Here is a 288,358-nt window from a genome sequence, read left to right as displayed (position 1 = left end):
ATCTCAGTCATGGTTCCTAGATCGCATGCTTCTGCTCTTGTTCCTATCTCTGCTTCCTTCTGTTGTTCCACCATTGTAGCTGTTTGCCTTTAGTTATATCACCTTTTCTCCTAGACTGTGCATGTCCATTCTTTTCCTTACTTGTAATACAATCACGCTCATTACTTCTTAATTCTGTTTAGACTTCTATTTACTTCTATTCCTTTCCTGATCTTTTCCTTTAGAATGAGACTTCTTTTTCTTTAATATCCTCATGATCCCTTTCTTTACTCTTTTGCCTCATTCTTTGTTCTCCATGTCTGTTATGCTTTGTATCTCTTTCCTTGCTCTTGGATTTCTCTTTGCTCTTACTCCTACTTTTAGATTTGGCCCTTTTCTTCACCGTGTTTTTATTATACTTATCTTTTTCTGAATTTCTTCTGATGTCTCTCTCTTTGCTCTTAGATTTATGGTCTTTAACTTCCTTTCATTTTTTCTGTTTGGACTCTCAGATATATGCCTGTGATCAGTTATATATTTCTCTTCTACTCTAACTGGGCTTCTTTGATTTTCTATTTCGTTTAACTCACTCTTATCCCCTTTGATCTTTCTTTTACCACTTCATACTCTCATTCTTTGAGCTCTCTGCATCGCTTGCCTCCAATGTGAAGGGTCTCACTGTCTGAAGCGATCCTGGATTTAGGTCTGGAAGGAGTTTGGTAGCACCTTGGTCCTCTTCCTTTCGTGTTTCTGCCAGACCTAGTAACTAGAAGTCGCCTCTGGTATGAAGCTGACTGGGAGTTAAGTGGATTATATTCACCTCTCTGTCTCTGTCTCTATCTCTGTCTCTCTGTCTCTCTCTCTCTGTGTTTCCTTTCTTTTTCATCAGCTTTAGGAGCACCTTTTTCTGGTTAGGAATCTATTTTCACGTATAGGAGGGAACTCTTCTGGACAGTAGACTGGGGTTATCCTTCAAGAGTTTCAGCCTCCCTTTCACTAGATGCACTTTTCTTGACTTTCTCCCTATTCTTTTCTTTCTTGTGTTTTTGGGAATTTTTACCATGTTTCCTTTTCCTTTTTCTTTGTAAATTTTCTCTTCAGAAGCAATTGCAGAATCAGAAGAGGACTGAGAATTTCTTGAACTGAGTCACTGGATGATGAGGAGAGGAAAGAGGAGAGTTTATGCCTTTTCTTTTGTCTTAGCTTTAGTTGAGGAATTAGCTCTTCACATCTGAGTGTCTTTGCCTCAGTAAATGGTTTGCTAGCTGTATCTGTTTTCTCTCTGCATCTGCATCTCTCACAATTTCTTGACCAGAAATCACCCCAAAACAATGTGATGGCCATCTAAATGAGGAATTGGTTTCATTGTTATGAACTGTGAACAATTTGTATCCTTCCCTCTGTTGGCTATTGATAGGAGAAATTCTCCGTTGTGTTCAACAGAAACTCTGATCTTAAGAAAATCCTCCATTAATAGATTATCTTCCTCCATTTCCTTCACTAAAGTCATTACCTTGAACCATAAAATCTTAGACAAGTCTGTGAAAGAGACCACTCTTATAATGTAATGGCTTCTGAGTTGATTTCCCCGCCCCTTCTCACCTGTACAAAGACAATGGAAGTTCTGTGTTTTGGGGCACACATCAGAAAATAATTCAAAGACAACTCTTCCGGTAGATTGATTGTTAATGATGATGTCAAAAAACATTTGAGGATGCTGAACCCTTATTCCAATGGCTCCAATACTTCAATCGTTAAATAGAGAAAAACCAGGGAAACTGATCCAACCCTTTCAGTCCTGCACCAGTACACTCTCCTCTTCCTGGGGTCCTGTTCTTTAAAGCTTCAAATCTATCGCCACCAGAAGAGACACTAAAGCCTGTTAGTACAATCTTTTTTAGTGACTAGCTTACTACAAGAGTTTTATTTTACTTTAAAAGTTACTTTAATTTTTCCTTTCTGTTGTTATCTATTTTTAAATAAGGGAAATAACTGAATAGTACAATAAAAAAAAAAAACCTTAGAGATTCTAATTCAAAATTTCAACTTAAAGAAGGGAAAATTGAGCTCCCCAAAATACTAAATTACTTGCCCATAGTTTCCCAGCTAATAATTTGTAGAACCAGAACTGAGCTCAGGTTGGTTTCATACTTTTCTTACTTCAGTTCCTAAGTAATAGTTATGGCTCATGCTTGCTTTTGTAAACTTTTTATCTTTTGATCAGAAATGTAGAACATATTTTACCCTCTTCTTCCTTAAATATATTAAAGAATTCTTTTCTAGCTATGAACCATAATAGTTCAATTCTAAATCTAATCTTACCCATGGTTGTTACACTTATATTTTTAAAATATTGCATACACATGTTGTAGTGTATGGTGTATGTAGATTAGAATGGTCTTGCTCTGCATTACTGTTTGAAAACAACCAAATATCTTATTGTTCTTTCATTCAATTTGGTTATTGAACAGCTGCTTTATACTAGCCGTTGTATATGAACTAGTCCTAGAAAGATGAATATGACCAGGTCATGTTTTAAGGGGCTCATAGATAATTCAGGTAACGGTGATCAAAATACAGCAAAAAATATGTGGCCCTTTAAAGTTATCAAGGTTTTTAAAACATTAATATCATCACCATTAAATGATATTACCAAATATCTCTGATTTTGAGCGTTTTCTAGACTCTACATAGATTTATAGTGTCTGGACTTCTTAAAGAGGTAACATGCAGTCATAGTCAAATTTACAAAAAAGCAAGCTACACACTCCTTTGGACAGTGGATTATAAAGAGTGAAGTTAGAGGATGGAGTAAACTTGGAGAGGAACAACAGATCACTGAAGGAACAGACTGATAGCTGATGGAAGGAAAAGAAGAGGTAGGGAAAGGGACTGAGGCATCCTCCTCCGGCCGAGTGATGTCAGGACCATTTATATGCAAATAATGTATGTAATTAAGACTACAATTTGGGCTGAAAGGAAATTATAAAATCAAGCCCTTATCAATAGTATATAAAGTAACCCATGATTTTAACTAAAGAAAAATATTTTAGTTGGTAGACTTTTTATTCATTATGGAAAGATAAAGTATTTACAATGTAGTTTTAGATGGAAATGATAAAACATACATCCTTCCCTACTTTGATATATTAACCAGTGTTTTTGGTTGTTTTTTTCCTGAAGCTTCCTTCATTGAGGCAACCAGACTATGAAGTAGACATTCCTCAAGGGAGGGTTGTCAAATACTTGATTTTTTTTTATTTCAAAAGCCAAGTTCCAGACTTGAGAAAAAAGAATTGGAAAAATAACTGATGGGTCAAAACCTGTTTTCCGTGTCCCCAAAATCAAAGATTCTCTAGATTTGTGGAAAAAGAGAGAAGTCAGAAGAAAAGAAAAGAGCTTATATGCTGGGTACCTGAAAAAGGACCTAGGCCCAGCTCTCTTTTGGATTTAATCTAAAGTAGCGTATGGTAACGTTTAGGCAATAATAGAACACTCCTCTCTGTATAACTTTGGAGATTCAAGAGCAGAAGGAATGTCATTTTTCCTGTTTAACTTGAGAAAGTGGCAAGACCCCAGACTTCTCCCTCATTCCCCCATGCTAACGGCATAGAAGCAATAGAGATGGGAGTGTGGTTTGTCAGAGTTAAAAAAGGGGACTGACAATCTCTGTATGACTCCACTCATATGTGGAAGTTAGACATGTAGACAAAGAGAACAGATTAGTGGTTACTAGGGGGAAGGTGGGGTGGGCAGTGGGTGCAAAGGGTGAAGTGGTGCACCTGGAACACGACTGACAATAATGTACAACTGAAATTTCACAGGATTGTAAACTATCATAATCTTAATAAAAAGTTAAAAAAAAGAAAAAAGGGAAAGTAGCAGATTGTTTTAACTAGGTTTGCTGTGTATCAAACAACATAAAAATCCTAATGTTTATTTATTGCTTATGTGTCTGTGTGTGTGTTGTACAGAAATAGAAATTAATCTTGAGCAACAACTGGATTCTTCTGAAGTAGTAGCAGTTAAAAAGATCATCTAATCTTTACACAGATTTCATTAAAGTGACTTATAATGTATTAAAGACTTCACAAGAATAAATCTCCAAATAAAGAAAGGAATAGTTCATGTCCAGATGGAAAAAAAAAAGGGGGGGTTGCTGAGCTGGGCTCATAGAGTTGCTTTGTGTCCCAGGATGGCATGGGGAGCAGCAGAAACATTTCCCATGAGCCAGAGGCTGGTAGGGGGATGAGGTAGGGTCTTCTAGTGCCCCATTCCTTTTCTTATTCTCCCAAAAGTCACAAAGCTAGTGTCCAGCACGAGAGGATATAGCTGTAAACTTTGTGGACGGGCAATCAGGAACAGAATGTCTGTCCCAGCAGATAGAAGCATAGACAGATGACAACAGCTGACAACAGGTGATAGCCCCCTGGAGCATATGTGCAATCCCAGTGTCAGGGGAGGGGAAACTTGAGTTGACTGAGAGTGTTTCTCCAACATTTAGTGGATTGGGGGCTTGAAACAGAAAAGAAAACTTAACATTTCTTGCATACTTGAGTTTATGGACTGAGTTCATGGACTGAGATTTGTACCCACTATATTTATAATAGTGATAGATTTGTGCAAGAAGTCTCATTTCCTAATATTATTAGTAACAAATAATGTCTTCTTCAGATTCAATATGACCTTTCAAACACATTACAACACACTAATCTCATGTAAAAATTCAGATCTGAGTCTCAGGCAGACGCTCAAATGGTAAACATACCTCCTTTTTAAAAAAAACTTACTACCGTAATTACCCTCAGTACTAGCTAACATTATTGAATATGTACTATGTGTTGGAACTTGTTCTAAGCCTTATAGATGGGGGATTTGGTTTAATCCTTTCAATTGTTCTAATAAGGTGAATTCTCTCATTATGTATATATTCTATAGATGAGGAAGCTAAATAAATTGCCAAATGTGACAAAGCTTGAACTTTGTGTGATTCAAGAATCCTTTGCATAAGCATTACGCCATTCTGCCTAGAAATGAATGAAATACTGGCTACATTTTTAAAGTTACATCAAATCATCAAAATCTAAGTCTTTCCTAATCTTCAGAGTTTTTGTGTTGAGAATATAAGGCAAATTCAAAAGCGCTCTTAGCCAAGACGCATCCTACAGCCTCTGTCTCCAGTTCAACTCTAGTTTCCAGAGAAGCAAACGCCTTATATCATCTGGTCCTTGTGCTAGGCCTTTCTCCTTTGCAGGTCACCTATCAATATCAGCAGTTATCGCTTCCTCCCATTTTGCCCCAAACTCTCAGATCACTATTTTGTTTTTGTTTTCACATTTAGCTTCTATACTTTTTTATTTTTGTGTGTGTGAGGAAGATTGGCCCTGAGCTAACATCTGTTGCCAATCTTCCTCTTTTTGCTTGAGGAAGATTGTCACTGAGCTAGCATCTGTGCCAATCTTCCTCTATTTTATGTGGGATGCTACCCATGTCGCTTGACAAGGGGTGCTAGGTCCGTGCCTGAGATCCGGGCCTGCAAACCCTGGGCCGCCAAAGTGGAGTGCGTGAACTTAACCACTATGCCACTGGGCCGGTCCCTAAACTTCTATACTATCTGCTTTTCTGACCTGCCTCTGGGTCCCTAAAGACTATCTGTTTATCTTTTCTAGGTCAATGACTTCATTCTGAAACCCAATACTTTAGAGAGAGAGAGAGAGAAAGAAAGGAGGTCCTGTTTTCAACAAAATACTCTTAGTAAGGGCCGCTTGGTTTCGTCTGGAGTGCTGTGTTATAAGGTTTCTCTGCTGCTCTCAGTGTAAACTGGCCTAAATAAGACAGTGAAGAAACAACTCTTTGTGACCTTTCTGGGATCATCATACTGCAGTAACAGCTGCTTGAAATATGACTCTCATCTTGCCATTTTTTCCCCCATAATAGATAGTTATACATGATTTTTTTCCATGTCTCATCCAGAAATATATTGTTTTGAAGAAAAGTTTGAAAGTTAAACACAAGTCTTTCCTGAGAATATTTGATATCTCTCATAAAAATATGACTGAATAAAGTTACTCTTGAAGTTCTATTTTTATCCTTAAATTAAAGTTTAAAGAAAAGGGATTAGCAGTTATTATTAGATTTTTGTGTTAAAAATTATGAACTTTCAATATATAAATTTCCGGTTTTCCCCAATAGGCTTTATTACTTCCTCTGATTGTCTTTTCATTTTCCTGTGCTGTCCATCAACCGTTTCCTATCCTTTTGGGATTTTCCTCAATTTCTGTTTGCAGTACAGTGTCATGTTTCTTTTATTTTAAATTATTTTAATTTCATTTTTAATATATAGTGAGAACACACTGTAATAAGTTCATTTCACTACTTCCCACTTTCAAAATAACTTTGTCTTTCGAAATTTTTGCTTCCTAAAATAAGTCAAGCATTTTAGATTCTTCATAGCAAGAAATATTCTCTTTTCTCTTTGCGTTTTCTATGTTTATAGAAAAGAGCTTCATGTGCCCAAACACTTTTCTAAAGTAGAGGTGTTTAGCAAAATATAATCTCCAGTGTAATAAATATTTCTCCATTTGGATATTTCCACTGACAAAATTATGTAAAGTAATTTATGGCTTTATGCTCTTATGATCGAAGAAAGATTGCGTTCTTTCTTTTTTCTTCTTCACAATAAAAAGAACTTGATTGAATTTTTTTTATTATGAGAAGCACATGCTTATTTACAATATCTATACTATAAAAATAATTCAGCAATAGACTAGTACACATAGCAACATAGGTATAAAAACATAGGACTAAGCGAAAAATGAAAGAAACAGGATGTGATGCTATCTAAGTAAATTTAAAATACCTGTACAAAAAACCCAAACATATACTTTATAGGAATACAAAATACATGTAGGAATATATACAAATTAAAAGATTTACATCGAATGCATTAGAATAGTTGTCATTGGGGAGTGGTTTGGGTGATACAAGTAAGAAATGGGGGAAAAAGAGAATAAAAGAAGAAATTTCAGAGAATACAGAAATGTACAAAGAAGTTAAAATCACCCTCAGTCTAACTACTTGGTGGTAATCACAGATTGCATATTTTGGAATAGAGCCATCCAGATACATATACACTCATGCACCCACACTTTAAGATGGGATTATAATCTGTTCTTTAATCTTTATTTTCATTTAACAATACCATATAAATGTGTTGACATACACAACCATTTTTTATGTCGTACGTGCATGGGTGTGCATAACATTTAATGATTACCCTATTGATATACACTCAGAATGTTTCCAGCTTTTTTTATAACTGATGGTTCAATGAGCATTCTTAAACCTACATCTTTATCTATTCGCCTTTCACTAGAAATGCACGTTCAAATTACTGAGACAAATTGGGAAATTGCCCTCCAGAAATACCATTTTTACATTCCCAATATGGAACTTTCTGATTCCTACAAGGATCTAAAACTTAAAATGCTTGTAAAACAAATCAACAAACAGAAACAAAGTTGTCTCCACATTCCAGGCTGTCCAAATGTTCAGATCTCAGCAGAGAGTAAATTACTCACAGAGTCCTTTCTGCTCAGTGGGAGATCCAAGGCTACAAAATGTGTTAATGTCAACACACAACTGACAACGGAGTACTGCGTTTGCCTGATCTAAACACCAGGGACTGAATGAACCACAGCAAGAGAAAGCAGAAAGGATGCACCCAGAACCACCGCTCATCCCATTCGTATGTATTCATTAAGTGGCCCATCAACTTTTTTGCACTTGAACATGCATCAGAATCTTGAAGTTAAAACAAAACAAAACAAAAAAAAAAAAAAGGAAGACTTTGATTACTAATAGTGGGAGCTGCATTCTAGGTAACTAGGAGTTTTCTATTTATCAACCTGATTCCTAAAGTGCCTTTTTCTTGAAGGTTCTGACTTCATTAGTAACCTTATGCCCCAAACAGTGAAATGAGTTTTCAGACATAGCTACCAATCAGGCAGCAGTGTGAATGCCCGCACTGGAGCAGCCTGGTGGGGTGGGGCGCCGAGCTGTGGAGCCGCTCAGACTCGCGGCTTTGTCCAAACTCCTGTGCTGCATGGCCTTGAGCTAGTTCCTAAACTCCTGTGTCCCATTTTCCTCGACTATTACTTGGAGATAGGACATCCACTTGACTGTATCTCCAGCATCTAGAGCAAATATTTCAACAAAGATTTGTTAGTCAGTTAACTCCAGGTAACAATTAGGAATAACGAATGTGAAATGTCTGGAACCAAGCAAATACTCATTAAGTGGTAGGTATTGTCAATATTAAGATAAAATATGGCAATGTTGTTGAAGGAGAGAAGCAGAGAGCAAAAAATTCCACATAGTCCTGACGGTGGGTGAGAGGCCCAGTTTAGGTGCTAGGGTTAGTATGAGTCTAAAAATGTGGGGATTAATAATGACAGGTTAGAAGAAGGGAGGGAGTTGTCCTGACTTACACTCGGCATTCAGTGTTACCAACAGCCTCTCCGAATGGAAAATACCCGTGTGGCTTTTAACAATGTGTGAATGTGAATAATCAACTCACCAAGGTAAAGTCCTTAAGCTTTTTCTACCCAATATCATTGCTATACCCAAAGCCGCATTGCAGAAACAATTGCTAAATGCGTATTTTCCTAATGTTACTATGTGGCAGGAATTTAAGTTAATAATCTCTTTTCAAGGCACATCTTTATTAAAAGGGAATTATTCAAAGCCTTCTGAGTGGTAATTACTATATAAAGGCTAATTGACCTAATTAATCTAATGTGGGTCAATGGCTGTGTAGTACCCAAAGAAGAGCATTTTCAAATGAGAAAAAAAAAAAAAAGAAACTCCGAAAGGAATTTCTGTAAGCCAACATCCTCAAATTTAGTGAGTCTGATTTATTTCTTGCACACAGATATTATATTGCTGCATATTATATTGCTGGAGTGGCTGAGCTGGGATAAAAAGAGATAGAGAGACTAATTCTCTGAGGATACTGAGGAATATTCTGTTCATCACTCAGGGGAAGGCACTATATAAATTACATTATAACAACATTGCCTCTTTCTGATAACGTAGCACTGAAAGAAGAATTCAACATGACAAGAAGCCAAATTTACTATCATACTGTTCTGATTCTCTTGGTGATGTGAGAAAGTGCATGCTGATACCTCCCTTTTATTTGATTAACTTTGGCTTCTCTGAATGCCAACTTGTCCCATTTGAAGTATTGGCTGCAAAATATAAACTGGGACTGATAATATCTAGGCCCTGTGACTGAGGAGAGAATGTTATAATCCACACATGTGATAGACAAAATAAAGCTGCCAAAGACGTCCACATTTTAACCCCCAAAATTTGTGAATATGTCACATTACACAGTAAAAAGGACTTTGCATGTGTGAAGTTAAGGATCTTGAGATGGGGATATTATTCTGAATTATCTGGGTGAGCCCAATGTACTCCTAAGTGTCCTTATAAGTGAAGGAGGAAGGCAGGAGAGTGAGTGAGAGATGGAGATGAGAGGATGGAAGCAAAGATCAGATAGCAGCATAGAGGAGAGAGATTTGAAGATGCTGTGTTGCTAGCTTTGGAGATGGAGAAAGGGACCACAAGTCAGGGGATGCTGGTAGCCTCTAAAAGCTGGAAAAGGTAAGGTGATGCATTCTCCCCTAGAGCCTCCAGAAGGAATGTTGCCCTGGATTTTAAAATCAAGCAACCTTGACTTTAGCCCAGTGAGACTGATTTTTGGGCTTTTGACCTCCAGAACTCTAAGATAATAAAGATGTGTTGTTTTAAGCCATTAAATTTGTGGCAATTTGTCATAGCAGCAATAGAAACTAATGCACCACATTTGGGCTCATGGCACAGAGCTACACTGCCATCATTTTAGTTGGATTGAAATAATGTTCCCATACTGTGCCTATAATCCAAGACAGAGCTGGGACCGTCACCCAGAGGCCCTGCCGCGGAAGCTGTTGCTTTGCCTTCTGTTCATCACAAGCTCACTTTGCTCCTATTTATTTTCAGGTCTTTTGAGAACTGGAGTGTCAGTGAGGTTCCTAAGCAGAGGAAGGAAGTTTCATGGCTTAATTCTCCTCTCCCAGGTTTTTAAAACCCAAAGACATTTTCTAAAAAGATATTTACAACTATACACAATGTCTTTTAATCAACTGGGCCTCTGTTCTGTGCTCAAAATTAAACAAGAGTGAACCACGTGGAGGATGAAGAGAATGTTTATGTTCACAAAGTCTTTAGAAAATGGGTAGGTGTCTTCATCAGAGTCACGAGTTTGGGATATGCCCTTGGGCTAATACGGTAGGCTGGGGAGGAGCTTTGGGCAGCTGATTAAAATTAAAATTGCACATGGGGCCAAGGAGTTGAATAACAGTAATATTAACAGCTACTGTGCTAAGCAGCACTTATAAGGAACATAGGCATTATCCTATTATCCTGTTCTTACTATCGTTATTGTCAGTTGCGTAAATTAAAGCTTAAGGAATGGCACCATCCGGGGCCAGCCTGGTGGTATAGTGATTAGGTTCGTGCGCTCTGCTCTGGCAGCCCGGGGTTCATAGGCGCGGATCCCAAAGACCTAGCACTGCTTGTCAAGCCATGCTGTGGTGGCATCCCACATAAAGTAGAGGAAGATTGGCACAGATGTTAGCTCAGCAATAATCTTCCTCAAGTAAAAAGAGGAAGATTGGCAACAGGTGTTAGCTCACGGCCAATATTCCTCACACACACACACACACAAGAAAACAACACAAAAACAAAATCACAACGAAAAAGAAATGGCACCATGCCCCCATCATCTACAGCAGACTCACTGTCAATTTGGCTCACTCGAAGCTGGGCTGTTAGTCACTACTCCGTGTCCTTTCTCCGCCTGAGCTGCTCTGCGGCTGACAACTTGGAAAGTTTTCCATATGACAGAGTCATGGCAGATTTGTTGTTTTCTTGATATTCTAAGTGTGCTACCCCAGCAAATTCTTGAGAATGCAGGAAGGGCTTCCTAGATGAAACATATGCATCATATATGACACCAAGCAAAGTCCTATTGCCATATGCAGTCAGAGAATGGGCAGACTGTGCAGGGCAAGCTTGGCTTTCTCAGAAGTGCGTTCGTTCTTATGGGCCCAATGGAAAAGCTAGCTAACTGATGTCATGATAGTGACTCCATTAAAAGTAGGGCAAATGATGAAAACGAATAAGTGCACATTTTGATTCTTACCACTGCCATGGTCCACTGAGGATGAAAAGCTGGAGGAATCCAATGAGACCAATTAGGTTGGACGGCAAGCTTTGTGGTGAGCGTGGATGAAAGGTGAAAGGGATGACACATACCAAGGTCTCGGAGTAATTCAAGTCTTGGAGGAAGACTAGTGTTCAGAACCAGGTAAAAATGTTAAAGAAAGTAAGAAATTCAGAGTAGGAAGAGTTCTGGGAAGGGAAAGGCCCCCGGCTTGAAAATAATGATGCTGGGTTGGCGTTTAATAGCAGCAGAACTTCTCCACTCCTATTCTACTACCTTTTTTTTACTGGGTAAGGAGATTACTCATCAGAGTTGACCAGAAAGGGTGGAACAAATGTTGACAAGAAAGAATTGGCGTCCCAACTTGTTCAAGACTCCACATTTGAACCATTGCATCCCAAGGGAAGGTAACACGATATATTGATTGAGAAAACAGGCTTTGGAGTCAGACAGACCTAGAGTCTACGTTGTTCTCCTGGAAAGCTACTTAACAGCTCTAAATTTCAGTTTATTCACCTATAAAATTGGGATAATAGTATATACCTCTTAGGGCCAGGGTGACCCTAAGACTCAGTGTAAAACACTTTAACACAGCACCTGGCACATAATAAATACTTGATGCATGGTAGCTATTCATTTTATCATTATTATTTTTATAGACTAAGTAGTTGAAATGACATCAGAAATCTTTAAGAAATTGTAAGGAAAGAATAAATATTGTGAATAAGTAAACAGTCGATAAAACTAGAACTAATTATTTTAAAGATAGTCTTACCAGTTTCCACAGTAAACAGTGATCTCTAGGCATCGTGGAGGTTCAGTAAGAATGCATCATACCAACCCAAATGCATTTTCCTTTCTCTAAAGGGCTATATAATCCTGCAAATCAGAGAAATTTTATAGAAAAGTACTGGAATTTCAGCATGACCAAGAATCCCATGATATGCTTGTGGAACAACCGTGGGCTGGTTGTTACACGTAGGAGGATTTTTAACCTGTTGAATAATCCAAATGGTGTTGGTTAAGAAATATTATAACTCCAGAGGGAGATTTCCAGGAAGAATAACTTAGAGGTTAGTCCCTAAGCCCTAAATTGTTCAACATTTCCACTAATGACTTTTATGCTAACACCTGCAGCATGCTGATCAATGAAAGAAAGCTGAATTACAAAATTAGGATTCAAAAAATTCTCATATGGCTGAAACAGACCAAATCTAACATTATGAAATTTGCCCACAAAAATTCTAGTCTTTTACTTTTAGTCCAATATCAAACTCTATAAGCAGAGTATGGGGTACATGTCTTGGCAGCTTGTATTTTTTTAAAAAAATGTTTTATTTAAGAGCAAAGTTAGTATAAGTCGACCACGTGGCTTTGCTTCCATCCTTGGAGATGTCAAAGCACAGAGCAGACAACCGCTGGACAGGACTTTATTGAAAGGATTCCGCTGTCGATGCGTGTCTGTACTAGACGACCACTAAGATCCTAGGACCAACCGTTCATTAGAGCCTGGTGTATTCTCCGCCCTACCACGAAACATGGCCTGAGGATCTGAGATGTGGTTCAGCAGAGTCCTGCTGTGATGAAGGTGAGGAAAACAGGCATCCTAAAGAGAGGCCAAAAGGCCAGAAGTGGTACCTTCCGTTTTGCCGGTCAAAGATGAGGAGAAAACATGGCGCCTGCTGAAAGTGGTGGGCAGCCCAGCCGTAACCACGTGATCACCGTTCTGCTGGCACTGGGGCAGGTGGCGCCAGGGCAGGTGGCACCCTCTATGCCTCACCTGAGGGCTGATGTGGGGTGTGGCTTGAGCAGGGACTGACTGCAGCACCAGCAGAGTGATGACAGCAGGGAAGCTGCAGGCACGGCTACTGGCTGCTAGGACTCAGCTGCCATCCCCTGTGTAATAGAATTGAGTTGACCTGAGCTGCCATCCACTTGCACTAGGGTTGAGATTAACTTTTCCTTCCCTTCTCAAACTTTAATGTGCATATGCATTTCTGGGGATCTCATTAAGATGTAGATTAAAACAATATATAATACAGGTGTCTGAGCAGCTCCTAAATCATTCTCTACTGTAGTTATAAGTGCACTTGGCACATTAGTGTCTGATCTATGGTTAAAAAAATAAAAACCAGGGGCCAGCCCAGTGGCATAGTGGTTAAGTTCACACACTCCACTTCAGCAACCTGGGGTTCGCAGGATCCTGGATGTGGATCTACACACTACTCAGCAAGCCATGCTGTGGCGGAGTCCCATATGCAAAAAGAGGAAGGTTGGCAACAGATGGTAGCTCAGGACTGATCTTCCTCACCAAAAAATAAATAAAATAAAATAAAAATAAAAATCATTCCAAATGTGAAAACTTTTGTGATAATATTAGACAAATATTTGTGTACATCATGGCATTAAAAAGTAATTCAATATATACCATCTCATGCCCATTAGGATGGCTACTATCAAAAAGACAGAAAATAAGGGGCTGGCCTGGTGGCAGAGTGATTGGGTTTGTGTGCTCCACTTTTGTGGCCTGGGGTTCCCAGGTTTAGATCCTGGGTACAGACCTACATACTGCTCAGCAAGCCATGCTGTGGCAGTGTCCCACATGCAAAATAGAGGAAGATTGGCACAGATGTTACCTCAGGGCCAATCTTCCTCACCAAAAAGAAAAAAAAAAACCAACCTAGAAAATAAGTATTGGTAAAAATATGGAGAAATTAGAAGCCTTGTGTGCTATTGGTGGGAATGTAAAATGGTACAGCCACTGTGGAAAATATGGTGATTCCTCAAAAAATTAAAAACAAGGCAAGGGAAACAAAAGAAAAAGCAAACAAATGAGACTACATCAAACTGAAAAGCCTCTGCATGGCAAAGGAAACCATCAACAAAAGGAAAGGACAACCAGGTGTGGACCTACTCCACTCACCAGCCATGCTGTGGAGGCATCCCACACACAAAACGGAGGAAGACTGGCACAGATGTTAGCTCAGGGCTAATCTTCCTCAAGTAAAAAAAGAGGAAGATTGGCAATGGATATTAGCTCAGGGCCAATCTGCCTCACCAAAGAAAGAAAAAATTAAAATAGAACTACCATATGATCCAGCTATTCCACTTCTGGGTATTTATCCAAAGAACATGAAAATACTAATACAAAAAGATACTTACACCACTATGCTCATCGCAGCATTATTCACAACAGCCAAGACTTGCAAACAACCTAAGTGCCCATCAATGGATGAATGGATAAAGAAGATGTGGTATATATACACATATACAATGGAATACTACTCAGCCATAAAAAAGGTGAAACCTTGCCATTTGTGACAACATAGACGGCCCCTGAGGGGAATATGCTAAGCAAAATAAGTCAGACAGAGAAAGTCAAATACCATATGATCTTATTTATATGTGAAACATAAAAAAACAACATCAACAAACAAACACATAAATACAGAAAATAGATTGGTGGTTACCAGATGGGAAGAGGGGACGAGAGAGGAGGGAAGGCAAAAGGGGTAAAAGGGCACATTTGTATGGTGACAGATGCAACTAGACTTTTGGTGGTAAACACGATATAGTCTATACAGAAGTCGAAATATAATGATGTACACCTGAAGTTTATATAATATTATAAACTAGTGTTACCTCAATAAGAAAATAAATTTAAACGAATAAATAAATAAAAATTAAAAATAGAATTACCACATGATCCAGCAATTCCTCTTTTGGATATATACCCGGAAGAATCTAAGCAGAATCTCAGAGACATTCATACACCCATGGTCATAGCAGCATCAACTCACAATAGCCAACAGGTGGAAGCCAAAAGGTGTCTATTGATGGACGAACGGATAAACGAAATGTGGTATATATACATACAATGGAATATTATTAAGCCTTAAAAAGAAAGGAAATTCTGACATATTACAACACGGATTAACCTTGAGGACAATATGCTAAGTGAAATAAGCCAGTCACAAAAGGACAGATACTGTACGATCCCACTTATATGAGGTCCCTAGAGTAGTCAAAGTCTTAGAGACAGACAGTGGAATGGTGGCTGCCGGGACCAGGGGAGGAGGAGAATGGGGAGTTATTGTTCAATGGGCACAGAGTTTCAGTTTTGCAAGGTGAACAGAGTTCTGGAGATGGATGCCCGTAATGGCTGCACAACAGTGTGAATATTTGATACTATTGAACTGTACACTTCAAAATGGTTAAGATGGCAAATTGTATGTTATATGAATTACACCATAATTTTTTTTAAAAAGTATACCAATGTAAAATCATAAATATACCAAGAGCAACTTTATACAAGATGGAATCTTTTATTATTAGATACCTTGCATTTTATATCTTTTAAAATTTTGATACTCAGAATAATATTGTGAGATGGATTAGAATATGAGCTCCATTTCTAAAATTAAAGAAACTGAGGCTCAGAGAGATGAGACTAGAGCCCAGGACTGCTGACTCGTAAGGCCAGGGATCGTTTCCTTCCAAGTGCTCCCTGCCACACTTTGCTCCCAGTGGCTGGGTTTTGAGGTGAGTGTGGGATTGCGGTAGCTACATTAACATTGTGCTGGATGCTTTGTGGTTATAAACATCTCTGATAGGTTGATGTGGTAGGGATGTTTGTCTCTTTGCCAAGCTGGTGACAATTTAATGATAATATTGTCAACTGGTGTCTTCGATGATTATACACATTTATCAGACAGTATAATCATCTCTACTCTGCCAGTTGCTCACACACCAGAAATGAAGCTCCAGAAGAGTCTATTATTCTGACAAGGATAATAGGTCATTATTACCAAATCAGCAGCGCAGAGCTTTATAAATAAACGACCCAGCTTCCCATCATTATTTTTCACAAGTGCCTCAGGTTCATCTTAGCATCTAACAGCAGGAGACAATTATCTCATAATATTCTTCTATTTTTTTTTTTAGTATATCTTAACTGTCCTTAAATGGTAAATAGAATGTTTCTGTTGATCTCAGAGTAGAAGCATGGGTGGTTTTACAGGAGCATTAATAGAAAATGGGTAGAATTTATGTTATCTGCACACCAAATGCATATAATCTTTTCCTTTTCCATCCAATTCTGTTGAAAAAAGAATGACCAGCTGGGAAGATGGGAGTGAGAGGGGAAAAGGAGAAGTGCTATGTACTTATCACATGAATTAAGGTGAGGCTTTTTTTTTTTTTTTTTTTAGGATGACGGAGTTTACAGGGGAGACTAGAGATGGAGGAGATGGAATGGTGAGGGGATGTGAATGGTACAAAGGAGACAAGAGAAGCAACGAGACTAGAGGTGGGGGCATGATGGTGGTGAGAGAAGCTGGGACCAGGGCTGGCAATCATGGGTGTGAGACCTCAGGTGAGGTGAGGTTTTTTTCTTTTTTGGAAGATTAGCCCTGAGCTAAGTGCTGCCAATCTTCCTCTTTTGCTGAGGAAGACTGACCCTGAGCTAACATCTGTGCCCATCTTCCTCTACTTTATATGTGGGACGCCTACCGCAGCATGGCTTGCCAAGCAGTGCCATGTCCGCACCTGGGATCCGAACCAGTGAACCCTGGGCCCCCAAAGGGGAACATGTGAACTTAACTGCTGCACCACCAGGCCTGCCCCTCAGGTGAGTTTTTCATGTCCTCTTAATAGTGGTCAGTTGGGCAATCAGAGTATACAAACAGTCCCCAAACGCTGCCCCTTCCCTGTGTAGAGTGTTTTAAAAGGGAAACTCATAACAGTAAAAATTCTCCTCCACTCACCCAGGAGTCGCCCTCCTTCTCCCCTCCTCAGACACGACCGCCTGAAGGGGCCTGAGGGGTCTTCCCAGGGCTGGACACCTGCTCATACCACCTGGCAAGAGGCTGTGCTCAAGGAGCAGCCCTCCTTGTACTGAACACTGGATTAAACCACAGCCCCGGCCCGCGGTTGTACAGCACCTACAGCTGCCGTTGGGGAGGAGGCCCCGGGAGGACAGAGCACTGTCTTCTAAGGAGGGAAGGGGGAGAGCGGGCTGGGTGAGGAACCATGTTTCTCTGGCAAACGAGAACAGTCCTGTTCAAGGTGGCCACTGGCTTTCCAAACAAAAAGAAGCTTGTAACTATAAAAGGCTACCATGGGCTTCCTGCTCCCCCACCCTTTTAGAGGCAAAACCTATTTATGAGGCTTTATTAAGTGCAAATAAGTCCCTCGGCTGCAACGGAGAAGCAGCAGCTGCTGAAGATTTGGTCATTTGCATATAAATGACATGATTTCAGCTCAGAGAAGAATATTGAAAAATATACATGTCGACAATGGAATCCTGATAGATTCACACATATTAAGGCCAGATATTGTAATTTTTAAGGCTGCCGCATGCTGACGACTGCATCATATCACACATTCAGTTCTGTTTGGGTTATATGAGTTTTATCTTCTACGAAATGGAGGATTTTTATTGTGAATTAATTAAACTACATTTTTTTTCCTAAACATGAGAACATTCAGGTCAATAAGCTAAATGCTCTACAAATGCAGAGGCTCTGTGACAGCCAAAGTTACCAACTGCAAACTTGGTTTTCTGCACAGCCAACAAAGAGGGCTGCGTACCTGGGTGTCTCCTGGGAAGAGACGGCAGCGTGTTCTCTGATTTCGGCCTGTCCGCTGCAGGGTCAGCCTCTTTTTTTTAAATTGAGGTCATAATAGTTTACAACATTGTGAAATTTCAGTTGTACATTATTACTTGTCGGTCCCCGTATACGTGTCCCCCTTCACCCCCTGTGCCGACCCCTCACCCCGTTTCCCCTGGTAACCACTGAACCATTCTTTTTGTGTGTTTATCTTCAACATATGAGTGAAATCATATGGTGTTTGTCTTTCTCAGTCTGGCTTATTTCACTTAATACCCTCCAGGTCCACCCATGTTGTTGTGAATGGGATAATTTTGTCTTTTTTTATGGCTGAGTAGTATTCCATTGTGTGTGTGTGTGTGTGTGTATATATGTATATATACCTCATCATTATCCAGTCGTCAGTTGATGGGCACTCGGGTTGCTTCCACGTCTTGGCTATGGTTAATAACGCTGCAGCGAACATAGGGGTGGCTAAGTCTGTTTGGATTGTTGATTTCAGGTTCTTTGGATAAAGACCCAGTAGTGGGATAGCTGGGCCATATGGTATTTCTATTTTTAATTTTTTGAGAAATCTCCATACTGTTTTCCATAGTGGCTGCACCAGTTTTCATTCCCACCAGCAGTGTATGAGGGTTCCCTTTTCTCCACAACCTCTCTAACATTTGTTATTTTTTGTCTCAGTGATTATAGCCATTCTGACAGGCATAAGGTGATATCTTAGTGTAGTTTTGATTTGCATTTCCCTGATGATTAGTAACAAATGTCTTTTCATGTGCCTGTTGGCCATCTGTGTATCTTCTTTAGAGAAGTGTCTGCTCATATCCTCCAGGTCAGCCTCTTTTTGAAGAGCCAAAGGAGGCTCCAGTTTCCATATTCTAAGAAGTTTCCAACAGCCTGGCTAAAAGAGTAGGAAAGGAAATTCTTGTAGTTCAGGAATTCCCACACATTGCCAAGTGCCTACCATTGTTTGCTGGCTCCGTGGCCTGTGGCTTGAGGTTCACAGCTGGTAAGAGACAGATCCTGGGATCGTCTGCTCTGCTTCCAGACAGGTGTCCCCCGTGCCACCCAGAGGAAGTAGATGGGCTCCTCTGAAATCTGCTGCAAACTCTGGCCCTGCATCAGTCTGGGTGCTGACTGGCTCTCCTGCAACACAGAGCTTGTTTAGAAACTGCTGGTTGTCTACTGGCTGCTGGGAAGGCCACAGAAATCCCTAACACTGCTTTCACCTCACCAACCAGCCCTCACCTCCCCCAGGGAGAACCTTCTCCTGCAAGTGATCATCACTTAAGTGATAACTTCAGATTTCCTCGTAGAAAAATAGTATCCTATGTTCCTTTAAGTAACAGACTTTATTCATATCAACATTTGATCATTGAATTATTTACTTATTAAATAAGTCAGGTAACTAATTCTTAACATATTTTTAAATCGTACGTATTAACATTTACTGGATAAATAAAATCCTTGGTATACACACACTTTTTAAAAGACATAATTATAGATGACTAATAAACAATTCAATAGCTAGCTGAGAAAAAGGAAAATTTAGAAACTCACCATAAATATATGTGTTTCATAGAGAACCTTAGAGTATTTAGAGAACTCTATTATGCTAATTGGAAAAAGAGACTCTCAACATCACTTTGCTGATGTATTCGATTTATTCTCTTAAAATGATTTATGGAGATACACATGACATTTTAGGTTTAATAAAGATTATTATTATTTTTTTTTTTCATGAGGAAGATTGTCGCTGAGCTAACATCTGTGCCAATCTTCCTCTATTTTTCACATGGGATGCCTCCACAGCATGGCTTGATGAGTGGTGTGTAGGTCCGTGCCTGGGATCTGAACTTGCAAACTCCAGGCCCCTGAAGCAAAGGGCATGAACTTAACCACTACACCACTGGGCTGGCCCCATGTTTAACAAAGATTTTTAAACTATATATTCTAAAAATCTTAGTTCTGGTAATTGATCAAATTATACACATAGAAGATGATTCTATTATCCAAAGTCTGGTCTCCCAGAATTAGAGAAGGGTGAGTAAACCCTCGGGGGGGGGGGGGGGGAGGGGGGGGGGTGGGGGGGGTGCGGCGGATCCAGGTGCTGTGAGGCCTGAAGCTTATACAGTTTGGAGGGCTCTCTTTAAGAAAAAGAATACAACATTACTCATACAAAATTGGGCACAAGAGTGAATATTTACCTAGGTTGAGAAAAAAATCACAACAAATTATAAATTTAAAAAAAGAAATTGCAATAGATTACAAACCTCACAAAAGCCACAAAACTAACATACTTTGATTGATTCTCTGGCTACAAACCTCTATAACACTTTTTCTCTACAACTGACAATCTCTTCAGTCTATCCTCTAATGTGGTTGATAAAAATTGGTTTATATTAATGATAGTTTTAAAAAGTTTATTTCATCTCCAAAATGATAGGTAACGTCACATAAAGTTTAAGGATTGTTGCCACATTGGAGAAAACCTCTATTTCTTTCATACATGACCTGTAGAATTTCAGGGATTTTCAAGTTTTCTGTGGAGTGACTAATCTTTAATATTTCCACATTTTCCTACTAGCTAAGGCCATAAGACACACTGTTTCTACTGCCATGAGCTCTCAAGTCCCACACTTTTGTGTCCCTGGAAATAGTGTTTATGGAAGCTGCCCCTATATCAGGACCATTAGCAATATCTTTACTATATAGAGAATGGACTATGAAACATATAATTAAATGTGTTCTCAACTCAACTTTGACAAGGGTGAAGGGAAAATGAGTCTCAGAACGAGCCCTGATGAAAGAGTTCTGGCCTGCTCTGCCTTTGCACAGTCTGCTGGTTCATATACGCCTGGTCATTGCTGATTTTCAAGGCACAGGGTCTGTGATGAGAGAAGAGGGCTTGTGAAAGCAGCAGAAGACAGTTGCACAGAGTTTCCCTCTGGCAGCACAAGCCCCTTAAAGTTAAAAAAAAAAAAAAAAAAAAAGCTGTTCTCTAACTTCATGAAAACAATACCCTCCAGACTCCCTCCTACCAGCATTCGCTGTCCATCAGCTCAGTTAGGCCAGCGTGGAATTAAAACCAGAAATGCCATGAGAAATAGAAAGAGCCCCAAGTGGATACCAGTCTCTCTGGGGTGTGATTGACTGAACACAACCAATTCTCTAGTGCATCCACGGCCGTCATCCTCCGGAAGAGCTTTGCTAAAAGCAGCGCATCCCGGAGCTGCCAGAGATGAAATGGACACTGTGCTCTGTCCTAGAAAGAAGATGAAGCTGGCAGTTTAGATTGCTGAAAAACAGTTTGAGATAAGCTTGTAGTTCCATAGAAATTAATCTGTGCCTCTAGATAGCATGTAAGCCTATTGGAAAGCTTCTTCAATTCAAGCAGTTAATAATATATCAACTCTTGTAGCTTAAGGGATACGATTTTCAAAATTATTGTACTGAGGGAATCATAAATTCCACCAAGAGGAAGGTTGTAGTCCAGATATTTTATTTTAGATTTCCATCTAGGGTGCATTACGACACTCCACATGAAAGTCAAATTGTCCATGTAAAATGGTTTCCAGGTGACAAGTTTACCCCAAGGGGTCCACTGAAGTAATACATTCAGAGTTATATCTGACTTTCACAATCTATAAAGACTAGTTATCAATTTTTTGAAAGATTTGATAAGCAGGAACAAAAAAATAGCTTATGGATGCTGACATTTGTCTCATTAATGGGAGCAGCATAAGAAGTACAAGCTCCTTCTGGATTTGGCTGTAAATACACCACTGACATACATTTTGGAAGGTTGCTGTTTTGTGCTGGTGGGAACGTATTTGTCTAACCTTGCACCGACTATAATAGACGTAAGGAAGCAGTGATGTGACTGTCAGCCACATTCAGCTTTTTAAAACAGGGGCACCCACTCTGCCAATATCTGTCACATTCCAGGCCACTGCATATTAAAAATTATGTTCCATCAACACCGTCTGGCCTAGTGGAAGTTTTATTAGGAAATAATTCTCCTGTTGTGTTTGGGGAAGGGAAGAAAAAAATCCCACTTCACCCAATAGGATTCAAAGGAATAATTAATGTTTCTTCCACCCTCAGAATAGGAAGGCTGTTGACTTCTCTGGTGTTTCATGTGGAATATCACAACCCCATCTCGCAAGGGCAGAACGAATAAACAAGTTAGAAACAGCCAGGAGGCCCAAGTACTAATTACTTGCCAGTTTGTTGCCGATCACTGCATCATTCTGTGTATTGTAAAGCAGTATTTTCATAAGTTATTCCCTTGTTACCAGGGAAAAAGAATTAGATTCTTTTTTTCAGGAAGATAGTATTGGTAAGTTTGTTGGAGATGCTTATTAAAACAATAATAGTAATAACAAGGTGCTTACATTTGCTTGGCTTTGGTTAAAAACTTTGTAGTTTAAAGTGCATTCTGGGAGGATGCTGACTGCCCAGACTGCAGAAGACATGCTGTGAGCCTCCTGCATGTTGTTAGCATTTTCCTCTCCCGCTTAGCTCATGTGTGCGTACTTGTAAGTCTCACCACTTCTCACCTGAGGAGGCCACTGAGAGCAGGGGTTTTGGAGTCCAACATTTTGGGGTGAATTCCAGCTCCACCACTTACTACCTGTGTGAACCTGAACATTAATTTCCTCACTTAGAAAATGCAGAAGAAATCCCTACCTTACAGCTGTAGTGAGATGTGAAGGGATTTTAGCACAGACTTCTGGGGGCGGAGGCACAGTTCATCAGGCTTCTACAGAGAACACCTGAAAGTGCGTCGGTTCTAGGAGAGGCCCCCAGGGCTCCGTGAGCCCTCATCAGACGGTTCAGGGGCCACCTTTACTTCCTCGTGTGTCCGTTGCTGGCTGTGGAGGGCTGATCTTGCCAGTACATTGCCCCTGACTCCGTGGACAGACCACAGCGTGCCTCATGACTTAAGGCAGTACCGTCTAGTGTCTTCTCTGCTTTTTGTTCATCTATCTATAAATAAAATTGTTTCTTTTTTATTGTTTTTCCATTACCTGGAAATGACTGAGCAGATTCGGAGCCCCGACATCACACATAAGCTAAACAGAATGCCCCACATTAACTCCAGGAAGACCTGAAGGGTGAGTGGGGGCCTCAGGTGGGTGGTTCTCAGACTTGAGCCAGCATACTCGTCCTCTGGAGGGCTGGTTAGAACAGATTCCTGAGCATCCCTCCCAGTTTCTGATTCAGCAGGTCTGGGGTGGGACTGGAGAATTTACATGTCTAACAAGTCCCAGATGAAGCTGATGCTGATGTCGTTGGTCTGGGGACCACACTCGGAGAACCGCTGCCTTGGGAAATCCAAAGTAGGATTGGTGTGTTGATTTGCAATCAGCCAGCTGCACACATGTGCTGCTCTGTGGGTGATGATTCTCCAGGGGCCGGCTGGGAGGCCAGCTAGTCTGCTAAAGTAAAGCCTGCTCTTAGGAGCAAGTGGTTGCAACTTGATTCCTAAAAAGAGTATGACGGAGATGAGATGTAAGGCAGGTTTTCTTGTAGCCTTAATTCCTTCCCACACGCCATTGCCTAGTAAGTGCAAATAGCTAGGACACACTCTCCAGTACCTGTCTTCTCTTATTTCCTCCCCTAAGTCCACAGTGGCTGATTAACTTGGGGCCTGAATGGGGCTCGTGGTCTGAATTATTAGCTCTTGGGTAAGGTGAGACCCATTTAAATTGTTCTTAATGTCCCACCACACACTTGGTTGAGAAGAAAGCAATTTTGGAACTGTTTGCAAGCCGGAAATTGTATTCATATAATATTTAATTGAGATAAACTCATGTTTCTAAAATCCAAATCACATATAGTTAATTGAAATGGAAAACAGATTTCTGAGACCTGGTCTCAGGGTCCCTGACATTGCAAGTGAAGGTGTTGCAGGAAACTCTTGGCCAGACCAAAAGAGGAGAGTTATCGCCCTGGGCCAGGCTTATCCTGCCCTGAGGAGAAAAGTGGGGCAGTGGGAAATCCTGAGGGGAGGGGGCTATTGCGGGGGTGGCCAAGGAACCTTTAAGAACAGGAATAACTAATTTTCAAATTAATTGTTTGATGTGTCGTTTTGTTGTATAACCGCTAATTTAGGATGAGCCTGCTGCATACACTACTCTGTATTATCAGGGTTTATGGCGGTTGTGATCTCCACAGGAGGAGAGAGGAGAGCAGCCCAAGAGGATTCTGACATCTGTCAGATGGGCAGTCAGCAGGCCCAGGGAGTTAGTGAGAGATCGAACTCAGAGAGTGTCAGCCCAGGGATTTCCTGGGATCCAGCGGGGAGGTCACTAGACTTCCCATGACATTTGGCCCACAAGACTTGAGGTGTTCTCATTTAAATAGTAAAGAAAAAGGTGACCTAGCAAGGGGACACCCAGGTGACAGACTTCTGGGTAACCTGAGGTTACAGGAAGATTCTAAAATCAACAGCTCTGATTGGTTTTGCCTCGATCCTTTTTCAGATTTCTCCAATCTGAAAAGTGTGTTCATTAATTCACTAACATTTCTGAGCGGCTGCTGGAGGCCTGGCTGTGTGCCGGGTGCTGAGGATGTCATGATGGCCATGAGGCAGGCCCTGATCTCAGGAGCTTGTTTTTCCAGTCATCCTCCCACGTCTTCTCTTCCTCCAAAGCCCAATTCCACGTTCATCTTCTGTGCTCGCACCAATGACCCACTCTCAGCCTGCAGTGTTCACTGACTTATTAAACAACCATGTGCCAGGCACTGTTTAGGAACACTATCCTGTTCAGTAGTCAACAGAATAGACAAAAATCCCTGCTTTCTTAGGGTGGGAGGAGACAGACAATAAACAGGATAAAATATAGCAAAGAAATAGTATGTTAAAGGTTAGTATGTTAGCCAGTGACAAAGAGGAAAAATAAAGCAGGGAAGGGAAACCAAAGAGTCTAGTGTAGGGGTTAGAGGGACCAGCCAGGGCACAGCCTCTCTGAGAAGGTATGACGACAGGAAGGAACGGCAAACACAAAAGCCTGAGGTAGAAGCTCACTGTGGGCATCAAGAGGAAGAGCAGGGAGGCTGCTGTGGCTGGAGCAGGGTACAGGAGGAGCAGGAGACCAGGTCAGACTGAGTTGGGGCTGGGAAGCAGACCAGGTAGGTCCTGGAGGGCTTAATAAGGACTCAGTTTTACCCTATGTGCTGTGAGAAGTCATAGGGGGGTTTCAGCTGAGTGGTGACATGGACTGTCGTAGTGTTAGCAGGGTCACTCTGGCTGCTGTGGGGGAGTGGGTCGAAGGAGAGGAAGGAGGAATAATCTGGAGGCTACTGCAGAATGCAGGCAAGAGATGATGGTGGCCTGGACCAGGGAGTCATGGTGGAGATGGTGAGAAGTGATCAAATCCAGGATATATTTTTAAGGTACAGCCAACAGGGTTTGTTGGTAGATTATAAGATCTGAGAGAAAGGACCTAAAGAACTTGAATAGATATTTTTCCAAAGAGGATATACAAATAGCTAACAGGTACATGAAAAGGTGCTCAGCATCACTAATCATCAGGGAAATGCAAATCAAAACCACAACGAGATATCACCTCACACCTATTAGATAGAATGGCTATTATCAAAAAGACAAGAGATAAGTGCTGGCAAGGGTGTGGAGAAAAGGGACCCCTTGTGCACTATTGGTGGGAATGTAAATTGGTGCAACCACTATGGAGAACAATACGGAAGTTCCTCAAGAAATTAAAACTAGAACTACCATATGACCCAGCAATCCCACTTCTGGGTATACAGCCAAAGGGAATGAAATCACTATTTTGAAGAGATATCTGCGCTCCGATGTTCGTTGCAGCTTTATTTACATAGCCAAGACATGGAAATAACCTAAGTGTCCATTGACAGATGACTGAGTAAAGAAAATGTGGTATATACGTACAATGGGATATCATTCAGCATGAGAAAGAAGGAAATCCTGCCATTTGTGATAACATAGATGAACCTAAAGGGCATTATGCTAAGTAAAAGAAATCAGAGAAAGACAAATACTATATGATCTCACTTATATGTGAAATCTAAAAAAAAAAAACTGAACTCATAGAAACAAAGAGTAGATTGGCGCTTGTCAGGGGCAAGGGGTGGGCGTGTGGGGGAAATGGGTAAAGATGGTCAAAAGGTACAAAATTCCAGTTATAAGATGAATAACTTCTGGGGATCTAATGTACAGCATGGTGACGATATTAACAATGCTGTAATGGACTCTTGAGAGTTGCTAAGAGAGTAGAGCTTAATAGTTCTCACCACACAAAGAAAAAGTGAGATGATGGATGTGTTAACCAACCTTATTGTGGTAATCATTTTGCAAAATACATGTATATCAAATTTTCATGTTGTACACCTTAAACTTACACAATGTTATATGTCAATTATATCCCAATAAAGCTGGCGGGGGGGGGGGGGGGGTGAGGTGCTGGAGAGAAAGGACTTAAAGATGACGACTATCTTGACCTGAGCAATTAGTAGAAAGGGTCACCATTTACTAAAACAGAGGAGACTGCAAGAGGAGCAGATGAAAAGATCATGAACTTGATTTTGGACCTAAGAGTTTGAGAAGCCTGTTAGACATCCAAGTGGAGATGTCAAAGAAGCAACTGGATATGTGACTGTAGTTAGGAGAGAAGTCCGGGCTTGAGATGTAAATTTTGGAGTAATTATAATGATTGACCACGGACTTAAGCTCAGAAAAGAGGACGTGAGGGGGTTGAGGGACTGTGAAAGGGGAAAGGATCAATGGGTTCAGAGGAGCAGAGTCACAGAAGAAGCAATGTCCTCAAAAGAGTGAGTTTCACCAAGAAGGGAGCGTTCAGACAACAGGTGGATACAGGGATTTTGTTGATGACTGGCGGTGAATTCCAGAGAACACAGAGGGAGAATTTCAAGAGAAAAGGAGACGTTGGAGATGGGGTTAGGAAATGTGACACACTGGATTGAATATGCATGAAGTGTCCAGGGGATAGGGGATGATATTTGAGTTTGCAGCGTCTCATGGGGAAAGACGTAAATAAGGATAAAGAGCATGAGAAGACTGGACCTGCGGGTCCCAATAGCCGAGGAGTCGACGTGAATGGGAATGTGCGCATGCGCACAGGGAGGGCGTGGCAGGAAGCGTCCCCACGCGCCTCGAGAGCCCGCTTCACGCGGTTCTCTTTCCAGCCTTGGCCTTGGCCTATGCTGGTTCTCCGTTCCTTGTAAGCCTCCAGTCGGGGCCCTTTTCCTGCTGGGCCCGTTGACTGCGGGCCCCGCAGACCTCTGTCCTGAGCTGGGCCTCCTCATCAGCGCTTACCATGGCTCCGCTGCTGCTTCGCGCAGGCGCTGTGCTCTCGCCACTTTCAGGTGCCTGAAAGAAAGGATGCGTTTGGGACTCAGGGGATTCCCCGATGTGTGCCTGGACCGAGTTCTCCTTCATAAACGGTGACGTTTTCCCATCGTCTTTATTGCTATTCTCTTTCTCTCATATCCACCCCCTTAACCAGCCATTAATAAAGCTGGACATTTTAAAGCCAGTTTTTTGTGTTCCTTATTTTTAATTTTTTTAAAAAAGTTAAAGTCAACTTCTGTCTTCTTTGTGGACTTTTTGAAAAAAAATCCTTTTTTATCTATAAGAATGGTAGCCTTCTGTGATAAAAGGATTCCATTATCCTCTTCTAGCCCTTGGAAGCACTTATTTTCCCACAGAATTTTGGGGGGCACCTATCTGGGGACAGTGGCCTGCCCACAGCCTGGGGTTTCTACCCTGTGGCCCACATTGTCTGGGCTCCTCTTCCTAACTACCCACTGGGCATTGGCTGTCCAGAACCTCATCCGTCTTTGAGCAATTCCAAATGCAAAAAAGTCACCCGGCAGCAGAGAAATGCAAGAGGGTGTTTGATTTACCACCCACGCAAGAATGAGCGCGACCAGAAAAGGCTCATCGCAAGGGGCACTGTCAGATCAAAAGTACAAGGGCAATTAGAAGGACAGAGAGAAGAAAGCCTTCAGTGGCCTGGTTATTCTCTCTGGCGATGCAGTCTTTTTCAGCGAGTGTTTGCAGCCCTGCCAACAGTTTTCCCGTCAGAGATTCCAGGGCAGAAGGAAACTAATCACCATTAAATGTTCATTAGCAGCTACCACAGAGTTGGAGCAGAGCAAGTGATTGCTGGGTTCTGGTTTTTAACTTTTCTTCCAACACATGCGCACAACATTTGGTCATCCTGGCCGGCAGGCAGCTGGGCCTGCACCCCACTTCTGCCGGGCTCCTCAGAACACGTTTGTTAAAGATCCGGGAGGACTACGTCTCCCATGATGCACTGCGCATCCGCTGCTGCAGCGTGTTTTGCCACGTTGGACGCGTCCCCTTCTGAATTATGATGACAATCCAAAGCTCGAGCTCCTTTGGAAAGTCATCCATCTGCCTGTGTGCGTGTGCTCTGTGTGTGTGTGTGTGTGCGTTTTCCCAGAAAAGAAAAACGATCGGTTTCCTGTTTGGAGTGTCTTGTCACGCTGTTCCTTTTAGAGAAAGGAATAGGGGCAGTGGGCATGGGAGCGGGTTCTACCTAAGGTTTTTTTAATATAGAAAATGATACATGGATAGAAAAATGGAGTTAACAGAACAGACAAAACCAAATTTTAAATTGTTTTAAGTAACTTTTTGAGTGTCTGCTAGATGTTGCAGGCATATTATATGCAAGAACTTGCTTAAACTCTAGAATAGTCCCCACTAGGTAGGTGTTATTAACCCTGTTTTATAGACAAGGCAAAATAACCTGCTGAAGAATAGGTGGTTAATAAGAGACAAAACAGAGGGTTTTACTCTTTCTATAAAGTCCATGTTTAGTCCCTTACATCATGATGACTTTTAAAGAGACCATATGGCTCATCTATAAGGTGAAAATGTCCTTTGCCTCGAAAATAACCAATAGAAGTTTACTAACTACTGACCAGGTGGGCAGCACCTCACACCGTCACAAGGGATAGGAGTGAATTCACCTGAGTTACAGCTGGGAGGGTGGCATGTCTCTTACTATGTCAAGCTTGCCTCTCAGGTAGCAAGAGAGGAACCTGCTGATGCTGTTTGTCTGAAGGAGGCAGAAAAGACCTCGGCATAGTCTACACAGGGAAAGGGCAGACTTGGCTTGTGTATCTGCCCTGATATAAATTGTCGTACTCCCTGGAACTGTGTCTCCGGCTCGGCTCAGAAGGCAGTCCTGGTTGAATTGTATTCTGGCTGGACCGTGACACACACACTCCTCTTCACACTTTACCTGCCCCTAGCGGACGCAAATCAGGAGCGATCAGCAGAGCCTGCCAAGGGTCTCCGTTCGGGCAACCCTGCCCATGTCTGGGGTTAGGATTACAAGTTGTAGCAAGTTGCTCCTATCTCCTCTCTGATGTTTTGAAAGAGCCATGGCCACATCTGGTCAAAGTAACCTTGTTTTTCCCAGAGAGAAGCTTTCTGAGAATTTTCCTTTCTTGCAAAGTCCGGATTTAAAATAGCCTCAAAACAAAACTATATAGAGAGATATGGATATAGGTAGAGATAGATATAGTTATATAGATAATATATAGTATATTATTAGTAATTATTGCTAATAATTCATAATTATCTATAATATATAGTTGTATATACTATATGTTATATTACATATTATATAACTATATTATCTATAACTATGTATAGATAGACATAGAGAGGAATATACACATAGAAATAAGTGTAGAGATATAGATATAGGTGTGTTATATCTATATATCTATATATCCTTACTCCTTCATTGTTTTCAGTTATATAATTTAATAAATTTAATATAATTTAAGTACTTCTGGCTTAGATACTATATCTATATAACTGTACCTGTGTCCATATCTATCCACTCCTTTCTGAAGAGGCACGAGCCTCCTCTCCTGTGGGCCTTGCTGAGAGGCACTTTGCCTTCCCACATTAGGTACAGAAAGGGTGCTACCCAGACCCCACTGTTCTTGCTGGGCCCATACAAGAGTGTGGGGAACCCAGGCTGTTTGGTTGTTCTAGGTATTTTGCCAAGGCCACTGCCACTGAACACTTTGGGCAGCAGCCCCAAGTCTTATCCTGGTCCAGACAACCAGCCAAAAGCAAGGAGGTAACTCAGGGGCAGGGAAAATGTACGCCAGGATCCTGGAGTTTGTCCTGCTATTGGCCATCTTTCCCCAAAAGGAGCCACCAAAGCAATTAAAAATCAAACAAAAGAGAGGCCATGCACAACTTCCACCCGTCCCCCCCACCCCCCCACCCCGATTCTGGAAAAGAGATCTCAAGGGGAAAATAAAATTTAGGAGGTTTGTTGAACCCACTGTAGAGCTGATACAGAATTTAAATTGATTCCATAATTTATTGCATTTTAATTAGCAATCACAAGAGACCAAGTATTGTTTACTCTCTTGTTAGGAGTGCTAGCTGGAAACAAATACCAGAGAGTCTTAATAAGGATGAGTTATATTTACTGTTTTCCATTTTACAGTCTTGTTATAATCATCACAAGAAGAGATTCATTTAGTGTTCATCTGTTCTTGGTATGACATTTGTTGACCACTAGGGTGACATAAAATCAGAACATACCCCATAAGAAAAAGCCCCTCCACCGCCACCCCACCCCATGCTTACTCCTTCATTGTTTTCAATAATATAATTTAATGTGGAATCCTTCTGCCTTAGGTTAGATGACATGAGTCCCCATGTGCCATCATCACCCAAAATGCATCTAAATGACTGCTGTTGGTTATTTATTTAGAGCAGAATAATGACACAAACAGCAGACAGCTTGCATTTATATGTGGCACTCCAACATGGAAACAGCAGCCTGGTCAGGCAGCCAAGAAGCTGTCTGTTTGGTGCAGTGTACACCCATCGGCTTATAAGGGCACGCATCTGATGGGTTATCACACTTGTTTCAATCTATATTTTTGTTTTGGGAGTTAATAGAATATTAGTTCTTTTCAATGACATTTCCCCAAGGCCAGAGCTTTCGGGGTTTCCAAACAGCTCTTGCTATTATTACTCAAGCAGGAAGAACCTGAACTTCTACTTGTGGGATGGGACTCTCTGGGACAGTGCATTTCTTTGGGAGCACTCTGGGTCCCTGTTCCTCATTGGGAACAATATGAAGTGCTTTTTAAATACCTCTGCATTTTATGACAGTGAGTCCCATCGGTCACCCGCAGCTCTGCCTCTTGGATTGGGCACCCCCCGCAGGTAATAGAGCTCATTATCTCAACTCTAAAGGATATTTCATTAAACGAAGTACGAGGATTTGATTCCAAAAGGCCCCCCTCAAAAAAGGGATGTTTTGTGTAACCCAAATACATATACCATTTTGAGGCTTTTCATTCAAACTGGACTTGTTTCCCCAAAAGCAGGTGCCATTGCTTATTTATTCCTCTTTCTCTTTTTTAACCCAGTTTTTCCACCCAGCCACAGAGGCACCAATCTGATGCTTGGGTTTTAATTAAAACTTGTTCCCTGTTAAAAAGCTCCTATTGTTCTTTTCATTTAAATAGGATTCTTCTTAGATCTTTAACAAGACCACAGAGGAGTAATAAATCTAAGTAATTGTCCTTATTAAGAGGAGATTATTCTCACAAGACTATAACAGTCACCAAAGTAACTAAAGCCATTTCCAGGTGGCACTTGGACTATCCTCCTCCCACCCAAACACAGAAATGCCTCGTTAGTCACTTGCTTCGCAGCTCAAATTAAATTAGATGGCATTCTATTTATTTTTCATATCTTTTGCTAACAGAAGGGGATTTTCCCTTTGATGATATTAATCAGGAAACCTCAAGTCCAACTGGACTGAGTTCATAAGATGGAGATGACCTCTCCCTCCCTCCCTTCCTTCTTTCCTTCCTACATTTCACAGCTGATGCCTGAATTCCTGCTATGCCGGGCACTCTGCAAAGCATTAGTGGTTCAAAGATGAAAGACATGGTCCCTTGGATGTTATATTATCCATTCATCTAATAGTTACTAAACATCTTCCATGTGCAAGACATTGTAGTAGGAGCTGAGTTTTCAGAGGGGAAAAACCAGACATAGTACTTGCGTTCTTGGAACTTGAAATGTTGCAAGAATGTAGACATAGATCCAATAATTCCATAATTGATTAATTACAACCACAGCAAAAAGTTGTGAAAGAGAGGACAGGGTGCCATGTGAGCATGTCCCAGGGAGTTAGAAGCAGTCCCCTTAGAAATATTCACTTAGTTTGTTCTATTACCAATGAGCAGACCTCTGCTTTCCTATCCTACAAAACCACTAGGGAAGCTTTCTCATTTCCCAAGATCTTATGTAGGCACTGCCTCCGGATGTTTTCAGTTTTTATTTAAAACCCATGTTCTAAACTAGCCTTCCTTGGTTAGAGAAAGCTACCTAAACGTGTGTAGAATAGAGTTATCAAAGCAAAAAAATGGCAGCATACTCAAGCACCCATGAAGACCTTACTTCAGTAGTGTGCATGTGGGTGCATGTTTGTATAGATGGGAGCCTGCCAAGAAACAGGAGCTTGGGGAGGGAGCTCTCCACTGGAAAAGAGAAGTACTAGTTCTCAACTTTATTGGCCACTGTCTTTGTTTGCAGATCTTGAGGACACAGCTTATGTCAGCTCAGCTCTTAGACACACTTCGTGTTGAGTATACTGTGATTTCTTATTTAGGAATTGCTAATAAGAACTGATAACTTTCTTGCCTCCAAAATTGCCTGTAACATAGAAATTATGAGTGTTACTTGCAAATTCATTCTTGGCACATGAAAGAGCAGCAACCTAGAGCTGGGGAGAGATGAGGATTGAAAGCTTGCCGTTTGAAATGGAAACTATGCATCGTATGACAATGGAGAAAATGAGATCTCTTTCACTCGCCCAACAAGTCCAAAGGTTTTCCCGAAGAACGAGATCAGCAGCCCGTCTGTTGGGAGGCTTGACTCGTGGCCAGCACGGCCTTGTGGATTGTCCATGGACTGGTCTAGACTTCAGCTTTGCAGACTCAGAACTTTAACAACCCACCAAGAGCAGATCCAGTTTTTTGGGTAGACGCTCATTAGCCAAATAGTGAGACCGAAGGATAAAAGCAATATGCCAGGTACTAATTGGCAACGAGAAGTAACTGTCATAGAGACCAAAATGCTCAAAAGTCTACACCAGCATTCTTTTCCTGAAGGCGGACTCTAAGGCATGATCAGAAGATTGCTTGGCGGGTAGAGGGAGAGTTACAGAATCAGAACAAGAAGAGTTAGAGGACTCGAATGTTTAGTGAAATCAAACAATATAGACCTGTGCTGCCATCTGGCAAAAGAGCTAGAACTGACTGGGGCAAGAAGACTAGAACTCAACTGGCCTCAGCCCTCTGCATCCATCTTCACATTGTAGGTGTCTTTGCCAACTCGACCCAGTGACTCAGTTTGTTGAGTCAGACTCCCTCTAACCTGGAGGAAGCTTCCCCAAGCAGCACTTTGCTAGTCACAATAAAGTAATTAAGAGAGCAGTCAGTCTCTTCAGAGCCTTTTTGAGATCCTAAATATAAAGCTACTTCCTGTTTACCAAGGGGTAATTTTTTAGGAAATAATCCTTATCTTATATTTGAGCATATATGATAAACATTTATAATTAAGTTAAGAATCAATAATTATGTTCCAGAACCATTACCTCTATATGGTAAGATTCCTTTCCATGGCTTCCTATTGCCTCTGAAAAGCTTGGTTTTTGGGAGAAACAAGATATTACAGTATTGGCTCTCTAAAGAAAGGAACAGGAGGAAAAGGGGTCCTAAAAAATAGTTAAAAAGGTGGGGCTGACCCCGTGGCCGAGTGGTTAAGTTCGCGCGCTCCGCTGCAGGCGGCCCAGTGTTTCGTTGGTTCGAATCCTGGGCGCGGACATGGCACTGCTCATCAGACCACGCTGAGGCGGCGTCCCACATGCCACAACTAGAAGAACCCACAATGAAGAATATACAACTATGTACCGGGGGGCTTTGGGGAGAAAAAGGAAATAATAAAATCTTTAAAAAAAAAAATAGTTAAAAAGGAGAAAACAGAAGGGCACTGAAGATAATGCACCTACTTCATCATTTTGGGGTCCAGTCCCAATTCCTTTGCACTGGCATTCAAGGCCCTCTGCTTATGCCATCAGCACATGCCCCTGATTCTCTCCTTTTTCTAGGCTTCCAGGGCTGACTAGCTGCCCTTCTAATGGACATATTCTTCCTTTATGTACATCACACCTTCCCTGCATTGCTAGTTGGGGCTCTCCTTCAAGTGGCTTTGCTTGCTTGCTCTGGTGTTGATGTTATTGTTTGGCTCTCAAAAGGCAATCTTATTTCCTGTTTCTTGAGGAAGTGGGGTGAGGTGGGGGAGCACCGTACTGAGGCTTCAGGTACACAAATAAAGGCACTACCATCATAGCACTCTTCAAACTTTCCACATGGACAGGGATGGGATTTCGGCAGGTACCAGGATGCGTATGTGTGAAAACACATACACACCCACACTTCCTCCTCTTTAGTCACTACTTCGAGATCCTCTAATGAAAATTTCTTTTGAATGAAGACGTGATTACCCAACATAACAAAGGGGAAATTTGCATTTTCTCTAAGCTTAATAGAATTCATCTTTTAGCTTTGTCTAGGACAACTTAGTACAACAGATTTTTCAGTGACAAATATTTGCAGATAATGATCAGAAAACTATCAAGTGCTTTAGGTCTAACCATATATTGCCAGTTAGGAAGAGAATGATATTTCTACAACTTGAGATTGACTCACAATTTGGGGTATGACACATCTTCTAGGCTTATTTATGGGTCTCCAGCGAAATAGGGTGGATTTGTCTTTCTTACTAGTTCTCTGTACAGAATTCTTATGGTATATGTCACTGCATTTCTTGTATTAGTAGATCTATTTCTTGACAAGCCCAGAGGCTGTCCCCACATGTTCCCTGTCCTAACACACAGGGCTGTCCCGTGGCACTGGGCGGGAGATGGGCCATTCAGAACACCTCTGTCAAAGGGTCTCTGGTTTGATGACTATGGATCTAGAGGAAAAAAGCCTGGTAGATGAGAGAGAAAAATTCCAGGAAGAATGGAGAATGACCTTTTACCTTTAAAATTGTCTCCAGTGGAAGTGGCAAAGTGGCTCCCCCTACTGTGTGTGGCTGAGACTGTTGGTGCTCACTCAGACCCCCAGGTATGTATGCCACTTTGTGACCTGGCCTCTAAAATGCCCAGCAAGATGTTCCCTGTTCCCTCACTTCGTCATCTCTACCTGGAGCAAAGGACGCTGATATGGCAGAGCCACACATGATGTCAGGAGCTGGACCCCTAAACTCATGATTTAGAGTCACTCAACCAGTGACGGTCACATTGGACTTTCTGTGAATGAAGAATGGCTTTCATCATGTTAAGTCACTGAGATTATGTACTTCTCTGTTACCACGCTTAAACTAGTGTAGCCTGACCCGGAAGCAGGTGAGCCCAGTGAGTCAGATGCTGCCAATAGTCAATGGTTTGCATCCTCAGGCACATCCTCTTTGTTCTGATATATGAACACAGGATGCGCCTACCACCCAGGACATTCTTTCTCTGGGAATCCAGCCAGCTCCCTACTTTAGAGCACATGTGCAAATGATTTTCTTATTATAAATATTCCAGATGGAAAAGCCCATCAGACCTAAATTGCACCCAAACTTACCTGGGGCCTATACAAAGATAGCCTCTGCTTTAAGGCTGGATCTGAACCAAGGCCCTTGAGGAGTAATCAGATCAAAGCTTGAACCCAAGTGTAAGCCAGTGCCTGGCACATAATGGAATCTCCACAAACACTGATGGAATAGCCAGATCCTGAGGGACAAGCAAGAAACAAAGTCAAGGGTTAGGAGCTGGCAGAAATTGTAGTGCAGCAGGAAGGAGCAATCTGAGAATGGCGTGCTGGTGGAGCCACGGCTGGCTGCATTGGCAGGGAAGGGTTGTATGGTGTAGTGAGCTGCCTAGCGGCACATTTTTTCTTTAAGCCCAGTTTCAGGTTCACAGCAAAATTAGGGAAAAAGTATTGACAGTTCCCATATACCAGCTGCCCCTACACATGCAGAGCCCCCCCATTATCAACATCCCTCACTAGAGCGGCAGAGTTGTTACATGTCATTATCACCCAAAGTCAACAGTTTACATTAGGGTTCACCCTTGGTGTTGTATATTTTATAGGTTTTGATAAACTTACGATGGCATGTATCCACCATTATGGGATTACCAGAGTAGTTTCACTGCCCTAAAAATCAGAGTTACATTTTTACAGTGGACACAAATAAATGAATTTGTCCACAGCTTTCTCTTAGGAGCCATTTTCCCAGTACACAGCAAAAGACCCCAAGAATTCGTCAGATATCCATGTGGGAAAGGAAAGCCCATCTAGGATCCTGGCAGATGTGAGTGGAGCCTGTGGCTCCATTCCCAGCATTCTCTGGAGTTTAGCTTGAGAAAATAATAAGAATCCTATAGGATCAGTGATCTCACTCATTTGGACTACAGTAAATCTCTTCTATATTACTGCTCAGCCTCTGAGAATATTATATTGGGTCTCATTTTATTAAAGAATATCTTGCATACCCAGAAGTCGCTATTTAATTTTTAGCTGCAAGATACAATTTTGAAAAACCATTATCTAGAAAGTGCAATAATCAAACAATGTAATCACGAATGTTAAACCTCCTTGGAATATTATTTTAAATGCTTGCCAGCTGGAAGCAAGAGTTGACAAGGAAGCGTGTGACTTGCTAGGCTTTCTAATTTGTCAAAGCAGCTACACTTTCCAACAAGATGTGTTTGTTAAAATGTTTTTTCTCTGTGTGATTGTTTTGAAACTAACAAAGAATGCAAAATCCTTACACAAGGAAGACAGATTTGCATTTTCTATTTGTTCCAGCCTAAGATTTAGGATTAAATCACTTTAAGAGACACAATTGAATCCTTTCTCAGAGGAGCCAGACGGTCCACATACATCACCAGTTGCCTCTGAGCTTTCTGGCTGCTCCATGAGATCAGACTCGTAAATTTTGTGACATATGGAAAATATCAGAAAACCATAGCATGCATTTTAAGAGGGTCCAGAAAGCAGGACTCACACTGTCATGAAACATCCCATTCTTCCCCTTACCCACCCCTGAATCTCTACAGAAAGAGCCAACTGGGTATTTGGCCTGTGGCTGGGAAGCTCAGGGGCGAGCCAGCTGTTTGGTGGGGATGGGCCACCCTCCCTGACCAAAGGGGGTCCAGCAGGGCTATGGGTCATAGTGCAGTGCCCAGGAAGGATGTCCTCTTTTATGGCTCTGAACAACAGCACATGCAACTCCTCCCATCTGCAAGACCCTTCTCTCCCATTCAGTCCCCTCTCTGGTCCCACACACTTCCTACCTCCCCCTCTCTCAACACTTGTTTCATTGTTTCATTGTGCTATAACTTCCATGTCTGTCTTCACTGTCCGGCATTGAACTTACAGAGGCCCCGGCCTAGGCTTCATTTTCTTCGTATGCCCTGAACTTAGCAGGTACTCAAACTGATGAATGGATGAATGTGACCACCTTTGTGGGGAGCTTGGGAATAGAGCAAGGATTGATCTTAGCTCCTGCCTTCTCTTACTCACACCAGCTTCAGGGCCTCAGGCAAGAGAGTTAACCTTTCTATGCCTGACTTGCCTTGTCTATAAAAATGGGAATGATAATGGTATCTACCTCATAAGATGTTGTGAATACTGAATGATTTATCCATATATTATACTTAAATGGTATCTTGCACTAGTGAGAGCTCAATAAATCTTGGCTAACAAAGTGAGCTCTCAAAAAAAGTGAGTTGTCCTTATCAGTCATAATAACATCATTCCAAATGGTCCAGCTCCGTTAGTCTCCCTGCAACAGCCCAGGTCTCCATGTGACTCAGCGAGGGGGCCTGGATTTACTTGGGGGAGTGATTTGCTGGGGGTCTCAGGGATTCTGGTAAAGACAGATGGGGATTTTTTTTCCTGGAATGGGCTTTCCTTAGCTGTTTTAATGACCTAATAGTTGGGCTTAATCAATGTCTGCTCTGTGAAAGGAAGACCAGAAACACGACCTTCACACTTCTCTCCTCTCCAAAGCCATCTGTAAGGGGTTCTTGGATGACTCTGGGAAGGATGGTGAAGTCTGGACCTGGCCTTAGCCAGTCCTCCAAGCTCTAATGTCCCTAAAAGTTCCAGAGAGAACGCTGAAGGGAAGTGGGGAGTGAAGGCCATGCAGGTAGTGAGCCCACCCTGTGGGAAGATGGGAGATGCCCTGGATGCCAGCGGAGGTTACTTAGTGACCTCAGAAGCAGAAACCGTCACACATCAAACATTTCTAGGCAAAAGGAAATGGGGATGTTTGGAGGAAGGGAGTGGGCAGGGGTTAGAGGTGGACAGAGGTGAAAAGTCGCCCTGGACACAGAGGCAGGACTCCATCCTCAGACCTGCCTGGCGCTCTGAGCAGGGGGCTGTGAACTGAGGGAGCAACATATCTGGGTGTCTTCTGAGGGTGGCAGAGAATGCAGAATAAGAATGAGCCACCCTGGAGCTGTTTCCATTGCAGACTCTCCCGAAATTGAGAGGCCCTCACCCACAAGGGAAGAGACTCTGTGATGTCGGCCCTGGGTCCACAAGCAGATGACCCAGGAGCAGGTCCCAGCTCTCTGTCTGCCTCTTTGGGGCCTTTGGGTGGTTACTTAGCCTTGCCGAGTGTTTCCCTCTCCTCCTGTAAGACGGAGTTAACGTGCCTCCCTCACAGAGCCATGGCCAGTCTCTGATGAAATAAAGCTTGTGATACGTTCTGAGAGCTGTAAAGTGACAGATTAATAGCAGAAATCTTATCTATAATTATCAGTATCTATGATGGTTTAGACTCCTGGGTAGAGAGACCTGAGCCAAGTTTGGTCTTTGGAGGCCCGCAGCCATGGTAGCAATGGAAGGGCACAGCCACAGGCTTTGATGCCCCTTCCCAAACTGGCCTCTCTCCCTCCTCCTTCCTCCACAGCCCAGATAAAACTAACAGTGTGGGGCAGTGGTCGAGGGTCTGGGGGACCAGGCTGCCTGCATTTGAATCCCGCCTCTGTCATGGACCAGCTTCATGGCCTTAGGTAAGATGCTTAACCTGTCTATTCCTCAGTTTCCTCATCTGTAACATGGGGTTGCTACTGGCACCTGCTTCATGGGGTGTCATAAATGCTGAATGGTTAATTACATGTATTATCATTAAAATGATAGCTAACAAAGTGAGCGCTCAAAAAATGTGAGCTCAGATGATGTCACTTCAAATGGCCCATGTCCATTGACCTTATTGCTCATTCAAAGAAAACTGGGACCTTTCCACCCTGGCAAGCCAGTCAGAAAGCTGGGAAGAAAAACATTAAAAATCTCTGAAAAAATGAAAATGTCTTTCTGGGGTGGGGGAGGTGAAAACGGAGTGGCTGCAGACCCTGAGAAGCTTGTACAATTGACTCAGAACCCAGGAGAGCTAAACCCGTGGCTGTCTGCAGACAGGCCGGTCTGACTTCCTACGGACGGAGGCTCCAATCCTCCACCGTCTTAGATCAGTGGGACCAGACCTCATCTGCTACCCCAGTGCTATTTCCCGTAAAGAATCAGCACTTTAAGCCTGGAAGGGACCCTAGAAGATCACGCGAGTCAATGGGATCGTGGGGTTCCTGGGGAGAAAGCCAGTTGATTGAAGAAGCTCTGTTCTTGAGGGGAAAAACCACAACCAGCCTCCCAGGGCCGAATGTAGAGCAGAAAATAGGCTGCTGTGCTGCCGAAGGGAGGACTGGTGACACGTCCCAACAGTACTCTCGACACTCCCTGGGCACCTGCCCCAGCCCCGAGCCGTCAACAGTCTCACAGTTTCGTGGAGGGAGGCACATGGCAGCACAGTGTGGTTGGAGCCGTGTTGTGGGTATTCCTGGGGTGCTGTGAGGGCTGAGGGTGAGGGCCCCAAGCCAGTCAGGGAGTGTCTACAGAGGTGCTTTGGAGGAGCTGGTGACACTTGAGCTAACTTTGGGGAGAGGAAGAGGAGTAAACTCAGGGGGGAGAAATGGAAAGACCCTCCCACCAGAGTTCAGGGAATGAACAAGCAGATCAGTGTGACTGGAGGCTGATGTGCCAGAGAGAGTGGAGGCAGATGAGGCTGGAGAGACAGGGGCCAGCGGGACAGACAGGGCCTCCTGTGTCATGTTGAAGACTCAAGCCTGGAGAATGGGAGCCATCATGGGGTTTTCAGCAGAGAACTCTGCCATCAGAGGCGCAGTCTGGAGCAGCCGTTCAGGGGGTGGCCGGGTGGAGGACGGACTGGAGCGGGCAGGCCTGGGGGAGGTTGTCCGGTTAGCTACCTTAAGGCTTGTCCTAGGCCTTTCCTTGGTTACTGGGTGAGCGGTAGGACTTCCCAGAGACCTAGGGCGCCAGAAACACACTGACATTTCACATGTGGTTACCACACGTCCACCCTCTCTCTCATGTTAATTTTTTTTAAAGATTGGCACCTGAGCTAACAACTGTTGCCAATCTTTGTTTTTTTCCTGCTTTTTCTCTCCAAATCCCGCCAGTATATAGTTGTATATATATTTTTTTAGTTGTGGGTCCCTCTAGTTGTGGCGTGTGGGATGCCACCTCAACATGGCCTGATGAGTGGTGCCGTGTCCCCGCCCAGGATCCGAACCCGTGAAACCCTGGGCCGCTGAAGCGGAGCGCCCGAACTTAACCACTCAGCCACAGGCCCGGCCCCTTAACTACTCTTAATCATCCAGTTATTTCCCTCAGCCCAACACAGCCCATGTGCTTCAGGGAGAAACTTGGCTGCTCTCTTGGGGCATGAAGCTTAGGGTCAAGTGAATGAACTCAACTCTATTCCCATGGTCACCGTGTTTGCTTTAAGATTGGGCAAGCGATTCAATTTAGACCACTGAGATCCAAGGCAGCATTTGTGTGTGTGTGGTCGGGGGAGGCTCCAGAAGGTGAAATGTGCAGATATGAGGCTAGAACTACTGCAGCTGTTTTCTAAGATGAGGGAAGGCAGCCCTAGAACAAGGCTGGCTTGTGGAGAGCTGAAAAACAGACCCAAGACCCTGATGATGGGGGGTGGGGTGGGGGGGGGGGTGAAACTGGATCAAACCAGACCTGAAGCACATATCCCTCTTCCCAGAACAAACCTCTGAACTTTTCAGCTACATGAGCCAATAAATTCTGTTTTATAAACTTTTTTTTATTGATCGCAAAAGTTCAGAGCTCAGGAATGATAATTTAAGGCACAGGGGTCAGAACTGACTAGTTCTAAACATGTTAAAAAAAAAATCACCAGGAGGTTTTCCTGACATCATTTTAGGAAACTTAAAAATTGTTTTAAATTAAAGGCATTTTGCAAAGCTCTCTGCTGGATGGGACTTGCCTCTCAAATCCACTTTTCTGGGTCTCTCTAAAGCAGTGGTGCGCTGCCACCTGCTGGTCACAAAGCAGAATGTGCCCAGAAAGTAGACGGCATGTTAATGCTGGAAAAGGCCTTACAGATCACTGTGGGGAATGGAAAGAGGAAATTCATTCTCTGATAATGTATATTTCTGAGCTGTTTCAATTTCGATTAGTATGTGTTATTCTTATAATCATAAAAATAGATATATTCACTTTGGGAAATATGGTATTTCATATCTTGTGATGTTTGTTTACTATACTTCACTGTTTTTTGTCAACACCTACTGTTCCTTGAAAAGCAACAACTACAACCACCACACCACAACGAAAACTCTTTTCCCCATCTTTCTTTGCATATCTGGACACATACACACACTCATATACACTTTCCCTACTAACTCTGTCTGACGCAGCAGCCACTTGTCCTTTACTCCTGCTCCCAGGGCAGCCAGCCTGCCCATTTCTAGCCTGTTAAATCTTCTAGGCAGAAGTCAGAGCCTGGTCTCTCCGTTCAGGAAATACTGAGCAAGCTCTCCAAGTGTTCTCCTTACAGCCTGCCTCCAGGCTTGATGCAAGGAGCCGCTGCAGACTCCCTCGCACCAACCCTGGGAGGGATGGGGATTTCATAGCAGCTAGCTCCGAAAATTCTTTTTGCAAATCCTTTTTACCTTTTCTTGTGGTTAAGGAATTTGAGAGATGTTTGCCCCGTTCTTAATACTACTTGAAATTTCTGCACAGTGTCCCCTTTGGAATCTAGTGTATGCATACCTCAACCCGAACTGAGATAGGAGGAATCCTACCATAAATGCTGGTACAAATTCCCTCCCGGCCTCCATTTGAGGCGGACCTGACCAGCATCAGGAGACAAGTAGCAGCCTCAGCCCACCAGCAGGTGGCGCCCACATCAGCCTTCTTGCCGAGGCTCCACTAGGACAGACCCTCACCTCCCTGCCAACCTTCCCTCCACTACAGGCCCCCTTCAGCCTGCTAAGTACTCACCTAGATATTACCTGGGCTTGGGTTTCTCCTCCTGGTAAGCCCTGAAGCTCTCACAGGCCTGGATACCGGCCGGCTCCTCTGGCTCCTCCTACAGGGGTCTTTTCCTATGTGCTCCCAGCCCCAATCCCCTCACCACTGCCCAGGGCTGACTTGGCCGGGCACTTCCCTCGTGGGCTTCCATAGCCACTTCCTGCCCTGCATCAGAACACGTTCTGTGATCATGCCCTGTTGTACCAAGTTTGAATTTTCTAGTCCCCTTTGAACATGCACCCTGGGCCATCAACCAAGCTCAGAGGAGCTCGCCCTGTAGCCAAGCTAGCTTTCCCTGGCCCCTTCCCCACTGGTGCCTCGAGGCAGTGTTGAGGCTGCTCCCTCGTATCCCAGTATATAGGCACTTACCGCCTGGAGCCTGCAAGGCCCAATAGGATGTCGCCTCACCCCAGTCTCATTTCTTCCCCTTCTTTCCCCGTCTTCCCCAGCGACTCTGTTGACTTTCCTCTTTTCCTCAGACAGATGTGTTCAAAGCTACAGGAAACCAAGCTCACACCTGCTTCAGGGCCTTTGCACTACTGTTCCCTCTGCCCTCTGCACTCCAGCTCACGCCCACCCCTATCTTCCCATTCAGGTCTCACTCAAATGTCACGTCCTCAGAGAAGCCTTCCCTGACATTTCTGTCTAGACTATCAACTGCCATTGCCCTCTATGCTCCTGTCCTATTTTCTTCATATGTGTGTCGCTCTCTGAAATGGTCTTATATACTTTTTATTTACTTGTGTATTATCTGGTCAGATAATAAACTCTACCTAGGATATAAGCTCCATGAGCACAAGGACCTCGTCTGTCTTGTGCACTGCTGTGTCTCCAACATCTGACACAGAGCATGGCATCAGCGGGGACTCAATTGATACGTGTTAACAAATGGATGGACATGTGGATGAACTGTGCCCCAGGCCGCCCTGCCTGAGTGTCACATCTCCTGCACCTGCAGTGCAGTTTATCTGCATGAATCAGAGCCACCGCATCTCGTCCAATGACATTTCTGCGTCTCCACCTGTGCCTTTTGGTAGAACCTCCAATGGCCTTTAGAAACCAACCATCCAGCTATTTCAAGTCTTCAGCTTGATCCCACCGGCTGCCACGTGGGGCCTGGCATTTTCCTCTAGTCCAGTTCCGGGTGGCGTGTCTGCTGCTCAGGTTGCTGAGGCCCACAAGCCCCAGGAAGGTGCCCAGGCCCTGCTACAGTTGCCATTCCTCTCAGATGTCCACCCACGTTGTGTGGTGTCACCCTTCACTGACACAGCTCTGCGCATTGAGGGCTCAGTGACACAGGCAGCCTCCCCTCCTCTGCCCTCGTGTTGACCTGCTCTGTGTGACCAGAATGTCCTTCCCCTTCTGTCCCTCTCTCATCCTTTAGGAATCAGCATTAATGATGGCTATGGTCTGAATGCATCCCCCCAAATTCCTATGCTGAAATCCTCACCCCCAGGGTGATGGTGTGAGGAGGCGGGGCCTTTGGGAGGTGATCAGGTCATGAGGGTGGAGCCTCATGGATGGGATTAGTGCTCTTATGAAAGTGCTTTGTGGATGGCTCTCTATAAAAGTCCATCCCAGGGCTGGCCCGGTGGCGCAGCGGTTAAGTTCGCATGTTCCGCTTCTCGGCCGCCCCTGGTTCGCCGGTTCGGATCCTGGGTGCGGACATGGCTCCGCTTGGCAAAAGCCATGCTGTGGTAGGTGTCCCACATATAAAGTAGAGGAAGATGGGCACGGGTGTTAGCTCAGGGCCAGCCTTCCTCAGCAAAAAAGAGAAGGACTGGCAGTAGTTAGCTCAGGGCTAACCTTCCTCAAAAAAAGTCTACCCCACAGCGCTCCTTAGCCCCTCCCGCCATGTTGGACACAACGAGACGTATGCGACCTGGAAGAGACCCTCAGCCGACCATGCTGGCACCCTGATCTCAGACTTCCAGCTTCCAGAAATTCGAGCAATAAATTTCTGCTGTTTGTAAGCCACCCATCTGTGGTATTGGTTATGGCGGCTTGAATGGACTCAAACAATGACCTCTGTGACACTGCCCCTGCCCCTGGAACACTTGGCTTGCTCACCTGCCTTGAGGGCACAGCACCTTCCCCTTGGTCCTGAGCTCCTCTGGCCCAGCCTCCTCAGTGCTCCTGCCTCTTAAGCCCCACAGTGATCTCTGCTGGCTGGTTACACCAGGTCTCTTGGAGTCTCTCTGCTGTGGGATCAGGAGTAAAGTGTACCTGGGTTCAAAACCTGGCTTCTCCACTCACTAGTGCTGTGTGACCTAGGGCAAGAAACTGAACCTCTCTTAGCCTCTGTCACCTCTTCTGTAAAATGAGATGGATAATAGTATTGGCCCCATAGGGTAGCTGTGAGGCTCGAAGGAGATAGGCACATAAAGCACTTACTAAAGGGCCTGGCACAGAGTTCACTTTCCATAAACAGCTATTATTACCACAAAAACCAAGGCTGCTGCCAACATCTCTCTCTTCTCCGGCAGCAGCTACGTTTGAAGACAGAACTAAGTCTCCTGACCTTTACACTCCCAGCACCCAGGACGGTGCCGGATACACAGCGGGTGCTCAAATGTTCGTTGCGTTGAAGTATTTGATAGGACTAAGTTCTCTCTTCTCATTTAGATTTTATCTTTGCTAAGGATAAATATCACATTTTTTTTTTTTTTACAGCATCACTTTTTATTGTGGCAAAATATATATCACATGAAAGTTACCGTTTTAACCATTTTTAACTGTACAGTCAGTAGCATTCTGTTCACATTGTTGGGCAACTGTGTGGTATTTTTTTAACCCCCAGCAGCCCACACTGGCCTGGGAATGGAAGCTGAGTCTGCGTGGGCTCAGTGGGCACGAATGAAGACACCTTCTGCTTCGGTCCCAAGGACACTGTGCCTGCCCCGGCACTTGGCACGGCTCCTGCACACAGTAGGTGCTCAGTGAATGTCACTGGGCTGCCACCAGGGGTGGCACACAGTCAGGGAAACAGGACACAGCCTTCAGATACGTCATTTAGGGCCCACAGTGTTGGTTTTGGCTTTTTTTGTTTTTAAGAAGTTGTTTTGAATAAGTTGCAATCTCACATGCAAAAATCCATGTTGTAGAGTGAAAAACAGAAGGCTCTGGCAACTTTGGACCTGGACTCTTGGACGGCAGTACCCTGCTTTTGCGGAGTAATGGCTGCCCCTGCGGACGGGACGTGTGCTCTTCAGGCCACGACTGTCCCCTGGTTTCTCCTCTGTCCCGTAGCATTTGAGACTGAGACCCCTGCGTCAGAGTCAGATGAAAGTGGCTTAAGACCCCTCCTCAACTTACTAGCAAGTCAGTCAGCCCTCAGAGCCTCCGTGTCCTCATCTGTAGGTGGCAAGGACAGCAGCGTCCTCACTGGGTTTCTGGGAAGAGTATTAGGGAACAGCGCATAGGAGAGTGTGTGAGAAAGCGTCCAGGCTCTTACACACATTAGCCCTCCATAGCCCGCCTATGGGCCGCGTCTTTTGTGCCTGCAGCATCTGGAAGAGCTAGGTCACTGTCTGGTCAGCACGTGGCAGCTGACAGGCAGCCCCAATACCCGTCAGTTTTCTCAGGGCTTTCACAAAGTCCCCGCCTGACACGCAGCCACTGGCCTGCTCCAGCATCTTCCTTCTGGGAGCCCTTCAAAACACCAGGCAGCAGCCTGCCAGGCACGTGAGTCCACGTACACATAAGGGCAGAAATATACTGCAAATTTGCCACATCTTGAAACTGCTGCTAGGATAGGGGTTTTGGCATCACAACACCGCCAATTTCCCTTCTCTTCTCTTCCTTCCCCTTTGGAGCTGGGGCTGGGTTTCTGTGGAAACTTTTCAGCCTCAAAAACTAAAGGAAACGAGGGCTCTTTCCCTTTAAGATGTTTTAAAGGCTCCTTCCTCACAATTCACTTCAAAACTCAGGTCAACTGTGTTTCATTAGTAACATCTTGATCCTGAAGATTTCAAGACAGGCAATAAATAGGCAGGTAAGTCAGGTGATATGGTTTTGAAATAAAACAAGTCTGCCTAGTAACTGGTTCCAGATTGCCTTACAGTCTGGCTTGGCAGGTAGAGGTTTATTCCTGATAGCAAACCAGATGCCACACTTGCTCTTCTCTGACATTTTCTTTTATCTATGGCAGTTCCTAGTAGAACATATGGAAAGGAAAAACTAGAGCCTTGTCGAAGCAGGCATGGCGTGTTTGCATCCTGACGCTGGAGCGGATCTGATCATGTGAGGGCTTCCAATCTAGGTCTTAACAACTTTCAAAAATCAAACACGTTAAAACAAAACAATACAAAGCAAAAGCACGGAGAGGCCGCCACCTAGTTTGCAATCACGTGTGTAAGGAGGGAGAATGTGCATGTGATACAGGAACCACCTACAACAAGAGATGTGTGGTTTGGCTCTTCCAGAAGAAAACGCGGCCTCCAGAAATTGGCTGCTGGTTTTATAGAGGACCATTTGACAATATTGCACTGTAACAACGACGCTGGAAACTCCTCTGAGGCTCATTTCTCCTGCACCCGGGCTTGCAGCAGCCTCTGCCCTTTTTCTGCACCTCCCTTTCCTCCCACTCTCCACACTGCTGTCCTGGTGGGACTTCCTGGATTAGCTAATGTAAGCGCTCAGGCTCTCACTTTGCAAACTGGTTTAAGCTAGACAGCACAGCCCTCAGGACCTCAGCAGCGCTGGCTCATGGACCTTCTCTCCACACCTCTATCGTTAACAGGAATCAGCTCCCAACTGCTGGCCTCAGGGTCTCTTAGCTCAAAATCCAGAGAGAGACTGTTTGCTCCAGCTTGGCTCACATATCTGTGCTGCTCCAGTCAGCTCAGGCCAGGTAGGAGGGTCTCCTGTGAACATGGTTGTCGAGGTTCATCCAGAAGTTGAGGGAGTATGCAGTGGGGTGGGTCAGGGGCTAGCCAGACGCTTCAGGAGGAATCCATCACTTTCCATGACTTGGTTTTGATGGTGGCTATGGCAGGGCTGGCTGAGGTTCTGTGGAGAGTGACTCCCAGAAAGAGGCTTATTTATGCACGATGGGAGATGGCACAGTGAATTGAGGGGCTGTGGGTGGCAGGGGTGTGTGTTAGTTTTCTATTGCTTCCATAACAAATTACCACAAACTTACTGGCCTGAAACACCACCAAGGTGCTGTCTTACATTCCGCAGGTAAGAGGTCTGACGACAGGTCTCATTGGGCTAAGATCGCGGTGTCAGCAGGGCCAAATTCCATTCTGGAGGCTTTAGGGGAGAAAATGCTTTCTTCTGGCTTCTGAGGCCACCAGTGTTTCTTGACTTGTGGCCCCTTCCTCCGTCTTCAAAGCCAGCAATACTGCCTGTCTCTGACCCTGCTTTTGTTATCGCACCTCTCTCTCACTGACCACAGAAGAGACAGTTTTAGGAACACATGTGACTAGATTGGATGGCTCAGGAAATTCTCCCCATCACATGGTCCTTAACTTTTATCATATCTGCAATGTCTCTTGTTATGGGTCCAACTGTGTCTCCTCTAAATTCACATGTCGAAGTCCTAAACCCCAGAATGTGAGCCTATGGGGAAAAAGGGTCCTTGCAAATGCAATCAGTCAAGATTAGATCCTCAGGGTGGGCCTTAATCCAACAGGGCTGGTGCCCTTATTAAAAGGGGAAGTTTGGACACAGACTCACATAGAAGAAAGATGGTGTGAAGCAATGCAGGGAGAAGACAGCTGTCTGCAAGCCAAGGAGAGAGGCCTGGAACAGATCCTTCCCTCACAGCCCTCAGAAGGAGCCAATCCTGCTGACATCTTGATTTTGAATTTCCAGCCCTCAGAACTGTGACAGAATAAACTTTTGTTGTTCAAGCTACCCAGTGTGGTACTTTGCTGCAGCAACCCTAGCAGACAACTATCCTTTGCCATGTAAGGTAACATCTTCATGGTTTGGGGGATTAGGATGGGGACATCTTTGGGAGGGCCATTATTCTGCTTACCACAGGTTTAAGCAGTAGATCCTAGCCAAATGTTATTTACTTGACTTTGTCTTGGCCCTGTGCACAGTAGCTGCTATACCAGGAATGAAATAATGGACCGGCCACAGGATTGTTGCTCACAAACACCTGCTAGCATGAGAGCAGACTTAAAACAATTGGTCTTTGCATAGGCTCATTGTTTAGCTTCAGGCACACTGGATTTTGTAAACCACAATGCAAAGGTGCTGGATTTATTGCCATTTTTGAAGGGGAGGCATTGTGTTTGCAGAGTTCAGTGACCTGGATGTTGTTAGCTACTTTCTTAGAACAAATAAAAACCTGGGAGTGATATCAGCAAAATGGTGGAATAGTTTTCTACTGTATTGGCCCCAAAGGACAGCAAGTTTGACAATCACCATGGAGGAGAGTGCCTTTGTGGCAGTCCAGGCATCCAGTGGAGAAGTTCCAGCATATCATTGGAGAAAAAAACTGAAAAGCAAAAAACCCCTGAGAGTGGATGGATTGAAGAAGATAAGAGGAACAGTTTCAGTTCATGGGTGTCACCCCTCCCCCAAGGCTGCACAGATCAATGCTAAGAGAGACCTGAGATTTCTTTTGCGGGGGAGAATGAGTATGTCCGTGAGCGCCTGGCTTTCCCAGCTGTGCAGAATGCTACCAGAGAGGCCCGCTTCTCTCCCACCCCATCCAGTATACTGAGGTGTGTGGCACAACTTGGGGGCAGAAAGGGACTGGGAGAACAGCAGACCAGGCTCTCAGAGGGCATCAAAGGGACACAAATCCTACTAACTGCTTTGTGGAATCCATCAGGAAGACTGCCCACAAGCTGCTGGGGGTGTCTCACCTGCAGATCTCCCCAGCTGGCCCACGGGCACCCCAAGCACTCCATTTGCCTCAACCACACTTACCCCCATCCTGTGGCTGGTTCCCTGTATGTCCCCCAAGAGTGGTGAGTGGGAGCCTTTGTAGACAGCTAGTGAGCATGGGCAGAAAGCTGGCCCAACTCTGCAAAATTGGGAGAAAGCACACTAACTTGAGCAACAGCAGCACCCTAAGGAGAGCAAACAGGAGGCTATAGGCACTCAGCTTAGCTTTGCAGGGTCAAGAGAAACATACAATTTTACCAATTCCCCCCAAAGAGGGAACAAGAAGTGGGCAGCAGGTGTATCCATAGAAAAGGTCTGAGAAAGCCTCAGAATTCCTAGCAGGGCTCTCAGAAGGTAATTTTTTTCCAAAGCCAGTCAGCAAAGACTGGAGGAGGTGGCTACTTCTTCAAATGTGAAGACTGCAGTGCACGACTCCAAGGAACATGAAAAATAAAGGAAATGCGACACCACCAAAGGAACACAATTTTTCAGTAACCAACCCCAAAGAAATAATAGATCTGTGGTTTGCCTGATAAGAATTCAAAATAGCTGTTTTAAAGAAGCTCAGTAAGCTACAAGAAAACACAGAAAGACAATTCAACAAAGTCAGGAAAACAATACACAAAAAAACCCAAGAAATTTAACAGATATCAAAATCATAAAAGGGAAGCAAAGAGAAATTCTGGAGCTGAAGATAATGAATGAAATGAAAAATGCAATAGAGATCATCAATATCAGCCTTGATCAAGCAGAAGAAAGAATCTGTGAAGTTCGTGACAGATCATTTGAAATTATCCAGCCAGGGGAGAACAAAGTAAAAAGAATAAAAAAGAGTGAGGAAAGCCTACATGAATTATGGCATACCATCAAGCAAAACAATCTACACATAATTAGAGTCACAGAAGAAGAAAGGATGAAAGGGGCAGAAAGCTTATTCAAAGAAATAATGGCTAAGAACTTCCCACATCTGGGGAGAGATTTGCAAATCCAAATTCACGAAGCTTATAAGTCCCCAAAAGATTCAACCCAGAATGATCCTCTCTAAGACACCTTATAATAAAACTGTCTAAAATCAAAGACAAAGAGAATTTTAAAAGCAGCAAGAGAAAAAAATTCCTCACACAATGGAATGCCTATAAGGCAATCAGCAGATTTCTCAGCAGAAACCTTGCAGGCCAGGAGAAAGTGGGATGATATATTCAAAGTACTGAAAGAAAAACATGGCCAACCGAGAAACTATACCCAGCAAAGCTGTCTTTCAGAAATGAAGGAGAAATAAAGACTTATCCAGTTAAACAAAAGCTGAAGGAGGGGGCCAGCCCTGTGGCTGAGTGGTTAAGTTCGTGCTGTCTGCTTTGGTGGCCCAGGGTTTCACGGTTCAGATCCTAGACACAGACATGGCTCTGCTAGTCAGGCCATGTTGAGGCAGCATCCCACATACCACAACTAGAAGGACCCACAACTAAAAAGATATACAATTATATACTTGGGGGATTTGGGGAGAAAAAGCAGGAAAAAAAAGATTAGCAACAGTTGTTAGCTCAGGTGCCAATCTTTAAAAAAAAAAAAATAGCTGAGGGTGCTCATCACCACTAGACCTTCCTTACAAGAAATGCTGAAAGGAGTTCTTCAAGTTGAAAAGAAAAGATGGTAGTTAGCAACATGAACACATGAAAATATAAAACAATCTGGTAAAGGTAAGTATATAGTCAAATTTGGAATACTCCATACTGAAAAATGTTGGTGTATTAATCACCTAACTCTAGTATAAAGATTAAAGAGCAAAAATATTTAAAATTAGCTAAAATAATTTGTTAATGGATATACAATATAAAAAGATGTAAATTATGACATCAAAAACATAAAGGGGGAGTAGTAAAAGAGTTGAGTTTTTGTATGCGATCAAAGTTATCAGATTAAAACAGACTGTTATAAGATGTTTTGTGTAAGCCTCATGGTAACCACAAAGTAAAAACCTACAGTAAAGGATAAAGAGAAGGGACTCAAGGCATACCACTACAGGAAATCATCAATTCACAAAGGAAGACCATAAGAGAGGATGAAAGGAAAAAAAGAACTACACAACAGCCAGAAAACAATTAATAAGATGGCATTAGTAAGTCCTAACATATCAATAATTATTTTAAATGTAAATGTATTAAATTTACAATGAAAAGAATGGCTGAGTTGATTAAAAAACAAGACCCAACTATATGCTACTTACGAAAGACTCACTTTAGCTTTAAAGACACGCATAGGCTCAAGGTAAAGGGATGTAAAAAGATACTCCATGCAAATGGAAACAAAAAGAGAGCAGGGTAGTTATAATTACATCAGACAAAGTAGACTTTAAATAAAAAACTGTAAAAAGAGACAAAATGTCATTATATAGTGATAAAATGGTCAATCAAGAGGCTATAACAATCGTAAATATTTATGCACACAATATAAGAGCACCTAAATATACAAAGCAACTACTATTAGATTTGAAGGGAGAAATAGACAAGAATATAAGAGTAGCAAGAGACTTCAATACCCCACTTTCAAAAATGGATAGATCATGCAGACATAAAATCAATAAGGAAACATTGGACTTGAACTGTACTTTAGACCAAATGGACCTAACAGTCATATGCTGAACATTTCATCCAATAGCAAGAAGAAAACACATTCTTCTTAAGCACACACAGAACATTCTCCAGGATGGATCATATGTGAGGTCACAAAAAGAAGTCTTAACAAATTTAACAAGGTTAAAGAATCATACCAAGCATCTTTTCCAACCACAGTAGTATGATACTAGAAATTGATTACAAGAGGAAATTGGAAAAATCACAAATATGAGGAAATTAAAAAACACAATCCTGAAAAACCAATGGGTCAACCACGAAATCAAAAGAGAAATTAAAAATATCATGAAACAAACTAAAATGGAAACACAACATACCAAAACTAATGGGATGTAGCAAAAGTAGATCTAAGAAGAAAGTTTATAATGATAAATGCCTACATGAAGAAAAACAAAAGATCTCAAACAAACCACCTGACTTTATACCTCAAGGAACTAGAAAAAACAAACTTAGCTCAACGTTAGTAGAAGGAAGGAAATAACAAAGATCAGAGCAGAAATAAATGAAACAGAGACCAGAGAAACAACAAAAAGATTCAGGAACCTAAAGCTGGTTTTTTGAAAAGATAAACAAAATTGACAAACCTTTAGCTAGACTAAGAAAAAAAGAGAGAAGACTCAAATAAATAAAATCAGAAATGAAAGAGGAGAAATTACAACTGATACCAATGAAATACAAAGGATCATAAGAGACTACTACGAACAATTATACACCAACAAATTGGATAAACTAGAAGAAAAAGATAAATTCCTAGACACATACAACCTACCAACCTTCTATTTTATGAAGCAATAGAAAATCTGAGCAGACCAATTACTAGTAAGGAGATTGAATCAGTAATAAAAAAATCTCCTAAAAAAGAAAAGTCCAGGACCAGATGGCTTCACTGGTGAATTCTACCAAACATTTAAAGAATTAATACCAATCCTCAAACTCTTCCAAAAAATTCAAGAAAAGGGAACAGACCCAAACTCATTTTACGAGGCCAGAATTACCCTGATACCAAAGTTGAAATCCTCAACAAAATACTAGCAAATTGAATTCTATAGCACATTAAAAGAGTCATAACCTATGATCAAATGGGATTTACCTTTCAAACATAAGGATGGTTCAATGCATGCAAATTGGTAAGTGTGATATACTACATTAACAGAATGAAGGATAAAATCATATGATCATCTCAACAGATGCAGAAAGAGCATTTGACAAAATTTGACATCTTTTTGTGATAAAATCTCTCAACAAATTAGTTATAGAAGGAATGTACCTCTATCTAATAAAGGCCGTATATGACAAGCCCACAGCTAACATCATACTCAATGGTGAAAGCTGAGAACTTTTCCTGTAAGGTCAGGACCAAGACATGGCCTACTCTTGCCACTTCTATTCAACATAGTACTGGAAGTCTTAGTTAGAGCAATTAGGCGAGAAAAAGAAATAAAAGATATACAAATTGGAAAGGAAGAAGTAAAATTTCCTCTGTTTGCAGATGACAAGAACTTACATGGAGAGAACCCCAGCGAGTGCGGAAAAAAATAGAGAGAGTCGTAGACTCCACCAAAGAACTATTAGAACTAATCAACGAATTCAATAAAGTTGCAGGATATAACATCAATATACAAAAATCAGTTGTGTTTTTATACACTAACAACAAGCTATCAGAAAGAGAAATTTAAAAACCATTTACAATAGCATCAAAACAATAAAATACTTAGGGATAAATTTAACCAAGGAGGTGAAAGACCTGTGCACTGAAACATTTGATGAAAGAAATTGAGGAAGACACAAATATGTGGGAAGATATTTCATGTTCATGGATTGAAAGAATTAATATTGTCAAATGTTCATACTACCTAAAATGACCTACAGACTCTGCAATTCTTATCAAAATTCCATTGGCTTTTTCCACAGAAATAGAAAAAAATGCTAAAATTCATATGGAACCACAAAAGATCCAAAATAGCCAAAGCAATCCTGAGAAAGAACAATGCTGGAAGCACCATGCTTCCTGATTTCAAACTATATTATACAGTTATAATAATTAAAACAATATGGTATTGGCGTAAAACTGGACACATAGATCCATGGACAGGATAGAGAGCCCAGACAGAAATCCATGCATATATGGTCAACTAATCTTTGACAAGAGAGCCAAGAACACATAATGGGGGAAAGAATAATTTCTTCAATAGATAGTACTGGGAAAACCGGAGAGCCACATGCAAAAGAATGAAACTGGACAAGTCTCTTACACCACGCACAAACATCAACTCAAAATGGATTAAAGACTTGAACATAACACCTGAAACCATAAAACTTCTAGAAGAAAGTATAGGAGAAAAGCTCCTTGACATTGGTCTTGGCAATGATTTTTTGGATATAACACTGAAAGCAAAAGCAACAATAGCTAGGAGTCCCACACAACCCTTCAAACCAATCCTACTGCCCACATGTGGGCGAGGCAGAAATCAGCAAGGACCTTCTCCCCTGCAGGTACCACTTGTTGGTTTAGGCCAGGTGCCAGAGAACAGAAACTGAAGTAAAATAACAACCGGTGAGACATGAAAAACAACATAGATTAACCAGAAAAGTAAATTTTTGACTAATAATAAAATAACAGATTCATGCTTATCACAAAAAGTGTTCACCTGGCTCCCTTTCCCTTGACACTATACTAAGCATATCCTTATCCTCTTTGATTTGGACCCTGCAACACTCCTAGTTAGTTCTCTGTTTTTAGTCTCTTTCTTCCTGCTTTTCATCCTCTAGCTGCTGCATTTATAATCAGAAAAAACACAGACACACACAACGACATAGCCACACACAGATCCAATAGTCATTCACCTGCTCAGTCTTAAAATCATTCAGTGATTCACCATTAACCCACTCTCCAGGTGAATCCAGCCTGCTTTTCCAACCTCATCTTCCACTGCTCCACACATCCAGGATTCCAGCGTTTCTCAAAGTATGGTCCCTGAACACCAGAATTAGCATTCTGGGGTGCTTATGAAAAATCCCAGTCCTACTGACTCAGAGAGTCTTTTAACAAGCACTTGAAGAAGCAATTTTTATGGACACATAGCTGGAGGGTGCTAATCTAGAGTCACTGTACTCTTTCTCTCTCTCTCTCACATGCCCCTCTCCTCCTTGTCCACTGCCTTTGAGGCGTTGTTCATATAGCCTCTTCTCCTTCTCATAAGCCAAATAAATTGCTCCCCTGTCTCTTTTCCTTAGCACTTTATACAGACTCTCATAATACAGCTTTGTTTTACAGATGTTTGCTGCAGACCTGTCTCTCCTGATGGACTATGGATTCCTTGCCATTAGGAATCACGTCTTATTCATCTTTCCCCTGAGTAACTACACAATTTCTGTTTCTGCAATGGGAAATTTGTAACTGACCGTGTTTCCCTTTCCCCTTAGCCACCTACTGTGCTTAGAGTCAAATTCACAGCTCAAGTATAAAATTATGAAGGCCACCATTGGCCATGTATCTGTGTCCTCTTCCCCCCGGGCTTGCCCTATTTTAATTTATATTTCCTTTGCCCTGAGTTTTAAAACCTGTATTTGGCCATCTTATTTTATATGTCTCTGCTGCAAGCTGCCTCAGATCCTTTCTGGAACAAGGTGAGAGAGAGATAAATTATTCATCTCAGTATTCCTACCACTCAGGACAGTGTCTGGCAGATAGAAAATACTCAACAACTGTTTGTTAAATTTAATCAAAGGAATAAAGTTATGTGGATTCTGTGACAGCTATTTTACTCACGGCTTCAACGACTTTTTGCTTACTTCTGATTAGGATTACAGTGTTCAAGAGTTAAAGCTGCTAGAGAAGCCCTGTTGGGTAAGTGCCTGTTCCTGTGCAAAATTCACTTGATTCCACAACCCAATTATCTCAAGTTTCTGCCTCGACCCATGCGCAACCCATTTTAGGAATTCAGGCTACTCATAAACTCTGTAATTTATGATTAAACTTAAAAGATGGTGAACAGGTAAAAATCTACCAGGAATTCAGGAGGGAAACAAGGATAATGTGTCTCTGAGAAGGGAGAGAGGTGTTCATATGATATTGCACGAGGATGGAGCCAAGGATGGAACCCAGGATGCTAAGGAGGGGATCTCAGAGATGGGGAAGCACACAGGGGAACAGCGATAGACCAAGTGTGAAGAGCCCATGGGGAGATGCAAGACTTCTATTTCCTGGAGACTCACGATTGTAATGTCCTCACATGCTGCTGGAAAGATGAGTGTGCACAAGCACATAGGTAAAGATGTCAACATCAAATCGCTGCAAAATAAAACTATGACGAGGTAAGATAAAAATCTTGAGAAAGGAAAAAACTGTCACTCTCTATACTCATTTTTCTTCAATTTACATCTAATGTTTCCTTAAGAAAAGTCATCTTTTCCATCGTTATGTATTATATCTGAAGAAATAACAGCAGCACCCAAGTCTCTTTAAATTGGAGAGAAATTTAAATTTTTTTTTCTAGGAAACACATAAGCATGTGTAGTCTTGACTTTCAGTTGTCACCTCAACTTTCTAAACAAGTCCCTCACACTTCCAGTCAGCTATTTTCAAAGCATCATTCAATCAGAATTCTTTTCTTTTGAAGAAAAATAAAGGGATGCTAACCCTTCGATTGTTACACATAACCAACCCCATGTAAAACCACATGCCTAATTTAAATTTGCTTCCAACATCGTTTCAATCAAAAACATCAAGTCAGTAAGTTTTCTCCATGGAAACCTAGAGACTCTGAGATAATTCTTTGAACAACGTAAAGAAAGGTGTTAATATTAAATAGATTAAAATGGAAAGTTTGTAGAAATGAATTTGGTCACGTTGGTACCCCGTGACATATGACGCGGCAAAAATCAGGACCATTATAATATAATATGGCTCTTTCCCCAAAAATGAAATTACCAGAGGAACTGCGAGTTAAAGTTTGGGATATCCGTTTGTTTATGTTGTCCTGGGTCAGTGAGCTGCTAGTACTGGCTGAGAGTTTGGACTGGGCCTCAAAGGATTAAGTGTTAATGGCAGAACAGTCACCTAGTCAGCCAAGGCAAGGAGGCCTGGTTAACCTGTGATCTGAGGATCAACTGGCAGGTTATGGCAGATTGGGGCCAGGGTCAGGGGTTATAGGCCAGGCGCTCTGTGGCAGAGGCCTCCTGCTCAGCTGCAACTGAGCTGAGAGTCAGGCAAGTCGCTAGTTTGTTACTCTTATTCCCAGCCGACAGCACTAATACCCTCAACCTGAGGCTGAGCCTCTCCACATTCTGAACCCGTGAATCCCACCACGTATACAGGCAACAGTAAACTCAGAAGAACCGAAGGCTTGGCATGAGATTAGTCTGATGGCTATAAGCCTGGGGATGAGGATGGGGGCAGCCCGGAAGCTTCTCTGCCTCCACTAGGCCGTCCAAACTTTCTCTGAACCCTTCTGCAATGTCCCAATTCTTATAACTGCTTCTATTTCCTCATAACACGCTTGTTTCCCTTCCTGGATCTCAGCTCCTTTAATGGAAGTCCTGACACCTTGTCAGACTTTAGCTGGCCCCATCCCAGCGCCTGCACCCTGACTTGTTGAAAAACAGATTCACCATCCCTGACCCCACATTCCTACTGGGGGTCTGGGTTCATCCTCTCTCCAGTCCCAGTCCCTGATAACTCCCTTTCCACACTGCTTATGCCTCATGACTACTCCTGTTGTGATGTCAAAATCATAATAAATAATACAAACTACCATTTCTTTAACTCTTGCCGTGTGCCAGGCAGTGTGATAAGAACTTAGCATACATTATCTCAGCTCGTTCTCACAGTAACAGGATGAGGTAGATACGCTGTCTTAATTTTACAGCTAGGTAAACTAAGGATCAAAGAAGTTAAGTAGTTGCTCAAGAAAACAAAACTCAAAAGTGATAGAGTCAGGACTCAAATCCAAGAGTAAAGGAGGCCAAAATCAAAGTTTCTGATTATTTATCCCATACAATGATTTAGAAACAAAGAGACCATAGGAGTAATCTAGAATCTTAAAGCTGTTTCATTGAAACTGGTTGGTGTAGTAGGCATGTCTTCTGTGCCACTCCAGTTCCTTGCAGCCCTACCTCTTCCTTCAGTCACTGAAGAAGCAACTAGTTCTGTGCAGGTTCGAATCAGCTTCATGCACAAGCAACCTGGCAGTGTCTTGCTTCAGCCTGTGTCTCATCCTCTCACTTCCTGCCCTGTGGCTTCTCTGATGTCACACCGTAGGACACCATGGCACAGTATTTCCACATGGACAGCTCAAAAGCAGGGGAGTTAACATCCTGGGGCCACTGTTGACCAAGGGCATATGACAGCTGATAAACAAATGTTTCCTTCTTTCATCTCCCATAGACTCCTGAAACACTTCACATGGATCCTCAGAAAGTTCCACAGGGTCAAGCCCTATTGTCCATGCTGAGGTCAACACAGCAATATATCCTTATGCTGGCTTTCATCCCTTTTCTGCTTTTCCCTCACTCCTGCCCCTGGGGACCACATTCCCAAGTAAACTACCTACGTGTACGCCTTTGGCTCAGGCTCTGCTTTTAGGGGACCCCAGGCAGGTGGACACAGAAGAAGTGCCCACTTCTCAAGAAAACCAGTCCATTCGTTCACAAAGTGCTCTTGCTAGTGACCACAGTGATTTCTCTCTCCATTTCTGTTCAATTTTTTTCATCATGGAGACATAATGGGATCCTGAACCTCCTTCTTTCCACAGCCATTACTGATTAAAATGTCCAGGAAGCTTAGGAGGAAGATCTGACCATAGCAGAGAGTGCAGGCAACATCTCTGGGCCAAAGACTTAGTAAGAGTGGGGCTTGCACAAGGTAGATGGAGATGTGAATTTAGACAGAAGATAACCTTTCTTCTGTTACAAAGATAGAATAATTATTTGGGGAAGAAGACTCTCTCAGGACTGACAAATCACACAAGGATTTCGCCCATCACATGAATGCAGGTATCTGAGCTGGAGCTGAAGGTCTCTTTCTAAGCTGCTCCCACCAGGCTTCTCCACATCGCTTTCCCTGTAGCAGTCAAAGTTCTGAACTCCTTGTTTTCTTAAACAATTATTACTTTTAATCAATGTTATTGTCTCTTCTCCCCACATACACTCTCAACTGGGAGGTCAGTGTCATCACTGTCAGCCTGAAGATGTGCCAAAGGAAATCGGGAAGATGAAACAAGAGAATCCCCACTGCAGCCACATGCTGCATCTTATCTTAGTAGCAGAGGTGTACAGGGAACATCCCTGAGTGCCCTACTTGAATTGCTTCCATCTTCTTGGAGCACAGGCAAAACTGAGGAGTGGGTCAGTTTCTTTCTCAGCTCTGAAATGAGATTTATTCATTTTCCCAGATATTTATTTAGAGCTGATTTTATATGGAGTCTTTCTGCTAAAATAGGTTTTTCATTCTTGTGACCCTTATTTACTTTTGCATGCAATATTTATTCTCTAATTCTAAGAATCCTAGAATTTAATAAAATCCTGGTACCTATAATAAATTACACAAAACATGGCACTTCTTTTCTTGTTAAATCTAGTAACTTTCTAATGATTGCCTACAAGTATCCTAAACCACTGTAGCCATAATCAACTCAGTGGCCATTATACTGCAGGCTGTGTCCCAGGGCTACAGATCCCCAAGGCATTTGGAGCTATTACAGAAATCACCAAACCTCTTTGATGATCTTTCTTTTGTATGTCAAGCATAATTTGTGGTCTAAATACTTAATACCTGTTGCACACGTGTATGACTTTTTTAAAGTGTCGTAGATGTTGTTGTGATTAGTAAAATGCAAACCCATAGATTTACTTTTTAGCTCAACAAATATATTGGTGGGGCTAGGCAGTCTTTAAAAATATTGGGGCAATTGATGTCATGGAAAGAAGCCCAACACGAGAGCCAGAACATCCAGGTCCATGTTCTAGCTCTGTCATGGATGGGCCTTGAGACCTTAGATAAGCCATTGGTCTTCGTAAACCTCAGTTTTCTCATATGCAAGAAGATAACCATGCCTACATCACAGAAATATAAATCGATTTACAAAATTTACAAGAAATATAAATCGATAGTGCAGTGGTGTTTTAAGCTTTTAAAAATGTATCTTCCCCCAAAGATTTTTATTCAAAAGTCTGTGTTTTTATTAGGTATTAAAAAGATCTTCAGGTAATTCTGATATACAGCTACATTTGAAATAATCTACACACTAACAAAATGTGGATTAAGTTCTTTTAAAAATGTAAGCTGCTATAGAAATATAAAATATTTCTAATAAGTATGAAATCTAAAAATCTCATTAAACGAAAAGTCAAGGACTAGTCTTGCGGCAACAGATCCTTTTGAGCCCTAACCACTAGGATGCATCTGAGATTAGTATGGCCAATCTCAACACACCAGCTCCACATTATTTGTCCAAGGGTGTAGGAAACAGGTAAAAAAAATGGCCATGTTAGGGTAAAGCAATAGAAATAGGAAGAAAAGTACACCAAAGCACATCATAATCAAATTACTGAAAACCACTGATAAAGGGACAGTGTTAAAAGCAGCCAGGCATGTAGAGTGGGAGGAGAGGTAGAGAGACAAGCTAGATATAGAGGAACAAAAATAAGAATTACAGCAGACTTCTCATCAGAAGCAGTGCAAGCAGAAGACAATGGAGCAATGACTTCAGAGTACTGAAACGGAAAACTATCAGCTTAGCATTGTACACCCAGGGAGAATATCTTTCAAAAATGAGGGGGAAAGGAAGACTTTTTTTCAGACAAATGAGGCCTGGGAAAATTCATCGCCAGCGGACTAGCACCACAAGCTTGAGCCAGCTCAGACGAGTCCACGCAAACTGATTGCTAAATATTCAGGGATTTTGTAAATTGGCTGTTAAATTGTTGGTGGCTTAAAATTGGTAATGATGGCAGTATTTACACTATGGAAATTGGCAAACACTACCAATCAGGGTTCTTTTTTTATTTTTCAGAGAGCAAATTTACCAGCACATCACTGATGACAGGAATATTTAAAGAAGTGCTTCAGGCAAAATGAAAATGATACTAGATGGAAATTTGGATCTATACAAAGGAACTAAGAGCAAAAAAAAAAAAAAAAAGGTAAATATGTGAGTAAATATAGAATTTTTTTCTCAATTTAAAAATCTCTTGAAAAGATTATCAACTATTTAAAGTAACAAGAATGACTGCATTATAGAGTTTATAATATATGTAGAAGTAAAATAGATGACAAAAGTAGTATAAAGGATGGGAAGGAGAAAATAGAAATACATTTCTGTAAGAATCTTACACCACATGTAAAGTGGTATGTTATTTGAAGGTAGATTGTGATAAGTTGAAAATGGATATTGTAAACTGTACAGTAATCATACACACTCATAGACTCAAAGAGGTATAGCTCAATAAATCAATAGTGGAGATAAAATAAAAGTATACAAAATACTTGATTAATTCAAAAGGAGATAGAAAAAGAAGAAAAGAGGAAGATAGAACAGATGGGGCAAATAGAAAACAATTAGAAAAATGGTAGATTTAAATGCAATCATGTTATTATTCAAATTAAATATAAATGATCTAAATACACTAATTAAAAGGCAGAAATTGTGAAATTACATAAAAACTTATATTCTGTCTACAGGAAACTCACTCTAAATATAAAGGTGTAGATAGGATGAAAATAAAAGGATGAAAAGTTATATCACACTAACACCAATCAAAAGAAAGCTGAAGTAGCTATATATAATGAAAACAATATTAACAAACAAATATAATAATATTTAAATAATATATATTTGTAATATATAGTAATATAGTATGGTATATAAATGTAGTATAGTAAAATAGTAATATAAACAAAGTTAATTTCAACTCAAGAAATTTGTATATGCACCTGATACAGAGCTTCAACTACATGGAGCAAAAACTGATAGAAGTGTAAGGAGAAATAGACAAATCAATAATTACAGTTAGAGAGTTCAAAATGTCCCTCTCAATAATTGGTAGAATAAAAAGACAGATTTAATAAGGATATAGAAGACCAACAACACTATCAACCAACTTGAATTAACTGAAATTTATAGAAGACGTTACCAATAACAGCAAAATACATATTCTTTGCAAGTGCACATTGGTCATTTACAAAAATAGACCATGTTCTGGGACATAAAACAAATTTCAATAAAGATAAAAGTATTGAAATCATACAATATATGTCCTCTGATCAGAGTGGAATTAAATTAGGAATCAGCAACAGAAAGATATATTAAAAATCACCAAACATCGGGGCCACCCCATGGCTGAAATGTCAAGTTTGAGCACTCTGCTTTGGTGGCCCGGGGTTCTCCAGTTCACATCCTGGGCCCAGAACTATACAGGGCTCATCAAGCCATGCTGTGGTGGCATCCCACATGGAGGAACTAGAATGATCTACACCTAGGATATATAACTATGTACTGGGGTGTTGGGGAGGAAAAAAAAAGAGGAAGATTGGCAACAAATGTTAGCTCAGAGTCAATCTTCGAAAAAAAAGAAGACTTGCTATAAAACAAAAAAATCACCCAATATTTGGAAATCTAGCAACACACTTCTCTAAAATCCATGAGTCAAAGAAGAAATCATGAGGGAAATTAGAAAATATTTTGAAATAAATTAAAATGAAAATACAACATATTAAAATATCTGGGATTCCAGTAAAGCAGTGCTTAGAAGGAGATTTACAGCATTAAAATGCTTATACAGAAAGAAAAAAAGGTCTCAAATCAACAATCTTAGCATCTAGCTTAAGAAACTAGAAGAGCAAGTTAAACCTGAACTAAGCAGAAGGGAGATAACAAAGATTAGAGCAGAAACCAATGAAATAGAAAACAGAAAAACAATAGAGATATTAACGAAACTGTAAGCTGGTTCTCTAAGAAGATCAATAAAGTTGATATCTTCTAGCCAGACTAATTGAAGTAAAAAAAGAGAGAAGACACAAATTAACAGCAATCAGAACTGACAGAGGGGTCATTGCTACAGATCCTACAGACATTAAAATGAGACTAAGAAAATATATGCCAATAAATTTAACAGCGTAGATGAAACAGACAAATTTTCTTGAAAGACACAGACTACCAAAGCTCATTTAAGAAGAAATAGATAGTTCACATAGCCATATATCTATTGAAGAAATTGAAATTGTAGTTAAAAACATTCATGCAATGAAAACTCCAGACCCAGTTGGCTGCACTGGTGAATTTTACCAACCATTTCAGAGACAAATTACATCAATTCTACCAAGACTCTTTCAGGAAAATAGAAAAAGAGGAAAGACTTCCCAACTCATTCTATGAGGTCAGCATTAGCCCAATACCAAGTCAGACAAAGACATTGTAAGAAAAGAAAACTGCAGACCTATATTCCTCAAGAATGTTGAGACAAAAATTCTTCACAGAACTGATAACATGTCATGACCCAGTGGGATTTATCCCAGAGATGCAAGACTACTTTGACATGAAAAAGTCAATTAATATAATTCACCATAGTAACAGACTAAACCCAAAATAAATATATATTACAATAAATAGCAAAAAAGCGCATTTGACAAAATTTAACAGCATTCATGATTTTTAAAAAAATATATGTATACATATATATATATATATCTTGGCAAAGAAGGAATAGAAGAGAACTTCCTCAACCTGATAATAAGCATCTCTAAAAAAAAGCATGCCAACATCATACTTAGTGGTAAAAGAATGAATGTTTTTCCACTAAGATCAGGAACAACGAAAGATTGTCAGCTCTCACTGACTCTAGTCAGCATTGCACTGGAGATCCCAGTTATTGTAATAAAGTAAGAAAAAGAAATAAAAGGCATGCAGACTGCAAAAGAATAAGTAAGGCTGTCTGTTTGCAAAACTGTCCGTAATCATCTATGATAGATAAACTTGAGAAATCTGCGCATAGCCAGAGGTGCTCAGCTAGAATATACAGCTATGTGCTGGGGGGCTTTGGGGAGAAGAAGAATAAGAAGAAGAAAGGAAGATTGGCAACAGATGTTAGCTCAGGTGTCAATCTTTAAAAAAAAAAAGATATCTGCAAACTAGACAGGTACTTCTTGCAATTCTACAAAATAAGCTATTAGAATGAAGTAAGTTTAGCAAGGTTGCAGGATACAAGGTCAATATACAAAAATCAATTGTTGGGGGCCGGCCTGGTGGCACAGCGGTTAGGTTTGCACATTCCACTTCAGCGGCCCAGGGTTCGCTGGTTCAGATCCCAGGTGCAGACATGGCACCGCTTGTCAAGCCATGCTGTGGCAGGCGTCCCACACATAAAGTAGAGGAAGATGGGCACAGATATCAGCTCAGGGCCAGCCCTCCTCAGCAAAAAAGATGAAGATTGGCAGCAGATGTTAGCTCAGGGCTAATCTTCCTCAAACAAAAAAAATTAAAATAGATGTTTTAAAAAAATCAATTGTTTTTCTCTATAGTAGAAATAAACAGTCAAAAATGGAAATTAACAAAACAATATCATTTAGAATCTCATCAAAAGTATGAACTACTTAGAGATATATTTAACAAACTATGTGCAAGATCACATCAATGAAAACTATGTATCATTGTTATGCCATATTAATGGATTAGAAGATTTAATATTATTCATTCTTCTCAAGTTAATCTATAGATTCAATATAATCTCATTCAAAATACCATTAGCCTCTTTCGTAGAAAATGATGAGCTGATTCTTACATTCATATGAAAATGCAAAGGGCCTGGAACAGCCAAAACAACTTTTAAAAAGAAGCACAGAGTTGGAAGACTTACATTACCTGATTTTCACATTTACTGTGAAGTTACAATTATCAAGAGAGTGTGACATTGGCATGAAGATGGACATACAGGTCAACAAAATAGATTAGAGTCTAGAAATAGACCCACAAATATAGGGTTGATTGATTTTTGATAGGGATATCAATGCAATTCAATAAGGAAAGGATAATCTTTTCAATAAATGGTCCTGGAACAACTAGACAGTCACACCATATGCAAAAAGAAAAAAAAATGGAAGGAAGGAAAGAAAAAAGGGAAGAAATAAAAAAGAAAAAGAAAGGATTTTGACCATTACACTATACAAAATAAAAAATTAACTTGAAATGATAATAGACCTAAATGTAAGAAGTAAAACTATGAAAATTCTTTAAAAATACATAGGATGAAATCTTAATGACATTGGGTTTGGAAGATATTTTATAAATATGACTCAAAAAGCACAGAACATAACAGGAAAAAAAATCAATAAATTAGACTTCACCAAAATTAAAAATGCTTGCTCTTCAAAGGTGCTGTTAAGAAAATTGAAAGGCAAGTCGTAGGCTGAGAGAAATATTTGCAAAACATATATCCAACAAAGACATCTCTATTATACATAAAGAACTTCCAAAGTAGTGTCTTAGTCTTCTTAGGCTGCCATAACAAAATACAATAGACTGACTGGCTTAAACAACATAAATTTATTTTCTCACCATTCTAGAGGCTGGAAGGTCAAGATCAGGGTGTCAGCATTGTTGGCGTGGGCTCTCTTCCTGGTTTGCAGACAGCAGTCTTCTCACTATACGTTCACATGGCAGAGGGAGAGAGAGAGACCGGGCTCTCTGGTGTCTCTTCTTTTAAGGGCACTAGTCCCATCATGAGGGCCCCACCTTCAGGACCTCATCTAAACCTAATTGCCTCCCAAAGCCCTCATTGCCAAATACCATCACATTGGGGGCTAGGGTTTCAATGTACAAATTTTGGGAGGACACAATTCAGTCCACATTGAGTAGGAAGACAAACAACCCAATTAAAAATGGGGAAAAGATGTGAAGAGTCGCTCCACCAAGAAGATATACAAATGGCAAGTGAGCGCATGAAGAGCTGTTCTACATCATTAGACACAAGGAAACGCATATTACAGCCAAAATAAGACACAATTACACACTCACTAGAATGGCTAGAATAAAAAGACAAACAGTACCAAGTGCTGGGAGGATGTGGAGAAACTGGAACCCTCATACATTACTGGGGTGGAAATGTAAAATGGCACTGCCAATTTGGAAAACGATTTGGAAGTTTCTTAAAAGTTAAATATCAACTTACCATGTGTGCCAGCAATGCGATTCCTAGACATTCACCAGAAGAGTAATGAAAGCATACGCCGACCCGGAGACTTGCGCATGAATGTTCACAGCAGCATCATTCCTAATAGCCAAAAAGTCGACTCAGCCAAATGTTCATAAACTTGGGAATGGATAAACAAATTGTGGTATATTCATATCTTGGAGTTCTATTTAGCAATAACAAAGAGCAAACTACTGATAAATGCAAAGACATGAGTGAACATCAACAACATATGTTAAGTGAAAGAAATCAGACACAACAGACAAAATATGTATGATTTCAATTATATGAAATTGTTGAAAGGGAAAAGCTAATAGAAAGCTGTTGCCAGGGGCTAGAGAGTAGTGACAGGGGATTAACTGCAAAGGGGCACAAAGAAACTTTTTGGCTTGATGAAACTCTTCTATACCATGATTGTAATAATTATATGACTATATACATTCATGAGTAGTTATCAAATTACACTGTTAAATTGGTGAGTTTAATTATATGTTAATTATACATCAATAAATCTGACAGGAGAAGGAGTGCGGAGGAGGGGGAGGGGAAGGAGGAGAAAGACCACCACCACCACCACCAAGTAGGAGAGTTACAGAATCTGAGTTCAAGGCTTGCTATAAAGCTATAGTGATCAAGACGGTGTGGTATTGGTGAAAAGACAGACCTAGAGATCAGTGGAACAGATTGCCTGGCTAGAAACTCATTCCCACTAGACCTACAGAAGGTGGTGGTACATGTTGTGGACCACTGAACACTACGTATTTATTTCTTTTCTCTTTTCTAAATGGGAATGGGAGACCTAACCATCATACCACCAACAGAAATAAAGGTCAACAAAATCTTCTTGACTAGAAGGATACACAGACGACAGTGACTGCCTAGTTTACCGTGCAGGGTCCTGCACATCTAGAGCTGTTAGTGTACAGGGGGATGATGTGGAGGGCCTTCCGGAGAATGGAGTCGGTTCACAGTGATGCAGAGCTAAGAGAAGCGGGCAGGGACAGAGCCTCTCGTGTCATACTGGGCTCCAGGACGCAGCTGTATCTGAAGCCAAAATCTCCTTGGACTGCCTAATTATTTGAAATAGCAAGTGCTCTTTCTGTTTAAGCAACTTTGAGTTGGGTTTCTGTTCCTTGAACAGAAAGAGTTCTGAATGACGTTGGCGTGTACTCTGGGGTGGTACTAGAGAAGCACTGGCTTATGCACATACCAAGTGGGTTCCCTCAGGCAGGTCTTTTAAAAGCTCTGAGCCAAGATTTATCATGTCTTAGTAGTAGTTGGATTGGGCAACAGTTTCTCAGAAGAGTGGCACAAAACACGAGGCACCACAGTGACCTCAACAGAAAATGAGGGAGAGGCACAGGAAGGGACCCCAGCCTATGCCTCAACTAAACCAGAAGGAACTCCTCCTTTCAAAAATCTGTTTTAGGTATTGGAATTACACATAAGAGTTTGATTTGGAAAAATTTCCTATGCTTAAAAAAAAAAAGCCCTGTGATCTCCTCTGGTTCCAAAAATTCCAATATTCTCTGTGGATTTCTGCAAAGCAGTGTAGCATAAGGCATTGCATTACAGCACAGCAGACAGCCTGGAGTCTGAATCCAGCTCCATCCCTTCCTAAGAGTGTGACCTTGAGCAAGTTTCTCTGTTGCTTGGTTTCTTCATCAGTAGAATAGGAGCAATAATAGTAATAATAATAAACCTCCTTCAAAGGGTTATGAGAGTTAATTGACAATATACATAAAACCCTTCCATCAGTGCCTGGCACTTGGTACACACTCAATAACTGTTATCTGTGATGATGATGGTGATGTTAACGATGATGATGATGATGATGATGATAGGCCTAGAAGATCTCAGTGATCTGGTTTGCCTTGATCAGTTCCCCTAGGGAGTGAGCTAGATAAAGAATGGGAACCCAAATCAGATCTCCTGCTTGCTCCCCGTAATTGTGTCAATAAGTTGGGTGTAGTGAAAACTTTGGTCTCTGTTCTTTGTTTTCTAAATATAATCATCCTTTCAACTAATGACTAGCCCAAATGATCATTTTTGTGTGTGTGGTTTAAATAAAACTCTTCCTAATTATATTAATAGTACACATGCAGTAATAAAATTTTAACTAAAAAAGAAAATATTAAAGCACTTATAATCCTACTACCAAAAGATAAAAACTTTTAACATTTTGATTATTGCAGATTTCAATTTGGAGTATTTTCTTCCAGATTTTCTTTTAAAGCATTTAAAAAGAATATATAAATACAGAGAAAACATAGAAAAAACTTTATGTATGTATATGTGTGTGTTTGTGTGTGTATAGTTTTATGTTCTTCTTTTCTCAAGTAAGTTTATATTGTAATTTTCCATGACATTAAATATTCTTTGAAATTAACATTAATATGACTTCTTAATAATTCATCATATGGCTCTACCATAATTTATTTACATACCTTATAATTGGACCTTTTAGTAGTTTTTAGTTTGGATCTGGTATAGACAATGCTGTGATAAACATCCTTAGATATCAGTCTTGAAACATATCTGATTATGATACTATTCGTAGAGATAGAATTTCTGAGTCAAGGTATGTGACCATTTATAAGGATTCTGATACATATTGTCAAATAGTCTTCCAGAAACTTTGCACCCATTTGTTATCATTTGGGTGATTACATCATATTACCCAGGCCTTTAATGCCCTGCTTCAAGAAGGACAAAAATCTCATCACTTAAATAGTGTGCTCAAAGGGATGCCCTGTATCACACTAATGCTTATTTCACTTTGGTCATTGAACAATTAGTTTCCTCTGGTTTAATTCAGTGGCCTGTGGTTCACTAAATATGAACATTTGAATTTAAGTGTCAAAGAAAATATTCCTTTCAAGTCTTTCATTCAAGCCCTGGAAACTTTAAGTAGGAAAATGTTCCTAAGGGTCAATCCTGTAACTGGAATACCGAGTATGAGAAACAAAATGGTATCATGTAGAATTCAAAATAATTTTTTTAAAGGCCTCAACTTCCATTCCCTAAAGCTAGGGCTGTGTCCTGATTGACATTCTCCTTCTCCATGAGACCCGAATGGGCAGCTGATAGAGCAGTTTCTTGGCCTCCTCTTTCTCACGTGTCTTTACAGTATTAACTGCATTTGTAGCCTGAAGAAACTTAACAGAGAAGCGAATCTGATCATGTCTCCATCCTCCACCCTCCTTAAGGATCTTGTCCGAACCTCAGCATGACAGGCAGGCTGTTGAAAATCTAAAGCCTACTATTCCAACCCCAGAGCCTGCCATCCTCCCTCACCCTTCTCACTACTCACATCAATCTTCCCACCATTTTCTGAACCCAGCTTGGTCTTCCACGCCTCTATACCTGATCAGCCGTGTCCCCTAGAGGAGTCTTCCCCCCATGCTGCCTGGTAAATTGTAGTCTTCCAGTCAGATTTCCCCACACAACTCAAGTTCATAAATAGGAAGACCAAGATTCATGCTTTGTTAGGTTCTTTTGGTTGTAAGGAATAGAAAGTCAAGGTACCTAGAGTAATGGGGAGTTGTTATTCACATGTCTATTACATGCGGGAAACAGACAGGTAAAGAATCTCATGGAAACCAAGGAGCAGCCCCTTTTCAAGATCCAAGACAGGCCTAGGATCCAAGTGGTTTTGTCCCTTCTTCAGTTACAAGAGCCAAAGCTCTCCTTTTTCATGCTCTATTGTTATGGTGACTCATACTTTGCCAGCCCTGTGTATCTTTGTCTGTTAGCTCATTTCTCTTCCCAGGCCCTCTGTACCTACACTGGGCTCTCTCTGGGCCTCCCCATTCGAACTTACTTGAAGTAGTTTCCTGGGCAGAGCTTCTCAGACAAGACCATCTCACAGGTGTGTATCCATCCCCTGGATTGACTGGATCCAATCGGTGGTCCAGTCCAGTGGCCACCACTTGTCTCAAGCCCAGCCTAAAGCCCTGCTTCCTGCAGCAAGGGACTATGGGAGGGCAGTTGCCTTCATAAACAGATAAAGAGCAAGATGGGCATCTTGCCAGAAATATCTGATATACCAAGCGGCTAAATTTCACCCTAACAGTATCACTTTTGTGGCTAGAAGATGTAGGACCATCGTTCTAATTTCCTTCACATGTTGAAAAGGAGAGGATTTATAGTGATCCTCCAAGGAATGTAGCGTCCTGGAGCAATATCAGAGGTAGATTTTCAGAATTTTGTTTTACCTGTTCCTAAAACAATAAACTGCTGCCCAGTGTCCGCTCGATCTCTAGCCTTTAAATGAGGCTTGTCTCTTACACAGGAAGAACATAAAAAACAGCCTTATGCCACAGCTCCAACAGCAGCTCTCCACCCGCCCTTACCTCCCTTGTACCTTCTATAATCCCTTGGCTTCATTCGCCGGCTCCCTCTGCTGTCCCTGGACTATCCTCCTCCTTCCCATGATCCACTCTGCTGTGACTCAGCACCTGCTGCTCAGGTAAGAGGTGCCGCTCTGCCAGCCATGATTCACCAACACCACCTCTCTCTGCTTACCCTCTATCCAAGCACTTCCCCTCAGCCCTCAAGGGAGGAGACTCATAATTCAGGGCAAAGTGAAGAATTGTCTTTAACGAGCTTTTGGTTTGGACTATGGCCGAAAAACCAATATATTCTGCTTAACTCAGAGATTTGTTTTGAGGACTAAATGAGACAACCTATGTTAAGTGCTTGAATAGCTCCTGCACTTATTATGACATCTTAGTGTTTGAAATCCTTTTGGCAGCCTCCTGAGTTGTTCTTCCTTTCAGAGTGGGTCCACTTTGTGGCATAGTCCAATTTATGCACAGCAATTATATTCCCAAGTGATGAGGGTGAGCATTTTGTTTAGAAAAAGCATAGACTATTGCTAGTAATATTTAGTATTTATTGAGAGCTTATTAAATAAAACACATTTAGTGCTTTGCAATTTTTATCCAATTTATTCCTCATGAAGTAAGAACCATCATCATCCCCACTTTATTGATGAGGAAACTCAGGTACAGACAAATTAAGTAATTTACCTAAGGTCCCTCAGTCAGTAAGCATCAGAGTCGGTATTCAAACCAGAAAGTCTCTTCTAGAGTCTGAATTTTCTGCCACTAAACCATGCTGTCTCCCTTTATAATAACGAATGTTTAAGCGGTAAGTGGTCTTAGAAATCATATTGCCCCTACCCTCTCATTTTACAGATGGGAAACTGAGGCCAAGGCAAGTGAAGTGATTTTCCCAAGATTGCAAACCTTGTTAGAAGCACAAGAAGGACTAGAACACAGGACACTGCTTTAATTTCCGTGTTTTCCCCACTATTCTGCTTTGTAAGTTGATATTTTTTAGACTAACTTTATTAGCATCTGCAGAAATATTATCTTCAGATTCATTTTGCTTTGACAGAGTGTTTCTTCTTCCTATTTATCAAAGCAAGCTTCCATATTCAGATGTATTCTCTAAACTTGGAGAAATTGCATAATTTCTTAGAAATCAGTTTCTCAACATGTTATATATGGTGGTTGAGTTTGACGAGTGGTTTCTCGATTTTGGATTACAGGGAACAAAATTTCAAAAAACTTTGGGACCAACATGGAATTGCTATTTTATCTTTACAGGTTAGGGTTTAAAAAAAAACCATGTACAAAAGAGAAAAAACAAAAACAAGCTACCATCTAAAATACTTTCATAATTCTGTAAAAGAATATTTCAACCAAAAAACTAGGAAGATCATAATCTTAGAATAAAGGGTAAATCATTTAAAATGAATAACATTTGTGACAACATGGAAGGCATTATGCTAAATGAAATAAGTCAGACAGAGAAAGACGAACACTGTATGATTCCATTTATATGTGGAATCTGAAAAACGAAACAAATGAACAAACAAAACAAAACAGAAACAGACTCGTAGAAACAGGGAAGAAACTGGTGGGTGCCAGAGTGGGGAAAGGTTGGGTGGCGGGTGAAGCAGGTGAAGGGAATTAAGAGGTACAAACTTCCGGTTATAAAGTGAATGACTCATGGGGATGTAATGTACAGCATAGGGAATATAGCCAATAATTTTATAATAACTTTATACGGTGACAGTTGGTAACCGACCTTATCATGATGATCCTTTCGTAATGTTGAATCACTATCATGTACACCTGAAACTAATAGGATATTATATGTCGATTATACTTCAACAAGCTAAAATAAAATGAATAACATCTATTGTATGGAAAGACTCAAAAACTTGTCCTAATTGTCTTCATTTCATCACGGACCAGTGACAATTTCATCATGGATCAGCATTTGACAGTCTGAGTTAGATGATTTTTGAAGTTCTCTCTAGCTTTTAAACTCTGTGATTTTGAGCATCATTTTTCCATTTACAATTATTTTAGAGGTTTCTAGTTGTTGGGTCTTTGTAAATTAATCCTTCTTAAGCCTGTCCTTAAAGGCTTTGTTACATTGTGCGTGGAATGACTATTGGAGATGTTACATTCAGAATAGTAATGTGTGGACATAGAATTATCTGTCCCCTGTCTTAACACTTTGCATGGCTTTCAGTTTCTCTCACCTGCACCCAGGGCAACTGTGCAATGATTCTGAACTCTGACCTCTCCTTTCTCCCCAGGCTTCTTCAGACCAGAGAAGTCAAGCTTAAGCTGCAGCTGAAATTCAGTTTTTCTACTGACTGAGAGCCCTCTGCGATTTGACTGCTTCTGCCCAGGGTCTAACCAGGAAATTCTGCCAACTCTTGCACTGAGGAAGAAATTCCTTAAGGAAGGAACACCTGACCCCATGTGACAACCTGGCAGAAGAGCAGAAGTCTTGTCCCAAATACCCGTTTGAATTCATCCTTTGGAAAATCCATTTCTTTGTTTTCCACTTCATATCACCGATGTGGACAATCGGGACTGGGAGGAGGGGACGGAGGAGTTTAGAGGATGCCAGGACTAAAGCATAAATGCATCAAGGGCAGAGATTTGTCCACCCACTTGTCTCTGCATCCCTAGCAATTTGCCTGGCCTCAGCAAGTGCTCAACAAATGTTTGTGGGATGCACCGAGTTGTAAACACACTAATTTAATAGCAAGAACTTTTTATTGCATGACTACCAGTGCCAGGAACTGTGATCGATGCTTTACAAAAATTATTTCTGATTCTTATTAGAACTCTCTTTAGTAAGTGAATCATTATTCCCATTGTACGGACAAGGAAACTGAGGCACAAAGTGGTTAAGGGATTTGGCCAAAGTCATTGAACTAGATTAAGTGGCTGAACCAAATAGTCTTTGTGGTGTGCTGAACTGCAGAGCCTGCACATAAGTCAACCTCTGGGAAAAGGAGGGGAAAGGCAGTTGGCATCTCCCCCGAAGGGCTTAGCAGAGGCACTTTCCCTGCCAAGTCTGCCCAGGCGGAGAGGCAGTTGTGTCATCACCAGAAAAGAAGGAGTTGTTGGCCTTCTTTTTATACTCTCAGATCTCTGAAACCACTTAGGTCCAGCAGGAAGTGAGGGGTAGAGCCCAGACTCGGACTAGTTCTCCTGACTGCCTGCCTCGTGATTTCCCCACCCTCAGAGACCAGCAAAAAATAGCAAAGCTCATTGTACCCATCAGGATGGGCCAAGTGCTATAACCACTACCACAGGTATCGGTAGCTTAACACACTAAGAACTTATTTCTTGTTTATGTCACAGCCCAAAACAGGTAGGAGGTGGGCCTTCCCTCTTCCCTCTTGGTGTCCTTGGTGTCCTCTCCATTCAGCCAGCAAATGAAAAAACAGAGCAAGGACTGTCCCTGGGAGGATTGTAGGATTGTAGGAGGATTGTAGGATTGTTACCTGGCCTTTAACAAGCCAGGCCTGGAAGTGGCCTGCCTCACTTCCATTGTCCGGAATTCAATTAAGTGGCCACATCTAACTGCAAGGGAGGCTGGGAAATGTAGTCTGATGTGTGCTCAGGAAGAAGAGCACTCATGGACACTCGTGAGTTCTAGAAGTCTCTTCTGAGAGCAGCAGATGCTAAGGAGCCTGTTCTCAGTTTGCTGTTTTGTCCTGAAATTGCTACAGGCACTTGAACTTTAGGTCCCTGTAAAATATTCATTTAAACATAGGTTTCTTTGAGGTCACTGCAACTAGTGTGCTCCAAATAGAGGTGGAAAGGAAGGGGGCAGTGGCAGTTTTAAGCAGCTAAAAAACTTTGTATGACTCTTCAGAGTTTCTTGTTCTATTTTTGTTGTTGTTTAGTTGATTGAGTTTTGTTTTATCTTGCTCTGTTTTTTGTTTTGCTGACATTTATTGTATACTTACTACATGCCTAATGCTGTGCTAAGCACTTGACGTGTGTTATTTTTGTTAATCCTCATGGCAACCCTGGGAGGTGGGTACTATTATCAGCCCCATTTTACAAATGTGAACACAGAAGCTTAACAAGGTTAAGAGACTGTTCAAGTCACAAAGCCAGTAGGTGTGAGAGCTGAGGGTTTTAACTTGGGTCTCTTCCACTCCAAATCCTATGCCATTCACTCCAACGGACTCTGGCTGGCAAGCTTCTGGCCAAAGCTGGAGCCCAATCTGAGCCTGGGAGAGTTCTCTGAAGTCTACACACCTCTGCCATGTGAATTCCATTTGTTGACACATTGAGGTCACCACATGCTCCTCTATTGACAGGAGCTGCTGGGGCATACAGACTCCTACAAACATTCTGACCAAGGGAAGGGATGTTAATGTTGCAGCAACTCTTTCTTGAGTATATAACAAGTTCTTTCAGGTTCATACATTTTTGGTCCACATTTTAGAGACTAATTTCACCCAAAGTGAATCAATTTATGGTCAGCCCAATACCTCCTAAGTAATTTTTAATTCAGTGGGATATTTCAAAAGGAATACTGTAGCTGCTCTCTTAAACCACCATGGTTATAGGCTACTCAGATCTTTCATTATATCCTTTTAAATACTTAGAATGCCCTGGGAGTGTAGCACTGAATCAACTAGGGCAAACCAACTAAAGGTTAATTTCAGAGAGCCTTGAGCAGATGCTCTGCCTGTCCTTGAGGCTCGATGGTCTAACAAGCTGAGCTACTTTGACTGTGTAAACACCATTAAAAGCATAACTGGCCCTGGGTCGTGTACCCACCCCACTATTAGAGAATCCTGTTAGAGGGAGACCATTGGGTGGGACTGTGGGGAGCAGAAGGAGGAGAAGGGGGTTGTTGAGCTATTGAACTCTAATTGAACTATAAACAAGGGCTTATTATAAGCACTGCTCCCAGTACTCTCAGTATATGACTCCCTTCGGGAGTTTCATTGTGAGCAGAATTTAATCACACACCTGTCTTTCTAGGGCATCACACCACTCCACTTGCCTCTAGTTCAAGTAACTGAAAGGTGTAAACAACAGGTTTTGAGATCATGGTGCTTTAAAGGTGGATTATACAAGGAGCACTCAAGCAGCACAAGGCTGAAACCACTCAGAGGTGATCCCATGGCTCAGGAATCAGGCATGGAACTGGTTCCAATCCCAAGCACTGTTCTCTAGCAGTGACAGCCATCATGGCGACCAACAGCCCTACGTTAATTTCTCAGGGACTCATTACCTGGCTTTCAAGTTATTGTCATGGAGGTAGGGGGAGCCCCATGAGCACCTGAGTTCCCCACTCCTTGCCTAACTCAGTGGTTCTGTATCCTGGCTGCATATCAGAATCACCTGGGGAGCTTTTTAAAATACTGATCCCTGGGGCCTTCCCCAGAGAGGTGGTATTTTTCACAAGTTCCCTGGGAAGACCTAACATGCAGCCCCGGTTGAGAACCACGGGAGTGGCCCCCATCCCTCTCCAGCAGGGTGGAGTGGTTTGGTCCTCAACATCTTGCATATAGAAAATAGAAAGGAGGTGGGCCTAAGAGCTGCTAACTACGGCCAACAGTAGCCATGGGGTGGCCCGGCTGTGCTTAAACCTCTCACTGGATAGGGAAGATGGTAGGGCTGTGTAATCTTAGGTAGTCAGCTCCCAACTCAAGTCCTTTGCTTTTCCTCCTTCCTACTACTTTGCCTTCTTGCCACATGACAATTTAATGAACATTTATTGAATGTTTTCTGTATGCCAGGCACTGGGCTGTGCACCATCAAGAGAAAGAGAGAAAGAGGAAGACGTGGTCCTCATCCTCAAAGAACTTACCAACCTTCGCCAGGGAAGTAAATGTGATTGTACGGAAATCAGTTTGCTACTTAATAACAGCTCTTATTGAAGGTTCAATGGGATGAGATAAAAAGATAGAATCACATAACTTATCCAGAGATTATTGGTGCTTTTCCCCATTATTGATGTAATTAACAATTGTCAATGTCCCTTCTCCAGCCCTATTGTCTCTCATGTGCACACACACGCACACACATGCCTTCTTCAGAAATAGGAAAGGGCTAAATACAGATATTTTAGAAACCAGTCACAGGCCAGCTATCTTTTCTATGTGGAACCTGTTTGTAGGAAAACCTGGGTGAGCTAAAGTTTAATCAAGGCCCAGAATCCTTCTGGTTAGTCCCAAATCAACAGAAGCCCCCATCTAAGCTTATTAGGGCTTTTTACATGGCTGCTTCAGATCCCCGCATTCGCTCAGTCAGCTAAGGTTTGAGTATTTATGCACCAGACACCATGCCAGACACTAAAAATGTAATAGTGAGCCAAAAAGACCATCCCTACTCTACTGGTGCTTAAAATCTAGTGAGGAAGACAGATGTCAGTGTAAAATTACTGTTGTGGTAAGTGAAGATGTACATGAGGCTACGTGAGAATGTTAAAATGGGAACAGACCTAGGAAGTCGAGGAAGTACCCCCTGAGAACCTGGTCAGAACCTGGGTATCACATCCAGAACGTGATGGCCTGGGGAAGAGCTGATTTGCAGGGGTACATTCCAGCCAGCAGGAAAACTATGAATGAATTAGTGAGGTTGGCCTACATTGGTTGTTTGCAAAGCATGGTCCTCAGACCACTGTGGGTACGAGAGAGCCTTTCAGAGGTTCTGTGAGGTCAAAACTATTTTCATGATTATGCTACGATGTTATTGCCCTTTCCCACTGGGTTGATATTTGCACTGATGCTATAAAAGCACTAGTAGGTAAAACTGCTGGGGCCTTAGCACAAAGCAGGGCAGTGACACCAGACTGTCCTTGCAGCCATTGTATTCTTTGTCCATGCATTTGCAGGGAGGGAAAGCTAGTTTCACTTTAAAATGCCTTTGATTAAGCAGTAAAAGTTATTTCTTTTATTACATTACTACCCTTGAGTATACATCTTTTTAATATTCTGTGTGACAAATGGGAAGTGTATAAAAAGCATTTTTACTGCATACAGAAAAGTACAATGGTTGTCTTAAGGAAAAGTACTTGTTTGATTTTTTGAGTTGTAAATGCAACTAGCTGCTTTTATCATGGAGCACAGTTTTTACTTGAAAAAAACTACTAACAAACCATGGTTATTCAAACTTGCGTTCTTGGCAGACTTTTTTTTGGTTTTTTTTTTAGAATGAATAAAGCGAGCCTGTTACTTCAACGAAAATAACTGACTGTTTTTTGCCAAAGATAGAATTCAAGCTTTCAAACAAAAATTATAATTTTAGAAAACTTGTACCTACTACATGAGCTTGACAACTTCCTCATACTTAAAGTCTCCAACGAGATTGATGGTGATACTAATTAATGTGAGCTTTTAATATATTGTATAATGAAATATGCCAACATTTGGAAGATCTGTATAACTCAGTGAATCGATCTTTTCCAATAATCAATGCATGAGGTTACAAATTCATGCATGGGTAAAGGATCCGCTCAAAGTGCAAGACAGCCTAATAGATTTTAATGTAACAGAGTACGAAAAGTCCATTGATATAGTTTCAGATTCCATATCGTAATTAACTTATAAGAAACTACCACTTGTCAAGTTTTGATGTAGTATACAAAAAGATTATGCACCATCATCAACAAAAGCTATTAAAATACACCCCTAGATTATTAACTACATTATCTGTGTGAGGCCAGATTTTCTTCAAATACCTCAAAAACAGCAACAAAACAGATTGAAACTGATTAAATGCAGGAGCAGAGATGAGAATCCAGCTGTCTTCAATTAATCCAGAGATTTGCAAAAATGTAAAACTGTCATTCTCACTAGTTTGTTTTGGAAACTAGCTGTTTTTCATAAAAATACGTTATTTATGTTAACATGTAATGGTTTAATAATTGTTATTTTAAAATGAATTAATATACACACATTTTAAAAATTTCTCAGTTTTAATCTCTGACATGGAAATATTGGTAGATATAATCCACATAAACAAAAGCTCTTTGGGATCATCAATAACTTTTAAGAGTTTAAAGGAATGCTGAGACCCAAATGTTTGGGAACCGCTGGGCTAGGTTATTTTGCAGTAACAAAACTGTCTTGAAGCTCAGTGGCTAAACAGAACAAATGTTTATTTCCCTCTCATGCACAGACGATCAGGCTACTCTCTGAAGACAGCTGTCCTCATGTGCTGACTCAGCAACCAGGTGACTCGGTCCTGTGGTTCTGCTGTCTCCACACGCGGCCTCCACGACTGCAGCTGTAGAAGGGAAAGCCGGAAGATGGCACATCAGCTCCTAAATCTTCTGTTGTGTGTCACTTCTACTCACAACTCACTCAGCAGAACTGATCACATGGCCCCATGCAACTGCAAGTGGGCTGGGAAACGTGAGAAAGTTTGTGGATATTTGGTGAGCAGCAAATGGCTCTACATACTAGAGAAGAAAGAATTTGTTCAAAGAACTTGTGGTGAGGAACTGAAGCTTCGTTGGGAGAATTGGTTGGGCTCACATAGTGAGGTGAAGCACAATGCAAGAAAAGGCAGGGGAGACCTGTACGGGCCAGGCGGTGAAAGCCGCGGTAAAGGTTTACTCCTAAACCACGGTAAAGACTGTGCTCTTCTTCAGAGCAATGGGAAGACAGCGGATGGTTTAAACAAGCGGTGACTACAGTCAGCTTCATCTGTTGATGGACCACTGTAGTTGTGGGAGGAAATGAACGTAGGGGGACAGGAGTAGAAGCAACAAGGTACTGTGCTGATAAATCAGATCTTTGGGGAAAAACAAAAGCCTTAATTTGAGGCACTTGCCAATTTCTGTAGTGTAAATACTCCCACTATGGCCAATTTCAAGCTTACCAGTTTGATGTCACTGAATGCCGAGTTAGGAAGACACGTGCACAGTTAACTCTTGGGAGCCAGCAGAGCAGGTTTCAGTGCCACTGAGGCAAGAAAGCTAGTTAGGAGGCTAGTCCAGTCAAAAGATGATGGTAGTCTAAACTTTCCTCTCCTTCGAACACACAGCTGGAGCTAACCCCACAGTCTACGCATGTCAGTGAACAAAACCCCCTGCCTGCACCACAAACACTACCACAACCATCACCACATAGCACCAAGATTTCCCAACTATTGCTATGACGTATGAGGGGAGGGATATGCTAGCTCCCTGCATCCATCCACAGTCTTGCCTCCAAACCATGATAACTGTGGACTTAGATCCTTTAAGAATCAGCAAAGAAACATCCCCTCCACCTGTATCTCGTCTTCCCAGAGCCATGTTTGCAAACGCCCTCAGATATTCTGGCACAACATTCCTCCTGCACCGTTCCAAGGAAGGGGCAGCCCAGAAAGCTGCCAGAAAGGCCCCGCCTGGGTTTTCCCCCTCGCCTGATTTACACGAAAAGATTCACAAGAATCAAAATAGTTACAGTCTACAACTATAGGCTACAGAACAGCCTTCGCAAGAGTGTGAACAGTGTGAAAACCTTGGCTTGTGCTGGCTGGCTCAGAACAGCACCAGATGACTGGCTGACAGGGATGAGGGATGGAGTGAGGTCCCTCCCCCAGGGCGCTCTCACCGAAGTACCCAACCAGCTGCCCGAGGCTGGCAGCGCCAGCCAGACACTCCCCTCCTCTACCGGCCTCGGGTTTAGCTAGTTCACCCAGCTCTTGGCTCCTCTCCCTTCCCCTCTGCTCAAGTTGCCGGAGCTGAATAACAGCTTACTTGTACCTGAAGTGCTGCCTGGGGTGCTGCTGTTTAAATAGCTCTGCCTCTAAACACAACAGGTGTCGCTCACAATCTAGCTCCCAAATTTTAACGTTTGGGGTTTTTTTCTCCAGAGGGCCATATGATTTTTTATTTAAGGAGCTTTCCTGGCTTAGATCATAATGCCCTTCTCTCTCCCTCCCTCCTTTCCTCTCACTTTCTCTTTCCTCTTCGCATAGAGCCACAGGCTGAAGTCTTCCTCAGCAGCTTCACCCATGCCGGCTGCTGGTTCTGGAAGTCACTGACCCTTGAGCAGAGTGGGACACTGCTGGGCTGGCTCCAAAGTTCCCTCCACCTGTGTCTACCTGCTGGACAAAGCCCCCAACAGGAGCTCGGGACTCCAACAAAGTTCAGTCATGATGTCTGCGTCCCCATTAAAGGTGTTACGTAACCCGAGTCACCAGACACTGGAGCCTTCACAGAAAGGCAACAAAGGCAGATGTGGGAGGCAGATGGGCAAGAAAGTGCCATAGAAGCCTGGATGCCACCAAATGCTAACATTCTCTCTTGAGACAAATTAAAAGTAAAAGACTGAATACCATGGATTTAAAATTTTCTGTTTTAGAAATTTCAGTTTTTATTCCTAAATTCACTGAAACCACTAAGCGAATAAAACACCTGAAAGCAAAAGACTATGCACCTCTTGATTTTACTGGAGTCGCTTAAGCCAAATACTCCTGGCTGTGTAGGCGCAAATCCCAAGTGACTAGAGTAAGAAATCGACATCTTATGTAGCTAAGTAAAGACATTTTTTTAAGAAAGATGATCTCATCACCATCTTTTGATGAAATAAAGGACGTTTTAACATCAAATATTTCAATGAATTTAATATGGTGAAAACTCGCTACATTGTCCTTTTTCACCTAGCAAAGGACGGTGAAAATTACAGTCCACTAAACAGCATTTGAGAACCCAAATCTCAGTGCCTCCAACACCCTCGAAGAGAAAGAGACTCTATTTGGCAGCTGTCCCTGCTGGACCTATGGAGAAATGAAGTCTCAGAGGGGTTGAACGACTTGTCCAAAGTCACACAGCTAATAATGTCAGAGCTAAAATTCAAACCCAAGACACAACTCCATCCATGAAAAAAAAAAAGAGGGTAACAATAGATTTTCCCAGACCCCATATTGGATAAATTTTACTAGGCCTATTCATCCTGCAGTATAATTCTCTGTCTATCAGGCGATTTTCCAGTTGTGTTCTTGATTTCATAAGGAGGCCTACTACCAGCTAAAGAGATTCTGGAATAGACTGCGTCCTCCTTGTAAATTATTAGCTTCCTTGATTACAAATAAACCTCAGCAGAGTTAGGTTATCATAAGCCTATTTCCCGAGGCCTCTGAGGCACTGTGAAGATAGGGGTTATGCGGTTTTTAGACTTGAAAAACCTGATTTTCCAGCCCCAGAACTCAGAGACAACGAATATGCGAACATGCATACAAGCAGTAACAGGGCTATGGGGAAAGCTCTGGTCAGGCTGTGACCAAGGAGCATGGAGCCTCCACCTGCCCGCCACATAGGTCTTCTTGGCCAGATGGCGTCAGTACTGACTGAGTGACCTCAGGCACGTCACTACACCCTCAGCAGAGCTGCAGTTTCTTCATCTATGAATGGCAGGGATTTGGGTAAAAGGATCTTGAGGGCTTCTTCCAGGTCGCAAACACAAGCAACAGCAGCAACCCATGACATTCACAGGACATCTGCTGCTGCTCAATGTAGGGTCAGGCATTTCTCCTCTTTAAGCTACACACAATCTGGGAACCGCACAAGACTTCTTTCCTTCATTGTTTTTTTTTTCCAGTGTCCTCCACTTTCACCAGCTCTTAGCAAGACAAATGCTGGGCCAGCCAAAGCTGTTTCACTTTAAGAAGTTCTCCTGTGGGGCTGAAATCAGATAATGGCTGTAATTCACTGTGATTCACGTAGCTCAGGAGTGTGCATGGTATGCTGCGGCAAGCACTCGCTCAGTGGCAATATTATCATAGGTCTACATCTACTGCTTGATCACCTCCACGCATGCAAAAGTGTGACCTCAGCCCACACCTCCAAAATGTCCCCAGAGGGGACATGTTTCACACCCAATTGGTCAGCAACTGTTACCACACTGCCACAGCCCCCTTCCTCCTCTTGTATCCCATGGTTCTGGGCTAGAGGTGACTCACAGCCAACCAGGAGCATCAGTGTTTCCAGCGGGAGTGAACTCTGGATGTACCCCAAGCTTACAGTGCCAGCATTGGCACAAGGATGGGTGGGCTCTACTGCAGCAGAGGACGGGGAGAGCGCCCACCCCGACCCAGCTTGGCTGGAGTCCAGGGTTTCACCCTGTGTGCCGCCAGTAATTACAGCACCTTGGCCTCTAACTTCCTGTCTGGGAGGGGGCCAGTAGGGGCAGATGCCATTCATTCCATTGCCTCCATTCTCTTCTCCCTGCCTCTCCCTTCCCCTGTGGAGACTTCCCCTCTCCTCCTGCTCTTAAGCAAACGTGTTGGATTGGGGCAAGGGGGCAGGCCAGGCTTGTCCCCCAAACATATACCACGGGTGTTGGGGTAGTGAGTAGCTCCATGGGAGGTAACTGGGTAACTGGGGGATGGTGAGAGAAGGCTTATTTTTCACTATGTACCATTTTGTACTCTTTGAATGTTACACCAAGAGCATGAAACGCCTGTTCAACAAAATGAGTTTAAAAAAAATTTAAATAATTTAAAAAATCATCCTGCAGGGGCCTAAGTCTATTTTTTGTTTGGGCTGCTCAGTGCTGCCCAACTCTTACGGAAATCTTTTTTTTTTTCAATGTGTATCAGACACCATTGCCAAGTTTATGGTCAACATTGTTCTTTCTGTATGCATCTAAAGTCATTTTTAGTGGTCTGCCTTGAAGCTACTGAGCATGTCAAAGGAGAAGAGGGTTTGGAGAGTTGAAAAGAGGACAGGATTTAAAGTCAGGCTGACTTGAGTTCGAATCCTGGCTCTACCACTTACTGGCTTGAGCAGGATTCATAAGTTCTCTAACCCTCCATTTCTTCAACTCTCTAAACGAAAATCAAATTACCCACCTTACCATAAATCAAAGCAGTTAAGAGCATATACTTTGGAATTAGGTTTAATTCCTGCAACTGTCACATCCTAATTGTTTCATCTCGTTAAGCCTCAGTTTCCTCATCTGTGAAATGGAGATAACAACAGTGGTGGGCTGTTTATTTTGTGAATTTTAAATGAGATGATGCACAGATAGCCCTCAGCAAGGTAACCTACGCAGGGAAATGTTCACTAAATTGTTACTCTTTCTATCAAGATGTTTTTGTGAAAATAAGGTACGATAAAGTGCCTGGTTCTCAAAAATATGCATGTGTATTTTTAACATTTCTTTTCCGCTAGGTTCTTTTTCTTTGTGGAGAAATTTCCTGCTGTTTGGCCTTTGTAACTGCTCTCTGTGTCAGCTAATGCACTCCTTTTTGTCTGCTTATTACAAGGCTCTTATGTAAAGAAATTGATTAGAATGGCAAAAGGGGGACAACTTGAAACTTCTGTAAAGTGGGAAGATTCTTTGGAGTTTCATCCATCCATCCACTGAAAATGCTAGGTCCTGGGATTGCAGAATGGACCGGTACAGGTGTGGTCCTTCCCCTCAGACACGAGGAAGTGGACTCTTCGAGGAAGTCAGATGTGAGGAAGGCGTGAACCCAAGCCTGTGTTGGGCTGAAACTCCTTTGCGTTCCCTGACCAAGAGGCTTGTAAGAAACTTGCATCTGTGTGCACCAAGTCCCCCCTAAGTTTGGACTGAATGTACCCAGGAAAAACTCCAGCTGGATAAATTACAGTTCCACAGACAACTGTAGGAGGGACAGCCGCCTTTAATACCACACATCTAAGAATCAATTTTAAACTGTAGAAAATGATGCAATTTCCTCAGAGTCTAGGTAACATGCAATAACAACTTGGTTTTTCAGGCTTTGTGGGCCTGAATGAAAGTGCCAAAGAGAAGTCCAGAACTTTTCAGGCTTCCTTTACTCTCAGACAAATGCTCACACTACAGGGATAGTTGAGGTTGAATGTGGCCCAGCAGGGGAGTAGGTTTGGAAATAGCAAAGGGCCGTCTGAATACAGGGCATTATTGCCACTATTGCAGCTGCCACTGAGAGTGGGAAGGAGCCTACAGCTTCTTGGGGCTTCAGTCTGGGTTTGTGTGACTAGAGCTGGATGGAGTGACATCTCATCCACTCGGTCAACAGCGATGGCACATCCCCTAACTGCCAGACGCAGGGATACGCCCTGAACAAGACGACACACAAGACTCTCCAGCCAGGAAGAAGTGGGACTCAGAGCAGTTGTGCCGGGCATGCTGGCAAAGCAGAGGGCCTTGGCCTGTGCTGCCTGAACTTACCCAAAATGAACTTGGATAAGGTCTGCCTACGTCCACGGCTGTGCTGCCCTGATTGTTCACAGAGTTGGGCAGAAAGGCGGTATGATGGAAAGAAGGACACAGGGAGTCAGGAAAACATGGGATCCAGTCACAGCACCTGATGACTTTTCATTGCACTTCTCTAGATCTTAGATTTCTCTGTCATTAAGAGAAGGGTTTTGAAAAAAGAAAAAAGGGTGTCTAAGGACACTCCCATTCCAACAGAAGCTCTGACCCAGGAGTCAGGGAACAGGCTCTGCCTTGTGGGCCCTCCCTGCCACTATGAGGTTCACTTGGCCGGCTCTTACACACACACACACCACTGCCCCAAAGTGAGAATGTTGAGGTCACTCGCTTCCAGGCATATCTCTCACCCCAGTCTTACTGGATGTCAGCTGGGGGTCTCCTCAGCCCTCAAAATCCAGATAAAATTGTATAGCATCTGCCGCATATGTCATGCCCAATTCCCATGAGCTGTGGGTTGAAAGCCCTCCTGAAAATCTCTGAGAATCCAGGGGAGTGTGGAGTGATGTTCCTTTCCCAGCTCTCTGACTCCTGAACTCCGAGGTGCTGGTTAAGGGACCCTCCCCTATTTACCTTTGCCACTGCAGATACCACATCCTAATACTTGTGCTGATGAGTGATTCCCCCCACCTGCCCTCCAGGGCAAAGGATTGTGTCATAGTCATCTTCCTACCCCTGGTACCACTCTACACTGGCATCTATTACATGTTCAACATTATTTGATAAATATGTAAAAAGAAGGAAGGAACGGTGTCAAAGGTGTCACTGAGATTATTTGGAATGGCAAGTCAAGGCCAGCTCTGGAGAAAAATGTGTTAAAGTCAATAAAAGTTGCTTCTCATCCAGGATCACTCCTGCCCTGCCTGCTTTGGGTACCTTTCGGGGTCCAACCACAAGCTGCTGAGACATTAACTGACAAGGACACTGTTACCTGATAGAGCTTCAACACATTTGCTCCCCCGGCTCGGCCTCTTCACTTTAAGAGGCTTCCTCCACCTCTGCCCCTGCTCTTCCAACTGATGTGGTAACACTGCTCTAAAAGGTCATCCCCATCTGGGCTAATCCTTACCTGGCCAGACCCAGAGCTGACTTCATAACTCTCCACCTTCACAATGCTCCCTTGACCATTTGCACGGAACTTGCTTCCAGAAATGATCACTCTGCAGCAGTTCTAGTGGCTTCTCCGTCTCACCCACTAGATGGTGAGCATTTCTGTAATTCCTCCCCAACCCCGGTGCCCAACTCAATGCTTGAAACATAGGAAGACTCAATAAATGTTTGCAAAATGAATAAATAGTGAAAAAAATAGAGTATGGGTGCAGTTATTTTGAGGGGCAAATGAGCAAAAATAGTGGAGGCTTAGAGCAAACAAAAGGGGGAGGAGTCAAAAGTTTTTAACAGAGGAAAAGGGGGAAGGTTCATTCAGCGTTATTGAAAAACAAGTCATTTGGTGAAGCATGCTGAAGGAGAACTGGGTTTTCTAAACCCCAACTCAATGTTTTTTCATAGTGCCTTTACTGTCTCTGTCACATAATTTTTGTTTGTGGTTTGCAGTTGGAAATGACAACATTGGTTCATTGTTTGCTGGGTTTCACAATTCTCCCTTCCCATCAAGAACACACCATGAGGCACATACAATAATTGCTTTTTATATATCCAAGAATTTAAATTATGTTTTGTTTTGCAAGCTCCATGATACCCCTTTGAGGTATGTAGAAACACCTGGGGATGTTGCAAAACTAGCCTAAGAATGGCCTCTTCAGGATGTGCTCAGCAGGGCTCCCCAAGTTGAGAAAGAACATGCAGTCCCCTGCTTGCAGTTTTCTTCTTTGCATGTGCTTCTGCTCCTGCACTTAGAATGCGTGTTCAACTCAGCTGGAACCTAAGGACAGGTGGCAGGATGGTCCAAATTATTGACGAGTCAAAAACCTGTGCAGAAACAAGCACTCTCCTTCAAAACAGTCCATTAATTTAGGCAGAGTTTTGGCTTCAATTATCAAACTAATTGTTTCTATTCTACACTTGACTTCGTGTAGACATGTGGCATCCAAAACTGTAACTACTAGACTCTTACGACTACCGAGCACTTGAAATGTGGCTAGTCTGGAATTCAAAGACTTAGTACAAAAAAAATCTCATTAATAATTTTAACACTGGTCACATACTAAAATAATATTTTAATATATTGGTTAAATATACTATATTATTAAAGTAAATTTCACCTTTTTTTTAATTTTTAAAATGTGGATGCTAGAAAATTTTATATCACCTGTGTGGTTTGCATTATATTTCTATTGGACAGCACTGATGGAGGCAATGCCTATACACACTCAGTAGACTATGAAGAAAGAAATCATAAAGTTTGGATCACTAACAGAGTGAAAGGAGAATTTAGTCCAGGGGAAAAAGATAGTTTATTTCAGACAAGAACAAAACTGCTTGAATTACAAATTCTGCCATAATTTCCATTTCACAGTGCAATCCACTAAGGAGCTAACGCTCAGAGTTCATAATGGATGGAAATTACTTTGCATTACAGCCTTAGGGGGCACAGTAAATACATCAAACCGCAATTTCCTCCTGAATGAAGCAGTGCACCTAGGCCTTTGGATTGTGGTGATTGCTTTGCGTACTTTCCTCCATCACCCCTGGACTGTGAGCTCCTTGAGGACAGAGGCCCTGCATTAGTCATCTGGTAGAGTGACCAACCATCCTGGTTTGCCCAGGACTGCGGGGTTTCCTGGGATGTGGGACTTTTGTGTTAAACCAAGACAGTCCGAGACAAACAGGATCTGGTTGGTCACCTTAGTGAGGAAAAAATCCTCTAAATCCTTGAATATTCCTGTGCTCCATATGTCATAAGTGCTCAATAAATGTTAAACTTATACTAAAAACTGTGAACTTGTGCTGAATGTTTTCCCATTTGTGTACGGACACCCCTGATAGAAGCAAAGTGCCTTCTAAATCGAAGAAGGATCAGGATGAGGCGTTTTTTAAAATGTCACGATTGGCCAGAGGCTCTCATAATTGAGGAATCTCCTTCTTGGGCATCAGCACTACAAGAACGATCTTTGGTCCCTGTCCATGGAACTTTCATCTGCTTCCCTCGGCCCCACCCCACCAATTCCACCGAAGCCCAATCTGCCCCTGCTGACTAAGGAGCCCTTTGCCATTGTCAGGGACCCTACTCAGGTCCCCTTCATTACCCCTGGACAGGCAGACAGCTAGTTGGCTAAGCTGAAAGAGTTCCAATATATGTTGTCTGTCAAGCAAATGCAGTATAGCTGTGTGTTTGAGGTGGGGGAGAAGCCAGGGGGACACAGGAAAGACTGAGGAGTTAAAGCAAGAAAGAAGAATTTGCTGATCTATTATCTGTGACTGGCTTCATCCAGGAAACATATTAGCATTTGTAGTACCTGGATTCTGTGACCCCAGCTCAGAAACTTTTCCACAGCAGAGGAAATTCCAGATGTTTAAGAGCCTGGGCTCCGGAATCGGAGTCGAGGGTTTAAACTCTGGCTCTGTAAGTTGCTGAACTTCTGTGGCTTCAGTTCCTTATCTGTAAGTGGTAACAAGAGTACCTACCTCGTAGGCTTATTGTAAGGAATAAACGAGCCGATGGCTATAAAGTGGTTTGTGCAGTTCCTGGCACATAGGAAGTACCGGATATAAGTGCCAACCATAATTATCCTGTCATTCAAGGTCAAGAGAGAAAGTCGGTACAAAGAAAGAGCATGGACTTTGCAGTCAGACCTGGAAATATTTCAGTTCACATTCACACAATCGTGGTTTCAGACAAGCAATTTAATCTCTCTGTGCTTCAGTTTACATATTTGTAAGGTAGAACTCCACCTTGTAGGATTGCTATAAAAACTAAATGGGACATAATAACTACGGTGCCCAGCACAAGAGGATCAATCAGGATAATTGCTATTGATCAATCAAGATGATTGGTAAGATCTTTCCCGTATTCAATTCTTCTCTTTCTCCAATCTAAGTCTGAAAGACTAGCAGAATTCCTATCTTCGAGCATACCCGTCACTCCCAGCTCCCATGCCTACGCTCTTACGATCTCATTTCTAGAAACTGACCCCAAAACATTAAAATCCTATCCAGCACTCAAGATCCAGCTTGAATCCATCTCTTAAGAAGTCTTTTCCTCTCCCCAGGCAGAGAAGGTAATTCTTTCCTTAGCCAATTATCCCCTCATTTAATCCATTCCAATGGGTCAAGTTGGACTGCCCTTGGATCAAGTCAACATCCTACACCAGCAGTTTTTGGAAAATGGCAACAGAGAGAAAAATAACGCTAATACAGTGAGTTTCATAAACCAACTCACATATCATTTCTTTTTTTTTGAAATTAGTGCTAAAATGTTCTTTATTTTATATAAGCATGGTTATATAAGCATATTTATGTAAGCATGATGAGGTGACAGTTGCTGTTTTTCCATGTTCTTACTTGGCAAAATAAAAAGTAGGCAGCCGTATGTTGATCACCAAAATGTTTTTGGTTTTATTTATTTGTTTTGCTATTTTACTGATTGGCGAAAAACAAAAAGTCTAGGAACTGCTACACAGTATACGATAGAGGGAAGGGAAATAAAGGAGATGGGGAAGAAGAGGTGTAAGAGGGGCTGGTCAGAATCTGGAGTCTCTGTGTGGCCACCTTCTGCTGGTTGAATGGGGGCCCCAGTGATCTGTCCAGGTGCTATTCAGGCGCCCACATAAAACAGGCTGCAGTTATGAGCACATTCATTTGCTAGAATCAATGAATGATCATCTCTTTCTAACTCCAAGTTGCAACAGGTAAGTCTAGCTCTATCAGTTCTAAAGCAATGATTTGCAAACTTTAGTGTGCATCAGAAACACCTGAAAAGTTAGTTAAACTCTGGAGTCTGGGGCACACCTGCAGAAACTCTATGAGTCAGTCCATCTGGGACACGTGCATTTTAAACAAACCTTCTGAGAACTGCTGATGCAGGTGGTCCTCAGGCCGGCCAGACATTGCAAACACAAATACTGACTATTCTGCTCTCTCCTATATGTCCGCAGGCTCACCCACGCCTAGCCTCCCTCTTTCCCAGTCTCTTCTGATATTGTATCTGCTTTCACATATGTGCAGCCCTCAGGTGTCCATAACACTTCTTTTCTTGGAATCTTGATAATGAAAAGGCTCTAATGGTCCTAGATGGGTAAGTTCCCCTGAATCAAAGTGAGGTCTTATTTTGGTTTTTGGCAGCTTATTTAAAAGTCACAAGTATTATGTCTCTAGGTCCTGAGACAAAGCAGCATGCCTTCTGCCTCCCCCGTCACTGCTTCCAATTCACCTCCAGTGACAGGCAAATGCTTTTCCTCTGCACCACTGATGCTGCGCAAGAAGCAATAGCGTTCTGTTTCTTAGAGCAGGTGCTTACAAGTTTGTTCTTGATCAACTATCTGAATTCTGTACCCAAGGTTTCCAGACGCCACAGGCAAGAAAATGTGGCTAAAAGAAGCTACCTACTCTGATTTAGAAAAAGCAGAGAGAGAAACTACTGTGGAAACTGGCTCTTTTGTTTTACCAAAATCACTAACTTCATTGACTTCACTTTCAGCCTATGCTCATGACATTTTTCCATTTTCTTGTTTGGATCACCACTTGAGTGTTCTGTCAACTCTTTGCAAAACTTCTGACCAATATTCATGCAAATAGCCCAAAAGGTAGGAAAAATAATCCTTCCTGGGGCCCCCTGCATTCTGGTATTCATCCAGAATCATAAAGACTTCCCAGGTGGAAAAAGCTCTCAAAGAGGTTGATTTACAAAATGCCAGCCAGGGCGAAACCTCACTCCTCAAAGACTTGAGTTTCTGGAGGAGTGAATTTTAGGGGCCTAGGAACAAAGCCTAGATTTGGAGAGCTTAGGAAAGATCTTTGCTTTACACACAGAATAATTGAAAAAGAAGGCACGTGAGTGAGGAGAGTGGGGGAAGGGTGTTAATTCCTGTGTTGAAAGAACAGAAAAAGATTATATTTTACTTAATTTTTTTTTGGTGCACGGCAGGGCAGTTGACTGACACTAAATAAATCCTTGAATAAATGAATCTCTAGCGTTGGGGAGGGCGTGGCGATGGAGGGAGTGGGGGTAGGGGAAGTGGCTTGTGCATATGGAACAGATAACTTTTTAAGGAAAGGGGGATTAAAAGCAAGAGCCTCAGGGCATTTAATAACTGTGGCATTTTATTCTTGCTTTTCGTGGATTATTGGAGATTACGTGCTAAAAGCAAGAGCCCAGTCTAGTGTTACTGTTTGACTTACCCTTCCTTTCCTCTCATTTAAAATCTTCTGTCTCTTCCATGATTTTCATTTGGTCAATGACAGACAAATCTGGAGTATGAAAAAGCTTTCCTGATGAATGGAAGACTACACAAACACCCTTTTCTAAAGAACAGGAAGGGGTTTCACCGTCAGATTCAACCTTTATAAAATCAAAAAGCCCTCTTAGAAGTGTTAAAAAGTAGATCCATAAAAGTCTTTTGCAACCAACTGCAGTGGCCTACAGCACAGCTGCTGAAGCTCAGGGAGCCGGGGAGTGGGGAGCAGCAGAAGGCTGGCGGCCCAGGCCTCTGCAGGAAGCGCCTGCATCTCCGTGCACCACGTGATCTCCGCAGGGTTTTGGTCACTCGGCTTATGAACGGGCAAATGCTTATGCTTTGCCTCAAACATGACGAATCACCTGAGGGTGAAGCTGTATTTCAAAAGGAAAGTCTTTCCTTGGGCTCTGTGGAGCAGGAAGGAAAGGAGATTCTAAGCACAAGGAAATTCCCAGCATAGGGAAGATTTAGCCTCCTAAAAGTTCAATTTGGGTATTCTGGACATATGAAATAATCTGAGAAGGTTAAAAAGATCATAGTGGTCTCGAGAATTACGATCTCCTGGAAAGAGCGATGGGCTTTGGAGCCACTTCCAAAGTGTGGATTCTAGTCCTGGTCCAGTTATTTATTTATAGTTTGACCTGGGCCAAAATATTTAAGTTCTTTAAATGTCAGTATCTTTATCTATGTAACAGGAATAACAACATCTCTCTCACAGGGTTGTTGGGAGTACTTACGATACACTGAAATCTCCTTTCTTTAATATATTAATGCTCGGTAAATATTACTTTCATTTTCCTGCTCCCTCTGCCTTCCTTTGTTAACCTAAAAATAAAGAGCCAAAGTGAGAGGCAGAGAGGCATTTAGTTTGAGATCAAAGAATTGCAATTCGGGGAGCACAGATGCAGGTAAGAAACCCAAATAGTGTCCTGATTACAGGAGAGGAGATCAGAGTTTTTATGGGAAAAAGGGAGGAGGATGAGGTAAGTTGTACTAAAGAAGAGTCCATTGGTACTAGACAAGGTAAGGCTAGACTTGGACTTCATTGATTGGTTAGCGATTCCCTCATCAGCAAAGTCCATTTTCATCAGTCCTTACAAACTGGATATTCTTGTCCTTACTGACTTCTTGGAATGTTGGCAATTTGGTCCAGTTTGGAAGATGAAGAAAATAAGAAGGGCAAGGCAATTCTTTTGAAATGGCTGCTTCGGCTCCATTTTAATATGGCTCCTCTCATGTCATCTTTCACACTCCCACCTGCCCCCAAGCTCCTTAGTCCAACCCAAACCTCTCACTGCTGCTGTGCCTACGTGCCTCAGGAATTTAATTCCGAACGTGTTCGGGTGGTAATTTGATGAAACCTGCTAACATCAAGGAATTTCCTTAACAAGAACATTGGCAAGTCCTGCAAGCTCTGAGGTGAACATAATTTGCACCTGATCTGAAGTATTTCACCACCTGAGAAAGTGCCTCATAGTCTTGGTCCTGGTCCAGCTGGAAACAAGAGAAGGTGGGTCCCCAGCAAGTGTGTAGTCAGAGGGTGGAGAGCCAGTCAAGAGAGAGCAGAAGATGAGGCAATGGGGAGTGGGTGGACCCCGGATGATGCAGGCGAGTTGAACTGGGGAGAAACCCAGGCCAAAGGGTAAGCCAACAGAGAGGACATGTTGACCTCAGAGGCAGAGTGAAGTCAGGGGAGGAGAAGGGCTCCAAGGGCATCTCTAGGAATTCCGCAGCAGGGACTCGAGGGCAGCAACCTTGTTAGAAGGGTGGTTTGAAGCTATGTTTACATAACACTATAAAAATGGGGAGAAAAATGTGTCAATTAGACCTAAAAAAGATGATGAGGGAAGGAATGATGGAGTTTAAGGTGTGTGGCTGGAGCTTCTGCTCCCTGAGCCTTCCTTGGAAAGGAGGGGCACGGTACAGTGATGGCTGAGACCCAGACTTGGGCAAATGAGCCAGCCCAGTAGGAGGGAGGTGGGGCAGGGGATGGTGCCTCGAGCACATGGAGAAATTTGGCCTGAGTCTATGTTTTTTTAAAGCTTCCCCAAGGATTCAATTTGGGAGCTCCTCCATTAGTGGTGTCATGTTTTGCATGACAGTGAGCCAGCACAACCATCTGCCAGGTCTCAGTTCCTTCTCTCATTGTTATATAAAGCCCATGGCCATGCTCTCAATTTTTTTCTTTTGTGGGGTCATTAACAAGGCATTATAAGCACAATTCCTAAGGACTCATAAAAGTGTTTCAGACCTGGAAAAACAATTAGCTGTAAAATAGGAAAAGAAAATTTGCAAAATTAAAATTAATAAATGTTTAAATGCCTGCAAAATTTAACTTTATGTCAACTACTCAAGTATAACTTAGCTCATATTTTGTTACACATAAATTATAGTCCAAATGGTATATGCTGTGGGTTAAGGACTTCAAAAGCAAGCATGGAGTATGTCTTAAAGCAGCCCTGGCCTTGGATAATATATTCATTTATTCACGTGACTGTCCATCTATGTCACCTCTAACCAGAAGCTATAGAGCAGGGTGGTATTAACAGGAAGACTCCACAGTCAGGCAGGGCAGAGATCAGATATCGAAACTCTGATCCTCAGTTTCTTCTTCTGTATTAAAGGTATATAATAATGGACCTTTCTCATAGGTATTTTTTTAATCTTCACCTGCCATTGGTGGAAATAACTGTGATGTTATATATAAAGCATTATACAAGGGCCCTGGTACACAGTATGCTGGTGTAATGTTATTAACGACATTGCTAATGATAACGGAGATGATAACAGAGACAATGATGATGAAAGCATACACTTTCCACATAATACGTTGAAGAACTCTCAGTATACTAAGCACTTATTGATATTCCTCTCTCTAAAATACAGTGGCAAGTCAGTAGAAAGCCAAACCATAGCTCTCCATAAATAGACTCCCACCTGTTTGTCGTGGTATGGTTGATGAGGATGTGGCACAAAGCTTTCAATTTGCAAAGTGTGTCAAGAACTTTCACATCCATAATCTTCACTCCTTACAGCTGCCCTTTGAGGCAGGCAGCGAGAGCAAGGCAGTTTGATGTAGAGCCCTAGAGGAGTCAGGCTTGAGTTCCATGCTGGCCCTGTGATTTCAAACAAGTCCTTGAACCTTTTTAGGCTCAATTTGCCCACCAGTCAATCAGGAGAGAATTCCTACTTTGTGGAATCGAGTCTTGTGGGAATAAAAAAGGAGACATATGTCAAAGTGCTAAACCACAATGCCCACATACAAATATCTGATCTGCCCTTCTTTGGGGAGATAAGAAAACTGAAATCGACAGAAAGGACCTGACGTGCACAATCTCTCAGCTTACAGGAGGGAGAGGCAGGACAGGAAGCTGGGTCAGTGTGCCTTCCTTCACACAGCACAGCTTCCTGAACCACCAACATTCCCTGCAGGCCCTTCACCAGTGGAGAAGTAAGGAAGGACTCGGGTCACGCAGACCCCCATAGTCAGGGTTTTTGTAAAGCAGACTCAGCCAATAGATCACTGCAGCCCAGCCCCTAGGTCAGGCTGCCATCTCTCTGTGGGAAGTGTGGCTTCCTGTATCAGCCTCTGTGCCAAGCCAAGGCCTTGGGGGATATTTTACTTTTGCTACATCCCAATTTATACTAGGGTTGTGAGGTGCAGTGGGGCCTAAGTTTCCTGCTGATACACTTGCAGCCTTTATGAGTTGGAGAATTTATTTCTGCTTGAATTCAAAATAACAATAGCTATCGTTTCTTGAGTGTTTCGTGTTGGTACCTTACCCACATGATCTCACCCAATTCTCACTAGAGCCCTCTGAGGTTGTGGGTGCTGTTATTATCCCCGTCCTTCGGGTGAGAAAACTTAGGCTGGGTTAGGTTACACTTTCAAGGTCATGCAACTATATAGGCTGTCTCAGAAACCAGTGCTCTTAATTACCCCAGTGTTTCTCAAGGAATGGCCTGCAGACCACATATATCAAAATCACCTGATGTCCATTCCCCACCCTCACCCCTAACCCCTACCCTAACCAAGTGAATCAGATGAAGGTGGGTAGGAATAGTGGGAGTCTAGGAATTTTTTTTTCAAGGTTTGTTTGTTTTTTTTAAGGATCTTTTTGTGTGTGTGTGAGGAAGATTGGCGCTGAGCTAACATTTGTTGCCAATCTTCCTCTTTTCTCTCTTTTTTGTTCTCCCCAAAACCCCAGTACATAGTTGTAAGTCCCTCTAGTTCTGCTATGTGGGATGCCGCCACAGCATGGCTTCATGAGCCTTGTGTAGGTCCATACCCAGGATCCAAACCAGTGAACCCTGGGCTGCTGAAGTGGAGTGTGCGAACTTAACCACTATGCCACCGGGCCTGCCCTGGAGCCCAGGAATTTGCATTTCAATAAAGTTCACAGTTGTTTCCCATGGACATCCAAGTTTGAGAACCACGGCCACACTCCCCAGCCTTCCAGATGCATTCTGTCAAAAGACAGATGAGGAAGAGAGCAGTCTGACCTTCAATACCAAACATACCTATGGCATCATTGTGGACAAGAGCCAAGTCACTTTCCCCTTACAATTTGCTGAATAACCTTCACAGCTTCTCTTTAGTAGGTCTGAGTGGAACAAGGTTGTTCCTGTTGATTGACAGAGATTTCAGCATGAATATTTAATGGACAGGGCAGCCAGTACACTTGGCTAATGTAATATTTTAAGCTCTGCTTTCATACTGAAAGGATTTGCCCTCCCTTAATGCATGTCTACATCCTGTCCCAGTCCTTCCAATTTCCACACAGATAATGCCAGTTCAGGGAGCCTCTTTTTCCCAGCTCTCAGATTAAGGTAGCACTTACTCTTATCTTGAGATAAGTTTTTTTTGTGCTGATGGAATGCCACTGGTCATTGTTTTGATTTTTATCACTTCCTATTCAGGCCCTCCATGCTCTCCTGGTTACAACCCATTGACAAAATCAGCTTGGCTGATGTCATTCAGATGAATCGTTCATGCCCTTACCATTCTCTCTCTTTCTCTATCTATCTCCGTATCTCTCCTTCCACCGTCTGGTGTTTTCTAATTTGCAAAATATTTGGATTCAATACTGTAGCTGGGATTTATTTAAGCCAATTAGAGGAACAAAGAACTCTGTCATCAAGATGTTCAATCTTGTTTGCTGTGTTTCTGAAAATCCTTGAAGAGCAACTTCATACAACTAAGGTTATACTTAATGGTGAAAGATGAAATACTTGCCCCCTAAGATTAGGAACAAAGCAAGGATGTTTTCTCTTTCCCCTTCTGTAAGGCCTATAAATAAATGCATTCAGATTGGGAAGGGATAGGTAGAACTGTCTTCATTCACAGATGATGCAATATTGTATCTAGAAAATCCCAAAGAATCTTCAACAAACTACAGAACTAATAAACAGGTTGAGTTAGATCACAAGATACAAGAACCAGGGGCTGGCTGTGTGGCCGAGTGGTTAAGTTCATGGTTTATGAAACTCAATGTATTAGCACTATTTTTCTCTCTGTTGCCATTTTCCAAAGACTACTGGTGTAGAATGTTGACTTGATCCAAGGGCAATCCAACTTGACCCACTGGAATGGATTAAATGAGGGGATAATTGGCTAAGGAAAGAGTTACCTTCTCTGCCTAGGGAGAGGAAAGGACTTCTTAAGAGGTGGGTTCAAGCTGGATCTTGAGTGCTAGGGAGGATTTTAATGCTTTGGGGTCAGTTTCTAGAGATGAGATAGTAAGAGTGTAGGCATAGGAGCTGGCCCAGGGTTTCACCAGTTTGGATCCTGGGCATGGACATGGCACCACTCATCAAGCCATGCTGAGGCGGCATCCCACATGCCACAACTAGAGGCACTCACAACTAAAAATATATAGCTGTGTACTGGGGGGCTTTGGGGAGAAAAGGAAAAATAATTTTTAACAATCTTTAAAAAAAAAGAACCATACACAAAAACTAATTAATTTCTCTATATTAGCATCAAACAATCCAAAAATAAAATTAAGAAATCAATTCCATTCACAATAGCACCAAAAATTACATGTAGTAATAAATTTAATAAAAGAAATAAAAGACATAAACTAAAAAAGACAAAACAGAGATAAGACATTAAATATCTAAATAAATGAAAAAAATCCCATGTCCATGAATCAAAAGACTCAATATTGTTAAGGTGACAATTCTCCAAATTGACTTATAAATTCAACACATCTCTATCAATCCCCACAGCCTTTTTTGTATATATTGACAAATTGATCCTGAAGTTTATATGGAAATACAAAGTAACTGGAACAGCCAAAACAATTTTTAAAAAGAGAACAAAGGTGGAGGACTTATATTACTCAACATCAAAGTTTACTATAAAGCCACAGTAGTCAAGACAGTGTAGTATTGGTGCAAGGATAGGCATATAGATCAATGGAACAGAATTGAGAGTCCAGAAATAAACCTTGCAATTATGTTGAATTGATTTTCAACAGAGGTGCAAAAACAACTCAATGAGCAAACTGTAGCCCTCCCAAAAAATAGTGGTGAAACTGGATATCCATATGCAGAAAAGTGAACTCACCTTACAAAATACACAAAAATTATCTTATCGATCTCAATGTAGGATCATAGATCTAAATGTAATAGCTAAAATTATAAAACTTCTAGAAGAAAATATAGGAGAAAATCTTTGTGACTTTGAATGAGGCAAAGATTCCTTAGATACAATGCCAAAAGCAAACTCATTTAAAAAAACTGATAAATTGCACTTCACCACAATGAAAAACTTTGCCACTTCAAAAAACACCATTAATCTGATAAGGCACTTGTATCTGGAATATAAAAAAATTCTAATAACTCAACAATAAAAAAATAAATAATGAAATTAGAAAATGGGCAAGGAATTTGAATGGACATTTTTCCAAAGATATATAAATGGTGAATATACACATGAAGAGCTGCCCAACATCATTAGTCATTAGGAAACTGCAAATTAATACCATAAAAAGATACCAATTTACATCTTCTAGAATGATGGAAAAAAGAGAGAGAATAGCAAATGTTGGAGAGGAAGTAGAAAAACTGGAACCTTCATACACTGCCAGTGGGTAAGTCAAATGGTGCAGCCACTTTGGAAAACAGTTTGGCAGTTCTTTTGCAAATGTCAAACATAGAGTTATCATATGACCCCGAAATTCTACTCCTAGATATCTACCCAAGATAAATAAAAACACATGTCCACACGAAAACTTGTACATGAATGTTCACAGCAACGATTTTCATAAAAGCCAAAAAGTAGAAACAACCTAAATGTCCATCAACTGAAGAATGGAAAAAAATATTCCCATACAAGGGAATATTATCATCAATAAAAAAGAAGGAAGTACTGATATATTTACAACATGGATGAACTTCAAAAACATTACACTAAGTGAAAGGAGGCAGTCATAAAAGACTATCTATCGTACGATCCCATTTATATTAAAAGTCCAGAATAGGCAAGTCTTTAGAGACAGAAAGTAGACTCATGATCTAGCTAGGGGCAAGGGAGAGGGGAGAATGGAGAATGACTGCTGATAAGTACAATGTTTCTTTTGAGGATGATGAAACTGTTCCAAAATAAGAGTATAGGGATATTGCTCAACTCTGTAAGTATACTAAAAGCCATTGAATTGTACACTTTAAACAGGTGAACTTTAGGATATGTAAATTATATCTCAAATTAAAACTACAATGAGATACCACTTCCTATCAACTAAAATAGCTACTATCAAATAGATAGATAATACTCAGTGTTGGGAAAGATACGTAGAAATTGGAACACTCGTACTTTGCTGGTGGAAGTGTAAAATGGGAGAGCCAGTTTGGAAAACAGTTTGGCAGTTTCTTAAAAAATTTAACGTGAGGTAACCATACAATGCAGCAATTCCACCCTTAAGAATTTGGAGGAATGAAAACATATATTCACACAAAGGCATGCTTGTGAATCATAGCAGCTTTATCATAGCCAGAAACTGGAAACAACCCAAATATCCATCAACTGATGAAGAGATAAACAAAATGCGGTATACTACACAAAAAATATTTTCTTTCTTTATATGTATAATATTTTATTAATATGGAATATAATTTAGCAAAAAAGAAACAAACTACTGGTATATTGTTTGGGGATAATTCTCCGTGAGCTGAGGCACTGATTGCCTTTGTTCCAGGCCATCTTTTCAAGGATGATTGTTTAGCAAACAGCTCTGGAAGACTGAGATAGCGCCTCCCTCTGGAGCAGAGGGATGAGTTGTTCGAAGTCCAGTTTAATAAAGATAACGTGTCTCTCCAGGGCAAATATTGAGTAGGTTTACTTGCAGCCCATTACAAAAAATCGAGGTTTCCTAAGCTTCGGGTTCCTCAGCTTTGGCATAAACCTACTGCATGTGCAGCATCCATCCAGGCATTCTTGCAACACCCCTGTGGGACTGGAGGGACATAGGGAATCTGCACAAACATGACGCTCATGCTGCCTGCTGGGCTGTGAGTAACGAAGTCCCTTCTCCCTGACCCAAGAGTCTCGTGTCTTCACTCAGTAGACATGAAAGTGTGGCAGGCTAACTGGTTAGCTGCAGTCAGGGTAACATTTCAGGACTTTCATATTCTTGATGTACAAACTACAACATGGATAAACCACAAAAATGTTATGATAAGCAAAAGAGGCCAGAGGCAAAAGACCACCCGTACTATGATTCCATTTATACGAAGGTAAATTTACAGAGACAGAAAGCAGATTAGTGGTTCCCTTGGGCTGAGAGTGGGAGCAGAGACTGATTGCAAGTGAACATGAGGAAACTTTTTGGGATGATAGAATTATTCTGAAACTGGTTTGTGGTAATATTTACACACCTCTACATTTACTGAAAATCATTAAACTGTACACTTACAATGGGTGCATTTTTATAGCATGTAAATTATATCAATAGATGTTTAAAAAACTATTAAAAAAAACTTACTACTTACTACTAAGTACTATGTAAGTACTACTTACTACTTCACACTCACTAGAATGGCTAAAATTAAAAAGACTGGCAACAGTGTGGGTTGGCAAGGATGTAGAGCAACCGGAACACTCATGCATTGCTGGTGGGAGTATAAAATGGTGCAACCACTTCGAAAACACATTTGGCAATTTCTTGGAAAGTTAAATACATCAATTCTATGAACAGTAATTCTTTTTCCTAGATATTTACCAACCAGTAATAAAAACATCTATCCGTAAAATTCACGTACTTAAATGTTTGTGGCAGCTTCACCCATAATCACTCTAAACTGGAAACCTACCCAAATGTTCACCAACAGGTAAGGGGATAACCCAAAAAACTGCATTATATTCATACAATGGAATATCATTTGCCCCTTCCAAAATAACTGAAATATGCAGCAACATGGACGGATTTCACAGCCATCATACAGAGCCAAAGAAACCAGATGCAAAGTACATAATGTATAATTCCGTTTACATGAAGTTCTAGCACAGGTGAAATCAATCTACAGTAAAAGAAATCAAATGAGTGGTTGTGAGGCATGCCAAGGGGAGGAAGGGCCGCAGGAGGACTTGCTGCCGAACTGTAGACGTTTATGCCTCGATTAGGTTGGTGGGCACACATTTGTCAAAAGTCATCACCCCTGTGCTTGGCACGTGTAAATGTTATTGCATGTAAATTACGCATTAATAAAGTAGAGTTTTCTTTTTTTAAATTGAGCTTATTATCCTCCCTCCAAGTTGCCTCTTTCCAACATGGACAATAATATCCTCTACGTTAACGAGGTTAAACACCTTAAAGGTTTTGTTGATTTTTTCCCTCTTTATCTTCCAAATCCGGTTAGCCAGAGGTCCAGTGGATTTTCCCTTTGAAATCTCTCCATTCATTACTACTTTCTCCCCTGTACTGTACATGTATTGTTTTCATCTGTGTTACACAGACAGAGGCAGAGGCACAGTGAGGAGGAGAGAAAGGAGGAAGAAGGGAGGGGGAGGAGGAGAACTTATAACAGTAAATTCTTTGTTATTTTTTTTTGTGGGGGGAGTAGGAGTTAAACTTAAGCTTTGTGTTTTTTTTCTGATACTATTTGCAACAAATGCTGAGGCAGAATGATGTGGTAGTTAATGGCTTGGACTCTGGAGCCAGAATGACTAGACTCCAATGAATCCTGTCTTATTAACTTATTAACTGTGTGGCTTTGGGCAAGTTGCTTAATTCCTCTGAATCTCAGTTTCCCCATTATTACTGTACTACAACTGCTAATAAAATGACAGACACTGTAAAATCTTTTCTGCTCCCTGAGCATTTTTTCCATTATGTAATTAAGTATATATAAAAAAAGAACAATGTATTAGATGCTACAATAGAGGTGGTGACAGAGTGCTGTGGGAGAATTGAAGAGGAGCACCACTCAGACAAACTGTAAAGTTCGAGGGCACAGTCCTCAAGCCTGGCCTCATCAACTCCATGTTTGGGGGTTCCCCAAATCACCCTCCGGTTCTATAATTTGTTAGAATGACTCAGAACTCACAGAAACCTATTATTCTCATGGTTACAGTTTAGTTACAGGGAAAGGATACAGATAAAAATCAACCAAAAGATGAGACACATAGGGCAGAGTCTGAGACGGTTTCAAATGTAAAGCTTCTATTGTTACTCCCCCAGGGCATGTTACTCTCCCAGCATCAATATATGACAATGTGCATGGAGTGTTGCCAACCAGGGAAGCTCATCTGAGCTTTGGTGTCCACAGTTTTCACTGGTGCTTGATTACATAGGCATGATTGATTGATAGCCATGTGAGTGACCTCAGTCTCCAAGTCCAATGATGTTGCATGATCCAAAGCCCTGGCCCTAAATCGCATGGTTGGTCTTATGGGGCCAGCCCCTACCTTAAGATTGTCAGATGTGGTCAGCCTTACTCTGCAATCTGGTGTGGCCAGCCCCTGCCCTAAACAAAGACACTCCTAAGACAGAGTGCCTCTTAGAAGCTGAGGGAAAAAGCCAGATATTCTCTTTGGATAAAGCCAAATTCTTTAGTACACAGGTCCTAACCCGGATTTGGAAGCCAGCTAACTTTTATAGCTAGGATTGTGTTCAGTTGATATCTTATTGAAGTCTGTAGAAGAATCTGGCAAAAGCCATGCTGGATTGATTTGTTACTGTAGTTTTATATGTTTTTAAAAAGAATCATATCCTTATATATTTAAATATTAATGGCAATAAGTTTTACCCCTAGACTTTTGTCTTATCCTAGCACCTCTTTCTTCTTTTTACCATTACCTCCTTATGAGTATTTCATGTTTTCCTAAAATTAGAAGGTTTTTAAGCATTGTGAGAAAAACTGAACTAAAGGTTAAACACACACACTTTACCTGGAAGAAAGTAAAAGAATGGTCAAAATCAGATTTGGGAGTTTTATCTATTTTTAGTAATGTGTACTTTAGTTTATATTGCTGTAGATAATTGAGAGTTGTCCAAGATTGGTTTTTGTAAATGCTTAATTTTACCTGATTTTTGCAAAGTAGTCCTCTAGCAAAAGAAGTTTCCAAATAATTCCTTACTTCAGCAGTAATAGGCAAGAAAAGAAGATCAAATCCTTGAACTATTTACTTAGATGAACAGAAATACCCTTTTTGGAAATAATAGTTATGCAAGATTTAGCCATTAAAGGGTTAGGGTAAAATGAAAATCCTTTCAGTAATTGCTGAAATCTGAGAAAATCTTTCAAGGAAATTAAACACTTGATCAGAAAGAGGAAAGGGTTATTGGTGAGAGCTGAGATTAAACAGCAGAGTCGTCTGAGAAGAGGCCTCAATTAGAAGCGGCAGGCAGTTAATAATACCCTCTCAGGGATCTGCTTTGCCTCAAGCGGATGTTCCTCAAGCTCTTTGGGGATATGCAATAGTTTCATTTTCTTTTCGCTAAGATAGGAAAAGGTGACTTACTTTTGAAAAATGTAAAGAAAACTTTAAATTTTGAAAAAAGATCAGAACCAAGAAGGAAGAATTTAGAAGTACAATTCCAGGATAATGTAAGAGAAAGTACCACCCCAAATCAGGGTCTAAGATGTTTTAAAAGTATACTTCTGTTAAATTTTATTTTACAGACCGAAATATAGAAACAAACAAAAAGCAAGATAATAGTGATTCACACTTCTTGCATGAAACTAAGCAGTTCCATCATTTGAGCACTTTGGCTTATAAGAACACACAAACACCCAAAATGAGTCAGTTATATAAATCCTTTTAGTAAGTCAGCACATGGCTCTGAGGAAAAAGAACCACTTTCCCATGCTGTATTTCTCTACTGGAAAGAATGACACTACTTTACAGTCAAACTGTTACCATCATTGTCATCACCTACCATCATCATCATCACCACAGGTACTGCATCTCAAGTGCCAACTCTACGCTGGCATTACACCATATCCCTTCCTTAGCTATTTAATTCTCATTAAAGTGCTAAAGGTTAAGGAATTTCTATCCCCACTTTATAGAAAAACCTCAGAGAATTCAGAGTCAGTAAGCAACAGAGCTAAGTTAAAGCCTACTTCTGTGGGGCTCTAAACACCCCCACTCTTTATCCCTGGCCTGCGTTCAGTAGTTTAGCATTTCCTATGAGCAACTGGACCTGTACTGCAGCCAGTGTTCCGGACTAGCACTCTTGTGCTCAGGGTTAGTTCAGTGTCTGAAAGGACAGCAAGGGCTCTGCCTTTGGGCCCAAGGTTAACAGAAGATGGGTCCCCACAACTCGATGGGGAATGGGCAGTGTGAAGCAGATAATCTTAACTTGGTTGTAAACATAATTCTGATGCATCTGGGTCCCAGGATCAGGCTGACCAATCCCTGAGCTGGGCTGAATGAACCACTTGGTCCTGGGCCAATTCTCTCTCACACCCTACTCCAACACCAGATTTCAATAACAAGTCCTTGATACCTCATAATATTCAAAGTTGATTCTGATATTATTTGAAATCCACCATGTCTTCTATTACAGCATACTCCCTTTCAGGTAAGCATACAAACAAAAAATATTTCATTGATATATTCAGTCAGAACTCTTTGGTTGCACGAGACAAATCCCCAATTTTTGCCTAAGAAAACAGATAAATCTATTGACTCAGTTAAATCATGAGAAGGACGAGATAGAGCTGGCCAGAGGAAAGACTGGATCCAGAGGCTGGAGCACCATCAGGATTGTTTCTCTGTCTCTTCAAGGGAGGCACTGGTGGCTCCAGGCTCATGCCCTCAGAGGGCCACAATCAGAAAGGAGAAAGTGTGTGTGAATCTCTATTGCTCCTCTTTGAAAAATCCCGGGAAAAAGTTATGATGTTCCAACTTGGATCATGTGCCAATCTCTTGGAGCAATCCCTCGGGCCAGGGAGGTAGTCATATAAGATGATGGCTGTTCCCACTCACACCGTAGGGTTAGAGTGCAAGAAAGACAGGTGGTTCCCCCAAAGAAGGAGATGAGACTAAAGTGGACACTGGGAGAATTACCTGCAGCCTCCTCGGTCCTAGTCTACCAAGGGATCATATCTGAAGCGAGGGCTAGGTTCTAAAGTCAGCCTGAAGGTGAAACATCACATATCTCAAAAATCACCCTAGAAAAACCTCTAAAATGGGTATATAGCGTTAATTCTTAGTCACAATAAGGACTGAAAAACACTGAGTTTGAGTAAAGGAAAGAACAAAATTAATGTCCACAAGCTGATGTTTGGGCATTTAAATGAGCTTGCTTTTAAGACAGTAATCCTGTCCTTCCCAAGAATGGGAGATGCAGAGAAAATTCTAAAAGTGTCCTTCCTTAACCACAAGATGCACTGCATTCTTTTTTAATATGAAGCTTCTGTTACCTTAGTGCATATCAATAAAATCATTCATAGTGACAAAAGAGCCATGTGAAAGTACATAGCACAGGGTCTGGGCAAAGAAGGTACTCAATAAATATCTGCTGGATTTAAATCCACACCTTCCTTGAAGGTAAAGAGAATTTTTTTGTTTCGGTTGGCGTTTCATGTTGTGGCCCCTCCAAACACTGACCATTTCCTGCTAGTTTGGGCTCAGTCTCCTGTCAATGGAATTACGTGTTACAGAAGTTTCTTACGGTTTTGTGCCAGGAAAGGCAGTTTGAGGGGCATGCAACGTGCTGGGATGGCTTGAGGGTTTGAGTTCTCTGCTGAAATTAGCCACAAAATTTTAGGCAAATCCTCTCAGTTCTCAGGGCCTCAGTTTCCTCACAGGCAGAATTGGGATGCTAATGCTTCCCTCCCAGTACAGCTGTTGGAGAGGGACTAAGTTAGAGCTCATATTAAGCACTGAAATAATGGAATTTCTTTCCTTTCAGGGAAAGGATTACATTGTGCCAGACCTCAGGACGCCAAAACCCAAAGAGAGTCTGGAACGCCCGCTGATGCCTCTGGCATGAAATGGTTAAAACCGCAAATTCTGACTCAAAAAGAGAAAGACAGCATGCAGTTCTCCATTGCCCTTTTGTTAAGCAGGCAGAGCTAGCTTCTCCCTATTTCTATCACATCGCCAAATTACTATTTTCGAAAATATTGAATTGTGCCTAGTGAGAAAAAAATATCATTTTTTGATTTGAATTTATATGTGTGCTTGTGATATGATGCTGGTGAAGATACTCAGCTGTTGAGTTAGGAAGGCACATGCTTTTAAAAAGCATTCTAGACTCATTGCTGTTACATATATTCATTTGTTCATTCATTTATACTTTACCGCTTGTTCTAGAAATAATTTTTTTTTTTTTAAAAAGATTTTATTTTTTCCTTTTTCTCCCCAAAGCCCCCCGGTACACAGTTGTGTATTCTTCGTTGTGGGTTCCTCTAGTTGTGGCATGTGGGACGCTGCCTCAGCGTGGTCTGACGAGCAGTGCCATGTCCGCGCCCAGGATTCGAACCGACGAAACACTGGGCCGCCTGCAGCGGAGCGCGCGAACTTAACCACTCGGCCACGGGGCCAGCCCCTAGAAATAATTTTTTAATGCTGACTGTTAAATTTCTTCCTTTTCCAACACTGATATTATCCTCTTTAATCTTTCCTAATTGATTGCTCCAAAATAGTTTACTATTGTTCATTATAGTGTAGCTCCTCTGTATTTGTTTAAAGCATGTTATGATTATGAGGACCTCTTTAGGCCCAGATGTGGCACAAATATTCATAACACATGGCCCCTGGAGAATACCTGGCCTGGAGATCTAAGCCAATATGGGATTAATTTGATGTAATTCAATCTCGTGGAAACATTGTCTAACATAATTGCCTTAACATTATACTACTCATTGGTTAATTTGGATAGAAATGATTTTTTTTGATAAGTGTAAATTAGAATCCTGTGCTGATTTTGCAGAGCAGATTAGGTTATTCATTTCATTTTAATGGCCTTCCAGGACTCCAGATCAATTGTTGGTGAAATACAGTGCTGCCCAGTAAATTGACACCCAGGCTTAATGAGTTTCTTGGGGGAATTATTACAAGATGACATAGACCTAAGCAGCAACCCTCATTTTTAAAAAACATATATCATGTGATACTTATCTTCTTGGGCCATACATTGCCTATCATTGTACCTCACCTCTGAGGTACACATTCTCTAGAACAAAGGGAACATTCATGATCATTACATATGTCAAAACACCTGCATACTACAGAAAGGTCCAGCATAGGTCTCCAAACTCTACCTAGAAGATGGCTTAGCATATATGCATGAAACCGGTTATCCCATGTGATCACAAACCCAGTGAGTCAACATATGCCAGAATGCAGGACAAGAACATGCAGATATATTGATAACTTTGGTAAATAGGAGACATGAAATTTGACTAGGCTGAAACCTAGCCATTCAGTATATTAGATCCTACCACTTCCTTGCCTTGTTCATGTTTCCAATCAGAGCAGCAGCAAGTGACACATAATTTATTTATTTGCCAGGGAGAGAGTGAGAGAGTGGAACATTCCGGAAAGAGAGACCTGCATACATAAAGACCTAGAGATAAGAGAGAGCATGAAATACTCACAGAAATAAGTCCAAGAGAGTGGGGTATGCAAACTAAGGAGAAGAGAAATGAGAGGGTCAGCATACGGAGAAGTCAGGGTCAAAGTCTGCAGGGGGTTCTGCCTCGTTCTAAGGGCAGTGGAAAGTCACTGAAGAGTATTAAGTACGGAAGTCACATAATCAGATCTGCATTTTATAATTGTTTTTTCTAGCTGCAGGAGGGAGAACAGACTGTTAAGAGGGTCAGGAACGTATTCATGGAACCTATTGACGTAATCCAGGCAGAAAGCCAGGGTTCCATGAATGGGAATGGGGAGAAATGGGGGCATATTGTCAATGGGTGATTGATTTGACGTGGGAGTGAGAGAGAAGGAGGCCAGAAGAACTCTCAGGTTTTTGACTTAAGCAACTGAGTGGCCGGGGCCGTTTATGAAGCAGGGCGACCTGGAGGAATGGCAGGTTTTCTGTTTGTTTGTTTTGTTATTGCTTTTTTATTTTTCAGGGTAGGGAGTACGAGGATGAGTTCAGTTTGGGGCACACTGAATTTGAGATGCTTGTGAGACATCCAGGTAGAGATGTTGAGGAATCATGAGGGGAAGTGAGGGGCGGGAGCTCCCGATTTGAGAGCCATTGGTATAAAGATGGTGATTTGAAGCCTCAAGAGGGAGCTGAAATCTTCCCGGGAGAGGGAACTCCAAAGAGAAGAGAGGCTCTCCAGCACCTAAGCTTGAGGCAGAGGAGAAGCCAGCAAAAGAGATTAAGAAGGAACAGCCAGAGAGTTGGGAAGAAACCAGGAGTGGTAACTTGACACCCGAGAGAAAAAAGATTTCAAGAATATTACCACTTCCCTTCCTGTGGCCTGGCAAACCGGAAGTTCCCCTAAATATGGCATGTCTGCATCAGCCTTCTGGATCTGGCCTTGGTTCTACCCCTCCCAAAAAACAGAGATGCAACAACTGAACAACCACCATTTATTGAACAATCAGTACGTTAAAGCTCTAGCACGGCCTCTGTGGAGGACAGAAAGAGGTAGAAGAAGCAGGTCCTGTGCTCAAGGAATTCACTATCTTGCAGAAGAGCCAAGGAGTATTTTCATACAGAAATAATTCACAGGGCAGGGCCTTGAGTATTAACTTCCATAAGGTTTATACATTGGATGTTGTAAGAGTTTAGAGGAAGCAGAAATTGCTGTGGCCTGAGCAAGTCAGGAAAAGTGGACTTGAGCTAGAAGGTCTGAGTCAGCAGGCAGAGGGAATTGCATGAGCCCAGAGCACAGAGATGGCAAATCAGATCCTCCCGAAGATCCACAAGGGCTCCCTGTTGCTGTTGCAGGACCCCCGGGGGGCTTACATGCCTTGGCCTCTGCGTGTGGCCCAGACTCCCTCTCACCCCTGCTCCTCCCTGTCCAGAAGGCACTTTGTAGTCCAGCAAAACAGAACTGCCTATTGCTTTTCACACACATACACTCACACACGCCAAGCTGTTTCTAGCTTCCATGCCTTTGTTCACACTGCCCCACTGCTTTGAATACCCGCCTTCTGCTCCATCGGGCTGCCCTTTGCTTTGCCCCTAGGCCTGAGGCCAAGTGTAAGCTCTCACCTGGAGGCTCATCGCACTCCACCTCGCCTCCTCACCTCTGCTCCCAGGGCATCAGGAGCAAACACATCTCGAAGACCCCAACCAACACTCTTCTCTAACGTCTATCTGATTGTTTATGTGACTTGTCACCACCCCCCAAACTGATAGTTTCCTGAGGGCAGGAACTATGTTTCTTATTTCTTATTATGTATTTTAACATAACCCCAGCATCTAACCCAGATAATACATTTCTGCTGACAATGTTAATGAAATAAATGAACTACAGATGCTCCACTCTGCTGTGCTACGTTCTACGGAACTGACATACAGCCTTATACTTGTTCCATAATGCAATAAAATTCAATAAAACGTTAGAGGTATGGAAACACAAAGTACCCAGGGGCCAGCTTGAACACCACGTGAATGGAAAGCATTAGATAAGCAGTGGTACCACTGGGAGAGAGCCTTGGTTTCTGGGTACTCACCTGCTTAGTTACTGCTAGCATGCTCACTGCTCAGAGTGGTTCACACTGACCGAATTTGGAAAGTCTCAAGTATTAAAGAGTGCAAGACCAATTTATAAGCATGAGAAATTTATTTTAAAACAGAAAAGGAAAATACTGAAGTATGAAAAACTATAATAGCTAATCTTTAGTGGGGACTTAGTGTGTGTTAGGGGCTACTTTGTAAGTTCCCAGACCAGAAACATTGGTGTCAGTGGGGAAGGGGGTGTGTGCGTATTCCTAAAGAGGGTGAGGTTACCAAACATAAAGTCAAGTTCAGGACATTAAAAAGAAATTATTACCGGCTTCTGTCATTATCACTTTAAAAAGAAAGATATGGAAACAAGAGACGATGAAAGCAAAGAATTATTTAATGCTAGGCACTCTTCTGAGTCCTATTTATTTATTTTTTTTATTGAGGTTATGATAGCTTACTACCCTGTGTAATTTCAGTTGTACATTATTATTTGTCAGTCATATTATAGGTGCACCATTTCACCCTTTGTGCCCATACCCTACCCCCCTTTCCCCTCATAACCACTAATCTGTTCTCTTTGTCCATGTGTTTGTTTATCTTCCACATTTGAGTGGAATCATACAGAGTTTGTTTTTCTCTATCTGGCTTATTTTACTTAACATAATACCCTCAAGGTCCATCCATGTTGTTGCGAATGGGATGATTTCATCCCTTTTTAGGGCTGAGTAGTATTCCATTACTGTGTGTGTGTTTGTGTGTGTGTGTGTGTGTGTGTGTGTGTGTACAGCATTTCTTCTTTATCCAGTCATCAGACAATGGGCACTTAAGTTGCTTCCACATCTTGGCTATTGTGAATAATGCTGCAGTGAACATAGGGGTGCATAAGTGTCTTTGAATTGCTGATTTCAAGTTCTTTGGAGAGATACCCAGTAGTGGGATGGCTGGGTCATATGATATTTCTATTTTTAATTTTTTGAGGAATCTCCATACTGTTTTCCATAGTGGCTGCACCAGTTTGCATTCCCACCAGCAGCGTATGAGGGTTCCTTTTTCTCCACAGCCTCTCCAACATTTGTTATTTTTTGTCTTGGTTATTTTAGCCATTCTAACAGGTGTAAGGTGAAATCTTAGTGTAGTTTTGATTTGCATTTCCCTGATGATTAGTGATGATGAGCATCTTTTCATGTGCCTATTGGCTGCCCATATATCTTCTTTGGAGAAATGTCTGTTCATATCCTCTGCCCATTTTTTGATTGGGCTTTTTGATTTTTTATTGTTGAGTTGTGTGAGTTCTTTATATATTATGGAGATTAGCCCTTTGTTGGATATATGATTTGCAAATAATTTTTCCCACTTGGTGGGTTGTGTTTTTGTTTCAATCCTGTTTTCCCTTGCCTGAGTCCCATTTTATATCTATATTTTATCTCATCAAATCATCATGACTACCTTGGAAGAACCTATCATTATCCTACTTTTGAAGAGAAGAAAACTTAAGTTCAGAGAGGTTCAGTGACTTGCCCAAGGTCCCCCAGGTTGTAAGTGGAAGGGCTGGGAATTGAACCCAGGCCTGGCCCAGTTGTTTTTTTTTTAAATTGAGATATAATTGACATATAATTGTGAAAGTTTAAGGTGTACGACATGTTGACTTGATACATTTATATATTGCAATATGATTACCACCATGACATTAGCTAACAACTCTATCATGTCACATAATTATCATTTCTTTTTTGTGGTCAGAACAATTAAGATCTAGTCTCTTAGCAACTTTGAAGTTTATAAACAGGATTGTTGACTATGATCACTATGCTGTGCATTAGATGTCCAGAACTTATTTATCTACTGGTTGCAAGTTTATACCCTCAAACAACATCACCCCAATTCCCCCACCTCCCAGCCCCTGGTAGTCACATTCTACCCTCTGATCCTATGAGTTTGGCTTTTTTGGATTCCATGTATAAGTGATATCATGCAGAACTTGTCTTTCTCAGTCTGACATCTCACTAAGCATAATGCCCTCAAGGTCCATCCATCTTGTCACAAATGGCAGGATTTCCTTCTTTCTCAGGCTGTATAACATATATATGCCATATCTTCTTTATTGATTAATCCATTGATGTATACTTAGGTTGTTTCCATATCTTGGCTATTGTGAAAAATGCTGCAGTGAACATGAAAGTGCAGATATCTTTTCAATACCCTGTTTTCATTTCCTTTGGATATATACCCAGAAGTGGAATTGCTAGATCATAAGGTAGTTGTATTTTTAATTTTTTGAGGAACATTTGTTATCTCTTCTCTTCTTGATGATAGCCATTCTAACATGTGTGAGGTGATATCTCATTGTGGTTCTGCTTTGCATTTCCTCGATGTTTAGTGTGATGTTGAGCATCTTTTCATGTACCGGTTGGCCATCCAGATGTCTTCTTTGGAAAAATGTCTACTCAGTTCCTCCACCATTTTTAATCAGATTGGTTTTTTTGGTTATTGAGTTATATGAGTTCTTTATATATTTTGGATGTTAACATCTTATCCAATATATGGTTTGCAAATATTTTCTCCCATTCTGTAGGTTGTGTTTTTATTTTGTTGGTTGTTTCTGTCACTGTGCAGAAGCTTTCTAGTTTGATGTAGTCCCACGTATTGATTTTTGCTTTCATTGCTTGTGCTTTTGGTGTCATATCCAAAAAATCATTGCCAAGACCAATGTCAAGGGGCTTCCTCCCTATGTTTTCTTCTAGAAGTTTTACAGTATTAGATCTTATGTTTAAGTCTTTAATCTGTTTCAAGTTAATTTTTGTGAGTGGTGTAATATAGGGGTCCAATTCATTTTTCTGCATGTGGTTATCCAGTTTTCCCAGAACCATTTGTCGAAGAGACTGTTCTTTCTCTATTGAATGTTCTTGGCTCCTTTGTCAAATATTAGTTGACCCCATATATGTATGAATTTATTTCTGAGCTCTCTTAGCTGTTCCACTGGTCTATGTGTCTATTTTTATGCCAGTACTATTTTAATTGCTATAGCTTTGTAGTATTGTTTGCAATCAGAAAGCTTGATGCCGCCATCTTTCTCAAGGTTACTTTAGCTATTCAGAGTATTTTGTAGTTCCTTACAAATTTTAGGATTGTTTTTTCTATTCCTGCGAAAAATGCCATGGGAATTTTGATATGACTTGTATTGAGTCTATAGAAAGCCTTGGGTAGTATGGATGTTTTAACAATACTAATTCTTCTGATCCATGAACATGGGATATCTTTCCATTTGTGTCTTCTTCAATTTCTTTCATCAAAGTTTTGTAGGTTTCAGTGTACAGGTCTTTCACTTCCTGGGTTAAATTTATTCCTAAGTATTTTATTGTTTTTGATGCTATTGTGAATAGGATAGTTTTCTTTCTTTATTTTTTTGTATGCGTGAGGAAGATTGACCCTGAGCTAACATCTGTTGCCAATCTTCCTCTTTTTGCTTGAGGAAGATTGTCACTGAGCTAACATTTGTGCCAATTTTCCTCTATTTCATGTAGAATGCTGCCACAGCATGACTTGACAAACGGTGCTAGGTCTGTACCCAGGATCTGAACCTGTGAACCCTGCGCCGCTGAAGTGGAGCGTGTGCTCTTAACCACTACAACACCAGGCTGGCCCCTCTTTATTTCTTTTTGAGATGCTTTGTTGTTTAGGCCTGGCCTGGTTCTGAAAGCCATGCTCTCCTCATTATGCCAGACTACACGTAATCATAACTTTCCTCCCAATCACATCCTTCTTCTTCCTGTCAGAGCCATGGGAAACACCTGTAGTCCTTTTTACTTTTCAAAGAAAACCTGCCTTTTTAAACTACAAACATCACACTGCCTCTTTTATTTCTTTCTTTGTTTTCTTTTCTTTTGTAGCAGAATATTAAGGATTTATCAAAAAGGTAGAAGAAAGAGTCACTGCATTTTTTAAACCCTCAGCTATAGTGTCCTACAGTGGTTCATGAAGATGCTTTCACGACTAAGCCTTAAATGAGAGAAATAAAAGCAACGTGCTGAGTTTTCCCATAAACTAAATGTATTCTTATTAAAAGACTTTTCTTCAAAGATTCTTTTCTTACTATTTATCTAATATTAAAATATCTTTCTTTAATGAAATGATAATGACAGCAACCGGTAATTTCTTTTTAATGTCCTGACTTGGAAACTATATGTTTACCCTGCCTCCCTCCCTGCCCGCCTCTCTCATAATTTTACTGCTCTGGGAACTGCTTCACTAATTTATGCCTTTTTTTAAAAGTGTTAATAAATTTGCCTATTTTCCCCCTAGATCCTCCTCTTCTTCTTGTCACTACTTCTAAAACCTGATCATATGTAATAAAATCTCTATATGCCTTTGTAATGGCACCTGTAGCCTGAACAGGCAGGATTTTTGCAAACAGGGAGATGTTGACAATACAGCTACTCTCTGAAATATTTTCTCTGGAAAGAGTGAAAATGCTGCCTGCTGATGTATCTCACACCAAACATGATTCTGAATTACACCCAGTCATAATCATAAAAGCCAACTGATGCCATTAACGTGTTGTCTTTTGTGGAAAGCGACTTTCCAATACCAGAAAAGTGTCCTGAACAGAACTGAGGTGAAATTATTCTTGTACCTTATGCAAAGACCTTTAAGAAAAAAAAAGATTTCTGTCTAAGTTTATGTAGTAAGTTTCTAGGTACAGGTAATCATTTCTATAGTGTAATTTTAGAACCCAAAAGTTTCCACCCCTCAAGTATGTCCCTGCCAACCTCTAACAAAAACACAGCTCAGGGAAATAGTGACAGCAAGACTCCCAGCTGGTTTTGCCTTTGCAGGGGTGACTTTCTTCTGATCTTATCCAGGGGCCCAGGCTTTCTGCCCTGGGCTCACAATCACCCTCCCTGCCCTTCTCCTGTGGCACCCCTCCCTGACTCCATCAGACCTTTGTAGAGTAATTATAGTACAGTGAGAGAAAATTCAGGGTCACAAAATAGATGCAAACTTAGTAACTACTCAAATATTGAATTGTTTGACCCTTGATTCGTGTCCCACCTAACACCCTCTCTCCCTTTCCCAAAGTCAAACTTTTTTCAATCCTTTCCAGCCCTCTTTTCTAGTGAACTCAGGCCTCCTCTGCCAGGCTCCAGGCAGAGTCCCCTGGCCCTGGGGAAAGCAATCTCATCATTATGTCTTGGCTCCCAGTCCCCAATCCCCCATCCCTTAGTGTAGGCCATTTCAGCCTGGTTTTCTACAACCAGTGGTATGTTGGAGCCAGCTCATACTGTCTTGAGGGAGCTGATGGTAAAATTTTTAGGAATTTTGCAAACCAGTTGTTAAAATAGTTATAAAAATTAAATTATATAAACTTACAGTGAAGGGAATTACATACAAAGGTAATAAATAATCAAAACTCAACACAATTATTTTACAATTTTCTATGCACTTAAGGTTATTTACATCTATTATATTTGTATGGTGGGACTACTATATAATAATGTGCTGCTGGGCATGTCTTCCCAAGTCTGAGTTCAGTGACCACATTGGTAGTTTGAAGTCTGTCATGGTGAGAATATTTACACCACTTCTACAAATCAAGGTTCCTCCCATTGCACCCCCTAAAACAGTTGTGAAGTGTTAAAAAAGCAAGAACAGGCCCAAAATGGAGTCACTTGTGCTAAGCCCCACAGTCAGCAAATCCACACTTAATTGCAGTTTCAGTCTCTCCCAGGAATGTGACCTTTAACCAGGCCATCTGGAATTACCTGATCAGTGCTAGTGAGGTAATCTGTCTGATAGACTCTGGTTCTTCCACAAGGGAAGATGACCTTGCTTGCAATAATCCACTCTTTGCTGGAAACTTCCTTTTTCCTGTCCCCTTCAGCCTGTAAAAAGCCTTCCATTTTGTACAGCTTCTCAGAGCTCCCTTCTATTTGCTGGAAGAGGTTCTGCTCAATTCTTGAATCATTGAATAAAGCCGATTAGATCTTTAAATTTACTCAGTTGATTTTCTCTTTTAACAGAAGTATTTTCCAGCACGTGGTTGTGCAACACAATGGGAAAGCCGGGCTATTCCCTGTACAGTGCCTGAAGAAAACCACAGAGTCCTGCATATTGGTATCAATATAGATTCAGAGTCATCGACTTCAGCTGGGCCCTCAGCACTGCTCAGCAATCTTATTATGTTTCTCTGGTCAGTTTTTTCCTCCATGCTCCAGATGCTTTTTTTTCTTACCTTCTTCATTTCCCTGCAGCATATAACCCTTCCACTCTTTCCTCCTTAATCTCAGAAGACAACTTAAATTCCTATTTCACAGAGAAATCAGAAGCCAACCAAGGAGCACCTTCTCAACTTCCTGCTTCCAAGTCTACAAGTGAACCTTTGTCTGTATGCTGCCTTTTCCCCTCACAGTGAAATAGGAGTCCCTCCTTCTAAGGCTTATCTTTCCATCTGAGCCCTGGTCCCAACCTTTTATGCCTTTTCAGGAACCTCCCTCTCTCCATTATCCTCTCTCTTCTGTATCATGTATCTTTCCCTCTCTGTTGTCTCCTCTCCACCAGTATTTCACTTCCATAGTTGTCTCCTATCTAAGTAACCAAATGTTCTAAATCTCGGGTCCTCCTTACCTCTCACCTCTTTACTGCTATATCTCTTCCTTTCCATTCATAGCCAGACTTGAAAACTTTAGTCCAAACTCTTCTAGTCTACTTCCTTTTCTCCCTCTCTCTCTTCAGTGTGAGGCAAACTGATTTCTCAGCCAGTTCCACTGAAATGCTGTTGCTAAAGTCACCAATGGCCTCCAAGTTACTAAGTCAAATAGAAAGATTTCAGTCTTTATTTTACTTTATTTCTCTACAATGTTTGAACTGGTTTGACACTCTACAACATTTTGATCGCTGCCTCTTTGAAATTCCTTCTTCCCTTGGTCTCTAGGACATCATCTTCCACTGGTTTTACTCTTGCTTCTATGACCACTACTTCTCGATCTTATTCACAGTTGCCTTTCCTCTTTCTTTGGGGGTAAGGGAAAAATCTAGAAAACTAAATTTCCTTGATAAAAGCTGTCACTCGTTTTTCTATACAACTCTTCTCCTTACTGTGATTATCACTAGCCGCAAACCAACTACCAGCCCTTCCAAACACAAACTTGATAGGAAGAGGAGGAAAAAAATTCTAAAATGCGTCTGTATCATTAAAAAGTAGTCAAAGCAAGGAAGAAAACTAACACTTATTGACATTTGTTATTAAATATCAGCCATTATGTTACACATATATTATTCTATTTAATCTTCATGACTATATTGTAAAGCAAATATTACCAACCCCATTTTACAGATGATGAAATTATTTAAGCAGCTCACAACCACAAAGCTAGAAGCAGCAGAAGTGAAATTTAAACCTACTTCTTCTGACTTTTAGGACAGTGCTCTTTCCAGAGATAGCATACCTTTTTGACCTGCTCTTGGTTCAGAGGGTTCTGTAGAAAACAATTACATGCTTTTTTGAGTGTGCTAACTTTGTGGAGAAAAGCCTGTAGTTGTTTGAAAGCAATGCTTTGGTGGCCTGACTTGATGGCTTCCAGGCAAGACTTCTCAGCATGACAATAACTCACAAAGGACTTGACAGGCAGGTTATGGTTTTCAGCCCTGCAGGGTGAGCAACTCTTCTTGCCAGAGCACCCGGGGGACAGACTCATTCCACCGAACTCAAAAGACTGGTATATGAAGCAGAATGCCAAATTATATAACTATCAAAATACTGGTATTCATTCACTAATATATTCTGAGTCTATAGAAATATCTTTATGATAAGTACATTTTTAATCAGCAGGTTACTGAGTAAAAAATCAGAGTTACATTGATTATCTTCCTTGCTGAAGCAATTGAACTATCATCTTGCTAACAGAAGGGAGCATGGGGAAACAAACGTCAGGGACCCTTTACCCTGGTTTAGGTTGGAAACCCATTGGCAAGCTCCTATTCTATGAACCACCAGTTTGACCATCCATCTCCCTTCTGCTTAACTGACGGAATAGTTTTGTACCACTCAAGCGATATAAATTTAGGCTGAAAAACAGCACAAATGCAAGCCTGTGGCTACAAGTTCTCGTAGAAGGGTGCTCTTTTCCTCCCCAAACCCTCAGAACCAGGATAATTTTCCTTGTTTACTCTAAGAATGAGGTTTGGGGGAGTTGCTTCTGGGTTATCCCCCCCTGGAGTCTAGCCCTTTTCAGTCCCAGCCTTACTGGGGGAGAGTTTCCCATTAGACTCCCCAGCTTGAGTGTCCCATAAGCTAAAACTATGAAAACTGCCCCTCGATCTTTCCCCTTTCAGCAAAAACCCTCAAGGCAAAAGTCACTTTGGTTCTCAGCTATATTCAGGATCCCTTCCTTTACTTGGATTTTGGCCTGATAACTTCTTACCTAATGGTAAGATGCTTTTAAGAAGATATTTTAAAAACATATTTCATTCAGCATTTTTAGTTGTTTTTAGCAGGAGGATTAGTTCAAACAACCTGTCCTCATATTACTAATATTAACACATAATAAGTGCTCAATAAAAGGTCACGAATATTTTGTCCAAGTGAGCTAGGGAAATCTACTAAGATATGCTCTGTCAATCTCGACTACCACAGAATTGGGACTCGCTCAACAGTGTCTCTGAAAGTGTGCTCTTGCATTGTCTGCATCCTTTGCCAGAAATGCAGATTCTGGACCCCATCCTAGGCCTACTGATTAGAATTGGGGAGATCAAATTAGATTTGCACTTTTATAAGCTCTGCAGGTAATTCTTAGGTGCACCAAAGTTTAGAACAATTGAACCAAGGCGTGGCTCCAAATTAGATCTCATACATCCCCAGAAATGCCTGTTTTCTAAAGCCTTCTCACCTGGAATATGCATTAGTAAAGCATTCATTTGTAAGAGATTATTTCTCAGCACCTCTTTTAATTTTCTTCATATTTATAATACATATTCATAACAGATTCTTAGTAGCATACTTAAATTACCATAAGGAGTGCATAAAACTTTAAAAATCCTAAGAATGCTTGACAGCATAACCTCCATAAAAATCTAGAAACTGGAAATCCAATTATCAGTTGAATGGGGGAATTTAGACTACCAAATGTAATTTAAATCACAAACCTAGTATTCCTAATCAGCATAAACCCTTTTACAGTTGCAACAAAATAAAACAAAAATAGCACAGAACAAAAGGTACTTTCTTGATAGATGAAAGCGTTTTATAGTCTATGGATTAAATTTTCATTAATAGTACTTTCATTTGCTCATTTAATATCACAAATATACCCTTAATTTCTTTATTCAAGGTCTTATCAAAAAATTTATATTCATATAACCTGTAATTCCAGTGGAAGGAACCACAAAAAATGGTAATTTAGTATAGCCTAAAATTATCCTTATTAGCACATACGTTTTTCCCTTAGTATTTGGAAACTTGTATGGATAGATATGTGATAAAATAGCATAGAGATATTAATGGTAGGATCTGAGAAGCAGTATATGGGTGTTCACTGTAATAGTCTTTCAACTTTGTTTTATGTTTGAAAATTTTCATGGCCAAATTTTTATGATAAAAAGGATCAATAACCACAAATAGCTAATCCATGCATGTTGTCAGTGGCAGCTCTACCACATGCCCTGTAGGGCCACACTGCTCCCTCACGCTAGGGCACCCTTCCTCTCCCTGTTCACTTGACTAAAGTCTATACTTCCTTCAAGATTCAATTCAAAAATCAGGACTTTTTTGATATCCCCCACTGCAACATACATCTGGTTATGGCCTCTTTCTTCTGTACTGCACCTTGTACACTGCACGTTTGTAGCTCTTATCACATTGGGTTGAGGTTGTTAGTTTATGTGCTCTAGATCCCTATTTAACCGTAAGCGTCCTGAGGACAGGGACTGTGTCACTTCATGCCTGTATTCCCAGGGCCCAGGCCAAGTCTCAACCCAACTATGATCTCCTTTGAGAGGCCTTCCCATCCTGTTCCAGACTAGGTGAGTTGCCCACTGTGTACTTTCATAACATTCTGTCCTTCTCTGAATCTTAACACACCTCACACTTTATTGTAATCCTGGGTTTAATTGTCTTTCTTCTCTGCTGGACTATAAACACTGTGAGGGCATGGACCATGCCTACCATTCAACCATGGTATCTTAACATGAAGCACACTACAGAGTTGATATTCCATAAATATTTGTGAACTGAATGTTTAGCACAGGGTAGGTGCTCAGTATACATTTGTTAATGAATCAATGAATGAGTGTTGCTCTCAAAAGGAGATTAGCAAGAAAATGAATGGCAAAGCCCATATAACACTAAGGGTTCATATTTTTAAATAAGCTTTGTAAAATAAAGGACATGTTTCTTAAGTTTCTTCAAAACAAACACAGTTTTGATTCGAGCGCTATGATGGGCACATAAATTATAAGTTCCAAAGCAATGCCTTTTACATGCTGATTATATTAGTTTTCTGCGGCTGCTGCAACAGATTACCACATAGATGGTGGCCTAAACCAACACGCATTTATTCTCTTACAGTTTTTGAGGTCAGAAGTCCAAAATCAGTTCCACTGAGCCAAAATCAAGGTGTTGGCAGAGCTAGTTCCTTCTAGAGGTTCCAGCAGACAACCCGTTATCTTGCCTTTTTTAGCTTCAGTGGCCCCCTGTATGTCTTGGTTTGTGGCCCATTTCTCCGTCTCCCAAGTGCATCACTCAAATCTCTGCTTCCAGAATCACATTGCCTTCCTCTCTGTGTAGTAAAATCTTCCTCTTCCTCCCTCTTCCTCATAAGGACACTTATAATTATTACATTCAGGACCCACATAGATAATCCAGGATAATCTCCCCATCTCAAAACCCTGAATTTAATCATACCTGCAAAGTCCCATATAAGGCAACATTCACAGGTTCCGGCGATCAGGATTTGGATATCTTTTTTTTTTTATCAGGAAGATTGGCCCTGAGCTAACATCTGTTGCCAATATTCCTCTTTTCTTTTGTTGTTTTCCTCCCAAAGCTCCAGTACATAGTTGTATATGCTAGTCTAAGTCCCTCTAGCTCTCCTACGTGGGATGCCGCCACAGCATGGCTTGATGTGCAGTGTGCAGGTCCGCACCCAGGATCCAAACCGGCAAACTGGTTTGGCTGAAGCTGAAGTGGAATCCCCCCAGGCAGCTGACGTGGAGTGTGCGAACTCAACCACTATGCCTCTGGGCCAGCCCCAGGACTTGGATATCTTTTTTTTTTTTTTTCTGCTTTTTCTCCCCCACCCCCCCCCCCCCATACAGCTGTATATCTCAGTTGCAGTCCTTCTAGTTGTGGGATGTGGGATGCCGCCTCAACATGGCCTGATGAGTGGTACCATGTCTGCACCCAGGATCCAAACCTTGGGCCGCTGCAGTGGAGCACCTGAGCTTAACCACTCGGCCACAGAGCCAGCCCCAGGACTTGGATATCTTTATTCAGTCTACCACACTGATTTTTTTGTAAAAATACAGGCATGGTTAATTTGTTCTGAAAGTTTACACCATTTTTAGTTTTCGATATTCTTTTCTTAACCTTTTTTTGGGGGTACATATATTTGTAATGGACAAGTAATGACACAAACAATACAAACAACACAAATATGGACTGGATCAAATGGACATACATATATTTCAGAATGTTTTGTAGATGGAAAAATTGTGAGCCTGGAAAGGCGGACAGAATTTTAGGCTTGGGGTGTATATTAGGCCATGACTGCCCCCCCTCCCCCACGGAGTATTGCCCTCCACTCACGGAAGCAGATCCTACAGCCATATTTAGTCTACGGGATTTCACACACAGTTGATTGGATGAGTAATAGACACATCAAGCTGGGCCAATTTCTTCCAAGGAATTCGGAATTTTACATTCTGAGATGCTAATGCTAATCAATCTTAGCTAGCACCTGAACTCAGACAGCAATCCCCTGCCATACGTATGGAAAAATAGGGAAAAGTGGTCTACAGAAAAAGAAGAAAGCAACAAATATGCAGAGAAAGAGAAGAGAGAACATGTAGTTCCACAGAGGTGGAAGTGGGATCAAGCACATGGTATTTAACTCTTTCCAGGTTTTAGCTGATCATGAAGTTCAATGGTACATTCTACTCACCAGTTTCTTGCGGTAGCCCTACAGTCTTACAACAACTCCATGCACCTTCCCCTCTCTCTCTTCTTTTTCTCCCCCTCCCCATTTTTTTCTTGCTTTGGCTATTTTGAGTGCATATCTGTTACTTGTGAGGAAAACTGCTTTATCAAGACAGGGTAGAATCTTCAATGATGTACACTGTTCCGTTATTAGAATAGGGACAATGGTTGTGGATTTATGCTTCAAAATGCAGAAATTTCTTATAGGTAGGATCTTAGCTTTAATGAAACTATCCAAATTTGGAGGTTTTCAATTTTTTGAAGGTAAAAGTGTTTTACAATGAATTTCCAGGTAGCATTGCATATTTGAAGAATAAAGAAAGGATCTCAATTTACAGGAAAAATTTTTTTCTCTATTTTCATTTTCCTTCCATCTGCTGATACCATATTTTTCACTCTGAACCAATTATCTACAGGTTATTCTGTTAAAACAATCCATTTGTCTACAGCTAAGGGAGTTTTTGTTTTCCTTTGCTCTTAAAAAATGAATTTAGATTTGGAACAATCTGAATTTTGATGCTTCCCCTTTATCTAGAGATTGTTTCAGTTTAGCTGTCAGTGGAAAAGCTTTCTCTAAATTTTCTGTCTCCATTTTGAGCACTAGAGTTTCATGAGAGAAAATTTTTTAAAATTGTTTTCTTCTTTTCTGCTTTGAACATTAATTAGGCACAAAAGACAGCTGAATGATGCCCTCAAATATTAACCTTTATACCTGTAATTTATTATGAAAAAAATGAATTTCCCTGTCTGGAAAACAAAGTGGGGTCTCAGGTTTGTCCCATAAAGTATTATGGAATATAAAAAAGTGATAGTAAAGAAAACTTGAGATTTTTAAATTTCTTTATTTTTGCTATTTTCTCAAAGGCTTGTATAATGTAGAAATCCTCCTATATATTTGGTTGAACAATATAAAACTACTGATTGTCTACTGTTTTTGACATAAAAATGGCAATTTCATAATGTTCAATCTAAAAGTTTCCTCATTTAATCACATATAATCTCGGTCTGTTTGAGAAATGCTTTCCCTTGTTTTGCTTGTTTTATCTATCTTTTCTTGGACGTTCTATTGGGTGAAATGTTCATGGCTATCAAATGTATTTTTTACTCATAGTGGTAAAATGAACATGTTATTTCTGTTTCTCCTTTACATTTATAAAATGATTTTTTTAAAAATGTAAGCCATATGTGCTTGTGTAGATTCAATTCTAAGGGATTGCTTTTGTTTTAAAACCTTTCTTTCTTAAACAATTCTCCTATTTTGCTTCCTTCTCTGCGCTTGAATGAGGGACATCTGTTTCTGTTTTCAGTGTTCTTTTGTTACACGACGAAGTAGAATCCCAAAGTTCTTCTCCAACAAGGAAAGAATGTTTTAGTGTTGCTTTTTATTTCTTTTTATTTATTTTCACTGGTTTGAGAATGATAAATATTGCACAAAAAGGATGAACTGATCCCTGAAAAAATCTAAACAGTAGGAAGTACAGAGTGGAAGCCCCTCTCTCATCTGCCCTATTCTCACTTCCTAGGTAACCACTGATACTAGATGGTGTGTATCCTTCCAGACCTTTTCTGATGTACATATATATATATGTATATATATGCACATATGAACACATATATGTGTATGTCTGCATTATTAGAAATAAGATCATACTACACAGATTGTTTTATAACCTGATTTTTAACCCAATAATAAATCATGAATACATTTCCAGGTAGACCTACCTTTATTGACTACCATTGTATGAATATGGCATAATTTATTCAACCACCACCATTGACAGAGATTTAGATAATTTCCAATATTTTGCTACAACATCAAATGTGGGAGTGAACATTGAGATACATGTCTCTATTCTTTTGGAAGCATAGATTTCAAGAGAGAGATTTAACTGGGTCAACGGTCTATATATTTAACCCTTTCAAAAGTACTGCCAAATTGTTACCCAAAGAGGAAATTGTAACAATTTACGCTGCTTCCAACACTATATGAGAGAACTGCTTTCCCTCTACTCTTGCTTTCATTAGAAATTACCAATCTTGGGGCCGGCCCCATGGCCGAGTGGCTAAGTTTGCGGGCTTCCTTTGGCGGCCCAGAGTTTCACCAGTTCAGATCCTGGGTGCAGACACGACACTGCTCATCAGGTCATGTTGAGGTGGCGTCCCATATAGCACAACCAGAGGCACTCATGACCAGAATATACAGCTATGTAATGGGGGTGCTTTGGGGAGAAGAAGAAGAAGAAAAAAAAAAAAGATTGGCAACAGATGTTAGTGCAGGTGCCAATCTTTAAAAAAAAAAAATTACCAATCTTTGACATTTTTACTAACCTGACAGGCACAAATTGATAGCTTGTTGTAATTTTTCTGTATTGTTTTCCTAATCACTAGTGAAATTAAGCATTTTTTTAAAGTATATTTGTTAATCATTTGTAGTTTTTCCTTTATAAATTGCCTGTTCATATCCTATATCAGTTATCTATTGCTGCATAACACATTACCACAAATTTCATGGCTTAAAACATACATTTATCATCTCATAGTTTCTAGGGGTCAGAGTCTGGGTACAGCTTAGCTCCTCCTTCAGGGTCTCTCATAAGGCTATGGCTTCATCTGAAGGTTTATCTGAGGAAGGATCCACTTGCCAGCTCATGTGGTTGTTGGTAGAATTCAGTTCCTCAAGGGCTGTTAAACTGAGGGGCTCAGTTCCTTGCTAGCTGTTGGCCAGAAGCCACTCACAATTCCTCTACCATGTGGGCCTCTCCAATATGGCAGCTTGATTCATCAAAGTATGTAAGCTGAGAGGCATTAGAGTCAGCAGCTAGCAAGACGGAAATCAATCTTATATAACCTAATCACAGAAGTGACATCTCATTACCATTGTTGTATTTTAAATGTTAGTAGCAAGTCACAGGTGTGCCCTAACACTTGAGAGATTACATAAGGGGCATGAATATCAGGAGATAGGGAGTGTTGGAGACCATTTTAAAGTCTTCCTGCCACATGTCCTTTGCCCATTTTTCAGTTGGGTTGTTTGTCTTTTATTTACTGATTTGCCAGAACTCTTTATATACTATGGATATAATTGTGTGGTGTGTGCATGTGTGTGTGTGTGGAAAAAGACAAAGAGAAGAGAAAGAACATTTTCTCCTAAGCCTAGGTATTTAATTTTCATGTAGTCAATGTAGTCAATCTTTTCTTTTATAGCATCTAAATTTTATTTCTTCTTTAAGATCATACTGTCTCCAATATTTTAAAAAATTTATATTTTATTCTAATACTTTGTAGCTTTATAAAAATATATTTAGATTTTTAAGTCAAGTGGAATTGCTTTTTGTGTGATATGTAAAGTAAAAATCTACTTTTGCCAAAATAATCATCAATTTACCTAGCACCATTTACTAAACAATCCATTTATTTGACTTTTAAGAATTAAGTGCTTTTTTAAAGGTTTGTGTATGTATGCCTAATTTATTCACATAATAGGAAGATATACTAACAGTTTCTGAATTAAAGGTTGTGGGCTTTTTGGGGCTGGCCTCGTGGCTGAGTGGTTCAGTTCACACGCCTTACTTTGGTGGCCTGGGGTTTGCTGGTTCAGATCCTGGGTGCAGACCTACACACTGCTTATCAAGCCATGCTGTGGAGGCATCCCACATAGAAGAACTAGAATGACCTACAACTAGGATATGTAACTATGTACTGGGGCTTTGGGGAGAAAAAAGAAAAAGAGGAAGATTGGCAACAAATGTTAGATCAAGGCCAATCTTCCTCAAAAAATAAAAATAAAAAATAAGTAAACTCTAAGAAAAAAAAATGCTTGTGGGATTTTTTTTTCCCCAAGATATCCTTTCAGGTTAGTACTTAGTGCTTTCAACCAATTGAGTGAAGATGTATTGGAAAGATAATGGATCTGGGTTATCCTGCGTCTCGTAGTTACAACTATGAACCTGGGTTAAGTTACTTCTTCTTTTTTCCTAATTATAGGGCTGGTGGAAGATGAAATGAATGTTTTACATTGTGCTTGGTCCAAGCTTAGTGCCCAGTAAACAGCAAACAGTGTTTACTAGTGCTACATGCCGCACTGCTCCCCGTTGATTTATCCCTTCCCTGTGTTCTTAGGGATTGGAAGAATACCCAATGTATATGTTCCAGCAATTGCCCATTTTTTACATGATGACAAAATGCTTAGGTTATATATAAAAATTTAACCAAACCAAAAAGTTAGAATAAGGTAGACATCAAGAATCTTCACCTTAAATGAAGTTTTGAATGACTATCCAAACCCAAAGCTGTATAGGGAGAGCTAACTTAATTATCAGACAAGAGGGTCTACCACTTTGCACAGTTCTGGGAAGCACCTCATTCGCCCTCTCTTCTACGTGGAGAAGTACACGTGGAGTTGTACATCACAGTGGCCCCTTAACTAGAATATAGGTCTGGGGATAGAGTTCCATTTGTGAGAATTTTAAAATTGCAATAATGTTTTCATAATTTTGTTTTAAAAGATTATGTTGTGCCTTGAACATCATTCAACAAAACCACATTCCTGGGCCAGCCTGATGGCATAGTGGTTAAGTTCACACACTCCACTTCCATGGCCTGGGGTTCGAAGTTTCGGATCCCCTGTGCAGACCCAGCACCCCTCATCAAGCCACGCTGTGCCAGCATCCCACATACAAAATAGCGGAAGATTGGCACAGGTGTTAGCTCAGGGCCAATCTTCCTCCACACACACACAAAAACAACTGCATTCCTGGAGAGGCAGTTATACCTAACTGGTTGATAATTGGGGCCCCAGGGGTCAGTGTGCTGAGTTTAAATCCCTCCTCTTTCATGTATTATCTGTGTGATCTTGGGCAAGTTACTTGCCTTCCTGTGCCTCAGTACTCTTTTCTGTAAAAATGAAGAAAATCAGGATGTGGAGAGTGTCTACTCCATGAGGTTTCTTGTGAGGATTAATGAGTATAAATATCACTCTATCTCTATCTATCTGTCTATTGAACTACTATGTAATAGGCACTGGGTATTTATAAAGGACAATTTGGACACAATACAATTCCTTGCCTCAAAAGCTTATAATCTATTGGGAGGACACGCATACAAAGATACAATTATAAGACAGTATGGTAATTGCTGAATCAGAGGTCTCTGCAAAGTGCAGTTAGAGCATGGAAAAGAGTGCCTATGTCTAAATACCATCTATATACTGATGACCTCAAGTTTCACATTTCTAATCTTGACCTCTCTCCTGCTCCAGGCACAGACAGAAAACTATTTGGCATTTCCTCTTTGACACCTAACAGGTATAAATTTAACACAATGTACACAGAACTCTTGATTTTTTACCCCAAACCTGTTCCTCTCCCTGGCTTAGTAAATGGTACCATTCACCATCCAGCTAAAACCTCTGAGTCAGCTCCAAGGAAAGGAGGCAAGAAATTAAGAAGGGCTGGATCTAAGGAATATTTAATGGATTTTTTCCCCAGGCTAATCTATTAGCAAATGCTCTTGATTTCACTTCCAGGATATGTCTGCTTTGCTCCTTCTCCATGGCTACCACTCTCAGCCAGGCCTCCGCCTTCTCCCACTGAACTCATGGAATGGCCTTCTAATGGTTCTTATTGCTCCTATGCCTACGCTTCTACAGTCTATTCTTCAGAGAGCAGCTAGAGTGAGGCCTTTACATGTCAATCAAATCATGTCGCTGTCCTGCTCAAAACCTTCCTAATGGCTTCCCATTGCACTTAGCATAAAATCCAAGCTCCTCTCCACAGCCTACTAGACCCTGCATGATCTAGTCCTTGCCTATATCTCTCTGGACTCATCTTGGTCCACAATTCCCCTCAGTGCTTCCCACTACACTGTCATCTTTTCTTTTTTTGGAGCATGCTAAGTTCCAGGACCTTTTCACTAGAGGTTCCCCTGCCTAGACTGCCTTTCCATGGCTCATCTATCTGGCCAGCTCATTCTTATCCTGAAGATCTGCCTTCAAAGCCTTTTCTGGCCACCCTCTCTAAAATCACCTCTGCACCAAGATGCTATTATGTCAACCTATTCATTTCCTTCATAGTGTTTATTACAATGCAGACTTACCTTAATTATGTATTTGATTGTTTATTTATTTTATATTCTCCCCCCGCTTCTCTCAACTGGAATGGAAGCTCTGTAAAAGGTTGGACTTTTGATGTCTTGTTCACATACCTAGAACAGTCCCTGGTACATAGTAGGTGTTAAATAAGTATTTATTGAGTGAATGACAGAGAAACCGCCTGGGAGAGTCAATGAGGTCTTCACAGAGGAGGTAGCTTCTGGTCAGGACATGAATTTTGAGCTAAAGTCTGCCAGGTTGACACATCCAGAAAGTGAGTGAACAACATGAATTCAGAGAATCGGGGTGTAAGGAGGACAGGAGCAGGGAGGGAGGTAATGTTGGGAGAGCAAGCAAGATGGGTGGGTTGAGAACAGAGAATGATGACATTTTTACACTATGCTAAGGAGTTCAGATTTTATACTTTGTGACTGGAGTCACTTGTTCATTTTGAGCAGTGAACTCACGAATCAGTTTTCTCTTGTTGCCATAATGAATTACCACAACTTAAAATGACACCTGTAGGTAGAAAGTCCCACATAGGTCTCATCAGGCTAAAATAAAGGTGCCAGCAAGCCTATGTTTCTTACTGAAGCTTTTGGGGAAGAATCTGCTTCCAAGCTCATTCACGTTGTTGGCAGAATCGAGTCCTTTGTGGTTATGGGACTAAGGTCTCTGTTTCCTTTCTGCTGTCACCTGGGGGCCACTCTTAGCTCCTAGAGGCCTCTCTCTGGTCCTTACACAAGGGCCTCTACATCTCAGAGCCACTAACAGCTTGTCACATCCTTCTCTCACTTGATATCCCTCTGACTTCCCCTTTGGCCACTTCTCTCTTCTTCCTGTTCCACCATCTCTCTCTGACTCCAGCTGAAGAAGGTTCTCCACTTTTAAGGGCTCCTGTGATTAGGTTGGGCCCACACGGATATTCCAGGACAATCTCCCTAACTGAAAACTTAAAAATCTTAATTACTTTGCCACATAATATAATACATTCAGAGGTTCCAGGGGTTGGGGCACTTTGGGGGGGGTGGCGAGGGGCACACTGTACCTCCATGTTTTATGATCACATTTTCTTGTTAGATTACTCGGCAGGCTGTGTGAGGCAATCTAACTAGAATAGAAGGGGGTAAGACTAGCAATCGAGTGGCTATTCCAGGTCAATGATGATAAAGGACTGGAACTGAGGAATATTTAATAGCTTTTATCTCCAGGCTCTGGCAAGTGATTAGATGTGGAGGTTGAGGCCAGGAGGACTGGAGGATGGCTCCCAAGTAGTGCCATTTGGTGGGTTAGGGTAGAAGAGCAGGTTTGAGGGGAAGATGACAGATTTCCTGAGACCTTGAAGATACTCCTGCATTTTGCTGATGAGTCATTTATGATTATTAAATTACACAAATGGTTATGCTGATAATTTTCAATATAGTATCTTTTATAGGAATTCAGCATATTAAAAGGAAATTATTTTAAAACACAATTAACAGTATCTACTCACTCCTTACCAAACTTTAACAAGCATTTGATGTGCTAACAGCCCTAAGTTTTTCTTTGCATAAAATCTGTAAAATCCTTTTTTCCAGATATTTGTAAATGGGGCCATATAATGTTTTATTTCTATCTCCTATTTAAAAAGACAAATAATTGCAATACCACAGAAATTACTGACAGACACTATAGGTGATACAGGAGAAGAAGGCAGAGCCCTTCCTGGCCCTGATCTTTGTCCTGGTCTTTGAGGGGCATTACAGGTTTGCATCACACAGTAGCTGATCAATCAGAACGTACCTAAAGTTGATCACTGTATTTCAAGGGAAAAGCAAGATAAATTCAGGAAGGGGTGCTTGACATGGCAGTGACATTTGTGTAGAAAATTAGGACATGTAGGTTCTAGCACATGTTTATTTGTTTTTAAGAACAGCTACATTTTTTTGAAAATTTACTCTGAACAAACATCTCACTTAATCCTTATAAGAAACCAGAGAAGTAGGGATTTTGTTATTTCCATGTTCCAGAAGAGGAAACTAAGCCTAAGTGAGGTTACATAACTCGTTCTAAATCCCATAGCTAGTAAGGAGTAGAGACAGAATTCAAACCTAACACAGTCTGATTCCAAACTTCATGCTCTTTCCATGGAGCTCCAGGGCCTCACTCTTGGAGACCCAGGGAAAAAAGGGACCTTCCAAAATACTATTTATATGACCTCACCTTGGGGACTCTTCCTTGATCTACCTGACTACGTCATTTGCTACCTCTGTGTAGCTCCACATATACTTATTTTTAGGCACTTATCCACAGTTGTAATTTATTTGTGTAATTAATGTCTGTCTCCTCCTGCTAGACAGTAAGTTCCATCCATTAGTACCTTGTGAGTTTTGGTTTACCCTCGAATTCCCGGTTCTTAGCTCAGGGCTTGGCACATAGTAGGTGCTCAAAAATTATTTGTGTAGTAAATGTATTCATGAACGAGTGAGTGAGTGAATGTTATTTAAGTTCTCTGGATCAGTCTGTTATCTGTAAAATGAAAAAATCAGGACAAATTAATTCATTCGTGCATTCAAAAACGTTTTTATGGCCTACGAAATAATCTGTAGTCCCCTTCAGAGAGACAAAATATACTGAAAAGAATACATCAAGTAGATATGCCATGTATGTTTACACCTATCTATCTATAATCTATCCATCTACCTCCTTTCTATGTGTAACACTTCTTTTTCCACCTGTAATTGTTAGTAACCATTAGGCTATTAATTAAACCCTTTAATATTGAATAAATTATTAAATATGCAGAAATATTTGACTCCTAATATGTTCTACCATTAGTAGCATTATCATAGTTGATTTTTTGAAATGTGTCCTTTTATATTTGAGGAAATTTTATAGATTTATGAATGCAGTTGGGTGAGCCTTATGTCTTTTTCTTTTTTTTACTGCAAATTCTTTTTATGTTTTCTTTGTAATTGAAGCTGATAACATGAAGCATTGAATATAAGACATATAATGTGTTTATATTTGTTGCATCTCATTTATTTCTTTCTTACTCTGCAGTTCTGTAATTGGAACTACAGAGTGTTGCATTCTATTTTCTGCAGGCTACTGCTTGCTCTTTTTCTTTAGTTTACTATATCTTAGTGCAAATGTATTTCACTTTCTCAAATGGAAAAATTGTAAAGAAAATATTTTTTTCACTCTATATAAAGGCAGGTTTGCTGTTGTTGCTGTTTCGTGTATTAAAGCTACTTTATACATCTAGAATTTTTAAATATTTTAACAGATAATAGTATTTTTTAACATCTTCTAGTAGGTTTACTGTATTTACAAGTTACTTATATTGGGATTGATATTTGAATGACATTCTTTAAGGCATATAAATTGTCTGGTTTGGATAGGAATACTCATTTCAACATAATTTATCAATAAAATGCAGCAGGAAAAGTCTTAAGATAAACGATTATCTCTAAAAACAGCCATATTTTCACTTGTTATTCTTCATGTATTAAAAATGCTATCATAAACAATGCTTTCAGAATTTCTAATGATCTTTAGAAATAACTGAAAACTATCCAGTACTTGAGCATTTATTTTCTATAAGATTATGTATTTAGTATTGATGAAGATGCCAGCCCTGGTGATCTAGTGGTTAAAACTGAATGCTTTCATCACTGCAGCCCAGGTTTGTCTCCTGGTCAAGGAACCACACCACCTGTCTGTCAGTTTTCATACTGTGGTGGCCACCAGTTTTTCAAATACCAGCAGGTCACCTACGGTGGACACGTTTCAGCAGAGCTTCCAGACCAAGACAGACTAGGAAGAAGGGCCTGGCTCACCACTTCCAAAACATTGGCCATGAAAACTCTATGAATAGCAGTGGAACATTGTCTGAGATGGTGCTGGAAGATGAGAGGATGGTACAAAAAACACTGGGCAGGATTCTGCTCTGCTGTACACAGGGTCACTAGGAGTTGGAATCAACTCCACAGCACTAAAAACAATTGATGACTATGGACAAATTAAACGCCCTTTCTTAGAAGTATCTTAAACAAGTGGAAATGAAGAATGGCAGAGAATGATTTTGACCCACTGACCTCTGCAGCCCACTCACCACACTTTCATTGCATCTCTTTCTTCCGTGGTAAACTACCAGTGTCAGCGATGTTCTCAATAGCTTAAAGTACTTCCCTGAGAGTATCCCCTCACCTGCCTGTGACACTTACATTCACCTGTAACTAGTAGCTATAGGAGAAATCCATTCTCATTTAAGATATATGAAACTGAAAAAAAACTATTTGAGGAAAGGGGGAGAAGTATTGTTGATTTTTTTCTCATAATAAAAGTAATGCATCCAGACACCTAAATAGATGGAGAGCTATACATGTTCAAGAATTGGAAGACTAAATGTTGTTGAGATGGCAATTCTCCCCAAACTGATCTGTAAATTCAATACAATCCTTAACAAAATCTTAGCAGGCTTTTTTTTTTTTTTTAGAGAAATTGAAACTGATCCTAAAATTTATGTGAAAATGCAAAGAACCTAGAATAAGCTAAAACAATTTTGAAAAACAAAAACACATTAGAGGACTTTTATACCTTATTTCAGAACATACCATAAAGCTATAGTAATCAAAACAATATGGTTTTGGCATAAGGATAGACATATAGATCAATGAAACAAAATAGAAAGTCCAGAAATACATATAAGGTGAATTGATTTTTTTGACAAAGGTGCCAAGCTAAATTAGCAAGAGAGGATTTTTTTTTCAAATAATGGTGCTAGTATAATTTGACATCTTTATGCAAACAAAATAAAGCCTTGGCTCTTGCCTCACTCATACACAAAAATTAACTCAAAATAGACAGATCTATAATATACAATATGCCTAAATGTAAGAACTAAAACTATGGAACTGTTAGAAGAAAATATGGGAAAAATCTGTGAGACTTTGGATAAGCAAAAATTTCTTAGATATGACACAAAAAGCACAAACAATAATACTTAAAAATTGATAAATTTAGCTTTATCAAAATTAAATATTTTTGTTCTTCTAAGAACACCATTAAAAATTAAAAGACAAGCCACAGACTGAGAGGAAATATTTGCAAGACATGTGTTTCATAAAGGAGTTGTATCCAGAAGATATAAAGAATTCTTACAACTCAACAATAAAGACCAACAACTCAATACAGACATGGGCAAAAGATTTGTTCAGTCACTTCACTCAAGAAGATAAATAAATGGCAATAAGCACATGAAAAGATGCCCAGTATCATTAGTCATTAGGCAAATGCAAATTAAAATCTCAGTGAGACACCACTACACACTCACTAGAATGGCTAAAATCTAAGACTGACAGTACCAAGTGTCATCAAGGATTTGAAGAAATGGGAACCCTCACACATTGTTACAGTCACTTTGGAACAATTTAGCACTTTCTTTACCATATAAACCAGAAAATCCATTCCTATCTATCTACTCAAAAGAAATGAAAACACACATCCTCACAAAACTCTTTGAATAATAGCATTATTCATAATAGCCAAAAATTGAGAATAACCAATTGTCCATCAACATGTAAATTATAAACAAGCTAAGGTTTATTGATACAATGGATAAATAAAAACTCAGCAGTAAAAAGGAACAAACTACTTATATATCTAACAACATAGATGAATCTCACAAACACCATGCTGAATGAAAGAAGCCATACACAGAAGACTATATGTTGTATGATACCATTTATACAAAAATTTAGAGAGGGTAAAACTATCGACAGCAGATCAGTGGTTTCCTGGGGCTGAGAGTAGGAGAGGAAGTTGATGCAAATGGGCACGATGTAACTCCTTGGAGTGAAAAAAGTGTTCTAAAATTTGATTATAGTGATGTTTGCAAAATTATATAAATTTATTAAAACCCGTTCAACTGTATACTTAACGTGGGTAAATTTTATGGTGTGTAAATTATACCTCCATAAAACTTTTTAAAAATAAAGGACAAACAGTTAAAAAATGTAACACAGACTGTGAGAAAATATTGACAATTCACAATCAACAAAGGATTAATATCCACAAAATATAAAAACTCCTTTAAAACAATAACGAATAGAATAACTAGAATATTTAAAAATTAGATAGATCTAAAGGAGAAAAATCATTCTCATATCTCTATGAACATGTTATCACATTTCCTTCCAGTCTTGCTTTAATGCATATTTTAACATAGTTGAAATTATAATATTGTTAGCCAGGTATATTTTGGGGAGCCTGAAGACTTTTTAAAATTATTTGATGAGGGGTTTCATACAATCAGATAATTATAACACTAAAGGAGAAGAGTTCTGGCTAATAATAAGGGGCAGGAAAATAAATTTCATCAGTGTGGAATGCAGTGAGTGACAAATATGTTTCTTTTCACCACCACCCCTCTCTCTTTGTGCCTGTAAATTAGTACTTAACCTAAGAAATGCTAACAGGCTTCTCTTTCTTAGGACTTTTTATCAGTTGATATAAAGGTAGGAAGGCAAAGGATATTGAGTCCCTTACTTTGTTCCAGGAATTGTGCTGATGGATATGGCTGAGGATTCAGTAGTGACCAAGAAATGACAGTCTTTTAAAGTCTCTATCTGGAGGGGAAGCCAAGCATTAGACAAATAGTTATAAATAATTAAATTATTGCAAGCTTTGAGACTGAATCTGCACATTGTGTTCATTAGTCAATGCCCAATGTATGAGCCCACCCTTGGGCTTATATCTTCTATGCACCATCATCCCCATAAGGCTCTGTATTTCCTTGCCCCTCATTCTCCTTCTCCAACGCTCATCTGAGCTCTGAATGAATTAAGAAGTAGATTAAGAGTCAGGAAGATAGAGATCAATGTGTCAGCTTTCCTACTGATACAGGCCAGGTTGAAGAATGTGACTTAGGTGTGTGGCAGAAATGAGTTTCCTAACTCTGAATCTCAGCTTTAGGAAGATTTATCCAGCTTGTTGCTGGTAGCACCAGACCACTGCAGCCCTCTCCTCACAAGGACACGCTCTTTATCAAAAAACTTGACCCCTATGCAGACCAAGAGCACGTGCTCCCTGCAGGCAACCCAGTCTTACAGAGAAGGCAGGAAGGGCTGAATCTTGCAAGCCCAGTTACTCTCCCAAACTCATCGATCACATGGAAGGAGGCTGAGATGAAGCAAGAATTTTAAGGAAAATCCCTCTTCCTGAAAACCAGAGGAGTAGGGAAGCATCCCTCTCCTAATACAATGCAATACCAAGGCTTATTGATTTCACGTCCAAAATCTCTCTGACAATATTAGCTTCTCTCCATTTCTATGACCACCTCCCTGGTCCAAGCTAACATCATCTCTCACCTAGACCTCTGCAATAGTCTTCTCATCACTTTAACTACTGGAAACATCCATTCTCACCTATTTCCTATCTGCTCTCCACGCATCATCCACAGTGATATTTTCACAATGCAAATCTGATCATATTTTCCCTTCCACCCCTTCCACTTCCCCTTATCCATGGTTCTTAGCATAAAAACTCAAATCCTTTGCAGAGCCATCAGGGCTTTGCAAAGTCTGGCCCCACCTTCTGCTGTGGGCTCATTTTATAGGTGTCCCCTTGCTCTTTGCTCTCCAGTGACACTGGCTTTCTTTCTGTTCCTGAATGCATTTAAATCCCTCCTGCCACAGGGCCCATGATAAGTTGTTCCCCTGGGGGAAAGTCACTTCCTTCTTCCAACTCCTTGTTAATTCTTCCCCAACCTTCAGGTCTAGATCCCCCACCATTTCCTTGGGGATGCATTCCTGTCCCACCAAGTCCTTTCAAAGCATCATATACTTCTATTTCATAGCACTTTTCATGGCTACAATTTTACGTTTACATGTGTGATTATTTGATAATTTCTGTGTCTCCCATAAGGCTATAAGCTGGGTAAGGAAGGTACAATGTCTCTTTTTTTCCTCACTAATATATATCCTTAGTTCCAGACACAATACCTCGCCCACAGTAGGTTCTTGATAAATGTCTGTAATATTGAAACACGAGAGTAAGAGGAGTTAGACCTAGAGTGAGGGTTGTGAAGGTTTCAATGAGGAAGTGACCTTTAAGTGAGACCTAGAGGATGGCTAAGAGTAGTTAGGTGAAAAGAAGTATAGCAAAGCATTCCAGGCAGAGGGGAGAAATGGAAAAGCTTTTGAGGCAAGCAAGAGCCTGAATAGTGTGTCCCAGGAAGTGAAAGTTTCAGAATGACTGGAACTAAGTGTGATAAGTGGACAGCTTGGTAAAGAGTTTGGAATTTATCCTAAGGGCAATGGGAAGCCTTTGAAGGGTTTATAGTGACACGGACAGATTTGCATTTTCTGGCTGCTGCGGAGACTGGATTGGCTGAGGGGGAAGTAGACTAAATATGGGGAGACGATATGAAAGTATAGGGGGACGATGGTAGTGGCAATGAGGATAGCGAAACAGACTTGAGACAGCCATATCTAAGAGGTAGAAGGAATAGACTCGATGACTGAGTAAACGTGATGATTGAGGGAGAGGATGGAGTCAGGAATGACTGCCAGGTTTCTAACTTGGACAGCACTTGAGGGGACGGTGGTACACTGAGACAGGGAAGACCAGAAGGGGCTTTGGAAAGGAAATAAGTCAGTTTGGGAGCATTCTAATTTTGAGGCGTTCTTAAGGCAACCAGGTAAAGATATTCACCAAATATTTGGAAATATAAGTCAGTTGGAAATAGGAGGTATTCACGAGAGAGATATGACATGGATATAAAAATCTAGGGGGCCAGCCTGATGGTGTAGTGGTTGAGTTTGCACACTCTGCTTCAGCAGCCTGAGATTTGTGGGTTTGGATCCCTGGCACAGACCTACATATCCATTCATCAGGCCATGCTGTGGCGGCATCCCACATACAAAATAGAGGAAGACTGGCACAGATGTTAGCTTGGGGACAATCTTCCTCAAGCAAAAAGAGGAAGATTGGCAGCAGAAGTTAGCACAAGGCCAAACTTCCTCACCAGAAAAAACCCTATGAGGGGGCATGATTACCCCCATTTTATAGATGAGGAAACTGAGGCTGAGAGAAAGGTAACTTCTCCAAAGTTACATAGTTAGTAAGTTGCAGAACTGCAATTTACAAACAAATCTGCCTGGTTCCAAAGTCCATGTTTTAACCACCACCTCTCCCAAGAGAAGTAAACATTCATATTTTCCAGACATCTGTGGAAGAGACATTTTTGAACTGGCAGCTTTCCCAATTCATCTCAAATCCTAGCACATAAGCAACAGCCTGCTCTCGCTCCAAGAATGCTTTACTCTGGGTCTCACTGAGCCCTCACAGACTTGCCCTCCCTACCTGCAAAGCAGTAGGTTTTTCCTTCATTCTCTCACCTAAGCCTGTCTGCCTGAGCAAACTCTGACTTTCCCATCAGGAGGTCTATCTTGGGATCAATAGCCTAATTCCCTTTTCCTCTTCCTTATGCCACTCAATTCGTAGGATTACCTAAGAATTCTTTGCTTGAAGTGCCCAGAGTGGTTTCTTATGTATCAACTCCTAGTGTTGAGCTACAGTCAACACATTGGAATGTAAGCTTCATGACAGCCAAGACCTGGTTGATCTTGTTCATAGAGTTATGCCCAGTCTCACAAACGGTGTGGTTCCCAGCACCCAGTAGGTACATGATAGATAATAGTTGACTGAATCAGTCTGATGGTGATGCAGCCCCAAACTTGGCTGACTATCACAGCAACATAGACATGCTGTGCTCTGGCACTTTGCAGGGAGTAAAATCATAAACTCATGGATGCCAAGTACCTATCAAAAGCTCCACTGAGAAAGACTGTTTTCAGAAGGTTTGCCTAAAGTCTCTACAGGCCAGTCCTTCTAGACACAAACAAGGAGTGACCGAGGGGACACAGAGTAAGCTGTCTTTGGGAGGAGGGGAAATTCTTCACAAGTCACCACAGATAATTCACAAAGTAATCTGTCTTAGGAATGGGTTAGAGTTATTTATATAAGTATTCTCTGATTATTTATCTAACTAAAAATACTGAGAGCACACTTATAATAATAAGCTCCAAGAACTCGCTATCTCAATAGTTAAGTTTCCAAAAAGCTGGGGGAAATTATGAGTTTCAGCACCAATCTTCTTCCTTTGGGGTGAGGGGGGCTGATCAAATTTCAGTAAATCCAGGATCTTCTCTGATTTTCTGTTACCATTTCAGTAATTTATTCTGGCAAATATACTTGCAGGCAAAATATTAATAGCTGGCTAGATGTAACCTTTACTCTTAATTATGGATGGTGATCATCCTGGAGTCTTCAGCCAGATTTTTTATCATGGATGGCTACATGGAGAATTTGTGCTTTGCCCTGATTTAGGGAAATATCTGGGACATGAATACTTTTTCTACTAAAAAAATCATTATTACCCATAGGGATAGAGAGATTAACACTTTATTTCTTTGGGGATATTGCAGGCAGAGTCCCCTTTTTCCATTTTCTTTCTTAGGAAAATTTCATTGCCACAAGAAAGTTTCCCTCAGGGCTATTACAAGACCATTTTGCTTTCCTGTAGAATTCAAAAAATTGTGCTTTTTTGGTCCTAGTGCTTCTTTGCAACATTTTTTTCTTATTAGTCAGGCTGGCTATCACTACTCTTTTCCAAAGCCTACTGCCAAACTCATCAATTTCTATTCCCCAACCCTTAAGGATTCGTTTTTGTCCTTTTCACTAAAAGAAACATCCTTTATGCATCTGTGCATATTTTTTATTTTAATTTTTTGGATCACAACAACAGTAGGGGAAAGAACACGCATATAGCTTTAAAAAAAAAAAAAGGGTATTCAATTTATTGAAACTAAAAAGAGAAAACAGTTCACCCATGTCTCCCACCCACCAGCCCCCGCCTCTTGCAACCACCAATCTGTTCTCTGTGTCTATGAGCTTGGTTTTTTTTTTTAAGATTCCACATATAAGAGAGATGGCACGGTATTTGCCTTTCTCTGTCTGACTTATTTCACATAGCATAAAACCATCAAGGTCCATCCATGTTGTCACAAATGTCAAGATTTCATTCTTTTTCATGACTGAATAATATTCTATTGTATGCATACACAACAATTTCTTTATCCATTTATCCATCAGTGGACACTTAGGTTGTTTCCACAGCTTGGCTATTGTAAATAATGCTGCAATGAACATGGGGGGTATATATCTTTTTGAATTAGTGTTTTTGTTTTCTTTGGATAAATACCCAAAACTGGAATTACTGGAACATTTGGTAATTCTATTTTAAATTTTTTGAGGAAACTCCATACTTTTTCCATAGTGATTGCACCAATTTACATTCCCACCAACAGTCCACAAAGGTTCCTTTTTCTCCACATCATCACCAACAGTTCTTATTGCTTGGCTCTTTGATAATAGCCATTCTAATAGGTGTGAGGTAATATCTCATTGTGGTTTTGATTTGCATTTCCCTGATGATTCATGATGTTGGGCATCTTTTCATGTACCTGTTGGCTACCTGTATGTCTTCTTTGGAAAAATGTCTATTTAGATCTTCTGTACATTTTTTAATTGGATTGTTTGGTTTTTTGCTATTGAGTTGTATGAGTTTTTTTGTATATTTTGAATATTAGTCCCTTATACAATTTGCAATTATTTTCTCCCACTCAGCAGGTTGCTTTTTCATTTTCCTGATGGTTCCCTTTGCTGTGTAGCTTTTTAGTTTGATGTAGTCCCACTTGTTTATTTTTGCTTCTGTTGCTTTTGCTTTTGGTTTCAGATTAAAAAAATCATCACTAAGACCTATGTCAAAGAGCTTACCATCTATGTTTTCTTCTAGGAGTTTTATGGTTTCAGGCCTTACATTCAAGTCTTCAATCCATTTCGAGTTAATTTTTGCATATAGTATAAGATAGTGGTCCAGTTTCATTCTTTTGCATGTGGCTGTCCAGTTTACCCAACACAGTTTCTTGAGGAGACTGTCCTCTACCCATTGTATATTCCTGGCTCTTTTGTCATAAATTAATTGACTATATCCGTGTGAGTTTATTTCTGGGTTCTCTATTCTGTTCCATTAATCTATGTGTTGGTTCTTATGCCAATACCATACTGTTTTAATTGGTACAATCTTTTAACATAGTTTGAAATCAGAGAGTGATGCCTCCAGCTTTATTCTTTCTCTAGTTTGCTTTGGCTCTTCGGAGTCTTTTGTGGTTCTCTACAAATTTTAGGATTATTTGTTTGATTTCTGTGAAAAGTGCCATCAGAATTTTGACAGAGATTGCATTGAATCTGTAGACTGCTTTGGGTAGTATGGACATTTTAACAATATTAATTCTCCCAATTCATGAGCATGGAAGATCTTTCCATTTATTTGCCTTTTTCAAATTCTCTCATTAATGTCCTGTAGTTTTCAATATACAGGTCTTTCGTCTCCTTGGTTAAATTTATTCCTATGCATTTTATTATTTTTGATGCAATTGTAAATGGGATTGTTTTCTTAATTTCTCTTTCTGATAATTCATCATTAATGTAAAGAAACGCAACAGATTTTTGTGTATTGATTTTGTATCCTGAAACTTTACTGAATTCATTTGTTAGAGTTTTCCATACATCATATCATGTCATCTGCAAATAGTGACAGTTTTATTTCTTTCTTTCCAATTTGGATGCTTTCTATTTCTTTTTCTCCCTAATCACTCTGGGTAGGACTTTGGAATACTAAGTCGAATAAAAGTGCTGAGAGTGACATCCTTGTCTTGTTCCTGATCTTAGAGAAAAAGTTTTCAGCTTTTCACCACTAAGATGTTAGCTGTGGTCTTGTCATATTTGGCCTTTTTTTTATGTTAAGGTTTGTTCCCTCTATACACAATTTGTTGAGAGTTTTTATCATAAATGGATGTTGAATTGTTTTGCATCTATTGCTGATGCTTTTTTTTATTGCATCTATTGAGATGATCATATAATTTTTATCCTTCATTTTGTTAATGTGGTGTATCACATTGACTGATTTGTGGATATTGAATCACCCCTGTGTCCCTGAATAAATCCCACTTGATCATGTTATGTGATCCTTGTAATGTATTGTTGAATTTGGTTTGCTAATATTTTGTTGAGGATTTTTGCATTTATGTTCATCGGGGTATTGGCCTATAATTTTCTTTTTTTGTGTGGCATCCTCATCTGGTTTTGAAATCAGGGTAAAAGTGGCCTCATAAAATTTGTTGGAAGAATTCCACCCTCTTCTATTTTTTGGAAGAGTTTGAGAAGGATTGGTATTAATTCTTCTTTGAATGTTTGATAAAACTCACCAGTGAAGCCATCTGGTCCTGGACTTTTGTTTTTTGGGAGGTTTTTGTTTACTGATTCAATCTCCTTGTTAGTAATCAATCTGTTCAGATTTTCTATACCATCATGATTCAGTCTTGGCAGGTTGTATGTTTCTAGGAATTTCTTCATTTCTTCTAGATTGTCCAATTCGTTGGCACATAACTGTTCACAGTAGTCTCTTAGGATCCTTTGAATCTTTTTATACCTTTTTTTCTTTTGTTACTGTTTAGCTGTTCTTCTGGTGGTAGTCTCACAGAGAGAATATTGACACTCAGCTAGATGACCACAGGACAGTGGATTCTGGCCCAGAATTGTAACTTCAAATGGTATTTCTTACTCTACTCAAAACTGACTTACAAAGGGAGAAAGAAAGTCTTACTTTTCTGTCTCCCCTCAAAGCAAACATAATGTGATTCCTAAATCAACATTCCATGTATATAAAGACATGTATTTGGCTATTATGCATCAGCTATCTCTCTTTTAAGAGGATAAAGAAATAATCTGACATGTTACTTCCATTTGATGCAGTATTGTCACATTATTTATTAGTAATCTGTTATCCAAACTTGATGAGACAGGAGTCTAGCATTCATCTTTAATGAAAAGTCATAATGAAGGTTTATTGAATTTTAAGGGAAGAAAATACCTAAAGCTCTTACTGACAGTGTACTAGATAGCTGTGTACATTTCTTTTTGCCCTTGGGTCTCTACTCAGAGATCCTAGGAATTCCGTGTTGGCCACATACATCTCCCAGCTCACAATACCCACCGTAGAAAGGAGGAACATGACATGGCCAGTTTAGAAATGGGGACGTGCAATGGAGCCACCTTGATTATGGGTGACCAAGTGATCTATAGCTGGTATGAGTCCCAGGAGTGACCTATACTTGGGAAATGTCTGGTCCTCTGAAGTCTGCAAGGGATCAGGGTAGAGCCTGGGGGAGCAAGTTGCTTATTTAGGCATGGAAGCCTGAAAGCAGTGTCCATGCATATTTAGACTACTGCATATTCAGTGCTATTAGACACCTCACACCTGAGTCAAAGGGGTTCAATACATATTTACTGGATGGATGAATGGATGAACGAAAAATGTCTTGATATGTCTGGTAAAATGGTGGAACAGATGCCATAGAAATCTGAGTGCTTAAAAGATTAAAAAAGCTTCTGGAAGATAAGATACGTTCAGGGAAGTGAGAAGACTGTTCCTTCACTTGTACTGCTGACTTGTGTTAGAGGAAATTACATAATGATACAGAAATGGTAACGTTAAGATTCTTGGTCTCCAATATCAAGAGAAACCTCCATGCTGCCTAAATGCTAAGGATCTGGGCTCATCCATTCTCCACAGCAGCTATTTCAAACTTGCTCCACTATCCTCAAGACTTCTGCCTACTTCATTTTGTACAGAAAGACTTGCTGCCAATTTTACAGAGAAAACAGACACCATCTAGCAAGAGAAATAATCTCATCTGCTTGACATGCCACGTAGAAATACGTCAAATGGGAGTTTTATCCCTCTCAGTCCAAGTCTAATCTCAATACCCTTCTATTCCACCACTTCAAGGAACTCACTCCTTCTATTATCTCTCTTTTAAAAATTTTTAGAGTTTTATTGAAGCTCTTTATTGAAACTCAGTCTAATCTCAATACCCTTCTATTCCACCACTTCAAGGAACTCACTCCTTCTATTATCTCTCTTTTAAAAATTTTTAGAGTTTTATTGAAGCTCTTTATTGAAACTCTTTTATTGAAGCAATAAACTGTACATATTTAAAATGTACGATTTAATAAGCTTTGACGTATATCTACACCTCTGAAGCCATCATTACAATTAAGATAATGAACATATCTATCACCCCCAAACATATCCTCATGTCCCTTATAATCCCTAACCCCCATTTCTCTCTCTTCTTTCTCCCCTACAACGGGCAGCCACTGACCTGCTTTCTGTCACTGTTGATTAGTTTGCATTTTCTAGAGTTTTACACAAAGAGAACCACACAGTAAGTATTCTTTTTTGGGCTGGCTTTATACCTTCACCTACAGATGGACATTTGGGTCGTTTCCAGTTTGGGGCTGTCACAAATAAAGCTGCTATGAACATTCTTGTACAAGTCTTTGTGTGGATGTATATTGCTTTTATCTTGGGTAAATACCCAGGAGTGAAAGGGCTGAATCATATTCACTCTCTGGTGTGTATGTTTAACGTCTTAAAGAAACTGCCAAGGGTTTTCCCAAGGTTGTTGTACCATTCTATATTTCCTCAAGCAGTGTAGTAGAGTTCCAGCTGCTATACCTCCTGGCCAACACTTGGCATGGTCAGTTTTGTTGATTTTAGCCATTCTCCCAGGTGTGTAGTTATATCTCATTATGGTTTTAATTTTCATTTCCCTGATGACTAGTGAACATTTTTCCCATGCTCATCTGACATCAGTATATCTTCTTTGGTGAAGTATCTTTTAATTCTTTTGTCTGTTTTTTATCAGGTTATTTGTTTACTTATTGAGTTTTGAGAATTCTTTATATATCATGGATATAAGTCCTTTATCAATTATATGATTTGCAAAATATTTCTTCCAGTCTGTGGAATTCTTTCCATTCTGTTAGCAAAGTCTTTCAAAGAAAAAAATTCTTAATTTTGATGAAGTCCATTTTATCAATTTTGTCTTTTATGAATCATGCTTTTGTTGTCTTATTTCAGAAATCTGTGCCTAACTCGAGATTACAAAGATTTTCTCCTAGAAAGATTTAGGTTTTACATTAGGTCTATGATTCATTTTCAGTAAATTTTTATATATGGATCAAAGTTCAATTTTTTTGCATATGGATATTCCATTTTTCCAGTATCATTTGTTGAAAAGACAATTCTTTCTCCACTGAATTGCCTTTTCACCTTTGCTGAAAATTGATTGACCACGTATTTGTGGGTCCATATCTGGACCCTCTATCCCCTTCCATTGATCTATTTGTCTATGATAATGCCACCCTGTCTTGATTACTATATTCCATTCCAGTTATGTCAGAGACCACCACTTGCCAGACTAGGAATTGTTTTCTTTTTGGATCAGGTTCCCATTTATGGTCCAGTCAGCTGCAGCTGAGCATTGGAGGGAGCATCCTTGCAAAGTACAAAGCAGGACTGCTGAGGACCAGCTCTCTGTGTGGGCTGAGGGCAGGGCAATTTCCTTTAAAATATGCTATGATTATACAGGCACCAGGCTCTATCCTGACAACATCCCACTCTCTCTCTGCATCCAGTTTTACTCAATAAATTTTTCACACTGTAGATCTTTCTAAAATGAAAATCTGATCGTATAATTTCCTTTTAAAAATCCAGTAATGGTTTCCCATTGCCTTTAGGGTAAAGTCCAAGTTTCTTGACCTTTGTGATCCGACTTCTGCTTCTTCCAGTTTCAATTCTTACCACTCCCCACTCTCCACTTGCGTGCTATACTCAGCCATGTGAATCACTTGCCATTCCCCAAACATGCCATACTCTCTGGCTCGTCTTGGGCTTTTTTCATGTTGCCCCATCTGCATAGAATGCTTTTCCTGCCACTCTTTTCCTCCAGCTAGCTTTTATAAGTCTTTTAGTTCTCAGGTTAGATATAACATCAATTCAGTCCAGCAAATATTTATCAAGCAACTAATGTGTTAGGAACTAACACGTGAGTAAGGAATGTAATATGAACATCTAACATATCCTCATGTAGTATATAATCTAGAAGAGAAGGTGGGCATTAAGCAAGTAATTATAATAAAATACATATCTACAATGATGTAGAAAATAATATACAGTAAAATCATGTTCCCTGATAATGCAAATCAGACTGTAATACATCTGGCCATTAATTCTATCCTCTGCCCAGTTCTCATTTTCTTTTCTTTTCTTTTTTAATGATCTACCTGGCCAAGTTTACTGCTCAGAGAAGCCCTCCTTTTTTTTTCTCTCATTTTTTTCCGGTGAGGAAGATTGGCCCTGAGCTAACATCTGTTGCCAATCTTCCTTTTTTTTTCTCCCCAAAGCCCCAGTGCATAGTTGTATATCCTAGTCGTAAGTCATTCTAGCTCCTCTATGTGTGATGCTGCGACAGTGTGGCTGGATGAGCAGTGCGTAGGTCCATGCTCAGGATCTGATCTGGTTAACCACGTGCTGCTGAAGCAGGGTGGGCAAACTTAACCACTCAGCCATGGGCTGGGCTGGCCCCTGTCCAGTTCCCATTTTCAAATTCGGCTGGCTAAAGCTCTTAACTTGGGATAGTGAGAGGCAAGGTGGAATGGAGGAAGTGGGATTCTGCATTCCCAGTATTCTCCTAACTCAATCTTCCTGGATTAGGCAGATGAAATGGGTGCCAAGCAACTGGGAGATTCCTGGAATCGGTGCTGTGATCCTGGAATTCCCAGCTAGTCGTAGGACCTAGAATCATTCCCAGTATATTTCATCTGGAGAAGTCAAGTGCCAGCAGATTGCTCCAAGCTCTAGCTGAGCCCAGGATGGATTTTCATCACACAGTCAGACCCCTGGAACTCTAGCCAGCAAACTGTATAGGTTCATGCCAGTCATTTCACTCACTTCATAATACTATGACCTTGTAATTTATGAAATCAAATTTTGGGGCCCTACTTGTTTTGTCATAGTGGGGTTTACTGTGCACGTAAGATGAGTGTGACAAAGGGAAAGCACAGAGTGCCATGTGGGTGTGAGGGAAGGGGCGGAGGAAAGCCTCTCTGAGAGAGGGTTATTTGACTGACACTTCAGCAGTGAGTAGGAATTAACCCAGGAGAAGGAGTGGGAAGATGGTTCTAGGCAGACAGAGCCTACTCCAGGAAGCCTTCCCTGGTCCCCAGATTAGCCTAAGTCCTCCTCCTCGGTGTCTTCAAGGCCCTGCTGGGTGCTGACTCCCATCTTACACTTATCACACATATCACAGTAGCGCGTTCTTTATTATTATTTTTTTTAATCTCTCTCCATTAGACTGTAAGCTCCATGAGGGCAGGGACTGAATATTTAGGACCCAGAAGCCTATCAATTGCCTTTGTGTGAAGTAGAAAAGAGGAATTAGTGAAAGACCTTCTCTGGGCAGAGGGACTGAAAAAGGTGCAGAAGAATTAGAAATAGGCTGATGCAGGCCCACGAGTACAAGGATTGCTCCACAAGGAAAGGGACTTTTGTGGAAAGAAAAGAACATCTTTTCCTGAAGAAAGATTCAGCCTTGCACTAAGGGGCATGACTTGGTGAATGGAGAACAGGCTGGATTTTAGTCTCCAGTCACTGCTTGGCTGAGTGTCTTTGTGCAGTGCGCAAACTCTGCAACTGTACATAGAAACCCCATGAATTTTTCACTACAGTCTCTGCAGTGACTAGTAAAGGACCTGGCACACGGTAGGTAAATATTTAAAAAATGTTCCATAGAAATAAATGCTTAGACTAGGGATCCCAGTGCTGCCTCAGTACCATGTGTATTCTAGATTGTCAGCTATGGCTATGGAGGTGCCTGGTAATAAATGGTGGTGCCATGTGGGAGGCAGTCATATCCAGCGGAAGGCTCACAGTGGCCACTGAAGATAGCCTGTCATATCAGGGGATTAACGAGGTAGCTGGTAGGACCAGTTCCTGAGTAAACACAAGAATCCCTCGAGGAATTCTGTGGGGGTTTAAAGGGTCCTGCAGTGAAAAGTGGTGACAAAGCCCAGTGAAGGTTATTTCTGGTTTACTTTAGAAGCAAAGAATACACTTGTGTATGAACTATCCTCTAATGTCCTGTATCCCTTGGGAACTTCTCTCAGTTATAACAGCCTGAGCAGAGTAGGAATTGAGGAGACTAAAGCTTGACATAAGTTTTGAACTTGGACTGTAATGATACACTGGGGTAACAACTAAGTTTATGAAAGTCAGTTTACCAAAACAGAATCAGAAGAGTTTCTAAAAATGTCAGGTAGTTATTCTAAGATATCACTGATCGAAAGATATGCCATTACCTTATGAACCCCTAAGAAAGAAAAAAAATGCCCATTCAAACTAAGATTTATAAAACACATCTTGATTTCAGAGGTGTTACAATATTTTTAGGAAAGCGTTACAGCATTGATGAAATATGGATTATAAAATACTCCATCTTTTTGTGGTTTTGATATATTGTTACATATCTTTAAGGAAAATACTGAAAGAGTTATTTTCCTGATGAGAGCAGACTAGTGGTTCAAGTTCCCTTGACAGGTACATCTACATGGCAGAGTGCAGTCTGCTATCAAAGTTTCATGACACCATCTGTCAAGATCATTTTCATATAATTCCTTGCTCATTGATCAAATAATTTCGTGTTCCTGGCACCCTTCTCCTCAGGGGAGAAAATGTATTGAGCAACCTGCCTGAGTATTTCATTATGCTTGGCAGTCAAAACTTTTATTGTAAATTAATATATCAACATGTGATTTATACATTAGTTTCATATATTTCATGCATCTGAACTTGATCAACTCTGGCCTGATTCTCAACCTGCAAAGCTTAAGAGTCAAACCCTGGAGGAAAATGACTCCACATTACCATTACCATGGGAGGCTCTGGTTGAACAATAGGCGGACCTCTTTCTTTGTCAACTTAAAAGTGAAAATAGCACTTTGAGCAAGTGACTCTTGATCTATTCGACCATAAGATATTTGAGAGCTAAATGTGTTCTATTTACCTTCACATCTTCCAAGGGGCCCAGCACAATGCTCGGAACATTGCAGGCCCTGCGTGAATGTGAGAAGACGGGATGGCTCTGCCTTTTCAGGGGCATCTTTCACATGTGCCTGGAGACCATAGTCATTTTATGTTGAGGGTGGAGTCTGGCAATCAGGAAGGAATCTGACAGAGAGTTTGTAACAGAAATTTTAATGTCCTGGAACAAAAAGAGAAATGGATAAGAAAAATAAAGATAACATTATCGCATTGTATTTCTAGACCTGTATTTCTATTTTGGACTAAATGTTCCCTAAATCTTTTTTTTTTTTTTTGGGAGGAAGATTCCCCTTGAGCTAACATCTGTATTTGTATGTGGGATGCATCCACAGCATGGCTGATGAGTGGAGTAGGTTCATGCCTGGGAGCTGAACCTGTGAACCTGGGTCACCAAGGCAGAACACACAGAACTTTAACCACTCAGCCACGGGGTCAGCCTCCTAAATCTAATTTTTAAAGGTTGTCACCACCATTCCTTTTCTTCTTACAACATATTTAGAAAATTTAAGTAAATGATGTATGATAGACATTTTAATGTTCATTTTGAAGACATTTAATTTCAGGTACAATTAAACTAGAGATATCAAAGTCCAATTTCTAATTAATGCCACGTAGTTAAAGGAACACATTTGTTCAATTATATCTCCCAATTATTGATTACGAAGGAAATCAATACATATAATGCAATACATTGGCTTACTATTTTATGCTCATTTTCTTTAATAAAGCACATGGGATGGCTGAAATTACAGATGCCCCTTTTCCTTGGATGGATCTCAACCAAATATTTTGGAACATCTGGAATCTTTCACTCTGGAAAATATAAACAATAAAGGCATTTCTCAAATTTCATGTGTATGGAAGTTTGATGGAGGCCTAGTGAGGACTTTCTTCTTACCAGCAGAAGGCTGGCTGGTTAGTTGCCAAGAATCCTTGAGTAGTGGCATTTACCTATAGCCTCGGATTATCCTCTCACCCTTTTGAGTCCAGTTGCTTGATCTTGTCTGGTTTCCATAGTTGATCAGACTCAGTGCTATTTCCCCTTCTTTTCTTTTCATTTACTCTTGAACCCACTGCAGCGGGCTGAGCCACTCCACTGACCTTGTTCTTACCAGGGTCACCAATGATCTTGTACAACTACATTTCCTAGCCTCATCTGCAGTTAAGTGGGGCCACTTACTTACTTACTTACTTACTGCCACAACTAGAGTGCTGACTAGTGGAAAGTGAGAAGTGATGTGTGTCATTTCTGGGCTTGGCCATTCCAACTTACTGCCCTCATGATTCTCCACGTGTGCTCTCTCTTTGCAGAGGATCCATTAGAAGACTTTAAGACTTTATGGAATGGCAAAGTCATATGATAGAAGAAACTTAAGTGCTTGAATAACTGCTCCAAGGTCTCCTCTCTCCTTCCCACCGACTGCAGCGAGTGTGATGTGAATAAGAAATGAAACTTTGCTGTGTTAAGCCATTGAGATTCGGGGGCGCAAATCTCAGCGTCTTGACACAGTGAAGTTTCACTTCTTATTATGTGTTAGAGTAGTATGCTGTTAGCCAGCCCTGGTGGTCTAGTGGTTAAGATCCGGTGCTCTCACTGCCACGGCCCAGGTTTGCTTCCCTATTGTGCAACCACACCACCCGTCTGCCGGTAGTCATACTGTGGTGGCTGCCTGTTGCTGTGGTGCTGAAAGCTATGCTGTGGCTATTTCAAATACTGGCAGGGTCACCCATGGTGGACAGGTTTTTCAGCAGAGCTTCTAGACAAAGACAGACTGGGAAGAGGCACTCTGGCCACCCATTTCTGAAATAATTGGCCATGAAAACCCTATGAATAGCAGTAGATGTAGCTCTGGAAGATGAGAGGATGGTGCAAAGAGACAGGGCACAGGGTCACTAGGACTCCAGGGCACTAACAACAACAAAGTAAGCTTGTCACCGCTACTTCCTTGGTTTCCACGATGCTACACTCTTGCCTGAACACCCTCGTAGCCCTTTATTTCCTATTTTCTTGGACTTCTCCCCTACTCATTCCTAAAACACATTTTGTCTATGTTTCCATGGCTTGCTGTTTTCTTTTTCTACATATGTTCTGTGAACAAGGCCATATATGCTCCTGGTCTACTTCTGATATGCTGATGGATTAGAGTGGTTAAAGGTGTTCCTAAATATTAGAAATAATTTTTACTAAATATGTATATACTAAACCTATTTATGCAATGTTTTACAAGGTTTTGTTTTAACTCCGATTCTGAAATCTTTACTGTCTGTTTCCTCATCTCCCTCATTCCCAGGTAAATTGAAAGTTGATTGTATCTTTTTGTCAGTTCTTTTATTGGATAATAAAAGCTTCTTATTCATTCAACTACTATTTATTGAACAGATGCAAGGAAATGTCTTATTCCTCTTTTTGCTGATAATGCCTAGTACAGTGCCTTGCACAAAGTAAGCAATTGCTAAGTGTTGGTTGACTTGAACAGAATTATTTATTGCACATCTGCTGTGTGTAAGGTTCTGTGCTGGGATTAGTGCGAGACAAAAATAAATATAAGGCTTGGTCTCTGTTTACCTCTGCATCTCTCTCTATGTCAAACATCCTCCTACCACTCCCCTCCGGCCCCCCCCCAGTTAACACACATATTGTAATATTTGCAGTTCCACAAATAAGACTACCTTACAGTTTTGGTACTCAGAGGTGGGTCCAGAACTAGTGAGGTCCTAAGATAAATCCAAAACTTGATTTGACTTTATTACTAGGATAGTAGATTAATCAATATTTCATCTTTTCTTTTTGCCTGAAATTCAGATGCATTGGAATGTGGAGAATTACCTGTTTTTATCCAACATTAAGCTGCATTTTCTTTTTGATTAGGTCATTTGAGACCACAGCTTACTTTGTATCTTTTATTGGGTAATTCCCTTCACTGGAATAACTAATGGATTCACATATTGTGCTAACATTGTCAGATTTCAACATATTAACCATAGCCAGGTCTTGCTTTCCTTTTCTTTTTAAAGATTCTTCACCAGGTGTATTTATCAGAGCATTAGTTTATTACAGTGGGTAGATGTGCTTTGTGCATTTTCTCTCAGGGTCAAACTGTTTTCCATGTCTTGATTTTCATTCTCAACTGCAATTTCTTTGTAATGTCTTTAAATATTTTGGCACTGAGCCACCTAACTAGTCCTTGGGTTTTTCTAGTTGCCTGTATTCTTTTTTCATTTTGCATTACCTTATTCAAGCTTTCTGCCCTTACCAAGTTCTCTCCCACTCATAGAAAGTTTTTTAACTTCTATTTTGTTTACAAACAGCTTCATCAACTATTGCTACTTTTACTATTACTTATACTACTGTTACTATTTCTATGGTATTACAGTTTAGTTGCTGAATTCTAGTATAAACAAACAGCTTCATTAGTGAGAGAAATTTCTGATCACGGTTGAGCCCTAAGTGGTTCCGTTTGCTTCTAGTATGATGTCTTCACATCAGTCAATCAGTGGTGTACATTCACAACAGACGAGTTTTTGTCGTTGCTGGTAACTGCTTTTGTAGCGATACAATGTGAGAATTTCCACAGTACATAATAATTTTATGTACTGTAAGTTCAATAGTAAACTGAGAATGTCCAATTTTAATGGATTCTGCAGATGAAATGGTCCAAAGGTCACTCCCCTCAACCGACTGAAAATATATATACATTTATATTTTGTTTACTCATTTGTGTAAATAAAGAAGGAAAATTTGCATTTTGAAAAAGCCCAAAGAGCTCTGTGATGTTAAGATAATTACCTAACCTCTGTTTGCCTCGTTAGGTTGTAATAAAATTGAATGAGTTAGACCAAGGCTTGTTACACAGTAAGCACTCACAAGTGTTAGGTATTATTATTAACTAATGCAGCAAATATAAATATCTGTTGTTTGGAATCTATGTTTGCTGATAATGATGACGAAGTCACCGTCCTATAGGAAAGAGAATGTTTCTCATTCTTTTCAAATAAATGCAATTATAGTATACTCCTCTGAATGCCAATAACATCTTGAGGGTTTGGAGGAAAACAGTTTATGATAGCTGCTAAACTGACGAAAACATTTTTTTTTTCTTAAATGAGAAAACAGAGATTCAGAAAAGCCAAAGAATTTATTAAGGGAGGACTAGCAGATTCCTCAAGAACTTTTGGTTCATGTCAAACATGTTAGCAACTTCTTGTTTGCTCAGTTGAAAAGCAAAGAGAATAGCCCCTAGTCAGTGTTTCTCAAAGTGTGGTCTATGAGACTCCGTCCTCAGACTCCTGCAGTGGATGCATGGTAAAAAGGAAGATTTCCAGAACTCTCTCGGGACCTACTGATTCTTTCCAGGGTTAATCAGTATCTCAGGGGTTTCTTATATATCTTTAATTTGGAGACCCATGGCACACTCAGCAATGCAGGGATAAAGCATCCTTACAGAATCGAACTGGCCCAAACCCAGGGCACATTGTAGGGTAGCCCATTCGGCTAATTAAGATGCCACATTTGAGGCTTTGCCTGGCCATCAAGCATCTCCCAACAATTGGTCCCCTTAAGATCCAAAAACCTTCCTCTGCCCATTACTCTACAGTTGTGACTGGCAATCTTGAGATCTTTAGCTGTTTTCCTCAACAGGAGAAAAAGAGAAGGAATTCTGGCACGCCAGTGATTGTGGAAATCAAATATGGGTCTGTTCCACCTTAAAGGGCCTAGGCTTGTCTAAGTGTTTGGGTCTTGCAGAGTTTGGGCACCACCATATTTGGAGCGTGCCTACTTTGGGGCGGGAACCTCCTTGAGAGTGATTAGGTCAGCTCTGGGGGAGGTGACCTTGTTTGGTTTCTGGCACCCGAGAACAGTGGTGCACTGTTGCCGCTGCCTCCGTTTGTCTAATTGGCCCAGACGCTCCCCCGGTGCGAGGCCGCCCCAGCGCTCGTCGCCGGCCACCCCCGCGGCCCGCAGCTCGGTAGAGGCGGGAAAGCCGCGCGCCTGCGCCGTGGGAACCGGGGCCGGAGGCGAAAAGCGGGGAGCGGAGGGGGGCCTTTGGAGCCTAGGAGCGTACAGAGCGGCGTGTGACGCGGGGACGCCGCGCGCTCCCAACGTCGCCCCGGTTTGACGCACACGGCACCAAACTGTGAGTTTCAGGGGTTATTTGGTCGGATTCACCGGGACCCGAGTGGGTTTCGGGCGTGTGGGCTGTGGCGGCTGCGGGACTGAGGGTGGCGACAGAACTTGGGGGACCCGGCCTTCGGCGCTCGGGGCCCGGGGAGCGACGCCCTAGGCTGGGTCCCAACCATCCAAAAGGACGCATTTTGCCGCACAGGCTAAGATGGCGGCGGCGGCCGAGGAGGCGGAGTTGGTGCTGCACAAGGAGCCCGGGCCCCGGGTTCGGGGAGGCGGCGGCCGCGGCGGCCGCGGGGGGCGGCGGAGCCTGAGGTGAGCGGCGGTGGCCGCCGCGGGGCGGGACTCGGCGGAGGTGGGGGCACTTTTCCACGGCGGCGTCGGAGGATCCGGTAGCGGACACAAAGGGGCTGAGCTGGGCACTAGACTTGGGGGTTTTGTTTAGTCACATGAAGCCGAGCAGCCAGTGAGCGGTCGGGGGAAGGGGCCGAGATCGGGCGGCTTGGGGAGCCTGGCGGTCGCCATTGCCATGCACTGAGTAATGGGGCGGTCCGAGAGCAGTCACCAACCCCCGTCGTCGGGGCTGCTCGGTCTGGGCCAGGAGCGCCAGCTCTGGCATTAACTGTCCACACCCCATAACGTGGGACCAGGACCGCATAGCCCGCCCCTCCCCCCGGTCTGCAAGATCTCGTGCCGCTAGGTGCCCGGGAGGTAACAGCAAGAGGTAAATCGCTCAAAGTGTGTGGGTTGCCAGGGGCTTGGTGGGTGTCCAGCTAAAGCTTTTTGCTTCTCCAGGTCTGATTCCCTGGCCTTTGTGTCCCTGGGAGCTTAATCTCTGCCAGACGAAAGCAGGTGTGCTCCACTTCTCCCGTGAACCTGAAGATGAGTTGTCCCAGACCCTTCTCAGTGATTGGAAACTTAGGTGGTGGAGCTAAAGGTTTCTTACCAGACTTCCGCAGACGACTCTCGTGTTGGGATCCATCCATGGTTTAGCACCATTAGTGGAAAACTTTTCTTGAACTGTTTTAAGTCATATTGACATAATTTTAGTTGTTACAGAACTTTTATGTTTAGACTTCAGATTTTGTGTGGTCGTTCAGAAGTACTGCACGAGGGGATAATAAACACAACCGGGGGCCTGAATGATGGTCCTGTTTTGTATACAACTTAAAAAGTTCAACCGCGATGCCAAAACACCATCATCTCTTCTGGCCATTCCTGACTAATGCCAGGCTTGTTGCATCTGGATGATAGATTAGATTTGCCTTAATAGTATATTGCTTCTCTGCAGTAGTTTAGTTACATTTTTCTGGTCCTTCAAGAAGGAAAGCATTTCAAAAAAAATAGACAACTCAAGTTACTCAAAGAAAGGAGACCTGCTCTTTGCCTTCAGTGCCATGTGTAAGTATCCAGGGAACTTGATGGCAGCAGTACTGCGTTGGTAGGTCTGGTAAGAAGAAGTTAGTTTTTATGAAGGAGTTATAATTTAGGAATTTCAATAGGTGAAACATGAAGGCTTGACTGGTATTAATGGAGTGATGTGTATATTGCTGTTAAAATCATGGCAGTGTAAGTTTTCGAATTTCTAACATAATGTAAAGTTATATGGCACTTACGTACTTTGTATATAGCTATTAACTGATATTTGAAGTACAAAATTTGGAAACAACTGTTTTGTTTTGGCCAGGTCACATTAACAAATTGATTGAAGAGATGTTTAAACACATTTAGATCACGAACTTTAGATCTCTGTTCAAATAGAAATTTGAACTTTTCAACATTATTTAAAACTTTCATTTTCCTTTTTTTCAGATATGTATTTTCCCCCTTCTAGCTTTTCTCCTAATAGAGAACAGTCTACTTGTATTAATGAATAGGAGATGTATTAACATTGACAAAATGTGTTACTGAATCATACTGTTTTACTCAGAGAACAACTATTCTCACCCTGTCTTTTACGGTACATTAAGAGCCAGAGATGATAAGTTAGTGGCATAATGGAAAATTGTTCCTCAACTTCTACCCCATTGCTCTTTTCATTGATCACATTGCTGGGATGAGAAGGTAACTGTGTATAACTAATAATGGTTAAAAAGTAAAACAAAGGAGTGTGTTTGGGAATACTTGTTAATTAGGTACTATTATATTAAATAGAACTTCTGTGACAGTAAGAAACTTTTGTTTAAGGTGATATGGTTACTTAGTTTTTAAAGTGAAAGAAATTAGACTTTCAGTGAAACAAATTCAGATAGAAAATACATTTCAGGTAATTTCAGAGCAATTTTGCTTTTGAATTTTGAGGTTTTCAAAAAGCAGTCTTGACCCAGAAATTTAAAAAAAACACAACAGCTTGATAAACTTCTTGGAAGGTTTGAAATAACTGCCATTACTACCAGTTATTACATAAGAAATGAGAGAGATACTGAAAACAGTGATGCTAGTGCCTTTCATTTTGTAATAGCATTGTGGTTGGATAAATGGACATGCCACTTACACTGGTCCTTGTTAAAAACAACTTGTTAAGTCTAACTACAACAATTACTACTGAGTAGTAGATCTGTAAATCTGTTAGGAAATTCAGCAAGCAGTAAAATCTGTTATGGGGGCTCCCACAGTTATCTTTAATTGCTTTGGTTATCAAATTTAGCAAAACTAGTTAAATTGTCTTGAGATTTTAAAGCTTTTGTGGGTCATTTAAGGTGCATTTAAATTATTGATTTTTCTAAGGAAGTTGATAAACTGTTTCTTAATTTTCAACACTATGTATGTGAGTGGATTTAATTACACTTTAGTCTTGTGATAATTAGGATTACTCGGATTATTTTTGAGTCTGTCACTTGCAAACATTAAACATTTTGCGGGTTTAGTTTGTCATTCAAGTTACAACAGGGAGAGTTTTGCTTGTGGTTGAATTGAGACTATTGGGTATCAGGAGGAGAAAAAGAAAGACTCAAGGACACTAAAAGTGGTGGGGAGACCTGCAATTTAGAGAAATTGGTTGTCAAAAAAGATAAAGTTCATCTTTCTCTCATCCCAAATGCACTGTTAGTGTTTAGGGTTACTTATTTAGACTCTTGTTTCAGGGTATGATTCCAAAGGAAAAGAATGGATCTTATTCTTGTAGGAATGCTTTTCTCGTGAGTACTTTTCAGGCAGATTGTAAGGCAGCTATACTTTGTACTGAATGCAGAAATTGGTATGATGAATTATCTAGCTCCAATTTTATAGAATACTAATTTTAGCAATCCTTTTAAAAAAAGTGTTTAAAGTTTTTTAAAATTAATAGCCCTATAAAATGAAATGTAAGAATAAAGATTGGCTACTATAATATTTTGGGTAGATAGTCAAATGAGCTGTAATTTTTTTACATTTATATGTTATCATTAATCTCTGGTATAGAGAATGTCTGTTTTGTAGATGGAGAATCTGTAAAATTTGAAAGTTATGAGATGTACCATTGCCTGAAGCAGTTCTAGAAGTAGTGTCTTTTAATTTAGGTTTATTAGATATAGCTGCTTTTAATAGTGTAAACAATTTACACCCTTGAATTTTGAGAGAATTGAGAATAATCAAACTGGTTCTAGCACTAGCTCACCCTGCTGGTTGGCTAAAGTATTTCTCTTCTTCCCCCTCTTAAAAACAAACACACTCTTAACGATCATTTGAGACCCAGAAGGTAGAACACCAAATTGAATTCGTAGTCTTTCTTCAGGGAGATGGAGTCTCCATGAAAAAGGTGTTTTCTCATCTCTAGGGCTCCAGTTGCTCGACTGTTAAATTTAATTTTTTCTTAGATGTGTCAAAGTTGAACTTTGGAATTAACTATTCTCTGAATTTACTGAGAACTCTTATGTGATTATGGGGAGTTAGTATGTTTTTGTTCTTTTAAATTCAAGATAAGACAGCGTTTGACAATTGAGAGATGGTAGCAAGAAAAACAGAAAGTGCTGTGAGATAACTTTCCAGGAGGAGAAAAGCAGAGGATTTCAAGAGGAAGAGAGGGAGGAGGATGCCAGGGTAAGAAGCAGCAGCAGTGTACACTTCCCTTGGATGGGGGAAAGTGAGACTAGGTTAAGATTAGTGTTTCTAAGAGATTTCCTTTGCCCTCTCTCTCTACTAATCTTTGCCCTACCTCTTCTGTCTGTAAGCTGTGGCCTTCCCGTTTCATTGAGATTCGTGAAACTGTGATCTTGTAAGTAACTTTGTGAAAACTACAGATAAGTGATTTGTTCCTTGAAATTTAATTGTATTAGCCTAGATTGTGATACAATTGAAGTTGGTTAGAGTAATAAATAGAGATTTTAGGGATTAAGCTTTTTAGTATGTAAGTCATTCATTGATGTTCAAAATACAGCTTTTAAAAAATTTTTTGTACAAAGAAACTTAAAGTATGCTGTGATCCAAACGGATAATTTAAAATAAAAAAACCTAATAAAGCGTTAGGATTAAAGTACTTTACAGTTTACATAGTATATTTACCGGTATTGTGTCAATTATTTATCTAGTTTTTATAAAAGCTAACAGTTTTATCTTTTCTTCCATGGTGTTTATCGTTTTACTTGAAAACTTAATGCATATCTTTTTCATCAGTTTTTTGAGGAAGATGTTAAATATAACTAGTACTTTCAAAACATCATTTATTGGGGAGAGGGTGATTCCCAATTATTGTCGAATGGTTTGTGAAGGTGGATAAAAGCCTTTCCAAAGTTAGAATTAATTGCCCGTTGCTTACTGTTGACTTACTAAATATTATACACACACATAAACTCATATATACATGTGTATATATACACACCCATGGAAAATCATGGTTGCATTTGTAATTATGTGTATATAAATAAAGAGGCAGAATGAGATAAAGTTTAAAAGTGTAACCTTTGAAGTAAAACTAGTGGGGTTAAAATCTAGCTGGGTGAGTACTATGCAAGTGGCTTTAACAATAATACCATCTTCATAGAGGTTTAAGGTGTACATTACATAATTCATGTAAAGTCCTTAGCTTTTTTGGTACACAGTGAATGCTGAGTAAATGTTAAATTTTAGAATAATAATAATAGCTATTACTCTTGTTTTAATTATTTTTTCTACACTAACTTGAAATTTTCACGTGGAGTGATTGGGAGTTGTATACTTTTGCTAATGTTCTGTTTTTAGACACATGTCTGCAGAGTCAAGGTTGTTATAAAGGAAGTCAGAGGCAGGCATCAAGAGTGTGTGTACCTTTTCCAGGTCTAGCAATAAAAGCTATAACCATGTTTAGTATTTCAGGAACACATTTCGTTTATGACTGCCAGCTGATGAAGAAATGCACTTGGGAATGAGTGCATTTTAGTGAAGTTATTTCCCAACCAGTGTGTTGGTTTGTCTTTGTTACAACATCCTGAATTTCTTCACTCTCCTTTAAATTTTTGACCAGGAGGATGGTGGTGTCCATTAGTAGAGAGAAGAGAGTGAGTGGGTACATGTATTTGTATGTAATGTACGTAGAAACCCCAGATGAGAGTGAGAGGCGGCTTCCACAGTAGCCAGGTTGAGGAGAGGCATGTTATCTTTCGTTGCTTAGTCTGAGTCAGGGGAATTTCCTTTTGCCTTTTTCCCCTCCACACTTTTCTTTGTTTTGTATATGCCTGTGCTGGTATGGTCTGAAACTTATTTCCCCTTTTGAGTTTTCTTCTACCACTTACTCCCCCCCAACACAAATTTTAAGCTTTTAAAAACAATTGTAAAAGACAGCTAGTAAAAGTAATTTTAAGTTCACATGAGGAGGGCTGTGAGTATGAAATATCAGAAGTTTCATATATGCTTAAAAAATGTTTTCAGCAGTTTGGAAAATGAAGGGGGGAAACGTCACCTATAATCTTATCACCATTATATAATCATTAGTATTAAAGGGAGATGAGACTGACTTTAAGCATCTACTATGTGTTGCTTGTAACAATACTGTGCATATTCCCATTTTACATGCAAGGAAACACACTCAGGTCACAAAGATAGTAAATAATAGAGCAGCCAAGTTTGAATCTTGATGTTGTCTTGATTCTACAGATGAAACCTTTCTATTCTGCCTTCCTGTCCTTTCTTTCTATATAGCTATGCTTTAATCTAATTATATAATTTGTAAGTTTTATCTCCTAGTTATAAAAACGTTTTTCTGCCTATCCTTATTTCAAGTGGTGTCTTATTGCCCGCATTGTTTATTCATACCACCAAATAAAGGTTCTTTGTCTTGGTTGCTGGACATTGGTACAATGATATTGGTCAAAATGGCAGCTGCCTTTTTCTTTAGTGAGTAACTGAGATGAGAAGTAATGTAGCTTAATCAGAACTAATACTCTGGGATTAGCAATGCTACAGATTTAATAATACTATCTGTCCTTTCTGGTGGGACCTTTAACTCAAAATTGTGTATATCTAAAATGTGGGTGACATTTTTGGTTTATAACCATCTGAAAACAGAACTTCTGTTATACTTTTATAGTTTGAAATACTTTAAGCTTCCTTGTTAAAAACCTTTAAAAAGTGATACTGAAATTGAATAGGTACTTAAATCCTGTTTAGTTACTTTTAGTAATTTCTAATGTAATAATCTTTAATTCATAAAAGGAAAAAAAGCTTAATATTGAATTCCTACACTCATTGAGTAGATGATATATATTAAAAGATAATTTGTGGGGCATTTATAAATAGATTGTATAGGTTAACAATAGAAACATGTTGAGCCACAAATGTAATTTAAAATTTTCTATAGCCATGTTAAAAAGTAAAAAGAAATAGGTAAAATTAATTTTATTAGTGTATTTTATTTAACTCAGTGTATCCAAAACATTATCATTTCAATATGTAAACATGATTGAGATATTTTACATTGTTTTTTTCCACACCATCTTCAAAATCCAGTGTATGTTATGTACTTAAAGCACATCTCAATTCAGACTACCCAGACTTCAAGTGCTCAGTAGGCACATTTGGCTGTCGTATTGGGCAGTGCAGATGTAGATAGTAAGTTTTGTACTAATGTGGAGAAAGGATAAAGTAGAAGTTGAACTAAGCCTTAATAAAGGATAGCTGAGAAAAGAGTGTGCTGAGGGAGAACATTCCTGAAAAGAAGTGATGGGAATTACAATAGGAGATAAAATTTGAAACCAGATGATAGAGTGGCTTGAACCCAGTTTGGGAAATTTGGGGAATGTGTGTGTATGTGTGTGTGAGTGATATGTTGGAGGGTGCGCAATCCATGTCTTGTACACGAGTGCTTGATGAATATTGAGTTAATATTTAAGTGAACTAATATGAGGCAGAATAAGAAAACCGCTGGAAGAATACTTGTATGGTGAGTGTTCTAAGGGGAAAGGGTTGCACTTAGGGGATATTGGTATTCTGTGACTAGCAATATATTGGAGAATGATCAAAAAGGATAAGAACTGAGAAAAGGTTTTTAGATTTGACCACTATTGGTGACTTGTTTTTAAATGTTTTATTTAGGTATAACTTACATCCAGTGAGATGCACAAATCTTGTGAGTACAACTCAATGAAATTTTACATATAAATACGCCCAGAAAACTACTACACAGATCAAGATATATAACATTTTCTGCACTGAAAAAAGTGCCTTGTGCCCCCTCCTATTAATTCCCCCTCACAGAAGTATTCTGACCTCTATCATAAATAAATTTGGCATATTTTTGAACTTGCTTATGGCATGTTTGTCCTACTTTCCAAGGGTGGTGAGAACTAATGCTTGAATCTGTCTCTTTTCTAGCCTTGTTTGGCATTGCTGTGTGAATTTGGAGGTAAATCAGATGATAGGTAGTTGGTACTAGGGCCCTTCTGGTTTTTTCCAGTGTGGTTTATGCCAAGGTCCTAGAGATGTTTCTTAGTTTTCATTAATAACCCCTTAAGGTTAGTTTTATGACTACAAAATTTGTTTAGAATGCAGAGATTTGAATTGCTTCCACAGATAACATAGTTGTCTGGCTTGCTTTCATTACAGTATTTGCTAGGCAGATAGCCAAGAAGTAGATAGAGGAGGTCTTGGATTGCCTCCTTATATAGATGCCTTTTGGATCCTCCTTAATAGTAGCTTCTAGGCGTTATGTAACTTAGCTTTCAGGCATTTCAGGTTACTTAATAAGGTATTTGAGTATTTCTGATTGTGGTTGTAGGGGTAGTTAATAAATTGATGTAGTTCTGTTTAAAGGTAAGTATCCACTCTCAACCTGAAAGATTTTGACATTCATTTGTGTGTAAAGAACTAGCATGTTCCCTTAAGGACAGTTGCACAAAAGTTTGAATGGTTAAAATATGTGAAGGCGGGGCTGGCCCTGTGGCGCAGTGGTTAAAGGCGCACGTTCTGCTTTGGTAGCCCAGGGTTCGCTGGTTCGAATCCCAGGTACAGACATGGCACCGCTTGGCGAGCTATGCTGTGGCAGGTGTCCCATGTATAAAGTAGAGGAAGATGGGCACGGATGTTAGCTCAGGGCCAGTCTTCCTCAGCAAGAAGAGGAGGATTGGTGGATGTTAGCTCAGGGCTAGTCTTCCTCAAAAAAAAAAAATCTGTGAAGGACACTTTATAAACTGAAAACTGAAATGGAATTATTAATCATGAATTTCACTTACAGTGCTTGAATCAGTTTTGTTTTTCAAATGGAATTAATGGTTACAGCTTTGTTTTTCATAAGAATTGAGCTCTTATTGTAGTGTAACAATTGGTGCCTTGGTGAGAAAGATTTATTTTGATATATGTATTATAATAAAGTTTTAAAATGTACATAACCATAAAAATATGTATCTTCACATTCTGGTGTGCCTAGTTTTGAGGAATAGATGTGTTTTGTAAATTGTGCAGAAATAGACATGAAAATACTTTCTCATTAACTTTTGGATTATGAATGCTTTTGAGTCTATGAATGAAAATATTTATATAAAGATGTTTTAAATTTATAATGTTTGCTTAATATACTCTTGCTGCAAGAATTTTAATAGTTGTCTTGAAGAAATAAAACCTTGTCTGTCAACTTTTCTTATGTAGGTTTTGTGTTTGTGAAGTATAGAGGCTAAAGCAAAATTGGTTAAATTAGACATTGAAAAAATTTATCTACAAAACGTTAAGACTTTAATACCTTTTTTGGGTTAGATTTAGAAAGTCACAAAACAAAATATTAACAGCTTTAAGAGATGACTTGTATGTGTAGAAAAAAATACATTTAAGGGTATATTTATTTTTGTGTTTTTTGACAAAAATGAATGTTATATTTGGATTTAGTTTTGGGAGATTTGATTTTTTGTATACAGAAAAACCTTGTTTGTATGGTTGTATTTTTCCTCAACCTTCACTTATTTTAATTGGATTAGTTATTATAAAAAATTCTCGGTACCTCACTAAGAGTAAGAGTGCAGATGTACAGAGCAAAGGATATGGTTCCTGTGCCAAAGAGCTCGTGATCTAAGGCACAACTTGAAGAGCAGTTAATGAAGAAGCATTTGAATTACTGAGCTGACACAAAATAATATGAATGGTGTGTAGTAAAACTGGATTAATTAATAAAGCTTCTTGGCAAAAATAATTTTTTATCTAGATTTTGAAGAAGTGGCATATATAGGTTGGTGAGAGGGAAAGGAATATCAGCTGGGGGGAAAGGTATATTAAAAAGCACAGAGATGGGAATGGTGGAATGCAGTCATTTTCCTTGCTTGAAGTAGAGTCTATTTTAGATTAATGTAATGAAAACTAAAGTTGATAAGATTGTGGTCTGAGCTAGAGGAATCTAAAGTTTGGATAAGAAAATAGAAATAAGGAGTTCTGCTGATGGCCATTGAAGAGAAATACATGAAGAAAAATGAGAAGGATTAGTAGCCAGATAGAACATAATTGGAGAAAAGATTGAAGTGATGAAGGTCGTGTAGAGATTATTATCTTGGTGGGTGAGTGGGGAAGGTATGTGAAGAGTAAGGATGGGCAATTTTAAAATAAAGCAGGTGAAATATGTGGCTCCTAACTTTGTAGTGCAAAGTTGGGATAAGAGTAGAACAATTTTATCATCTTTTGGTATTGAAAATAAATTTACTTGGACATACAGTTTGCAAATAAGTTATTAACACTAATTGAGGTACATCTGCCTTGTTCTATAAAAACTGATGAGCTTTTATTTTTTAAGTTTGATTTGAAAACTAAGTAAAACCCAAGGAAATTACACTATAGTGGTATTTTTCAAATTGCAAGTACTTTGAACTAAAAAAAAATTTGAGATGAATAGTAAGAAGAGTGTGTAATTGTGCTGTATTTTGAGTTATAATAGTACTTTTCACCATGGTTTAAGAGATGTTCTAGTTGGTATAGGAGTTGGGGAAAAAAGAGATGATAAAAATTAATAATCTGGACTACCAATGTTTAAATTTGTTTTAAAATGAATACTTCTTTTAAAATATAGGAATAGTTGAGAACATACTGCTTTTATAGGGGAAAAAAGATTCCTAAAATATATATATAAAAATATATATTCCTAAATATATATAGAAATATACATTTGTTACTTAATTTATACATATTTATTATTCTTACATAGAAATTTATGTTCCTAAAATATAGTTTCTAATATAGAAGAATTAGAAAAATAAGTTATACGAGTAAAATAATTTAAAAGATCTTTTTCTGCCTTTTTTTAGAGTTAGTAAATAGAACAGAGTTTGGGAGTTAATAGAGTCTTAGAGTTTTAATATAGTATGTAAGCCTTATTTTAACAAGTTTGTATTTTAACCATTCTCGCTGTTAATATAGACTGAACTTCAGTTGGTAAAGAAGTTAGGTTTCTGGCAACGTGGTAAAATAGGGAGGTAGATTTGACTCCATCCATTTTACCTGTTGAGGCAAATCAGCTAAAACAAAAGAGAATAGGTTGTCCCCTACGATCAATGAGAAATAGAGATTTTATCCACATCTCTGAAATTGGGAGTTTCTGTGTAGATAGTATGGACGAGAAGGGGTGACAGCAGAACTATCTACTGTTCCCTGGTTATCTGATGAACTAGTGGTGTGGGAATAGGAAGCTTGCCTGAAAACCCTGCTCTGAACCTCTTTCATAAATGGTTCTCAGCTTATACCTATTTGTGGCTGCAGTCTTCTTGGAAATAGACCCATCCCCACCTGTGTACGCTGCCTTGGGTCTCTGCAAGCTGAGAACCAATGAAAAATCACTACATGCATGAGGAGAGGCAGCAGTTTTAAAGGGGTGAGGACTCGGAAACCAAATCGACTATTCCATATACATTGATCCTACTGTAACAGCTCATACAGGAAAGAGGTGGAGGAGATAGAGATAACTTTCGGTGGCTGTGATGGACGCAAAATCTTATGCTGTGTCAATGTGAATGTCTTAATGCTGGCAGTGCCATTAACAGTGATACAAATGGCATCCTAGTAGGTGTCCTTTAATGTGATATTGCTTACCTAACCTCCTGGTTCATTTTATTCACCAACTTTCCTGTCAAGTTTGATTTCCCGATACTCTTCCAACAGCTTTTTCTTAATTTAACTGGAATTGATTTCTTACCCTTTCCCCTTTACAAATTGGGTTAAAAATTCATGCTGTGTGGTTTTATGAGTTTTATCTAAGTCAAAATGACACAAAAATTGAAAATAAAGGAATGGCAAAAATAATACTGAAACTTGCAAATTTCATTGATATCAAGCAAAGAATAAAACCTTTCTAGGCCAAACTTTTGAGTGAAAAAGTTTTTAATTAATAAAAAGTTAGGACTACTAAACAGTATCAGGCTTGAACTTTTGTGTGATAAAACTCAAATAGCATTGAAACATATGAATTATAGATTCTTTAGAGAAATTGATAACACCAGTTTCTTTAGGGGATTTTGTCGCTCAGAATTTAATAGATCAAGTAAACAAAAATTAAGGCTGTGAAGGTTTTTTTTTTGGTGAGTAAGATTGGCCCTGAGCTAACACCTGTTGGCAGTCTTCCTCTCTTTGCTTGAGGAATGTTGTCCGTGAACTAACATCGTGCCAGTCTTCCTCTATTTTATATGTGGAATCCTGCCACAGCATGGCTTGGCGAGTGGTATGTAGATTTGTGCCCAGGATCTGAACCCACGAACCCGAGGCCTCTGAAACAGAGCCTGCAAACTTAACCACTGTGCTACCGGGCTGGCCCCAAGGCTATAAAGATTTTGATAGCAGTATACTTTATTTAATAGATGTATGTCAAACTTTGTTCCCAATAGAGAATACACGTTCTTTTCAAATTCCTGTGAATTTTAAAAAAATTATCTTGGGCTTCAAAGAGAATCTGAAATTTTAAAACATAGAAATTGTATAGACCAATATTTTTTAACTACAGTTTAGTAAAACTAGATGTTAAGTTGTAACTACTTGGATGATTAAAACTCTGTGTCCTATTGGAACTCGAGGTTAAATTTCATACGATTTAGCAATGAACAACAAAGGACATGACACATAAAAAAACATCAAATATTAAATGAATATTCATTTAAACATGATAGATTAAATAAGCATTTACTTTGTTATCAATCCATACTAGAATTATAGTAATGGTTTTAAAAAAGGCATAGGATATCAAGGACAAAGAAAACTGGAGAGTTGATCACAGAAGTAAAACTTTGAAAGCTGGATAGCAACAAGTGGTAACTAACTTTGTAGGTCTCAGAAACAGAATTTTCTGCTGTTGGTGGGGAAGGCCTAGAGTTGATGCTTTAGGGCCCTGATGCTGTAGGACTCCTTCAGGAGTTTCAGGTACCTTGAAAGAATTGTCTAAAAGTTTGTAATAACAAGTAAGCAACACTCTTGGTGCCAGGAAAGGGTCTTTTAGCTTTATCCAGGTTTCTGTGATATTAAGAGGAAAGATCTCTCTACTTGAGAGCACTAGGCACAGCTCAAGTTAAGAGTGTCATACTGAAAAACAGTTGAGTAGAAATCTACGTGTTGAACTGGGAACCATCCCCAACCTCTTTCCCCCTCCTAGTTCTGAAAATACTTGGTGTCAGGTTCCTAACCCCAGATACGAGGTTGGAAGATTCATTCTGTTAGAGCAAACTAATGGTCAGGAAAAAAGACCAACAGATAATAACACATGAGGGCATATCCACCAAGGAAATGGCCCAGACTGATCATTTTACAGTGACACCTAACCATTAACATAGAACTTTTAGGTAACTTTTAAGTGTTTTATTTTAAAATATGAGATTAAGGATCAATAAACATTTGAGGATAACCTCAATATGTAAGAAAACAAGGAAATAGAAACAATTCATGAAGACAACTTCTAAAAAATTACTGATATCTTTGGATGTAAGAGGGTAATTGTTTCTTTGCAACAAGGATGCTATAAAATCCTTGGAACCTTTGGAACAAAGGATGCTATAAAAAAGCACTTCTCAGGAAAAAAGAGCTCTTAAATATTTAGCATATGAAATACTTAAAAGGGTTGGAAATATGGACTATGGAATACAGAAGAGTTAGAAATTTAAAATACTAAATGCTTAGTAGAAAGTTGGAGGATAAAATTGAAAAAATCTCCCACAAAGCAGGACCAAAAAAGATAGGAAGTAGGAGAAAGTAAGAAAATTAGAGGATCACACCTGACAAGTTCAAAATGTGAAAAATAAGAATTACAGAATGGGAGAAAGTGGATGGAGGAAATTAAGAATAATTGAACAAAAAACCTTGAGTTTCCTCATTTCTGAAAGGACTCACAGGAATCCTCAGCATAGTGACGAGAAAAAAGAACTACATCAAAGTACATCATGGTGAAGTTTCAGGCACCAGAAATAAAGGGAACGTCTTAAAAGCTTTCAATTATGGAGTGTGTAAAAAGAGATTACAAGCCAGTGACATTGGAAAGTAATTGATGATGGAATAATGCCTTCAAGATCTTTAAGGAAAGTTATTTCCAAACTGCTAATTCTGTAGCTTTCCAAGCTGTCAAATGTGGGAGTAGGCTAAAAGTATGAAACACACGAAGGTGTTAGAATATTTACTTCAAATGCGCTATATCTCAGGAAGTTACTAGAGGACATAGGCTCCATCAAAATGATGGGGTAAATCAAAAAGAGGAAGGATCCAGGAAATAGGATCTAGTACAGGAGAGAATGCCTAGGATGATGGTGAAGGGAGATCCAAGGAAGGTGGCTATGCAGCAGGTCTGAAGAGTAATCAGTTTAGATTGGGACGGGAGGGCAAAAGAATCTGGATGAGTATGTCTTTAGAAAAACACACAGATCCAAAAGAAATAGAGGGGATTTTTGTGACTATTCGTAAAAAGTATTTGTAGTTTTGTTTTTCTGTGACGTCTGTCCGGTTTTGGAATGAAGCTAATAATGGCCTCATAAAATGAGTTAAGTTGTGTTCTCTCCTCTTGCATTTTTCAGAAGTTTGAGGATTGGTGTCAATTCTTCTTTAAACATTTGGTTTAAAGGTTAATTTCACCAGAGAAGCCATCTCGTCCTAGTTGCTTTCTGAGAAGTTTTTTCATTACCCAGTCTCTTTACTTGTTACAGGTCTATTCAGATTGCCTATGTCTTCTTGAATCAGTTTCAGTAGTTTGTTTTTTTCTAGAATATTCGTTGCCATACAGTTGTTCCTAGTGTTCCGGAACAACTAAATACTAAAAAGGAAAAAAAAATTGTTTTTTCTCATTATAAGGTCAGTAGTGATGACCCTCATTTCATTCCTGATTATAGTAGTTTGTGTTTTTTTCCTTTGGTCAGTCTTGTTGAAGGTTTATCAATTTTGTTGATAATTTCAAAGAACCAGCTTTTGATTTCATTGATTTTTTTTCTCTGTTATTTTTCTGTTCTCTGTTTCATTTATTTCTGCCTTGATCTTTATTATTTGCTTTGTCTGTCTGCTTTGGGTTTAGTTTGCTCTTTTTCTGTTTTCTTGAGGTGGAAGCTTAGGTTATTGATTTGAGATCTTTTTAATGGAGGCATGTATAGCTGTAAATTTCCCTTTAAATACTGCTTTTACTTCATTCCATAAGTTTGGTGTGTTGTGTTTTTGTTTTCATCTCAACATACTTTGTAATTTCCCATGTGATTTCTTCTTTGTCCTATGGTTATTGGGAGTTTGTTGCTTCATTTTCACATATTTGTTAATTTCCCAAATTTCTTTCTGTTATTGATTTCTAGTTTCATCCCATTGTGTTTGGCGAACATACTTTGTGTGATTTCATTCCTTTTAAGTTTATTGAGAGTTGTTTTATGGCCTAACATGTAGTCTCTACTGGAGAAATGTTGGCTGTGCACTTGAGAAGAAAGTGTGTTATGCTGTTGTTGAGTGGAGTATTCTGTAATTGTTAAGTCTAGTTATAGTATTCAGGTCTTTTGTTTCCTTCTTGGTATTCTGTCTGGTTCTGTTTTTGAAAATGAGGTATGTAAGTCTCCAATTATTTTTGTTTGTTTGCTTTTGTCTGTTTCTCCTTTCAGTTCTATAAGTTTCTTCTTCATATATTTTGAGTCTTTGAGGAATATATGTTTATAATTAATATTTAATTCTTGATGGATTCACCCTTTTATTATAAAATGTCCTTCTTTGTCTTTAGTAACAATTTTTTTCTTAATGTCGGTTGTGTCTGATAAGAGTATAGCCACTTCAGCTGTCTTGTGGTTATTGGTTGCATAGCATATCTTTTTCCATCCTTTTACTTTCAACTTATCTGAATCTAAAGTGTCTCTTATAGACAGCATATAGTTAGATTGTATTTTTTTACCCAATCTGCCGGTCTCTGCTTTTTTATTGAGATGCCCAATTAATTTGCATTTGTAATTACTGATCAGGTAGGATTTATGTCTGTCAAATATATTGCTATTTGTTTTCTGTATGTTTTAAGGGTTTTTTGTTGTTGTTGTTCCTCTGCTGTTGCCTTCCTTGGTGCTAAATAGATTATTTTGTAGTACCATTTAAATCCCTTGTTGGTTTTTTCAGCATATATTTTTTTCATTTTCTTAGCCCTGGGAATTACAGTTAATAACTTTATTTCAATCTAGTTCAAATTAATATCAACTTAATTTCAATAACATACAGAAGTTTTGCTCCTATATAATTTCACTCCTTTCCCTTCTTTTGTGCTATTGTCATGCAAATTACATCTTTATATGTCTTTTAAATCAGATAGGAGGAAAAAAGAGTCACAAATTTAAACTGTGTTTTATATTTACCTATCTAGTTATCTTTACCGTGCTCTTTATTTCTTCAGGTGGACTTAAGGTACTGTCTAGTGTCCTTTCATTTCAGTCTGAAGAACATGCTTTAGTATTTCTTGTACAGCAGGTCTGTTAGCAACCAATTCTCAGTTTTTGTTTATCTGAGAACGTCTTAATTTCTCCTTCATTTCTCAAAAGTGGTTATAGAAGTCTCGGTTGACAGTCTTATTTTTTCACTACTTTGAGTATGTTTTCCCAATGCCTTCTGGTCTCCATGGTTTCTAATGAGAAATTAACTATTAATTTTATTGAGGATCTCTATATGTGACTGGTTGCTTATCTCTTGTTTCTGTCAGGATTCTCTTTGTTTTTGACAGTTAGATTTTGATGTGTCCAGGTGTGGATCTCTTTGAGTTTATCCTACTTGTATATCTCTGAGCTTTTTGGGTTTTAAATTAATGTTTTTTTTGTTTTTTGTTTTTTTTGCTTGAGGAAGATTGTCCTTGAGCTGACATCTGTGCCAATCTTCCTCTGTTTTGTATGTGGGACACTGCCACACCATGGCTTGATGAATGGTCTGTAGGTCTGTGCCTGGGATCTGAACCACTGAACCCTGAGCTGCTGAAGTCAAGTGTGCAAATTTAACCACTGTGCCACCAGGCTAGCCTCTTGAGATTAATGTTTTTAATTAAATTTGGGGGACTTTTCAGTCATTATTTATTCAAATATTCTTTCTGTCCCTTTCTACCCCACTCTTTCTGGGACTTCCATTATGTATCTGTTGATATGTTTATTGGTGTCCCTCAGGTATCTTAGATGCTATTCTTTTTTTTTTTTTCCTTTCTGTTCCTCGGAATGGATAATCTCAATTGACCTGTCTTCAGATTCACTGATTCTGCCTTCTCAGATCTAATGCTGAAACCTTCCAGTGAATTTTTCAGTTTAGGTATTGTACTTTTTAACTCTAGAATTTCTATTTTGTTGTTTTTCATGATTTCTATCTCTATTTGTGAGACATTCATCTCATTCTTTCCTTTAGTTCTTCAGACATGGATTTCCTTGACTTCGAACATGTTTCTTTGAACATGTTTGAAATAGCTGATTTAAAAACTTTGTCTAGTAAGTCCAATGTCTGGGTTTCCTCAGGGACACTTTCTCTGGGCTGCGTTTTTCCCCCATGTGCATGAGCCATTCTTTTCTTGTTTTTTTCTTTTTTTTAATGTCAGTTTTTGTTGAAAGGTCTACATTTTAAACAATTTTGCAGCTCTGATAATCAGATATTCTCCTCTGGCCAGTGTTTGTTGTTAAGCTTGTTTAGTGGTTTTTCTGAACTAATTCTTTAAAATCTGTATTCTTTGTCACGTGTGGCGACTAAAGTCTCTCTACTCAGTTAGCTTAGTGGTCAGCTAATAATTGGACAGTGATTTTCTTAACTTCTTAGGACGAGTAAGTCTCCCAGTCTTTGTTGAGAGGTTCTGTATCTGTTGGAGCATGACTTCAGCACTCAGCCAGGAAGTTTGTAACTTTGCCTTACCCTTCACTTCCCCCTTGTGCAAGAGCTTTCAGGTTAGCCAGAGGTGAGTGCTTAGGGCCTTCTTAGGCCTTTCTCGACCATATGCACAGCCCTGGGCATGTGCATACATGTGAGCATCTAGATTCTCAGGAATATATTGGAGCTTTTCTAAACCACAGCTTTTCTGTTTAAGCTTTTTTGTTAGCTTATTGTTTGTCTCAACTGTTAACCACTGCCTTGATCAGCTGCAACATGAAACAATTGCCTCTGATTGTTTTTGACAGACATCCTTGGGGAAAAGACAGTTTTCGCACTGGGTGAACTCTCAATCAGGTCAAATTAAGATTGCTTTGGGAGTGGGGTGTTCTAGAAAACTACCAGGCATGTCAAATAATGACAGTCTTCTGAGGATGGAGTAGTGAAGGAACTCCCACCCTCTTCTGCTCCCTTCAGGTAGCTGCCAGGCTGCTGGTTTTCCCTGGGCTTGTGAACTGTTGTCTTTCAAAGCTATTGTGGAGCTGGGATGGGAGGATGGGAATAGAGCAAAATAAAATGCCATAAAGTTTGCTTATCTTATCAAGATTTGGCCATCTTTCTTGAATAAGCTCGCCTTAGATTGCTGCAAGCTTTTGGTTAATTTCTAGAGTTTGGAAAACAACTCTCTTTTTCCCAGTGTTCTTGTTGGTTTTGTAGAAGAGATGATTTGTTTTGCTATTTTTGCTGATGTCCTACTGTTTGGAGAGTTCTTTTGTATTTTAGATATGAGTCTTTTATTAAATATGTAGCTTGCAAATATTTTCTCTAAATCTGTCACTTATTTTTTAATCCTCTTCACAGAATCTTTTCCAGAGTAAAAGGCTTTCATTTTAATAAAATCCAATTTGTTAAATTTTTCCTTTCATGGATCATGGTTTTTTTGTGTTACTTCTAAGAACTCCTTTTCTAGTTCTGGATCCTGAAGATTTTCTTCTATCTGCTGTAGGATTTTAGGAGACCCCCGTTATGTGCAGATTTACTTTCCACAGTTTCAGTTACCTACAGTCAACCGAGGTCTGAAAATATTAAATGGAAAATTACAGAAATAAACAGTGCATAAGTTTTAAATTGTTCACTGTTGTGAGTAGTGTGATGACATCTTGTGCTGTCCCACTTGGGGCATAAATTATCTCTTTGTCTAGTGTGTCCATGCTGTGTATGTTACCTGCCCGTTAGTCACTTGGTAGGTCTCTCTGTTCTGAGATTGACTGTTGTTGTATCACAGTGCTTGTGTTCAGGTAACCCTTATTTTCGTTAATAATGGCTCTCAAGTGCAAGAGTAATGATTCCGGAAATTTGGATATGCCAAAGAGAAGCTATAAAGTGCATCTTTTAAGTGAAAAGGTAAACATTCTCAACTTAGTAAGGAAAGAAAAACGGTCATATGCTGAGGTTGCTAAGATCTGTGGTAAGAATGAATCTTCTATCTCTGAAATTGTGCAGAAGGAAAAAGAAATTCATGCTGGTATTGCTATTGCATCTCAAATATGTACATACAGGAGAAAACTTGTCATATATAGGGTTTGGTACTATCCATGGTTTCAGGTGTCTGCTGGGGATTTTGGAACATACCCCTCACAGATAAGGGGGCACTATTATAGTAATTTTACATTTTACATTTAAACTTATAATCCATTTGAATTAATATTGATATAGAGTGTGAGATTTAGGTTTTCTTTTTTTTAAATGTATATCCACTTGCTCCAGCACTAATTGTTGAAAAAACTTGTTTTTTTCCATTGGATTGCTTTTGCGCTTTTGTCAAAAAATCAGCTAGCCTCATGTGGGGCTATGGTATAATTTTGGGAGGTTATGGAAGGGATATAAGAGACTTAAGTTATTTTCTTATGTAATCATAGGCAGTCAGATCCCAAATGAAAAATCAAGATACCAGTATAACTGTATTGTTTAGAAATGAGAGGGAGAGATGTTAGGGAAGGAAAGGGTGGTGGGTAGTGCTGTTCTTCATAAGAAGCTTTGCTTGATTTTAAAAATATGCATTTGTATAACTTTAATTCAAATAAAAACAAAATACTATAGGATAATGCCAGGGCCTTACTTAGGGGAAAATTTGAAACCTTAAAGGTTGGGGCCAGCTCTGTGGTGCAGTGGTTAAGTTTGAACGCTCTGCTTCAGCATCCCGGGGTTTGCCGGTTTGGATCCAGTGTGCGGACCTATGCACCACTTCTCAAGCCATGCTGTAGCAGGTGTCCCACGTATGAAGTAGAGGAAGATCGGCGTGGATGTTAGCTCAGGGCCAATCTTCCTGAGTGGAAAAAAAGAAAAAGAGGAGGCTTGGCAGCAGATGTTAGCTCAGGGCTAATCTTCTTCAAAACAAAAAAAACCTCATATGTCTATTTATTTGTTTTGCAGTGTTTTTCTTGTGGAGAAAATACTCAAAATAGTGCACGGAAAAAAATGTACAACTCAGGCATTCAAAAGTGGCATACCTGCTTAATCACCCCGTAGTCAAGAATTAAAACATTGCCAGATCCTCCTCTCTGCCCCCTCCCAGTCACACCTCTCCGTCTTTCCTGAGGAGACTACCATCCTACCTTTTATGGTGGTCACTTTTTTGTTTTATGTTTTTATCATTTAAAAGTAAACTTTTGAACTTTGTATTTTTTTCCTGTTAATGAAATTTGCATAAATGGATCCTGGCTTTTCCAACAGTTTGTGAGATTCATCTCTTTTGTTGTATATAACTGTAGTTCATTTTCATTGCTGTACAGTATATTATATGAATATCCCACAATTTATTCATTCTATTACTGATGGAAATTTGGATTGTTTCCACTTTTAGGCTTTTATGAATAATGCTGCTTATGCATTTCTTTGTACATGTCTGCTAGTGCACACATGGAAGCATTTATATTGAGTAAATATGTAGGAGTTTAATAGCTTGGTTTTAGAGTGTATTTATGTTTGATTTCAGAAGATACTCAAAACTTTTTTTCCCAAAGTGTTTGTAACAGTTTACAATCTCATCAACAAAGTTCCTTTTGCACTTCATCTTCACCAACACTTTGTATTGTTAGTCTTTCACTTTAGCCATTCTAGAGGGTGTATAGTGGTATCTCTTACTGGTTTTATTTTCTATTTCCCTGATCCAAATGTGATTGTACATTTTTATATGTTTATTGGCCAGGTTTTGTAAATATTGTGTGTGTATTTGAAACGAATGTGTATTCTGCAGTTTTTGGGTGCAGTATTTATGTGTCTAAGTTAGTTTTGTTAATTATTTTGTTCAAAACTTGTACATCCCTACCAGTTTGATTTCTGCATGTTGGTTCCATTAGACAGATTTGTTGAAATCTACTGCTATAATGGATTTGTCTTTCTTGGGTTGCTATCCATTTCTGCTTTATTATATATAGGAATCCATGCTATTAGGGGCATACAAATTTAGAGCTGTTTTATTCTATGTTTCTGTTGAGTTGTTCCTTTTATCATTGTTGTTTCTTGTTATCTTTGGTAATGCTTTTTTGCTTTGGTCTACTTTAATTGATAATAACATAGCTACATTAGCCGCCTTTTTTTCCTTCCTGAGGAAGATTAGCCCTGAGCTAACATCTGTGCCTTCCTCTACTTTATATGTGGATTGCTGCCACAGCATGGCTGATGAATGGTGTAGGTCCACGCCTGGGATCCGAACCTGCAAACCCGGGTTGCCGAAGTGGAGTGTGCTGAACTCAACCACTATGCCATGGGGCCAGCCCCTACATTAACCTTCTTATAACTAGTGTTTGTATGGTTCATTTTCTCCCCCCAACCGTTTATTTTAAATTTTTCTGTGCCTTTATGTTTTAGAACTGTTTCATACATACACCATGTCGTTGTTTTTTTTTCAATCCCATCTAACACTCGTTGTCTTTGGTTATGACATAAAATTTGTTTAGATTTCATATAATTACTGATGTATTGGGGCTTAAATGTGTGATCTTATTATGTGCTTTCTATTTATTCTGTTTTCTTTTTCTCATCTTCCTTGCCATCATTTGGACTAAGTATTTTTATCACTTCTCACTTCCCCCATCTTTTTTTTTTAACCTGTTTTTGTTTTGTCTGCTGACCGCAAGTCTAATTTTTGTTGATCTGAAAGTCTTTTCTTTTTGAAGGATAGTATCTTCATTTTTGAAGGATAATATCACTGGATATACAAGATGTTGTTCCAGTATCTCCATTTTTTCTGATGATAAATCAGCCATTACTTGTATTGTCATTGCCCATATGACCATTCATTCATTTTTCTCTGGCTGCTTTTGAGGTTTTCTCTTTGGCTTTTAGCAGCTTGACTGTGATACGTATGTAGAAGTGGTTCTTTGTGTTTATTCTGCTTGGGTTTGTTGAGATTCTTGGATCTGCTAATGTTTTCTGCCAAATTTGAGATGTTTTTGGCTATTCTTCAACAAAAATTGTTTTATACCTTTTTCTATCTTCTCTCTTTCTGTTATATCTTTGTTGAGTAGTATTAGATCTATGTTGAACTGCCTGGTATTGTCCTGCTGGTCTCTGAGACTCTGTTAATTTTTCTTAACTCGTTTTACTTCCTGTTGTTTGGATTGGACAGTTTTATTGCGTTATTTCAAGCTCATCAGTTCTTTCTTCTGCTCCCTCTAATCACCCCCTTCTGGTGAATTTTTTGTTTTAGTTATTTTATTTTTCAGCTTTTTCTTTTTGTAGTCTGTCAATTTTTTGAATGTACTTTCTTTTAATTTTTGTAACATACTTAGAATAGCTGCTTTGAATTCTTTATATTCTAACTCCAACATTTCAGGGAACTCAGAATCAATATCTATTGACTCCCCTTTTTTCCTGAGTATGGATCATAGTTTCCTGTTTGTTTGCATGTCATGTAGTTTTTGCGTGAAAACTGGACATTGTGAGTATGTTTTAGTGACTGGATTCTGATCATGTTTTTCTGAAAATTGTTGGGTGAAGTTTGTAGTCAGATTTTCAAGGTTGCCCTGTGGTTTTCTTGTTACTAGGGATTCCACTAATTTCCAGCTGTTCTGCTGGGCTTGGGTTCTGTCCTCTGACACTTCAACCTTGTAGGGCTTCACCTTCCTGCCCCCCAAGCTATGCACCCTGTTGAAAAAGCATCAGACTCACGATACAGTTCTGTTTTTCAAGTTTAGCTTTCTCTCTGACCTCTGCCAACTTTTTCTCCCTTGACCTCTTCAGTTCTCCTCTGGGCATGCATAGTTTAGCAGTCATCTGGTGATTTGGGCAGAGTTTATACCAAGAATTTTTATTTCACTCCTTATCTGGTTCTGTCATACCATGCTCTCTCCATTTAAATTATAGCTCCTTTTCCAGGCCTAAACTCCCAGCCCTGTGGTAATATTGTCTTTTTCTGGAGATAATTTTTGTTGCCTCTGCCACACCAGGGGTCTCCAGCAGTCTGGGATCACCTTAATTAAATTTTAGGGATTGAGTTTTTTTTTTCATTTGACCACATAGATGTCTTCAGGTTGCGCTTCAGAGCATGCAAGAACTTGTTTACTTCTGGCTCAATAGAGTTTAGTTTTGTTGGGTCTCAACTCAAATAGTGGGCAGCATTTATAATGGTTCCCACCATTTCTGAACCTTGCATTCCCCTTTTGGTCCCCCTGGCTCTACAGCAGTGTCAGAAATAATGACCAGTTTCTCAGCTGTCTCATTTGGATTGGCAAATAACCCCAAGGCAAAAGCATCCTCAGATTTTTATCTTATCTGTATGTTTCTGTCTTGTCTTGGATCTTGGCCTCATCACTTTTTGAAGGTATTAGCTTTTTGATACCTTCAAATTGGTAGTTTTTAATATTTTGTTCAGTTTCTTTAATAGGTCTCAGTAGGAAGATTGGTGTTACCTATTTTGCTATCACTGCAATTATTTCAGGCTTGTTTGGGTTGATGGGTGCGTATGATATTATTAAGTTAATGTCTCTATTTGTTGGCTTGGATTTTTTCTGTGGTGGCCTTATTCCTAAATTTGTTATTTCCATGAGGTGGCAAAGATGGCCACTGGCTGCTCTGACCTACATTCTTGTAGCTGTTATTTCCACTGAAGAGTGTACCTTTCCCAGTACCTGCAAACATCCTGAGAAGGATTCCAGATTTCCCCACTTTGGGCTACTTCCCCATCCAGGAACAAATTACTGTGGCTAGGAGGACAAGGTACTCTGATCAGCCTGGGTGTCACTTTTGTATCCCTCAGTCCAGGGACCTAGGATTGGCACCACTTTGATAGTTGAATAAGGATGTTTCCATAAAGGACTGTCAGGGTGCCATTAACATAAACAGGAACAGAGATGTTAGGCAAGATAGCAAGTTGCTCTACAACAGTTTTCATAGATTTTTGGAGTATCCTGAAAAATGTCATTGTATGGTTGAATCCGGTAAAGCCGTCTAGCAGCAAAATTTCATGAAATTATAGTTGACTGGTAACGTCACTTGTAAAAATGATTTTGCTCAGTTTATGTATCTCTGAGGTTGACATACTGTGACAAAGTGTTTTGTAGAGCTACGTCTAATAAAAGAATAAAAGAGACTTTGATGTCTGTTTTTCCCCTTGCCTTCAAAAGTTGAGACCTAGATCAATTGTTAATCTAAAATAACTCTTCTAGAAATGAGAATAATTTACTATGCCATCTTTAGGATAGAGTTGCTGTATCACTTAGCTATTGCTGTGTAACAAATTGCTCTAAAACTTGGTGGTTTAAAACAAACATTTATTATTAGAGCAAGTCTGTGAGTCAGCTAGGCAGAATTTCTGGTCTTGACTGGACTCATTTATGAGTCTGCATTCAGCAGCAGCTCAGGAAAGTGGCTCTGCTCCTCTTGGCTGGATTCTCTAGGATGGCCTGGGGTGGGACATCTGGGCTGTCTTCTCATCTTCCGGCAGATTAGAGTGGATTTTTTCTCGTGATGGTGGCAGGATTCCAAGAGAAAACAGAAGCATGCAAGATCTCTTGAGACCTAGCTCAGAACTGGCAAATCGTGACATCTGCTGTATTCACTGGTCTTCCTTAGAAGGTCAAGCATAGAGTTAAAGTCTGGGGTAAAAGACTCTCTACCTCTTGATAGGAAAAACTGCAAAGCCTCATTGCCAAATGAATGAATGATGAGGTGGTGCAGAATTGGGGTTATTTTTGCAGACACACTGATTCATGATGTGAAATTAATTTTTAATGTTTATTTAGTTCTAGGTTGAGCCCCATTATATTTCAGTAGGAATTGTGTTTGAGTATAGAAGTTGGGGCAAGTGTAAGTTAAGTACATTGATCTGTATTGACTGATACAATCAATCAATTGTATCAATCTAGATACACTGACTCTAGTTATAATTGTTTCATAAGCTGTGTCTGATGGGATTTTCGGAAGCCTTGTTCATGCATTGAGTTACTGATTGTAGGGTAATTGTAGCACCAGTTGTAGATGTTGAAAGATTCATTTGTACCTTTACTCTTTTGGTTATAAATGACAATGTTCTTTTTGTGTTCATTATTATCATTCTGACTTTCTAATTTGAGATTTGACTTTATCTTTTTCCCAAATTTTTTATTATTTGCATATGTGGTTTTTTAAACTTTATTGAAGTATAATTGACATATAATAAATCACATGTTTGAAGTGTACAGTTTGAACAGATTTGACATCTGTATACATCCATGGAATTATCATCACAATCAAGATAATAAACGTATCTTTCATCCTGAAAAGTTTCCTTGTTCCCCTTTGCAATCGTGTTTATTGCTCCTCTGCTTATACAGTATGTAATCTTTTTGTCTACCTTTTTTCAGTCAGCATAATTATTTTTAGATTCATTCACAACGTTGCATGTATCATTAGTTCAGTCCTACTTACTCTATTGTAAAGATACATTGTAAGGATTCACATGTTGCTGGACATTTTTTCCCTCAGCTTTTGGCTGTTAGAAATAAGGATGAACATCTGTATGTAAGTCTTTGTGTGAATATGTGCTTTCATTTATTTGGGTAAATACCTAGGAGTGAAATGACTAGATCACGTAGTGGGTGTATGTTTGATATTTTAACAAATGGTGAAACTTTTAAAAAAAATTTTTAATTGAGGTTATGACAGTTTGGAACATTGTGAAATTACAGTTATACATTATTATTTGTCAGTCATCTTATAGGAGCGCCCCTTTACCCTTTGTGCCCACTTCCCACCCTCCTTCCCCCTGGTAACCGCTAGTCTGTTCTCTTTGTCCATGTGTTTATCTTCCACATCTGAGTGGAATCATACAGAGTTTTCTTTCTCCCTCTGGCTTATTTCGCTTAACATAATACCCTCAAGGTCCATCTGTGTTGTTGTGAATGGGATGATTTTATCATTTTTTATGGCTGAGTAGTATTCCATTGTGTGTGTGTGTGTGTGTGTGTGTGTGTGTGTGTGTGTGCGTATATCCTCTTTATCTAGTCATCAGTTGATAGGCACTTAGGTTGCTTCCATGTCTTGGCTATTGTGAGTAATCTGCAATGAACATAGGGGTGTATAAGTCTCTTTGACTTGCTGATTGGTGAAACTGTTTTTACAAAGTGGTTGCACCAAGCATTTTACTTTTCTGTATGAATGTATGAGAGTTTCAGTTCCTTCACATGTTTGCCAACACTTGGTAGATTGGTCTTAGTAATTTTAGCCATTCTTACAGTTGTGTAGTGATAACTCATTATGACTTTAATTTGCACTTTCCCGATGACAAATGATAATTGAACATATTTTCATGTACTTACATGTCATTCATGTATCTTTGGTGAAGTGCTGCTTCAAATCTTCTGCCCGTTTTGTAATAGGATTGTTTTGTTGTCATTGAGGTTTTAAAAACAGACATTTAGATATAATTGCCATGTAGTGAAGTACACATATTTGAAATGTACTTTATAAGTTTTGAGATATGTATGCACTCAGAAAGCCATCACCACAAACGAGATAATGAATATATTTATCACCCTCCAAAGTTTCCTTGTTCCACTTTGTAATTCTTCTCTCCTGAGTCAGATTCCCTTTCTGGGTTTGTCTTTCAAACAGCATTTTGTCTAGGGTTACTGTAAGCCAGTGCTGCCTGAATTAAGAGATTTTCTGCTCTGTCTGAAGGGAACAGGCATTATTTTTGGCTTTGTGTGAGACTGGGCCAATAATCCCTCTCATCCTTTTGGGTGGCTCTTTCCTTGGCCTTGGGTAGTTTCCACACAGGATTCCACACATTATGCAGTTGAATGCTTAAGGGTGTTCTTGATCTGTGCAGTTGCCTTCTTTCCAGCACTCTGCCCTGAAATCTCTAGCCATCTTGGCTTCTTTAGACTTCCAGCTCCGTCTCCTTAACTTGGGGAAACCACCAGGCTCTGCTTGGGTACCCCTTCTCCAGGTGGGGGTCTGTGCTTTCTCAGGCAGTGAGTTAGGATTGCTGGAGAGCTCACCTCATTTGTTTCCCTTCTTTTAGGGTTCGCCATCGGTGGTTGCCTGTGTAATGTCTGAAAACTGCCATTTCATATGTATATATTTGTGTGTGTGTGTGTGTGTTTAGGCTTTTCAGGTGGCAGGCACACTCAGTCTCTGTTAGTCCATCTTGGCCTTTATATGTATTTTTTTCTTGATATTTATTTTTTTAATTGTGGTAAAAAAAATACATGACGTTAAATTTACCATAGTAACCATTTTTAACTACTTCAGTAGCGTTAAGGATCTCTAGAACAGTATGTCTTGCAAAACTGAAACTCTGTACCCGTTAAACACTTAATTTGTTGCCCCAGCCCCACTCCCAGCCCTTGGCAGCCTTTCTACTTTGTTTTTTTGTGGTTTTAACTGCTGTAGATACTTCACATGAGTGGAATCATACAGTATTTGTCCTTTTGATTGGCTTATTTCACTTAGCAAAGTGTCCTTGTTTCATTTATAATGTAGTATGTGACTGGATTTCCTTCTTTTTAAAGGCTGCATGCTATTCCATTTTATGTATATGCCACATTTCTTTTATCCATTCACCTGTCAGTGGACATTTAGGTTGCTTCCACCTCTTAGCTATTGTGAATTATGCTGCAGTGAGCATGGGTATGTAAACATTTCTTTGAGACTCTACTTTGAATTCTGTTGTATATATAGCCAGAACTGGGATTGCTGGTCATATTGTAATTCTATTTTTAATTTTTTGAGGAACTGCTGTACTATTTTCCACGATGGCTGCACCATTTTACATTCCCACCAGCAATGCACAAGAATTCCAGTTCTCTGGATCCCTGTCAACACTTGTTATTTTTTGTTCTTTTGATAGTGGCCATCCTGTTGGGTGTGAAATGATATCTTGTGGTTTTGACTTGCATTTCTCTCATGATTAGTGATGTTGAGCATCTTTTCATATACTTGTTGGAGGTTTGTATATCTTTTTTGGATATTTGTCTAGTCAAATCCTTTGCCCATTTAATCAGGTTGTTTGTTTTTATTTTTTCTGTTGTTGTTGAGTTGTAGATATTCCTTCTGTGTTTTGGGTATTAACCCCTTATCAGATATATGATTTGCAAAAATTTTTCTCCCTTTTTGTAGATTGCCTTTTCATCCTGTTGATTATTTCCTTTGATGTGCAGAAGATTTTGATAGGGATTGCATTGAATCTGTAGATCGCTTTGGGTAGTATGGACATTTTAACGATATTAAGTCTTCCATTTCACAAACACAGGGTATTCTTCCATTTATTTGTATCTTCTTTTTGATTTCTTTTAGTAATGTGTTATAGTTTTCCATGTACAAGTCTTTTACCTCCTTGGTTATGTTTATTCCAAAGTACTTTATTCCTTTTGATGCTATTGTTAATGGGATTGTTTTCAAAATTTTGTTTCTCAGATTGATCATTATTCGTATATAGAAACACAACTGATTTTATATGCTGCAATTTTGCTGAAATCACTTATTAGTTTTAACAGGTTTCTCTTTCTTTTTGAATAATCTTTAGGGTTTTCTACCTAAAAAATCATGTTATCTACTAACAGGTAAATTTTACTTTTTCCTTTCCAGTTTGGATGCCTTTTATTTCTTTTTCCTGTCTATTTGCCCTGGCTAGTCCATTCAGTACTATGCTGAATAGAAGTAGCAAGAGTGGCATCACCTTCTTCTTGATCTTAGAGGGAAAGCTTTTAAGTCTTTTACTGTTGAGTATGATGTTGGCTGTGGGTTTTTCACATAGGGTTTTTATTATGTTGAGGCAGTTTCCCTCTGTTCCTAGTTTGTTGAGTATTTCTATCATGAAATGGTCTTGAGTTTTGTCAGATGCTTTTTCAGCATTGGTTGAGATGATCACATGGTTTCTGTCCTTCATTCTGTTAATGTGGTGTATTACATTAATTGATTTTCATTTGTTGAATGATCCTTGCATTCCAGGAATAAATCCAACTTGGTCATTGTATATAATTCTTTTAGTTTGCTGTTGAATTTCATTTGTTAGTATTTTGTTGACAGTTTTTGCTCAACATTCATCAGGGATATTGGTCTGTAGTTTTCTTTTTTTGTTGTGTGTCAGCACTCACCTAAACAGTATCCCAGTTATATTATACTTTTTAGGTACAGATTTAAAAAGTACTTTCTAGCAAACTTTATTACAAATCTCCTTTAAAACAGTATATTTATAGTGTTTAAAATGGGCTGGTTTTGCTTGTTGGGGAACAAATGCAATTAAAAGGTATTTTCCCCTAGATTTTGGAATATAACCATGAACACAGCAAGATAAATAATAAAGAGCTGAAGTCAAAATTATTGTGTGTGTGTGTGGTGTTTGTGTATGCTTTTGTCTTTTGGGGTTTTTTTGTTTTGTTTTTTTGAGGAAGATTAGCCCTGAGCTAACATCTGCTGCCAATCCTCCTCTTTTTGCTGTGAAAGACTGGCTCTGAACTAACATCTGTGCCCATCTTCCTCTACTTTATATGTGGGATGCCTGCCGTAGCATGGCTTGACAAGTGGTGCATAGATCTGCACCCGGGATCCGAACTGGTGAACGCCGGGCTGCCAAAGCGGAATGTGTGAACTTAACCGCTGCGTAACTGGGCTGGCCCCTTTTGTTTTTTTGTTGTGGTAAAATATAATAAAATTTAACATTTTAAGCATTTTTAGGTATACAGTTCAGTGGCAATAAGTGCATTCACATGGTTGTGCAAACATGTATATACTTTCGTATTAGTCTTCCAGGGTTGCTGTAACAAAATACCACAGACTGGGTGGCTTAAACAACAGGAATTTCTTTTCTCGCAGTTCTGGAGGCTAGAAGCCCAAGATTAGGGTGTTAGGTTTGGTTTCTCCTCAGGCCCCTCTCCTTGCAGATGACTGTCTTCTCTCTGTGTCCTCACATGGCCTTTCCTCTATGCATGCGTCCCTGGTATCTCTCTTCTTCTAAGGACACTAGTTCATGTTGAATTAGCGCCACACCCTTATGACCTCAGTTACCTCCTTAAAGGCCCTGTCTTCAAATACAGTCACATTGGGAGTTAAGGCTTCAACATATGATTTTTATGGGGAAACTGTTTGGTCTGTAACACCTTTTATATAGTGCTTCTAATTTATCTACTAGAGAGCCTGCCATCCTTAGTATATTAGTTTCCTGTGGCTTCTCTAACAAATTATCACAAACTAGGTGCCTTAAAACAACAGAAACTCTCTCAGTTTCTGGAAGCCAGAAGTCTGAAATCGTTATGACTGGACAGAAATCAAGGTGTCAGCAGAGTAGTTCTCTCTCCAGAGGCTGTAGGGGAGAATCGGTCCCTTGCCTCTTCCCAATTGTGACTGCTGGCATCCCTGGCTCTGGCTGCAATCTTCAAGACCAGTGTTTTCAAATCTCTCCCTGCTCTGTCTTTGCTTTCTCTGTGTGTAGTTAAATTTCTCCCTGTCTCTCTCTTTAAGGATACGTGTGATTGTATTTAGGGCCCACCCAGATAATCTATGATAATCTCTCCACCTCAAGATCTTTAATTACATCTGCAAAGACCCTTTTTATAAAAAAAAAAAAGAAATTTTTTTTTGTTGAGTTCATAATAGTTTACAACATTGTGAAATTTTGGTTGTACATTATTGTTTGTCGGAAACCATATAAGTGCTCCTCTTCACTCTTTGTGCCCACCCCTCAATCCCCTTTCCCCTGGTAACTGCTGAACTGTTCTCTTTATCCGTGTGTTTATCTTTCAAATATGAGTGAATTCATATGGTGTTTATCTTTCTCTGTCTGGTTTATTCTGCTTAACGTAATACCCTCAAGGTCCATCCATGTTGTTGTGAATGGGATGATTTTGTCTTTTTTATGGCTGAGTAGTATTCCACTGTGTATATATACCACATCCTCTTTATCCAGTCATTGGTTGATGGGTCCTTGGGTTACTTCCATGTCTAGGCTATTGTGAATAATGCTGCAATGAACATAGGGGTGCATAAGTCACTTTGAATTGTTGATTTCATGTTCTTTGGATAGATAGCCAGTTGTAGGATAGCTGGGTCATATGGTATGTCTATTTTTAGTTTTTTGAGAAATCTTCATCCTGTTTTCCATAGTGGTTGCACCAGTTTGCATTCCCACCAGCAGTGTATGAGGATTCCCTTTTCTCCACAACCTCTCCAACATTTATTTTTTGTCTTAGTGATTAAAGCCATTTTAATGGGTGTAAGGTGATACCTTAGTGTAGTTTTGATTTGTATTTCCCTGGTGACTAGTGATGTTGAACATCTTTTCATGTGCTTATTGGCCATCTGTATATCTTCTTTGGAGAAATGTCTGTTCATATCCTCTGCCCATTTTTGATTGGGTTGTTTTTTTTGTTGTTCAGTTGTGTGAGTTCTTTATATATTATGGAGGTTAACCCTTTGTTGATTATATATGATTTGCAAATATTTTCTCCCAGTTAGTGGGTTGTCTTTTTGTTTTGATCCTGGTTTCCTTTGCCTTACAGAAACTCTTTAGTCTGATAAAGTCCCACTTGCTTATTTTTTCTTTTGTTGCCTTATCCAAGAAGACATGGTATTCGAAAAGATCCTTTTAAGACCCATGTCAAAGAGTGTACTACCTATATTTTCTTCCAGAAGTTTTATGGTTTCAAGTTTTACCTTCAAGTCTTTGATCCATTTTGATCTTATTTTTTTTTTTAAGGCTTCTTTTTTTTTTTTTTAAAGATTTTATTTTTTCCCTTTTTCTCCCCAAAGCCCCCCGGTACATAGTTGTATATTCTTTGTTGTGGGTCCTTCTAGTTGTGGCATGTGGGACGCTGCCTCAGTGTGGTCTGATGAGCAGTGCCATGTCCATGCCCAGGATTCGAACCAACGAAACACTGGGCCGCCTGCAGCGGAGTGCGTGAACTTAACCACTCGGCCACGGGGCCAGCCCCAATTTTGATCTTATTTTTATGTATGGTGTAAGATAATGCTCTACTTTCATTCTTTTGCATGTGGCCATCCAGTTTTCCCAATACCATTTATCGAAGAGACTGTCTTTTCTCCATTGTGTGTTCTTAGCACCTTTGTCAAAGATTAGCTGTCCATATATTTGCGGTTTTATTTCTGGGCTTTCAGTTCTGTTCCATTGTTCTGTGTGCCTGTTTTTGTACCAGTACCATGCTGTTTTCATTACTATAGCTTTGTAGTATATTTTGAAGTCAGGGATTGTGATACTTCCAGCTTTGTTCTTTTTTCTCAGGATTGTTTTATCTATTCGGGGACTTTGGTTGCCCCCGAGAATTTAAAAGAATTTAAAAGAATTTTAAAATTCTTTGTTCTATTTCTGTGAAGAATGTCATTGGGATTCTGATTGGGATTACATTGAATCTGTAGATTGCTTTGGGTATTATGGACATTTTAACTATGTTTATTCTTCCGATCCATGTGCATAGAATATCTTTCCATTTCTTTATGCCGTTATCAGTTTCTTTCAGTAATGGCTTATAGTTTTCATTGTATTAGGTCTTTTACCTCCTTGGTTAAATTTATTCCTAGATATTTTATTCTTTTTGCTGCAGTTGTAACTGGGATTGTATTCTTGAGTTCTCTTTCTGTTAGTTTGTTATTAGAGTATAGAAGTGCAACTGATTGTTGTAAGTTGATTTTGTACCCTGCAACTTTACTGTTTTGATTATTTCTAATAGTTTTCCTGTGGATTCTTTAGGGTTTTCTATATATAAAATCATGTCATCTAAACAGTGGGAGTTTCTCTTCTTCATTTCCTTTTGGATTTCTTTTATTCCTTTTTCTTGCCTAATTACTCTGTACAAAACCTCCAGTACAATGTTGAATAAGAGTGGTGAGGGTGGGTACTCTTGTCTTGTTCCTGTTCTGAGAGGGATGATGTTCAGTTTTTCCTCATTGTATGTGATGTTGGCTGTGGATTTGTCATATATGGCCTTTATTATCTTAAGGTACTTTCCTTCTATTCCCATTTTGTTAAGAGTTTTTATCATAAATGGCTGTTGGATCTTATCAGATGCTTCCTCTGCATCTGTTGACATGATCATGTGGTTTTTATCCATAATTTTGTTAATGTAGTGCATTACATTGATTAATTTGTGGATGTTAACCATCCTTGTGTCCCTGGTGTAAATCCCACTTGATCATGGTGTATGATCTTTTTGATATAGTACTGTATTCGGGTTGCCAATATTTTGTTGAGAATTTTTGCATCTGTATTCATCAGCAATAATTGGCCTGTAGTTTTCCTTTTTTGTGTTGTTCTTATCAGGCTTTGGTATCAGGGTGATTTTGGCCTCATAGAATGTGCTGGGAAGTATTCCATCTTCCCTTATTTTTTGGAAAAGTTTGAGAAGGCTAGGTGTTAAATCCTCTTTGACTGTTTGGTAGAATTCTCCAGGGAAGCTTTCTGGTCCTGGACTTTTATTTTTTGGGATGTTTTTGATTACTGTTTCAATCTGTTTGCTTGTGATTGATCTATTCAGATTCTCTATTTTTTCTTGATTCAGATTTGGGAGGTTGTAAGAGTTAACAATTTATCCATTTCTTCTAGATTGTCCAATTTTTTGCCATATAGCTTTTCGTGGTATTCTATTAGAATCTTTTGTATTTCTGTGGTATCTGATCTAATTTATCCTCTTTCATTTCTAATTTTATTTGTTTGATCTTTCTCTCTTTTTTTCTTTGTAAGTCTGGCTAAGGGTTTGTCAGTTTTTATCTTCTCAAAGAATCAGCTCTTTGTTTCATTGACTCTTTCTGCTGTCTTTGTTTCAATTTCATTTATTTCTGATCTGATTTTTATTATTTCCTTCCTTCTGCTGACTTTGGCCTTTGTTCTTCTTTTTCTAATTCTGTTAGGTGTAGTTTGAGATTGCTTATTTGGGATTTTTCTTGTTTCTTAAGGTGAGCCTGTATTGTGATGAATTTCCTTTAGTAAAGCTTTTGCTGCATCCCATATGAGTTTGTATCGTATATTTCATTTTTGCTGGTCTCCAGGTATTTTTTGATTTCTCCTTTAATTTCTTCAACGATCCTTTGGTTGTTCAGTAGCATGTTGTTTACTCTCTACATCTTTGTCCCTTTCTCACCTTTTTTCTTGGTAATTAATTTAATTTCTTATTAATTGTTAAGCAATTAATTGTTAATTCTTATTACGTTAGTTTCTTGTTTCATAGCATTATGATCAGAAAAGATGCTTGTTATTTCGCTCCACTTAAATTTTTTGAGGCTTGCCTTGTTTACCAGCATATGGTCTATCCTTGAGAATGTTCTCTGAGCACTTGAGAAGAATGTATATTCTGCTGTTTTTGGATGAAGTGTTCTATATATGTCTATCAAGTCCATCTGGTCTAGTTTTTCATTTAATTCCACTGTTTCCTTGTTAACTTTCTGTCTGGATGATCTGTCCATTGATGTGAGTGGAGTGTTGAAGTCCTCTATTGTTATTGTGCTGTTAATGTCTCCTTTTAGGTTTGTTAATAGTTGCTTTATGTACTTTGGTGCCCCTGTGTTAGGTGCATAGATATATATAAGTGTTATATGTCTTCTTGGTGGAGTGTCCCTTTGATCATTATATACTACCCCTCTTTGTCTTTCTTTACCTGTCTTATCTTGAAGTCTACTTTGTCTGATGAAAGTATTGCAACACCTGCTTTCTTTTGTTTGCCATTAGCTTGGACTGTCATCTTCCATCCCTTCACTCTGAGCCTGGGTTTGTGGTTGGAGCTAAGATGTGTTTCCTGGAGGCAGCATATTATTGGGTCTTGAACTTTAATCCATCTCACCACTCTGTCTTTTTACTTGCGAATTCAATCCATTTCTATTTAGAGTGGTTATTGATATATGAGGGCTTGATGCTGCCATTTTATCACTTGTTTTCTGGTTCTTTTGCATTTCCTTTGTTTCTTGTCCTGTCTATTTCAGAGTACTAATTTGGATACAGTATTCTTGGCTGAAGGATTTTATCTTTCAAAGGTTTGAGCATATCATTCTGCTCTCTCCTAGTCTGTAAGGTTTCTCCTGAGAAATCCACTGAAAGTCTGATAGGAGTTACTTTGTAAATTATTTTCTTCTGCCTTGCTGCCCTTAGTATTTTTTTTTTGTCATTGACTTTTGCCAGCTTTGGTATTATATGCCTTGCAGTAAGTCTTTTTTACATTGATATAGTTAGGACATCTGTTGGCTTCTTTCACCTGGATTTTCATCTTCTTCCCCAGGTTTGAGAAGTTCTCCAGTATTATTTTTTTGAACAAGCTTTCTGTTCCATTCTCATTCTCTTCTACCTCTGGAATACCTATAATCCTTATGATGCATTTCCTATTTCTTCGTTTCTTTTTAGTCTTAGTTCTCTCTCCTCCTGCATCTGAAGCATTTCTATATTTCTGTCTTCAGTGGTGCTGATTTGTTACTCCATGATATCAGGGAATCCATATTCTTCTTTATGTAACCTTTGTGTTTTTCATCTCCAGTATTTCTGATTGGTTCTTTATAGTTTCAGTCTCTTCATAGTTTCAATCTATTTTGTGTAGCAGCTCCTGAATTTGTTGAATTGTCTATCTGTATTCTCTTTTAACTTGTTGAATTTTTTAGTGATAGTTGTTTTGAATTCTGTCATTTAGGTTGTAGATTTCTGGGTCTTCAGGGATGATTCCTGGGTACTTATCATTTTTCTTCTTGTCTGGAGATTTGATATATTTTTTCATACTGCTAGATGGCATGGATTTGTGCTTCCGCATTGTGGTAGTATTTGATCACTGCTTCCATCTCTCACCACTGGGCAGGGGTCAAGAGCTTCATATTCTGAGCCCACTGTGTTCTGAGGGCAGCTCCCAGGTGCTGGTCTGGGGTGCTGGTTGGCAGGGAGGGGCGCTTTCCCCTGCATGATCTCAGGGGTTTCTCGCTCTGCCCTCTTGGGGTGTTGGCTTGATGAAGACACCTCCTGTGAGCAAGTCTGCTCTGTGTGGGACTTTCCCCTGGGCTGTGAGGGACCTGAGAGATCTGTGGTGTTCCCTGGACAGCTGCTGCTCCCTTCCCCCTTTCTTCTTGGAAGTTGTGTGCAGTCTCTGGGATGCTGCCCTTCAGGGAGGAACAGAAGCTTTCTCTTACCTTGTTCCACTTTCTCGACGTGGGAGAGGAGGCTCCAGCATTTCCACCTTCTGATGTATGGCTGTCTGGGTCTCTCAGACTTCTTTTGTGTTGTGTGGATGTTCTCTGTTGGAATATAAATGACCTTTTCATTTTATCTTAGAGGGGAGAGTTATGGGAAGAGCTCACTCTGCCATGATGCTGATGTCACTCCTCTGCAAAGAACTTTATTTTTTGTGCCATATAACATTTACAGGTTCCAGGGATTAGGATGTTAATATGTTTTGCATGGCCATTTTTCAGCCCATCACACTTAGCAACTTGTAGTAGACTTTTACTGCTCTCACTTTGGTTTAGTTTCATTTGTAATAAGTTCCAGAATCTAGGTAAAGGTTGGTGGCAGTAGATTGCAGAGAGAATATTCTCATCTCTTCTAGGCATTATGTAGAAAACTTTAGGTCTGTGGTTCTCAGTCTGTGGTACTGGAAGTAACAGCATTAGCATCACCTTAGGAACTTAGTAGAAATGCAAATTATTAGGCTCCAATCTTAGACCTACTGAATCAGGAACTCTGAGTGTGGGGCCCAGCAGTCTGTGTACAACAAGCCCTCCAGGTAATTCTGATGCATAGTAAAGTTTTGAGAACCACTTTTCTAGGTTATGGACATCATTAAAACCATTTTTCCCTCCCTCTCCAACTCTTATCTACTTAAGGCTAATACTTAAATTAGTCTGGGATTTATAGTCTACAAACTTTGTTTTCTGTAGGGATGTAAACATTTAGTACCACAATCTTGATACTGTACTGATAATCAGTGAAATTACTTAATTTAATCAATAAAAGGTTGTGCTGGGCTGATTATTGTTAGTTGTATTTTTACTTAGATGTAGTTATTTCATTAAGTAACTACCAGAATCAGAAGTGATATGAGTTTTTTTCTTTAGCCCTTGAAGGTGTGAATTAAACTCATTAAACTGAATTTTACTTGTTTTTTTTTCCTGTATCCCTATGTACATTTTGGGATACAACACAAAATTTCTAATCTTTCATTCTTCCTGCATTGTTATGCCATTCAGTGAAAGTGATGAATAACATAAATGAATTCTTTTCCTCAGTGTATCCACACTGTAGTTCAGAAAATACACAGGTAAAACAAATAGGGTTGATATAGAGCTATTACTAGTTGCTATGGCAGTTGAGAAAGTCAAGTTTACATAGCTGGAGAAATTAAAGAAGGATCTGCTAGGGTGACTGAGCTAAATATTGAAAAACTAATAAAAGGTGTTAGCAAATTTCAAGAGAGGTAGAAGGTAGATATAGTTTACCATGTGAAAAAGCATGAAAGCTGAGAGACCATGGGATCTGTTCTGGGAGTTAAAATGGTTTAGTATATTAGGAACTTGGAATGAATGGGAGAGTAAAGATTGGGAATAGATAGATTAAGGTTGAGAACATTGATGAGTACTGTTGAAGGACTTGAACCATAGATGTGACATCTTCAGGATGGCCATTGCAAAATAATTATATATAGTTCTAGGAAAGATGAATTTGAGATGCTAGTGAGCCTGGAAATACTTACAGTAATCTAGGTGAGAATGGCAGTAGGTATGGTGGTACCATTTTTTGAGAATAAGAATTCACTAGAGTAACAAGCTAAGTTTCAAGTAGGAGAAGATGTGCAGAGTTCAGGGTAGGACATAGTGAGTTTTCAGAGTTTGTGGAATGTGATCAAATTAGAGGTAGGTAGATTTTTGACAAGTAAATTTTCAGTGGAGTTTTGGGGTGGAGGCCTTGTTAAACTAGATTGAAGATTAAGTTGAGGAAGCTGGAGAGTATCACTGTATGCTATTCTCTAGAATAATGGTCCCTGTCATTTAGTAAATAATTAGTATTAGCCATTATTATGGCTGCTGTTAGTATATGCTTTTATGCCATCTCATACTCAGTTTTTTTCTTCAGCTTTTTGGCATGTTTTTTGGTATGTACCTAATAGTGCTGTATAAACATTGATCTAGATAGTGTGTTTTAGTAACAAGTACTGATTTTAATTATTGCTATTGCCGTACTATCAAAATTAGTGAAACAAAATTGCAAATTTTTTTAAATTTATGATATTGTACATTTTTTTAGATTTTTAAAAAAATTTTTTAAAGAGAACTAGAAAGTTTAATTTTCTCATTTGAATAGATTATTGTTCCTCAAAAAAAGTGGTACTTAGAAAGTTTCCTTAAGGTTAAATTGATCATGTTTTAGTTAAACACTTTTTGGATAGATGTTATATCAAGAAAATAATTTGACTTACAGATTTTAGTTTAAAAGAATAGTGTATCATAGATGTGCTTATTCTTACTTGAAGCAAAAAACTAAATGGTGGTCTTTACATGTATTCTTTCAGGTTTGATTTAATTTCGAATGAGATTGTTCTTGCAGCGAGATGTTAATAAGACAAAATCTAGGTAAGTAGAAGGCTGCCTTGTTAAATGTTACATATAAGTAGGAATAATAATAAAAATTGTTTTAAAAAATGTGCCTTCAAGTCCAGAATAAATGAGTTTTTAAATAAAATTTTGAAATATGAGGAGTTGACTTTTTATGCACTGGTCTAATTGATTTGATGAGAATAAAAATACGGCTATCAGTGGCCAGCCCTGTGGCATAGTGGTTAAATTCGGCATGCCCTGCTTTGGCGACCCGGGTTTGTGGGTTTGGATCCTGGGCATGGACCTACCTCACTCATCAGCCATGTTGTAGTGGCGACCCACGTACAAAATAGAGGAAGACTTGGCACAGATGTTAGCTCAGGGCTCATTTTCCTCAAGCAAAAGAAGAGGAAGCTTGGCAACAGATGTTAGCTTAGGGCAAATCTTCCTCAGCAGAAAAAAAAAATACAGCTATCAAGTTGTGGAGCTAAATTCTTAGTTTTCCTTCTTTCATGTTGAGTTTAGCTTAAGTATACACTTTCTAGTGAGTCTTAAACCTGTTGGAAAATCAACTTGATGTTTGGTAGCCACTCTGAAACCAGTTAAAGAAGTCATTTGCTACATTGCTTCAATGCTCTCTTCTTAGTGGTTTATAGTACTTGAATAGTCTTTGTTTTAGTGAATTTTACTTTCTTATTTCCATTAACAAACCACTTCCACAAGTTGGTTAACAATGTAAATTTGCCAAGTTGTGTGGCTTATTCATGTTAATATAATGTTCAGAATTGTAAATGACTGTTTTAATATTTTTCTTGTGGGTATCTCTACTGAATGACTTTCCTGATTTAGCATTCTGGTTCGCTTTGATCTTTTAAGACTATTGACTTTCCAAAAGTTGAATTTTGATTTTGTACTTTTGGTTTGGTATGTGAAAGAATGCTTTTTAAGAATAAAAACTGTTGAAATGTTAGAAAGATACATTTACTATTTGGTAAGTTAACACAGCTTCAGGATATAAAGAGATGATAAAAAATACTTTGATAAAATTGCAATTAACTTGGTCTTTCTCTTGTCTAGTGAGATGTTTCAGCTGTCAGAAACTTGATGATCTTAAAGTTAAAAAAAAAAAAAGCCTGGGTTGAGAAGTGCTATAGTTGAGTAACGTGCAGTTAAGTAATGTATTCTCAGTAAGTGGTTTAAGCATAATTTGAAGCAAAGTATTCCTTTTATTGCTATTATTTAATAAGAATAGTAGTGGTAGTTTGAAGAATACTTATTGTGCTCTGTATCAAGTGCTTCTCATGCCTTATTAATCTTCATAGTACCTCCTATAAGGTAGGTATGCTGTATAGGGAATTTTTAAATTTTTGGTAAAAGCTGAGCTGTTTCTTTTTTTTTAGGTGGAGTACTTTATTTTCACAGCATTTATGATAAGCAGTACTTGCCTGTGTATCTTCCTAAAGGGGAAAAGAACTTAACTTTAGTACTTAAGGTCTTAACAGGGATTTTGTTTGCTAGTTGAATATACAGTATCTAGTAGAACCTTTATTCTGATTTCTTAGATACTGCTCATGGGATGACACTGGTTTAACTTATTCTGACTTTATTCCACCATAATTATATATGCATTTTTTATTAAGATGTAATTTACATGTTTTACTGTTATAATTTATGTATGGTAAAATGTGTAAAATTTAAATTATAGAGCTGAATGGGTCTTTACTTATATGTTCACATGTGTAAAACACCATCTAGATCTACGTAGAACATTTTTATCATCTCAGAAAGTTTCTTGTGCTCTTCTTTTTCCAATCCAATAACCTTTCATCCTGAGGTAAGCATCTTTCTGAATTCTATCAGCATAGCTTAGTTTTGCCTATTCTTGAACTTTATGATATATAGAATTATAAAATACGAACTCTTTTGTATCTGGCTTTTTTCATCCAACATATATTTTTGCATTTCCTCTGTGTTGTTTTGAGTCTCAGCAGTTCATTATTTTTTACTGCTGAGTAATATTCCATTGTATGAACACACTGCACATTTTTAATGCATTATCTCTATGATTTTATTGGCTTCTCCAAGTCTCTGACCTCACTTGCCAACATTCTGCTCTGCTTTCCTTCCTCTGGTTGTCCCCCTCATTGTCCCCCATCACCTGCACAATAAAATGTAAGCTCTGTAACGTGACATACCATAATCTCCCTGCAGCTATTCCAGAATGCCTGGAATTACCTGAACTAAGTATGATGTCTTATATTCCTAGTTTTAGTCCTCTGTTTATGTTGGCGCTCTTCCCCAACCGCTTGCCTCCCCAACTGCCAGTGTCCTTCCTCCTGGTTGTCAGCTTATCTCCTGAAATAGTCCATTTCAAGCATCGTTTTCTCCTTTGATCCACACCTGGCCAGCAGTAGTCTGTTTTCTTTACTAGACTGTGAGCTCTTTGAAGGTGGACACCATCCATGTCTTATTTATCTTGGTAGTACAATGCCACAGTACTGTATGTACTTAGTGAATGTTTGTTAAACCTCAAACAATGAACAGAGTGCTCTCTCAGACAAATAGGGATTGAGAATGCTGGCTGGAATGGGATGGGGCATTGGCACTTCAGTTGCTGTTGAGCTGTAGGAAGGAGCCAATGAGGGCAATACAGAGACAGCATTATAGGGCTTTTGAAAAGAGAAATAAAATATCCCCCAAGTCTTCTTTCAGTCCAGTTGGAATAAAATGGCTAGTAATGTTCTTAGTTCAGACTTTAAGGAAGACTGTGTCATTGTTGATTTTGGTTACTTTTTCCAGATGAAGGCGTTAATCCATGTTATGGAAATTGGAATGTTTGGGACTAACAGTATTGTCTTTATACTAATTATTTCATTAAAGATTTTAAAAGATGTGTTAGACTAATAATACAAATAGAAGATTAGGAGGGCTGGTCCCATTTATCAGAAGTGAGGAAAACTTTTCCTCATTTTCCTGAGAGTAAAAAAACTATTGGAGTAGAGGAAGAGATTGAATCATAGTCTGGAGTTGTGATAACATTTTTGATTCCTATAGCTTAGGAAGTTTGCTGTTTGCTGAAAAGTGCTTTTAAAAATTTTATCATTATAGATCTGTAATATATGTAAAAATTATACTTTCTTAAGAAATGAAACTTTTAAAAAATTCTGAAGCATTTACACTAGTTTTCTTTTTCCATGTTTGAAATTCGGCCAGTTGAATTGGCTATTGTAGTCACCTGGGGGATTTTAATGCCTGAAGCTTGATTGCCTTCCAGCAAGTCTAAAGCAAGGAGAAATTCTTCCTCACTGGGATCAATTTGTTGCTTTTACTCTCTGCAGTTTCTGCCATCAAGGTTGAACACAGAGTTGGACATTGACCCTGTCTCGTGCTATTCCTTCTGTCTCCCTACAGTGATTTTCTTAGCCATGGATTCTCATCGAATGTATAACTTTGGTTATTTCCTTATTTCTTCCTGGATGTGAAGTGTGTTTAGTTTTCTTGCTGATGAAATTTGAGTATTCAGAGAAGTTTAACTTTGAGATTGCTTATGTGTCTTTAAAAGATTTAAGATTAGGTTCTCTTCTCAGAGGCTGATAGGTATGACTCAGTTTCAGACTCTTCCTCTTCATTTTGTGCTTCAATATTTTATGTATTTGGCTGCTGCTAAGATTTTGTATTTTTCGGAATCCTTGAATCCAAGGATTTGAAGTTCTTTATGAATCTTTGTCTTACATTAGCTTAATTTCCAAATTAACCTCGTTATGCTTCAATTTCTTTGGCAGCACTGTAGATGTGCTGTCCTTTGTTGTAATGTGAAAAAGAAAACTTACTTGTTCTTCATTCCAGATGAGATTGCACAGTGTACATTCCATCTTTTTCAAATATATGGCCAAGAAACATTTAGTATTGTCAAAAAAAATCTTTCTATAAAAGTCACATATGCTTATATGTATGAGCAAATAGTATAGAAATGTTTAAAATAAGTAAACCTCTCCTTTCTCGTCCAGCACTGTACTCCCCATAAATTATCAAAAATAGCTGGTATGTATTCTGTATCTGTGTCTTTCAACTTACCAATATAACTTGGACATTTTTTTCATATATGCATTACATTTACTATAATTGTTTCTTTATTGATAGATACTTGGGTAAATCTCAGGTTTTTTGCTTGTATAATCAGTGCTGCAATAAATATTCTTGACTATATCATTGGGATTGTGTGAGAGTGTCTATAGGGTAATTTGTAGCAATGGATTGCTGGGTCATTATATATGTGCACTTTAATTTCTGATATATATTGCAAAATTGCAATGAGATTGTACTACTTACCTTTTTTTTTTTGGTGAGGAAGATTGACCCTGAGCTAACATCCTATTGCCAGTCTTCCTCTTTTTGCGTGAGGAAGATTGTCCCTGAGCTAACATCTGTATCAGTCTTCCTCTGTTTTGTAATGTGGGATGCCTCCAAAGCATGGCTTAACAAGCAGTGTATAGGTCTGTGCCCAGGATCCAAACCTGCAAACCCCCACCACCAAAGCAGAGTGCACCAACCTAACTACTATGCCACCAGGCCAGACCTCTTAACATTCCTATTAGCAGTTTTCGAGAATATCTGTTTCCCCACTCTCTGCTAAATGTTAACTTATTTTTAATCTTTACCAGTCTAATCAGTGAAAAGTGGCATTTATTTAATTGTAAGATTCCTCAAAGGTTTGAAATATTACCTTCATCATGACTTAATTCCATTGGAGAATATGTAATTTGCAAAGATTTTTCTCCTTTGTTGTTAAATCTATCAATTAACATACCTTTGTGTTTTATGTACTGCATTCAGTTATTTAATATCAAATAACCAGATTACCTTCTTGGTTCCCTTCATGCTGTTTATTTAGGATAAATATTTCCTTATGATGAATTTCCTTATAATTTGCTACCAACTAATGTTAGCATGGTCTGTAAGTAAAAAGAAAATAAAAGCCATTACCAAGTATTCAGTTAATTAAGTGTAGCTTAGCAGCATACTACTCAAAATCTATTGTCCCTTGCAACTCAAGCATTAAAAAACTTTTCTTCTTTATGGTCATTTTTTTTTCCTGCCTTTAGCATGTACGATAAGCTATAATTATTAATCTCAGATTCAGCTTTAAAGTCAGTGAACTCTTTTTTTCAAATTCTTTAATTCTAGAAACTGCTAAATTTAAGACCAGGAAAAAAGAGTGAGAAAATCCTTAACATTATTATGATGGTTTTATCTGAGTTATTTTTTAGGATTAAGATATTGTCTTCTTTTGAGCTTATTTTTATTGGTATGGTATTTTCCAGTGTCATGCCTTTACTCTTGGATACGTTTGTCTCTTTCTTGGTCTACATCTCTTAAAACTCATCCTTGGTTTTTCCCTGTTCTTTCATGTGTTTAAAGGTTTAAGTAGGCTGCCTTGATCTCTTATGAAGCTGAGCTGTCAATCTTATTTTTCCAAAGAAAGTTTCATCTAGGCCTATATTTATTATAAAAGTTTCTACCCAAATCTGAAGTGGCTTTTAACTTAACAATTAAAGGCTGAGTGGCAAATGTCATTCTAATATGTGAATGGGAAACCGTAAAACAGCCCTGTCAGACCAAAGAATTTTGCTGTTGCTAGTTTAACCTTCTATGGTAGGTCTAAACTGTAAATAAAGATGCTAAATAAAATAAGGCATTCAGTAAGGCTTTATTGAAACCTAATTCTGGGCACTATGCTGTATGTTAAGTATGCACTGGCAGTTAGAATTCTCAGTGCTGTATAACTAATTGTGTTATAAGTCACGAACAGAATACTCTCAGGTATATATAGGGGAGTATAGTAGGAGTAAGGAGGGAATTTTGGAGGAAGAGATCAGGAAAGCTTCACAGAAGGAAGGTGACATTTGAGTAGGTCCCAGAAAGACGTAATAGAATTTTGATTGTAGGATGACCTTGGGAAAATGTGGACAGAGGAGGTGTTAACTAAAGCTTTTATTTTGCTTTCCAGGAATTATTTTGTAAAACAGTTACATTTAACTGGATATCCATGTTGTCAAAGTTACTGTCATTTTCTTAAGCATACTGAAGTTTACAGTTTACTACACCTTAGGAATTCATTGTTTGAACTGTTTCCTTGTTTGATTTTTCACTTTTTTAACAAGTCTGATTTTGAACCCACCAAGAAATAAGTTATACTGTGAAAGGCTCCATACTGATCATTAATTTAAATATTTTAATATTATACTTAAGGATATGAGGTTTGTAAGTAATAAAAGACTAGCTTGAGGTCAGGTAAATAAGTACAAAGACAGAATTAGAACCTAAGTCTTCTGACCTCTGGTCTACTGTTCTTTTGAGATGACCATTAAAGCAGATATTTGAAACCTTTTTAGGGTCTTCTAGCTAGGCTGAGGGCTGTGGGCCTACCTGTCACATTATTGGTGCTCAGCAAGTATTTGTTTAATGATTTATTGATTGATTCAGTGTTTTATCAATTGGTTATTGTAGCTAAATTGGTTTTAGTTCATACTTGATACTAGTTGCTAGTCTGAGGAACAAAGATGACTAAGTATGTAATTGCAGTAAAATGTTATTACAGTTAAAATATTCCTCGATAGTAAGGACCATCTCTGTTTTAAGCACTTAGGACAGCACTTTACTCATAAGTAGGCATTTAATACAGATTTATTGAATGAGTGAATGGAAATATGGCAAGGCCTCTCGGAAGAAGTGACATTTAAACTAAAACTTGGAGGAATTGTTGGTGATTTATCTAGATAAAGAATTTGGAGAAGGACTGTTAGCAGGAGAAATAGTATTTGGAAAGGATGACAGGTAAGAGAAACGGAAGATTGATGGAGCTGAAAGAAATGTAGTATGTCTTGCATGGGGATTCACGGGGAGTGTCAAGAGATAAGACAGAGTAAAGCTTGAGCTATTTTATTGAGGTTTTTATAAACCACTTTAAGGAGTTTGGATTAACAGAGTAATGAGACACCATTGAAGGAGTTTAAGTGTGAGGAAGTGAAGTAATTAGATCTGTGTTTTAGAAAAGGTCCCTAATTAAAATGTGGAGAAAAGATCAGAGGAGAAGGTAGACTGGATTCTGGATGACCACTTAGCAGGGGGAGGATGCCGGCCTGACTTCAGAGTGTTGGTGGTGGGGAGAAAAGATTGTAATTGGATTTGAGAGAGATTTAGACAGCAAAATAGACCAGCGTTGGTGATTAATTGTAATAGAATTGGGGGTAAGAGAGTAGGGAATGAGTTAAGGATGATATCCATGTTTCCGGCCTGGGCTGTAGTGATACAGTCAAAGATAGAATTGTGGAGAAGAAGAGCAGGTTTGTAGAGAGCAGGAGCTAAATTTTAGGTATCCTGAGCTTGAAGTAGCTCAAGACAGCTAAGTAGAGATGTTAGGTGGTAGTTAGATACAAGAGACCTATTAAGAAAGAGATCTGAAAGCCATCAGCATTAAATCTTCGTAATATTTGTTTGTCTTTTGTTATCTCTCTCTGCAAGATATTACAAAGCATATAATCTTTAGGTCAAAGGACCTAAAGATTGTTGAAAAATGAATCGTTCCATATAGTTTTATGAGCTGCTGTTTTTCTTAGAGATTCCGGCCTCTACTTACTCTTAATTAAGCAAGATTTATTACCATGAATGAATAATTAATCATACTGTTGATAGCAAGAGTCTTACCAAAGATACTTGAATGGCTAAGGATGCATTAAATGTGTTAAACCTTGGATTTCCATTGATAGTGTCTAATACATAATAGCTAAACATGAATTCTGATAATATTTGATAATGCAGACATTTACCAGCCTGAATAACAAAGTTCAGGTTAAAATGGTCCTGAAGTCTTTAGGTTAATCATGATTCAGTAAATTATTAGGATAAAAGGTATGTGTGAGAGGAAGACCTCACCTGCCATGTTTACCATTGTGTATTCACTATCTAGAGCAGTTCTTAGCACTCAATAAACATGTGTTGAATAATCAGTCAATATTTACATATAATATTTATGATATCTAATCAAATTTTATTTTTAGTCAAATGACAGTAGTGGCAGACAAGTTAGCTCTTCCAACTTAAAAGATTGTACTTTTGAGTAGTATTTTCTCCCCTTACATTACCCTATAACCATTTGTATTTATACATGTCTTCTAATAAAAACGTAATTGGTTTGGACATTTTCATTTGTGTATTCTGACATCTAAACTGGATTAGTCACCTTTACTTTCAAAAGCTGTTCTTCTTGCTAGTGCCCCATACTCTTGTTATCAAGACCAAAATCCCTCTGAATATTTACATTGCTTATTTTCTGTCTTAAAGAGTCAGTCCTTTACTAGGTCTTTTTGCTTTTGTTTCATCAGTGTAGTGTGTATTTATCTTTTCTCTCCATTCCCATTGCTATTTTGTTTACACTCTCTGTTGCATTCATCCGTGAATGATATGTCTTTGCTCACTTCATTTCTTTTGTGTAAGACCATTTGATTCAACTTTTTAGGAAGTTACCCGAATTATATTATTCACTTGGTCACACTCCTTAAGGATAAATTTTAATTTTTAGATCTTATATTCAAGAGCTTCCAAATTCATGTTCCAATCAACTTTAACAGTTTCATCTCCTACTGTTTTTTTTTAATAAGCATTCTGCTGCAGCTTAATTGATTATCATTGTTCTTGGAAAATCCTGACACTTTCACTTTTACTCATATCTTTCTCACCAGTCTCATTCTTATTTCATCTATATATTTGAAATTTAACTCATCCAAGAAAGTTCAGCTCAAGTCTTGCCTCTGTCTTGAGGTGACATAGTCCCTAGGGAGTCGCTTTCTCTCTGTGTCTACTGTAATTGTAAACTGAACCACCTATTGACTGAGTGACTTAAAGCCATGACAAGATAAGATACTAAATATTAACGTCTTCTACAGTACTCTCTGCACTTGATGGGCTCTTATGTTTATTTGACTGACTGCTTAAAAAACAAACCTATGAGAAACTTAGATTTATTTTTTTAGACAAAAGTTTATATAGTGTTCACTGTCTCTACACTTAACAAGCAATTAGTTATTGCCTGATTGATTAAAAACCAAAACCATGATAAGCCCAAATTTATTTTATTTAACAGTTATATAGTACTTACCATATGCCAGGCATTGTTATAATTACATTATAAATATTAACTCAATTCTCAGTTTTCAGATAAGGAAACTGAGATACAATGAGTTTCATTGACTTAGCAGTAGAAGAGCTAGAATTTGAATTAGGTAGTCCAGCTTCAGAGTCTGTGCTCTAAAGACTGTTACACTGCATCTCATTAGAGCTGTGAAATAGTTTAGCTGTGAAGAGAAGAAATCTTACTGAAAAAAGCTATAATCAGATATATAGTCTTAGCTCACTGGGGCTCTCACTCATTTCTCCTCCACCCTCAGGTTATTTTGGAGCAAATCTAGACACATTATTGGCCCCACCCTACCCCCACTTGTAATTAAAAAATACCCAAAACTTAATGTAGGTATACTTTCACAGTTAGAGAAGTTACAGGATAGTATAAAGTACTCCTGTATACTCATATCCAGATTCACCAGTTGTTAACATTTTGCCACATTTGCTTTTATTTGTATGCTATTTACCATATGCTGTATATCTGTATCTATATACATACCTATTTGTTGTCATTTTTCTACTAAACTATTTGAAATTAATTTGCAGATATCATGTCCCTTTATCTGTAAATATTTATGTCTTATTTCCTAAGAATAAAGACTTTATCTTACATAACCATAAAATTATCAAAATCAAGAAATATAACATTGACACACTATTACCTATCTAACCCATAACTCATGTTAAAACTTGACCAATTGTGGGGCTGGCTCCGTAGCTGAGTGGTTAAGTTCGCGCGCTCTGCTGCGGCGGCCCAGGATTCGGATCCTGGACCCCAACACGGCACCACTCGTCAGGCCACGTTGAAGCGGCGTCCCACATCCCAAAACTAGAAGGACCTGCAACTAAGATATACAACTATGTCCAGGGCGGGTTTGGGGAGATAAAAGCAGAAAGAAAAAAAAAAAAAAGATTGGCACCAGTTGTTAGCCCTGGTGCCAATCTTTAAAAAAAACAAAAAAACCTTGACCAGTTGTTTCAATGATGTCCTTTTTGTCATCTTTTCTTTGTAATGATGTTGACATTTTTGAAGAGGGTAGACTTTTAAATTAAACTTTTATTTTGATATAAATACAGTTTCACATGTAGTTATAAGAAATAACACAAAGATCCCTTGTACCCTTTACCTAATGGTAACATCTTGCAAAACTACCTTACAATATCACACCCAAGATATTGACATTGATACAGTCAAGTTATACAACAGTTGCCTTACAAGAATCCCTAGTGATGCCTTTTTATTGCCAGTTTACTTCCTTTCTCCTCAATCCCTAATCCTTTGTAACCAATAATCTTTTCACCATTTCTATAATTTTGTCATTTCGAGAATATTGTATATAAATGGAACCACACAGTATATAATGTTTTGGTATTGGCTTTTTCAATCAGCATAGTTCCCTTAAGATTCATCCAAGTTGGGGCCAGCCAGGTAGCGCAGTAGTTAAGTGCGCACGTTCCACTTCTTGGCGGCCTGGGGTTTGCTGGTTTGGATCCCCGGTGCAGACATGGCGCCGCTTGGCACGCCATGCTGTGGTAGGCATCCCACATATAAAGTAGAGGAAGATGGGCGTGGATGTTAGCTGAGGGCCAGTCTTCCTCAGCAAAAAGAGGAGGATTAGCAGCAGTTAGCTCAGGGCTAATCTTCCTCAAAAAAAAAAAAACAAATTCATCCAAGTTGTTCTGTACATCAATTAGTACATCAGTGTGACCTGTACATTCCACAGTGTCAGTGTACCACAGTTTGTTTAACTATTCACCTTTTGAAGAACATTTGGGTCATTTCCAGTTTGGGGCTGTTATGAATAAAACTAATATGAACAGTTATGTGTAAACGTCCGTTTTTCATTTTTTTAGTATAAATGCCCAAGAGTATAATTGCTGTCATATGCTAGTTACATGTTTAGTTTTATCAGAAATGGCCAAATTGTTTTCCACCAATGTATGAGTAATCCACTTCTCCACATTCTTGCCAGCATTAGCTGGTAGATGTCACTTATTCTTTTACTTTAGTCATTCTGAATGGTATGTAGTGATATCTCATTGTGTTTTTAATTTGCTTTTCCTTGATGGCTAATGATGCTCAACATCTTTTTGTGTGCTCAGTTGCATTTTTTTCTCCTCTTAGGTGAAATGTCTGTTCATGTCTTTTGCCCATTTTCTAATTGGATTGTTTGATTTTTTGACTGTTGAGTTTTGAGAATTATGTATTCTTTGTCTGCTAGTCCTTTGTCAGATACGGAGTTTGTAAATACTTTCTCCTGGACTATAGCCTGTGTTTTTATCCTCTTAACAAGGTCTTTCACAGAGCAAAAGTTTTAAATTTGGAAGAAGTCTAGTTTATCAGCTTTTCCTTTTTTGAATTGTACTTTTGGTGTCAAGTCTAAGAACTTTTTATCCTAGATCCCAAAGATTTTTCCTTATTTTTTTCCCAGAAGTTTTATAGATTTGCATTTTACATTTGAGTCTGTGATAATCCTTTCTGAGTTAATTTTTTATAAGTTATAAGACTTAATTCGAGGTTCTCTTTTTTAATTGCAGTAGCACCATTTTGTTGCAAAGGCAATCTTTCCTCTATTGAACTGCTTTGGGTTTTTGTCAAAAACCAGTTGGGCATACTTGTGTGGCTCCATTTCTGCGTTCTCTATTCTGCTTCTTTGATTTACATGTCTGTCCAATACCATGCTGTCTTGACTACTGTAGCTGTATAATATGCCATAATTTAGGGTGGAATGATTCTTCCCAGTTTATTTTTCTTTTCAAGATTAACTATTCTAAGGCCTGTATCTTTTCATATAAAGTTTAAGATAAGCTTGCCTACGTCTACCAAAATCTTCCCCCTGGCAACCACTAATCTGCTTTCTATTTCTATGAATTTACCTATTCTGGATATATCATATAAAGGAGATTATACAATATGTAACCTTTTGTGTCTGGCTTCTTTCACTGAGCGTAATATTTTTGAGGCTCATGCATGTTATAGCATTGAGTTCTTCATTCCATTTTATTGCTAAATAATATTCTACTGTATGGTTATGCTACAGTTTCTTTATCACTTCTTCTGTGGATGGACACTTAGATTATTTCCACCTTTAGGCCATTGTGAATAGTGCTGCTATGCCCATTTGTGGACCTTTGTTTGAATATTTGTTTTTAATTCTTTCTGATGCATATCTAGGAGTGGAATTACCAGATCATATGATAATTCTGTGTTTTAACTTTTTGAGGAACTGCCAAATTGTTTTCCACAGTGAATGTACCATTTTATATTCCCACCATGAATGTACAAGGCTTCCTATTACTCTATATCCTTGCCAACACTTACTATTTTCCATTTCTTGGATTATAGCAATCCTAGTGGGTACGACGAGGTAGTATCTTATTGTGGTTTTGATTTGTGTTTCTTTAATGACTAATGAGGTTGATCATCATTTCCTGTGCTTCTTGCCCAATTATGGATCTTCTTTGGAGAAATGTCAATTCAAGTCCTTTGCCCATTTGAAAAATTGGGTTGTTCATCTTTTTGTTGTTGAGTTATGAGTTCTTTATATATTATGGAGACTAGACCTATATTGGTAAATGATTTGCAGATGTTTTCCCCCATTCTTTAAGTTGTCTTTTCATTTTCTTAGTACTGTCCTTTGATATACAAAAGTTTTTAATTTTGATGAAGTCCTACTTATTATTTTTTCTTTTTTGTCATATCTAAGAACCCATTGCCAAATCCATGGTCATAAAGATTTATTCCTCTGTTTTCTTCTGAGAGTTTTATAATTTTAGCTCTTATATTTAGGTCTTTGATCTATTTTGAATTAATTTTTGAATATGCTGTGAGGTAGTAGTCCAACTTCATTCTTTTGGATATGGATATCAAGTTATGCCAGCATCGTTTGTTGAAGAGGCAATTCCTTTTCCATTTATTGATGAGGTGTCCTTATTGAAAATCATTTGGCCATTGATGAATGCGTTTATTTCCGTACTGTCAATTCTGCCCTATTGGTATATCCTTATGTCAGTACCACATTGTTTCTATTACTGTAGTTTTGTGATAAGTTTTGATTTGTGAAGTGAGTCTTCTGACTTTCTTCTTTTTCAAGATCGTATTGGCTATTTGGAATCCCTTACAATTTCATATGAACTTTAGGATTGACATTTCTCTTTCTACAAAAAGCACTTTGGGATTTTTGCAGGGATTGCACTGAGTCTCTAAGATGGCTTGGGGAGGAGTATTGCCATCTTAACAATATGAAGTCTTCTAGACTATGAACATAGGATGTCTTTTCATTTATTTAGGTCGTCTTTAATTTCTTTCAACTATGTTTTTAGTTTTTAATGTGTTAATTTGTTTATTTGGTTAAATTTTTTTCCTAAGTATTTTATTCTTTTGGAAGCTTTGTAAATGGAATTGTTTTTTAAATTTTGTTTTCAGATTTTTCATTGCCAGCTGATTTTTCTTTATTGATACTGTATCCTGCAATTTGGCTGAACTTGTTTATTAGCTCTAATAGGGTTTTTTTTGTGGGGTAGGGTTTTTTACATATAAGATTGTGTCAGCTATAAATATAGATAGTTTACTTCTTTCTTCCAAACTAGAAGCCTTTTATTTCTTTTTCTTGCATGTTTGCCCTGACTATAACCTCTGATACAGTGTTGAATAGAAGTGGTGAGAGCAGACATCCTTGTCTTGTTCCTGATCTTAGGAGGAAAGCTTTCAGTCTTTCATCATCAAGTATGATGTTAGCTGTGAATTTTTCATTGATGTCCTTTAAAAAAAGGTTGAGGAACTTCCCTTCCATTCATTCTTTATGCAGTGTTTTTTGTAATGAAAGGTTGTAGAGTTTTGTCACATGCTTTTTCTGCATTTATCAATATGGTCAGTTGGTTTTTGTTTTTCATTCTGTTACTGTGATGTGTTAAATTATTTGATATTCTTATATTGAACTACCCTTGAATTCCTGAGGTAAATCCCACTTGGTCATGGTGCATAATCATTTTAGTCGGCTGGAGCTTTGGCTAGTATTTTGTTGAGGATTTTTGCATCTATGTTAATAAGGAATATTGATCTGTAGTTTTCTTTTCTTGTGATGTCTTTGACATCAGTGTAATGCTGGCCTTATAGAATGTGTTAGGAAGTGTTCTCTTCCCTATTGGGGGAGAATTTGAGAAGGATTGGTATTAATTCCTCCTTAAATGACTGGAAGAATTCACTAGTGAAACCATTTAATCTTGGGCTTTTCCATTTCAGGAGATTTTTGATTACTGAATCAATCTCTTTACTTCTTATAGGTCTGTTCAGATTTTCTGTTTCTTCTTGAGTCATTTTTGGTAGTTTGTGTGTTTCTAGGAATTTTTCCATCTCATCTAGGCTATTAATTTGTCAGTATACAATTGATCATAGTATTCTCTTATACCCCTCTTACTTCTATAAGATTGGTAAGTAATGTCCCTACTTGCATTTCTGATTTTAGTAATTTGAGTCTTCTCTCATTTTTCTTGGTCAGTCTAGCTAAAGCTTTTTCAATTTTATTCATCAAACAACTAACTTTTGATGTTGTTGATTCTTTTATTTTTCATATCTTTATTTTGTTTATTTCTGCCCTAATTCTTACTGTTTCTTTCATTTTGCCAGCTTTCAGTTTAGTTAGTTTTTTTCTCTTGGTCTTGAAGGTGTAAAGTTAAGTTATTGATATGACATATTTCTTTTCTAATGTAGACATTTACAGTTTTAAATGTCCCCCTAAGTACTGCTTTTCTGCATCCCGTAAGTTTCAGTATGTTGTGTTTGCATTTTCATTTATCTCGTAATATTTTCTTATTTTCCTCATGTTTAAGAGGGTATCTTTTATTTCCATATATTTGTGAATTTTCCAGTTTTCCTTCTGTTATTGATTTCTAGATTTCTGGTTTATTCCATGTGGTTAGAAAAGATATTTTGAGTTTAATCTTTTTAAATATATTGAGACTTATTTTATGGCCTAACATATATTCTTTCTTAGTAAGTATTCCCTGTGCACTTCAGAAGACTGTATATTCTACTGTTTTTGAGTGGAATGTTATGTATCTGTTAGGTCTAGTGGGTTTATATTATTACTCAAGCTGTTTATTTCCTTATTGATCTTCCATTGGATTTTTCTGTCCATTATTATGAAAATGAGGTATTCCTGTATCCACCTGTTGTTGTAGAACTTTCTACTTTCAATCTTCATGTATTTGAGGGCTCAGTTGTTAGGTGCATATATGGTTTGTTTTGTTTTGTTTTGTTTTTTGAGAAAGATTAGCCCTGAGGGAACTCCTGCCAATCCTCCTCTTTTTGCTGAGGAAGACTGGCCCTGAGCTAACATCCATGCCCATCTTCCTCTACTTTATATGTGGGACGCCTACCACAGCATGCCTTGCCAAGCAGTGCCATGTCCCTACCTGGGATCCCAACCGGTGAACCCCAGGCCACCGAAGCAGAATGTGTGTGAGCTTAACCACTGCACCACTGGGCTGGCCCCAGGTACATATATGTTTATACTAGTTGATTTTTCATAATGAATTGACCCTTTTGTTGATATATAATGTTCTCTGTTTCTTCTAACAGTTTTTGTCTTTAAGTCTATTTTGTCTTGTATTAGTGTAACGGCTCTGGCTCTTTTTTGGTTGCTGTTTGCATGGAATATCTTTTTCCATCCTTTGACTGTCAATCTATGTGTGTCTTTCATGTAACTGTGAGTCTTGTGGACAGAAATAGTTGGATCATTTTTTAAATTATTTGTACCAGTTGCTACCTTTTAATTGGTGAATTTAACATATTTATATTTGAAGTAATTAGTGATAAGGACTTTTGCCATTTTGCTATTTGTTGTCTAATGTCTTATGTCTCTTTTGTTCCTCATTTCCTCCATTACTGCCTTCTTTTTTTTATTATTATTGTGATTAAAAAAACATGTAACATATAAAATTTACTATCTTAACTGTTTTTAAGTGTACAGTTCAATATTATTAAATATATTCATATTCTTATGAAACAGAAATCCAGAACTTTTTCATCTCGCAAATCTGAAACTCTATACCCATTACAACAGCCCCTTTTTTCTCCCTTCTCCCAGCCCCTGGTAACCACATTGTATTTTCTGGTCCTGTGAATTTGACTATTTTAGATACCTCATATAAGTAGACTCATACAATATTTGTCTTTTTGTGACTGGCTTATTTCACTTAGCATAATGTCTGTAAGGTTCATCAATTCACTAGCATGTAACAGGATTTTCTTCCGTTATAAGACTGTATAATATTCCATTGTACTTGTCTATCACATTCTCTTTATCTGTTCATCTTTTGATGGACGTTTGAGTTTCTTCCACCTCTTGGCTTCTGTGAATAGTGCTGTTAGGTTCATGAATGTGCAAATATCTCTTTGATACCCTTCTTTAAATTCTTTTAGATACTTAGCTAGAAGTGAGAGTGTATATCATATGGTAGTTCTATTTTTTGAGGAACCTTCATACTGTTTTCACACCACTTTACACTTTCACCGCATCTTCAACGACAGTTGTTATTTTTTTCTGATTTTGATAGAACCATCCAAATGGATTTAAGGTGATACCTCATTATGGCTTTGATTTATATTTGTCTGATAATTAGTGATGTTGAACATCATGTTATATACTTGTTGGCCATTTGTAGATCATGTTTGGAGAAGTGTCTGTTCAAGTCTTTTGTCCATTTTTTATTTCAGTTATTTGTTTTTTGTTGAGTTGTAGGAGTTCTTTATATATTCTAGACATTAAGTTCTTATCAGATGTGTAATTTGCTAATATTTTCTCCCATTCTATAGATTGCCTTTTCACTCTGTTGATTGTGACCTTTGGAAAAAAATGAAATTTTTTTTAAAGTTTGATGTACTTCCATTTGTCTGTTTTTGCTTTTGTTGTTTCAGCTTTTGGTGTCATATCCAAGAAATCATTGCCAAGTCCAATGTCATGAAGCTTTTCCCCTGTATTTTCTTCTGGGAATTTTATAGCTTTAGGTCTTACATTTAGGTGTTTAATTCATTTTGAGTTAATTTTTATATATGGTGTAAGATAAGGGTCCAACTTCATCATTTTCTATGTTTTTATCCGGTTTTCCCAACATCGTTTGTTGAAGAGACTGTCCATTCTCCATTGAGTGGTCTTGGCATCCTTGTCAAAGATCATTTGGGTGTATTCCTGGGCCCTCTTTTCTGTTCCGTTGGTCTCTCTGTCTTTATGCCAGCACCAGAATGTTTTGATTACTGTAGGTTTGTAGTTTATTTTGAAATTAGGAAGTATGAAACCTGCAACTTTGTTCTTTTTCAAAATTGTTTTGGCTATTTGGGATCCTTTGAGATTTTATATGAATTTTAGGATCAATTTATCTACTTCTGCAAAAAAAACTGTCATTGAGAATTTGATAGTGATTGTGTTGAATCTGTTGATTGCTTTGGATAATATGGATATCTTAATATTAAGTCTCCTAATCCATGAACACTGGATATCTTTTCATTTATTTGTGTTTTCTTTAATTTCTTTTGGCACTGTATTGTAGTTTTCAGTGCACAAGTCTTTTATCTCCTTGGTTAAGTTTATTCCTAAGTACTTTATTCTTTTTGATACTAGTGTAAATGAAATTGTTTTTCTAATTTTTTTCGCATTGTTCATTGTTAGTCTTTGGAAACACAACTGATTTTTGTGTGTTGATATTGTATCCTACAACACTGCTGAATTTATTAGTTGTAACAGTTTTTTTGTGGTATCTTTTGTGTTTTCTACATAAGGTCATGTATGCAAACAGAATTTTATTTTCTTTTCCAATTTGAATGCCTTTTATTTCTTTTTCTTGCCTAATTGCTGTTGCTGGGACTTGCAGTACTATGCTGAATAGAAATGTCAAGAGCGGATGACCTTATCTTGTTCCTGATCTTAGAGGAAAAGCTTTCAGTCTTTCACCCAGGGATAAATCCCACTTGATCATGGTGGATAACAATCCTTTTAATGAGCTTTTCAAGTCAGGTTGCTAGTATTTTGTTGAGGATTTTGCATCAGTGTTCATCAGGGGTATTGGTCTATAGTTTATTTGTTGTGTCTTTGTCTGGCTTTGGTATCAGGCTAATGCTGGCCTCTTTGAATGAGCTTGGAAATGTTTCCTCTTCAATTTTTTGAAAGTTTCAGGAGAATTTGTGTTAAATCTTTAAATGTTAGGTAGAATTCTCTAGTGAAGCTGTCTGGTCCAGGGTTTTTCTTTGTTGTAAGGGTTTTGATTACTGCTTCAATCTTCCTACTAGTTATAGGTCTGTTCATATTTTTTATTGCTTCATGATTCAGTCTTCATAGGTTATATGTTTCTAGGAATTTATCTATTTCTTCTTTGTTATCCACCATTTTGGGGTACAGTTGTTCATAGTGTTCTCTTCTAATCTTCTTTATTTCTGTGGTGGTGTTTGTAATGTCCTTTTTCATTTCTAATTTAGTTATTTGAATCTTCTCTCTTTTTTTTCTTAATCTAGCTAAGGACTTGTCAATATTGTTGATCTTTTGATAAAGCCAATCTTTTGTTTTGTTTTTTTCTATTGTTTTTCTGTTCTCTATTTCATTTATCTCTGCTCTAATCTTTATGTCCTTCCTTCTGCTAGCTTTGGGTTTAATGTTCTTCTTTTCTAATATCGAGAGGTGTAAAATTAGGTCGTTGATTTAAGATCTTTCTTCTTTTTTAATGTAAGTATTTACAGCTGTATACGTACCTCTTAGCATTGCTTTCACTGCATCCCAAAGTTTTGGTATGTTGTGTTTTTATTTTCATTTGTTTCAAGGTACTTTCTAATTTATCTTTTTTCTTCTTTTTTAACCCATTAGCTGTTTGAGTGTTAAATTTTCACAGATTTGTAGATTTTCCAGTTTTCTTTGTGCTGTTGATTTCTAGTTTCATTCCATTATCATCAGAAAAGGTGTTTGTATCATTTCAGTCTTCTTGAATTTGTTATGACTTGTTTTGTGGCCTAACATGTGGTCTATCCTGGAAAATGTTCCGTGTACCCTTCAGAAGACTATATATTCAGCTATTTTGGAGTCAGTTTTTCATTTGTGTCTGTTAGGTCCAATTGGTCTGTAATGGTGTTCAAGTTCTCCATTTCCTTATTGATAATCTGTGTTGTCGTACTGTCCATTACTGCTTTCTTTTATGTTTAATTGATATTTTTCTTGTGAAACACTTTGATTTCCTTTTATGTGTATTTTTCAGTTATTTTCTTGTGTTTACCTTGGTGTTTACGGTTAACATCTTAATCTCATAATAATCTAGTTTGAATTAATACCAACTTTGTTTCAGTAGTATAAGAACTGTGCTTTACAGATCCTTCTCCCCTCTGGTTTGCTGTTACTGTCCCAAGTTACATCTTTATACAGTAATACTGGCTTTTATGTTAACCTATGTAGTTGCCTTTATCATTGTTCTTTCTTTCTTTTTATGGCTTTGAGTTACAATATAGTATCCTTTTATTGAAGCCTGAAATACTCCCTTTAACATTTCTTGTGGGGCAGGTCTACTAGTGGCTAATTCTTTGCTTTTGTTTATCGGGGACTGTCTTAATTCCTTTTTCATTTTTGAAGGATAATTTTGCTGGATAGAGAATTCTGGTTGATACGGTTTTTTATTTCTAGCACTTTATAAATATCATGTCAGTGCTCTCTGGCCTCAATGGTTTCTGATGACAAATTAGCTTTTAATCTTATTAAGGACTTACTGTATGTGACCAGTTCCTTGTCTGTTGCTGCTTTTATTGTTCATTCTTTGTCTTTGGGTTTTTGACAGTTTTATATTAATGTGACTTAGTCTGGATATCTTTGCATTTATCCTACTTAGAGTTTGTTGAATTTCTTGGATATTTAGATTCATGTCTTTTATCAAATTTGGCTTGTTTATGGCCGTTATTTTTTGAAATATCCTTTCCATCTTTTTCTCTCTTCTACTTCTTCATCTCTCATTATAAATATGTTGGTAGACTTGATGGTGTCCACAGGACTCGTAGGCTCTGTTCATTTTTATTCTTTTTTCTTTCTACTCCTCAGACTGCATAATTTCAATTGACCTGCTTTCATGTTCACTGATTGTTATTTCCATTTGCTCAAATCTACTTTTGAAACCCATTTGAAGTTTTCATTTTAATTATTGTTCAGCTCCAGAGTTTTTATTTGGTTCTTTTTTATAAATTTTTGTTGATTCCTTTCTTTCTCTTTATTGATATTCTCTGTATTGAGACATTATCTCTTGCTTTCCTTTAAGTTCTTTCACCATGGTTTTTTAAATCCCTTTGAGTATATCTAAGACTGTCAATTTAAAGGCTTTATCTAGGAAGTACCATGTATATGCTTCTTCAGGGGCAATTTCCATTGATTTTTTTTTTCCCCTAGGAATAGGACATATCTTGTTTCTTTGCATGCCTCATAATCTTTTTTTGAAAACTGGACCTTTTGGATATTATAGTGTGACAGCTCTGGAAATTAGGGTCTTCCCTTTCCTCAGGGTTTCTTGCTATTACTTGCTTTGTAGTTGTGACTTTTCTAAACTATTTTTTTTTTAACTGTATTTGTTTCATGTGTCTTTGAAGTCTCTCTTGCTTTAGTTTGTGGTCATGTAGAGATGTGACAGAGATTTCCTTAAATGCCTGTAGCCAAAAAAAAGGGAAAGAGAAGAAAGAAAAATTTCAAGGAAAAAAAGTACCTTTCTAGTCATTAGGAATTTGCTTTGTGTTTGGGCATCCCTTCAATTCTTAGCCAGGTTATTTGCAATTCTGCCTTTGCCTTCAAGTCCTGCTTGCACTGAATTTAAAGATTAGCCAGAGGTAGAAGTTTAGGATTTTTTCTTGTCTTTTCTGATCCTGCATCTTGCCCTGGACACGGGCATGGATTTCTATATTCCCCATTCTATACACAAGCTTTTCAAAGCCCTTATTCGTCAAATTACCTCTAAACTTTCTAACACTCTCTGCTTTGCTGCTTATCTGTCCTGAGACATTTTCAAGTTAGGTGAAACCAAGGCCATGTGCATTTTGTCAGTGCATCATCAAACCCCCAGATAGCTCAAAACAAACATAGATATTTCTTTTGGAACAAGGTCTGCTCTGCTTTCTCTGGAACCAGATCCTCCACAACAGGAGTGCTGGCTGAAATCTTTTTGACTTTTACTGTGCTGTGCAGGGGGGTTGGAGCTAGGCTATTAAAATAGCACAGAGCTTTCCTGCCATTTTTAAGGTTCTTTTTGTTTTTTGTTTTTTTTTTTTTTGACTCAGCATTCACTTGGCTGCTGTAAACCTTTTACTGTTTTCCAGAGTTTGGACAAAGTTGCTTCTGACAATTTTTGCTCTTTTTTCCAGTCTTTCCTTGGAGCAACAGCCCCTTGAGTTTCCCTACTGTATCTGTCAGAGTTCTCCAGAGAAACAGAACCAGTGGATTGGGTATATATATATGGAAAGAGATTTATTTTAAGGAATTGGGTCATGCAAAAGTGGAGGCTGACAAGTCTGAAGTTTGTAGGGTGGGCTGACAGGGTGGAGATCCAGAAAAGAGCTGATGCTGCAGTTCAAGTCTGAAGGCTGTCAGACTGACTGCTCAGGAAAGTGCTGATATTGAAGTTCATTTCCGAAGGAGATCTGCTGCAGAATTTCCTCTTGCTCGGGGGAGGTCAGTCTTTTGTTCTATCCAGACCTTCAGCTGATTAGGTAAGATCCACCTACATTATGGAGGGCAGTCTACTCAGAGTCTGTCAATTTAAGTGTTAATTTCATCCCAAAACACTTTCACTGAACCATGCAGAATAATGTTTGGCCACATATCTGGCCACTGTAGCCCAGTCAAGTTGACATAAAATTAACCATTACACTTATTCTATTATTTTAACTGACATCCTGCACTTGATTTGTGTATGTTTATCTTGTATCCTGTGTCCTTATTGTATTCACTTATTAGTTCTAGAAGTGGTTTTTTTTGATTCCTTGGAATGTTTTATGTAGACAATGATGGTATCATGTGCAAATAGGGCCAGTTTTCCTTTTACTTTTGAGTGTATGTGCCTTTTATTTCTTTTTCTTGCCTTTTGTGCAGTAGCTAGAACTTCCAGCAATATGTTGAATTAGAGTGGTAAGGTTGAACATCCTTGCCTTGTTGCCAGTCTTCAGGGGAAACCATTCAGCCCTTTACCATTAAGTACGATATTAGCTGTAGGTATTTTGTAGATGCTGTATATCAGATTGAAGTAGTTTCCTTTTATTCCAAATGCTGAGTTTTTATCATGAATGGATGTTGGGTTTTCAGTTGATATAGTCATTGATTTTTTTCTTTGGCTTATTGATATGGCACATTACGTTGATTTTTTTTTCCAAATGTTGACTTGACCTCATATACCTGAATACATCCCACCTGGTTGTGGTGTATAATGCTTTTTATACATTTTTGATTCAACTTGCTAGTATTCTATTCAGAATTTTTGCATCTAAGTTCATCAGAGATATTAGTGTGTACTTTTTTTTGTACTCTCTGGTTTTAGTATCAGTGAGATACTAGCTTCATAAAATGAATTGCAAAGTGTTCCCTCCTCTCTTATTTTCTGGAAAAGATTAGAGTTGGTGTTAATTCGTCTTTAAATTACTTAAAATAATTCTCCAGTGAAACTGTCTTGGCCTAGTGATTTCTTTTTGGGGAGTTTTATAATTCTAAATTCAATGTCCTTAATAGTTACTGGGCTATTAAAGGTTAATTCCATATTGAGTGAATTGTGGTTAGTTGTGTTTTTTGACATATTGGGCTATTTCATTTAAATTGTTAAATTTATATCTGTAAAGTTGTTCATAGTATACCCTTAGTGTCCTTATGATGTCTATAGGGTTTGTAGTGATATCCTCTGTTTCATTATTACATTGATAATTTTTATCTTCTTTTTGTCTTTGCCAGTCTTGCTGGAAGTTTATTAATTTTATTGCTTTTTTTCCTGTAACTGGCTTTTTGTTTCAGTTATTTTTCTCTGTTATTTTTGTATTTTTAATTTCATTTATTTCTACTCTTACATTTATTATTTCCTTCTTTCTTCTAGCTTTGGGTTTATTTTGCTATTCTTTTCCAGTCATTGATATGAAACCTTTCTCTTTTCAAATGTGATATTTAATACTATAAATTTCCCTGTCAGCATTGCTTTAGCTGCATCTCTCATATTTTGGTATGTTGTGTTTTCATTAAGTTCTATTTTTTAAAATTTTTTTCTTTGAGAATTTTTGAGCCATGGATTATTTTTGTGTTGTTTAATTTTCAATTGATAAGAGATTTTCCTGTTAGTAACTTCTTGTTTGATTCCATTATGGTCATAGAACACTCTGTGATTACCAATTCTTTTAAATTTGCTCAGGTTTGTTTTATTGCTGAGGATATTGTTGATCTTCATCAGTGTTTTATGGACTCTTGGAAAAAATGTGTATCCCTCTGTTGCTTGGTGGAGTGTTCTATGTCAGATTCTATTGGTGGTTGTGTTCAGATTTTTTATATTCTTTTGATTTTCTGTCTAGTAGTTGTAATCAATTGCTGAGAGGAGAGTATTAAAATCTCCAACTATGATTGTGGATTCCTCTCTTTCTTTTTCAGCTTTATCCGTTTTCGTTTAGTGTATTTTGAGTTTTTGTTGTTTGGTACATACGCGTTTAGAATTGTTATGTCTTCCTAGTGGGTTGATCCTTTTATCGTTGTTTAATGTCCCCTTTTGGTCACTAATAATTTTCTTTATTCTGAAGTCTGCTTTACCAGAAATTATGTAACCACTCCTGCCTCTTTTTTAAATTAATGTTTGCATGATATATCTTTTTCCATCCTTTTATTTTCAACCTACTTATGTTGTTGAATTTGAAGTGTAAGCTATGGATAGTAGCTTTGTATTTTTTATTCACTCTGTCATTTTCTTTCTTTTAATTGATGTATTTAGACCATTTACATTTAAGGTAATTTTTGATATCTTTCTTCTGGTTATTGTTCCTCTGTTTCTCTTTTTTGCTGCCTTGTGGGTTACTTGAACTTTTTTTTAAGGATTATATCATTATTTATTTATAGTAGGGTTTTTTTAGTCTGTTGCGGTGTAATTTTCCCAGTGGTTCCTTTGGCTGTTAAAATACACATATATGACTTATTAGCACTCTACTGGTGCCAACATTTTACCACTTGGAGTGAAATCTCAAAACCTTACTTCCATTAACCTTCCCTTTACCTTTCTCAGTTTTAAATAATCATGGTCTTGAGTATCAGATGATATAATTTTTGTTTCAGTCATCAAAGATAATTTATAAAATTTATAACGGAAAGCATAGTCTATTGTATGTGTCCATACTTCTCTTTTGTTTCTTATTTCCTTATTCTCAAGATTTTTTCTTATTTCATTTCTTGTTTGAAGAGCTGCTTTTAGCCAATCTTTAAGGGTCAGATAATGATAAGTTTTTTTAGTTTAGATTTTCTTTGTCTGAGATTGTTTTTATTTCCCCTTCATTCCTGCGGAATTGTTTCACTGGATGTAGAATTCACAGTTGATACTTCTTTTCTTTCAGCATTTGGAATATACTTTGTCACTTCCTTCTGGTTTCAGATGGGAAATCTGCTGTTATTCATATTGGTTTTCCCCTATAATTTGTCATTTCTCTCTGGTTAATTTGAAGATTTTTTCTTTGTTTTTAGCTTTCAAAAGTTTTAATTCTATTATGTCCTGACATGGATTTGTTTAGGTTTGTCATGTTTGGGTTCACTCACCTTCTTAGATTTGTATGGTTGTGTATTTTACCAAATTTGGGAAGTTTTCAGCCTTAATTTCTTCTAATAGTCTGTCATCCTCACTTTTCTTTCTTATCTCCTTCTCAGACTCCAATGATATAAATGTTGGATCATTTGTTATTTTCTCCCAGCTCTGTAAGGCTGTTTTTTAAATTTTTCTTTGTAGTTTAGGTTGAATGAATTCTGTCCTGCTGTCCTCTAGTACACTAATTCTGACCTGTGTCATCTTTATTCTACTGTTGAGCCCATCTGAGTTTTTAAAAATTTGTTGCTGTATCTTTCATTTATATAATTTCCATTTGCTTCTTATTTGTAATTTCTGTGTATTTGCTTAGATTTTCAATTTTTATGTTGGTTTCAAGAGAAAGTGTAATTGCTTATTGAATCATTTTTACAATGACTGTTTAAAACATTTGTCAGGTTATTGTACCGTTTGATTTCTTTTGTTTTTGGTGTCAGTTGACTGTCTTTTCTCAGTAAAGTTGTGGTTTTCCTGATTCTTTGTATGACAGATGATTTTTACATTTTATCCTATACATTTTGGCTATTTTCAGAGATTCTGGACCCTTTAAAGGTTTGGGGTTTTTTTTGAGGAAGATTAGCCCTGAGCTAACATCTGCTGCCAATCCTCCTCTTTTTTGCTGAGGAAGACTGGCCCTGAGCAAACATCCGTGCCCGTCTTCCTCTACTTTATATGTGGGATGCCTGCCACAGCATGGTTTGCCAAGCGGTGCCATGTCTGCACCCAGGATCCGAACTGGCCAACCCTGGGCCACCAAAGTGGAACATGCACACTTAACCGCTGAGCCACCAGGCTGGCCCCGTAAAGGTTTTTTTTTTTTACAAGTAGATACCTATTCAGATATGGCATGCAGATCTTAGCCTACTTTTGTGGGCTATGGTTCAATGATAGTCTAATTATCTGAGTGTTGTGTTTATTTACTTGATTTATTTCATGTCTCTGGGGCTCCCACTGGTCCCTTCTGGTGCTTCTATAGGGAGTGGAAGATGCTTCCCATGACCAGGCCACCTGGTGCCTTTAGGTCAAGGAAGGTAGTCTCTGGTGGGGCAAAGAATATTTTCTGGATTTGGTGCTTGTTGTGGTGGGATCCCCTTGCTGGTGCTTCTCATCTACACAGTACTTCTGGGTTGGGGGAAGCAGTCTCTTGCTGGCAGGGAAGGATAGTGCTTTTATTATCAGCAGAGTTTCCACTTAATACCTCTTGTTGCTTCTGCCAAGTTTATCTGGTTGCGACTCCTGTTTGGTCCAGGGAAGGAATGAGCCTACCTGGGCTACCGTCTGGTGCTTTATTGGGAAACAGTGGGCCTGGGTAACCTGTTGACTGCAGGGTCATAAGATGTCCTGCCACTATCCTCTAGTCGTAAGGTGCCTAAGAAGTTCATCTTCCTCTTGCCACCTTTCAGATTTCTCCTCTGGTTGTCTCTTGTGTTATTCCTGGATTTATAGTTGTAGTGAGCAGGGAGGAGCAGGGAGAGATGAGTCTATACCATCTCATCTAGACCAAAAGTGCTGTGATTACAATCAATGTTAATTATTTTATTTATTCTATATAAAATTATTTTCGTAAAAATCATTAGGCTTAAAATCTTTACATGATTTGCCTTTTTAAAAAATAGTACCATGTGAAATTAGTTGGAATTCCATGAGTACAGCAGCTGTTATGGAGCAGTGTTTTCAAATGTTCTAAATGACAAAGGTGATTTAGATGAGAATAATTTGCCTGTCATTTTATGGTAATCTTTTGAAAATATCTAAGAAATTTTACAATTATATCAATTTTAATTTTGTTTTTATATATAACAGTAATAAAGAGGTTAAACTTTAACTGTTATATTTACTTGTCTTTTCTACTCCTTCCAATCTCTTAAAATATGCCTAACTAGTTTTAAATAGGAAATGGGGAAAAGAACAAAATGCCTGGAAGGGAATTCTGCTCTACTCAATTCTTATTTATGCCAGATTGACTGTGAAACAGTTGTTTTTTGAGCGGCTCTTCTCGCACAATCAAACCTGCCACAGGTAAACAGATGCATTTAATCTGCAGATTGGAAATATTTCTGCTATTGGCTTTCTTTGAAGATATCTACCTTAGTAGTAACTCTGCAGTTCACTGCCTGTTATTTATATCTACAGTGATGATGTTTGACAAGGATTTTAAAAAATTTGTTTCTGGGTACATGTGTTTCTGGAGGGATGTTTGGCCACTGAAATATTGGAGTTTCTGGAATATCACCACTCATTGATGGGGTATAAAACAATATTTGAAAATTTGTTCTAGAAAATCCAGAGTATAGGATTACTGTACTCAATACACTATTTACTTGCAAAGAAGAGTGAGAGAATAAACTAATGAGGGTTAAAGAGGGGCAAAGGAGAATGATTATTTTAGAAAATATTAGCTGAAGGATAACTTCTACAACTAAGCAGACTGTGATGCTCCTGTTAATCATTGGGGAAAGAGATCTATGTATTAAAATAGCCCTCATTGTCACCCAAAGAGGAAGAATAAGAAAGTAATTTTTTCCTTACATTTAACTCTGTGGAAAATTTATCATGTAGATCTTTATTGTGTCAAGGGGCGTTGAATTACATAATGGATAGTGCTTTTAAGAGAAGTTTTTTGTTTGTGTTTTTTGGTGAGGAAGGTTGTCGCTAAGCTAACATCTGTGCCAGTTTTCCTCTACTTTCTATGTGGGATGCCACCACAGCATGGCTTGGTGAGCAGTGTGTAGGTCCATGCCTGGGATCCGAACCTGTGAACCTTGGGCCACCGAAGTGGAGCACATGAACTTAACCACTACACTACTGTGCTGGCCCCATAAGAGAAGTTTTGTATAAAGATGTGGAAATATTTTTCTTTTGGTTCTCTGGAGATGTTTTTATGTGCACGTAGTCATGACGTTTAGCTTTCTGATGGTGTGACTTGGTTCAGGGATAAACTTTTGAGAATTCTTAAGTGTCTAGATGTAAGAGGAATGAGTGGTTGATGTATCCCTAAATCTAACCCTCTAGATATGAAGTTCTCAATCTTTTTTTTTTTTTTTGAGAAAATTCCGTGCTTTTGTTTTACTCTGTGTTTATTTCCATATGATTAAAAAAAAAATTAATTTTGGGAAAATATATATTACATAGAATTTACCATCTTAGCCATTTTTAAGTGTACAGTTCAGTAGCGTTAAGTGTATACATTATTGTGCAACTGATATCCAGAACTTTTTCATCTTGCAAAACTGAAACTCTATGTGCTTAATGAATTCCTCATTCCCCCTTCATCAAGTTCCCAGCAACCACCATTCTACTTTCTGTCTCTTTGAATTTGACTTCTCTTTTACGAATGGCTTATTTCACTTAGCATAACGTCCTCAGTTTCATCCATGTTATTGTATAAGTCAGAATTTCCTTCCTTTTTAAGGCTGAATAACATTCCATTGCTTGTATATACTGCATTTTGTTTATCCGTTCATTCCATCGGTGGACACTTGGGTTGCTTCCACCTTTTAACTATTGTGAATAATGCTGTTGTGAACAAATATCTCTCTGAGACCCCGCTTTCAGTTTTTTGGGGCTATATACCCAAAAGTGAAATTGCTGGATATGATACTTAGATTTTTAATGTTTTGAGGAACCACCTTAACTGTTTTCAATTTTACATTCCCTTTTAAAATGGCTGCACCGTTTTACATTCCCACCAGCAGTACACAAGAGTTTGAATTTCTTAACATCTTCACTAACATTTATTATTTTCTGGGGTGTTTTTTGTTTTTGATAGTAGCCATCCTGATGGATGTGAGGTAGTATCTCATTGTGGTTTTGATTTGCATTTTCTTAATGATTAGTGATGTTGGGCATCTTTTCCTGTGCTTGTTGGCCATTTGTATGTTTTCTCTGAAGAAATGTCTATTCAGGTCCTTTGCCCATTTTTTAATCACAGCGTTTTCTTCTTTGTTGTTGAATTTTTTGGGGGGGAGTTCTCACACCAACCACTTCTCCACCTCTCTGGATACTAACTGGGTGTCCTATAATTCAGTTATGACACTAACTACCTGGAGTTAGTGCAGACCCCACAGGTTAAGGACTCAGTCCCACAAGATTGTCTCCCATCTCAGATGCCAGTCTTTAGTGGGTACCCAGGTGCCCACACTTCTGTCCAACTTGGCTACAAATCAGGGATTCTCATGAGCCCCTCCTCAGGTTTGAAAATTTGGTGTAATAACTCACAGAACTCAAGGAAACACTTAACTTATGTTTGCCAGTTTATTATAAAGCATATGTTGAATGATACAGGTGAATAGCCAGATGAAGAGGAACATAGGGAAAGGTTCCAGAAGGGTTTTGAGTGCAGGAGCTTCTATTTCCGTGTGGTTGAGATGCATTACCCTCCTGGTGTAGATGTGTTCACCAACCTGAAAGCTCTCCAAGGTGCTGCCTGTACCTAAGGAGGTTTTATGGAGTCTTTATCATGTAAGCACGATTGGTTATTAACTCAATGTTTAGCCCCTCTACTCTCCTCCAGAGGATGGAGGGGTGGGGCTGAAAGTTCCAAGCTTCTAATCATGGCTTGATCTTTATGGTGATGGCCTCCACCCAGGAGCCCACCAAGAGTTGCCTCATTAGAACAAAAGACACTCCTGTCACTAAGGAAATTCCAAGAGTTTTAGGAGTTCTTTGTTAGGAACTGGGGTCAGAGGCCAAATATATATTTGTTGTGTCACAGAGTTCTTTATATATTCTGGATATTAACCTCATCAGATTTATGATTTGCTAATATATTCTCCCATTCCACAGATTGCCTTTGCACTCATATTATGCTCTTTGATTCACAGATTTTAAGTTTGATGTAGTCGCATTTCTCTATTTTTACTTTTGTTGCCTGTGTTTTTGGTGTCACATCAAAGAAATCATTGCCAAATCCAGTGTGATGAAGCTTTTCCCTGTGTTTTATTTGAAGAGTTTTATAGTTTTAGCTCTCAGGTTTAGGTCTTTTGATCTGTTTTGAGTTAGTTTTTGTATTGTTAATTTAGTCTGTTTGGGCTGCTATAACAAAGTACCACAGACTGGGTAGCTTATAAACAACAGAAATTTATTTCTCACAATTCTGGAGGCTGGAAGTCTGAGATCAGAGTGCTTGTATGGTTGAATGAGGGCCCACTTCTGGGTGGTAGACTTCTCCTTGTGTCCTCACATGGCAGAAGGGGCAAGGGAGCTCTTCTTTAATAAGGGTGTTAATCTCATTCATGAGGACTCAGCCCTCATGACCTAATCACCTCCCAAAGGCCCCACCTCCTAATAGCATCACATTGAAGTTAGAATTTTAACATATGAATTTTGAAAGAACACGAACATTTAGGCCGTAGCATGGTGTAAGGTAAGAGTCCAACTTCCTTCTTTTGCATGTGTTTATCCAGTTTTCCCAGCACCATTTGTTGAAAAGACTGTCTATTCCCTATTGAATGGTCTTGACATCCTTGTCGAAAATCATTTGACCTCATATGTGAAGGGGCATTTCTGGACGCTCTATTGTATTCCATGGGTCTGTATGTCTGTCTTTCTGCCAGTACCACACTGTTTTGTACTGTAGCTTTGTAGTAAGTTTTGAAATCAAGAATTGTGAGACCTGCAACTTTGTTCTTCTTTTTCAAGATTGTTTTGGCCATTTGAGATCCCTTGAGATTTCATATGAACATTAGGATGAATTTTATTATGTCTGTAAAAAAGGCCAATGGGATTTCAATAAGGATTGCATTAAATCTGCTTTGGATAGTATTGACATTTTAGTCTTCATTTCCGATTGGTTCTTTTTTATATTTTCCAGTTCTTTGTTCATGTTCTCACTGAGTTTATCCATTCTTTCCCAAGATCAGTGAGCATCCTTATGACTTTTTGTTTGAACTGTTTTTCAGGTAGATTGTTTATTTCTGTTTCATTTAGTTCTTTTTCTGGAGTTTTGTCCTGTTCCCTTACTTGGAATGTATTCCTTTGCCTCCTCATTTGCCTCTTTCTCTGTGTTTATATGTATGTATTAGGTTGGGTAGCTACATCTCCTGATCTTGGAGAGATGGCCTTGTGTACGAGATGCCTTATGAGGCCCAGCAGTGTGCATTCCTCCTTTCACCAGTTCCAGATGTTCCAAGAGTGACCCCTCTGTGGGCTACGTGTGTCCTTCTGTTGTGGCAGGGTTGCTCTTGCTGCAGGTGCCCAGGGAGGCTAGGCTATCCCCCTGGCCAGCTGATTGTAATACTCAGCTGCATCTGGCTGCTCTGGACCCTTGAGTCACTTTATCGGGTGTGGGGAGCCCCAGCACAGTTGGCTGCAAGGTCTAATAACACCTTCCTGTTGCAGTTTTTCTGTTAAGTGAGTAGGCCCCCAGTGTGTGGGCTTCTAGGCTCAGGGGCTTACAGTTGCTGTAGGCCTCCAGCCCACAAGGCTCTTGTCAGCTCTCTCAGGATTGTAGCTGAGTGGAGCTGGCACCAGGCACAGGAGCACCTAGTTGTTTCAGGCTTTGGAAGTTGGGGCCAATCCCCTATGTAGCTCTTTGAGAAGCACAGGTCTTCTGCTGCTGACAAGCCCCACTGCCCATAGGGCTGTACACACCACCAACACAGTCTTGCCCCATGTGTGTGCAGTCTTGCCCCATGCCCCAGTTGCCCCACTGCAGAGACCCCACACAGTCTATCTGCTCCTTGCACAACCCTGCCCTGCAGGCAACCAGCCATGCAGGCCCACAAGTTGCCCAAAGGCTTGCTGGTGGGTGGGGCCAGTCCCTAGGGCAGGCTGTCTGCTCTAGCCAGGCTTAATTGGTGCTCTAGTGGGTGGGGCAGACCCTGGGCTAACAGGCTGGGGGAAGAAATCCAGTGGCATGTGCCAGTGTCTGTGTTATCACGCCTGTACTAGGTCACACCAATGGCTGCCGCCAATGTCTCAGTCCCTGGAGAGGTCTCACCTCTCACCGAGGTACACCCAGATATACTACCATCTTGACACCTCTCTTTGGGTAGCAGTGACATTTATAATGTTATTAAGCCTCCCAAACTATGAACATTGGATGTCATTTCATTTATTTTTGTCATCTTTAATTTCTTTTGGCAGTGTTTGTAGTTATCAATGTACAAGTCTTTAGCTTGCTTGGTTAAGTTTATTCCTAAATATTGTATTTATTTTGATGCTATTGTAAATGGGATTGTTTTCTTAATTTTTTTTCGAATTGGTCATCATTAGTGTATAGAAATGCAGGTGACTTGTACATGATGATTTTTTTTCTATCATTATTGTTTTTTATTTTATTTTTTCCAGTTTTACTGAGATATAATTCACACACATCACTGTATAAGTTTAAGGTGTACAGTATAATTGTGTGACTTACATATGTTGTGAAATGATTACCGCAAGAAGTTTAGTTAACATTCATTGTATCATATAGATACAATAAAAAGAAAAGGCAAAAAGAAAAAAATTTTTTTCCTTGTGATGGAACTCTTAGGATTTACTCTCTTAACTTTCATATATATCATTCAGCAGTGTTAACTATAGTCATCATGTTGTATGTTAGATCCCTAGTACTTATTTATCTTATAACTGGAAGTTTGTACGTTTTGACCGCTCCTCTAATTCCCCTTCCCCCCATTCTCCGCCTCTGGTAACCATAAATCTGATCTCTTTGTCTCTGAGTTTGGGTTTTTATTTTTGTTTTTTAGATTCCACATAATAGAGAGCTCATACAATATTTGCCTTTCTCTGTCTGACTTATTTCATTTAGCATAATGCACTCAAGGTCCATCCATGTTCTTGCAAATGGCAGGATTTCCTGATTCTTTTACTGACTTAATAATATTCCATTGTGTATATACATACCATAGCTTCCTTATCCATTCATCCATGGGTGGAAGCTTAGGTTGTTTGCATGTCCTGGCTATTGTAAATAATGCTGCTATGAACATGGGGGTGCAGATATCTTTTTGAGTTAATGTTTTCATTTTCTTCAGATAAATGCCCAGCAGTAGAATTACTGGGTCATATGGCAGTTCTATTTTTAATTTTTGAGAAATCTCGGTACTGTTTTCCATACTGGCTTTACCAATTTATATTCTCAACCAGCAGTGCAACAAGGGTTCCCTTTTCTCCACATCCTCACCAACATTTCTTACCTCTTGTCTTTTTGATGATGGCCATTCTAATAGGCATGAAGCCATATCTCATTGTGGTTTTGATGTGCAATTCCCTAATGATGCCTGATGTTGAATATCTTTTTATGTACTTGTTGACCATTCATATCTCTTCTTTGGAAAAATGTCTATTCAGGTCTTTTGCCTATTTTTTAATTGGATTAATTGTGGGTTTTTGGGGTTTTTTTTTTTGCTTTTGAGTCATGTGAGTTCTTTATATATTTTGGATGTTAATCACTTATCAGATATATGGTTTGCAAATATTTCTTCTCATTTCATAGGTTGTCTTTTCACTTTGTTGATTGTTTCTTTTGCTGTGCAAAAGCTTTTTAGGTTAATATAATCCCAGTTGTTTATTTTTTATTTTATTGCTTGTTCTTTAGGTGTCATATCTAAAAAATTATTGCCAACACACATGTCAAGGAGCTTTTTTCTTATGTTTTCTTCTAGGAGTTTCATAATTTCAGGTCTTAGATGTACGTCTTTAATCCATTTTGAGTTAATTTTTGTGAGCGGTGTAAGATAGGGGGCATGTTGATTTTTGTATGCTGTAACTTTGCTGAATTTATTTATTTATGCCAGTTTTTTTTGTGGAATCTTTAGGATTTTCTACCTTTAAGATCATACCAGCTGTGAACAAAAATAGCTTTATTTCTTCCTTTCCATATTGGATGTCATTTATTTTTCTGTCTTACCTACTTGTTCTGGGTAGGACTTCTAGTGCTGTGTTAAATAGAAGCAGTGGAAGTGGGCATCCTTGTCTTGTTCCTGATCTTGGAGGAAAGCTTTCTGTCTCTTGCCTTTGAGTGCGATGTTAATTGTGGGCTTTTCATATATTGCCTTTATTATGTTGAGGTAGTTTCCTTCTATTCCTAGTTTGTTGAGTGTTTTTTTATCATGAAATGATGTTGAATTTTGTCAGATCTTTTTTCTGCATCAATTAAGATGATCATGTTGTTTTTGTCTTTCATTCTCTTAATGTGGTATATTACATTGATTGATTGACATATGTTGAACTATCCTTGCATTCCAGGAATAAATTTCACTTGGTCATAGTGTGTAATCTTTTTAATGTACTGTTAAATTTTATTTGCTGGTATTTTGTTGAGGTTCTCATTCCCTTTTCTACTTGGATAATTGAAATCTCACAGATGCCTTTCATACTGTCCTTTACTGTATCTTTACTACTAAGGAAAATATGTTCACTGGAATGAGATAATACACTTTTCAATAGATAATCATTCATGTACACCAGTATTTGGTTGCACATAACTTCACGTTAATCACAACACATGATAATCATATGTTACCTGGATTCTGGACCATGGTTTTCAATCATGGCTGCACATTCAGCTCACCTAGAGATTCCTTTTCTTTCTCTCTCTATATATACATATATATATTCTCTTAGTATGTATATGATATGCTTATATTTTTTAAATTTACATATATATTTTTTAAAATTTATATGTATATATTTTAAATTAACAGTGCCAGAGCCACATTCCCAAATTCTTCAGAGGGGGACTGAGCATCAGTATTTTTTGAAAGGTCTCCAAGTGCAGACATGTTTGAGAAACCTGTTCTAGATGATCCTGACTACATGTTGGAGTTATCTGGGGGTACTTGAAGAAAAACTACAGACCTTTGCAAGGTTGAATTAGAAATTCCAGGGAAGAAAAGTTCTGCAATCTGTGTTTCTGAAAATATTGAAGCTTTTCTGAAGCACAGTAGGCTTCTGACCACTAGTCCATAATTTTCTCAGCCGTAGACAAAGACACTTAGCAAACTATTTTAATTAAGGTCATTTGCAAGGGCCCCGAATGTAATTTTTTTTGTATTACGGGCTGAAAGGAGATCAATATGTTTTATGTAGTAGGTATATAGTAGCTAAGTTGTTCTCTTCTGACCATTAAGGAAATTGATGTGGGTATCTATTGAGGTGTAGATCCATCTCATTGCTGCGTATGGTTGCAGTAATATGGGTAAACAGGACCAATTTTTTCTTAGACACATCTCCTCATATGCCTAAACAGATATTCTTTTTAGGTTCCAGCATTTAGTATAAAGCCTGGTGGAGGTGACCGTAGTCTGGTGTATTTATAGGACAGAAATTACCAGTCATTCACATATATCACAGTAGAATAAAACTTTCATATGCAGTATGATTTAAAACATCTCAGTGGTTTTGCCAAGATGAGTGAATTAGTCTACTAGGGCTGCCATAAGAAAATACCACAGGCTGGGTGGCTTAAACAACAGAAATTTATTTTCTTACAGTTCTGGAAGAAGTCCAAGGCAGATTTGGTTTCTCCTGAGGCCTCTCTCCTTGGCTTGTAGATGGCTGCTTTCTTGCTGTGTCCTTACATGGCATTTTCTCTGTGTGAGTGCATTCTTGGTGTTTCTGTGTATGTCCTATTCTCTTCTTATAAGGACCCCAGTCAGACTAGATTAGAGCCCACTCTAATGGCCTCATTTTAACTCAGTTACCTTTTTAAAGGGCTTGTCTCCAAATATAGCCACATTCTGAGGTGTTGGGGGTTAGGGCTTCAATATATGATTTTTATGCCCAGGGTTGGGGGAAGGGGATGACGGGACAATTCAGTCTATAGCAGTAAGTTAGTTCAAAATGTTCTCCTGTATAACTGAATGAATTAATGAGTTGAATGAAATTGTGTGGAATTGTTTTTTGTAATGAATATTTAACCATACCTTTAGAATGTAATAACAAGATGTAATGCATCCAGTCGGATATGTACTTTTGGTTTGCTATGGCAAGTAGGTATGCATGTGTGTCATCTGAAAAGTATACTGAAGTGTCTAGAAAAAGCGTCACAAATCTGGGAGAGAGTTATAGCCTTATTTTATATCATTTATAATATGAATTTGTTCTAAAAATTCATTTTGACCCATTTTAATTATCATTATGGTATTCTCATAAAAAAATAGTAAAAGTTGGTACTATATGTCAAAATTATGTAATTCTATTTAGAGATAGTTGCTGTTTAGGCACCTGAAAGCTAATGATAGAATAATGTTGCAGAGATTTATATTATTCTTATTTTCCAATTAGTAGAAATATTAAATAAGCCTTTATCTTTTGTGCACACACTGATGGCTGGGAAGATCTGCCTAGAAACATGCAGTATGTCTAGATAAAACAGTTGAAGTTACTAAGAAGAAAGTTTGCTTTGTTTAATTCCCATTGCAGGCTTTATTATACATTTATTGTTAGCCTGCTTTGTCAGTGTCCTTTCATTTAAACATTTGAGTACCTTCTAGTTGCTAAAAACACAGTGTATACCACAAAAGACGTGGTTCCCATTCTCTTGGAACTTCTGTTCATTGGAATAGATACGTTAATCAATAATTATCAATTGGATCTTTGAAAGACATTAAGGCTCTGAAAGGAACAGTTCTTCAAAAGCTTATGACAAAGGAACTTGACATAGAATGTTCGAGGAAGGCTTCCTAGAGTAAGTGATATGTAGAGCTGTAATCTGAAGATTATGAGTTAAGGTTAAGTAAATTTATGTGATAGAGGGCTTGGGATTCCAGAGGGGAGCGGAGGATTCCAGACCAAAAGAACTGCATGTGCAGAGGCCCTGTGATGAAAAGCAACATGTTGGGGAATTTGAGAGAGGGCTAGTGTGCTTGAATCTCTGAGAAATGTTAGGAGTAAAGTGTGAGACTAGACTGGACAGGTAGGCAGGGCCCAGCTAAGCCATTGCAGCTCTGTTAAAGATTTGAGATTATGTTCTAAGAGAGTGGGAAACATTTTGTTCCACAGAGGAGTGATGAACTTGAAAAGATCCCTGCCTATAGGTGTGAAGAACTGATTAGAAAGGAGCCACTAGATCCATTTAGAAAGCAGAGATGCATTCATTTTAAAAAATTCTTTCTGTTTATGATAGTATGTCAAAAAAGTAGTCACATTAGTACTGTTTTAGATGCCGGGGGTACATCTGTGAACAAAACATTAGTCTCTACCCTCAAGAAGCTTACTTTGTAGTAGGGGAGAGAAAACAGATAATCAGGTAACTCTATAATCTGTCAGGTATTGGTAAGTATTGTGAAGAAATATAAAACCAGAGAGAAGGATAAAAAGTGACTAAGAGTGCTATTTAATTAGGATGGTCTAAGAACTGAGAAAGAGATAATTGGAACTGAAGGAGCTGATCTATGCATATGTTTGGAGGAAGAGCTCCAGGTAGAGAACATTAAGTACAAAGTACGTGGGCCTCGTCAAGGAATAGCAAGGAGACTAGTGTGGCTAGGGTACAGTGAGAAGAGAGAGAGTATTAGGAGATGAGGTCTAGACTAAGTGCAGTATAATTGGGTTGAACATGAACTATATGGCACATTACTTTGATATTTTGTACATATAACTTTATACTAAAATATAATCACTTCTTTTGCTGGTAATAGTTCATGAAATTAAAATAGTATTACTTGGTTTCTGGATCCAATTCTAATGTGTGGAGAAGGGTTTCCCCCCACACCACCAAGCACTTCTCCGGACACCAGCTAGATGTCCTACAGTCAACTCAGTCTGACACCATCTACCCAGAGAGAGTGTCAGATTCCGCAGGTTAAGGGTTCAGTCCTAGAAGACTGTCCCCTCCCCTACGCATACACTCAGGTGCCAGTCGCAAGCCCAGGTTGTCAAGTGTACTTCTGACTGACTGGCTCTAAATCAAAGGTTCCCACGCCCCGCTCCTTGGGTTAGATTAATTTACTAGAGCAGCTCACCAATCTCAGGAAATCTATTTACATTAGAAAAGGATATAACTCAGGAACAGCCAGACAGAAGAGAAGCATAGGGCAAAGTATAGGAAAAGAGTATGGAGCTTCCATGCCCTCTCGCTTCTTCTGGCGCCACTCTCAGCACCTCCACATGTTCAACCTGGAAGCTCTCTGAACCCTATCCTTTTGGTTTTTCATGGAGGCTTCATTATGTAGGCATAATCCTTTAAATCATTGGCCATTGGTGATTGATCCACCTCCAACCTCTCTCCCCTCCCCAGAGGTCAGTGGGTGGGACTGAAGTTTCCAACCTCTAGTTACCTGGCTGGATCCTTTGGCAATCAGCCCCATCCTTAGGTGCTTTCTGAAAGTTGCGTAATTAACATAACAAGACATCTTTATAGTACTTGTCGCTTAGGAAGTTCCAAGGGTTTTTGGAGCTTTTGTGCCAGAAACAGGGAGGAAAACCAAATATCACAATATCAAAATCATTTAACGATTTTTAAGAGCTATTTTTGACTTCTTTTTAAATAAGAAAAATACAGTCTTATCAAAAATATTCAAAATACAGAAGGATAGGTCATTAGGGTGAGCCCTAATCCAGTTATGATTGGTGTCCTTATAAAAAGAGGAAATTTGGACACGGATGTGCAGAGAAGGAAGACAACTTGAAGAGACATAGGAAGGTGATCTACAAGCCAAGGAGAGGCCTGGTGCAGATCCTTTCCTACTCTCCTCATTCTCTTCCTATACTTAAAGAGGTTAATGTTATAAAAAACTTAAGGTCTTTTACTCTGTGTGTTTGTGTGTGTGTGTGTGTTGGTTTCATTAATTTCTAAAGCAGCTTAAGTCTTTTAAGAAATTATGGAATTAAAAAACTAGAGCAACAAAAAGTAAACACTACAACATTATATTCGTAGTTCCTTGTTTTCTAAGAAAAATTTTACTTTGAGACTAAGTCTACTACAGTGATATATACAACTTTTTTGAAAAAAGCTTGACCTCTTTTGTTTGGTTTTTAAAGATTTGTCCCAAGATATTTCACAATCTTGTTTACTTAAAATTTATTGTAAGATTGATTTTTTTTTTTTCCATTCCAATATTATATTCCAGTATAACTTTTTCTGTTGATTCAGAGTGGTAGTTTGGAAACAGAATTTGCCACCACTTGGTGGCACTACTTGGCTTAAAAATAAATCAGGTTGTCTGCTGTGAACTGTATGCTGCTCTACATAAATGATTAAATTCAGAGTGGATCTATTTGATGTTAGGCAACTTAGTATTATAAATGTTTGATTCTTAGTTTATAAATAAAATAATAATTGATGTTGTAAAGTTGAGTTTTATTAAAATGTCAGGTGGAATATAAAAATATAAACCAAGACTTAGTTTAGTGGGGAGGAAGCATACAAAATTTTTGATAGAAACCTTCTTTAGTTCAGGCATCATTTTATATTCTGCCTTAATCCTCTTTGTGTCTAAAGGTCAGAAAAATATAATGTTAGAAACAAACATCTTTAACTTTCCTTTAATATTAACATTTTCCAAGATGTGTATTTTATTTCGTCATATATAAAGCTAAGAAATTAGATTTTTTTTCAGATGGTCAAGGTAAATGAAATATATAGGAAAACAGAAGATTTTAATGTATTTAATTATGTCTTGCTACAGCATACTGGAAACTCGGGTAGTCCTTTTTAAGATATTTTATTTGTTTTATTTAATTAGACAAAGGATCCTGAAGTATAAGATGTAGAAAGTTGTGTCCCCAGACATGATTTTTACTTCTAAACAATTGATATCTAGTACCGTAATACTTGTTTTTGTGTAATTACTATTTTCTAGGTTGTATATACAGCATAGAAAAGATAGTGCTCCATGTCTATTTTAAAATTGAAATATAATACATACAGGAAAGTACACAAAATATAAGTATACAGCTCAGCAAATCACTGCAAAGTAAACACCTCATGACCACCACACCAAGAAATAGGATGCTGCCAGCAACCCGGAAGCCCCCTGTGTTTCCTTTCCCAATCACTCCTCCTTTCCTATTTCCTGGAGTAACCATTGGCCTGGCTTCAAAGAATATAGCTTTTTCTTACCTGCTATTGGACTTCTATATAAATGATTATATAGTAGTATTTTGTCTCTACTTATTTTATTTAACATTATGTTTGGGAGATTCATGAATGCTTTCAGATATAGCTGTAACTCACTTGTACTATTTTATCACTATTTACCTTTTTACTTTAGAACATTTGATTGAATAATACTGTCAGGAAGATTCTTGTATATGTTTCTTGGGGCACATGTACAGCATTTATGTTGAGTATATACCAGAAGTAGAATAAGTTGGGTCATTGGTGTATGTATGTTCAACTTTAGAAGAACTGTTTTCAAAGTAGTTGCATCTATCCCATCAACAGGGTATGAGGGTTCCCATTGCTCTGTATTTTCACCAACACTTAGTGTTAATAGCCTCTTTAATTTTAGCCCTTCTGGAGGATGCATTTCCCTGATTCCAAATGAGATTGAGTACTTTTTCATAAATTTATTGGTTGTTTGGATATCCTCTTTCGTGAAGTCTCTTATCTCCCCCACTTCATTATTATTATTACTATTACTACTACTACTATTGACCTTTCTATATTACCAGTTTATAGGAGTTACATATTTTATGGATATGAGCCCTTTTTTTTTCCTATTGCAGTTTCTGTCCTTTGTGTTTTTAGGAGTTTCTATGTGTCCTAGATATAAGCCCTTTGTTTAGTTACATTTGTTAGAAAAATATATCCCACTTTGGCTTGATTTTCACTCTATTAATAGTATCTTTTAATGAAAGGAAGATCTTAATTTTAGTGTAGTCTGATTTATCATTGTTTTCTTTGATAGTTGATGCTTTTTGTATCCTGTTTAAGAAGTCTTTCCCTGCTCCAAGGACATAAGATACTCTCTTATGTTATCTTCTAGAACAGTGGTTCTCGACTAGAGGCGATTCCCCCTTCCCTCACACCTTCTGCTCTATGGGTGCGACATTGGGAAATGTTCGGAGACTTTTCTGGTTTTCACAACTGGGTGGGTGGAGTACTCCTGGTATCTAGTGGGTTGGCTAGGGTGTTGCCAAACATCCTACAGTGCACAGAATGCTAAACATCTTACAATGCACGAAACAGTTACCTAATCCAAAGTATCAGTGGTGCTTAGGTTGAGAGGCACTGTCCTAGAGGCTTTATTATTTTGCTTTCTGCTTTCTGCCTGGAGCTGGTTATTGTGTATCATTTAGTATATGGTTTAGTATGTATTTAGATTTACCTTTTACCTAGAATTGATTCTGTATACTATGTGAAGTAAGGAGGTCACGTTTTCTTGTTTTCTTATGAATATACATTTTATGCAGCACTATTTATTAAAAAGTTTGTCTCTTCGTTGCTCTACTGTATCACCTTTATCAAAAATCAAGTGACCATATATGCATGGGTCTGTTTCTGGGCTCTGTTTTTTTCCCCATCTGTCTGTTTTATCTACTCTTGCACCAAAACCACAATGTTTTAATTTATGTGGCATTATAACAAGTCTTTATGTTCAATGAGGCAAGTCTTCCCACCTCATACTTCTTGACTCTGCATTTCCACATAAATTCTTACAATCACATCGTCACATTTACAAAAATTGAATCTATTCATTAATTTGAGATAAGAGTTGACATCTTTGTGATATTAAGTTTTCCAATCCACGAATGTCATATTATCCTTTCATTATTTAGGTTAGTGAGTCTCAAACTCTGTGTTCTCGGGACCTATTTAAACTCTTAAAAAGAACTTTTGTTTATTTGGTTATATCACTGTTTCTCAGTGATAGCGTTTGGTTCAGATAATTTTTTGTTTGAAGGAACAAGACTATCCCGTTAAATGTTAACATAATTTTGTGAAAAATGTTCTTTCCAAAACAAAATTTAGTGAGTAGAGTAGCATTGTTTTACAGTTTTGCAAATCTCTTTAATGTCTAGCTTAATGGAATATAGCTGGAGTCTCATACCTGCTTTTGCTTTGATCTATTGGGAAGTTACAAGTCATATAGATTCTGGACAACTCCGTTGTAGTCTTGTGAGAGAATGAGAGTGAAAAAGGCAAATAAGCTCTTAGTATTATTATGAAAATAGCTGTGGTGGGTTTTTTGTTTTTTGTTTTTGGTGAGGAAGTTTGGCCTTGAGCTAACATCTGTTGCCAATCTTCCTCCTTTTGCTTGAGGAAGATTGTTGGTGAGCTAACATCTGTGCCAGTCTTCCTCTATTTTATGTGGGATGCCACCACAGTGTGGCTTGACAAGCAGTGCTAGGTCCACACCTGGCATCCAAACCTGCAAACCCTGGGCCACTGAAGTGGAGCACGCACTTAACCACTGCGTCACCAGGCTAGCCCCAATAGTTGTGACTTTGAGGATTCCCTAATATGGTCCCGGGGACCCCCAGGGGTCCATAGACCACACTTTTGGGAACTGCTGCCCTAGAGATTGCAACATGCATCCTTGACCTATGAGAGTCGAATTAAGTTATTTTATATCTTTCCAGACGTTACATGGAGGCTAAACACTTTAATTCCATTAATTCCACCCTCCTTGCTCAATTTATTTGCTATAATACTCATGTATTTTTAAATCAGATATATTTTAATCCCCATAAGACATGATCGTTTTATGTCATTATTTTAGGTTTACCCACATACTTAGCATTTTTATTGCTTTTTAGTCCTTTCTGCATCTTCAGTTCTCCATCTACGATCATTTCCTTTTTTTGAAGAACACCCTTTAGTGTATATCCTTTGGTGTAGATTTCTGCTGGGAAATCCTCTCAGTATTTGTCTGGTCGTGTTCTGTATTTCACCTTCACTTTTGACTGATGGCTTCTTACTGGGTAGAATTCTGGGTTGTCAGTTATTTTCTTTTAACTAGGAATTTATCCCTTTGTGTTCTGTCTTCTATTATTTCTTTTGAGAAATTAGTTGTTAGTCTTGTCAATGCGTGTTATCAATGCCTTATAGCCAAAAAGACCAAATAGACCAAAAAGTGAAAATTGAACATGTTTCACTTGTTGGAGTGAGAGATTCTGCACACTTCAGGGAACGTTTGGATGTCTTTTTAAGAGGATTAGAAAGAACCTGTTACAGGATTTGGACTTTGGATGGGTAATTTAAGAGACGGTCTAAGGTAGTAGAAGTTTGCTCTAAATTTGATGTTATCAGCCCATGGGGCATTTTATAATTGTCATCTTTATTTTTTTAATTGAGGTGAAATTCACATAACATACAATTAATCATTTTAAGTGTACAGTTCAGTGGTATTTAGTATATTCACAATATTATGCAACCACCTACTCTCGCGTTTTAAAACTGTTTCAACATCCTCATATCTATTAAGTAATCATTTCCTATTTCCTTCTTACACTATCGCCTGGTACCTGTTACTTTCTGTCTCTTTGGATTTGCCTATTCTTGGCATTTCATATGAAAGGAATATGTAACATTTTGTGTCTGGCTGCTTTCACTTACCATGTTTTCAAGGTTCATCCAAGTGGTAGCATGTACTTCGTTTTTTTTTTTTTTTGGCTATTATGAATAATGATGCTATAAACATTCACATACAAGTTTCTGTGTGTACGTAAGTTTTCATTTCACCTGGATATATATCTAGGGAAGGTTTGCCATCTTAACGGTATTTTTTCTTGGAATCCATGAACATGGGACGTCTTTCCATTTGTTTAGATCTTCTTTAATTTCTTTCAGCAATGTTTTTAGTTTTCAAGTGTATAACTCTTTTTTCCTCCTTGGTTATGTTTATTCCTAGGTATTTTATTTTGGATGCTTTTGTAAATTGAATTGTTTTCTTAATTTTCCTTTTGGAGTATTCATTACCAACTGGTTTTTGTATGTTGGTTTTATACCTGCAGATTTGCTGAACTTGTTTGTTATATTAGCTTTAGTAAGTTTTTTTGTGTGTAGAGTCTCTGGGATTTTTTAATATATAGAATCGTCTCATCTACAAATATAATTGTTTATTTCTTCCTTTCCAATTTGCATGCCTTTTATTTCTTTTATTGCATAATTGCTGTGCCTTGGACTTCCAGTACAGTGTTGAATAGCAGTGGTGAAAGCAGGCAGCCTTGTCTTGCTACTGATCTTAGGCAGAAAGCTTTGTGTTTCACCATTGATGAGTATGATGTTAGCTGTGGGTTTTTTTCATGGATGCCTTTTATCAAGTTGAGGAAATTCCATTCTGTTCCTAGTTTGCTGAGTGATTTTGTCAAGCGCTCTTTCCACATCTATTGAGATGATAATGTACTTTTTCCCTTTGTTCTATTAATATGATGTAGTAGATTGACTGCCTTTTTTATATTGAACCATCTATGTATTCTGGAATGAATCTCTCGATTATGATACATAATTCTTTTAATGTGCTGTTAGATTCAATTTGATAGTGTTTTGTTGAGAATTTTTGCATCTATATTCTTAAGAGTCTGTAGTTTTCTTTTGGTTATCTTTGTCTGGCTTTGGTTTTAGGGTAAGGCTCGCCTCATACACTGTGTTAGAAAGTATTCCTTCTTCTAGTTTTGGAAGAGTTTGTGAAGGATTGGTGTTTTAAATGGTAGAATTTGTTAGTGAAACCATCTGGTCCTGGACTTTCCCTTTTCGGGAGGTTTTTGATTACTGATTCAGTCTCTAGCTGTTACAGATCTGTTCAAATTTTCTGTTTCTTTTTGGATCAGGTTTGGTAATTTGTGTGTCTCTAGGAATTTGTCTATTTCATCCAGATTATCTAATTTATTGGCATCTAATTGTCCATAGTATTCTGTTAGACTCCTTTTAATTTCTCCAAGGTCTGTAGTAATGTCCCTACTTTTGTTTCTGATTTTAGTTGTCTGCATCTTCTTTTTTTCTTAGTCAACTTCTTTGTCAATTTTGTTGATCTTTTAAAAGAGCCAACTTTTTTTTTGAGGTCACATTGGTTTATAACTTTATATAAATTTCAGGTATACATCATTATATTTCGACTTCTGTATGGACTGCATCATGTTTACCACTAAAAGTTTATTTTCCATCTGTCACCATATGCGTGTGTCACTTTACCCCTTTCACTCTACCCACAACCCCCTTCCCCTCTGGTAACCAACAGTCTATTCTCCCCATCTATGTGTTTAAGAACCAACTTTCGATTTGATTGATTGTATTTTTATATTCTCTTATCCCTACTCTAGTATTTATTATTTCCTTCCTTCTGCTGGCTTTGGGTTCAGTTTACTCTTTTTTTTCTAGTTTGTTAAGATTTAGAGTTAATTATTGATTTGAGGTCGTCCTTTCTAATGCAGGCTTTTACAGCTATAAATTTCCCTCCAAATGCTGCTTTTGCTACATTCCATTGTGTTTTGTTTTCATTCATTTCAAGATTGCCGTCTTAATAAATTTCATTTGTAGGGAAGGCTAACTGAAGCTAGGATAAACTTATAATGGACAAAGAAGGTAGCAGTCAACTCATTTAGCGAGAGAAGGGTATGTTTGGTAGTTTGTGTTGTACAATGACCTGTCTGAAGTGAATATTCTGTGAGATATTTTTATGTTCAACAGGAGAACAATATGATTTAGCTGAAAGCATCAGATTAATTCTTGGATGTCAGGAACTGCTTTTTTTTCTTTCTCAGTCTAATTATTGTCTGTTTGTATGTATTCTTTTTTCCTGTGGCTACTTCTAAGATTTTCTCATTGTCTTTCATTGTCATCAGTTTTACTGGGATGTATCTAGGTGTGGTTTTCTTTTATTTACCTATCTTAGAGTTCCCGGTGCTTCCAGAAACTGTGGCTTGATATCTTTTGTCAGTTTTAAAATATTTTCAGCCATTCTTTCTTCAAATATTGCTTCTGTCCTATTTTCTCTCCTTCTGATATTCTCAGTAAATATATGCTAGATTTTTTCACTGTATCTTTTTTTTTTTTTTGGCTCTTATTCTTTGTTTTTTTTTAAGATTTTATTTTTCCTTTTTCTGCCAAAGCCCCCCAGTACATAGTCGTGTGTCTCTAGTTGTGGGTCCTTCTAGTTGTGGCATGTGGGATGCCTCCTCAGCATGGGCTGATGAGTGTGGTGCCATGTTGGTGCCCAGGACTCGAACCAGCGAAACCCTGGGCTGCTGCAGCAGAGCGTGCGAACTTAACCACTTGGCCACGGGGCCGGCCTCCTTGGCTCTTATTCTTTTCTCCACTTTCCATCCTTTAGTCTCTCCTTGCTTCATTCTAGATAATTATTCTGATCTTTCTAGTTTGCTGGTTAACTTTTTGTTTTGTTTTAGTAGATACTCTTTTTTCCCCCAGTTTTATTGATATATAATTGACATACTAATTAACTCTTTAATTTTATCTAGTTTTTAGTTTTGTACATGGTGGCCAGAAAATATGGTCTACATGATTTCTATTTCCATTGAAAATTTCTCTGTGGTCATTATAATATATAGTCAGATTTTATAAATGTTCCACTCCTGTTTTGAAATAGAATGTCTATTTCTTGTTTCTTTTGCATATCCTGTAAAAGAATTTTGAAAAACTATGGCATTTTTAAGTTGGCATTTGTAATTTTTGTCACAAGATAAATAATTATCAGTGTTTATATGTTGTGTACATGCTGTAAATCTAATTTCTTCAAAATCTTTGCAGTGTAGATTTAATTCATTCAGCCTGGTGAAAATGTCTGCCATGTAACATGTTTAACAAAGCCAGTTTCACTGCTGAATCAAAGTAACCCTTTGTCAGTAAAAACGTGGCTTCACTTTTTAAATTCAAGTATAATACATGTTACTGTTGACAACCTTTTTATTTCTGAATTTTAATTCTAAGACTGGAAAGTGGGGAGAGAGGGGTTAGAGAAAGGGGTAGAGTGAGAGACAGACAGGCACTGGAATTTGCCTTGAGTTGTTTTCAATGTAATAAGACTGTGTAGCTTTTCCATATTGTTTGCTTTGCTGCCATGGCATTCTCTCTAAGGAAATTGGTATTCCCAAACCTCCTTTTATTTGGTTCCCCAGGGGTTTTTACACCCCAGAGCAGTGCACAATACTAAGATTCTGGGTAGTGGCACTCTTCTAGACCCTTGAGACATTCAGTTAACAAGATAGACAAAGGTCAGTGCCCTTCAAACTTAGTTCTACAGGAGGGATGCACAAACAATAACTGTAATAAATAAGTATATGACATAGTGTATTAGAAGGTGATAACAGTTATGGGGTGGGAAGGGTAAACTAGTATAAGTGTATTTGAGAATGACAGCAGGGTGGAGAACATGAGGGAATTTGGGATGTAATTTTAACCAAAATGGTCCAGGTAGGCATCATTCAAAAGAAAATGATTGAGCAAAGATGAGGGAGTTTGCCGTGAGAGTGTCTGGGAGGTAGAGCATTCCAGCCAGAGAATAGTCTATGCTAAGACCTTAACATGGGAGAGAGCGTGTTCAAGGAACAGTAAGAAAGCCAGTACAGCTAGAACAGAGTGAGTTGGGGAGAGGAGTAAGAAATGAGATCAAAGAGTTGCTAGAAGGGATCTTTGCAGGGCCTTATAGGCTATTATAAGGACGTTGGGTTGTTTTCTCTGAGACGAAAAAACAGGGAGCCATTGAAGGGTTTTGGGGAACATTATCCGTCTTAGGTTTTACAATGATCCCTGTGGTTGTGGTGCTGAGAACAGATGGTAGGTGGGCAAGGGTAGAGGCACTAAGACTAGATTAGGAAGCTGTTGAAATAGTACAGGGAGAGATAATAGTGGACCTGGGGTAGCAGGAGTGAGAAGTGATTGAATTCTGGATGTAATTTGAAGATGTTGGCAATAGGATTTCCTGATGGTTTGAATATGGAGTCTGAATATGAGAGAAAAAGAAAGATTACCCCAAGGTTATTGACCTGAACAACTGATGGAGATAGAGGGAACTTTGCAGATTTGTATTTGGGAACCTTTCCTTTGTAAAGTGAGAGAAGGGTGATATTGAAAGATGAGACGGGTGAGGAAAACTAGAATATTCTTGATCTGTTGACCTTTGGGGAGAAGTGTTTAAAGCCTCCCTCTGTGGCTGTCACTGTCTCCTAATACTTGTAAAAGTTTATGATTTGTATATTTTGTGGCCATTTTGTTGTTTGCAAAGGTGTTCATGAATATAATATCTTCTGGTGGCTTGTATACTTTATTAATATATAGTATTTATCTTTAGCAAGTCTAGTGCTTTTTGCCTTAAATTACATTTGATTTTTCTGATAGGAGAGACGTCTATTTTCTTTTTAACATTTGCCTGGTTGATCTTATTATTGCCTTATTTTTAACTCAGTGCTTCTTTTATAAACAACATATAGCATACTTAAAAACAAAACAAATATGAATGCCTTTTTCTTAATATATGAACTTTTCACATTTGTTGTGAATACTGATGTGTTTGGACCTCTTTCTGCTTTTTTATTTTTATTGGATCAAATTTCATTTTTTAACTCTCTAGATTTGAAATTATATATCTTATTTCGCTAAGATATATAGTTGGTTACCCTTAACATTTTAACATGTTTTTTGAAAGATTTTCTTTTAATTAGTGTCCACTAGTTTAACCTCTTGTGTTGAAGTCTTTTTGGGATTTTAATTCCCATGTTATTTAATACTGTATACTTTTCATTTCATAAGAATTCTTTTTGAACAATTTTCAAGTTACTAGATTTAATTGCATGTTTTAGTGGTTTAATTGCTCACTAATGTTTATTGATTCTTACGTCTTCCTTTTTCATATATTCTTTTCTCTCTATGCCTGAATGTCTCCATGAGTAATTCTTTTATCTGTGGATGGTAGACTTTTGGAATCCTTTTTTGTCCAAAAATGTTTTATATTTTGTTGTTTAACTTGAATCCTAGTTTGGTTAGTTATAGAATTCTGGGTTGAAAAGTATTTTTACATCTGTCACCATGATTCTGGCAAAAATTATAAGAATGTGGCAGAACTCGTTATACATTGAAGGTAGGCATGCATATTGAGAGAAATTTTTGGGAAATGATTTGGAAATGTATATTCAACTAAAAAAATGCACACACACCTGTAAAGAATCTACATTGTTGAAATAAAAACATTACTATATGGCTATCTGTACAAGGGTATATATTGTAGCATGTCTATATAATCCTATTTCTGTAAAGATAAATGCAAAACAAATACGTATGTATATACGTTAGTATGAATAAGAAAAAGGAGTAGAAGGGTACACCAGACTAATACATTGGTAACTGAGGTAGGAGAGAGTGGGAAAAGTAAAAAAGATTGCGACAAATATGTTCTGCTTTTGTAATTTTTTCAGATAAATTTGATTTTAAAAAATTATTTTTCCTCAAAAGTCTGACATTACTACTGATGATGAATTGTGTATTCTTGTTCCTTTGTAAGTAGTCTAGTTTTTGTCTTTGTTTTGTTTTCTGGAAATGAGTAGAATTCTTGCTTTTATTCTTAGAGTTCTGAAATTTTTCCAAGACTTGTCAAGTGGTATGTCTTTTTCATCATCCTTCTGAGCCCTCATTGAACCCTGTTAATCTAAAGATGTCTGTGTTTGTGTGATGCTGCTTGGTACAATTTGTAGATCTAGATTTTGTCTCTTAATTTTTTTACATCCTTCTTGCCCTCTTTTGTTTATTTATTTATTTATTTATTTTATTTTATTTACTTTTGCTAAGGAAGATTTGCCCTGAGCTAACATCTCACCAGTCTTCCTCTATTTTGTATGTGGGTCACTGCCACAGCATGGTTGCCACTGAGTGGTGTAGGGCCACACCCAGAAACTAAACTTGGGCCCGTGAAGTGGAGCGTACCAAATTTAACCACTAGGCCATGGGGCTGACCCCTTTTAAAAAAATCTTTGTTCTGGAAGAATACCTCATTTCATCAGCTGTTTCCACTCTACTCTTCAGCTCACCTGTTAAGGGTTGTTTTGGTTTTTGGGGTTTTTAAAGTAATTTTTTGTTTCAAAGTTCTTTGTCAGCCTCCTGCTCAAAGCATATTGTACTTTATTTAAAACAGAGTAGTTTATAGAATCTGAGGATATTAAGTATATATTAAATATATTTTACTTTCTCTTTTTCTTCTGATTAACCTTATAATTTTACCATATTTAAATTTATATATTTCAATCACTGTCAATAAATATCTATAACCTCATTGTATAAAATAATAAAAATACACTTAACACACTAATTTCAGCCATTTTCAGATACCTCCCCCCCCCCACACACACACACTCTCAACCTTTTGGAAGAATTTTTCTGAGATGGTAGGTAAGTGGTAAACTTAGAGATTGTGTGCCCCTCACACTTGAGTATTATGTAACTTGTCTCTGTATAGGATTCTATTTCAAAATAATTTTAACCCCAAACTTTGGAATTATTGCTCCGTTAACTTCACCCTTAGTCTTGACAATGAGAAGTCTGATGCTATTCTGATTCATATTCTTTTCTATAAGACCTGTTTTTAGTTTTGTTTGTTTTATTTGAGATTGTCATCTCCATTCTTTCCAGCAGCCCTTGTCTAGACACGACTGTTCTAATTTACGGTTTTATACGCCTTGGTATGTCTCTCTCTTCTAGTCCATCTGCTTTCGTTTCATTGGTGTTTTATGAGAGAGGAAAAATAAATTATATCCTCGATAGATTCTAAGGAATCAAAAACTCTTAAATCCTGAGTGGTCACTTCATGTCCTTTTTCCTTAGAGCAGTGAGTCAAGCACTGTAATTACCCCCTATTGCTTATAGAATATTATTTATCTAAAGCCCTGCTTTATCCCCACAAGAGTGTTATTGTTCTAGCCTCAGCAACTCTTAAGATATGCTTCTTCCTCTGGCTCTTTAACTTCTACCCGTTTATCCTGTTTATTATGCCTTTGGAGTGGTATAAGCTCCCAGGTATTTCCTTCTAGAATAAATTTCTGTTTGTAAGGGCCACCTTCATCACTGGAAGCAGTGTGCACATTCAGTGTCATCATTCTGTAAATGAAACAAGTAAGTGGCAAGGGTAATAGGGAATTAACGCTGAATGAGTAATTACTAAATGCCACCACCTGTTCTACATGTTTTATGTACATTGTCTTATTTAATCCTCACAATCCTGTAAGTAGGTTTCATGCTTATTTTATTGATGAAGAAACTGAACTTAAGGAAAGTAGAGTAACTTTGCCCCAAACTAGAAGTTGTGGAGCCATTTTTCAAACCCAGGTGTTTCTGCCTCCAAAGAGGGATTCTCTTGGCACTGCACGATAAAATTTAGGTACAACCCTTTCTTTTCTGTGAGGCTTTTCTTAGCCATGGTATTTTATATGACTTTCTATCTTCTCTGAGCTGTAGAATGTATAATCTGTATTACTCACTGGGGACAATATATTGCTTTTTATTGATAGCAGTTTTTTATTCATATTTGTCCGATATAGGCTTCCTGAGTTAGATAGCAGTACAGTAAAGACAAAAAACCAAAAACGACAACAGTACCATTTGATTAGTGTTAAGAATAATTGAAATTTTCCTTGATGTTGATCTCAATTTTAAATAAATTTTAGTCACCTTTTATAAAACAATAATATACTATTGATAACATTTTGGTTTTATGGATTGAATAGATGGAAATCATATGTTCTATAAGTGTCTTATAGTTCAAAATTGCTACTCTTGACCTGGCTGACATTCTCTCTTCATATGAGTGAACCTGAAGGACATTCTTTTAATCATAATTGTTTGAATAGAGCTATACATGTGATTATTAGTAAGGACTTGCACTTCCTAAATGTTATGTAGTGTTTTCTGTAACATTTTGGTGAAATTTGGTAATTATTTAAATTCACAATAAATAAATGTATCCGGTTTTATAAATGAAACTCCAGGATTAAACATGTAATAAGTAAAAACTTGTTAGCAGCTCAAATGTTAAATCAGAAAAAAAGTAGTAGCTGGTTTGTGATTTGCCATTACGAAAGTGTAATGTTGAATGGTTCCTATTCCTAGTTTTTCTTAATCTTGAGATGAAATCCACATCTTTATGATTCAAACACCTTGATTATATGTTCTTTTTTCTGTACACCAAGCCTTCAAACATTTGAAGATTGTTAATTGTGTTAGCTAATTGTTAAGCTAAACATACCAAGTTTTCTTTTCATTTCATTATGTGGCATGCTGGATACCATTCTGAATGTTCTTTATTTTTTTAGTGTTCCTCTCAATGTGATATCCAGAGCAGGATACTACTGGATGATATGGTTATATAGTCTTCACTTGAATTGTATACTAGTTGAGTCTTGGGTATATATGTTTGTATGTTGTGTATAGTATATATAGGCTTAAATACTGCAGTAATTTTAGATGTAATATTTCAGTTAATTAAGATTGGTTTTGCAATTAGAATGATAGTTGTGAATGATTTTCTCTTCTTGACCCGATCTTATATATGACTAACTGAAGTTGTCATGTGTTCTCAAGGATAATTTAAATGAAGATGAGGTTTGTGAAAATCTGACAGATTCTAACTATATCTCAGCTAGTTGGCAACATTATAATTTATTTATAGCTGTGTAATATAGTTATTAATGCACTAATGCAAAATGAGGGCAAATGATACTATGTTTTTGTGTGAAATTATACCACATGACAAAGGTTGGCATTATGGTAGTAAGTACCCACCAAATATTAACCTACTTGAAATAAATACAATTAATAATGTACATAAAAGAATGAAATTAAGCTAATTTTCTATCAAAAAAGAATTATTCATGAACAGAAAGTGGACAGCATAGATTTGATGACAGGAAGGTTGTATCTAATCTGAATTACTGAGTGACCTAGGAAGCTTGTTCAGAGGGATTACAGAATAATTATGTTAATATGCAATTATCACCTCATTTCTTCTGTAGTAACCTCAAGATGTAGTGTAGTGAGGGTGTTATAGCAAGTGCTGATAGTTTGCAAAAATACTGATGTTTGAGATTTCTGAGACAATAAGTCTAGCTTGAGGCATATAAGTGATGATCTGTCATCCTGAAGACAGATCTGACCTTTGTGCTTTTTTTTAATGCTCACAGTATATAACTACAGGCAGTTATAGCTGTAGAACTCATTATGATTTTCCAGAAACTGAAATGTGTTTTATGTAGATTTAAAATTCCATTTGCAGCTTTTTATAAAGTGTGTGAATTTTTTTAAAGAACATTTTAAAATTCAGTTAAAAGGAAAATTGGCTGGTTATATGATTACATGGAGGAGAACATAGTATTAATGTCTTAACATTTTATTAAAAAATCCTAGTTGATATAGCAAATGCATTGAAATTTAGGGAGTCCAAACGATATAACAGTTTATTTTAATTTATCATTTTCGCTTTTTTTTAACTTAATGAATAATGCCTACCTTCAAGTATGTCCTCAACTTAGTTATATTAACATAAACTGCTGTGGATAGCTGTTATATATTTTTGATTATATAAAGATAGTTGGAAAAACTATTTGAGACCATGTGAAATTACCTTATAAGTCAAATGCTTTCTTGCCTGGCTGCCACATAACCATCTGTGAATGCAGATAAATAATTTTTGGTGTCAAAATTCTAGATTTGTTATTTAGTTCAACAGGTTTTGATCTGTTGTTCTGCATTGTATCTCAATGCAATAGCTATGAGTCTTGAATGCTATTAAGAAAAAAATGTATTTTTAACATTTTTCATTGTTGCTAAAATACTAGCTTACTGAGTCAATTTCTTATAGTATGTTTTTTAACTGATGGAGTAAGTTTTTAATATTAATGTGCTAATAAGAAAAAAATACTCTGAAAAAGAATAACTTCTCTGTTTAAGTAGAGATAATCTTTAATTTGGGGGTAAGTAAGGCATATTTCATTATGTAGGTGTAAAGGAAAACTGCTTGTTAAAGACCTCATTTTATTTTTAACAATATTTAATTTGAACCTCTTTTTTTTTCCTACATATGTTTTGTAGATAAAAGATCTATTATACACATATATTCTTTCCATGTTTTAGTGCAAAACAGTTTGGTAACTTCAGAATGTGAACTTATGGAAGGCTCTTATAAAGCCGTCTGGTAATGAGGATGCAGTCTTCGAGCCGACATGGTATTCTCATAGTTTGTCACCCTGCTGTTCAGAGGATACCAATGAAGTTGCTTTAAATGGGAAGCGTCTGTTCCATCTCTGAACCTCTAACACCAGAACAGATGGGTGGAACATGAAACATGGAAGGTTTTACCTCTGAGGTGGTAACAGTGAAGCCACTCATTAACACTGAATTTACCACTTCGTTAGCAACGTTGCTTCCTGTTGAGAAAAGCTAATATAGGCTTTCAAATTGACTGAGCATATATTTGTCTACCTCTGTGATTATAATAAGTAGGAACAGAAAGTAAGTGTCTTTCAGGCTAGTTTTTAAAAAATTCTGTCCATTTCAGATTTTGGAGATTGTTCCTATTTGGGCATTTTACTTTTTCTACTGATTTAATGAGAAATGTCAGGAATGGGTAATAGTATAGCATCAGGGTTTGCTTTTCTTTTCATTGACATTTGCACACTCTTTTCCTAACACATGTTTCTGTGCTGCCCATTTTTAATTTGTGTGTATGCGTTGTAGAGACTCCTGCTGGGTGCTGCATTAGCACCATTTTGGGGTGATATCAGTGAATATGATCTTATTGGAAGTCTATTTTTATTACTGTGAAAGTTTGCTGATCTCGAAACAGAGTTCTAAGACCTATGAGGGGTGGAAAAATGATTGCTGGTATAAACAATAGTACCAAAAAAGATATTTGTAATAATTATTTGTAATGTTTGTTGTATTAAAAAACACATCTTGTGGAAGGATTAAGGTTATTTTGTAAGTGTTTGTTCCAAGTAGTGAAGTAAGAAAGTAATTAAAAACAATTTTTTTATTCTTGAACTAGATTTAATGTTTTACGAAGCATGTAATTGGTACCATAAAAGATATTAGAAATAATGAACTTTATTGAAAACCTTTTAATTTCTAAATATCAGATTGTTAGTTCCTGCTGTCCTAAAATAGTATTACTGTTATAGTATTTGTTATACAAATTAAAAATACTATGAAAAAATAGAATACTATTCACCAGAGCAGGAAGCTAGTCTCTCTTGTTTACTACTGTATCTCTAGTACTGGAGCTGTGCCTGGCACAGTAAGAGCTCAATAAATACTTGGAGAATGAATAAGCTGTACTTACTACTATGTACAAAAGGAAAAGAAATATGGAATTTTATGCCAGTACTTCAAATAGTTAATACCTGGAGTTGCTAAATAGCAGGTTTTTTAAATTGCACTTGAGGATTATTGGATATTTTGAAGCTTGCTACAGTTGCTGAGTCAAGAAATCAGAACCACGATCAAATTTGCATTATTTGAGTAGTGTATCAAAATTTCATAAGAAAACTACTTTTGTTCTTATGCTTTAGGAACTTTTGCTTTGATTTTGCAGTTGTTTTTTTATTCATTCAACACTTTAGTCCTTTATTCAACAAATATTGCCTGAACACCTATGCCAAGCACTATTCTAGAGATACAAAGGTGACCGGGTCACAGTCCCTGACCTCAAAGAGCTTACATTCTTCCAAGAAGACAAGCAATTCCTGTATAGTGTAACCATTTCTAAGAGCAGGATAAGAACAGGGTGCAGAGGAACTCTTCATAGTAGGGGCAGTAATATAACCATGGTATGAATGTCTCCTAAACTTTTGGAAGTCTCCTTTCCTTTTAAAATATTCTATTGTCTTTTCATAATAATTAAATATATTATCAAAATTGCCTAGAAAAGTTGTATCTATATTTTATATGAAGTAAACTAAAACATATATTCATGATGTTTCAGAGTAAAAATTTTTAGGTCATTGCAGACTGTCAAATCATAAATGGGATAACTGCCTTTAGAGAATGCCTAGAATTTGGGGGCCCAGGTTATGAAAATTTAAAGCAACATGTAAAACTTCCTTTATTTTAACTTTACTAATTTAGAACTAATGATAATTTACATGAGAAATGAATGAAACCCTGTGACTAAACTTTCCTGTTTAATTTTTTTTTTTTTGCCTTTCTTCATCTCCTCCTCCCCAAAGCCCGCTAGCACATAGTTGTGTATTCTAGTTGTAGGTCCCTCTGGCTGTGCTATGTGGGACACTGCCTCAGCATGGCCTGATGAGTGGTGCCTTATCTGTGCCCAGGATCGGAACCGGTGAAACCCTGGGCTGCCAAGGCCGAGTGCGCAAACTTAACCACTTGGTCATGGGGCTGGCCCCAATATTTTTTAAATTGGTAGAATTTTAGGAAAATATGAAACATTGAGAGCAAAGTAATCATAATTTTTTTTAATAAAGAGTACTCTTTCATACATTAGCCATTGATGTTGATAGCACATATGTTCATTCAAGTAAATTTCTTTGTTGAGTGGTGTTTTGTTACCTTCTTCCAGGAATGAACTTTTAAGTGACAAAACTTCTACTGCTCTGCAATGTTTAACGGTTTACATTGTTCTCTCGTATGGAGTGATTGTCTCTAATAAATCTACTTAAATGAGATAATCTTTTTATTAGCAATTTATATATGAGATTTAAAATTGCTTTTTCAGTATGTAGCATATTCATTTATATCGTTTGTGTCTGTGTATATGTTGCTGTTCCCTAGACATTTTGTATATATGCAGTGTTGGGTGGTGGTTGTTGCCTAGCACAAAGAAAAAATTCACCTTTGAGACACTTTTAAAGTCTTTCAGTTTTTTAAAATGAATCTCAATATAACGAGTAGGATTAAGCTAATAAAAATGTATACTTTCAACTCTCCATACGTTCTAATAGTATTTTTTCCTTCATGCAAATCTAAATTTTTTTTTTCCATTTTCTAGACTAAATGTATTAAATGGGCTTGCCAACAATATGGATGATTTGAAGATAAACACCGATATTACTGGTGCTAAAGAAGAACTCCTAGATGACAACAATTTCATCTCAGACAAAGAGAGTGGAGTTCATAAACCAAAAGATTGTCAAACATCATTTCAGAAAAATCATACGTTCACTCTGCCTGAAGAACTATCAAAGGACAAATCTGAAAAAGCCTTAAGTGGAGGCCAGTCTACTCTATTTATACATGCTGGTGCTCCTACTGTTTCTAGTGAAAACTTTATCTTGCCTAAAGGAGCTGCTGTTAATGGACCAGTTTCACACTCCTCTTTAACTAAGACTTCCAATATGAATAAAGGCAGTGTTTCATTAACCACTGGACAGCCTGTGGATCAGCCAACAACAGAATCTTGTTCGTCTTTGAAGGTAGCAGCTGATCTTCAGCTGTCTACACCACAGAAAGCAAGTCAACATCAAGTTTTATTTTTGTTATCAGATGTAGCACATGCTAAGAATCCAACTCATTCCATTAAAAAACTACCTACCTCTGCTTCAGTTGGTTGTGACATTCAGAATTCAGTAGGGAGTAGTATGAAGTCAGATAGCACTTTAATAAATCAAGTAGAGGTGGGTGAGGATAGTGAAGATTTATTGGTAAAAGATGATTGTGTCAATACATTAACAGGAATTTCCTCAGGTACAGATGAATTTAGGTCAGAAAATGATACAAACTGGGATCCCCAAAAAGAGTTTATTCAGTTTCTTATGACCAATGAAGACACAGTGGATAAAGCTCCAGTTCACTCTAAAGTAGGTCTAGAAAAAAAGAGAAAGCGAAAAATGGATGTAAGCAAGATAACTCGTTATACTGAGGATGGCTTTAGTGATTCTAATTGTATACCCAATAAGTCAAAAATGCTAGAAGTAGACTTTCTGGAACAGAATGAAGAACTACAAGCAATAGACTCACAGAAATATGCATTATCAAAAGTGAAGCCTGAATCAACTGATGAAGACTTGGAATCTGTGGATGCTTTTCAACATCTAATTTATAACTCAAATAAGTGTGGAGAAGACAGTTCACCTGTTCATACTAGCACTTTTCTTTCAAATACCTTAAAAAAGAAATGTGAAGAAAGTGATTCCGAGTCACCTGCTACTTTCAGCACCGAAGAGCCATCGTTCTACCCCTGTACAAAGTGCAATGTGAATTTTAGGGAGAAAAAGCACCTCCACAGGCATATGATGTATCATTTAGATGGGAATAGTCACTTTCGTCATCTTAATGTCCCAAGGCCGTATGCTTGTAGAGAGTGTGGACGGACATTTCGAGACCGTAACTCACTTCTAAAGCATATGATTATCCACCAAGAAAGAAGACAGAAGTTGATGGAGGAAATTCGTGAATTGAAAGAACTTCAGGATGAAGGAAGAAGTGCACGATTACAGTGCCCTCAGTGTGTGTTTGGTACCAATTGCCCTAAAACATTTGTGCAGCATGCTAAAACCCATGAAAAAGATAAAAGGTACTACTGCTGTGAGGAGTGTAACTTCATGGCAGTGACAGAAAATGAACTAGAATGCCATCGAGGCATTGCCCATGGAGCAGTGGTAAAATGCCCTATTGTCAGTTCTGACGTAGCCCAGAGAAAAACGCAAAAAAAGACTTTCATGAAAGACTCTGTTATAGGAACATCCAAAAAATCAGCTACCTACATATGTAAGATGTGTCCTTTTACTACTTCAGCCAGAAGTATTTTAAAAAAACACGTGGAGTACTTGCATTCATCATCATGTGTTGATTCATTTGGTAGTCCTCTTGGACTTGATAAAAGAAAAAGTGACATCCTTGAAGAATCTATAGATATTGATAGCACTAAACCATTAGTTAAACAACAGTCAACCACATTTCCAAAGAACTCTGCTTTAAAACAAGATGTAAAGCGAACATTTGGATCATCCTCACAACCAAGTAATTTTTCAAAATTCCATAAGCGGCCACACAGAATACAAAAAGCTCGGAAAAGCATTGCCCAGTCAGGTGTAAATGTGTGCAGTCAAAACAACTCTCCTCACAAGACTGTTATGATTAAAAGCAGCATTGACCAAAAACCTAAGTATTTCCAGCAAGCAGCAAAAGAAAAATCTAATGCCAAGGCAAATAGCAACTATTTATATAGACACAAATATGAAAACTACAGGATGATCAAAAAATCAGGTGAATCATATCCTCTGCATTTCAAAAAAGAAGAAGGTAGTTCATTAAATTCTTTACATCTGTTTTCATCATCAAGTAATTCTCACAACAATAGTTTTATTTCAGACCCTCGTAACTCTGACACCAAAAGGCCAGAAAGCTTTAAAGACCACAGGCGTGTAGCTGTAAAGAGAGTAGTTAGGGAATCTAAGAAGGGAAGAACTGTTGGAGGAGAAGATTTGGATAGCTATCCGGATTTCTTGCATAAAATGACTGTTGTTGTTTTACAGAAACTTAATTCTGCTGAAAAGAAAGATAGCTATGAAACAGAAGATGAAAGTTCCTGGGATAATGTTGAGCTAGGTGACTATACTGCACAGGCTATAGAAGATGAAACTTATAATGATATTAATCAAGAACATGTAAACTTATTCCCTCTGTTTAAAAGCAAGATAGAAGGCCAAGAGCCTGGGGAAAATGCTACCCTTAGTTATGATCAAAACGATGGCTTTTATTTTGAATATTATGAAGATGCTGGAACTAATAACTTTTTGCATGAGATACACGATCCTCAGCATTTAGAAAATGCGGAAACTTCATTGACAAAGCATAGTTCTGTTTTTCATTGGACTGATTTGTCTCTTGAGAAGAAATCGTGTCCTTACTGCCCAGCAACATTTGAAACAGGTGTTGGGTTGTCAAACCATGTCCGGGGACATCTTCACAGAGCAGGATTAAGCTATGAAGCCCGTCATGTTGTATCACCAGAACAAATAGCTACAAGTGATAAAATGCAACATTTCAAAAGAACTGGCACAGGGACACCTGTTAAACGAGTTAGAAAAGGTAAGTTTTCATGTAGATAATTTGAGCTAATATGTCTATATTCAAATTCAAAGGATTTGAAGGTTTTGCTCAAATTTGGTCTTTATTAGAATCACATAACTTCATATTTCAGAGTTAATTGGCTTTAAGATGGTCAATTTACAAAAAATTCTGATATTACTCTTAAAAAATTTTTTTTAGCTATAGAGAAGTCTGAAACCACTTCTGAACATACTTGTCAGCTCTGTGGTGGTTGGTTTGATACTAAAATTGGATTATCAAATCATGTTAGAGGCCACCTGAAAAGACTTGGAAAGACCAAATGGGATGCTCACAAATCTCCAATATGTGTTCTGAATGAGATGATGCAAAATGAAGAAAAATATGAAAAAATCCTAAAGGCATTGAACAGTCGACGTATTATTCCCAGACCATTTGTAGCTCAAAAACTTGCATCAAGTGATGACTTTCTATCTCAAAATGTTATACCTCTTGAAGCATACCGTAATGGCCTAAAGACTGAAGCTTTATCAGTATCTGCGTCAGAGGAAGAAGGGCTGAATTTCTTAAATGAATATGATGAAACAAAACCAGAACTGCCCAGTGGAAAAAAGAATCAGTCTCTTACACTGATAGAACTGCTTAAAAATAAAAGGATGGGAGAAGAAAGGAATTCTGCTATTTCTCCTCAAAAGATTCATAATCAAACTGCAAGAAAGAGATTTGTTCAGAAATGTGTTCTTCCATTAAGTGAAGACAGTCCGTTGATGTATCACCCACAAAAAATGGACTTGACTATGCACTCAGGTAAGAAGACATTTATGACTATCTTGTAGAATTTAAACACAATTTAATTATGCTTACTTTAATGGAATATTTGTAGAAAATACTTTTTTAGAATCTTTAAGCTGCTTTTTTTGCAGCAGAGATTGGTTATACTGTCATTTCTATATAAATCATCAGTTGATGATCATCAGTCTGAATTCTCTTTGCCTTATTTCTTGGTCAGAATGTAAGGTGAGAACAAAAACAAACGAAAAGCTGATCTGTAAAAATAAAATTTGCTATGGCTGGGGGATGGTTCTATGGATGGGAGGTTGATGTTGTTCAAAAGCATAGCATTACTGAAAAGGCAAGCCTCTGTCCTATTTTTGCCAGTGCTGCAAAGTGATAATATTTTCAAGATTTAGCTGTTGGTTTTCCTACTGCTTAGGTAAAACAAAACAGACTTGTTAAGCTGAATGGATTGGTGTCTGTTGTGTGTTGTGATTAACCCAAAGAAACTTCTTCCTCTCCAATTCTTCATTGTATTGTGGGATAGTTTGGTTTTGGAGAACTGTTGTGAGTATAAAACGTTTGTTTGTGGTTTTAGATTTTACAATAGTGTTCCAATGGAGCAGAACAGGTGACCTAGCTCAGTGCTTATGCACCAATAGTTTTTCCTTTTCAAAGGAACATTTTGTATGTATTGGCAAATGATGTGGCAGATAAAGTAGCCAACCTTTATTTGGTGTTGTAAAGTCTGGTTTACTCTTTTAGACTAGAATAATTTTATGCGTCTTTATAGGTTTCTTTGGAGGTTGAGAATGTTGAAGATTAACTTCGGTGGTCTCATAATTTTAGCCCTGAGTTGAATGTGTCTAAAGGAAAAGTATTTGATCAATGGATTAATAATGAATAAAATTACTGTAATCTTGATTTGTTTACTTTGGGCAGACGACATTCGTAATGCGGTTTTGATTTAAGGAAAGATTGCCTTGTATTGTAAGTGGTCTGAAAAGCAGTTTATCTTGTATGGGCTTCTGGTTAATCTCTTTCTTTTCGTACGAAGAGAGTCTTTCCAAGTCAGTTTTTCAGAAGGATAAAATATAAGGAAGATACGTTAGCTGTGTTGACAAAGGTGTAGTACACTTCAGAGGGAAGGTGTACTTGTGGCTATCACGATAATGTTGAAGAAGCCAAGTGAAATGTGTTGGGGGAGTGAGGGTTGCGTCAGAAGTTAGGAGTTTGTTATTGTTTCAACCTGTTTACTTCCCTGTGATGACGAAGATGTTAGCTTGTTGATCATTTATTCAGCACAAAGATTTTAGCAAAAAACTTCAAATCATTAACTTTCATTATTGATTGCGCATTCAGAGTAATGAACATAAAATGCCCTGAATAAAATGTTGTGTCTAACAGCTGTTCAGTGGTGTGTTTTACCACCTTTTCTCCCAGCCTTCATCAGAAAGCCTAATTTAGTATTGAGCCTTTTACTGTTTTGTGGGTAAAACACTTTAATTACCACTTTGTCAACTAGACTTTCTAATTCTTTTTATTGGTTATGTTGTAAGCTTTGAAACTTCTCAACAGAACTGTGCTATTCAAATCACAGAATTGTATTTTAGGTTTAGGGAAATGATCTGCGTAACACAGAAATCTGCAAGAAAGTGATAATAGGTGTTAAATCCAGAGCAGCTCAGAGGTGCAAGACATTCCTCTTCCATTTTTCCAAAGAGCGTGGGTTGGCTCTAAATACTAACTACAAACTAATAATAGTTAACAATTCCCCCTCCTTATTTTAAGTTAAGCTAATTCAATGAACGTTTTTTAAACCATCTTTATTGTGGTACTTTTCTTCACGCTTTTAGCTAAGAAAATTTCACTTTTTGGAGTGAGAACTGGATTATAGTTTTCTTTTGAATGATAGGTATGCCTGTGAAGCTTAGAACATGTGTGCATTGCAATACGACGTTTACAAGTGCTGTTAGCCTGTCCAACCACTTACGCGCTTATGCACGAAAGAAGAGTGCTGGACTTTTGACTGGTACAGGTATGTTTGAACAGATAACACAGCAAGTCTGTTTGATACACTTTTTTTCTCACCAGACTGGTGCTAATTCAGATGATATTTATAGCTTTCTTTGGTAAGCAGCAATTGAGTCTGAATACACATTAAATTTCAGCAACTTGTAAACTGTTAGATATAATTTTAAGCAAGTTATTCTTTTTCATTTGGCTCTTATAAAAAATAACTCAGTAGAGGTGTAGAACTTTTGAGTCTACATTGTTCCCGTTGATTTTTAAATTATACTATTTTTCATTTTTAAATTTATTTTTGTTAGTAGATTCCAGTAAGACACCTCTCTTTGGTAAAAAAAAAAAAAAAATTCCAGCGTGGGGATATACTTTATTAGAAAAGGAAATTATTGTGAAATTTCAAATATGTAGCTTGATTAGAAAACTAAGCAAACTAATGAGTTTTCATTAGTCTATAGATCAGATCTTTAAAGGGGCAAGAGTTAATAATGGCCCATGTTGAAACTGAATAGATTTTTTCTTTTAATGTCCCTATAAACTATTTTTAGGATTAATAAATACAGCTACGCCCATAAATGTTAACATGCACATTTCTGTGTTATTTTTGGTTGGTTAGCCCAACCTTGCAGATACCTCTTCATACTGCAAGTCTGAAAATTTTATTAGCTTACTCATATGTAATACTGCTTCTTACCCTACAAAATGCCTTGCTCTTTTCGTTTGTAACCTTTCAGAATACCCTGCTTTGGCAAATCCCATTTCTCTCACATCTTAAAATATACCCTCTTTTCTAAATAGATCTATATAAATCCTTTTGCCTAAAATTTTCCATCGAGTCTTTTTATTTCTCTTGCTCTTTTAGATCACTGCCTTCTGCTTCCTTCTAATTGTTGTTTTCCCAACTTTTTTGTTCTTTCTCATGTCTTCCTATGGCTCACATCTAATATGTTCTTGCTACCAAAAAAACACTTGTATTTATGCTAATGTCTTTCTTTGCTTTATCCTTTGACTTGATATACAAATGACCAGGGATGACTGCTGACCATTTATATTAAAAGGAGAGGAATAGAGTGAGTTTTACTTTACTGGGTTAGTCCTCCTACAGTAAGGTTTTAGTTTTTATGATATTACTCCTACCTTCATCAGGCTTGGAAGGTGATTGCAGACATTAGAGTCAGGAAGGCAGTGATAGTAAGAGACTGCAGGAACAGAAAATCATCGTTATTGTTCTCTTAGCCACTAACTTTTACTGAACTTAATAAGTGTCAGGCATTATGCTATTCAGCTTACGTGCATAACATTTCATCTTCACTACTACCATATGCATTGTAGGTACTATAATTCTCTCAATTTCACAGGAAACTAGGGCTTAGAGAACTTAAGCACATTGCCCAAACTCATGTAATTATTAATTATGGCAAAGTTGAAATTCAAATCAAGGCTGTTTTACCCTAGACCTTTGTTTTTAATCACTGTTATCTACAACATACAGAATGAAAGCAATTGAAAATCCTAAAATGGAGTTGGGTTTAAGGTGAGGAACTTTCTGGTGAAGACTGAATAAATAAGAATCTAATTAGAGCAGAGACCCAAGAAAATGGTTAGGCTTGGAAGAGATGACAGTGTTCCATTTTGGCAGTTCAGGCAGATTATGCAAATGCTCGGTGAGGTATATCTCTCTGGTACAGATTTTGCAGTCCATTAAAAAATGGCTTTTACCTTATCTGAAAATCCTTCAAAACATAGGATTAATTGTTTTAAAATAGCTGATAGTAACCCTCCATTGACCTAGGGTGCATTCTAACGAACACTTTATTATTTTAAAAAATTTCATTATTAGAGAGAAAAGTATATAGGATGAATGGGGATACATTTATTTGGATATAAGAAAAAAGATATTATTTTTAAAATATCATTAAATACTGATCAAAATATCGGAAGTGTAGGAAAATATAAAGTGTGTATTTGATAGTTCTAGGGCAAAGGGAAGGGAAATGAAAAGCTGAAGAATGTCTAGGGTGGTGCTTTCCATAGCCCATACCCGTTTAAGAAAAATAAAAAACTCATGCTACCTTTTCTTGGAAATGCTGAAACTTTTCCCTGCTTTTTAAAATCTTCTTGACCAGTGGAATGACAGAGAAGATGTCTTTGCTGCTTTTTCATGCCAACTAGGAAGTTTTTTTTAATCAGCTTTATTAATGTTTTTTGTTTTCCAAATGAGAATTTTATGTTATATTTAGAAACTCTACATGCCTCTTCTCTTCTCCCATATCAGTTTCACTGGTATAAAGCAGTGGTCCCAACCTCTGTCCTGGAGGGTTCCACTGGGTTATTATAAGGGCTTCAACAATTCATATGAGTAATAAGCATTATTTTTCAAGAACATGTAGATGCTATTTTGATGAATAAAATGCAAAATCATTTTTAAAAGACCTTACCTTAGTCCAAATGTATCACAAAAGTGGAACAATGTAAGGGAAAAGAGGTAGGACTAAAGCCGCCAGAAGAATGTCTAGTTTCTGTGTTCCCAGTTCAGGCAGTCCTCATTCATGTAGATTTTTAGTTATGTGGACTACCTAATCTTGAAGAAAAAACTTAGATATCCCTAGACTAAATGCTGAAGGCCTGCCTAGTGACCTGTGATAGAATAACTTCTAAGTCTTCTTATAAGCCACCAGCTCCAGGCCTTTTCTGTGGGAACTGGTGGCCTTTCGAAGGGGAGAGATTTTTTTGTTAGCCTGAATAGACTGAAAAGGATGCCCCCCTGCTTCCCCAAATAGTTATTTACTGATGACTCAAAAGTTCAAACATGATGGTTCTTAATCTTTTTTGGGTCATTGCTATAGGCTCTGTCCCAAAAACATGCACTTACTCATCCACAGATAAGAATTTTTCTATATATAGGCTTTGCGTATCCCTTAGAAGTTATCATCCAGGGACCCTTCCTCTGGTGGAAAACCAAGAAAGGGAGATGCCAAAATAAAAACAAAGTAGAAGGAACACAGAACTGGGAATCAGGAGTCCTAAGAAATCTTTTTTTTTTTTTTTTTGAGTTAGAAGTTCCTAAAATGCCAGAACTGTTAATATCAAAACTAATTTATATGGTCACAAATGTAAATTAAAATAAAAAATTCTTCCTAATTTTAGTAAAAGGAAATGATGAAGTAGGAAAACTTTGGAATAATGACATGGAAGAGGTAGCCATACTTGGGACAAAGTTAAATTGTCAAAAAAGAATAAACTTCACAGATTAAAATTTTGCCCAGAACTGACCCAGTTTATCATCTGTTGGGCAAGTTCAAATAAATTGTTTAATAATTTCCATGTGCCTTCACTTGTGGATAATCATTTACAAAGATGTTTTACTTTTTTTTTAATGGATTTTTATCTAAAGAGACTAGTGCGGAAGGGTTTACTTTATGTCCTATATTGTAAATTCAAGGCATACTTCTTATTCAGGAATTTATTCCAATTAATATAGACTGCACTATTGGTAGACTTCTTTTTCAGGTTTTGTTCTCTTTAGATTAATGTTTTATATGTTTATACCCATTTTTTCCTGGTTAATTCTTTATGCAGTCTAATAAAAACATTATGTAATTTTCATTAAAAATCAGAATCACATAGTTCATATTAAATGCTTTAATAATATTTTAATTAAATGATGTCTTTTTTATACTGGCAATATTAAGAACACAGTAGTACTAAGTTAGTTAATGAAGTGACCATGCAGACTGGTTTAACCCTGTTGTCCCAACCAAGTAGTAGTGTCTCTTTCAGAAGTGTCCTAGATTGGACGATAAATTATATGGTTACTCTGCTATTAAAATTTCTAAAATATTTAAAATTATGTAAGGCAAAGTGTAGTCTATTAACTTAATCTGCAACCAGGAACCAAAAAACAATATTCTGAGGTCAAAGAATGAATTTCAACAGTTGAAGAAATGGAAATAATTAAAGTCTGGGTAGAGAATGTTGTAAAAGGAAATACATCAGTAAGATGAATGTGTGTTTTGCACAATGCTTCCCTGTGATACGTAGCAATCTGTTATCTCTTGAAAAGAAGAAAAAATAACATTGGTGTTCAACATTTTGATTGGAACTCTGTTTTATATCTTGACCCCCATATGCAAACTCGCATTCTTAGACATGCTCACTTGTTCACTCATTCACTCACCTAAATTGAGTGTGATGCACTCTGATGTTTTTTATTTTATTCTTTTTCATTAAAAATTAATGCTGGTCGTGACCCAGTAAACTGATTTACCACCCTGTAAGAAGTTACTACCCACAGATTGCAGACACTCTCCTTAAGTGACTCTCCCTCTTAGGGACTGGTACTGACTGGAATTGACAATAGTTATATTTTGGAAATCATAATACTTGTGTGGCAGCAAATGAGTTTTCTTTACTCATTGTTTTCAAATGTTTATCTGTAGATAGTGTTTTTTAATCAAATGTTGATCTTCGGTAATTAAAGTAAATTGGAAATTTCTAGTTATTTAAAATAATACAAGAAAAATATTTTATGTGCAAATGTATTTAGGGAAGGTCTTCATTTCGTTATTTTTCAGAACACTTTCATGATAGCATTCTAGAAGTAAAGCATGATTGTTGCTATTCTACAACAGACTCACCATCACAATTAAAAAATGACTTTTCCCATGAGAAAAAAATAGCTTAAGAATTGGTACTACACCCTTTCAGTCAATACCACTAGTGCAACATATCTATATTCTTTTTTAGGAAAGTCAGTGTTTGATTTTTCACACTATCCACTGCATATTACTTAACAGATCTTTTGCCTGTTTTAAGCTATAATGATGTAATTGGCAGTAGAGGCCTGTAACAATAATAACTAATGAACATATAACACAGTGCCGTGTGTTGAGTAGATATATAAGCCACCAGAAAAGTTTTTCTTACATTGTGGAAAGTGCTATAGGAACACTTTCCTCTGTGATGGAAAGAGGAAAAGAATAGTATTGCGAAAGCTTCTGAAGGTGCATTAATACTTGTTCTTTCATGAGTGTCTCTGCAGTGTCTTTTTAAATGTATTATAACATTGCATCTTCAAGAAATTGTATGCTTTTGTAGTGATTCATTCAGCCTGAAAGAATACAAGTAGAAAATTATCTTATTATTATAATTAAACTCTAATGGAGAAAACTAGCTAGTTAAAGCAAATACCTTGATAATTCCTCCAGACTTGGCTGTATGGGGGATACATGAGAAGTATGAGACATGTGCCTGTCACCAAAGAACTTAGGAAAGCATTATTGGTAACACATACAAAACTATCAAAATTAGAGAACTGTGCAAGATAGTATACAAATAAGTGGTGTATTTGTTCTAAGTGCTGAAGGAGTTCGAGGTGTTTATTTTAGTCTAGGCCTCCTTTCAAGGGGAGCTGGGAAGTAAGTTGGTTCCTTTTGTCCTGCTGCCTTTACTGTTTGTCTCATTGGTAAATAGAACCTCAAAAAGGAAGAAAAAAGATAAAAATAGTTCATACTGGTATGTTTCTCATTATGTTTAAAATGACAGAGAAAAATGAAACCAGTAGTCAAAGGAAATTTTCATTCATTCAATGAAAGTTTTAGTTATTCTATTGTGCCTGGACTGTGCTAGCTCTGAGGCTAGAAAGACCCTGCACTGCAGCTGCATAAACATAATCATGATGCAGTGGGATAAGGATAAGTGTACTGTTACGGAAAGCTTTAGAACGTTTCATCTAGACCATGAACTTGAAGGATGAGTAGTTTTAGGAAGAAGAGATGATGTAGACATTCCAGGTAGAGAAAAGAACATAGTGTGGGCACAAAGGGTTGAAATTTAGAGTTCAAGAGGTGCTGGGAGATTCAGTTATAGATGTTTGGGAAGATGGTAATGTTAGAAAGATGGGTTTAATGCTTTGAATGCTTGCTAAAAATTTAGGAAGTCATTGAAGGATTTTTAAAATAAGGGAATGATATGGTCAAACTTGTATCTTAAAAAGATAGCCCTGATACAATGAAAGATGGATTTCTCTGTTTTCTTGGCTATAACTTATCTCTGTAGTACTGTTCTTCATTAAAAGTGTATATCTGTATATATTTATCTGTACAGTAATAAATCATTTATTCAGGATTAGCAAAGTAATGAAAGTTCCAGTTGAGTAAATTTTCCAGGTAATCGAAGACGATTGTCAACCTTGATTTTATCCTGACCATTTTGATGGTAATATTTCTAAAATGTTGGTCTCATTTCTGCCTTGTTAAACAGTAGACTGAATATAATTTAATCATTTGGATACTGATTGTTTTGTCATGCCATCAAGAATTGGGCTATTTGCCCACAGTACTGAAAAAGTGATTGGCTGATTTATTCACTAATTCAACAAGCATTTTTTTCAGCTCCTACTGTGGTTTATGCATTATGCTAAATACTAGAGATAAATCAGATCTTACAATATAGTGGAAGCACATATATATATATATATATATATAACTAATACAAGATGAATTTTAAGTGCCATTGGAGAGATGTGCATGAAGTATTGTGGAATTTCAGAGGAAGAAGATACTTTCTGCTAGACCAGGACTCAGCAAAGCTTTTGGAAGTAACATCTGATTTGGACCCTGAAGGAAAGCTAATTGAAATGGAAATGGGGGTCAGGAGTGGGGAAGGAGTATACTTGGAGGAAGCAACCTGGGACAATGTGGGAAGTTCATTGAAAATAGTAAGAAATAGGAGATAGGGAATAGAGGTGGATAGGTAAGGACATAGAATGCTAGAGTGCTAATTTGTTATGTTGAAATTAATTTCGTAGTGAGGAGCCAGGAAGGATGTTTTTTTAAAGAATTTGAGTAAAGTTTTTAAAACTGCCTTTTAAAGAAAAGTTAACAGATTTGGTGGGGAGGTGGAAAGATTGTAGTAGGTAAGATCATTTTAGGAGCCCTGAACCAGGACAATGACAATAGAGCAGATGTACGGATAGTATTATGAAAGTAAAGTAAGAATTTGCAGATTAGTTAGAGGTAGAAGAATAAGAGGAAAAAGACAGAAACGGCTCAAGGTTTTAAATCTTGTCACTGAGAATGGTTATACCAGTATAGTTAATGAATCTGCTACCATGGTATCTGGTAAGAGAAGGGTAGGCCTCATTACTTCTCTGGCTGTCATTTATCTACCAGCACCTTATCATCCAGCTATCCACTATAAGAAAGCAAATAACCACACTTATTGAATCAGTAAGTTTGTTTTTGGAGAATGGAGCCTAAGAGGACCATTGTAGCATAAAATATTTACATTTAATGATGCCTGCTTTTGCTGGTTATTGGTTATAAAATTTAGGAATTCTGTTTGGTTGATAATCTTTTTTGGCCAACAGCTTGTTTTTCAAAAAAATCTTAACTAGTCCTCGCGCATTCTTGGGGTTCTATTACTTAGTAGTTTTCTGAGTCTTGCTTTTTGTATCTTGTTTTGATTTTTTAAACAATTGACTTAATTGGATTTTCATATGTTTGGATTTTTTTAACGTGTCTAATATATTTATATCCTTAGTTGTAGTGTTGTGTTTGCTGTGATTTCTAGTCTAACATTTTTTGAATGCTGTTTATAATCTGGATTAAGATATAGTTAGACCTTATTGTAACAAGGCATGTTCCTGGCCAGAGCGAAAATGTAGGTAATCTGTTTTAAGTAACTTTATGGAAGTAATAAAATACTACATAGACTTTCTCTTTTGGAGGTTATGGCAAGAGGATGGCTTGTTGGAGACTGGTGGTCCCTCATTTATCTAAGAGGAAGAGTAGGATGTTCTATTTCTGTGTTGTGTCTGGATTTTGAGGAATAAGGTTAATTCTTGCTACCCAGTGTTTACAATATATATTTAATTGTGGCACCAAATCAGATCTATTGGGATCATGAATTTGTGACATTTAGATTTACTATTATAATTATTGTGAACCCCATCTAATTTAAAGTTGAACATGATTATATTACAGATAATTTAATGTAAATTTTAAAGTAAGGTGGTTCCCTTTCTTAACTAATTTTGTAATCAGGAACAATTATTCAATTACTCTTGCTAAATATGAAATGTTTTGGAAATACTGAGACTTTTAGAGGGCAGGGAGTGTGATTATATTCAGATAATTCTAAACAAAAGTGACATAAAGCAGATTTGTCATTATGTATTTTAATGTTTATTCCAATTTTAGATGTGTCTTGGAAAAGTGGTTGATACTGATAAGTGCCTATTTTGCTTAATAAAACAGCATGCAAGTCCTTAAGGAGAAATTGGGGTTTTTTTACCTGTTACCACAGAGAAATAATACATTTGCTATCCTGTTAACTCTTAACTGACCAGTAAGCAACTTGTAGCTAGGGTGTTGTTAGCTTTTAGCTTTTGGCAAGCTGGAAAAACTAACTGCCTCCAATTTCTGTTTATAAAAATGTGTGAATAAGGTATCATATTTATGTTTAGCTTTTCCCTTCACATCTTGAAAATACTTGGCTCAAACTACTCTTTTACTAATCATCTCTACTTTGAAATAGCAGAGGCTTCTACAAATTGAATGTACTATTTCTTCTCCCAAGTAGACCCAAATTTAAAAAGCTACCTTCATTTGCTTTAACTCTTTCTCTGAACCAAGCATGTAAGGCTATTGCTACCCTTAATACAACCTCCTACTTTATAAGGCAAACTCAAGCTACCTGTCTCTTATAAACTAATGTTGTTAAGCCACAAACCTCATACTTAAAACAAAAGAAATCTGCTTTTTCAGTTTTTTTGCATTTCATCCTCTTCCAGGTAAAATGTTATGTCGTGCAGGATCTAATTAACTTTGTCGTGATTGCTCTGTGATTCTGGGTTAGTTATTGTGTTTTAGTTATTGAGAATGGAAACTAAAAATTGATGGAAGAAATTTAGGGTCCTGAAAAAAATATCCAGGTTTAGAGTGCAAATATCAAGGGAAAATGATGGTGAAAGTATACTTTTGAGGTTGTTAATAGTGTATCTGTCTGTATGCTTAATTCTGATTGGAAAGGGAACGTTGCTTTTCATAACAATAAACCACTTGAACTGCTTTATATGTATGTTTTGGGAATAATGACTGGTTTGATTATGGCAGTGTGTAACTAGGAACAAAAGAATTGGTATTGGGAGTGGGAAAGTCTTTTCCAATTTTAATGGTCTGCAGAGAGTAGGATTTAACAGTTTTTCTCTTAATAGCTATTTTTTTTATGGGCCAAGAGATTAAGAGGTGGAACTGGGGGCTACCTTTTCATTTAGGGTGGTAGGTACTGAGGACCCAGAACTGGCTATGTAGTTTGCAGGGCTCAGTGCAAAATGAAAATGTAGAGCATGTTCAAAAATTACTAACAATTTCAAGACTGTGACAGCAGAGCATTAAACCAAGTGTGGGACCCCATTCAAGTGCATGTGCACCCATGAAGTCTGTCTTGTAGGCACTTTATGCAAAAAGAAAAGTGTACACTGAAGAAATAAGAATTTGGCTTCTCAACAGATGGCTTCCCCTTCCCCCATCCCTATTTTGTACAAGCTAACGTGTTTCTTCTCCCCCCAATAAAGCCATGCTTCTTTTTCAGTTGGGGCTGAGGGAAAGAAAATGCTATTTGCAGTCTTTTGTATGCTTGGGGCTTATGAACCTTGAAGGATTAATGGCAGCAACTAGAATTGAGTTTATTTATTCATCTCACACTTGTGTACCCCTCGGAACATATGCATCCTCTTCTCACTTCACCACTGCCACTACCACCTTCACCACCAGCTTGTTAATGGTGGTGGAATGATGGCTTACCTATTTATGTCATTTTTATCCCTTCTGTCTTCCTGAAAGAGTTCATAGCTACTCTTGCCTACTCACATTATACAGGCCAACTAGGTAGAAAAGAAATTTTCTTCCCCCTGGTAGGGCTATATCGTGCCTCTTATTTTAGATATATATAATCTGGCCATTATATTAAGTTTTGCTTTACCCCGGAGATGTCAACAACCAGTTAGAAAGGAAACAGATGAAACAGGGCTTTTAACTAAATGGGAAGAGGACAATGGTTGCAAATAAAAATATTTTAGTGGTGAATGTTAATTTAGTTATGATGTGCTTCTTTACAACAGAAGCTTCAGGTGTTTTTAAGAAATAAATTCTTATTCTTTGAAGTCAATTGTGTAGTGAATTAAAAAGAAAATGAAATTCATTGAAGTAATTACTGTATATAATGGGCAGAGAGGTGGAAAGGGCAAAAGGATTTATTTAATAATGTTAGAGCCCAAAGTAAATCCTTTTACTTCTATATATAAAATTACATAATGTCTCAGAAAACAGACTTGAATTTGTGTCTGTTGTATTTACTGATTTGCTTTTTCACTGATCTGGTTTAGTGCTTTAGACATGTATATGTCGTTATTGTTGTATTCATAGATTAGCGTGTGGTATTCTTTTTGAGGGCTTATCAATGTATTTCTCTCTCATTCCTATTTGAGCAAAACAACTGTTTGACTGGAGGGTATATTCTAAAACTTTTTCTGTATGACCTTACAGCTCAATTCATTCTTCTTGCAAGTAGAATAACAATATTCCCAGTAGCAGTTCAGATCCTTTATAAATTAGATAACTGCAAACTTTTTTTTACAGTCTTCTGGTGAATACTATCACTTAAACATTTTCTGCCACCCTGAGTAGGAAGGTTTGAGTGACTGGGTTTGTTCCTTTCTAAAGAAGCAGTTATAGTCAAGGAGAAGAAAACTAACAATTTATAAAATAAATCTAGTATGTTTTAAAATTTCAAGTATAGAAACAATGTTAGATTTAAAATAGTTTGGAAGAGAAAAAAGGTGTGCATTTGTTTTGTTTTTTGACATTAACAAATAAGTGCAAATAAAATTCTATCACAAAGAAAGATGTTATATTTAGTTATCTATTTGGCAGATTATTAATATAAACAGCTTTGTTAAACTTGTGATTATTTATCACAAATATTGATAAGCCCCATTATACTAAACTGAATGTGTTAGTAATGTTCTGTTTTTAATGTTCTAGTGACTCCTGGTACAGTCCAGAATAAAACTGCTTTTCCCTCTAGATATAATAAAATCTGTTAAATTAAAACATTTGTGTAATAGATGTGATTGTACATCATATTTTTCACTTAGTGGAACATTTTGTGTAAATTACCTTTTTTGTGTAGACAATCCTATATAGATGTCCCCTTTTTGTGCATATTAATAATATATTAAATGCTCATTTTTTTTTACAGCTATTTCTAGACTATTTGGGCAATATTGCAGGGGTGAAAGTTGAATTTTGGTATTAGAAAAAACTTCTTGTAGGATGTATTCATGTTTTACGTTTTAAAATACATATGTGACATTTCGGGGGATAAGAAATTTAAAAGTGATCATGGAGATATTAAGACACTGAGGCATTTAGATATGATTACTAGAGGTCTCAGGTTTTTCCAGTACTTACTTTATGGAGAAGTTTTCCAGGATTCCCAATGTGTGTGGTTCTCTAAACTTACTTGGAACCTTGGATACTGGAGATTCTCAATCATATGCTGGCAGAGTTGTCCTACTTTCCAAAGTTGCAATACCTTCAAATATTAATTAATACAGAAACCATGCATTCTTATTTAAAATTTAGATCTGATCATTCATAAAATAGCCTAAACTTCAGTTTCTAGAGTCCATATAACATCAAAAGTCAGAAGAATTATTTTTTCTCTATTAAAGTACAAAACGTTTCTGCATGTGATAGTAAATGTCCAGTTCCACATTTTTAAAGTATTGCAGCATCTGATTGTAACTTAAATGCTTTGTAACTGATAAAACATTCTTTTCCATACCCCACCACCTTCCTCCCTTCTCCCTCAATTTGCTTTGCACACCGAACATTAGCATTCTGTGAAAAAATTTTTAAATGATTGTTATAATGAATTGTATTAGTATTGTACAATAATTTATTTACATTTTTAAAGAAATTTGAATATAGTATAGCAATTTTGACAACTAGCAATTTCATCAAAGTAAGATTCTGCCTGTAATCTCATGATATACCAAATGCTTGCTCTTCCCCATAACAGAGAGAGGGATTATGTGTGGTTCATACTACAGATAGGGGAAGAGTAGCTGACATCTAGTAGCACTTTTTGAGTTCCCTAAACTCTTTACTTTTACTGTATGAATTGCTTTAAAATCCACTTAAATTTAAATTGCTCACGAAAGTAACTAGGAAAAAGAAGGTGCTGGTTACAAAGTACGTGATACCTCACTCTTCCTACTGATTGTGAAGAACCTAGATTCTACACATAAGCTAGACTGATCAGTGAAGAATTTGTGTGACTGCTAGCAACATATTAATTTAAACAAATGATGCTGAAGTGTTCTACAGGAATGTTATCTATATTACATAGAGGTAGAACAAATTTCCATTCATATGCTGCCTAAATGTGAAAGGTTAAATTACTGGGTTTTCCTTTATTTTTTACTCCAGAAGTATTTGTTGAGTTCCTGCTATGTACCAGGCTCTTGACTGACATAACTAATGAGAACCTTAGAAGATTTTTCTATTCCAAATTTTGGTTGTTTAGCTTGGAATTAGCCATTCTTTAATACTTAACTTGACTTCCTGTAGTTCTTTACTTATTAGATGCTTTTTCTGCAGATGAGCAGAGAAAGACCATGGGCCTTAGATTTTATTTTTGAAGAGGAAGATGGCAGCAAGTGGAGACCAGGAGCGTGAATGAGATTTAGGCTTCTCATGGTTTTTAGTTTTCTATGTGACGTTTCCGTTAGCATTGTCACTTGTCTATGATAAGGAACTATGTTTACTGGTTTTGTAATAGGAGCATCTGTTCTTTTGGAATCTGGACTTTGAGCAACTTCATTTCACAGAATCATTGAATAGCCAGTTCCTATTCTCTCTTACCTACAACTTTTCCAGGAGATTTCACATGACAGGTTATCAGAAGAAAAGCCAATTTGGGTAACTCTTCTGTTACATTTACTTCCCTCCCCTTTGAACCCCTAGAGATAAACTCTTACGTTTTCTTCCTGCTAATTGACCAGCAGCACCCTGGAATACTGTCATCCCTTTGACCAAAGGAATGGTGTGGTTGTGTTCAAAGACCAATAAAATGTTATGTCCTGTCTATTCCTACCTATAAAAAATATCTTTTTTTCTTTATTAAATTAGATTTTTTGGAATAAATGATTGAAGGAAAAGCAAAGTAGTGGAGAAATTTCAAGAACAGTTATCACTAAAATCTTGGTTCACTTTAATATAAAAATCTTTTTCCCCCCGTTTTTAATCACATTTTAAAAATAAGCTATAGAAAAAAATGTAAAACGAAAAAAAACTGTAAAGAATAGTTAGCATTAAACTTCTGATTCATTTGTAAACTTCTTTGAGGTAATCTGGATTTATATTCATTTTCCAGTAAAATAAAACATATGGTTGTATATGCATTACAGGTTGAATTAAAAAATGAAAGTTGAGCTTTTGTTGCCCTTTCAAATCGACGGCCAGTATATAGTTTAGGAACTATTTATTATTATAGAATTCCAAGTGAATTGGTTCTTCATTGAAGGTCTTATTACATTGTTGATGTTCCTTTACTAGATTTTCAAAGTATGTGAGGCCTACTTAATGGAGTAGTAATCAAATGCAAACTTAATTTAATGATCTAAAGAAAAGATTATAATTTTCCTGGAAATAAGGAAGATTTAACCAGTTGTTAAAATAATGTATGTATGATCATAAGAGAAAAGATGATCATTATTGTAACAATTGACCAATGTAGTAATTTCAGGTTATTTAGTTCTATTTTCTCGGTTCTAGTTTGGTATGGTAAAGCATTATTTGGAAAAGCAGTGTAGGAAGAAAGTGTGCAGACAATATTACTGCTGTTAGAGAACCAGCTGCAAGTTAGTGCATGCGTCAGGGAATACAAATAAATGCAGACTTTTTCTAACTTGATTTAGATGGTCTGACCTCTCTAGAAATATATGTGTATATGTATATTTTGGAATATACAAGAAATGTTTTATTTCTCTTCCCTTTTTTAGCCTTAGATTGTAAGCAAAAGAAATCAAGGTCAAGATCTGGAAGCAAGAAGAAAATGCTAACATTACCTCATGGTGCTGACGAGGTTTACATTCTCCGATGCAGGTATATGTGTGTATTGCCAAATCTGCGCAATTTCTTCAGATTTTGCTTTGACTTATATTAGCTATTTTATTTGGGATTTTTAATTTGTGGCAGAAGGTGCGTTCTCAACAATCAAGTTATAAATGAACTTTTGGAGACAGACTTAATAAAATCTCATTCAGCTCATAATATGCTGTACTTCAACAACTGATGAATGAAGTTTTGTTTTATTTGTTTGCTTTGTTTAGTTTAATTTTATTTAGTTTGGGTGTTTTTTTTAATTGTCTTGAGTTCCTGCTTATTGGGAACACATTTTCTCTCCACTTATACTTCTAAGTGTAGCTATAGAAATTCATTCACACCTCCTTCATGCTTACCCTCATGCAGTTTAAAGAATTCTCAATTGGGGAAGGGTCTTTGAAAAGAATGGTACATATGGAATTATAGTTGTTTTAAATGTTTTAAGATGTGTAGGTGTTAAGGTCTTTTAATTAATTTGAACTTAATAATAATGTTCCCACTTCTACAAATATTAGTGGAGTTAGTATAGCTGTTAAACATGTAAGTTGGCAGTTTTGATATTGTGTTAAATCATTTTGACTTTATATGTGTTTAGAATCTCTGGTCAATTACTATCTCCAATATATGGTAAGATTTGTTTCTTATGCTTATGAATGTTATGTGAATTGGTTTTAAATAAAGGGAATTGGTCATGTTAAGAGAACTGTTATCAACTTCTTCTGTAGGTTTTGTGGCCTAGTCTTTCGTGGACCATTGTCTGTTCAGGAAGACTGGATTAAGCACTTACAACGACACATTGTAAACGCTAATCTTCCACGGACTGGAGCTGGCATGGTGGAAGTCACGTCACTACTTAAAAAGCCTGCCTCCATTACAGAAACTTCATTTTCTCTACTAATGGCAGAAGCAGCTTCATAGAACAAGGAAACTTTTTAAATAGCAAGTTTGAATTGGATGTAAATTTGAAATTCTTTGTCTTTTTTTTAAAACCACATTAAATTATCCGTTTATAAATACTAAAGCAGGAAAATGGGGAACAGTGAATTACAGTGACATCAGAGCAAATTGAGTACTTCAAACAGTAAGTAGTCCATATATTTTATATAGGGTGGAAGATGTGTTTTTAAGGTTTACTAAGTTTTGTCAGGTAACTGTGTTCACTCAATAAAAGATCAGTACATGTAAGCAGTCATTAATAAACTGTTGCACATGGATACTTAAAGACAGACTTACTGGAAAATTATGTTTTCTGCAGTGTTACCAGAATCAAGGTTCTGTTTATTCCCCACAAGACTTGCATTGAAAAATAAGATATTATATTTTGTTTGTATGTATTTAGTGTTTTGTATAATACCATGAACTGCTAACTAAATTTACTCAACTTAGGGCATTAAATATCATGTACTTCATAGTTTTGAGACTGTTCACTCAAATAGGGCAGAGTACTATTCTATCTAGATGTGTAAGTGTTTTTTTAAAATCACATGGAACGTTTTTTTTTATACTAAAAAGTGGAGGGAGATTTGTTTAAACAAGTATTTCTAAAAGAAATATGTACATAGTCCTGGAAATTATTTGTGGTAAGGAAATATTCTTTACTCCAGTTGCATTTCTCAGACAATAAAGTGGTGCATCCATGCTACCTCCTACTTTGTCAACAAAGATGCTATTTACCCTTTACATTTTTGTATCATAATAGATTTAAAAAATCTAATGTTCTTTATTGCAAGACATCCTTTTGTTAACAGATTTGTTTCTTTTTAATGTTTTACCTAAAATTTGACATGCTTACAGGACAGGTTTGCCTCTTACTTTATTTAAAATTGTAGAAATGTAATTAATAAACAGTGCTCACTACACAATTTAGAATAGGCTTTCTCATTTATATTCTCTTCCAAATTTGATCAGTTAGCAAAACTTAATACACCAATTGAAATATTTCTACATATGATGAGAATGTTTACAATTTAAATTTTAGAACTTGTTTTGGATGTGATTATATGTACGAAAATCGTGTAACACTATGCTCATGCTAAGAACCGACATAACAGAATTACTGAAATAAATGTGCTGTGAGGAATGGAAAATATATGGTGCAGATGTCTTGGTCATGATGAATTGTGATTCTTCTTTTAAACTCTTTCCAAAAACAAATTACTTCTTTTAATCTGAAATCAGATTCCTTTACAAATAACAGTTTTTGTATGCAAGCACCATTTCATTTTATTTCATGTAGTATGGCTAATGCTATAGTTGAAACAAGGATATGCATTGATACTTTTCTTCGTATGTAAATAAAGTTAAAAACAGTTAAAATAAGGAGTATTTTGGTAGAGTATATACATACCTCACTGCCAGTGAAATTGCTTTCCTATGGTATATCTCCTTACCAGAAAAATCTCTAAATAAAAAAAGATTTAAAGAGAATTATAATGTCTATAGTGTGAAGCATTTCTTATTTTTATCACTGGTGGAAATAGTCCACTTGAGGTTGTGTTTCATTTGAGTTCAATTATTTATGCTTAGAAAGTTGCTTTATTCACATACCTTATATGAGAAATTAGGAAATTGGACTAGATGGATCATTCTCAACCAAAGGTATCCTGATCCTTGGATTGCTAGATCAGAAAAAAGTATTTGTAAGTTATTTTCATTTTTCAAAAGATAATAATAGAAATAATAGAAATTGTGTATTTCTCTATAAAGAGACTACAACATCAAATTTATTAACTTTTGACTGAAAATATACCAAGTCTGTGTATACTAGTCCCTTATTGAGTAAATTTCGTTAATGGTTATCTATGAACATTTTTTTTAATGGAAGACGTACTACATAGCAAGTAGAGTTCAGAAGTAAAAAGAAAAGGATTCCTGGTAGGAAGACTAGCAATCTCTAGAGCCCGTTTCAGCTCTAATTGTTATAGTTCTATGATTTTTTCTTATTAAACCAACTATCAAGATATAGGAATGCAAGTAGAATAGGTAGTTTGACCACAGATTTCATAAGCAAACCTAGATTAAATTTTCTATGTTAAATTATATTTAAAACAATTAATCTTTCTGGATATGAAAGAATTAAATCATCAAAATAGAATAATTCAAATTAGAAACAGTAAACTAGAGAGATTCTTGAAAAGTAAATTAAACAACGAATGTTTTTCGTAATAAAGATATTTGGGTTACAAAATTTTAAAAATTCTTTAGGAAGCAAAGTTTTCCTTTTATTTGGCAACTAGAAAGTTAATGATATATTTTCATTTGGCTTCCACTAGAAGAAAACTATAAAGTATTGTCTCAAGTTACATGATAGGTTTTTATGTCAAAATGAGGGCTGATTCAGTATTCAGTATTGCCTAATTTTCTTTTAATTACTTTATCTTTGCCTAATATATTTGAGCTTCTTTAGTATTAAAGCTTTTATCTTTTTTTAATCTGGTTAAAAGTGTTGATTTGTTTAATAGCATCAAGACAAAAAAGTTAACTTCTCCAAAAGTAGTAGTTTCCACTATGCTTCTTTAGAATATATTAGAACCATGGCATAGCTAATATCTCTATTTTAGATTTCATGTATTTAATTATGATTATTATGAGTTAGGGAGATGATAGTTTTTCAGTAGTAATTTAATAGATAAACTTTTCTTAAGGACGTACATGTTCTCTCTCAGGAACTGTGCAGTTAAAACATATCAGTTCAAAAGACAGCTTTGATAGTTTTTTCTCACTAAGAAAGTGTATTATATGCTATCTTAGAAATATTAGGAAAATGAAAAAGTAAAAAATGGGGAAAATGACCTGTGATATCATCACTCAAAGACATTTACTTTTAACAGCTTGTTATATTTCTTTCTTTTTCCTTTTTTTAAAATAGATGCAGCTTTCTTCTTCTTGTATGCTTTTTGGTGAGGAAGATTGGCCCTAAGCTAACATCTGTTGCCAATCTTCCTCTTTTTTTTTTTCCCTCCCCAAAGCTCCAGTACATAGTTGTATATCCTGGTTGTAAGTCCTAGTTCTTCTGTGTGGGATACTTGATGAGTGGTGTGTAGGTCCGCACCCAGGATCCAAACCAGCAAACCCTGGGCCACAAAAGTGGAGCATGCAAACTTAACTGCTACTTCGCCGGGCCAGCCCTGTTAACATTGCTTTCTCTTCTCTTATTGTTTCTCTATAGTTGTGATGATAATGTATCTTGTTTTCCCAAGTTAATTTTAAATTTGAGTAGTACATTGTATAGACTAATCTTTGAATACTAGATCTGGAGCATTTTCCACCACCAGCAACCAATTCTCTGATTCTCCAGAGACCAACTAGGTGTCCAAAAATTTAGTTCGGTTCTGACATTATACTACCTGGAGTTAGCATCGGACACCATGGGTTAAAGGGCTCAGTCCCACAAGACTGCCCACACTTCAGATGCCAGTTGCAAGTGTCAGGTCACCCATACTTCTGACTAACTAGCTATAAATTGGGGATTCCCACAACCCAGCCCCCTTCAGGTTCAATACTTTGTTGGAACAGCTCACAGAACTCAGGAAAATACTTGACTTTGCCAGTTCATTATAAAGGATATAACTCAGGAACAGCCAAATGGAAGAGGTGCATAGGGCAAGGTATGTGGGGAGAGGGTGACATGGAGGTTCCATGCCCTCTCTGGTGTGCCATCCTCCCAGCATTTGATGTGTTTCACCAACCTGGAAGGTTTTTTTGTTTTTATTTTTGGTGAAGAGAAATTGGCCCAGAGCTAACATCTGTTGCCAGTCTTCCTCTTTTTTTTCCTTTTCTCCCCAAAGCCCCAGCACATAGTTGTATGTCCTAGTTGTAAGTCATTCTAGTTCTTCTATGTGGGATGCCGCCACAGCATGTCTTGACGAGTGCTGTGTAGGTCTGTGCCCAGGATCCAAACTGGCAAACCCTGGGCCGCTGAAGCAGAGCATAAGAACTTAACCACTCAGCCACGGGGCTGGCCCCTGGGAAGCTTTCTGAACCCCATCACTTAGGGTGTTACTATTATAGAGGTTTCATTATATAGGCACGATTGGTTAAATCATTGGCCACTGGTGATCAGCTCAATCTCTGGCTCTTTCCGCCCCCCTTCATGTCTGGTGGGCAGTAGGGCTGAAAGTTCTAGTCATGCCTTGGTCTTTCTTGTGACCAGCTCCCATCCTGCAGCTGTCTAGGGCTCCCAGCCACCAGTCATCTTGTTAGCGTACAAAAGACACTCTTAATAACTCTGCACATTTCCAGGGTTTTAGGAGCCCTGTGCCAGGGACAAAGACTCAATTGTTTTTATTAGATCACACTAGATAGTTAATACTTGGATGTGACAAAAACCAGTCAGCATCAGGGATATTTCAAATCATAGACTAGAATCAGCATTCACCCCTGCTATAGAAGGTAGTTATCAAATTTATTTTAACAATGGGAACTTGTTTTCTTATTTTGAGGGCCAATCAAGTTCAGTTATTGATCTTCCATCAATAGCCCATAACTTTAATTTCTTGGTCCTCTATCCTACATTATAGACATAGATATAATCTTGGTTTTTCTTGGTTACAAATAATTGATAACAAATAATTGAATAATACTTTTAATTGCTTAGGTAAACAACAGTAATAATGAGTAAAACTTATAGAATTGATTCTTCATACCTCAGGCTTCTTAGGTGAAGCCAGAAGTCAAGATGAACAAAGAGTAGATATAATCTAATAAATTACTGGGGTCTTTTCCTGTTACTAAAGTTTTAGACAAGTAAAAGGAAAAATGAATAGAATTCCATCACATTAAAAATCTGTCATATACTCATTCTAGTCTTGTTTTTCTGTTCATAGACTTTTCCTTTTTAAAAAACATGAGATCATGCTGTGTAGAAATTGACTCTTTATTCTCTTAAGCAGTAGATCCGTGAGCATTTTCATGCCACTAAATATTCTTATATATACCTTAAATTTTTGCATCATGTTCCCTTGTACTACACATTTTTACTCGTCTATTGTTGATCATTTTATGTCATCTCCAGAATTTTGGTATTATAAAGAATGCTTTTTGCAGCTATTCTTGTAGTAAATTGTGCACATCCGAAATTATTTCTTTAGGATAAATTTCTAGTAGTAGAATTGGTGAATCAAAGAGTTGTATATTGCTCACATATTTGAGGCTTTATATATGAATTTCCAAATTGTTTTTCCAGACGGTCTTATAACTGTCTGCTCCTACCTGCAATGTATGAGAATGGCTTACAATTCCTCTTGTCTTTGCCAATCTATTCTTTAAAACTTTGCTTATTTAATAGGTAAAAAGTCATATATTGTTCATCCTTAGGGGACAAATGAAAACAAAATAACTGAACTTTTGATTATAAAGACACTAACACTTTAATTTAAAATAAAGATACATATGATTATGTTTTAGTAGATGACGTGTCTAAAATAACTTACTCTTGATATTGTGGTTGGCCTCTGGTACGAGAGAGAGTAAGTGTCCTGATACTCTGTAGTTTTTTCAAGAGATCTTTGTTTTATTTATTCTAAAATTTTGTTTGTACATCAATGTGCATTTTGGGGGAGTTCTAGCACTTATCAAATACTTGAGTTAGGTTGTGACCTTCCCCCTTCGAGTAAAGGAAAGAATAACTATTTTGAAAGTATTGTGTGTCACCGTATTAATTGTCAAGTGGTTATGTTTTTGAGTATAATCCTAGACAAAATTAACCCCCAAAATCTTCTGGCATAGGTTTTTTGTTTGTTTGTTTTTGTGGTAGGGGAATGAGAGAGTGTGAATTGTTTTGCATCTTCTGAACAAGTTGGTAGAAAAAGATTATTTGCTTTTAAGAAGGTGTTTGATTTCTTAAAGATATAAACTCAAAGAGTTATTAGTTCTTTCTTAAACTTTTAAGATCACCCTCTGGGATTTTATTTTTCTATTAATGTGTTTGGAAATTTCAGCAAATATTTTAAGGAGGTTTTAGAATAATGTTTAGTCCCATTTACAAATGAAACTTTTAAAATATTGTAAACTACATTTATAAATTCAGTGTGTTGTTTCTATTTCAATAATCTCACTTCCCTGATTTAAAACCTTCTCAAGTACATAAGTATCTCTTATAAATTAACTCAATAAATGTGTAGAACTTTGAATTCTGTTGAATATTTCAATGCCTCATATAACTTACTAAGATTTTTACTTAAAAATCGCAAGTTGATGGGGCCGGCCCCGTGGCCGAGTGGTTAAGTTCGCGTGCTCCACTTCGGCGGCCCAGGGTTTTGCTGGTTTGGATTGTAGGTGTGGACATGGCACCACTCGTCAGGCCACGGTGAGGTGGTGTCCCACATGCCACAACTAGAAGGACCTACAACTAAAATACACAGCTATATACTGGGGGGATTTGGGGAGAAAAAGCAGAAGAAAAAAAAATTGCAAGTTGAAGTTGATTACTCATTGCACATTTTAAATTGGATTTGGAAAGCTGAACTCTTAGTCTAATAGGCCAGACTTTTGCAAATATTATAAATACCAGAAATTTTTAAAGTATGCACAAATTGCCTGTTGCCAAATTATTTTTTATTGAGAGATAAAGTATGTAAACATGTTACCATTTAAAGAAATATTTTAATTACCAAGGACAAGATGTAGGACATTTCAGGCATCCCCAGAAACCTCTATGTTCCCTACTCCAGTTAAATTCTCTCCCTCACGTTACCATTATTCTGACATCTCTAACAATCGTTCGTTTGCTATTGGTGACAGTTTGACCTATGAATGCATCTAGTTTAGTTTTGCCTGTTTGTGTATTTTATAGAAATGGAATTATACCACATATATTCTTTTGTGACTTGCTGCTTTTACTTAATGTTATCTTTGAAGTTCATCTCTGTTTTTGCCTGTAGCTATAGTTTATTCATTTTCCTTGTTGTGTATTATTGCATGTATTGATGTGATACCGTTTAATTATCCCCCTTTTTTATTGTTGATAGACGTTTGGGTTGTTTTCAGTGTGTGGCTTTTAAGAGCTGTGAAGCTATGAACACTCTTGTTTTCTCCTGGTAAATATCTGCAAGTTTCTCTAGGGTATGTGCCAAGGAGTGGAATTTTTTGGTCATAGAGTATATGCTTCTTAGACAAGGTCAGACTGTTTTCCATAATGACTGTACACATTTATATTCTCACAAGGAGTTCATAAGAGTTCTTGTTCCTCCATATCCTCACTAATACTGTTGTCAGACTTTTAAATTTTTGCCAGCTGTGTGAATGGTGATATTTCCTTGTGAATTTCATTTACATTTTCCTGATTACTATGAGATTGATTATCCTTTCTTAGGTTTATTGGTCACTTAGATTTCTTCTTTTGAGAAATATCTTCACAAATTGCCCATTTTTTTCTGTTGGGGTGTCTATCTAGTTTCTTATTGACTTAAGAATTCCACTAATCCTTAGATTTTATACTTACACGTATAGTCTACTTTGTAACTCTATTTTCTACTTGCTTTATGGTGATTCTTGATGAACAGTTCTTAATGTAATCAAATTCATCCTTTTGAACTTCCTAAGGTCATTTTGTGGCAAATATTCTTGTTTGTCTGAAGGCATCTTTATTCATCTAATTCTTGAAGGTTGTTTTCACTGGGTATGGAATTCTGTCTAGATTAGCAGTTATTTTTCCGCTGCATGTTGAAGCTGTTATTCCACCGTTTCCTGCCTCATTCTTCCAAATTTAACTGTTGCTCATTTTAAAATAAGCTGTCCTATATTTTCTAGCTGCTTTAAAGATATTTATCTTTATCTCTAGTTTTCTAAAGTTTTACCATAATATATCTAGATAAGAATTTCTCTTTTATCATTTTCAAGTTTGAGATCTCTGCTGGGCTCCTAGAAATTTCCTAGCCATTGTCTCTCACCTATTTATTCTGCTTCATTTTCTCTCTCTCATTCTTTTGGAACTCTGGTTAAATGTGTGTTAAATGCTTCTCGCTGCGTCCTCTAGATTTTTTACCTTATCTTTTCCATTTTCCATCTCTTTTCTCTTGGTGCTACATTTTAGATAGTTTCCTTTGACCTATCTTCCAGTTTACTAATTTTCTCAGCTACTGTTAAACCTCATCCACTGAAGTCTTAATTTGGGTTATATATTTCAGATCTAGAATTTCTGTTGGTTCTTTTTCAGATATGGTTTTTATTGTTTTCTAGTAACCTATTATTTCTTTGAATATGGCCTACATAATTATTTTTATGTTCTGCTTCTGATAATTTCAGGATCTCAAATAATTGTGGGTCTGAGTTTATTGATATTCCTTTTTCTGCTTGTTCATGCCGTCTTGTTTTCTTGTCTGCCTGTATATTTAACAACGTGCTGGACATAATATTTGGAAACACTTGTAGAACTATTTTCAGGCCCAGGATAGTATCTTTCCCCATAGGATTTTCATTTACTTCTGCCTTGCACCTAGAGGTACTACCAGTTTAGAACGCCTTAATGCAAGTTCAAGGTTTGTGTTTTCTTGTTCTGTCCAGATCACCCAAAGTCAGGCTATAAGAGCTACATCATGGGAAGGCTTGTATACCTCTGGTTCAGTTTTTACGTTGTGAATGTAGTTTTGTTCTGCTTGGCCCCACAAGGCCGTCCAAAGTGCAGCTTAGTTTCCTGGCTATTCCTTCCAGATAGGATGTGGCCTCAGGGCAAAAATAAAAGGTTTCATTACTAGGTGGCCCTGCTGGGTTTTTGTTCTTCTCTTGAGTTTAACTTGATAATTCTTCACCATCTTGTTATTTCTCTGATGCTTCTGTGATGTTTTTGTTTTTTATTAATCCAACCTTTTTAGTTGACCTCAGTGAGAGGGAATTTATCAAGATTACCTAGTTCACCATTATCAGAATCAGAAGTCTTTTATATTTCTGAGAGCAGTGATTTTTGTATGTTTTGTTCATTTATGTTTTCCTAGAAGAGTTCTAGTATATAGTGTGGATCCATTCAAGATTCACTGAGTGATTAAGTGAATAAACCATTATTTTAAAGCAAATTTAAATACTTTATGGGGTACATTCCCTTTTGTTTTTCTTCTTAAAAATAAATTTTGACTATTCTTAAAGCATTTTTCTCTCCCGGGTGTTTTAGAATTAGTCAAATTCCATTTGAACCCTGAGACTTTGCTTGTCACTACACTGAATTTATAAAGTAATTTGTGGAAAATGGGAAAATATAAGTCTTCCCTTTTAGGAATATGGTGTGTTTTCCTGTTTATCTTCATCTTCTATGTCTTATAGGAAAGTCTTAAATAGTTTTCTTTGTAAAGAATTACACACTTAAAAATTTATTTCTATATATTTTAGTTTTTGTTGCTATTGTGAATAGGTTTTTACCAAAATTTTCTAATTGAATATTGCTGACATAAAGGGAAACTATTGATTCTCTGTATGGAAGTCTTATAACTCTCACATTGCTGAACTCTCTTATTCTAATATTTTTTCAGTGAATTCTCTTGAAATTTCAGAGTAGCCCATCATATCATCTACAAATTGTGACATTTATCTCTTACTTTCCAGTAGTTATCCCTAGTTTTTTTGTGTGTTCTTGCGTTATCCAGGATCTCCAGTACAATATTTAAATCTTAGTGATGATAGCTGACATTCTTCTCTTGTTCGTTATTGTCATAGGGATGTTTGTGTTTCATCACTAAATGTAATTTTGCTGAAAGTTCTTGTAGACACAATTTATTGAGATAAAAAAGAGTATTTCTTATTGGATAAGAGTTTTTCCGTGCTTTGTTTTTAATAAAAAATGGACTATTGATTTTGGCAAATGTTTCTTCTGCCTCTGTTGAGATTTTCGTGTGATTTTTCTTCTTGAATCTGTTGATGTCAGTAAAATACATTAATAAGCTTTTAAACATTGAGCCATCCTTAAATTTCTCCGTAGTCCTGATGTGTTGCTTAATACTGTGACCTTGATGATTGCTTCTATTGCATTGAAGAATTTTTTCATGTATATCTATTAGTGATATTGGCCTTTTCTTTTGCTATATTGGTCTGGGTTTGTTATCCTAGTTATGGCTAACTTCATAAAATGAATTGGTAAGTTTAAATTTGCCTGTGCTCTGAATGAGTTTTCATAACATGTACAATTTTGCCGCCTTTCTTTGTCTTTTTTTTGTGGGCAGGATTGACTCTGAGCTAACATCTGTTGCCAGTCTTCCTCCATTTTATGTGGGACGCTGCCACAGTGTGGTTTGACAAGTGGTGCTAGATCAGCGCCCAGGATCCAAATCTGGGAACTCCAGGCTGCAGGAGCGGAGTGCAAGAACTTAACCACTACACCACTGGACTGGCCCCAGTTTTGCTTTCTTAAAGATTTGATAGTACTCATCTATAAACTGTTACCTTTGAGAGAGAAATCTTTTGAGTACTTTTACTATTTCTTTTATAATCACAGGTTATTAGATTTTTTTCCTTTCTTTGAGCCAGTTTTATGTTTTCCTAGAAGAATGTCTGTTTCTTCCAGATTTTCTAAAATTTTGGAATAGTTTGTACATAATATTCTCTTACAAGTTATTTGATCTCCATATCTGTCATTGTTCCCTCACATTATTAGTGTTTATTTCTAGCTTACCTTTTTTTCTTAGTTAAACTTACTGAAGGTTTCATTTATTTTTGTTAGTCTTTTCAAGAACCTGCTCCTGGTATTTTATTCATAAACTCTACTTTTCTACCTTCCACAACTTAAGGCTTATTTTCAAGCCTTTCTAGTTTTCTAAAGTACATGTAAGGCTACATATTTTTCGGTGCATATCAATTTGACCATATCCCATGGATGTAGATATATAAAGCTATCATCCTTGTTTATTTTTTATCTTGCATTTAAACTTTGATTTCCTTTTTAACCAATTTCTACCTTTTGGGAATTTGTTGGAATTTTCTGTGTGATCTAAGATACACAGTTACTTGTTAGCAGTGTCTCACATGTTTGAAAAACAATATATAATCTCTGAGTTTAAGGGTACAGAATTATATAAAAATATTTTTATATATGATTTATATCATCCATATATTCAGGGTTTAAATGATGGCATTTAAATTATATCATACTCATATGTTATGTATTTCACCTCTCAGATTCTGTGAAAGTATGTTAGGATCCCAATATGATTACTACTGTATCCATTTCTCTTCATCCTCAGTTTTAGCTTTCTGTTTTTCTAGTCATTGTTCTTAAGTATATAAAGGTCCATGACTATTGAATGTACTTGGATTCAACAGAAATACAGAAAAAACCCTATTTTTAATTTTTTTACCTGATATGTCTTTTTTTCCCCTCCTTTCTGATGTCATTTTATTTTAGGTTTGCCTTTTGTCAATGATGTACAGCTAGATTTTCCTATTATTTCACCCAATTTGAGATGAAAGTGAATGTAACCATTCATATTTTTGTGCTTATGCATATGTTTACACTTATTCTTGTATATTGTTTCTTGTATATTCTTGCCATATTATTGTATACTTTCTATGTATTGTGCTTTCTTAGTGTTTCTTTTCCCTTCCCATCTTTCATTGGATTGAGTTTTCTTGGTTAGTTTTTTATACCTATATTTGTATGCGGTCATATAGGGCAAAGAAAAATATGTCTTTGCTTAGATAATACAGGTAGTTTTATAGATTTTCTTGTAATGTTTTTTTCAAATTCAGTCTTTGCTATGCTCTGAATTTTGTATCCCCCCAAAATTCATATGTTGAAATCCTAACCCCAAAGGTGATGGTATTAGCAGATGAGGCCTTGGGGTGATGAAGATGGAGCCCTCATGAATGGGATTATGCTTTTATGGAAGAGATCCCACAAAGCTCACTGGCCCCTTCCACTATGTAAAACTGTCTGTAACCCATATGAGGGCCCTTGCATCCTGATCTTGGACTTCCAGCCTCCAGAGCTATGAGCAGTGTTTGTTGTTTATAAGCTACCCTGTCAGTGGTGTTTCCTTATAGCAGCACAAATGGACTAAGATAGTCTTTAATCCATTTGAAATTTAGTTTTGCTCATGGTGTAGCATAGGTGTCCATTCTTCTCTTCTTCAAAATAGATAACCAGCTATACCAACACCATTTTTTAAATGGTTCTTTGTTTCCCAACAAAACGGAACCACTACCTTTGTCACATATTGTGTAACCTGGGACCTACATCTGGAATCTCTGTTCTGTTCAACTATTCTTTCTGTCTTTTTCTAAATCAATACCGTATTTATTGGATTACAGGGGTTTTTTGTACTATGTTTTGATAACTGGCAGAGCAAAGTTCCCCCTCCTTCTTTAGAATGCATTTACCTCCTCACTGTGCTCTCACAGTAAGATCTTCAGAGTGATTTTACTACCCTGCTCTTTGTTTCAAAAGTTTTACGTCTCTATTTTCACTACCTTGAGAAGTCAGTCCTCATCCATTTACATTTAATTTTACATGGCTGACTGGTGTTTCCTTTGCTCTTATTTAATCTTGAGGTCTCTTTTCTAGTTTGTTTTATACTTTTGCTCTGAAAGATGGCTAATAAATTGACTGAGTAAAGGGTCCTTGGAGGCAGTCCTCTTCCCTCAGGATGGAGAGATGCTCTTTGTCTCAGGATGTTTAGACTGGCTATTTCATTGCCAGTCTGACTTTTTTCCTTTTAAGTAACTTGTTATTTCTTTCTGGATGTTCATAAGATTTTCTCTTTATCCTTAGAGTTCAGGAACTTTTGCCAAGCGTGCCTAAATGTGTGCTTTTCTCATCAGTGCAGCCTAGAACTTAGTGAACAGACTCCAGTCTTTCTCTAACTCAGGTAAAATTTCCTATTATCTCTTGTTTAATTTTATCTTTTCCATTTGTTCCTTTTTCTTCTTTCAGAACACCTATTATCTGCACATTATATTTCCTTGATCTATTTTCCAAATCTCTTCCCTCATGATTTCCATTTATGTAGGTTTGCTTTCTACTATGGATATTTCTTGCACTTATAGTGACCAACCTCTTAAATTATTTAAAATTTTGTTTCAAAAATAATGTTACTAAGCTTTTAGAAATGTGTGTGTACGTGCACTCTACTTGAATCTCCTTAAATGCTATTATTTATTTTTACTCATGTCTTCATCTTTCTTCTGTAGCATTTTTATTTTACTGAGTATATCTTCTGATTATTCTGGTGATTTTCCTCCCTGGTTGCTGGGCTCCCTTAAACGGGTTGTTCTTCTTTTTCAGCTCGTTGAATTCAGATCTCTTTATTGGGATAAGCCTACATGTTAATAGTCCTCCAAGCAGTGAAAAGTCAAGTGGCAGTCCCTGCTGAGGTACCTGAACAACGTCCCTCATCTCCCTGAGCGCCCTGTGGTCTCTCAGCCTCAAAGGCAGGGAGGATTCAGTCTCCCTATTCAGTTCCTTTTTGAGCTTGGAAAAGATGCAGTACGCTTACATAGACGCCAGGTATCCCTCACAGTCAGGCTCTCCCCAGGGTCCAGCACCTTCTGATCCTCACCCCTGAGCTTCAAGACACGGAGAAGAAAGTTCTGTATCAGTTCCCTTTTCTCTGACAGGACCCCAAGAGAACCCCAAGCCTCACTCATATTTACACCAGTTACCTGTAAGTCTGAGCATCCGTTTGGCTTAGGAAAAGGGAACTCTGTTGAAATCACCCCTTTCCCATAATTTCCTCACCCTTGAAACTTTTAATAAATATTAACTTAATTTTAAAAAGCATTGACTTCAATCAATATCTATATCTTTTTCCTCCAACAACTAAAGAACCTCAGCATGCTTTGCTTCTCTCCCATTCAGGAACCAATTTTTTTTTTTTGATCACCTGAAATTTGGCTTCCATATTATTTTTTTAATTTAATCGTATTGAATCTCAACCCTTCGATACACATCCTTTAATAGTCCATGTGAAGAACACATAAAGCATTTCAGCTGCATACTGAAGTACGGTGGTTGCCTCAAAAAAAAGCGCTTGTATGTAATTGTTTGAGCTCCAAGCTGGTCTAGTTGCCTTTTTCCTGGAACTCTTTTTTTCTATTGGGGTAAAATTGATATAAAATTAACCACTTTAAATGATTTAGTGCATTCACAAGGTTGTACAATAGTCACCTCTGTCTAGTGCCAAACTATTTTCATTACCCCACCCTTGTGCATACGTAGTTGCTCCCTATTCTCCCCTACCCCCAGTCCCTGGCAATACTAATCTGCATTTTCTCTCAATGAATTTACCTATTCTACTTCTCTATTATTTTTTAATCAATACTTTTTATTTTCACTCAAATTTTTATTAGTTTCTTTGTCCTCCATGGTTTTATCTATGCATTTCTTCCTCTTGGAATTATTTCTTTTGTTGGAATATATTCTCAAGGAAATTTTTTCAGAAAGGGCTTATGGATGATAAGTTCTCTGAGTCTTTGTACATCTGAAGATGTATTTATTTCCACTTTGGGTGGGGATAGAATTCCCTTAGACTTCTGAAAATATTGTTCCATTGTCCTCATATCCAGTATCATGGATAGTCTGGTACCAATCTGATTTAATTCCTTTGTCAATCATTTTTTTTCCCCTCTGGAAATTTTAAGATTATCTTTTTATCCTTAATGTTCTGAAAGTTCACCAGGATATGTCTTTATTTTTTATTCATCCTGCTCAGCACTTTTTGGACTCACTCAGTTTGAGGACTTATGTCTATTTTCAGTTCTGGGATATTTATTTTTATTATTTCTTCACTTATCTTTTTAAATTCTTTCTGTTCTATCTTTATGGAACTTCTTTAGGGTAGATATTAGAACTCCTGAGTCTGTCTTCCATGTCTCTTTCTTTTACACTTTCATCCCCTTGTCTTTTGCCCTGGGCTCTGGGAGAGTTCCTTCACTCAGTCTTCCAGCACACAACTTAAAGCTATGTTCATTCTGCCAATCAGCCTATCTGTTGAGTTGTTTTGGGGTTTGGTGTTTTGGTTTGTTTACTTTTTGGCACTCACACTTTTTATTTCTAAGATCTTTAATTGTTTTTATTAAGAGCCTATTTTGTTTCATGGATGTGATTTCCTCTTGGCATTCTCAAGATACTAATTGTATATATTTTTAAGTCTTCTTTTTGCTCTATTAATTGTTTTCTCAGGAATAAGTTCTATTTGTTGAGTGTGATGCCCTTCTTTCATGGTGTTGGTTTCCCTCAGATCTTTGGTGGGTTCTTGCTTTTTTACTCATCTATCGTTTCAAATTCCTTATTAGCCTTTCTGCAAATGTTCCATTAATTTAGCCTGTTTCTGGTGATTATAGGGAAAGAGTGCAACTACTATCGAGTCTTCTAGAAGTGTAGACTTCATTTTGTTTTTGGTATTGTAGAGCAATACCATGCCTCTGCCATGGCTGAACCAAAAGCAGCCCAACCTCTGAGCCCTTCGCACCTTTTGTAGCGGTCTGCTCATTCATAGTTTGGGTTAAGATTTCTTCCTTCAGTTAGATTTCATTTGCCTTGTTTTTTCAGATATTGCTCATAATTTATGATTAATCAAAATACACCTTCTTCTTTCCCAACACTGTTATAGACTTTTAAATTTTTTCTTTATGTCAGTTTTTAGGAATTAGAGGGTCCTGAAGTGTATAGTATAGTCAGTCTAGATCTTGATCCAAATTTCAGGAGCTAATCCATAAATTATTGTGAATACATAACCTTCCTAATTTCCCCCATAGCACTTCTTTAGTGATTTCTTAGTCATTGGTAAACTTATTAGTAAAATACACAGTCTGTAAGACACTTTACATGAAAGCTTTCTTTTGGTAGATAGAACAGTTTGTAAAAATTGGAGTGGCATGTTATTTCACTAAACTATTGTGAAATCATATTATAAGGCATGGTAGTTATGCTTCAAAGCAATGTTCTTTTTAGCTGCCTCAAATCCTCTTTTTTTTTTCCTGTATATATCTTATATAAGTGAGTCCTTTTAGGGTATCAGAACAGTGCGTCATTAGACATGTATTTCATGAAGATGTATAGAAATAGATAAGGAGTGAAAGTATTTGATTTTTTTAGAAGTTATTCTAAAACATACATGATTAAAATGAGTACATATTTTACCCTGTGATTTAAACTTTGTATTCTACTTTTTAATTTTTTATTTGGTTGTTTTTAGAAGGTGACATTTATTGTTACTCATTTCTCTTTGCTCAAAATGACTAAGCTGCTGGGGCTGGCCCTGTGGCCGAGTGGTTAAGTTCGCGCGCTCCCCTGCAGGCTTCGTTGGTTCGAATCCTGGGCGCGGACATGGCACTGCTCGTCAAACCACACTGAGGCAGCATCCCACATACCATAACTAGAAGGACCCACAACGAAAGAATATACAACTATGTACCAGGGGACTTTGGGGAGAAAAAGGAAAAAAAAATTTAAAAATTTAAAAAAAAATGACTAAGCTGCTAATTTGAAATGTCTCTTGTGGTGCCATTTCAGAACCAAAACATTATTTACCAAAGGTGAAAAATATTATGTGAACGTGATTTTGGGCCCCCCCCCCATTATTTTATATAGTATGTTCAAGCCCTTTGAGAAATCTATATATCACAGATCATAGTTGATGAGACCTCTTCTCACCCAGAAGGGCAATACAAAAGGACTTAAGACCGTTCACTGGGAAGATGGAAGAAACTTATGTTCTCTTTATGACTTTAAAGATCTGTCTTCTATATCACACATCTGTTACCATTGTATTTCCTCTCTGACACAGCAGGCAAATGCCTTCTCCCAAAGACTAAAGCTACTATGGCTGTTTGAATTGATGATTGGGAACTCTAGTATAGTGTGCAGTCTGCTGTGTGGTGTTCAGCCTACACAGGTTAAAGGGAAGTCGATTCCTTGCATAGTTACTGCTAAAATCAAAGGGTTCCAAGTGGTATTACTGGCACAACAGTAAGCTTTATTTTATTCTCATAGTCCATTTTCTGGATGATCTACTGAATTGCCTAAAAACACAATCACAGTAAAGTATGTGCAGTTAGCAGTGAATAGATTCAGCTAGGGCTCACTTTATGTAAGAGCTACCAATAACCTTAATAAATTTTATATTTTATCTAACTCTGCAGAGGAGGAAAACGTCTGATCCTATTATTCATTGCTACTTCTAGACTCTTCTCCCTCTCTCTTCTGTAAGAATCCTCAGCTTTGAAGCTCGTGCTATCAGACTACACCACTCACTCCTCCTCTTCATTGCAGTTATCTGATAGTTCCCCAGTGTGCCGCAGCCTTGCGGAGTTTTAGCTCCTGGTCAGTCTCTGCAACACGACTTGTGTCCTAAATCTTGAAGATTTCAGTGTCCATGGGAAAGTGACATTAGAGTAAATTGCCAAAGAAGATGTGGGAGTTGGTCATGTAATTATCTTGGGGAAAAGTGTAATGGGCTGAGGGAACAAATGCAAAGACTGAAGCAGAACATGCTTGGTGTGCTGAAGGGACAGAAAGAAGGCCATTATGGCTGGAGAAAAGGGGAAAAGTAGGAGAGAAAATCAGAAAAACATAGACGTGGGTCATATAGGGCCTCTATGCCATTGTAAGGTATGCAAGATCATAAGATCTCTCTAGCAAATTTACCCTTCACTCTCCTTCAGTCTCCCACTCTCGTGATCTTAAATCTTGTCTGCACCCAAAAGTGCCGCCACATCTTTTTTCTCAGTTTTAACATTTCTCCTCTCTAAATTAGCACATCCTGTCCTTCTAATTTTATTCTCTCTTATAGTCTGATTCCAGTAATTCTTCAACCCCACCAGGACCTACAATCCATTGATCTTAACAACCTTTTAATTGACTCTCAGCCCTCCCCCCGCCATGTTTTCCCTTACTCCTTTTGTTGTTGGTGCCCTCAAGTTGATTCCAACTCCTAGCGACCCTGTATAAAGCAGAGTGACCCTGTGGAGAGCAGAGCAGAACCTTGCCTGATCGTTTTTGCTCCCTCCTCTCACCTTCTGGCACTATATCAAACAATGCTCTGCTGCTGTTCATAGGATTTTCATGGCCAATTTTTTGGAAGTGGGTGGCCAGGTCCTTCTTCCTAGTCTGTCTTAATCTGGAAGCTCTGCTGGAACCTGTCCACAATGAGTGACCCTGCTGGATTTGAAATACTGGTGATATAGCTTTCAGCGTCACAGCAGCTGCCACAGTATGATTACTGACAGGCAGTTGTTCTCTGACTGAAAATGAACCTGGGCTGTGGTGGTGAGTGCACCAAATCTTAACCACTAGACCACCAGGACTGGCTGTTACTCCCTTACCAAAATTATATTCATTAGTCTTTCATCAGCATCACTCTTAGAATCAGTCATCCCTTGTCCTGCTCTCACTTTGTGTACTCTCTTGGCAGAATCCCAACCCTAGTTAAACCACCTCTCTACACTTATGATGTTTTTCTCCCACCTTAAAAAAAAAAAAATAACAACTTCTGGGGCCGGCCCTGTGGTGCAGCAGTTAAGTTTGCACACTCCACTTTGGCGGCCCAGGGTTCGACGGTTGGGATCTTGGGTGCGGACCTACACACGGCTTATCAAGCCATGCTGTGGCAGGCGTCCCACATATAAAGTAGAGGAAGATGGGCATGGATGTTCGCTCAGGGCCAATCTTCCTCAGCAAAAAAAATGGATTGGTGGTGGGTGTTAGGTCAGGGCTAATCTTCCTCAAAAAAACCCACAAGAAAACCAAAAATAAAAAAACCCAACTTCTTTTGGCCCCCACTATCCTCTCCAGCTACCACCTATTTCTGTTTTTCCTTTTTAAAGCAAAACTCCTTGTCCGAGCCAGAAATAATAGTCATGATAACAGGTATAATAATAGATAACACTTATCAAGTACTTGCCCTGTGCCAGGCACCGTTCCAAATATTTTACATATATTAATCTTATTTTGTTCTCATAGCAAACCAGTGAAGAGTTTACAGTCCTGTGGTGTATAACAACATTTCAGTCAACCATGGGCCACCTATACGACGGTGGTCCCATAAGAATAGTAGCATATAGCCTAGGTGTGTAGTAGGCTGTGTCATCTAGATTTGTGTAAGTGCACTCCATGATCTTCACACAATGACAGAATCGCCTAATGATGCATTTCTTAGAACGTATCTCTGTCGTTAAGCAATGCATGACTGTATGAACACTTTGTAAATAGCTGCTGATTTAGAAAATTTTAAATAGTAAATCCTCAAGATCAGTTAAGTTTTTAAGTTTTAAGAACAAGGAAACATCAGAATCAGTCTAGCTGACTGACCTTCTTCTCGTTGGCAGAGGTTGCACGCACCTTCCTAAACAGTTACTGGCAAGGTGCAGGGATTCCTGTGATTGACTCTTCTGGTCCCTGGGTGAGAGAGGTTGCGGAGTCAACCACCGTCCCTGGAGGAGCATTGTTAGTGTTTCCTATTTATTGTTTTTTGTTTGTTTCTTTTTTTGGCTTCTTGAAAGTTATCCTCATGTCAGAGTTTAAAACTCCCGTTAGAAAGAGCAGG

At 38.3% G+C, this 288,358-nt stretch overlaps 1 protein-coding gene and 1 pseudogene across 7 annotated transcripts; one reads left to right on the top strand and one right to left on the bottom strand.

The window, feature by feature from the left end:
- Positions 1–5,001, bottom strand: part of LOC124229829 (peptidyl-prolyl cis-trans isomerase G-like) — a 5,511-nt pseudogene extending 510 nt beyond the window's left edge.
- A 147,170-nt stretch (positions 5,002–152,171) lies between these two features.
- ZNF644 (zinc finger protein 644) lies at positions 152,172–270,332 on the top strand. Of its 7 annotated transcripts, none has more exons than XM_046645562.1 (7): positions 152,172–152,454; positions 153,237–153,842; positions 191,063–191,123; positions 247,907–250,947; positions 251,128–251,733; positions 267,797–267,899; positions 268,625–270,332. In XM_046645562.1, exons 3-7 carry the CDS (start codon positions 191,080–191,082, stop codon positions 268,815–268,817), a joined length of 3,987 nt encoding a protein of 1,328 aa, XP_046501518.1. In that variant the 5' UTR covers positions 152,172–152,454; positions 153,237–153,842; positions 191,063–191,079; the 3' UTR covers positions 268,818–270,332. The 7 variants fall into 7 exon arrangements, with proteins under 7 accessions (XP_046501518.1, XP_046501519.1, XP_046501524.1 ...); XM_046645564.1 differs by lacking the exon at positions 152,172–152,454 and adding an exon at positions 152,547–152,756; XM_046645563.1 differs by lacking the exon at positions 153,237–153,842 and having other exon boundaries at positions 268,625–270,331.
- Positions 270,333–288,358: the final 18,026 nt, after the last annotated feature.

Source organism: Equus quagga, chromosome 18 (genome assembly GCF_021613505.1).
Source record: "Equus quagga isolate Etosha38 chromosome 18, UCLA_HA_Equagga_1.0, whole genome shotgun sequence".
NCBI classification, from domain to species: Eukaryota; Metazoa; Chordata; class Mammalia; order Perissodactyla; family Equidae; genus Equus; species Equus quagga.
Note: the sequence above shows the minus strand (reverse complement) of the source record. Positions and strands in the feature narration are given on the sequence as shown.

Bases quoted from the DNA above. Each gene is read 5' to 3' on its own strand.
- ZNF644 (XM_046645562.1), top strand. From the start codon at position 191,080: ATGAGATTGTTCTTGCAGCGAGATGTTAATAAGACAAAATCTAG. The intron at 191,124-247,906 runs GTAAGTAGAAGG...TCCATTTTCTAG, and splicing joins GTTAATAAGACAAAATCTAG to ACTAAATGTATTAAATGGGC. The intron at 251,734-267,796 runs GTAAGAAGACAT...TCCCTTTTTTAG, and splicing joins GGACTTGACTATGCACTCAG to CCTTAGATTGTAAGCAAAAG.